The 285,682-nt window shown below is 47.6% G+C and overlaps 2 protein-coding genes, 2 long non-coding RNA genes and 2 pseudogenes across 9 annotated transcripts; 4 read left to right on the plus strand and 2 right to left on the minus strand.

The window, feature by feature from the left end:
* The first annotated feature begins 10,863 nt into the window (after positions 1–10,863).
* On the plus strand, positions 10,864–117,246 carry CRTC3 (CREB regulated transcription coactivator 3). 2 transcript variants are annotated; one of them, XR_013556453.2, is made up of 16 exons: positions 10,864–11,214; positions 22,297–22,395; positions 70,602–70,721; positions 78,341–78,402; positions 80,021–80,083; positions 81,909–82,009; positions 87,775–87,810; positions 89,700–89,785; positions 91,853–91,902; positions 97,377–97,594; positions 101,152–101,450; positions 108,277–108,477; positions 108,561–108,641; positions 110,814–110,913; positions 111,347–112,228; positions 117,104–117,246. XR_013556453.2 is itself a non-coding variant. In XM_078449047.2 (15 exons), exons 1-15 carry the CDS (start codon positions 11,083–11,085, stop codon positions 111,553–111,555), a joined length of 1,857 nt encoding a protein of 618 aa, XP_078305173.1. In that variant the 5' UTR covers positions 10,864–11,082; the 3' UTR covers positions 111,556–114,755. The 2 variants fall into 2 exon arrangements, 1 of the variants encoding a protein (XP_078305173.1); XM_078449047.2 differs by lacking the exon at positions 117,104–117,246 and having other exon boundaries at positions 111,347–114,755.
* A 291-nt stretch (positions 117,247–117,537) lies between these two features.
* LOC132668646 (uncharacterized) lies at positions 117,538–144,981 on the plus strand. The gene is made up of 6 exons (XR_013556455.2): positions 117,538–118,069; positions 119,202–119,521; positions 127,379–127,551; positions 130,602–130,787; positions 137,180–137,305; positions 144,094–144,981. It is a non-coding gene; the product is annotated as an uncharacterized LOC132668646 (long non-coding RNA).
* Positions 144,982–169,179: 24,198 nt separating this feature from the next.
* Positions 169,180–169,904, minus strand: LOC144616741 (large ribosomal subunit protein eL31 pseudogene; annotated as a pseudogene).
* A 2,503-nt stretch (positions 169,905–172,407) lies between these two features.
* BLM (BLM RecQ like helicase) lies at positions 172,408–259,663 on the plus strand. Of its 5 annotated transcripts, XM_060617595.2 has the most exons (23): positions 172,426–172,537; positions 189,468–189,574; positions 200,538–200,639; positions 201,808–202,508; positions 203,594–203,750; positions 206,604–206,725; positions 210,510–210,642; positions 210,945–211,648; positions 213,380–213,571; positions 215,933–216,051; positions 216,931–217,044; positions 218,552–218,650; positions 218,851–218,999; positions 228,242–228,348; positions 229,724–229,884; positions 236,913–237,108; positions 239,346–239,536; positions 243,467–243,614; positions 250,065–250,264; positions 250,731–250,923; positions 253,609–253,731; positions 256,048–256,249; positions 259,304–259,663. In XM_060617595.2, the coding sequence occupies exons 3-23, from the start codon at positions 200,542–200,544 to the stop codon at positions 259,479–259,481; spliced, it is 4,287 nt and encodes a 1,428-aa protein (XP_060473578.1). In that variant the 5' UTR covers positions 172,426–172,537; positions 189,468–189,574; positions 200,538–200,541; the 3' UTR covers positions 259,482–259,663. The 5 variants fall into 5 exon arrangements, with proteins under 5 accessions (XP_060473579.1, XP_060473576.1, XP_060473578.1 ...); XM_060617593.1 differs by lacking the exon at positions 189,468–189,574 and having other exon boundaries at positions 172,409–172,537; XM_060617596.3 differs by lacking the exons at positions 189,468–189,574; positions 253,609–253,731; positions 256,048–256,249; positions 259,304–259,663 and having other exon boundaries at positions 172,408–172,537; positions 250,735–250,884.
* LOC132668649 (thioredoxin-like protein 4B pseudogene) lies at positions 229,891–236,718 on the plus strand (annotated as a pseudogene).
* Positions 259,664–277,508: 17,845 nt separating the features above from the next.
* LOC132668650 (uncharacterized) lies at positions 277,509–281,576 on the minus strand. The gene is made up of 3 exons (XR_009605679.2): positions 280,940–281,576; positions 278,854–278,964; positions 277,509–277,714 (listed from the first exon to the last, which is right to left on the minus strand). It is a non-coding gene; the product is annotated as an uncharacterized LOC132668650 (long non-coding RNA).
* Between the last annotated feature and the right edge of the window lie 4,106 nt (positions 281,577–285,682).

Raw genomic sequence — 285,682 nt, forward strand, 5'->3', positions numbered from 1 at the left:
GCCTCCTGATGGACAAATTGAGAGAACACAACATTGTCCCTGTGGTATTCCTGCCAAAAATGCATAATCTGAAACAAACCATGAGAACATACAAGATGAACCCTAATTAACGGACATTCTACACAATAAGGGACTCGTCACTTCAAAAATTTCCAAAGTCATGAAAGACATAAAAATTGAACAACTGTTCCAGATCAAAGATGCCAAGAAACATAACTGAATATAGGGAATGATCTTAGATTTCCATTTGCCATAAAGAATATTACTGGGAGGGGAACCTGGGTGGCTCAGTCAATCAAGCATCTGACTCTTGGTTTCAGCTTCGAGCCCCATATCTGGCTCGGTGCTGACAATGTGGGGTCTGATTGGGATTCTCCCCCCCCCCCCACATAAATAAATAAACTTTAAAAAATAAATAAACTTATAAAAAAGAATATTAGTGGGTAGTTGGTAAGCATTCCAATAACATCTGTAGATTAGATAACAGTACTATATCGATGTCAATTTCCTGATTTTGATAATGACACTGTGATTATGTAAGAGAATATCCTTGTTTTTGTGAAATAAACAGTGAAGTATTTAGGGATAAAGGGGCACATACCAACTTACTCTCAAATGGTTTAGAAAAAACTATAGAGAGAGAAAGAAATGATAAAGTAAGTGCAGAAAAATACTTAGAGGATCTGGATAAAGAATATGTGAGTTTTTTTTTAATTTTATTAAGTAATCTCTGCAGCCAAGATGGGGCTCAAGCTCACAACCCCAAGACCAAGAGTCGCATGCTCTACTGACTGAGCCAGCGGGCACCCTAAGAATTCTTTATTTTATTGCAATTTTTTTCTTTCTTTCTTTTTTTTTTTTATAATGTTTGTTCATTTTTGAGAGAGGGAGAGATAGAGGCATGAGCAGGAGAGGGGCAGAGAGAGAGGGAGTCGCAGAATCCAAAGCAGGCTCCAGGCTCTGGGCTGTCCACACAGAGCCTGATGTGGGGCTCGAACTCACGGACCATGAGATCATGACCTGAGCCAAAGTCGGACGCTCAATTGACTGAGCCACCCAGATGCCCCTATTGCAACTTAAAAAAAAAAAAGTTTATTTATTTTGAGAGAGAGATCACACATGAGCAGGGGAGGGGGCAAAGAGAGGGAGAGAGAGAATCCCAAGCAGGCTCTGCGCTGACAGTGCAGAGCCTGATGTGGGGCTCAAACCCATTAACCATGAGATCACCACCTGAGCTGAAGCCAAGAGTCGGATGCCTCACTGAGTGAGCCACCCAGGCGCCCCTGCAACTTTTTTATAAATCTGAAATTGTGTAAAATATAAAAAGTTTTAAAGAAATGAGGATCTTTACGTGCATCAGGAATGATTTTGGCTGCAAGAAAGGAAAGCTGACGTCTAGTGATTTCAACAAATTTATTTCACATGAATCCAGAGGAAAACTAGGTGCTGGTTAAGCTATCCAACAATGGCAAAGTTGTTTTTTGTCTTTCTGAATGCTGAATTTGTTCTTATGCTTTCTCTTTCCATGGTTGCAAGACGGCTCCAGAGCTCCAGGCATCACCTCTGTGTTCAAAGTATATGGAAAAAGGGGTTAGCCGTGGCTAAATGTGTTCCTAGTATCTGAAAACCCGAAGTTTACCTATAAGCTTTCCACGAGGTTTGCCCTTACGTCTCAATAACCAAACTGGACATGTTGCTGACCCCCCAGATGAGGGAGGCTGGGAAGGGGCATCTGCTGCTCTGGTCTCTGCAGTAGAAGATTGGAGGGAATGTTTGCCAAATTAAGAAGTTGAATGCTCTCAATCTGAAAACTACAGACCATATTAATTCTCGGACCCATCCTATGATTCCATTCTTAACGGCAGCATTTCTTAAGGTTTGACCCCCAAACCACCTGTAACAGAATCATTTGTTACAAAGGCAGAATCCTGGGCTACAGTCCAGTCTTTAAAAGTCATAATCTCTGGGGATGGGATATAGGAATATAAATTTTAAACAGACACCTGGGTTCCAACAAAGTCATAGACAAAGGCAGACGGAAAACAGTAACATACCTAGAAATACTGGGTAAAACATAACAAAATCTGTAATGCATACTTGAACTCACAAGAAAAGAATATTCTCAAGTGACTAAAATAGTAAGCATGTGGTTATCTCTTCCAGCAATGTAGGAGTTTCAAGTTTAAAAACAAATCCACACTTTATTCAGATTTCCCCAGTTTTTGCCTATTATCCTTTTTCTGATCCAGGACTTCCCATGACATTTAGTTATCACATCACCTTAGGATCTTCTTGGCTGTGAAAATGGGAGTTTCGGTTTTTAATGCCCAGAGAGTCCCAAGCCAGGACCCTCAGGTCCTCAGGTGTGTTGGGAGAAGCAATCTTCCTGAGCATTCTCGGACATTCTGGTTGGTCATGCCACAAAATGCAAACCTCTGATCCTTCTTTACTGGGCATTTCTCAGGGATGTGTTTGCAGCAAGCAACTCTGAGAGATCAAGTAATGCCTTCTTCCGGCACAAAGAACAGGCTCGTTCTATTGTAACAGAACCCACGGTATGTGCATCACCCCAGTGGGACTTGATGGGTAAGGGGAATTGACACAAAAATGATGCTCATGCTGCTTGCTGTGTGGTGTCTCTCACTCAGGAATCTCATGCCTGCTGTCAGAATCCATGAAACAGTAACAGATTACTGCATTAGCTTGTAAGCAGGGTAAAATTTCAGCCCAAAAGAGTGAAATCTATCCACTGGCAAAGTTAACAAAGAAGTTTGGCTATTTCTGGCTGGGCTCCAGGGGAAAACAATCCCCTTAAGAAACCAAAAACTTGGATCTATATGGGCTCAGGGTCTGCATTTATAGTATCCATGTAATGAAATTCCCATGTCTAGTAACTGATTCTCCTATAGCTCATGGAACAAAGCAAAACTACATTTCAATCATATCCCCACTCCCCAGGATTCCCACAGGAAAAAAATAAAGCCCCCTAAAGATGAAAGCATAGCTAAAAACTTTAGGAAACAATTCATCATAAGCAAGAGCGAGTGGATACAACAAATAGAATCAGAGGTCCCCACACTGGTGCTAATAGAACTACATGCTGAAAGAGAATATAAAACTAGTATAAAGGCATGAAAGCAGGAATAAAAAATAAGAAAAGAACGGACTCTAAATAAAGATCAGCCAGATTTGAAAAGATTAGATGGGAAAACATAGTTCTTAAAGAAGATAAAACTCAATAGACAGGTTAAGCAGCAGGTTAGACAGAGCTGAAGAGAGGAGTTAATAAAGTGGAAGATAGATCTAAGGAAATTACCCAGAATGTAGCACAGAAATAGAGTGGGAAAATATGAAAGGGAGGTAAAAAGATACGAAAAATAGAATGAGAAAGTTTGATATACATCTAACTGAACTTCGAGAGGGAAAGAATAGAGAATATAGAGAAGAAGCAGTGTTTGAAAAGATTTTTAGAAAAATTTCTAGAACATTTGAAAGGTGTGTAGCAGAGTCTTCCAGTTGTTCTTCAGTATATGTTCTCCCCTCATCTAATGCTATGGTCCTTGGAGTGAGGTCCCAGAGCAGGCAGCATCAGCATCACCTGATAGCTTGTTAGAAATGCACATTCTCGGGGCGCCTGGGTGGCGCAGTCGGTTAAGCGTCCGACTTCAGCCAGGTCACGATCTCGCGGTCCGTGCGTTCGAGCCCCGCGTCAGGCTCTGGGCTGATGGCTCGGAGCCTGGAGCCTGTTTCCGATTCTGTGTCTCCCTCTCTCTCTGACCCTCCCCCGTTCATGCTCTGTCTCTCTCTGTCCCAAAAATAAATAAAAAAAAACGTTGAAAAAAAAATTAAAAAAAAACAAATGCACATTCTCAGCCCTATCCAAGATCTACTGAATCATACATTCAAAAGTGGGGCTCAGGAATCTGTGTTTTAATAAGCTCTTCAGTGATTCTGATGAATGCTAGTTTGAGATCCACTGTTCCATTATAATAGATTCCTGATTTTTAGCTGGGCAAATGGCTTTCTTGTATTTAGGTGTGGCCACGTAAGTTCTGTTCAATGGGATGGATATAAAAAGACATTAATGTAGCAGCCTCTGAGAACCTGCCTCAAGAGACACAGCGCATATGCCCTTTTCCCCATTCTCACGTTCCTCTATCTTGTTCTTAGAATGTTGGTGCCACCATCTTGCACCATGAAGTTGGCAAAGCAATAAGGTAAATACCTTGACTTCCTTCCTTCCTTTCGTTTTTCTTTCTTTCTTTCCTTCTTTTCTTTTCTTTTCTTTTCTTTTCTTTTCTTTTCTTTTCAGTGAGCTCCATGCCCAATGTGGGGCTTGAACTTGCAACCTCAAGATCAAGGGTCACATGCTCTACTGACTGGGTCAGGCCAGTGCCCTAATAATACCTTGAGTTCTACATGGGAGAGAAATAATCTTTCATTCTGTTTAAAGTCACTTTTTGGGGGATTTTCTGTTAGAGCAAAATCTAATCCTTATACAGGTCTTCAGACCGAAATATATTGAGTTCTAAACAAGATAAATAAAACAAAATCCACAACTCAGCATCTTGTAACAAAACTATAAAGTAACCAAGACGAAGAGAAAGATTATCTACAAAGGAAGAGAAATGAAGCTAACAGCACCAGCCCTGGCACCAAAAGAAGCCAGAAGACTTTTTTTTAAAGTCTTCAAAGTTCTGAACCTTCAAATAACTGATACCATAAATCCTGAGCAATTCTCTTACAAACTTCATCAAACATGAAAAGGTATCAGAATAACTTAGACCAGGTTCAGCAATCTACAGTCAATGGGCCAAATCTGTCCCACTCTCTATTTTTATAAATGAAGTTTCATTGGAATCCTGCCCTGTGAATTTATTTATGTGTGGTTTATGGCTGCTTTCCTGCTTCAATGGCAAAGGTGAATAGTTCCAAGGAGATAAGACCCTATGGTCTGCAAAACTTACAATACTTACTGTCTGGCCCTCTGCAATGAGAAGTTTGCTGATGCCTGACTTAGACAAAGGAGACATCTTAATGACTGTGAATTCCCAGTGTTTTCCTTCTGTTCTTCATAGGGAGATGCCCAGGGGGGTGGTGGCTGTGGTCAGCAGGCCTGAGGAGCTTCAAAATAAAGCTCCCAGGTTTGTAATTCCACTTCTGTTGGAGCAGCCACGTGAGCATCCGGAAACAACTTGGCTTACGGCAGCACACACCGTCTAGGTCCTGATTCTGGGTCCAGGTTCAGGTCTTGAAATTACTTTTTTTTTTAGGTTTATTTATTTATTTTGAGACAGAGACAGAGAGCATGAGCAGAGGAGGGACAGAGAGAAAGACACAGGATCTGAAGCAGGCCCCAGGCTCTGAGCTGTCAGCACAGAGCCCAATGAGGGGGCTCGAACTCATGAACTGCAAGATCATGACCTGAGCTGAAGTCAGATGCCTAACTGACTGAGCCAGCCAGGCACCCCCAGGTCTTGAAATTCTTGGGGTGTCCAACTTATGCCCCCTCTCCTTGCCTGTGCCTTAGCTTTGCACTTTTGTCCAGGTAGGGGCTTTCTGCTGGAAGACCTGGCCATGGCCCATCACACATACATCAGTTGTAAGTGACAAAGGGGAACAAAGACAGCTGAAACCAAATGCCTGAGAGTCATGATTTACATCAAAGAATCTTAGAGAGTGGACCAGAGGCACTAGAGGAGGGGAGGGACAGGACTGAAAACACAAATATTGCTTGAAAGCATGTGCAAGGAGTAATTAGACGCCCAGATCCCCTCCCTGATTGCTCAAAGCTAAGTGATGACTCCTTTCCTCCGTGACTGTGGACAGGAGGTTATACTTCTAGGGAAACTGAGCCAAAGAGAGTCTGAACTTTGGGTAAGGCAAAGAAAAAGCTGGGAGTCAGGTGCCATCTGAAAATGGGTAAAGAGCAAGCCACATCAAATGGTGAGACACTTAGGTCTTTTTTCCCACTTGGCGCTCAGAATGCAGCAACCAGGCTTATTGTCCTGGAGGGTAGAGTGGAAGATTCCTCAGGTGGGAGAAACTGAGTGTGTAAGACAAAACAGAACAAGACAAAACCGATCCTAGGGATACTGTTATCTGGGGGACAAGCAACGAAAACTCTGGGTTTCTCTCAATACCCTACAGCGAATTCACAAGTCAAGAAGCCCGGCACATGCACACAGAGCTTACAGTCAGTTGTTTAAAACTAAATGGCATTCATTCTTTTTTATTTTTTCCTGATGTTAATAGAAATACATACTTCTTTTAAAAAATGCATATCATTTAGGGGCACCTGGGTGGCTCAGTCGGTTGAGCGTCCGACTTCAGCTCGGGTCATGATCTCATGGTTTGTGAGTTCGAGCCCTGCGGCAGGCTCTGTGCTGACAGCTCGGAGCCTGGAGCCTGCTTCGGATTCTGGGTCTCCCTCTCTCTCTGTCCCTCCCCCGTTCATGCTCTGTGTCTCTCAAAAATAAAAATAACCATTAAAAATATTTAAAAATGCATATCATTTAGAAATGTGTAGAACAGGGGTGTCTGGGTGGCTCAGTCAGTTAAGCATCTGACTCTTGATTTTGACTCAGGTCATGATCTCATGGTTCATGAGTTCAAGCCCCAAATCGGGCTGTGTGCTGACAGCACGGGGCCTGCTTGGGATTCTCTCACTCCTCTCTGTGCCCCTCCCTGCTTTCTCTCTCTCTCAAAAATAAACAAAAAAAAAGGAGAGAGAAATGTGTAAATCAGAAGATAATTTTCCCAGTAGTCTCTACATCCCCAAAAGCAACCATTGTTAACCATATGTTGATATGTTTAGACGAATTTTTTTCATTTAAATATAACTGGTCCTGGTTTGATTCCTGTGACAAAGGCCAAAATAACAAGGCTTTAAACAAAATTGATGCTTATCTTTCAGTCACATAATGCTCTAGAAGCAGTCCAGAGCTAATAATTGTGGTTCCACAGTGCTGGGGTCCCAGGTCCCTTTGCTACCATTGTTCTGTCATTCTCAACACATAGTTTTTATCTAATGGTCTAAGATAGCTCCTCCCATTGTAGTTACTGCAACCATATTCCAGCCAGTGAGAAGTGGAAAGCCACTCTCCTTTTGTCAAGTAACTGCTAGAGAAAGTTGCCTGTATTACTTCTGCTATTGGGTGAAACACAATCACCCAAATAGCAATCACAAATAGCCTCAATCACCTCTATTGGGTGAAACATAATCACATGACCACACCTATTTGCTAGGGCCACCCTATTGGGTGGAACATAATCACGTGTCCACACCTATTTGCAGGGGAGAGTGGGAAATGTAGTCTTTAACTGGCTTTAGTTGGGTGAAGCTGTGCCCAGCTAAAGGTGAGGGTTTCTTTTAATAAAGGAAGCAGGGGAGACTGAGTATTGGGAGATAACTAGCAATCTCTGCTACAGAATACTTAAAAATACATATTTTAAAACATTTTTATTTCCAGAAACAAGGAATTATACATATTTAGCATCTCTGTCTAAATTATGAATTTAGAGTAAAGGATCACCAGAGATTTGGGGAAAGCCTCTCGATGGAGATCTAAACGAACAAACTAAAAAACTGACCTCTGACAAGGCAGAGGCAGACAATGTAAGGAGCAGAAGAAAATGTAAAAGCAGAAACAACCTGTAATTAATAGCACGTCTATGAAATGAGTACAGGATGCTGTTAGAAAAGAAACATTCAGAAACCAGGAAAAAGCTCTTAGACATTAAAAAGATAATCACAGAAATAAAAGTTGAATAGAAGGGTCAGAGGATAAAGTTGAGAAACTGTATCAGGAGACAGAACAACAACAACGAGATGAAAAGAAATAGAAAATAGAAGAAAATTGGAAGAGCATTGTAGAAGATCTGTTAGCTGACTGGTAGATATTCCAGAAAGAGAGAGCAAAGTAAGTGAAAATTCCCAAACAATAAGACAGGTTTTCAGAACTGAAGGGTGAGGTGTCCGGTTTCTGCACACGTATCGCCGCCCTGCACAGCGGACAACGAAAGCTCCACACCAAGGCACATCATCATAAAACATCAGCACACTAAGCCTGCAGAGAATGGGGAGGGAGACAAAACAAAAATAAACAAACAATACCGGCCCTCAAAAACCAGGTCAGCCACAAAGAAAACAGAATGTGAGTGGCCTTCTCAAAAGCAACCTGAGAAGCGAGAAAACAGTGAAGCAATACATTCAGAGATCTAAGTGAACAAGACTTCCCGCGAACCAGACTATTCGTAGCCAAACTGTCAATCAAATATGAGAGTAAAATGAACACACACACACTCGGTTGCAAGGATTTTATCTTTTCTGTACTCTTTTTCTCCCCCCCTCAGGAAACTATGGGAGAATGTTCTCCACTAAAATGAAGGAGGATGTGAAGCAGACCACAACCCGGGGTGTAGGAAGCAGGTCAGAGGACGGGGGATGACGGGATGGAGGTGAGGACAGGGCCAGCACGACAGCACTCAGTAGGCCCGTAGAGCAAGCAGTCCGGGCGGAACAAGAGGTCGAAGTACTCCAGGAGAGAAGTTCCCCCCCAGCTGACCATTCACACACACAGTGATGTCTTCCACTGCTCTGCTGGAGAGTTTGGGAAAGAGTTTGCAATGGGTTGATAGAAATGTAAGCAAATAAAAAGCAGAGGCCGTGATTACCCCCCCCCCCCAACTGTATAAAAATGGAACTATAGTACACTATGTAAGCACTTAGTGACTTACCAAAAATGATCATATAACCACATTGAAAGAATGGGAGCAGGGAAGATCATATTTTTGTTGAGGATACAAAATAGCCAGGGCATCCTTTTCCATAACAAAATAAATACTTAATATCTAAAACTGAAAACAAAAATCACAAAACAGCAGGACAAATTTATTTCCAGTGGGAATTGGGAATTGCTTCTTTTTAAAATTATGGGCCTTGTTAAACTATTGCTAAACAACTCACGTGTATTTATTTGATTAAGGGATTAAAAATGATCAGGCTAACCATAATAAGGATAGAAATGGAATAGGATATCTTCCAAATCAGATAGGAGAAATATGGAAATAAAAACCAGTCATTCAGGGCAATAAAAGGGAGCTATGGTGGACAACTGCCTTGGTGAATCGGTGGATGAACATTGTGGAATTAGTTCAATATCCATTCCGACGTCCAACTGTGCCTTGCTGTATTTCGAAAGCTGGGATTCTGGATGCCATTTTGGCTCTTCCGATCAGATTTTCTCTCTGATTTGGTTTGTAAGGCGAAAGTGAAGCAGGGTCTGGGTGTGTGCTGTTTCTGTTTGTGAGGACAGCCGGGGAGGTGTCTGATTTCTCTGCAGCGGAGTCTTATCATCACAATAGCTGTACAGGTTCAGAAGCTGGCAGCTGTACGGACAGCTTTCCAATTCAGTAAGTAGCTTCCAGATTTCAGAAGGGGCAGTGGCTCTTCTGGTGGCCTGGTTCTGCTCTCAAAGTCTCAAAGTGGCTCCCAAAGTCACTCCTGAATGTCCAACCTAGAATCCTCACCCTCCAGAGAAATCCTTAAGCCATTTTATACCCTAGAGTAAATCCTTTTGTACTTAAAGTTTCCAGAATGAATTCTGTTCTCTGAAACTGAACCCAGACAACATTAACAGGAAAGCAGAAAGTAATAAGAAAAAGTATGGTAAATACCACAAAATAAAACAGAAGAATTCAGTTATAATTAAAATTAAGCCAATCATAACAAAACAAGCTAAACTCTAGCAGAGATATAGTCTCATCCTAAAAATTCTAAGCAATCCAGCTATATGCTCTGAGACACGTGAAAAACAATGAAATACTACTACACAGCAGTCAAATCATAAACGAATCTCAAAAACATAATAGGAAACGACAAAGGTTGCAAAAGACTATTCAGCATGATGTCATTTTTGTAAAATTAAAAAACAGAAGTTGGTACTCCGTGCAGTTGGCAGATTCATGTATCATACGTAATAAAACTATAAAAACATGAGTAGAACGATACGCACAACAGCGACTAGGGAGGAAAGAGAAAGAATAAGGGTGGGGCTTTAGTTAGGTCTAAATTTATCTTTCTTTAATAAATACCAAGCAAGTGGAGCAGCGTGTTTTAGGTTTAATCTCGAGTGGGGGGCGTGGGTGTCGTCAATACTATTTTCTGTACTCGTCCGCGTGTCTCCAGTGTTGCCTAATTTACAAAACACAGCCCCGCTCAGCGCTGCCCATATTCTGCAGGGCGACGTCGCGGGAGAGCAGCTGCTGGACGGCAGAAGAGCGGGGACAGCGGGGAGGCCGGCACCTGGCTGGGGGCGGGGAGACTCGGAGGGAACCTGGAAGAGGGGCGCGGAGTTTGCACGCGGGCGGGGACGGCGGCACCAGGGTGCGCACGTCGCCAGGTGGTTTTACAAACTGAGGTGCGGAGTTGGTGGCTGTCCCTGCGCGCGCCCGGGGGGACCGCGAGCGGAGCCCACCGAGGGCGGGCGTAGGCCCCGCGGCGCCGGAGCCGCTGGAGGGAACGCTCGGGCTTCGGGCGCCCAGTCGTCTCTCCCCACCCCCCCCCCTCGGGGGGCGGGGGGGGCGGCGGCGGGCAGGAGGGAGGCCAAGCGGCCGAACCGGGGTGGGGGGGGGGGGCAAAGGGTGCTGGAAGCCGGTTCCCAAATCGTAATCCCCGAGGCCAGGATGCCCCCCTCCCCCCCACCCCCCGCGCTGCAGCCCGCCAGTCACGCCGCTGCTCGCACGCGTCGGCGCGGGTGTGCTTTGCAGACGGGGTTCGCTCCGGGGCGCCGCGCGCCGCGGGCCCGGGCCCGGCCGGGAGCGCCGGCTGCAGCCCTCGGGCGGCGGGGCGGCGGGGCGGCGGGCGGGCCGCGGCGAGGGCGGGGCCGGCCGCGCGGGGGCGGACCTCGGCGCGCTCCCGGCCGCTCGCTGGCTGTGGGGCCGCGGCGGCTCCTCTGCCGGGTCGCGCCGGAGGACGGGCCTTCGGGCGGCGGCTCGGGCGGCCTGCGGACGGACGCGCGGGCCGAGGCGCAGGCCCCGCGCCCGCCGTCTCCCCCTCCCGCCGGGCCCCGGGCCCGCGCCATGGCCGCCTCGCCGGGCTCCGGCAGCGCCAACCCGCGGAAGTTCAGTGAGAAGATCGCGCTGCACACGCAGCGGCAGGCCGAGGAGACGCGGGCCTTCGAGCAGCTCATGACCGACCTCACCCTGTCGCGGGTGAGGGCCCCGGGGCCCCGGGGGCGCGGGCGGGGGCGGCGGGGCCGCGCGGGGGAGCGGGGCCGGCGCGGCCGCGGCCTCGGCGCTTCCCCCGCCCGCCGGCCCCTGGCGCGGCCCCGCGGAGGCGGGAGGGCGGCGGCGCTAGGGCGGCCTGAGGGGGAGGGCGAACGGAGCCCCGGGAGGAAATCACCAACGGCTCGGAGGCGGGCGGCGCGGCTTCGCGGGGCTCCGCACATCCCCCGCCAGCCAGCGCCTGTGGCCGGCGGGGCGGGGAGGGCCGCGGGGCCCGGGGAGGGGTGGGGGAGCCGCGGGGGTGGGCCTCGGGGAGGCGGGGGGGGGGGGGGGGCGCATCGCGTGCGAGGGAGGCTTCCCTCTCCGCTCCGCGGAGGTGCCTTCTCGGTCCGCTGTACTGCGCTCGGCCCGGATGTGTTAGGAGGACTGGCAAGGTGCACGGCGTCGCTGGTGACGGAGGAGGGTCCAGGAGGAATGAGTAAGGCGCGAGCCGGGACAAACACCCGGAGGTTGGGAAACTGCGGAGTGAGGCAGTGGAGGATGGAGAGCCAAGAGGAGTGTCCGCGCAGGGCCGCGGGGAGGAGGGTCCGCGGGAGCCGGCCAGGCCTTGAGGCCCCCGAATGCTGACCTTGAAGGACCATCGCGAGCACCGCGGAGGATCTGCAGACGCGGGGCGGGCTGGACGCCGAGCTGGGGGCAGAGCGGCTGCGCTGCGGGTCCCCCGCTCACTTCAGCTGCAGACACGTTGTTTTTTTGGCCAGTACGGTGTTTGGGAAAACTTCTTGAATCTGTTGCCAGAAGTTTTTAATTGGGACATTTTCATATCAAATCAATCTTTCTTTTCTTTTTCTTCCTTTCTCTCTCTTTTTCTTTCTCTTCCTTCCTTTTTTTTTTCTTTCTCTCTTTCACTCTTTTTCTTTTTTCTCTTCCTTTCTCTTTTTTTTATCTCTTCCTTTCTTTTTCTTTCCTTCCTTTGTCTTTCTTTTTTCTTCCTCTGTTTTTTCCTTTCTTTCTCTTCCTTCCTTTCTCTCTCTTTTTCTTTTTCTTCCTTTCTCTTTCCCTTCCTTCCTTTCTTCCTTCCTTCCTTCCTTCCTTCCTTCCTTCCTTCCTTCTTCCCTCCCTCCCCAGTCTCTCCCCTCTTTTTCTTCTTTCCATTTCTGTGTATATTTCTATTTCTTAAAAAAAATTTTTTTTAACATTTATTCATTTTTGAGAGTGAGAGAGACAGAGCTTGAGTAGGGGAGGGGCAGAGAGAGAGGGAGACACAGAATCTGAACCAGGCTTCAGGCTCTGAGCTGTCAGCACAGAGCCCAACACGGGGCTCGAGCTCATGGGGCTCGAACTCATGGACCGTGAGATCACGACCTGAGCTGAAATTGGACGCTTAACCAACCGAGCCACTCAGGTGCCCCTCTGTGTCTGTCTGTGTCTATGTCAATTTAAAATTAGGAGATCTGGTAGCAGTTATCCTGAATCCCCATATGACATCTATCGGCTGGAGCTGGGTGGTGGTTGCCCCTCAACTGGGGCACAAATTCTCGAGTTGGTCAGGTTCACACCACACCCTGTCATGAGCTCCCACACCAAAGCTGGGTGTCATTTGCCACTTACCATATTTTTGATGGTGTTTTCTTTTAGTGAGGCAAAAGGGAAATGAAATATTTCTTATACTTACATTTTTTTTTTTAACGTTTATTTATTTTTGAGACAGAGAGACAGAGCATGAACAGGGGAGGAGCAGAGAGAGAGGGAGGCACAGAATCTGAAACAGGCTCCAGGCTCTGAGCTGTCAGCACAGAGCCCGACGCGGGCCTCGAACCCATGGGCCGTGAGATCATGACCTGAGCCGAAGTCGGATGCTTAACCGACCGAGCCACCCAGGCGCCCCTCTTATACTTACATTTTTATGCTAAGAAAAATATACAAAGAGAGAAAGAAGGCCGAGGGTTTCAATAATTTTTTTTCTCCTGCCCTGGCCAGCTGCCCTCGTTTATTATCTGCCTGGTTTCCACAGGCGTATACACGTGTGACCTTGGTTAGACTCAGGAGTGAGCATCATGAGCTCAGAGCCCGTAGAGAATGGTTGGGTGAAAGGTTTACTGCTGGGATGTGTGTGTTATGTGTTGTTTAGATACATAAAGTGTGCGCACAGATACATGCCCTCTGCATGTCTGTGGAGCTGGAGTTGGTCCAGTCTCTCACCCAGTTCATGAATCCTCTTTAAAGCACTCCTGATGGGGTGCCTGGCTGGCTCAGTTGGACCCTGCAACTCTTGAACTCAAGGTTGTTAGTTCCGGCCTCACATTGGGTGTAAAGATTACGTTAAAAAAAATTAAAAAAATAAAGGGTTCCTGATAGATGAAGCCATGAGTAATGTATAGATTCTTTTTTTAAAAATGTATTTATTTACATATTCCGTATTTATGTATTTATCTACATATTTACAAGTTTATGTATTTATTTTGAGAGAGAATGTGCGTGCACGAGCAGGGGAGAGGCAGAGACAGAGAGAGAGAGAGAGAGAGAGAATATCCCAAGCAGAGAGAATATCCCAAGCAGGCTCCTTGCTGTCATCCCAGACCAGACTGTGAGATCATGACCTGAGCTGAAACCAGGAGTCGGATAGTCAACCAACCGAGCCACCAAGGCATCCCTGTATAGACTTTTTAAGGCACATTTTTTTTCACAGACCCTCCATGTTCATTTAAATGAGTTTGGTTATGTTACTTAAAAATAATTCAAACATAAACTTGTACATAAAGTCCTTTGATTATAGTTGTGGTTCAATCATAACTAAAAGATGTGCACAGAACAAATTCACTCAGCGTTAAAAAAGCAATAAATTCGAATTAACATCATTAATTTGATACGATAAATGCTAATCTGCCAAACTCAGTTGAAGCTCTCGGTATGAATATGATGCTAACCCCTGATAATTCAGATTTTCTTGGGTTAAACGAGGCTGGTCAGGTGTGCTCCACGGGATAACTCAGTTCACCCACTGCTTTCCTCTGTTGTGATCACTACAAAATTATGATGTCACTTTTCCCTTTACCTGGGACAGTACATCATGTTCATGTTAGTTCTTCCTGTGTTCTTTCTCTGCTATCAGTTTTCAGATAAAGTAATACTATTTGGGTTCACCGTGTTTTTTTTTTTTTTTGTATATGTTAAAAAAAAATTTTATGAGTAATCTCTATGCCAACCTGGGGCTTGAACTCACAACCCTGAGATCAAGAGTTGCCTCCTGTACAGACTGAGCCAGCCAGCCGTCCCAGGTCCAACCAATGTGTTTACAACACAAAGGCAAATGATAACACTGGATTTGCTGGGGGATATTTGCTTATTTAAAAACTTTAAGGATTATTTTCATAATGAAATTCACAAAACTGAGCACTTCTCATAGGGAACTCTTAGATTCCCGAAGTATATGTCTATAAACCTTCAAGGGTCCAAAGATCCCAGATGGAGAAGAATCCGTCTAGCTCATTATCGGTCACTGGATGACAGATGTACTGACTTTCCCATGACATGGCGTTTCCCATTTTTCCATCAGCCCGTGGCAGGATGGATAATCGATGTGGGTACTCTTTCCTCCCTGAGCCTGGGCTGCTCTTCAAGGCATTCTCTGCACAATCAGAGCCAGTCCTTCAGAGTTGGAGTTAAGTCTTATTTGCCTAGTTGGTGGGATAGACTAGATTATGGAGAATTTTTCACTCTAGCTGTAGGGGCTCGGCCTTACTAGGAAGCAGTGGGAATATTTGGAGAAGAGAATGCTGTGGGAGGGTTGCTTTAGTGGCGGTCCTTGGGACGGTAGGAAGGATTCACAAGTGGATCCCGGTACGCCTGGAAAGAGACCGTTCCTTTTTTCATTCATTTGTCAGTACTGGAGTACCCGCCGTGGTTGATGGGGTGGGGGGTGGAGGCCAGGACTTGGCGCCTTGCTTCAAAGGTCTTATTAATTTGTTCATCAGATGCTTATCGTATCCCTGGTGTGTGCCAGAGATTAGGATGCACACAGGGCATATCACAGCCAGCAAGCAAAACACAGTCTCCTCATGGATTTTAGGGTTTAATGGAGAAGATATTCCTGTGACAAGTCAGGACACGTTTTGATGACTATTGCAGAAAGGGAAGCAGGCGTAGCTCTGGGAATGGATGGTGGGGAGTCCTCACCTCTTCTAGTGGCCTAAAGGATTGGTGGGGTTGGGGTAGCCATTTGAGGGTATGTGCTTGTGTGTTGAGGGAGAGAGAATGTTTCAGGTGTAGGGAACAGAGGCCCAGCCAGGGGACAAAGATGGTGATCTGAGCTGAGGCATTCACAGGGATCAGATCGTAGAGACAGGACCTGGGACTTGATCCTAAGGACAATGGCGAGTCAAGGAAGGGGTTGACGTAGGGGCGATTTGCGATGCCTCTAGCTCCAGGATCGTGGATAGAACAGAGGAGAAGGTGGCAGAGAAAGCATTTGGAGGTCATGATAGTCCAGGAGATGAATGATGGCCTTGACACTGGGGGGGGGGGGGGGGGGGGCAAGAGGAAGGCAGAGAGGTGAACAGATCGATACTTTATAGGAGCTAGAAATGACCAGATTTGGCAAATGGACGATCCACAGCTTTCAGACTTGAGCCATTTCCGGGTATCTTCTAGAAAGGGGGGCAGCACTGGTGGGAGCAGATGCTTCACTGTCAGGAGATGGTGAGCGTGAGGTGCCTATGAAGCACGTAAGTAGAGATGGCCCCGCAGGCGGTTCTTTACATGGTCCTGAAGCCACATGAGGATCTCCGAATAAGGGGGGGAAGTCTGGACCAGTGACAGAAGTATGGGGACCTTTGGTGTGTAGTTTTAGGAGTAGATTCAGCCGCCTGGGAAGAATTTCAAGAACACGTCTTGCAAATCGGTGAACTAAACTCTAATTTGACCCTTGCAAGGGTAGAAAGGTGTACGTGTGCCCAAATGTGTCTTTTTTTTTTTTTTTTTTGAGACAGAGAGAGACAGAGCATGAACAGGAGAGGGGAAGAGAGAGAGGGAGACACAGAATCTGAAACGGGCCCCAGGCTCCGAGCTGTCAGCACAGAGCCCGACGCGGGGCTCGAACCCACGGACCGTGAGATCATGACCTGAGCTGAAGTCGGACGCTTAACCGACTGAGCCACCCAGGCGCCCCATCTTTTTTTTTTTTTTTTTAAGTTTATTTATTTATTTTGAGAGGGAGAGAGTGCGTGCACAAATGGGGGAGGGGCAGAGAGCAAGGGAGAGAGAGAGAATCCCAAGCAGGCTGTGCCCCACGGTCAGTGCTGAGCCCAATGTGGGGCTCGAACTCAGGAACCGTGAGATCGTGACCTGAGCCAAAGTCGGATGCTTAGCCAACCAAGCCACCCGGGTGCCCCCAAGTGTGTTTTTTAAAAAAAATAATAATCAGGAGCAACAGTGAATATTGGGATTTGACATCAAAGTCAGGATGCTGGCTTCTTTTGAAAAATGAAATCATCTAACGACACTCCCCCTACGTTTCTGCCTGGAGCCCTGCCCGCAGTGGCTTCCCCCGGCAGAAGGGGCATGTGACGTACGTGCTCCTCAGTTTGCCACCGTCCGCACTGCTCCCTGCGGTGCCCCTCGCAGTGACCCCTGCCGCTTCACCTCTCTTCCGCGCTTGGCACCTGCAGGCGTTTGGGGTTGTGAGGCCTGCTGTGGAGGGAGACGTGGACAGGCCCAGAGAAGCCCAAGGAGCTTAAAGGGAAGGTGGGGGAGGGGAGCCAGCAAAGAAGACAGAAGAGCAGCCGGAGGGGGAAAAGCGAGAGTGTCAACCAGCTGAGCCCGGTGCTGCTGCCTCGGTCTGACATGATGAGGGACGCGTCGTTTGGTCCAGTCAAGTGGTGGTCGCTGGTCATCTTGGCGAGAGGCCCTGCATTCACGGGGTGCTGGTTGGAAAGGAGGCTGGGAGGCACTGAGGACCAAACGGAAGGAAAGAGGACTGCAGACTTGTTCCAGAAGGTTGACTTTGAAGGACAACTTGTAGTTTTGACACACCGCAGGGTAAACACAGCCCATCAGCCTGGAGCGCTCGTTTAGTTTGAATGTTGGGGGAGAATCATCTTTGTGTTGAAAGCAAACAAATATTGGACGTGTTCTGTAAGCAGTGAGGCCTCTAAGGCGGAGTAAAGACTAGACATACTGGATTGAGGCTAAATATTGAGCGCTGTCTGTTTGCCAGGTACTGACTGTGCTGACTCCTTTGCATTCGTTATCTCAGATGGTTTTCACAAAGACCCTATGGGGTGCGTATCCAGAATATCCTTTATTTTACAGATGAGCAAGCAGGCTCGAGAGGTGAGGTTGCACGGCTGGTTAGTGGCAGGGCTGGGGTTTGGATGTGGCTGCTCCGCTGAGCGTGCCCTCGACTGCTTTCGTCCCCCATCCGGAGATCTAATTGCACTGGCAGCCTGTGTCGAGAACACTTTCCCCATTGAATTGCCACGATCCTTTTGTCAAAAATCAACTGGGAAAAAAAAAAAATTCAACTGGCCAGATACCGTGTGGGTCTGTGCTCGGACTCCCTCTTCTGTGTTGTTGACCCGCACATCTCTCTTCTTGTTAGTAGCACTCCGCCTGGGTGACTGCGGCTTTGTAGTAAGTCTTGAAGTGAGGTAACTTCAGTCTTCCAACTTTGTTCTTTTTTTTAATGTTCATTTATTTTTGAGAGAGAGAGAGACAGAGCGTGAGTGAAGGAGGGGCAGAGAGACACGTGCACACACACAGAATCCAAAGCAGGACCCGGGCTCTGAGCCATCAGCGCGGAGCCCGACATGGGGCTCAAACCCACGAACCGTGACATCGTGACCTGAGCGTTGAAATAGGACGCTCAACCGACAGAGCCACCCAGGCGCCCCTACTTTGCTCTCTCGAAAAATTGCTTTGGGGCGCCTGGGTGGCTCCGTCGGTTGAGCGTCCGGCTTCGCCCCGAGTCATGATCTCGCGTTTCATGAGTTCGAGCCCCGCGTCGGGCTCTGTGCTGACAGCTCAGAGCCTAGAGCCTGCTTTGCGCCCCTCCCCTGCTCATGCTCTGTCTCCCTCTGTCTCAGAAACAAATAAACATTAAAAAAATTTTTTTTAAATCGCTTTGGCTACCGTAGGCTGGTCATTTGCACATCCATAAGTTTTAGGATTCTGTCGTCAGTTTCTGTAAAAAGGCCTGCTGGGCTTGTGTTTGGGATCGATTGTTGGGAGACTTGGATCTCATTTCAGGTAGACCTTGAAGGGCGGTCCACCCAAGTGTGTGACTGTCGGCTAAGGGTCGCTGACTTAAGTTACAGGGTGAGGCATGTAGGGAAAAGGAGTGGAGGAGCCAGGAATGAGGTAAGTGGGAGCCGATCTCGGGCCACAGTCGAGGAATGGTAGGGTGCCATGAGGTCTTGGGCAAACAGGATAACCCAAGCCCTGTGCGGGGGGAGCAGCCGCTTCTAAGCCGCATGCATTGTGGCCACGCAAGAACGTACACTCAGCGTTGTTCGATCTTCCAATCAAGAGAAGTTGGGAATCCAGATTTTTGTACAGTCTTCCGACGGGAAAATGAAAGTGTAAAGCATCGAGTGGGTCAGGATCCTGTGGGTCAGCCAGAACTCGCTAGGCTAAACGTGGCCTCTGGCCTGCCAGTCTGTGACCTCTGCCTTAGGCTACTCATTCTTCGGTGCTCACTTTCGTTATCAGTAAGCATTATGGTGTTGAAGACCGTCTCGAAGGTTCTTTCTAGGTCGCTGACTCTATATTTCAAAAGAGGAAAATAGCCAAGTTACTCGAGGGTTTAGGAGGTAGTTGAGAATGGCAACAACGATAATACTTGGAGAGGTTGTCCGCGGCTTTACGTTTTCTATCCCCCTGTCACGTCTCTTCTCTCTCTCAATCCTCACATTGTCTCTGTGAAGTAGACAGCAGAATAATTTACCCAGCCAAGTGGGGGCTTCGGGTCACACAGGTCTTTCAACTCCAAACCCGGTACTCTTTTTACTGTGGCGCAACAGCCTCTGAAGACCCTAGAATAGGCACTTGGGGATGGAGCCCACCCATGGGAGGCTGTGAGAGGGCCTTCCGCTCAGTGGAAGGCACGTCTCCAGCGAGATTCAGAACTTAGCCTGCTGCAGTGCTAAGGCTTTCGCGTAAGAGTGAAACCTTTGTGAGAACTCTCTGGAGGCAAGAACTTTGGCATGTGTTCATCTTAGTAGGACAGTGCCTGGTATGGTGACACACACAGTGAAAAGTTTTTGTGTGAGCGAATAAGTGGATGGATTGATGGAGGAAGGAATCAAAGGCTTTAGATCAAGGGGTCCAAGAGTTTTGTCTAGAGAATATCAAGGATAGAGAGTCACGTGCTTCTGGTAAGGGTTTCGAGAACGTTAAGATCAAAAGCAGAGACTTTATTCTTGTAACTCAGCTGATGGATGGAAAAGGCTCACTATGTCCTTCCTCCTCCTCCTATTTGGCTCTCAGATCTGGGTTTTGATGAAAAGATTACAACTGCTTCCCAGTGCGGTATGTTTGAGAAAGCAGATACTGTGGGTTTAAGGAAGTTAAGGCCACCAAGGGGTTTTGTATGCCTTTAAAACTTCCAGCCAGATACAGGCTTTTATCTTTTGGGGATGCATATTGAAATATGGAACGATACGACGTCTGGATTTCTTTCCGGGAGGGGCGGCACGGGTAGTGAAGCTGGCAAAGATAAATCAAGACTGGACATAAGATAATCGTGGAAGCTGGATAGATGGGGTTTCATTGTACCCATCTCTATTTTGTATATATTTGAAATTTTTTATAATAAATATGAAAACCAAACAAAATCAGAGAGCTTCATAGGGCCAGTGATGTTTTTTTTTTTTTTTTTTAAATCTTATTTATTTTCAGAGAGAGAAGAGAGTGAGCGAGCAGGGGAGGGGCGGAGACAGAGAATCCCAAGTAGGCTCCACGCTGTCAGCTCAGAGCCTGACACGGGGCTCGAACTCATGAAATCGCGGGATCGTGACCTGAGTCAAAATCAAGAACCAGACTCTTACCTGACTGAGCCATCCCGGCGACCCCCCAGCGGTGCTTTTGATCCATCAAACTTCACTCTTCTCTGAGCTTGTAAATAGTGTGATCATCGAGAGAAATGAACAATGGAAGGGACCATAGCACCTAGAAAAATGTGGGTTTTGGGGCGCCTGGGTGGCTCAGTCGGTTGAGTGACCGACTTCGGCTCAGGTCATGATCTCGCAGTTTGTGAGTTCGAGCCCCGCGCCGGGCTCTGTGCTGACAGCTCAGAGCCTGGAGCCTGCTTCGGGTTCTGTGTCTCCCCCTCTCTCTACCCTTCCCCTGCTCACGCTCTGTGTCTCTCTGTCTCTCAATAATAAATAAACATTAAAAAAATTAAAAAAAAAATGTGGGTTTTGAAATAGCTATAGCTTGGCCTCTTCTAGCTGTGTGCCCTCAGGCAAATGGTGAACTTTCCTAAGTCTGGGTCTCCAGGTCTGTAAGGGCAGGATAATATGAGCTTGGTGGTTGTGGGGAGGGTTAGGGATGAAAGGAGCAGAGCACCTGAGGACAGCATCTGGCTCATCGCAGGGGCTCTTATCTGGCAGTTTTCATTATTATCAAAGGGCCTAATAATGAAAGGGTAAAGAACCTGCTTGGGGGTTCCCACCTACTGTTTCTTCCCTATGTGAATTCTACGTGCCGAGCACTCTACAACCACAAAGGTCGTTTATTATTTTAGAAACAGAACCTTAAAGACCAAATGGGACCACCTTGGGGTTTCCAAGAACTGTAACCAGTTCACTGCCTTTGGATATGAAGCAAGGAAGAGCTCGCAGAAAGAAGTGAGAACAGTGGGGTGCCATTTGATAGCTGTCGAATTTGCCTTCATCTTTGCCCCAGTTAATGACGATCTTCAGTGTTAGTGAGTTTTGTTTGTGATAAACTGTTTCCTTACATATACATGGGTACACCTCTTGGGAAATCATTGTGGCGTTATGTATTGAGAGCCAGCTGAAGGCCCATACCCAGAGACTTAGTACTCACTCTTTGGCATGTGTTCTAAAGAAATGATGCAGAAGAAGAAATTCTATATGGCCGTTCAAAAAGATTAATATCACAGAAAAGGGGCGCCTGGGTGGCTCAGTCGGTTGAGCGTCCGACTTCGGCTCAGGTCATGGTCTCACGGTTCGTGAGTTCGAGCCCTGCGTCGGGCTCTGTGCTAACAAAACACCTCAGAGCCTGGAGCCTGCTTCAGATTCTGCGTCTCCCTGTCTCTCTGCCCCTCCCCTGCTCATGCTCTGTCTCTCAAAAATAAATAAATGTTAAAAAAAATTTTTTTTAAATATCACAGGAAAAAGTTAAGATGTAGGCATGAAAGATTGTTGTGGCTATGATTACCATTGTGCAGCTATTATACATGTAGATGGAGACAAGAGCACGTAGAAGGGAAAACAGCTAATGTGTTAGAGTCACCGAGTGTGGCTTAGATTTCCTTTAAGAAATTCTTTTATTGCTGTTAAAGATTGTGCCTGCACACCTACACACGTACTCAAAGGCCTTGCAAAGGCCTCACTATCATGGTGCATGGGACATTTGGAACGTGGGTAAAGTCTTCCCCCAAAATAGGCTAATCAAAACCCGGAAAGTGGGGTACCTGGGTGGTTCAGTCGGTTAAGCGTCCAACTTCAGCTCAGGTCATGATCTCACAGTTTGTGGGTTCGAGCTCCGCATTGAGCTCTTCTGCTGTTGGCACAGATCCCCCCCCCCCCCTCTCTCTCTCTCTCTGTGTGTGTGTGTGTGTGTGCGCCCCTCTCTGGCTTGCTGTCTCTCAAAAATAAATAAACATTAAAAAAAAAAGAATTTTTTTAGTGGAATTCAGTGGAATACTATTTAAAAAGAATCCGAAAGCACTGGAAACCTGAAGGTTTCAGGTAGGAAAAGGTAGAAGAGGAATCGAAACCAAGACTTTCACTCTTGAACCATTTTACTGCAAAACACCGCACATCGATGCTCCTCTCGGATCTTTGCTGTCCTGTCTCACCCGTCTCGAAATCTCTTTGTTTCCAGGTCCAATTTCAGAAGCTTCAGCAGCTCCGCCTTACGCAGTACCACGGAGGATCCTTACCAAACGTGAGCCAGCTGCGGAGCAGCGTGCCAGAGTTCCAGGTACCTCCAGATACTTCCTTTCTTCAGGCTGAAGCGAGTGTTAAAAAAAAAAAAAAAAAGAAAGAGGTTGTCCTTACAAAGATGAGATCTTGAAGGATGCAGTTCAGTGTTCTTCTGGGAAGTCGACCATTCTTTTTCCTAGTTCCTGCAGCAGGAGATAGTGTTATCTCACAGGCCAGCGGTCTACGGCTGCCCTGTCCGGTAGAGACGTGCTGTGAGCCACGTGCGTAATTCAAACCTTTCTAGGAGCCACATTAAAGAAAAAGAAACAGGTGTCATTAATTTCAATATTGTTTAAATGACTTAGTTATTTAACTAAGAATGACATGTCAGAAATGTCAACATAGAAGCAGCACAACAAACACAAAGGAGATACCTCACGTTCTTTTTTAAATCAGTCTTTGAAATCTGGTGGGTGCCGTATGCTTACAGCCCGTCTCCGTTCAGACTCGCCACAGTTCACTGCTTTCGTGTGGTGGTTTTCGGCCGTCTTGGACGGTACGGATCTAAGGCACAGATACGTGGTGTCTTTTGCACTTAGATTAGTGCGAGGTCATAGGGTGCTTCAATCACTCATATCAAGTGGAGAGTCTTGTACAGAACAACGTGGAATTGATACTTCAGACAGCGGTGTGGGATGCTGTTGTTAAGATCCAAGTGAGAATTACTTAGGTACCCTAGTCCCTCAGAAACCAGAAGCCTGTCGTTCCAATTAGACAATGTAAGATTGGGTATTCAAATTGGGATATAAACTTTAAGACAGGGCATACGTTGATCTATTTGAGTGACTCCCATTTTCGAAGTGCTGTCTTCTTTCTTTTTTTTTTTCAACGTTTTTTTATTTTTATTTTTGGGACAGAGAGAGACAGAGCATGAACGGGGGAGGGGCAGAGAGAGAGGGAGACACAGAATCGGAAACAGGCTCCGGGCTCTGAGCCATCAGCCCAGAGCCTGACGCGGGGCTCGAACTCACGGACCGCGAGACCGTGACCTGGCTGAAGTCGGACGCTTAACCGACTGCGCCACCCAGGCGCCCCTCTTCTTTCTTTGTTGTAAAAGCCGGGCTCACTTGTTTGATGATGTCCCATAAGGCACAAGTATTCTTAAAAATGGAGACTTCCATATGATCAAATGGGAGTGCTAATAGGAGTTCTTAAATATAATGGTTATTAGAAAAAGTACAATATGACCATATTTGTGCCTTATTACACTGGAGTCTTGTCTTTACCATATTGATATGAATCTCACTGTAGTGTTGCCTGTATTTGGGGATCTGCCTCTATAGATCACATGCTCTTCTACATGGGCTTACTGGATCATTTGGTATCCAGATAAAGTAGATCTCTGCTTTATGCTGGATTTCTGGCTTCTGAAATCGTCTTTGTTGAGGTTTGCTGTGTTTGAGATCCTGATTTTGTGGTACTTTGTAGTCAACTTCAGAGGAATATAGAACTTCCCATCCTGCCCCTGCCCTGTCGCAAAGGGGAATGAATGGGATGAACTAACAGCCCTTGACCCTCTCAGGATTCTTTCTTTGGATACTTTCATTGCTTTGAAACAATCACAAATTTACAGAAAAATTGGAAGTTCAGTACAAATAACAAAAAAAAATTTTTTTCATGTTTTTATTTTATTTTTGAGATACATATATATATATAGAGAGAGAGAGAGAGCGAGTGTGTGCGCAAGCGGGGGAGGGACGGAGAGGGAGACACAGAATCCGAAGCAGGTTCCAGGCCCCGAGCTGTCCGCACAGAGCCCGATGCGGAGCTCGAACTCATGAACCGTGAGATCATGGCCTGAGCTGAAGTCTGAGATTCAACCCACTGAGCCACCCAGGCGCCCGCACTTTTTCATTTTCTTTTTTTACCCCTTGAGAGACTAAGTTGTGAACCTGATGCTCTATCAGCCCAGAGTATTTCACTGTGTATTTTCCTGTAAGCAAGGACGTCGTCACTCATAACTCAAACAGAGCCATCAAAATCAGAAAATCAGCAGTGGAATGTTATTACCGCCTGATCCATAGACCCCGTTCACATGTGGTTTCACTGCATGGCCTATTACGGCCCTTCCTAGCAGAAGGATCCAGTTCAGAATCACATGTGTTCAGTTATTGTCCTCAGTCTCCTTCAGTCTAGAACGGTTTTTCAGTCAGTCTTTTATCTTTGACATTAAAAATATGTACTTTTTTTTTTTTTTTGACTTTTGTGATCTGGCCACTTTTGAAGACCATTAGCCAGGAATTTTGTAGAATGTCCCTCATTTGGGGTTTGTCTGATGTTTCTTTGTGATCCAAGTCAGATTATGTGTCTTTGGCAGGAGTGGCACGGAATGACGCTGTTACTGTGTCCCCTTGAGTGGGTGATCTTCTTTCGTCCTACCACTGATGGTAGGAGTGGAGTTTGTCCCATGCCTCTTCGCGTTAAAGTTACTCGTTCCCTTTGTAATGAACAGACGCTTTGTGAGGAGATACCGTGTCCTGCTCCTTATCAGGCTTCCTTACATCTTTTTATTTATTTCTGAATATCCAGTTTTGTGGCTTCTTCTTTAATTCAGTGGGTTAGTCTGTAACTATTAGTTACTTTGATGCCCGTATCATCCCCGGTTAGCCCAGTACGAGCCTTCTTCCCAGGATTCCTGACAAATTGAGAAGAAAAAGGAATCCTAGGAATACAGATTTCAAAAGAACACAGGTTTGTTTTAAGTAGGTTCCACACCCAGTGTGGGGCTTGAACTCATGATCAAGATCAAGATCATGATCAAGAGTCACGTGCCAACCAGGCGCCCCCAGATTTTTTTTTAAGTAAGTTTTTTTGAGGTGTAATTTGCCTACAATACGATTGGCCTGGCTCAGGCATACAGGTCTGTGTTGTATAATCACCACCGTAGTCAAGATACAGAAGAGTTCCATCATCCCCCAGAAGTTCCTTCATGTCCCTTTGTAATCTGGCTCCACCCCCCACCTCCAGCCCCTGGAAACCACTGCTCTGTCGTTTAGCCTGTCCCAGCGTGTCCTATGAAGGGAATCAAAAGTGTGTAATTTTACAAGCTCTTCTTTCACTGAGCAGATCGCATTTGGGAAGCATCCACATTGTTGCATGAATGAGTTTTCTAGAGCTGCCATGAGCTGGGGGGCTTACGACAGCAGAAGTCTAGTCTCTGAGGCTGGAAGTCTGAGATCAGGGTGTCGGTTGGGCCCTGCTCTCGGAAGGCTCCAGGGGAGAATCCTGCCTTGCCTCGTCCTAGCTTCTGTTGGTTCCTTGGTGTCCCTTGGCTTGCAGCTGCTCACTCCAGCCTCTGCCTCCCTCCCTCTGACCTTCCTGTTTGTAGGTGTCTCTGTGTCCAAAGCTCCCTCCCCCTTCTCTTTTAAAGACACCAGTCCCGGGGCGCCTGGGTGGCTCAGTCGGTTAAGTGTCCGACTTCAGCTCAGGTCACGATCTCGCGGTCCGTGAGTTCGAGCCCCGCATCGGGCTCTAGGCTGATGGCTCAGAGCCTGGAGCCTGCTTCCAATTCTGTGTCTCCCTCTCTCTCTGACCCTCCCCCATTCATGCTCTGTCTCTCTCTGTCTCTAAAATAAATAAACTTAAAAAAAAAAAAAAAAAAGACACCAGTCCCTGGATCAAGGGCCCACTCTAATCCAGTATGATCCCATCGTAGTCTGATTTTATCTGCGAAGATTCTGTTTCCAAATAAGATCACATTCACAGGTACTGGGGATTCGGGCTTGAGCATATCTTTTCAGGGGAACATAATTAACTCCCTGCATTGCGTTTATCTGGAGTTTATTCCTTTTTATTGCTTTCTATTCCATTATATGGGGGCGCTAGGGTTCCTTGATCCTCTCATCAGTTAACGGGCGTTTGGATTATTTCCACACTTTGGCACTTGTGAATAAAGGTATTCACGTATAGTTTTTGTTTAAATACCTAGGAGTGGAACTGCTGGGTGACATGGCACGTGCAGCTTCAACCTTATAAGAAGCTGCCGAACCGTCTTACAACGTGCCTGTGCCGTTTCACATTCCCACCAGGAGGTACAAGAGAGGGCCCCAGTGGTTCTGCCCTGCTTTCCAGCACTTTGTACTCCAATATTTCAGGGGTTTGTTTTTTGATTGTGGGAAAAACACAACATCAAATTTACCATCTTAACCATTTTTAAGTGTCCAGTTCGAGTACAGTGTCATATACACAGTGTCAAGTATATTCACATGGTTGTGCAGCCAATCTCCAGAACGTTTTCATGTTACACAACTGAAGCTCTGTCCCCATTAAACAACCACTCCCCACTCCCTCCTCCCCAGGGCCCCCGTAACCACCACTCTCCCTTCAGCCTCTGAATTTGAGTGCTCCGGGCGCTTCGTGTCAGTGGAGTCCTACGGTACTTGTCTTCTCCCGACTGGCTTATTTCACTCAGCAGGTGTCCTCAAGCTCATCCATATGGTAGCACGTGACAAGACTTCCGTTTTATTCAAGGCACGGTAGCATTCCATCGTGTGTATAGACACATTTTGTTTATCCACTCGCCCGTCACCGACATTCGGGTCGCTTCTACCTCTTGGCTACTGTGAATAACGCCACTGTGAACATTGGTGTGAAAACGTCTCTTAGAGGCCCCGATTTCAGTTCTTCCGGGTGTGTCCTCAGACGTGACCTTGCTGGATCAGATGGTAATTGGATTTTAAATATCTTGAGTAACAGCCATACCATTTTCCACCGCGTCCGCACCATTTTGCGTTCTGGCCAGCAGTATGTGAGGGTCCAGTTTGTCCGCATCCTCGCCAAAGCTTGTCATTTTCTGTTTTTGTTTGTTTGTTTAATAGCGGTCGTCCTAATGGGTGGGAGGTGATGGAAGTTCGGTTTAAAAGATTTTTGTCGTTCTAGTGCATGTGTTGTGCTATCGTATTATTATTATCTGTTAATGTTTATTTATTTTTGAGAGAGAGACAGTGAGAGTGCAAGCCGGGGAGGGGCAGACAGAGGAGGGGACACAGGATCTGAAGAAGGCTCCCTGGGCTGACAGCACAGAGCCCGCCACTGGGCTTGAACTCGCCAACCATGAGATCACGACCTGAGCTGAAGCCAGATGCTCAATCAACTGAGCCACGCAGACGCCCCAGACTTTTGCCTAATTTTTAACTTGAGTTGCTCATTTCCCTATTACTGAGTTGTGAGAGTTCTTCATGTTTGGATGCCATTTCCTTGGGAGATACGCATTTGCAGCTATTTTCTCCCTGTCTGTGGCTTGTCTTCTTTTCCCAACAAAGTCTTGAAAAGCAGAAGGTTTTTTTTTTTAATGTTTATTTATTTTTGAGAGAGAGACTGAGAGAGAGACAGAGCGCGAGCAGGGGAGGGGCAGAGAGAGGGAGACACAGAATCCAAAGCAGGTTCCAGGCTCTGAGCCGTTAGCACAGAGCCCGACACGGGGGTCAAACCCGCGAGCTGTGAGATCATGACCTGAGCCGAAGTTGGACGCTTAACCGACTGAGCCCCCTAGGCACCCCAGAAGTTTTTAATTTTGATGAAGTCCAGTTTATCAGTTCTGTTGTTTTATGACTTATGCCTTTCATGTCTTATCTAAGAATTATTTGCTTAACTCAAGGTCACAAAGATGTTTTTCCTGTGTGTGCTTCTGGAAGTTTTATGGTTTTGGGTTGTACACCTAGATATTTCAAGTTAATTTTTTTTTTTTTTTTTTTTTAACGTAGTGCAAAGTACGGGTTGAAGACCACTCTCTTTGCCCGTGGATGTTGAATTGTGCCGGCATCATTTGTGAGAAGACTTTTCTTTCCCTATCAAATTGCCTTGGCATCTTTGTTGAAAATCAATGGACCATATATGCGTGGGTCTCTGTTTCTAGACTCTATCTTCTGTTCCATTCATCTTCATATTTCTCATTTTGCTAATGCCATACTTTTTAAAAAAATTAATATTTTAAAGATTTTATTTTTAAGTAATCTCTACGCCCAGTGTGGGGCTTGAACCCACAGCCCCACGATCAAGAGTTGCATGCTCTACTGACTGAGCCAGCCAGGCCCCCTAATACCACATGTTCTTAAAAAATTGAGGTATAATTGACATGTAATGTTATATTAGTTTTAGGAGTAGAATGTAGTGATTTGATATTTGTACGTGTTGTAAAATGATCACTACAATAAGACTAGTTAATTTCTGTCACCAAACAGAAAAAAAAAATTTTTTTATGATGAGAAATTAAGATTTACTCTCTTTGGCAACCTTCAAATAGGCAATACAGTTTTATTAACTGTAGTCACCATGCTGTACTTTATGTCTTCATGACTTTATTTTACAACTAGAAATTTATACCCCGTGAGCTCCTTTACCCATCTTATCCCCTCATTCCCCTTTTTAAGATTCTGTATATGAGTGGGATCCTCATACCACACTTTTTGTTTTTTTTTAATGTTTTTATTTTTGAGAGAGAGACTGAGCATGAGTGGGGGAGGGCCAGAGAGAGGGGGAGACACAGAATCCGAGGAGGCTCCAGGCTCTAAGCCGTCAGCACAGAGCCCGACGCGGGGCTCGAACTCCCAAACCGTGAGATCATGACCTGAGCCAAAGTCGGACGCTTAACCGACTGAGCCACCCAGGCACCCCCATACCACACATTGTCTGGATTGAAAGCCTTACCTTTACAGGCAGGCTTGGAATCAGGTAGTGAGACTCCTACAAGGGTGGTCTTTTTTTTTTTTTTTTTTTTTTTTTTTAATGTTGTGTGGTTTATTGTAGTTCTTTTATCCACACAACTGCAGAGTCAGTGTGTCGATTTCTACAAAGAAAGCCTGCTGGGATTTTAGACGGGATTGCATGTGATCTGTATATCAGGTTGGGGGGAGGGGGGAAGTGACGTCTCAATAATAACGAGTCTCCCAATCCATAAATGCGGTACAGAAGCACAGATTTTGATTCAAGTTAAGTTGCTTATAATTATTTATGTAGACACAGTCCTCTCCCTTTTATGTTTATAGATCACTTTGGAGTTTACCAAATGTTTTCACATCCATTATTTTACTTGACCTTCACTACATTAGTTTGGTAACCACAGTACTATTTTAATATTGGTGACAGACCAATTTTCTGTCCTAATGGAAGATCTAAAAGCACATTCTTTTCCTTTAACCCATTGGGCCCTTTTGCAGAGGACAGAAACTTATCAGATGAGTAAAGCAAACCTAGCTTCTCAGGCTGCCTTCTGTGATCCTCAGCGAGGGGTGGGCCATCAGTCAGGGGGTGGGGGGCTGGCTAGAGTTACAGCTCCAGGCGGGGCCTGGCGTCTGTACACTGAGGGCAGAGAGAAGGAGGTGGCATCTCTGAAGGCTCGGGATGTGTCTCCGGGTTAGGGGAGAGCCAGCCATTCTTCAGCCTTGAGCCAGCCTAGCCTGCCTCACAGCTAAGGCACCTGCTGGTGTGTGGCCCGATTGTCAGGCAGCTGCAGAGAGAGGGCTGGCTATCCGGGCGTAGTTACAGCCTCTCTCAGCCTCCATGCAACCTGCCTCGTCCTTTCAAATTGTATCACTGAAAACTCATGGCGCTTTTTACGTTCCTGATCACTACATTTTAACAAAATTGCGTCATCTTGTTGATAACTGAGGGTCTGTAAGTTCTAGCTAATTTAGGGAACAATCTGGTAGCCAAAGGGAGAAAGCCGTGCCGCGTGGCAGGAAAGATGTGGAAGGCCAGGTCCGCGCTGGTGATTTTCTTGAGGCCTGCTGCCCATGTGAGAGCGTATAATGAGGCCCAGAATGTGCACAGTAAGTGTGGGAGAAGACCAGAACTTAAACACTCTGGCTCCTAGTTCCATTTTTATGGCTTTCTTTTCTAATTTTTATAAGATTCTTTAAAAAAATGACTGGCAAAAGATACTATTATCAAATTCCAACAAATGGAAAACATTAGTAGTAATCTTAGTCCAAAAATACTGTTGATAATAGCCAGCATTTATTGAGGATATGCTGTGGACCATACACTTCATTAAACTCTGCCTAGATAATTTAATCTTCACAAAACCCTTTGGGGCTATTGTTGTCTGGGGGCTCATCTCATTTTTCTAGGAGTTTTTGCTTTTCTGTTTTTTAATGTTCATTTACTTTTGAGAGAGAGCAAGAGGGACAGAGCGTGAGTGGGTGAGGGGCAGAGAGAGAGGGAGACACAGAATCCGAGGCAGGCTCCAGGCTCTGAGCTGTCAGCACAGAGCCCATTGCAGGGCTCGAACCCCCGAACCGTGAGATCATGACCTGAGCTGAAGTCGGACGCTCAACCGACTGAGCCACCTAGGTGCCCCAGGTTCACTTTCTTTTTCAACGTTTATTTATTTTTGGGACAGAGAGAGACAGAGCATGAACGGGGGAGGGGCAGAGAGAGAGGGAGACACAGAATCTGAAACAGGCTCCAGGCTCTGAGCCATCAGCCCAGAGCCTGATGCGGGGCTCGAACTCACGGACCGTGAGATCGTGACCTGGCTGAAGTCGGACGCTTAACCGACTGCGCCACCCAGGCGCCCCTCCCCAGGTTCACTTTCTTAAAACACTTCCATTAGGGAAGATTTCAATCATATTAAACAGTCATATTTGCATGTATCTTGATCCCATGTGAAGAGCTGTTGGCCTGAGATGATTTATACTTATGTATAAGCTTGTATTAAATATAAAAAAAAAATGGTTGCCTCAACTTCCTATGGCTGGTTTTCTGAATCTGTAAAATGTATCCAAAGGAAAATGTGGACAGTGTTTCAGTAACTTGGTATTCGTTTGGACAGGCAGACAGGGAGTTATTTGAAACCTTTGCTTTGCTCCCTTTACCAGTCTTGTAGCAGCTTTTGAATCCTCCTGTGTCCTCATGTAGAAAATCCAGTCCTGTCCACATATTTGAATTCCAGACCTCGAGAGCCGCTTCTTGGAATTTCAGAGTAATATCATAAGTAGGGTATAGGCGTCAGCATGTAGCATCTGAAACACCTTCACTTCCTACAGCCAGACTCAGCTCTCAGCTCTGCTGGCTCTTGTCCACACTGAAGGCTGTGAGGGCCTGAGAGGACCCAGGGGGGCAGAAGCGGGTTTGCATGGAGCACTGAGCTCTGCCTGCCCACCCCGTGGCACGAGGGACTCTCCCAGCCTCCGGAGCTGAACTCCAAGCAGGTGAGAAGCTAGGTGGTGAAACAAGACGGATTGATGCTCTCTGAGTCTCCACGCAGATAGTGGAGGGCGGGACAGGTAGGTGAACATCTCGTAATCCTTCGTTCCGAAGGGAAGAGCTGAGGTTCCTCGATGCCACCTTGAAAGCTCTGGAGGGGCTGCAGACCACCGTCCCCGAGTCCCCCTAGGCACATCATACAATTCCCTGAACCCTGTGATGGTAATGACAGTCACTTGATAAGAGTTGGTACAAGGATTCGATGAATGCAGAATGAAAGCAGAAGGGCTTTGGAAACTGGTGTCCAAAGCTCCCTTCGGTCATTGACACAAGTAGTGCTTAGGGACACTTTTGAAGGAGGAAGTTTGTCCTTACCGCTTTCTACTCTTTTTGTTCAGACCTCTTCTTACTTCCTCTCCCCACACCCCCAGGGCCCACGCTCTCCAGGTATGGTGGTCACTCGCCGGAGGTGGCTCTTTACCTTTAAATTAATGAAGATGAGATAACATTCAGAATCCAGTTTCTTGGCCACACAGCCCTATGGCTGGTGGCTGCCGGGGTGGTGGGAGTGTCCTCACCCTGAGCTCTGGGCCCCAGTCTCAGCCCAGCCCAGCCCAGCCCAGCCCAGCCCAGCCCAGCCCAGGCTTCCTCTTCCCCTCCCCTTCCCAGCCCAGCTTCAGAACCATCCTCCCGCCCTCCTTCCCTTCAGCAGCCAGTCAGATTTCTGTGTCCTGGCTAAAGTGCTTACTTGGATTGTAAGAAAAGCATTCTGATTAAATTGCATACCAAAACAAACTCAGCCTCCCCTGAGTCTCAGAGGCACACGCGTTTCACAAGAGGATGCTTGCGGGGGCGCCTGGTGGTCCAGTCCCGTAAGCGTCCCACTCTTGATTTCGGCTCAGGTTGTGATCTCGTGGTTTGTGGGTTCGATCCCCGGGTCGGGTTCTGTGCTGACAGCATGGAGCCTGCTTGGGGTTCTCTCTCCTTCTCCCTCTCTCACTGCCCCTCCCCTCTCTCTCCCTCAAAATAAACAAATAGACCCACCCGGGACGGCTTTGTGTTCTCCTGTCCCCTCTCCCCTCCAAGAGAGGCGTTCACTACTCTTCCTTTTCACTTCTCGTTAACTGACAGGCCGATAAATGGTAAATAAGTTCAGCACGTATTTCTTAAGTACCTGCTACGGGGGCGGAAATAGAACACGTTCTGTATGAGGTGCAGGAAACCAGCTTTGTGTCCTGAGGGTTGGTGGCCTGCACGGGGCCACTGCTCCTCCCCCCAGGCAGGCTGCCTGGCCTCGGCCGTGAGCGGTCCACGTAGGGTGAGGTCTTGAGTCACAGATGAGGGGGTGTCCACAGAAGCCTCGAAGCTGCCCCTTGTACCGCCTGTCCTTCTTTAGACAGTCTGTCTGTGTCTGCCTTCAGCCCCCAGCGCCTCGTAGTTCCTGAGGGTCCCTCATCGGTTCTTTTGCCCCCTGGAGCTTTGGCAGCGACATGAGGCGTGAATGGGCCGCCCGCCGGCCTCTGCCTCCACTGGGTGCTCCCCAGGAGAAGGCTCCGGTGGCGGGAGGGGCCTGCGTGCTGGGCTGTGACCCTGGGCACGTCCTCAACCTCTCTCAGCCTGCTTGTTCACATGGAAAATAGGGACAGTCATGTTTACCTGTAGATGACGGGGGGCACGGAGGAGACACCAAGGGATTTGGGAGCTGGAGTGAGCTAAGATGTAGAGATAAGTGATTCCTTCCCAAGCCACTCACCAACCTCTGCTTATGTATGCTCGTTCGTCACAGCCCCGTGGCTTCTGTGGCACAGTCATCGGCCCCAAAGTTAAAAGTGAGAGGGAATTTTGTTCCCAGGGTCATAAACCTTAGCCAGTGCTGCTCTTGGGTACAGATGCTCTCTACCAGCCATGAAACAATACCCTTTTATCCCAATACCAGCAGATATGACAAGATAGGGCAGTGACCTTCTGCATGAGAGTTAGGAGACATTCACACGTTATTTTAGCGTGTTTTATTCCCAGGAAAGATTTTCACTGACGACCAATATCTATTTTACGTTATGTCTTAGTTTCTTTTTTGGAGAATGGCACTTTTCTGACCTGGTCCCTAAATTCTGCTTAGGAGTCCATACCTCAAACTACATGCATTTTGCAACCATGATTTTTTTGTTGTTGTTGTTGTTTTAACTATCTCTGTGTTGGATTTGCTCACTGGTTTACCTTTGACTTCTGACTCCCAAAAGCATGTTCGCCTCTTCTGCTTGAGGAAATAGTGAGACACACAGAAAGGGGCTTGTTTAATAGCTTCGGAATGCGCATCTGCCCCAAAATAGGAACTGTGACCAAGAATATAGTAGCTGTATTTTTAATACAGATTTGGGCAATACTTTTCCCTTCCTTTTAACCTAACGCTACGTATTGAATAGTGGACTCAGGAAGTAAAAAAAAGAGGAAAGTAGACAACTCATGAATCTCTAGCCGTTGGGAACTGAGGTCTCTGAAACCGTGCACGGGGCTGGGAACCACACACCGTATTACAAACATCTGCATCCACAGGCACTCGAACACGGAGTCTGGAGCAGCGCCACGTTCATTCTGCCTCTCACATGCTCCCGGTTATTCACGGCCGGGAGGGTCAAGCATAGCACGGGGGCTCCAAATAGCCCCTTTAGAAGGCACTTATATACCGGTAATTTAAAGTTTCCATGCCAGAAAAGTTGCAAGAGATGAGAACTTCTGAGAATCCATCTGTCGGATGAAACCAATGAAAAGCTCGGTGAGGACTAAACGTGCCAACATGAGGTTTGTTTACAAATTCAAGCTTTAGGGCAGGGCTGCCTGGGTGGCTCAGTCAGCTGAGCATCTGACTCTTGAGTTTTGCTCAGGTCATGATCTCATGGCTCACGGGTTCGAGCCCTGCATCGGGTTCTGTACTGACAGCTTGGAGCCTACTTGGGATTCATTCTCTCTCTCTCTCTCTCTCTCTCTCTTTCTCTGCCCCTCTCCCACTCATGTGCACCATGCTCTCTCTCTCTCAAAATAAATAAGTAAACATTAAAAAAAAAACAACTTTAAAAAAAAAGGCTTTAGGGCAATACAGAGGCTACACAGTACGATGGCCGGAAGGCCAGACTCTGACTTTCAAATCTGGCCTCTGCTGCTTCCCAGCTGTGTGGCCTCGGGTGGATCATTTAACATCCCCCCCCCTCTCCACCCCCCCCCCCGCCTCAGTTTCCTCAGCTGTGCAGGGGGGATGGCACGGGGACCGTGTGGGGGAGTCTGACTCTCAGGATTGTCCCTCCCACACACACACCCCCCCCCGCCCCCGCCCCGCTTTCCTCGCCTCTGGAGCTGCTCCTGTACCATGGGTGTGACTTCCAGTCCTGCCACCTGCCAGTCCTGTTCAGCCTCCTCTCTGTTTCTGCGCAGGGGGAGTGGGGGTGGGTGTGATAGGACCTCCCTCAGCGGGTGATGCTGAGCCTGGAATGTGCCCCTGTCACTGTTGCTGTTGCTCGGGTGGCTCCCGGCCCGGGCGGCTCTCCGCACTGCGAGATGTGTCACAGGTTAACTTGTTCTTACTAACAGCTAAAACTTAACAAGTTTAATTTGAGTCGGGAAAACGTATTTTTAGAAAGCCATTAGAGCTATGTCCGGGTTATCCCCACCGTATCGTTATTGCTGTTCATTCCCGTTTCGGGAGGTGGAGAGTGCCCACATAAGGCTGCCCTGCGCCCCCAGGGTTGGGCACGGCCCGGGGACACCGGTTGGAACACGGGTCCCTCATCCAAACACTGAGTGTCCCGTGTGGGGGCAGAAAACGTGTTTGAGAACCGCTGGTCACAGGGTGCTGTGCCTTCTGCCACGCTCATGTTCCTGCTGTTCCACGCGGCAAAACTCTGTTCCCGTTGCTTGCCAGACTACAACCCCCACAGCCAAGCCTTCTTATCCTGTGCAGACATACCTCCGTGCAAGGAAAATACGTGTTTGACTGTTGAAATCACTTTTCCATTATAGTAAACAGCTGCTGTAACTTGCCCTGACTTTGTTCATTAATTAATATTTATCGAGTGCCTGTTATGAATGAGGTATTATCGGGTTTATGAGGATAATTGAGAAAATGTCCATTTAAGAAGCTTATAACTAACTAAGCTTGATGGACAGATCACAGATGCAAGGACTACAGCTGAAAAACATTGATTCTGGGCTTCCTTTTCTTCTTTAGCTTCCATTTTGAAACTTTTACATTCAGGAAAAGTAATACATTGTATCCATTTACAGCCTGTTAGTCTTTGTTGTTCATTATAAAAGTAATACATGCTCACTGCACACAATTTGGACAATATGTAAAAATTAAAAGGGAACAGAAAACATTTCATCAACAAAAATTACCACTTTAATGTGTTTTTTTTATTTTTTATTATTATTCTTTTCTTTAATGTTTATTTATTTTTGAGAGAGACAGAGACAGAATGTGAGTGGGTTAGGGGCAGAGAGAGAGGGAGACACAGAATCCGAAGCAGGCTCCAGGTTCCGAGCTGTCAGCACAGAGCCTGACGCAGGGCTCGAACCCATGAACCATGAGATCGTGACCTGAGCAGAAGTCGGAGGCTCAACCGACTGAGCCACCCAGGCTCTCCTTAATGTGGTTTTTTAAGTTATTTTCAGGGGCGCCTACATGGCTCAGTTGCTTAAGTGTCGGATTTCTGTTCAGGTCATGGTCTCGCCGTTCCTGAGTTTGAGCCCCATGTCCGAGCCTGAAGCCTGCTGCATATTCTGTGTCTCCCTCTCTCTCTGCCTCTCCCCGCTTGTGCTCTGTCTCTGTCTCTCAAAAATAAATAAACGTTAAAAAAAAAAAAAAAAGTTCCTTTCATGCAACTTGTACATAGGTAATATTCTCTATGTTTATATCCTGTTGGGTTTTTTTTTCATTTCAGCCATTATGTAATCATTATTTCCCTATGTTATTAGAATACTTTATAATTTTAATAGCAAAATATTTCATCATATATGACTTACGACCACTCCCCCTATATGTTGGGCATTCGGGTTGATTCCAGTTTTTCTTTATTATAAGCAATATAATAATAAACACCTTGGTGTATGAGTCATCTGTATTTGTGATCATAGATTTCCAAGGGGGAATTATTCAGCCAGGGTAGAAATATTTGTAAGGTTATTAATATAGGTGGCTTTGTTGCTTTTTGGCACAGATATGTAACCTGGCAATTTTTTTTTATTTTGCTTTGAATATTCATTGCCTTAACTGTAAGAGATCCTAAGCCTTTGCACATGCTGCATTCCACGTGTTGACTGTTCCACAATGACTCCAAAGTTCATGACATAAAGTAGTTTGCATATTTACTGAAGCACAGAGTTAATCACATGGGCCTTGGGGCTGGTGTGGCGCAGTCGAGTCCCTTGGCTGTGAGTGACTGAGGCTGCCTGGCTCCTGTTTGATCAGGGCTTCATGGTTCTTTGCAAGTGCTCTCGTACATTGCTTTGTAAATTTACTTATTTTTTCATATGGAGAACTTTTGTGAAAACTGAGATGGCTGTTCATTTATGGCATACAAATGTGCATAGATTATCTGTATCAGAGATATGTGACCCAAGGCAAAACCCAGGAGTTTGCACAGATATTTCCATATTAACAAGTGTGAAGTTTTGCAAAGGCCACTCCTTTCTAGTTGGTTGGTATAGTAAGTACGAATCTCTCATTTCCGGGAAAGAAGTGTGATTTCATTTCAATTTCTTCAAGCTGAAGAAATTATGCTCTCTGTAATAACTGATCACATAGAATAAGTGATTCTATGTATCTTTATAAGAAAACGTGAAAGTAAATACACAGACGAAATCCTCAGACAAGGAGCCGCTATGGAGATTGTCCCCGTCCTTGCTTTAACTTTAGAAGAAGTTCTTTGTATTTGGGTGGGAATATCTTATCCTCCAGCTAGGAAAGAGAGCGTGTGGAAAACAATTTCATCAACGTCGAGGACTCTGAGAACAGGCGCAGCGAAAGAGACCTCGCTCAGGCCAATCACGCTAATCTCTGCTTAACCTTGCACTGGTAAGCGCCAGCCTCCCAGGCCGAAGGCCAAGAGCGGCCTCCCCCTCACCCCTCTGTCTGGGCGCTTGCTCCCTGAGGTCGCTTCCACCCCCCACCCCGCCCCTCCCGTCTGGCTCCCACAACACTTCTGGCGTCTGTTTAGCAGGCTGCTGAAAAACTGGCACCCCTAACCCTTCTCCTCCTGGGACCTACCTTTCGCCCCTCCCCATGCGGGTCCCAGGCACATGCAATGTGGGACCTCCTTTTGGAGAGACTTGGGTTTTTGCCCACCTGGACCTTTCACAGAGTGATTGGCCTGGTGGCCTGCCCATGTTCAAGGTCTCGAATCAGTGTGTCCTCCCCCAGCGTCACCTGATGATGTGGCTGTGGGTGCCGATGGAGTCGGGTCTGTCTGCGTTCTGGCTTCGGTCCCAGGCTCCCGGGCCACCTGCCCCCTGACTAGCCAGCCTGTCCGCCGTCTCTAGGACCCAGCCCCATCTGAGGCAGAGGGACTGAGGCCGCCTCCCGCTCAGTAATTTGGCTTCTAGTCACCATGTTGGCCTCATGCCTCAGCTCGGATCACTGGACTCTTGTCTGGTTCCTGGGTGCCAGGATCCCATGGTAACCTGCTCATATCCCTGTGCCTTGTTTTTTATCAGCTTCCCTCCCGGGGACTGAAGTCCCGCCCTGAAACACAGTGAGCGATGCGCTTTCCTGATTCTGTCTCTCTGACTGGATTCCAGAGCGCCCCGGATCTCTCATTGCTCTGCAGGGCCTGTGGTCAGGAAGCCTCCGTTCTGGACACTTGCCCCAGCAAATGGCAACTCCATTCTTCCAGTTCCTTAGGCCAAAGGCTTGGAGTCATCCTTAACTCCTCCTGGCGCGTCCCATCCCACATCTGAGCCTTTGGCGAGTTCTTGGTTCCACGTGGAAAATACATCCAGACTCTGACTACCTTTGGTCTAAGCCACTGTCATCTCTGCCCTGGATGCCTGCAAAGAGCCTCCTGCCTGCCTTCCTGGCTTCCGTCCTCGTCCCCTTCCACTTCTTCTCGACAGTGCCATCTGAGTGGCCTGTGTAAAATAGGGGCCGGGGCGCCTGGGGGGCTCCGTCAGTTAAGCGTCCGACTTCGGCTCAGGTCATGATCTCACCGTTCATGGGTTCGAGCCCCTCATCGGGCTCTACGCGGACAGCTCAGAGCCTGGAGTCCGCTTCGGATTCTGTGTCTCCCTCTGTCTCTGCCCCTCCCCTGCTCACGCTCGTGCTCTCTCTCTCTCTCTCTCTCTCTCTCTCTCTCTCTCTGTCTCTCAAAAAGAAACATTAAAAAAATTCTTAAAATTGGAGCCAGACCGTATCACTTGTCTTTCTAGAACCCTCCGACGGCTTCTCCCCTCACTTGGTGTAGAGCCAAAGGGCTGCGTGCAGCAGGGCCCGGAAGGGCCCGCTCGCCTCTCTGCCTTTACCCCCTGCACATCTGTGTAGCTCCTTCCTCGCACTCCCCTCTCGAGCCACACTCACCTTTTCCTCGGCTCCTTGAAGCCTCTCTAGGATCCCTCTGCCAGGAACACTCCTCCCCCCACAGCGGCATGGCTCCCTCCCTCCCGTCTCCGTCTCCGGTCTTTTGGCGCTTTGCTGTGGCACCTCCCATCCTCCCATCCGCATCCGCCCATCCACGAGGCCTCCTCTCTCTAAAGTCACAGCCCCCTCCCCTCTCTCTCCCACTCAGCCTTTTCTCCTTCTTACTACCCAACATACCGTGTGTCTCTGATATTTTACCTTCCAGATATCCTGTCTCCTCACCAGTCTGCATCAGAGCGTAAGCTCCGTGCGGGCAGGGCACTTCGGTTCACTGTCTGACTTCCAGAGTCTGGAACGGTGCCCGGCCAGGGGACGAGCTCACTGACTGTCTGTGGAATGAATGGGGCAGAGAGTTGAAGATCTGCCAAGCGGCGGCACCAACCCCTCCCCACCGCCTCGCATTTTATATGCGTTATCCCATCCCGTCTCACTGTACCCTTGGGTGACGGTCCTTTTGTGATCCCCATTTTGCCAGTGAGGAAAGCTGAGTCTCAGGCTAACTGGCTTGACTTAAGAGGATCCGAGCTGTGACACACCTCTCCGGGTGGGGGCAGCACGTCGGAACAGACACAGACTTTGTTGTTAGAACTGTGTTCAAGTCCCAGCTCTGTCCGTTACTGGTCGAGGTAAAAGCTCCTCAAGCTTGAGTTCCATTATGAGATATGGACAGTGGTTCTATCTGTTGGGGAGAACGGTTAAGTGAGATCCTGGTATCTTCATAGGCACTTTCTCGATTGGTGGCCCGAGGTTGATATTTTCTTCGTATATTTATTGGCCATCCGTTCTTCCTGGAGCTTTCTGCCCATCACGTTCGCCAACCTTTCTCTCTCTCTCTCTCTCTTCCTTGTCAGGTTGCAGTCGTTTGTCCGTTAGAGATACGTGTTGTCTTCTGTGTTGCGAAGAGTTTCCCTCCCACTTAGTCTTTTAATAATGTTTTTGGAATACTCCTTTTATTCATATAGTTTCATGTCCAGTGTTAGTGATTGGGCCAGTCAGTGAGAATACAGATTATTCATTCAACAAATATTTACAGAGTGCTAGAAGCTTGGGGGCTGCTCTTTCAGCCGGGACAGCTGTAAATCCTTTCAGCTTTCAGTCTGCGTCACTGACGGTGGCTCTCAGCTTGGGTTTTAGCAGATTCTTGAAAGAGAATATGTTTTCTTAGAGTCGAGGAGACCCAAACATTTCCCAGACTCGGGCCGCATAATCAGAAATTTCAAAAGAGTTCTGGAATTTATGGGCTGGGCTCCAACTGGTCAGGCATACGTTGTCTTCTCTGTGGGCTCTCCCCGCCCTCCGTGCCACCAGACGGCGTGAACCGGGCGGCTGATGAATACCTCAGACGTCCCCCCTGTGGGCCGGACCGCAAGGCAGCCTCAGAAACTGGACGCACGATTCACACAGTCCGAACCCCAGCGGCTCTCGTGCAGTCGTGTGACATTAACGGCCCGGACGTCCACGCCGCCCGCGCACATCCTCGCGGGCCTGGCTGCCCGCCCTGCAGATCCACTGTGAGTCTGAATCGCGAGAACACCTCGACGGTCACCTGGGCCCCGGCTCCAGCTTCCGTTTGTGGGGATGTCGACCCCCCCCCCCCCCCCCGCGAGACCTGTCCTGTCAGCCGCCTGCGGGCTCAACACAGCGGGTCCCTCGCAGACCTTCAACACCACGCGAGCCCTTGCTCTGAAGAAGCGGCTTCGGGAAGGCTCCTCCACGAGCCTCGACAGCCTGCCGCCCAGCGTGGCACAGCAACCGCGGTGCTCACGTTCACGCCGCGTCCCAGCACGGGCGCGTCCAGGAGTCAGGCCGTGGGGACCTGGCTGCCGGGGGCGCCGCCGGCCTAGCCTCGGGACCGCAGACGGGCTCCCAGACCTGACCCTGCCTCAGCGCGCTCATCTGCCACGTAGCCGCTCCGTGGTACCTCCTAGAAAGTTGGCGTGCGTGAGGATTGAGTGAGTTAACGCGTGCGTGTCCCTAGAACCACACCCAGCACGTGGTTATTGCTCAATAAACGGCGCACGGTTCCCGCTGCGCATTCTCCCGTCGGGCCAAGTTCTGGTAGCCGGGCCTCCCGGCCTTCCCATTCCACTCCGGCACGTTGTTGGTACCACGTTCCTCTGTCTCCCTGCAGGCACCCTGCCTGGGGCCCGAGACCTAAGCTTTAGCTATTTTTGTCAAGCTTCTTAAATTCCAGACAGACTGGTTAGATCCTACCCATTCTCTGCCGCCTAGATGAAAGCACATTTACTGAAAGTCTTCCCTGGGCCCGTCCTGGGGTCAGCCGGGCTGTGTGTCGATGAGGGAATCCCCGGAGAGAAGGCAGGCCTGGGGCGGGGGGGGGTGTCTGGGGGAGGGGGTAGTGCAGAGCTGGGGCCAGGACGCGGCCCCCGTCCCTGGATTCCCTCGCGCTTTGGCTCCACGTGAAGTTCAGGTCGGATTGACTCCCTCTCCTCTCCAGCCTGCCCTTGGACCCCAGGTCGTAACAGAGGGGGGGAAACGCCATGTGTAGAGCAGTGCTGTCTCTAACTAAACTTACACGTTCTCCCATCTTTGGAGCGGCGCTTCGGTGGCTCAGTCGGTTGAGCGTCCGACTCTTGGTTTTGTTTCCGGTCATGATCCCGAGGGTCCTGAGATCAAGTCCCGTGTCGGGCTCTGTGCTGAGCGTGGAACCTGCTCGGGATTCTCTCTCTCTTTCTCTGTGCCCACCCCCGCACCCCCTCTTGCGCATATGCACACATTCTCTCTCTGGAAAAAAAAAATTATAAAATAAAATAAAAAAATAAAAAATTAAGTTCTCACATTTTTTTGTTTTGGCTGTGGAGCCCGCCAGAGTTTTGTCCCAGTTCCCTGCAGTTTCACAATCGGGAGCCAGCATCAGCCCCTCTGTTATGAAACAACCAGTTTTCATACTTAAAAATGAGGCCTTACTTGTTCATGGTTACTTTGGACGTTTTCCAGGAGTCACGATAACATCTGTGGAAGATTCTACACCGCCCATGATGCCAGACACCAAAGTGGTTTCCCTGTTCAAAGGCAACAGTCTGTGCTTCAGGGAACTCCCCGGGAATGGGACTCTGCTGCCTGGACAGCAGCGAGCTAGCTAAGGCCTGAGCCCTTTTCGGTCTTTTTACCCCCAGCCTCCTGGGGGTGTCACGACTGCAGAAAGCGCTGTCTCCGCCTGTTTTCTCCTGCGGCCTCTTCCCCGCGGCAACCGCTTGCTCTCATGCCTGTTTGTTGGGGTGCGGGGGAAACCCTCCCGCAGGCCGTGATGCGCCTGATTCGACGGGGTGGCGGTGGGAAAGAGGAGAGGATCCACGGCCACCGGGTGCCCGGCCAGGCGTCGTGTGCCCTGTCTCGCTTAATCCTCCCGTCGGCCCTCTGGCATAAGTATTACTGTCCCCATTTTACCTCTACTTAGACAGTAATGTGCCCAAGGTCACACAGAAGTTAAATGACAAGAGTCGGGATTCAAACCCGGATTCATCTTTCCCAGGCTTTTGGTCTTTTTGCAGATTAAACACGGACAGACACACAGAATCACTCTGTGTTCAGTTAGGCAAAGTGTCCTATTCTTTCCTTTTCTCAGCCTGGACGGATGCCTTTTTCTAGTTGCCTGGGGCTATCAGATGTGCAGGTCAGTGTGACCCTTGCTTGGCTCCCCTCTTTGTTCGCTCCCTCGGCCACCTGACATGTCTTTTTGCTACTTTAATCCTACTTCCAGGCCTCCCCTGACTATCGAGGAAACCTTTCCTCGGGTTAGCCTTGCTCCCCGCTGAACTAGGATTTCCACCCTGGAAATTGGTCAGGAAAGGCCAGTAGTGGGGCATTAAAAGCAGGGTGGGGGCGGTCGGCGGTTGACAAAGAGTAGGCAAGTGGGGCCCAAAAGATTGGAGTCCTTGTGTGTGTGTGTGTGGGGGGGGGGGGTCAGTAGAACAGACGTGGCCACACAGGTTGTGACTCACAGTCCGCTGAGCCTGCCAGGATGCCTGTGGCCTCAAGAGTGCAGGGACCTGAAGTTGAACTAGAGGTTGTGTTACGTCTTCTTAGGATCTCTCGTCCACCGTCTTGTCTCCGCGGAATTGCCCAAGAGAGGCTTTCAACTAGTCTGTGCCTGTTGGGTCTCTAAGTGGTTTTGGGGGGCGTTAATTTAGAATTAATGAAGTTAGAACTATCATTTAAAAGGTTTGAGCCAGCTTGCAAGTTAAAACGTCACTCAGAACAAAGCACAGAGAATATTAAAGGGGAAACGTTTATGGGAAGCCACTCCTGCCCATAACGGACGGCTCTAATTTGGAACAGAGATGGACCACTTGCCCTGGCAGATGAATCAGAATTCTTAGAACCAGGATAGACCCTGTCGCTCTTTTGATGCAATACTCTGACTTTATAGGTCAGAAAAACTGACAAGCGAGAAAAATTAGGTAATTAGTGTAATGTTACTCGGTTCGTATAGTAAGTGCCTGGTGCTGGACTCAAAATCTGCTTACTTAGTGGTAAGTTTTTCAACCACTTAATACCATTTCATCGACACATTTGCCCCTTGTTTGTTTCTTTTTTTTTTTTTTTAATGTTTTTAATTTATTTTTGAGAGATAGAGAGCAAGTGGGGGAGGAGCAGAGAAAGAGGGAGGCACAGAATCCGAAGCAGGCTCCAGGCTCCGAGCTGTCAGCACAGAGCCTGACGCGGGGCTTAAACTCACAAACCGTGAGATCATGACCTGAGCCGAAGTCGGATGCCACCCAGGTGCCCCTGCCCTTTGTTTCTGAATGTAATGGAAAAGGAAACTTACTCCTTCTGTCCCTTTCACCCTCTCCCCCACCTCCTTCCCTCCCTCCCTCCCTTCCTTCCTTCCTTCCTTCCTCCCTCCCTCCTTCCCTTCCTCCCTCCCTCCCTTCCTTCCTCCCTCCTTCTCTCCCTCCCTCTCTCCTTTCCTTCCTCCCTCCTTCTCTCCCTCCCTCTCTCCTTTCCTCCCTCCCTCTCTCCTTTCCTCCCTTCCTTCCTTCCTTCCTTCCTTCCCTTCCCTCCCTCCCTCCCTCTCTCCTTCCTTTCCTTTCCTTTCCTTTCCTTCCTTCCTTCCCTCCCTCCCTTCCTTTCCTTTCCTTTCCTTCCTTCCTCCCTCCCTCCCTCCTTCCCTTCCTCCCTCCCTCCCTTCCTTCCTCCCTCCTCCTCTCCCTCCCTCTCTCCTTCCCTCCCTCCCTCTCTCCTTCCCTCCCTCCCTCTCTCCCTTCCTTCCTTCCTTCCTTCCTTCCTTCCTTCCTTCCTTCCCTCTCTCCCTCCCTCCTTTCCTCCTTTCCTTCCTTTCCTTTCCTTCCTTCCTCCCTCCCTCCCTCCCTTCCTTCCTCCCTCCCTCCCTCCTTCCCTTTCTCCCTCCCTCCCTTCCTTCCTCCCTCCTTCTCTCCCTCCCTCTCTCCTTTCCTCCCTCCCTCTCTCCTTTCCTTCCTTCCTTCCTTCCTTCCTTCCCTCCCTCCCTCCCTCCCTCCCTCCCTCCCTCTCTCCTTCCTTTCCTTTCCTTTCCTTCCTTCCCTCCCTCCCTCCCTCCCTCCCTCCCTCCCTCCCTTCCTTTCCTTTCCTTCCTTCCTTCCTTCCTTCCTCCCTCCCTCCCTCCCTCCCTCCTTCCCTTCCTCCCTCCCTCCCTTCCTTCCTCCCTCCTCCTCTCCCTCCCTCTCTCCTTCCCTCCCTCCCTCTCTCCTTTCCTTCCTTCCTTCCTTCCTTCCCTCCCTCCCTCCCTCCCTCCCTCCTTTCCTTCCTTTCCTTTCCTTTCCTTTCCTTCCTTCCTTCCTTCCTTCCTTCCTTCCTTCCTTCCTTCCTTCCAAACGGAATTACCACTGTTAGTATTGGTGCTGCTCCCAGTCCCACCGTTGATGAAAATGTACTGAATTTGTACCATATGCACCAGGTACTATGACTAAGTGCTTTTACACACGTTATTTAATCTTCCTGGTACCACCCCCCTCCCCCAGAGTTAGGTTCTGTTACTTTCCCTATGTATGGGGGACACAATGGAGGCTAAGAAGGATTAAGCAACTTCCTTAGATCACACAGCCGGACTAGAGCCAGATTTCAAGTCTGGGCTCTTTGATTCCGGAGTTCACGCTTGTAACCACTAGCTATCCTTCTGGCAGTTTTCGTTGTGTCGTTCTTTCGTTGAATCAGTGAAACAGAACACTTTTGTCCGAATGCAGAAGTTAAAACCTGTTGAGGAAATTCAACCAGAGTTATTTCTTGAAGAAAAAAGAAATCATTTCCTGATTTCTTCATTTGTTAGCCCCATGACCTCACCAGGGCTGGGCCTAGCGGCTCTCTCGCCTTCGCAGACCAGAGGCAGTGGGAATCATTCTGTGGGAACTTCTGAAGCTATACGCAGGGCCAGGCTCTTGACCATCCTCTTTGGTTCTCTATGCTCCGCATCTGGCCTTTAAGCCTGTGGAGCTGACCATCCCAGCTACTGAGTAAAGACAGGCTCCAAAGGCCCCAAGACTCGTCTCCGCAGATACCGCGGGCGTTCTTTCCTTGACCCCTTGATCCCTCTTTTACTACAAAGTCTGTCCTGTCCGTTGTCAAAACTTTGGCTTGGAAACGGCAGCTCTCAAGCTGTCTCTGACCCTTTGGACTTGTTAGTATTTGCCATGGGTAGAAAAACCAGGAGGTAGGAAATTCAGCCAGCAAAGAAATCTTCGGGAGTATGTTTGTTGTCTCTATAAGCCATGACACGTGGCTTAAAACATGAATGACATACCTGAGACAGGAGTGGTTAGCAGATGGACAGAGGGGCTAGACGGCTTGGGTCAGAAGCCTCCTCTGCACCCTCCATGAGCTTTGCACCATTTCACAGGGTCGTTGTACCGTTTAAATAAGATGGCACATACGAAGTGCCTTGTACCCTACCTGGAACATTGTAGGTGCTAATAGAAGTTAATTGCAATCGAAGGAATAATTTAGCCTTTTTGCTCCTTACGTCAGGGAGAAATTTTGAGTTAATACTCAGGGTTGGTGAAGGAATTTGCCCTTGTGTGCAGTCCTACAGCCATCGTCAGTTGGTAGATGCCTTTTTGAAAGCAGTTCAGGAAGGAAGAGTGAAGATATCCAGCAGGCAGAGTGTTAAGATAGCCTCACTCTTTGATGAATTCTGCTTATGGGACGCCATCCTGAGGAAGTATTCCAAGGTAGGGAAAGAAAACTTTAGGCCTCATAATGTTGCAGGATTACTTTTCATTGTGACTCACTGATCTGAGTAACGTATCGTGCACCTGCTCAGTACAGTTTAAAATTTTTAATGGAAAGGCTCTGCAGCTACCTAGGAGAAGGTTAAGCAAAAAATGTAAAAGGAGGTAAAAAATTGTACACACCCGTGGTTACAGGAGAGTACGGAGTTTTCTTTCTTCTCTCTTTTTTTAAAAAAATATTTCCCAATTTTTATTCCTAGTTGTATGTGTTAGTGTTCCTCTTCAATATTTGGAATTAACAGAACATTTCTTAAATGTTTTTAATGTATTTTGGGGAGAGGGAGGGACAGTGCGAGCGGGGGAGGGGCAGAGAGAGAGGGAGACCCAGAAGCAGAAGCAGGCTCCAGGCTCCGAGCTGTCAGCACTGAGCCCCCTTTTTTTAACCCCATGAAAAGCAAAAGTAGTCTCAGAATGGCACCTGTCAGAAAGACCCTGGAGACAAATCAGCTGTGTCCCAGCAGCTGTATGAAAACTCTGTAGGCTGGGGGCATCTGAGGGGCTCAGTCGGTTAAGAGTCCCACTCTGGCTCAGGTCATGATCTCGGGATTCGTGAGTTCGAGCCCCACGTCGGGCTCCGTGCTGACAGCTCGGAGCCTGGAGCCTGCTTCCAATTCTGTGTCTCCCTCTCTCTTTTCCCTTCCCGTGCTCCTCTCTCCCTCCCTCCCTCCCCCCCCCCAAAAAATAAACATTAAAAAAAATTTTTTTTTAATCTAATAATGAGCAAAACAGAAACTAATCCCATGCGTGGGTCTCATCCCCTCAAGCTCTAATCTTGGGCCGGGGGTAGTGAGCCATGAGGCAGGGCTCTGAGGAAGTGCATCTTCTGTGGGTTTCTCTTCAAGCTCAGCCTTCTCTGGGAAGACCCTCTATGGGGAGGCAGGGGAGGGGTGTGTGGGCATCACTGTGATCTCTTACTCTGGACCTCACTGCTGTTAAGGGGCGTCCTCAATGAAATGCTGCGCAGTTTCCTCAGGAACATATACATGGGTTACATTAATGTTCTAACGCTTCTTTATAATGGAAGTTTAGGGAGTAGAACCGTAAGTTTTCGCAAGGAACCCAGTCGGCTATAAACCAGTCAGTAAGGGCAGAGTGAAAGTCCCCAGGGAGGAGAGGTGGGTGAGTCACAAGAGATGATCTGGGATGTCTGTGGTCTGTTGTGCACAGTACTTGATTACCAAAACAGTGATCTTTACTTTGGCTTATAAAAGCCTCATGTTTTCACAGGGTGCAGTGAAATGTTCTCTACCCAAAATGACTGTGTCCCGGGGGTCTTGTCAAAAGGTCTGGCTTGGGAATACAGCTACGAGAAAACACGCCCGGGGAACATAACTACTAGAGGGACGCTGTGGTTGTGTTTGGACGGCAGGACTGTAATTCCCCCTTTGCTCTTCTGTGCTAACTTGTCTGTGATGTGGTTATATTTCCGTTGCAATAAAAGGCCAATTTGACAAATACTTCCCGAATGCCATCTATGTGTCAGACTTGATGCTGGAGATGGGACAGTGACCCAGACAGGCATGGTCACTGCGTGGCCAAGCTTCAGCCCAGTGGGACAGGTAGATTGTGAGACTGTGTGATGAACCCAGGGTAGAGGAGTTCACAGAGTGGGCCGGACGCATCTGAGTGGTGCCCTAAACCCAGGCTGGGGGTCGGGGGGAGCACCAGGGAAGGCTTCCTGGAGGAAGAGAGGTCTGAGCTGGGACCTGAGGGCCCTAGAACTCATAGACGGGGTGGGCGGCGTTCCAAGCAAAAGCAGGAGCGTCTGGCAAAGCTGAGAGGCAAGAGAAAGTGTATCCTGTGTGACAAACTGGCAGGTGGGGAGACTGGAACGGAGATTGTGAGAGCAGGAACCGTATCATGAAGGACCTTTCTTTGCCTTTTTTTTTTTTTTTTTTTTACTTTGAGAGAGTGCATGCTAGAGTCGGGGAGGGGCAGAGAGAGAGAGAGAGAGAGAGAGAGAGAGAGAGAGGGAGAGAGAGAAAATCCCAAGCAGGCTCCCTGCTGTCAGCCCAGAGCCCGACTCGGAGCTTGATCTTGAGATCATGATCTGAGCTGAAACCAAGAGTCGGACGCTTAACCCACCGAGTCACCTATGTGCCCCAAGACCTTATTTTGTTCTTAAGGAATTTAGATTTTGTCCTAAGGGCAGTGTAAAACTATTGGAAAATATTTGTTTGCTTGCCTGCTTGCTCATTTTTTCTACCAAATTAATTTTTTTTAAGATTTTTATTTTTGTCTCTATGGGGGTAATCTCTACGGGGCTCATTTATTCTACCAAATTAATTATTTTTAAAGATTTTTATTTTTATCTCTACGGGGGTAATCTCAATGAGGCTCAAACCCACAATCCCGAGGTCAGGAGTGCCGTGCTCCACCAACCGAGCCAGCCAGGCGCCCCCAAAATTTTTATATGAAAATAATACGTTTGTTGCAAAAACTCAAATAATAAGAAGCATATAAGATGAAAAGTACAAATTCCCCTTTCTCCCCTTCACATCCTCCCCGACTCCTAACCCCCAGAAGTACATACCTGAGTATTTCTTAGACAGCCTTCCAGAGGTTTCCTGTGTCTATGCAAGCATATATCGCATATACATACTTTCTCTTCACACAAAGTGGAAGCATGCCCTACCAAATACCTTCTACCTTAAAAACGAAACTTGAACATCTTGGGCATTTTTTCAGATTAGTACATAAAGATATATATTCTTTTCAACGGGTGTATCGCAAGCCTTTATATAGGTATCCCCCATTATTTACCTAACCAGTTTCTTAGTTTTTAATAAAGTTTATTTATTTATTTTTGAGAGAGAGAACATGTGCACAGGCAAGTAGAGGAGGGGCAGAAGAAGAGGGAGAGACAGAGAAACCCAAGCAGACCCCGCGTTGTCAGCCCAGAGCCCGCTGCGGGCCTCAGACTCACCAACGCCAAGATCATGACCTGACCTGAGCCGGCATCAGGAGTCAGAGGCTTAAACGACTGAGCCCCCCAGGTGCCCCCAGAGACCACTTTCTTATTGACACATTTAGACTGTATCCACCTTTTTACTCTTAGGAAGGAACACTGCAGTGAGCTTTCTTTTTTTTTTTTTTTTAACGTTTATTTATTTTTGAGACAGAGAGAGACAGAGCATGAACGGGGGAGGGGCAGAGAGAGAGGGAGACACAGAATCGGAAGCAGGCTCCAGGCTCTGAGCCATCAGCCCAGAGCCCGATGCGGGGCTCGAACTCATGGACCGCAGGATCGTGACCCGGGCTGAAGTCGGGCGCTTAACCGACTGAGCCACCCAGGCGCCCCTGCAGTGAACTTTCTTAAGAGTTACATGTCTCTTTGGGTATTTATATAAGGGTGTCTGTAGGATACATTCCTCGAAGTAAAATAACTGGGGAAGGAGTGTTTGCACATTTAAAGTTGAGGTAGATGTTGTAAAAGTCTTCCCTACACAGATAACATTTTTTGCTCCCACCAATGTTATGAGAGCGTTTCTTCATAGCCTCTTCACCACGGAACGTACCCATTTTTACACTTGTAAGAAACACATGAAATTTATCGTCTTTACTATTTTGTTTTAAATTTTTTAACATTTATTTTTGAGAGAGACGAACAGAGCGCGCGTGGGGGAGGGGCAGAGAGTGAGGAGACCCAGAATCCGAAGCAGGCTCCAGGCTCCGAGCTGTCAGCACAGAGCCTGACGTGGGGCTCGAACTCACGAACCGTCACATCATGACCTGAGCCGAAGTCGGACGCTTAACCGACTGAGCCCCCCAGGCGCCCCTCATTTTTACTGTTTTTAAGTGTACAATCCAGTAATGTTAAGTATGTCCTGGTTGTAGAGCGGATCTCCAGACTGCAGACTGTCATCTTGCAAAACAGACACTTTGTACCCGTTGAACAACCGCACAACCGCTCCCTGTCTACCCCTCCCCATCCCCACAGCCACCAATCTATTTGTTGCCTTTGAATTGGCCTCCTCCAGGTAACTCACAGAAGTGAAATTCTACAGCCTTTGTCGTTCGGTGCCTGGCTTACTACACTTAGCACGTCCTCAAGGCCCATCCAGGTTGAAGCGTGTGACAGGAGGTCGTTCCTTTTGAAAGCTGAATAGTATTCCTTTGTACGTACGTGTCCCACCTTGTTTCTCTGTTCACCCGTCCGTGAACGTCTGAGTTGCTTCCCCCTCTTGGTCTTTGTGACTGCTGCTCCCGTCAACCCAGGCATGCAAATAGCTCTTCAAAATCCTGCTTTTAATTCTTCTGGATATAGACCCAGAAGCAGGAATGCCGGATCACGCGAGGATTCTATTTTACATTTTTTGAGGAGTGACCGTGCTGTTTTCTGCACTACCTTTTATAGTCCCACCGACAGTGCAGAAGGGGTTGAATTTCTCCGTATCCTCACTAATTCTCATTATTTTTCGGTGTGGTTTTTTTTGGGGGGGGGAGGTGGGGGCGTCGGAGCCGTCCGAATGTGTGTGAGGCGCTCCCTCACTGTGGGTACCCGCTACGATTTGTAGGTCTTTAATCATCAGCGATGCTCCGCTTCCTTCCATGTGCTCGTTGGCCATGTGAGTATCGTCTTTAAGGACATGTCTGTTGCCTGTTCAAGCTGTATCCATCTTTTTAGTCTTTGCCAGCCTCATGGGTAAAAAATGGTATCTTGTTTTATTTGGCATTTCCTTGATTATGAGTGAAATTTATTCATTCAGCAAATAATATCGAGGGGCCCCCCCCGTGCGTCCGGCACTGTTCTAAGGACGTAACACAAAAGCCAGGTTGGCCGTCTCTTTATGTTTCTTTGGCCGTTTGTATTTGCTGTTCTGTAGGCTGTGTTTTTAAGTCTTTGCCTGTTTTTCTGCTGAGTACTTTATTATCAGCTTCTAAGAACTCTTTGTTATATATTAAGGGAATCGGCTCTTTGTGTATTAGTTTTCTATTGCTTTGTAACAAATTACCACAAAATAAAAATTGCCTTTTACGGGGCGCCTGGGGGGGGGGGGGGTGGCGGTGCTCAGTCAGTTAAGCATCTGACTTCAGCTCAGGTCATGATGCCACGGTTCGTGAGTTCAAGCCCTGCATCGAGCTTTGTGCTGACAGCTCAGAGCCTGGAGCCTGCTTCGGATTCTGTGTCTCCCTCTCTCTCTGCCCCTCCCCTACTCATTCTCTGTCTCTCTCTGTCTCAAAAATAAATAAAAACATTAAAAAAAATTTTTTTTTAAATTGCCTTTTATTATCTGACAGTTTCTGTAGGTCAGAAGTCTGGTTACAGCTTATTTGGACTTTCTGCTTTTGGGTCTCCCCAGGCTGCAATGCAGATGCTCACTGGGGCTGTGGTCTTATCAGAGGCCGATCGGGGAGTGTGCTTCCGTACTCCTTCAGGTGGTTGGCAGAATTCATTTCCTTGTGGTTGCAAGACAATAGCATCACTTTAAAAAAGTTTTTTTTAAGTTTATTTATTTTTGAGAGAGAGAGAGAGGGGAGGAGGAGCAGAGAGAGAGGGAGACAGAGGATCTGAAGCTGGCTCTGTGCTGACAGCAGAGAGCCCAGTGCAGGGCTCACACTCGTGAACCGTCAGATCATGACCTGGGCCAAAGTCAGACACTTAACCAACTGCACCACCCAGGTGCTGTACTCATATTTTGTTTCAATGCTATTTTTACTTTGGAGTTAATTTTGATGTGAGATTTGAGACAGAGGTCCCCCGTCTTTTCCTCTGTGATTAGTCTCTTGCCTCAATTCTTGAATAATTTATTCTTATATGGTTCTTCCTGTTTTCTTGCTTTGTTCCACTGATATGGCTCTTTATTCCTCCTCCATTCCACATCAGTATAGTTACTGTGGCTTTATAATATGGTTTTAATTTTAATATTTTTTTAATAGATATATTCACAGGGTGCAAGATTAAAGATGATCGAAAGAGTATGCAAGAAAAATATTCCTTCTATCTCTTTTCTAGACAGTTCATTCCCCAAAGGCGGTCAGTGTTATCATGTCTGTTTATTCTTGCAGGGATATTTTTAGACATCAGCAAATGTGAATGTGTAATCCACTTTATCCCACCCTTTTACCCAGAAGGTAGCTAACCTACACATTTCCGTACCTTGCTTTGTTCAGCTAATATGTCTTGGAGAGCTTTCCATATCAGTTCACAAAGGACATCCTTATTCTTGTTATTTTTTTTAATACTCTTGTTTATGGATCTGTTTATGGGTCTACAGTAATTTCTTCTACTAGTTCCCTAATTATAAACATTTAAGTTATTTACATACTTTTTTTTTTTTTAACGTTTATTTATTTTTGAGACAGAGAGAGACAGAGCATGAACGGGGGAGGGTCAGAGAGAGGGAGACACAGAATCTGAAACAGGCTCCAGGCTCTGAGCTGTCAGCACAGAGCCCACCTCAGGGCTTGAACTCACTGACCGCGAGATCATGACCTGAGCCAAAGTCGGCCGCTCAACCGACTGAGCCACCCAGGCGCCCCATTTACATACTTTTATCAAATATATACACTGTGTTTCAGTGAACAACTTAAATTTTTTTTTAATATTATTTTTTGAGAGAGAGAGAGAGACTGTGAGCAGGGAAGGGGCAGAGAGAGAGGGACACACAGAATCCGAAGCAGGCTCCAGGCTCCGAGCTGTCAGCACAGAGCCTGACACGGGGCTTGGGCCCATGAACCGTGAGATCATGACCTGAGCCGAAGTCGGACACTCAGCTGACTGAGCTACCCAGGCGCCCCTCAGAGAACAATTTTATATACATACAATTTTATACACATGGAGGTACAGCTGCAAAAAAAATTTCTAGAAGTGGAATCGCTGGGACAATGAGTGATGCCTTTTTTAGTTTTGGTGGATGGCGTCAGTTCTCCCCCCATAGGCATCGTGCCACTGTATGTCCCACCTGCCGTGTCTGGGGGGGTGTGTTTGCCTGCATCCTCCCCAGCTCAGTGTTTCATCAAACTTTTTGATCCTTGTCAGTCTTATAGATGAAACATCATGTTTCTTTGTGGTGTTAAACTGCATTTCTCTTATTATGACTGAGGTGCATTTTTTTCCATATTTATGAGTCATTTGTATTATCTCTTCTGTGAGCAATCTGTATCTTGTGCCCTGAATTTTTTTGGGTGCTTGATCTTTTTCCTATTGATTTTTTAGGAACTCTCTATGTATTTGAAAAAGTAGACATTTATCTGTGATATTTGTCTTTTAGCATTCTTTATGATGGATGCTTTTCCCATGCAGACATTTACATTTTTTTGGCTTATTTATATTTATTTTTTGAGAGGTGGTAGGAGAAAGGGAGAGAGAGAGAGAGAGAGACAGAGAATTCCAAGCAGGCTCTGCACTGTCAGCATAGAACCACATGCAGGGCTCGAACTCACAAACCATGAGATCATGACCTGAGCCCAAGTCAGAAATCGGATGCTTAACCAACTGGGTCACCCAGATGCCCCATACATTTTTTTTTCTTTTTTATGCAGCAAGATTTAGTGTTTTTAAATGGCCTCTAGGTTTTTTGTCATGCTATAAAGTATTCTCTTTGTTTCTTGTAATACTTAATGCCTTCATTTTTAGATTTAAAATCTTTGATCCATCAGGAGCTTATGCCAATGTGAGGCAGGCATGCAGTGTGGACCTGACTTAATTTTTTTGTGTTTGTTTGCTTACCAGTTGTCCTAACACTGTTTGTAATCATCTTTTCTCCACTAATTTAAAATGCCACTTTAGGGGCGCCTGGGTGGCTCAGTTGGTTAAGTGTCTGACTTCGGCACAGGTCATGATCTCACGGTTCATGGGTTCAAGCCCCGGGTCGGGCTCTGTGCTGACAGCTCAGAGCCTGGAGCCTGCTTCCAATTCTGTGTCTCCCTCTCTCTCTGCCCCTCCCCGTACTCACGCTCTGTCCCTGTCTCAAAAATAAATAAACATAAAAAAAAATTCTTTTAAATAAATAAAATGCGACTTTTATCGTATAATAAATTCCCACATGTTTTGATCATATTTTGAGACTTCCTATTGTCTTTTATTGATTTATGTGCCTTCCATACACCAGAATCTCACTCGTTTTTGGTGGTTTTTTTTAATGTGTTTTTTTAATTTATTTTTGAGACAGAGAAAGAGCATGAACGGGGGAGGGTCAGAGAGAGAGGGAGACACAGAATCTGAAGCAGGCTCCAGGCTCTGAGCTGTCAGCACAGAGCCCTATGTGGGGCTCGAACTCACGGACCGCGAGATCATGACCTGAGCCCAAGTCGGCCGCTTAACTGACTGAGCCATCCAGGCGCCCCAGAATCTCACTGTTTTAACTGATTTTTGCAGCTTTATGTTACATTAAAAAAAAAAAAACAAAACCTGGTAGGGTTAACTCACTCTCATGCTTTTTTTCAATGATTTTTTTTTTTTCCGGGCTATTCTTGCATGTTTATTTTTCCGGGTGAACTTTAAAATCAGCTTGATGGGATCTTTTTTTTAAAAAAATCCTGTTATTAAGGGGTTTTTACGCAGCCGAATAATTTGATCAGATTTGTATTGTGGGAAGATTACTCTGACAGCCAGGTGGAAAACTGGCTTGGAGGAACCAAGATTAGAGACAAAAAGCCCAACTGCAGAGTTGTTGCAGGAATCCCGACCGACTGACTGTAGTGGAGGGACAGGGCATTGAGGAGAGTGGTGGGCTTGGAGGCGTCGAGAAGGCCGGAGTGGCCGGACTCGGAGATGCCTGGGATGGGAAGGTTTGGGGGAGGTGGGGGGAGGATGAGCCCAAGCGTCGTCCTGGGTCAGACAGCTGGGTGGTGCCATTCCCAGAGATTCAAAACAGATGAAATAGGGCTGGTTTTGGAGGAAGATGACGAATTCACTTCTAAACATGTTGAGTTCGAAGTGCCTGTCCCCGGGGCTGTGGAACACACACTTCCGAAGCCGTGCAGAGTGCTCTGGGCCGGAGAGGCAGAGCTGTAGGACAGCCGTGAAGGGTCCCCAGCGCCTAGACGATGGTCAGGAATCTGCAGAGAAACTGCCAGAGAGCCAGGAGGAGTCACAGGGAGCCCGAAGAATGTTTTTAAAAGAGAGCAAATTGTCACTAATTTCAGACGCCACTGAGAGGTTGAGTAGCTTAGGAGCTGAACGCCTAGTTGGATTTAGCAACAAGGAAAGCCCACGGATATGTGGGGAAGAGGAATGTCAGCGGAGTTGGGGCTGCGGGGTGAGTGGGAGTTGAGGAAGTCCTGGGGGTGACCCCTTCATCTTGAAGCTTGGCTGCAGAGAGGAGACACGGGCGGGCGAGCCAGTAGAGGGGCGGAGGGGTGGCATCCTCTCTGAGGACCAGGTAACACTGAGATGGTTGTAAGGACCGAGGGAAATCGGCCAACAAGAATGGTCTAAGAGAGAGTGATCCCGGTACAGCGTTGGAATATGTTCTCTGACAGTTTTGACTTTTAATTTCGTGGGGTTTTCTAATATGTTTGTTTGGCTCCTATTCTTACCTTTTTAGAGTGTAGACAAAGAGCTCAGAAATAGGAATCAGGTTTAGAAATGTAATTGGAGGTGGGGGCACCTGGGTGGCTCAGTCAGTTGAGCATCCGACTTCGGCTCAGGTCGGTCCGTGAGTTTGAGCCCCTGCGTCGGGCTCTGTGCTGACAGTTCGGAGCCCGGGGCCTGCTTCGGATTCTGTGTCTCCCTCTCTCTCTGCTCCTCCCCTCCTCACACTCTTTCTCTCCGTCTCTCAAAAGTAAATAAGCATTTAAAAAAAATGTAACTGGAGATTAAGTTTAAAAGCGAAGTACAGAAAAGTGTACAAGTATGCCACCATTTATGTAAAAAAGAAGGAGCAGAAGTGATATGTATGGCTATTCGCTCTGCGTGCGTAATCCGTATTTGGAAGGAGTCACAGGGAACTAATGATCAAGTTACCCACTGGGCGGTGGGAACTGAACAGAAGGGCGTCTTCACTGTCCATCTTCATATTTCTCATTTAAGAATGTGAACATATTACTTAAGTCATTTCATCTAAGCTGGTTGGTTTCCTTAAAAACGACGGTTCTGGCAGAGCCTGAATTTTTAGTGAGCGATGGCTCTAATTGCCTGTGATTCAACTGTTCGTCCACGTCCGCAAACCACTAAGAAGCAAACTCTTGCTTTGCGCTGTGAGGTGTGGATCTTTGCTCTTTCTCCACTCTTCCCCACAGGAAACCAGCACCCTTGGGGAAGTGGACAGTCCCAGCTCTTGGGTCAGGAAAGAGGACTATGGCCTGTCACCGCCTGGCCCTCTTAGCCACAGCTTGAGACCAAATGCACTATTAAGGTCTTGCGCCCAATTCCACCGTGGGCAGCAGGGAGCAGCTCTCCTAGAACTCAATCAATTCTGACACTGCCTACCTGGAGACAGCGTCAGATCCCACAAGATAGGGGCTCATTCCCACCGGACCGCCCCCCTCTCCCCCCCCCCCCCCGCACACACTTCAGACGCCAGCTACAGGTTCAGGTCCCCAAGTTACCTACAACTTCTGTCCAACTTGGCCACCGGTCAGAGGTTCTTATGACCTCCTCCCTCTTTGGATTCAGTTAACTTGCTAGAGCGGCTCCCAGAACTCAGAGAAACGGTACTTACACTTGCCAGCTTATTGTAAAAGGGTATGGTAAGAGATACAGATGAACGTCCAGAGGGAAGAGAGGCACAGGGCCAGGTGTGTGGGAAGGGGCACCTTCTCAGAGCGCTTCACTCTCCCCACGTCTCCGTGTATTGAGCCCCATCCTTTGGGGTGTGTACAGCAGGTTCCTTACCAGGTACGATTGATTAAATCCTTGGCCGCCGGTGACTGATTCGACCCCCGGTCCCTCTCCCCTCCAGGGAGATGTGGGAGAGCGCTGCAATTTCCAGCCCTGTAACCACCTGGTTGATTCTCCGGACAACCAGCCCTCACCCTCGGGTGTGTTCCAGAAGTCACCTAATTAACATAATAAAAGACACCTTTGTTGCTCTCATCAGTTAGGAAATTCCAGGGAGCTCTGTGTCAGGAACAGGGATGGAGACCAAATATTTATTATAAATCACAGTATCGGTTATAAACCTGGCTTGTAGGGAGAGGAAAGGAGAAAGGGGGTCAGTCATTATCCTCATTATGCTGATACAGGCAAAAGTCTCACGCTGGCTCTCCCCTTCCCAGCCGTAGCACATCCCAGGGACAGTCCTGTGACTCTCCATCTCTCGGTGATCATTCTAAAACTATTCCGGGAGAAATGAAAACAGAATTTTTAACGAGATATCTGCACCCCACCCCCCCCCCCATGTTAATTGCAACATTATTCACAATAGCCACGATGTGAAAACAGCCCTAATGCCCATTCACAGATGGATAAAAAGATGTGGTCCAGGGGCGCCTGGGTGGCTCGGTCGGTTAAGCGTCCGACTTCAGCTCAGGTCACGATCTCACAGACCGTGAGTTCGAGCCCCACGTCGGGCTCTGGGCTGATGGCTCAGAGTCTGGAGCCTGCTTCCGGTTCTGCGTCTCCCTCTCTGTCTGCCCCTCCCCCGTTCATGCTCTGTCTCTCTCTGTCTCAAAAATAAACGTAAAAAAAAAAAAAAAAATTAAAAAAATAAAAATAAAAAGATGTGGTCCATATGCATTATAGAATATTGTTATGCTAAGTGGCATAAATCAGAGAAAAACAAGTACATACTATACCACTTCTATGTGGAATCTAAAATAATTAAACTTGTGAAAAACAGTTAAATGGTGGTGTCCAGCGGCTGGGCGTGGGGAGGTAAGAGTGATGGTGTTTAAGCCTGTGAGCTGTGACAAGTGGTACATAAGCCATGGAGCTATATACCTGCAGCATAATGAAGGTTGACAATATTATACTGCAGTTTAAGATACCACCATAGCCGCGGTCATGTTACAATGTATAAAATGTATCAAAGTAACACGCTGTATGCTTTAAACTTACACAATGTTAGGTATCACATTTATTCAATAAAAAAATAAAAAGTAAGCATAGAAAAGAAAAGAAAGTCCTACCTGGAACTCCAAAAATTTCCAAAAGATCTCAGAAAATTTCCCAAGAACAAACAAATAAAATACACAGAAAATGGAAGAAGAAGAAGAAAAAAAACCTGTAGCACTACTGAGTACATTTCATTGTGGTTTTATAGCAAATATCTGAATTAGTGCACTGGTTAAACATATTTTACTTTTCATCTCTAGTTTTATAGTCCATGCTGATTGCATACCCCCATTATAAAACATCAGATGAAATACAAAAAAAAAATCTCCTCAAAATGTTGAACCCCCACAGAAATAACCAAGTTCACTGCTAGTTTTCCTTATCCACTTTTTAGGGTACCAGATACCAAAGGATATGTTTATTTATTTATTTTTAATGTTTATTTATTTTTGAGAGAGAGAGAGAGAGAGACAGAGTGTGAGTGGGGGAGGGGCAGAGAGAGGGAGACCCAGAATCCGAAGCAGGCTCCAGGCCCTGAGCGGTCAGCACAGAGTCCAACGCGGGACTCGAACCCACGAACCAAGAGATTACGACCTGAGCTGAAGTCGGACACTCGACTGAGCCACCCAGGCGCCCCACCGAGGGATACGTTTAGTTAGGGCTGGGTTAATGGTGCCTAATCTGAGTCAGCGGATCCCACACCGGATAGAATCATTAGCTTTATTAGCTTCATGGCTGGCCACTCAGTAGCTCCCCAGGCTCCCTTGGGCTGGGCTCTGGGAACAAAATGGGACGTCCATCCCGCCTCTTCCCAGAAGTGAGGCCATCCGAGCCTGCATGGGCAGGGCCAACCTGGCTGGGGCCTCCAGTCCCAGGCCAGCGCTGGAGGAAGGCCCACCTTCCCTGTAGGGGACAGACCCTGTGCGCTAAGGTTGGAAGCTGTGGGCTGTGGGTGCTGCCGCAGGCGGGGAGCGCTGGGCCCTGTCCAGAGCCGGGAGGTCCTGGCAGTGGGGGGTTTCCCTCCCCTGTCTGTAGGCAGAGGCGGGGAAAAGCCTTCCTTTTACGAGCCCTGCCAAGCTTTCTGTTCGGTTGACAAAGGGAACGCCAAAGCAAGTTAACTCAGTGTCTCCCAACAAGCCGCCCAACTCACTTGCGATTCTAACTCACATTAACTGAAGAACTTGCCCGCCACCCCCACCCCGGATGTTCTCTTCCACTTTTGTGGCTTGCTTCCTCCTGGAGAAGAAAACAGCCCTAAGATGATGAATGTTTGGAAGCCTCTCCTCTGGGCCGATTCCCTGCAGAGAGTCCCCCAGGGACGGTTCGCAGCTCAGCCTATGGGGAAACATACCAGAGCCCCGAGGCCTGAGCCGGGAGTGGCTGGCCTGGGAAAGTGGGGGTGCCAGACTTCCGAGGGGCCGGTAGTGGCTGCGGGCTGACCTTCCCCGGCGCCCCTAACTCTTGTGGCTGAGAGTGCGGGCGGACGGACGGACGGACAGGACACTCCGGGTGCCTCTTCGTGAACAAGTGCCCAGATGAGGAAAAGTACCCTGCGCTCTTTGAAATCGAAAACAGGATGTCTTTTTTTTTTTTTTTTTTAATCCGTATGCTTTATTTAGAATTGCCATGTGCTGTTAGAGCTAACTAAATATACCAGATTGTTTTATTCCCTCCCATTTTCTCATGATACTTTTCTAGTTCCTTTGTGAAATTATACACCTATTTTGTCTTTTTAAAGTCATGTAAAAACAGTATTTTAGTAGTAATTTTTGCTGGCTGCGTGTTCGAAAACCTAGCCTCTTGCATGTATAGAAGCTCTCGGAGGTAAAGGTAAAAAAGGCACCCTTAATGTATTACAGGGCCACAATATCAACTTTTAAAAAATTGAACTTTTAATTTGGAAGTTTTAAATGTCCCCAAAGTAGGAAATAGAGTCATGAAGCCCCCCCGTGTGTATACTCATCACCACTTTCATCGTTCTGTCCAGTTTTACGGAGCTACAGCTGACATGTCACATGACATTAATTTCAGTGTGCAACTGTAATTTGCTGTCCGTATATGTTGCGAAATGTTACCACCGTAAGTTTAGTAAACATCCATCACTAAACACATTGTTTTTTCTAGTGATGACAACTTTAGAGATCTCTCTCAGCAACTTTCAGACGTGCAACATTTCCCTGGCCTACTTACCCTAGAACTGGAAGTCTGTACCTTGTGACCACCTTTACCCATTTCCCCCACGTCCCATCCTCTAATAATTTCCAACATTTTGTCAACTTTGTTTTATTTATACCCCCCCCACACACACACACACTTTTTTTTTTTTTAATTCCAAATAACAGATTTCTTCTAGGCTCAGGGATGTGTCTCACCAGGTTTAGTCACAGTGGGGTGTGTGGTGTGGTTCAGGGCGCAGCTGACTGAAGGGGGAGGGGAGGAGGGTGGTGGGTAGGGGCAGGTAACGGTCTACTTGTCACCTCCCTTCCTTGAGGCAGAAAGAGGCCCCTGATGGGCTGCAGCTAGGCTCAGGCGCCTTGACCCCTTTCCTGCTTGATCTGAAGCACCCACCTGACCCGTCTGGCCGCCGAGGACCCCTGTGGCCTCCCTCTGCTGGCCAGCTGCTCTCTCTCCCGGGTAACCTGCCTCTAGGCCGGCCTCCTTTGCCCCGTCCCTGCTCACGTCTTAGCTCGCAGAAATAATTCTTCGTATCGTTGTTGTCCTCAGAAGAGGCAAACCCGCTTTTTCTGGAGGAAATAAATGGGCAGACCCAGTTTACCCAGAACTTCCCTCTTGGGTCGTGATCACATCAGCGGCAGAGTTCAAGGTCAGACTGCACTCAACAGAAGCCCTCCCCCCACCCCCATCTCCACCAAACACACCACACCAGGCAGGAGGGTGGGGTGGGAACGGGCAGTGTAAGACCTCTCCCTTTGTGGGGGCTGGTGGGGCATTTCCCGGAGAGATAGGAAGGTGCCTTTAGAGGCTTGGCATCTGGTTAGCCCTTGCCATGCCCGTGCTCATCCTTGAGGGTCTGAGGGGGGCGGGGGGATGCTTCACCTTATTCTGGAAGATTGTAGCCATCCACAAAAGCAGAAAGGACAGAATAACAGGCTCCCGTACAGCTGTCACCAGTTTCAGTAACTTTCAACATTCTGTCACTAAAACTTTCTGATCGTGCACCCTAGCAGTAAGAGTGTTGTAGCCCCAGTCTGGGTATCTTTGTTTGTTTGTGAGTTACATACACATACACACGTTCGCAGAAAGCAGAGTGGAAACAGCTTCCAGTGTCTTCTCTCTCCCCTGTGCACATCCTCTATACCCCACCCCCACCCCCCTCCCCCCACCGAGAGGCACACACTCTGGTCTGGAGCCCAGTTATTTGGAAACATAATGACAAAAAGAGCAGACATGTATTGGACCCCACTGTCACGGACACTGGGAACTGAGAGGGAAGACGCTGGGGCGGAGTGGTGGGGGGGGACGGCAGGATGACGGGGCTCAGTGCATCTGTGGGACGTCATCCCCCCCCTCTCCAGATGAGGCGCGTGCGCAGCCGGGCCAGGACCCTGACCCATCTGTCCCTTCCTGAGCAGGAGCCCCCAGCGCGAGCCCCGGGCTCCACACTCTGGGTGTGTTTTAGGCTTTGCTGTTTCGACAGATTATTTTGCCTGAGGTCACTTTGGCTGGTTTCCTTTTCTGTGTGTGTTTGGACCTTTGCTGCCTTAAAAAAAGGTTTCGTCTCTGTCACTTTTTTTAGAGTAATCCTTTAGCTTAGTTTATCTTAATAATTTCACTCCCCTTTTACCTTTCACTTCACAATAAGGACGAGGAAGGGGCCACACGAGGGCCTCGGGTACAGCGGCAGGTCAGGCGTCCAGCTCTGCCCCTTCGCAGCTTCCTTTCCCCTGCGCCGCGGGGTTCACTTCTTCCTTTGGAGATTGGATCCCAAATTTGTGTGGTCAAAAAAGGCACAGTCTCCATGTTACAAAACAAACACACACCAAAAAAATCCCAACAGTGATTCAGGGGCTCTGAGGGTCAAATGACCCTTCCAGACTGGATAAGACCAGCCCGAAGACGGTGCAGAGCTGGCCGACTGCTGAAGTGACCGTGTTCCCAGAAGCTAGGACCTTCACAGCTTGGTGGACTCGGGACCTCGGCCTCTGGCACGTTTCTAAGCGTCAGCTCCTGCCCGTCACCACGGAGGGCGAAGGAAGGGGGTGGGGGCTGCTGTGAGGCAGGGCGAGCGCCGGTCTGACCCTGCAGATTTGTAAACCATTTTGATTTGCTCTTTAAGGAGTGTGGGGTTTTTTTGTGTTTTTGTGTTGTTTTGGGGGTTTTTTTGTTTGTTTTTTGGGTTTGTTTGGTTGGTTGGTTTTTTGATGGTGATATAATAGAGTCTCTAATCCAGCTATGAAATCCTTTTTATTCTCTTCAGCTTATAAGGTAGAATGAAAACGGTCCATTTAACCCCAAGGCAGTGAATTCATAGCCTCTTCTCTGTTGTGGGCAGGCCTTCAGGGCTCCCTCTCCTCCTCATGAGAACCAAGGGGGATGCGGGCTCCAATTGTCCCCAGCTGGGTTCCCAGGAGAGGCACGGTGGTCCTTTTGAAAAGAAGAGGCCGGTCACGTCTTCCATTAACGGCATCGAAAAGCCCCGCCAGCCCAAGGAACCTGCCTCACCCCCACACTCCCTAAGTCTCCGCTCTTCCCCAGGGCAGCAGTCTGTTCAGGCCCGGGGGCCAGTCTTACGCGCGTTTACCACGAAGCGATGTGAACTCCCAGACAGAGGAATTTAGAAGGACTAAGGAAGCGTTTCATCCTATCGGAGGAAGCTGTGGGATGGGCGGTAGAGAGCCTTGGGGCTTTCAGCTAACCTCTTAGCCCACGGGAAGTGAGACACCTACCCCAAACGTGCTGGTCCCATGAGCCAGGTGTGTGTGTTCTTTATGCTGCAAGATGGTCAGATATCTTAGCAGTGCTGTCATTCTTAGCTCTTCAGTAGATTTACAAGAACATAGTTTTGTCTGGAAAATCTCTCAACAAAATCGTTTTTACTTTTGGGCCACCGGGGTGGCAGTCGGTTAAGCGTCTGACTCTTGATTTCGGCTCAGGTCATGATCTCGTGGTTCGTGGGGTCGAGCCCCACGTCAGGCTTCACCGTTGTCGGCACGGAGCCTGCTTGGGATTCTTTCTCTCTCCCTCTCTCTGCCCCTGCCCTGTTTCTCTCTCTCGAAATAAACATTTGAAAAAAAAATCTTTAACTTCTTTTCTGTAGTATGCCACACTCGCAAGCCTGATTTCACGTAGGCTACTTAGCAGAGGAGGCAAGATGGCGAGGTGAGGATCAGGATCCTGAGTTCAGGCTTCCAGCTAGTTTGTCACTAGCTGCATCACCTTGAGAAAAATCACTCCTCCTTCTGGATGCTGGTGTCTCCCGTGGAGAAGGAACGTGTGGAGTTGCGGTCCGCCGTGGCCAGCACCCCTTGGTTCTTACCTGTGAAGCTCACCCTAATGAGCTGTCAGCCGTACACCCCCACCTCCCCTCCTTGGGCTCCTCCCACCCTGCTCCCGAGAGCGGGTGGCCCCACATATCAGGCTCAGGTGTGACGCAAGACCTGAGGGGGCCCCCTCGGGCTGCTCCCCTCGAGGGTTCCTGTTTCTGCCACCGAGATGGGTGAGGTTGCCACCGAGCAACCCCTGGTTTAGGCAAGCGGACTGTCCTCGTCCTCGTCCGTGTCCGTGTCATCGGAGCTGCCGGCCCGGACGTGTTTCGTGTGTTGACAGTGGTGTTCTAGAAAAATCCATGCTGCTCTTGCGGGAGGTTTACCTTTTTTCCCTTCGAGCTGTCGGACCGAAAGCTGTCTTACGTAGCCTTGTTTGTGCGTGAGTACCGACGGTGCAGCCCTTTGTAACGATGCTGAGTTACAGGATCCTGGATCAGGCTTGTCGAAGGAACCACATACGCTTCATCCTGGGACTCTGCATGTTTTAAATACATTTTTTTAAAACGTTTATTTCTGACAGAGAGACAGAGTGTGAGCAGGGGAGGGTCAGAGAGAGAGGGAGACCCAGAATCCGAAGCCGGCTCCAGGCTCCGAGCTGTCAGCACAGAGCCCGATGCGGGGCTCAAACTCACAGACCGTGAGATCTTGACCTGAGCCGAAGCCACCCAGGTGCCCCTTCAATACATTTTTTTTAAATGTATTAAAACTTCTGACAATGCAAGAGCATACAAGAACATACTTGCATTTAGAGTCATCCAGCATTTAGAAATTCCTGTTTCACTAGAGAAAATTGGCAAATTCCAATTCTCCTGCTTTTAATAACATTGTGTAGAAATACAGCCGTAAGCTAGGATTGATCTTTGTTGCAAGAAAAAAAGAAAAAAAAAGCGTGGCTTGGTCTTTCACACATAAAGAATATACTGTAACATATGTAGAACGTGTGTGTATATAGAATATAATGTAGGATACTTTTAATAATGATAATCCCCTTGAGGGAACAGTGAACAGCTCTCCAGCTCTCAGACTTGAGCTCAGGTCACGACGAAACAAGGGCTTAGTAGGAATCTGCTTGTGGTTTATTAGTCACGTGGAAAGATCTGGGGTTTGTGATTAACCACAAGCTCCACGCTATGCCAACAGTACGGCACATCTGCTAAAAGAGTTAATGCAAATATAGGTCACCTGATAGGTCAATGGTGCCTACTGACAGGAAGTAATTTTCCTCCTAGGAAAGGTAAGGAAATTCACCTGCAACTGCTCAGCCAGTCGTCTCTGGCTGCAGCTTTCAGAGGCGATGTGGGCAGCAGGTGGGCGCCCGCACCCACGAAAAGACACCTAAATGAGCTCTTGGTCCCGGGCGGGTGCGGGGTGCTGGGGTGCACTGAGCCTGCCGTACTCTCTGCCATTGGCCCTGGATTTCTGCCCAGAAACGCGCAACTCTGCTTCCTCTGGAAGATTCACACGTTCTGTTTCATCTCAGCCAGCCTCGACTCCCCCCCTCCCCCCCCCGCCCCCCAGCAGCCATCCTAATACTTGCATCCCTGATCTAATTTGCCATCCACATAGAGATACTTTCACAAGCAATCGGGGAGCCTACAGTCCTGCAAAGGGAGGAGGCCTGAGGGCGAGACTCTCTGTAAGTGGACGTCCCGTTCTCAGCAGCACCTTGAATTGCTTGGGGTCTGCTTCCTTCCCCGCACCCCCCCCCCCAAAAGGCCCAACGACAGAAAGTAGGCAAGAGTCGACTGTAGCCGGTCTCCTTGCCGACTCAGGAGTCACCTTTACCCCCAACCCCCAACGCAAACCCACCTCGTTGCCCTTTGCTATCGAGGTCCGTGGAACCTTGGTGCTTGGGCTGTGCTCCACCCTCAGTCTGCCTTCTGTCAAATTTGGCGACTTAAGCCCAGAATCCACCTTTCCCCTGCCTTGTGTTACCGCTCGGTCCTTTCCTCTCACACTCAGCCTCTGCCAGTTAGGTCCCAACGTGGAACGGAATTTGATAGCTGGCCCCTTCGCTGCTAAGTTCCCGTGTGACCCTCCCGGTGCTGAACCTCAGCGTCGGGCCATTGACACTGGCCCCACTGCATTGTCTCAGGCTGCCACCAAGAACGTGGCCGCCCACAGCGTGCCCTTTCCACCTGCTTCCTAGTGCCTAGAAAGGGGTGGGGGGAGCGTGGTAAGGCGTGTGCTGGTGCAGGCCCTGGAGAGGTGACTGGACCCCCCTTCTGTGTGTGTGTGTTCCTGAATAAAAACCACCAAGCTGTCCCCAAACAAACAAAAAGGCAAGGAAGCCCAGCTAAATTTTGAATTTTCCCACCACGAATACTTGAAACATTATTGGGCATCGGCTCAACACCCTCTTGGGTGTTGCCCTGGCCTTGCTGGGGCCCTCAGCACGCACTTGGTCTGCCTGCGGGTAGTGTGGCCCTGGGGCCCCCGTGGCAGCGGGGAGGGGCGGTTGAATGCGGAGGCACAGAAGCCTTCTCTTCTTCGTTTAGTGTCTGGGTCCCGTGTCCTGAAACAGGATGGTATTTATCAGAGCCCAAACCCGGGTCCATCCTCAAAACAGGTGCTGCCAATTTCCCAGGTTCTTCTGACTTGAAGGAAAATCAGACTCTGCACATCACTGTAGCCTCTCTCTGCTGTCACTGTCATATTAGCTTTGTTGTGCTAACAACCGCTCCTAAAACTCTGGGACTGGGGCAAGCTTTTTTTTTTTTTTTTTTTAACTCCTCTTTGTTGCTGGGGGCTCTCCTGGATAACTGAGGCTGAGGGAGCATCCCTGTTTGGGTCACGGAATTCTCAGGGCAGAAGGAAGAGAGTAGGAGAGTTTCTATTTGGACAAATGTATATCATGTCTGCCCCCGAACCGTGGGCCAGAGCCAGTCACACAGAGCCCTGCCAGCATTCTGTCTGTCCAGCCATTCATCCCAGGCTGTAGCTTTTAGAGGTGACCCGGCATGGGCAGCAGATGGGTGCCTAACAAAGATCTAGGTCCTTTAGGGATACTTTGGGAGGCTCAGAGTAGCGGGAAAGCCCCTACCAATGGTGTTGCCCGTGCTGTCCATAAAAGGACTCTGTGGGGTGGCCTCACCTTTAACAAGATGCTTGCCAACACCCAACCACCTAGACATCCATCCTCCTTCTAATGCCCAGTGTTCTTAGTCTGCTCGGGCTGCCCTAACAGGACACCACAGACTTGGGGGTGGGGGGTGGGGGGAGGGCCACTGACACAGCAGAAATCTCTTGTCCCACAGTTCTGGAGGCTGGACGTCCAAGATCGAGATGTGGGCAGGGCGGGTTTCTGGTCAGGCCTCTCTTCCTGCCCTCACACGGCCTTTCCTCTGTGTGTGTGTGTCCTGCGGTCTCTTCCTCTTAACAGGACGCTGGTGCTATTAGATGAGAGCCCACCTGGAAGACCTCGCTTAACCTGCGTTTCCTTCTGGGTCCACATACAGTCCCTCTGGGGCTTAGGGCTTCCACCTGTGCACTGAAGCAGGTGGGGGAGCAGTTCGGCCGGTAAGCCCCAGTGCCCCTGGGATAAGGCAGCTTTCGCATGCATCATCTAATTTCGTGTTCTCAGCAAGCCTGTGAGGAAGTTATCAGCAGCATCACGTCCACTTTACAGATAAGAGAGAGGGGATGACTGGCCGTTAAGAAAACGATTCTGGACTGGAACTGGTTCTTTGACTCCAAAGCACATGTTCTTTGAATTGCAGCATGGGGTGTGGGCCTCCTCAACATTGGAAGTGAAATACTGTGCACCTGCTGAATTAATAGCTATAAGGGTTACATACACAGAAAATAGGTACAGGAAATAGACCACAAGAATGTATGTGCTGTGTGGGTACAACCCACGTAAAAAAAAACTATGGATAAAACTTGAAAAGGAACTGAAAGCACAAAGCCCTTGGCCTAGTTCTTTTTTGTGTTAGAGTCGACCTAAGAGGTACATTGTGTTTTTTTTTAATTTTTTTTTAACGTTTATTTATTTTTGAGACAGAGACAGAGAATGAACGGGGGAGGGGCAGAGAGAGAGGGAGACACAGAACCGGAAGCAGGCTCCAGGCTCCGAGCCATCAGCCCAGAGCCCAACAAGGGGCTCGAACTCACGGTCGGTGAGATCGTGACCTGAGCTGAAGTCAGACGCTCAACTGACTGAGCCACCCAGGCGCCCCAAGAGATACATTGTTAAATAACAGACTCTTAGCTCTCAGCAGGCACAAGGCCATAGTGTTTCACAGGCTTCCTCTTCTTGAGTCTGCTCAGCCACCCCCCCCCCCCCCCAGCTTCCCCCACGGAACACCTGCTCGAGCTCATGTCATGAGCAAGGCAGGTGCCTGTGAGTCCAGAAGGCCGAAAAGCTCAGTGTAGTTTGGAAGAAGACCAGCTGCTGTAGGGGCAGGGGGCTTCAGTAGTGTCTCGCTGAGCACGAGAAGAAAATATCCAATGTTGGCAGACACCATCCCCCACCCCCAAGCTGAGTCCAGGCAGCAATACAGGATTTGGGCCCATGCATTTGGTGACCGCAAAAGAGGCGAGTGTGAACAGCAAGTATGTGTGTAATAGGAAGTCTTCCAGACGTTCCAAGAACTCTCTGCTTTTTTGGAACCCCTTCTAGAGGCCCTCAGCCCCACCTCTGTAGGCCGGTCTCCGTACTCCGAGGCTCCTAGATGAAAGTGTGTTTCCAAGGACATGTAACACCACTCAGGTGAATGTTGGTCCTGTTACCAGAGAATCCTCCCTTTTACCCTGGAACAAAGTCATCTGTCCCTCGTGTTCCTGTGTAAACAGGTTTTGAAAACTGTGTGATGTGGGTGTGCGTCCTCCTGATTAACAAGGTATTTCAATTTGTCACTCCCTGGAAGATTATGCTGTGTTGTCTGAGATCAGCACCCAGTTTACCCATCACAACGGCTGTTTTTCATGCCCTCAGAAGTTGTTCCTCACGAAGATCTCTTTGTTGTAGGAGATGACAGATTTGGGTTGAAAAAGAGATTAGATGGGGCACCTGGGTGGCTCAGTCAGTTGAACGGCTGACTTCGGCTCAGGTCATGATCTCGCGGTTTGTGGGTTCGAGCCCCGCGTCGTGCTCTGGGCTGACAGCTCGGAGCCTGGAGCCTGCTTCGGATTCTGTGTCTCCCTCTCTCTCTCTGCACCTCGTGCTTTCTGTCTCTCAAAAATAAACAGAGAGATCAGAACTCTTAGACTCAATTAATTTAGACATTGTATCAGCCTGTTCTGGAGAAATAGGAGGCTTTCTCAAGTCCAGAGTGAGAAAATCCATGTTTAGCAAAGAAAAAGTAACCACCAATTCTTAGCTAAAAGAAACAGCTCCCCTATAAAAACATCCTCTGTTATAGGATTCCTTTCAGAGCAAGCTATTTATACATGATTCAGTTTAGATAAAAGAAAATCTGCTTTCGTATATTTCACAAACACATCCATACCTTGTGTAACGTTATATATATACTATGCGCACATCGTATGTGTGATACAGTGGTCCAGCCTAGCGTTTGGCCTTTGACAACCAAAAAGATTGCCTTTTATGATGCCAGTCTCAAAAATGTTAAGAATGTACCCCCACGGCACCTGGGTGGTTCAGTTGGTTAAGTGTCCAACTCTTGATTTCAGCTTCAGGTCATGATCTCTCATGGTTCATGAGTTTGAGCCCTGCGTCGAGCTCTGTGCTAACAGTGTGGAGCTTGCTTGGGATTCTCTCTCTCTCTCTGTCTCTCTCTCTCTCTGTCTCTCTGTCTCTCTCTCTCTCTCTCTCTCTTTCTCTCTGTACCTCTCCTGCTTGTCTGTCTCTCTCAAAATAAATAAACTTAAGAAGAATGTACCCAAGCCTCCCTTAAGAAAGGATTTCGGATTTATTGACCACGGGTTTATCTTGAATCTGTTTATATTTTCATTTGTGCCATTTTTGGGAATAATGAGTTGCGCATTTTCAACTTGTGTTGAGGTAGCATTCTTTTCTCTTTCCTTAACTGAGGGGTTACAGACTCAAACGTCTAACGTAGTAAGTCAGTCGGTGGTCTGGTGTAAGCATTAAAAGCACGAGAACGGGTGTCCCGCCTACAGAGAGCAGCCACTCTCGATTTCAGTCCATTCTGCCACATGGGAACGTGGGACTGGCGTGGCCTGGGTGTTCAGATTTTTCCCTAGAAGCCTCAGACCTGAATTTTTAAACATTGTCAATTCAATTGGAAATTTAAAGACTCTGTGCAAAACAAATAACCCACAGTCTGTAGGTATTCCGGTTTATTTCTGGATACTGTATATCTGTATTTCTGGATACTATGTATATATATTTCTGGATACTGTATCTGTATTTCTGGATACTGTGGTGTGTGTGTGTGTGTGTGTGTGTGTGTGTGTGTACACATTTATGGATACTGTATCTGTATTTCTAGATACTATAGGTATCCAGCTTACCTCTGTCTGAAATAGACCTCTTGCGTTTCAAGCATACTTCTGAGTGTCTGGGGTGTGATGTATGAACCTGTGGTCCTGCCTCGTAACTGTGACAGCTTTTAATGTGTCATCGATTTGGCTTTTATCTTAACACACTAAAGACCGTTTTCAGTTATTCTGCACTCCTACAGAAACAGCCCCACGTGTTCCGTGACTGTGTTTACCTTGACTCGAGGCACAGTCATAAACACTCGTAAAAATCCGAATCTGCCTTTTCATCTGCCACCGCTGCTGAGGGTGAGTGTGGCGATTTCATGGTCACAGGCCGACTCCTCTCCCTTCTTTCCGCAGCCGTCCCTGCACCAGGCTGATAGCGCACGGGGGACCCGCCACCATGGGCTGGTGGAGAGGCCGGCCAGGACCCGCTTCCACGCGCTCCACCGACGGTCTGGGGACAAGCCGGGACGACCAATATCCTTTCTCGTTGTCTGAGGGCAGTATGACTTCTGAAATGTTTGAGAGGTTTTCAAGGTTTCTCTTCCCTACAGTTCCCCTTTGGCCTCCAAGCCTTCGTTTTATCTGATGAAGGGAGGCAATAAAAACAAACGAGTTGGAAACTAGAAACATCTCTGCAGCTGGAAATTGGAAAGATCATCGCGGGTGTTGACTTGATGAAAACGGTGATAAAGCTGAGTTGGGTGACGTAACTGGACACAAGCAGAACCTGTAACCCGGCCCTGTTGCAAGGCCGCCTCAGGATTTTCTTCCGAGGTCGGCCAAGGCACAGTTAAACCTGACTTTGAACCAGGTTAGAGAGACCTGCTCTATCTAGCTAAAACAGACATGTGGGAATCTGGCTGATTTTTATTTCTGCTGACCTGGGGACCCTGCTGTGAGAACTTACAGAAGAAAGTTCACGCGATCCCCTATTTATGCAGTTCCAAGACCCATGCTGTTAAGTAGGAATGAAGAAGAGGAGATTTCAAAGTCCCCTGATAGTTTTGTTTTTCAGGGGCCGGGGCTTAGGCAGTGGGCGGGGTGGTCACCGCTGGGCCACCGGCGTTGTGCTCAGGGCTTTGGGGACACAGTTTGGTGGGAGAGGACGTGGAAGTAGCGTGCCGGGAGGCCCCGTGCCCTCCCTACGCTCCCCCCTCTGGGGTGGAGGAAGGCACAGGAAGGCGGGGTGCGTGTCACTGCACAGCTGGTTCCTGACAGTGATGGTAGAGCTGGCTTCTCGAGAAACCAGGAAGTGGGGGGAGGGCACGCGTGTTTGCCGAGCACCTACCCATGCCAGGCACTGCGCCGGGCCATTTCTGTGTCATTCCGTCCTCAAAACTCACTGAGTAGTTCTTGTGTTTTAACCCGCATTTTCCAAGGAGGAGGCTGAGCGTCGAAGTCACTTGTCCCAGATTCACGCTGTCGAGGTTGGATTCAGCCCGGGTCAAGCGGACTCCGGGCCTGGGCCTCTCCCCTGCCTCCAGCACTCGGTGGGTCGGCCCCCGGACCCCCTCCTGCCGTCAAGAGAGGCCCTGTTGGGGGGGGGGGGGTTGTAGGACACACACAGGGGACACGCTTCTCCTGCCCCCGGGCTTCCTCCAGCTTCCTATTTGGAGGCAGGGATAGCGACCCCAGGGAACGTTCCCGTCTCCCCTCTCTTCCGCCTCCAAGGGACACACCGCGGACACAGGGTCCACGACAGACCCTGACTTCTAGTTTTATGTATTATGTGACTGCTGTCAAGGAGGGTGACGGTGACAGCTGATTCTGCGGGTTCCCTTCTGGAACACATAATAACCCTTACGCAGAACGCAAAAGGGAGAGGAGAATCCAGACGAGTCTTCGGCTCGTGTGCTCACGTGTGGGAGGAGCATGTACACCAAACCCTCATCGAGACTGCTGAGAATTTTCAAGCAAAAGACTTCTGAGTGTTTCTTTGCTTGATTTAACAATATGTCTTTTCCCAAAGTCTTGATTCTCTTTTTCTCCTGTAGGTGTTCTCTGTAAATAGTATAATACATACATGACATATTCATAGCCATATATATATAAATACCTGTATACTTGCAACTATCTCAGAGCCTTTTTACAGCAAGTATGGTCTAAGTATGTACACATGCTCACAGCTCTTTTAACCAAGGGAATAACTTAGAAGAGGAGGGGATTGAAGGAAAGCGACAGAGGACAGTGTTCATTCACTTAAAAACAATGAGGGGCTCCTGGGAGGCTCAGTCAGTTGAGCGTCCGACTTCGGCTCACGTCATGATCTCACAGCTGGTGAGTTTGAGCCCCGCGTCGGGCTCTGTGCTGACAGCTCGGAGCCTGGAGCCTGCTTTGGTTTCTGTATCTCCGTCTCTCTCTGCCCCTCCCCTTCTCTCTCTCTCTGTCTCTCTCTCTCAAAAAAGTACTAAACATTAAAAAAATTATTTGCTAGTGTCAGGCCCCGCTGAGACACTGCAGGCATAGTGGCGAAGATAATATGGTCCCTGTCCTCATGTTGCTTACAGTGGTCACAGTGCAGTGTGGTGAGCTCTCATCGAGGCAGCTCATAGGAGGGGCGGCCAGGACCAGTGATGGGAGGCTGGAAAAGGCATCCTTGCGGAACGTCTGAGGCTTGCGGGATGAGCCACCAGTAAGGGGATGATGTATTTGTGTACTCAGCAGAGATCTACAGAGGCCCTTTTCCGTACAGGTACTGTCCACGCGCAGGGGACTGGGTGGTGGAACAAGACGTGTCCCCGCGTTGGTGAGGTTTTGGTCTGGGGGAGGTGGTGGACAGCAAACAGGTAAAGAAATGATTAAGGAAGATAATGGCAGAAGGTGGTAGGTGATGCAGAGAGAGGGAGGCAGCTGGAGAGGGAATGTTCCAGGAAGACGGTGTATCTTGTGCAGAGTCACAGAAGGGGCGACCACACCATGCGCTCAGGGGACTCGGTCTCCTCCCAGGTGATTTATCGCGGGGTGTCCCTTGACCCCATCTATGGGTCCGGGGGAGGGACAGAGAGAGAGGGAGACACAGAATCGGAAACAGGCTCCGGGCTCCGAGCCATCGGCCCAGAGCCTGACGCGGGGCTCGAACTCACGGACCGCGAGATCGTGACCTGGCTGAAGTCGGACGCTTAACCGACTGCGCCACCCAGGCGCCCCTCTCCGTTCTCTTCTTAAGCACAACCTAACTGGGGTCTGAGGACTGGGCATCTGCTGATACAAAAAAATTTTTGAGCTCAGGCCGGTCCGTTAATGGACAGCGTGTCTCTTCTGCGGAACCAAGGGGCCGTGAGCTCCTAGTGAAATATAGGAGAGGGATAATTATACGTCGAAGGTACTGACATAAATCAGAAGAACTTGGGAGAAAGATTTCATCTTTCCTTTCGTGGCCACATTCAGTTGATTTCGAAATAATTTGCTTAAAACGGTGGCCTTTCACACAGGGTCTTCTGTTACCTCCTTAATGTCTGTCTCCCACTTCTGTCATTTGAAAGTGTTCACACCAGTTTGAACCTTTGTTAGAACAAAAAGAAAAGGAAAAAAACGTATCCAGAATTCTCTTCCTGCAGCTGTTTCTTGGCTTGGAAGTTACTTCAGCGCGGCAGACTGGCCTAGACAGGGGTTCAGTCCTATGATACAGGGATCTCACATGAAACGGACATTGTTTAACAAATATTCTGGCTTCCTCCCCGAGTGGGTAGCAAGCAGGGCACCGGCCTGGGGACATTCCTCGTGCAGTGGGCAGCTGTGGCCTCAGAGAAGGCTAGTGCCCTGGGCTTTGCTGCTGCCACAGGCAGCCGCCACAAGCAAAGACCAGGGCGCTGTCCAGCTGGGCTCCGCCTGGGGCCACACTCAGAAGGGGGGGGGGGCACCGCCTGGTCCCTGGCTGGGGCCTGGGCTTGTGAACTCAGCTTAGGGGCTCTTCTACGTGTCCGCGGCCGCCGGTTTCTGCAGCAGCCCTCTTCCCTCCTCCAGGGCAGCGGACATGGGTCCCACACGCCGTCTGGTCACGTTTCTGAACAACTAACGTGAATTTGCGGCAGATAGGATATTATCTTAGACCTGTGGGTAACACATCGAGAACGCAGGGGACACACTGGAGAATCATGCTAAACGCCTTCTTCTAAAGGTGTTTCTAGAAAGAGAGAAAAATAAGTGTGTGGAAAATTTCTGATTTATGTTCCCAACAAGGCGCAGGAGTGCGTCGCATCTGGGAAACTAGCGTGAGTGGTCAGGAAGGGACGCCTTAAGACCTGCCAAAGTTAGGAATGGCTTTCCTCTTTGGAACAGACCTTGCTTTGAGTCTGTTTGTGCAACGAGATGAAAGTTTTAGGACATTGGTGTATAGAACACGGTTTCTTTGACATACTCAGCCTGTTACATTTGAGGAAACGCTACTCCGCACCCCACCCCCCCCCCCCCACCGGCCCCCAGGGCTCTAAGAAGGCTTGCAGCTAAAAAACTTTTTCTCTTCACCTGGGACTAACAAAATGCATTTGATCACAAAACCCAACTTTTACCTAGTACCCACTAGCGATTTCCATCTTAAAGGACAAGGAACGGGCTGATGTTTAGAGCTTCTCAGGAGAAAATGTTCAGACTTCAAAATTCCACATGCGACCTGTCTGTCGCTCGTGTGCCAAGGAGAGCAGAAAGATGTTCCCACGCACGCAAGGACTCAGAAAGATCCCACTCAGATTCTCTCCGTGACGTTGGACTCCCAAGATGTTTTCTAGCAGGACGTAGTTAGAGGCAAAACAGGACAAGAGGAAGTAACATGATGGCGAAGACGTGGTTGAGAAATTAGGAAGGAACCAGACTGGGACGGGCTCTGTGTGTTCACTCTGACCCTGGGAGTCGTCTTGCGGGCGGGTTCCAGGAAAGCAGACTCAGAGTCCACTCGCCCGGCCGGCTGCATGGGAGGTCCTGGGCCTGCCCCACAAACCACCCCCTGGTAGAACCCTGAGCTCCAGAGGCTCGGAGACAAGATGGCCAGCCTCCAGGCTGCCTCTAGAAGGCTCTTCCTGAGCCCTGCCCCAGGTGCGCTTACCACATGGGAACAGGAAGCCGAAAGGAGAAGCCGGGCTGTGCTCTCCAGCCACGAGGCCAGCAGCACAGCAGAGACAGGGTGGATGCGTCTGGAGCTTCTGTGGCTCAGTGACCCCACCCATGGGTAGATGGGCCACCAGATGTCCTGTCTTATCAGCAGAAGAGCTACTCCCCTTCCTTTGGGGAAGAGTGAGTAAGAAGCTTCCCTGTGACACTGCCCATGTGGAGGAGGAGGAGGGGAGGCCTTTGGTCAGCGGACTGAGGCAGGGACACAAGGAGCTTCCTCTCCAGATCCACAGGCATGTGGGGAGCACGTCGGTGGGTGAAACACGGTGGACGGGCGAGAAAAGGAGCAGACGCGAGGGAGGAGTGGGAGTTAGTGTCCGGGTGGAGTTTGAACGTACTTTTGGTGGCAAAGCCGGGCAGGCGGTGGGAAACTGGGGCTTGGCACAAACTGTCGGCGGCGGGTTTGGGGGTCCCTGGACTACAGGTGCCCAGTGCCGGTTGGAGCCAGAGGCCGGGGCAGGACTGACCCCCGCCCCCCCCGCCCCCGGTGAGCTTGGGTGGGCCCGGCTCTGTGTCCTCGGGCACTCCTCCCCGAGTGTCTCCAGCCTCCCACGCTGCCCCCACGGCGTGATGCCCAGCAATTCCAAGGCCCTTGTCCCCGTCCTGTCCCTTTGTGAGCAACATGGGCTGAGAGGCCGTGAGGCCATGGGGCTCAGGGAGCATCAGGATTGGAGGAGGAGGAGGAGGAGGAGGAGGAGGAGGAGGAGGAGGAGGAGGCGGCGGCGGCGGCGGCGGCAGCAAAGGACCTGAAAAGGAGTGCGTGGGGCGGGTGTGCCAATAAAAAGGTGCACACTAATGTGGGGACCTTTTAACCTAGGCTAACCGGGGGTGATGGCCGAGGAGCTGGTCTGGCTCATTAAAAACCCTGCTTCTCCGTTGGCAGCCGGTAGACGCCACGGTCGTTTGTTGAATTGATGGTAAATTCGAGTTGACAAATAAGGGTATTTCCCCATCTTTAGGTTGTCCTGTAGGGCATGTCGGTGTTGTGGACTAGTCAAAGCCACCTGAGTGAAAGCTCCTGAAATCTTAAGAAGACTTTTCTGGGCTTGCCTTCGGTTGACTGCAGCTTCGAGAGCCAGTGACGTTAGCGTTTCTCCTGATGCCCAGCAGCTCTTGCGTTTTTAAACGGCCAATAAATGACATGTGCCAGGGAGAATTAAGAATGCTCAGCGGTCACATCTTTTGAGTTTTGCTGGCCCGGCCTCATCGCATCAAGAACCCCAGCCGGGCCCGGGGTGGTGTGCCTGGGCCCCGGCCCCTTGGGAGGCCGAGGAGGGCACGGCCGGAGCCCAAGGTGGCCGACCGGTGGGGCGTCCATGCGGACTTCCACATCAGGGCGGCGTGGAGCTGGTGGGTGGGGGCATCTCACCTGTCAGCAGCCGCTGCACCCCAGCCTGGGCGATGCAGTGAGAACCCCTGAAAGTTAATTTCAGGAAACCACTACACGTCCATGCTTTTAACATGCATCAGAAAGGTTAACATGCTGCCTCGAACCTCACCATTGAGGTAATGGGCGCTTGGTCATTCTGTTACTCTTAAGGCTCCACGTGCTAAGTTGTGTTAGCGGCACTGCCTCGGGGACTTAGGACGGCAGGGTACTGAGAGAAACGGGAACCTTCTGCTTCCTGACGTTCCGCTTCTCCCCACGGAGATCCATTGAACTCTGCAGGAAGCGGAAAGACAGATGCCCGCGGGTGGGGAGACTCGGTGCCTCCTGGCCGATGGCTCGGTCCACCAAGGCTCTGGTGGTTTTCATCGGTCAGGGGGCCTGCCTCCTTCGTGCTCGCCTCCTGTGGCGTATTCTAGCCTGCACTTCACATGCACGAAGCCCCATCGTTGAGGAAGTGTCTCCCTTTTGAAAATCATCTCTTACCGTGTGGACTTAGGTTCAGATTAAGAAGTAAGCTAGCTGCAGATGACAAATACAGAGAGTGGACCTCGTGATCATAACGCCCCTCCTGGCCACAGGGGCCTTTCACACCCAGTCGTTCATCGGGGATGCCCAGGCCAGGCCTGCGTGACGGGGGCCCCCTCCCCTTCCTCCTGAGCCCACGCACGTGGTGGCTTCTGTATAGAATCATTACAGTTTGCAGCAGGAGATTATTATGATTAAAGATGTTTTGAAGAGACTGTTCTATGGGTGTAAATGAACTAAATTAACTAAACGCCTCTACTGCCCTCGGCGTGGATATTGTCACATCACATCTGTTTCTCTCTGCGTCTGGAATATGTCCCAGGGCACCATCCCTGGAAGAGTACAGAATTTAGAAAATGGAGCCCCCGACAGCCCAAGGAACTTACCATTTCTCCACAAATCTAGTGCAGCTCTCTTTTGGTTGTAAGTAACAGGAACCCTCAGCTTGAAAAAAGGAAACTTACTGACTTACGTCCCTGGAAACCCAAGGGCACTATCCAGGGGCTCGCACAACAGCCCTGAGACTGTATCCGCTACGTATCCCCTGGTGGGTAGGGGGATCACACCTGTCAGTCTGTGTTGACTTCCTGGGTGGATGGGCTTTGTCTCCTTGCAGACTGACGCGGCTCTTGGGCTCATCGCCCCAACTGAGGGCACCCTTTTTTCCTCCTCCGAGGCACTCTCTGGCTTTGTTTATGTCAGGAGCCCATCCCTGACCAATCACTGTGGCCGGGGGTATAAGGTACCTTGACTGGAAATACTGAGCCTTGGGACAGAGGGGCTTCCAAAGAATGGCGGCCTTACCAGGTTTGGGGTGAAGGGTGGAGGCAGTTCTTGAAAACAAAAGACGCTATGCCAGCCAAAAAAAAAAAAAAAAAGACAGACCCCACACATGAATCATACAGAGACAGCACTCTCCAGAGGCAGTTGTGGAGGGAAGGCCTGGAGGAAGAGCGATCGGTGTAGAGAAACAGATAAGAACCAGAAACCCTGTTGTCTGACTCTCCGTGATTCTGGCGTCTTCGTTCTGCTTCAACTTTCCATTAATTTTATTTTCCTTTATTAAAAATTCCACTTTGATGGTAGTACTTTCGGAGCCAGTTACTCCTCACAGCCTCTGGATGAGAGTTGGCCAAGGTAAGCAAGCCGTATTTAAAAAATGTCTTTACTGTTTATTTAGTTTTGAGAGAGAGAGACAGAGAGCAAGCCGGGGAGGGGCAGAGAGAGAGGGAGACACAGAATCCGAAGCAGGCTCCAGGCTCTGAGCTGTCAGCACGGAGCCAGACACAGGGCTCGAACCCACGAACCGTGAGATCATGACCTGAGCCGAAGTTGGACGCTTAACTTACTGAGCCACCCAGATGCCCCAGCAAGCCGTATTTTAAAAAGATACGATGTGTTTGTCAGTGGCTCCACTTAATTTTATCCACCTTGAATGCTGTTGTAGAGATTTCTAGTACAAATCATGGAATTTTGTTTTCTCTTACAAAACTTAGGTCCTCCACAAACAATCATAGGCTTATATGGAAGTCTAAGATGAAAAGTAATTTAAAATAAACCTAGATCTTCATATTTAAAATCAAACAGAAACGCATTTGGAACACATCTACCAATGGAATGCTCTGATTTGGTATTCTTCTATTGAAGACACAGAAAAATAGGAAAAATAAACACCTTTGCTTGGGGTGTCCTCGTAAGCCATTGGAAGGAAAGAAAGATTTAAGAAGCTTCTAAAACTGTAATTTACACAGTGGATTTGATTTAGACTCTGAGTATTTTCATATACAAAGGGCATATACAAAACAAAATTGAGTATTTTTAAGTATAGCAGGCGACAGAATATAAAACCAACTGAAAAGATTGGCGTATCCACTGTGTATGTGATATCATTTTCAGGTCACCGGGTCAGATTTAGGAGACACTTGAAGTGTACATATAAAAAAAAAAAAAAAAAAATCAGCTCTCTGTGTTGAGGTCGACTCTCCATCCGCTCTCCGGGCAAATCCCGACTGAGCACTTCACCGTGAATAACATAGTCAGGACGTGGGAAGTCCGCAAAAGATGAGTGATGGCAGGCCCCTGCCTCCTTGGGTTGTCACCTGCCCTCAAGAACTCTGGGATGCGAGTCGTGGGATAAATACAATACTGCGTTTTAAATCATAAAAAGGCATCTCTAAACTGATTGTTTTGCAAACTCGGATCCAAGAAAAAAATGTCTTCTGCTTCCCAGAGCCCTGGGATTAGTTGGATTGACGTTTTCATAAACTGGGCAATTACAACAGTTAACGTGTTCCTCCTCACGGCCGTCTACACGGGAATAGCATTTTTGCATCCAGGACGGCCAGGGTGCCCCCTCTGCAGACAGGCGGGATGTGTGCTGGGCAAGACCTCATTTCCCCCAGAGAGGAGTCGGCCATAGAATCCAGAATCGAACTATTTCAAAGGTGCTTATAAATCCCCTTTTAAATACAAAACCAAACCTCCTTATGTGCCCAGCCAGCTAACCCTGTTCTCGTGGATTTGTGGTAGTTTTTATCATGGAGATCAGGAATCCTAGGAGGTGGAGAGATCACTCAGTCTGACCTCATTTTAACACCGTTGAGCAAAATGACCAAGTCATGGAGCGTTTGAAGTGACTTTCCCTCAGGTTGTACGGCCAGGTGAGAAGAGCCAGTTCTCAAACTCAGACCCCAGGCTCCCCTTTGCTCCTGTGGATTGAACATCTTTTCTTTTTCTGTCACTCTGGTTTTTAAAGGCAGCAGCATCCTTGGAAAGAAGAAAAGCACCCTGGGTTCAGGCTGACATCTGCACTTAACAGGTACCTGGGTTCATTGCTAGTAGAAATAAATTTCCGAGACCAATCGATTCGATTGTCCTGCTGCCCTTGATATATTATCCGGTGGCCAGAGGATATTCGTATCAGATGTGTTTATATGAAGTATTAAAAAAATGTCAAAGGCCTAAATCTCCCACCATTTTTCGAATGTCTGCACAGACAGCACAGGATACGTAGACAGTATGAGAACCCGAGGTCCAAGGCGGGCCGCAAGATTGGCTCTTACTGTGCGACCTCGAATAAGTTATTTAACTTCTCCGTGCCTCAGCTTACTCACCTGGAAAAGGGAGATAATAATACCTGTATCAAGGGATGGTTGTGGGGATTAAATAAGATACAAGAAACACGGGGGACATTAGCATTCAGCCAGAGTTGGCTTGGCATCGCGATCGCTTTGGGCTGGACTCCAGCGGTAAGTGCTCTCCGGGGGTCATTTTTTTTTTTCAATCCTGACAGCATCCTTCGAGAATGAATATTATTTTCTGTTTTAAGAGATTAAGTGACTTGTCCAAGGCAGTTTAGCTAATGTGCGGTGGTATTGGGATTTAAAAAAAAAAAAGTTTCCAGTGCAAAATACAAAACATACACCAAAGAGAAAAGAGTGATGGGAAGTCCCTGTGCCCACCCTTCAGCTTCAGCCCTCATCGGCCCGGCTCCTTTCTTCGGAACCCCCTCCTCTCACCCCCGTCCTGCCACCCACTAGACAGAGTATCACACAGGTAAATATCTCTGACAGGAAAGGCTGGTAAGAACCTCTTTTAAAGAAAACACAACCACAACGCCATTGACAACATTAACAGTGATTGTAATACCCAGGCTACCTTCACATTTGCCCAGTTATCTCTCTGCATTCGACTGATGTTCTCTTGAGCCTCTTTGACTCTGTAAAGGAGGCAGAATCCAAACCGAGGGGGGGTCTCTGACCCCAGGGGGCACGGTCTTCCTGATGCATCATGCAGCCTCCGAATCTCCTGTACCCCCGTCTGAGCACAGCAACAGTCTCCAAGACGTTAAGGCCCTCAAAGAGTGTTTGCATAAGTGGCTGTGTCTGTTGACATCAGGCTATCCCTACTGGACGTTAAACTGGGAGATTTATAAAAGATACTTGTGCACTTAAAAATAACAAAGTAGCAATCACAAACTCATCACGTGTGTATGTAAAAAGATGCCTTCTTCTAGGAAGCACAGTTACATTTTCTAAACCACAGAAGAGTCCGCTGAGAAGAGTGGCAGTGCTGTGCCTTTTACAAACCTCCCCGAAGATAGAGATAGCGGGTCCTCGGCCTGACCCCACAGCTGCCATGTTCCTGACGAGAGCGAGGGCAGAAGGGCAAAGAACATGTAGTAGTATTTTCAAAGTCGTCTTGGTCTTGCGTTCTCCCCGGAAGGGCCGGAGGAGCCCTGTGGTAGGTGGCCCTTCACACAGGAGTTATTCTCAGATGGAGAGACTCTGGTGCAGAGAATGCACGGGTCCCAGCGGTCTTCTGAGTTGCAAGGGGGAACAGGAAGCCCCTTTAAGGGAGGCGGTGAGTCCAAGGTCTGCGTTGTCGGAGTAGATGGTTACGCCATTAGCCTCCGAGCACAAGACTGTGCAGGCACAGACTGCCATCTTTCTGGGTGTGGGAGATCCTCAGAGGCTGTGGTTTGATGTGAGGGACTTCAGGTAGGTTCCAACTCCTCATCTTAACAGATGATTGTAAATTCCTCATTCCCGCCTTCTCTCCTGTGGGTAATTTTCAGCAAAGAATATTGCCTTCTTACTAAAGACAAATGGATTTTCAGCCAGACTCTCTCCTCCTCCCCTTAGGACCAATTCTGATTCCGCCCTTCACACGAGTGCCCTGAGCGCCAAGCCCCAGGACCCCTATGGAGGAGGGGGCCAGTCGGCCTGGCCTGCCCCGTACATGGGTAAGACACAAAGGCCCCTGCTAACGGCCTCTGTGCTTTCTCACTGTTTGGAATGACACGAGCTCCGGGATTTGGCCTTCATTCACCTTCCTCCACCACTTGAACCACTCTGATGTGTCTTCCTGTTCCCGTCTCTTCCTCTCTCACCTACCCTGGCCTACCTGGACCAACACCCTTGGCTCTGTCGCCATTTCTGCGGAGCTGTCCTTGATCTTCCTCCCTCCGCCGACCCACAGCTACCCATGTCCTTCCACCCCAAGTTCCTCCCTGCACATGCCTGTCTTGGCACCTGTCACCTGACTGTCTTTCTCATGGGTGTGCCTCTCCCCCTCTGCTCAGTGTGGATTTCCTGAAGTCGGCATTTTAATGGTCTTACTTCCAGCAGGGTGCCCAGCACACGGGAGCCCTCGGTGTTGGAGAACTGTGGAGAAGTTACACGGTGGCTCGCGTGCATGGAGCACTGGGCTAGAACGGACTCTAGGTGCTGACATCCAACCTGCGGGGTTCACTAAGACACTTTCCAAGCCTGCCTTTCCCTCTGCGGTTGATAATCTAGTAGGAAAAATGGTGTTGAATTACCTGTTCCCTGTGCAGATTGGCTCTTGTCCACAAACAGTTAGGGCCGCGTGTTTGGTCTTAAAACAGGAGCATAAGTAAATCTTGGTCAAGATAATAGCAGCTTTTCTGGTTTTCTTTATTTTTGAGGCCATTGAAGCCCTAGATAGTCTCTGTTCCTTCCAAGGAGAATGTCCAAGGTCTTATTTCCTTGCCCACGGTAGGGATGGGATTAAGTTAGTAACAATTGTTGCCGTATTTGCTCCCTCGGTGCAGTTCAGAGATGGCTGCATTTGCCCAAACGTTCATTTACGTTTCAAGTGTCAGGTGGTTGAGAGGTGGTCTGGGCCACGAGGCTGTGTCTCCACCCACGGGAGCGTGAGCGTCAGGCTGGCGGTATCGTGGGAACTGGACGGGAGTCCGGTGCTCACTGCCGAGGGAAATGGGGTGCACGGGAGATGCGGTAGTTTGGCCTCAGGAGAGGCATTGATGGGAGCAAAGAGAGAAACCCCAGAAAGGCAGAGGCTGTGATCAGTGGAGGTGCCAGGAAGTACAGCGGGACCCTGGTCTCCCTGAACCGAGAGGGAACCAGATTGATGGATTTTCGCCCCGGAACCGTGAATAACGAGCTGCATTTCTGCCCCTGCCGTTCCTTCATTTGTGTTGTCGTCCTCTCTGCAAAGTTTATGCTTCCGCAGAAAGGGCCAGAATCCTCGAGACAAGAAGGAAATCGTGGGTAATTTTAAGGAAGGAGCCTTTCAGGCCTGCGTGCAGAGAGGAAAGAAAGTAAGTGAAGGAGGCGATTAACTGAGTGAGCTAGCCTGGGTGGGGAGGAGATTGTGCAGGTCGGTCGGAGGGCAGAAAGGCAACAGAATGGAAACGTTGATCGCGGTAGACAGACCAAGAAAGAAACCCTGGAGCAGAATTTCTGGGTTGACCTGAGAATCAAGGTGGTCACTCCTTTGCAAATCAGCAGGTAGAGATTGTTGGGCCCTCGTGGCTGACAGCCGGGGAAGGTGGGCTGACCTCCCAGCTCGAACCTCCGAGCTGTGTGCCTGCTTCTCTGCAGCAGCCTTGCAAGAATAGCATAGCTCAGAAACACATCCAAATAAGGATGTGTTTACATGGGAAAGCCAGCGTGTTTAAAGTATTCTTCAAGTCTCCAAGGATGGGGCTTATTTCTGGAGAATTCTGTTTGTTGGTGGGAGCTATTTTAAATAGTTTCGTGTATTTTCCCCCTGTAATTCATTAAAGTTTTTTTCATTCTCTTTTCCTTTTGGATTTTAAAAATATCAATTAGCTTTGCAAAAAGGTATTTCTTATTATAGGACCAACCAAATAAAGTAAAGGTTTAAAAAGTGATGGGAAACTATAATTGAAGCCCAGGATTTAGGCTCTGCAGCAGACACAGTAATAAGTGCTCTTTCCCTGGGAATCTTCCCCGAGCATAATGATGTAGCCTCAGTCCATGTTTTTCTTTGTTGGTTTGCTTTAAGCTGATAAGGGAGCATCTGCTCTTATGTAACTACATGAGCAATAAACTGATCCATCCATGAGCGGGAGTCTGTGTCCCCAGAGGAAGAAGCCATTAGTCTGATACATGGCTTCGCAATTTTCATAATGGTTATTGAGTTGCGTGACAATTAGGCGTCAACAGTAAGTGGTTGATGTAAATGACAGAAATAAACTTACACAACCAGACAAGGCTCTTACAGTTTCTCTCTTCTTACTTAATTATCCAGAACCTATGAAGAGAAGCGTTGACCATTTCCCTGGCAGCAGGTGCACTTGGCCATTTCACACGCACACAGCCCGGCCAGCAGAAGGGCTCCGTGTGAGCCTGGCTCGGTCTCCTAGCCTAGGACTGTCCCCTAACTGCCCTCCGCTCCCTCGCTCCCACGTTGCCGTGGAGGAGGGGGCTGGAGCGGTCCCTGTCCTTTCCGGGACCCAAGAGCGTGTGGGAATCATCTTCCGTGCACCCACAGCTATAGATAGATGCTGAGTTGTACCAGCTTTGGGAACTGCAGCCCTGAGCCCCTCCCCTGGGAAAGAGGCATGGCTTGGACCTCCGGTGGCCTTTCAGCAGGCAGATGCTGTGACCCGCTCAGTTAAGGAGAAGGTCTCAAATGCAAATAACCCTGAAGGAAATGAGCCCATTAATGACCCTTTGTGTACATAGAGGAGGGAGAGGGGGAGGGCAAAAGCATCCCAGATCTTAAGGGGGTCCGAAGGTGTCACCCAGACAGCAAGAGTGCCAGGACGGGGAGGCTGAAGGGACCCACCTCCTGCTGCACCTGCCACATCCCTGCTCAACAAACCCAGCCGGTGCCAGGAGTTTAGATTTGTCCGGCATGGGAGCGGGCAGAAGGAACGTGGTCTGGGTTGCATTTGGGAGGTCAGCCCTCCGTGGCTCCGAGGCCTCGAGGGTTCCCGGAACACAGATGGAGCCGTGGTCGTTGCCGTCCCCTGTGGGACCGATGTGGGTGAGTGTCCTCTGTTTCCAGATGTTCAGTCACAGCGCGTTCCCTTTTTTAGTGTTAGCGCTTTATTTATAGTTGTATCCTAGGGCATTTTTTTAATCCAGTAATAAAAAACCCAGGCTTGGATATTTTGGTTCTGTGTTGGGTTGGCGCTAGCATCCATTACCGCCACCCCCGTTCTTGCTGTTACCTGAAGCCGCGAGCCTGTCGCCCGTGATTTCCCCCATTCCCACACCCCTCGCACCGTTCAGCAGCCAAGTCCGGGCCGTTCCGTCCTGCAGTGAGCCTCAGAGCCACCTCCTTCTGTCCTCGCTGCCCGGGCCCACTTCCTGCCTGCCTGGACCGGTCTGCTGGTTTCCCGCCCGCTCTCCCTGCCTTGGGGCTTTCTCCTTCCCAGCCATCCCGCTCTCCCGCTGCTAGAACCCTCTCTCCAAAGCCCGGCTGTGATCCCATCACTCCTGATTGCTGCGTCGTCACGCCCGTAACTGGCAGGCTCCTTCAGTCCAGCCTCATCCGCCACTCCTCCCACCTTGTGCTCCGGCCATTCTGGCCCCTGCTGTACACACTGGCCTTGCCTCTCCTTCCCACTCTTCCCTTCTTCCCCGTCTCTTCCCCACCCTCCCCTCCTTCCCCTCCTCCTCCCGTCTTTACACTGGGGCATCCCCTTCACCCTCACTCCCCAGTGTCTAAATCCCTACAACAGAGTCCCAGAATTTGCAGGCAGCGTGATCTTGGGGCTGCTAATAGTGACTGCCTCATAGGGCCGCTGTGAGGACGGCATAGACTGCCTCACAGAGCTGGGGAGCCTGGTACATAGTAAATGAACAGTAATGTTGGCTCTCAGTGTCATCATCCTTGTCATTATCCTTCATGGGCCTGACTCAGATGCCTCCTCCTCCAGGAAGGCTTCCTTCTGTTTCAGTGGTACCAACGGGATAGCAGAGGGGTGATGTCTGCTTGCCACTCCGTCTCACAAGGTAGCCCTCGGCTCCTCGCGTATGAGGGGGAGGTCAGCCTTCCTAATGGAGCCCAGGGTGGCTGGGGTCTTGATGACGAAGAGATTTTGCAACGTAGCTCACCAGATTGCCGATTCAAGCTTAGCTTATTATTTGTAATGGGATAGTCACTGTTTCCCGGTCAGAATGGTCAAGTTCCAGGCCCTTTCTCAAGATGAGGGTCCCCAAGGAAGCCAAAGTATGAATCAGAAGTTTGTCTCCCCTCCTCCTGACGCTGCTGATTGAGAGCCACGCCCTTTGTCTCTCTGCACCTCGTTTCCCAGTGCTCTCTGCTCACCTTGCTTTCCTTGGACGTGTCACATGGGGATTAAGCTCTAGCCTCGTCCGAGTCCCTAAGAGAGCAGGCGAGGACTGTCTGTGGAGGGTCCTTGGAGGTGATCATTAAAACCAGATTCCTGGGCCCATCCTCACACCCTCTGAATCAGTCTTCGAGACAGGCCCAGGAACGTGCATTTTAACGGGCTTACCCAACTCTTGGCGTGCACCAAAGTAAAGTCCTGGTCACTAACCTAGATTCTGTTTACGTGGGCTGAGAGAGGTTCTGTCTTTATGAGTGAGCTTAATTTATCCACCTGTTAGCGCTCCTGGGGATTCTCAGCGGTGCCCCCTGCCTTGGGCCCCACCACGATGGGCCGTCTTCTACCTGTTTTGGAGAACTTGCCTCCTTGTTCTGACTTCTCCCCTCTGCCCTACCATCTGGCCACACCTAGCACTCGCCAGTGCAGGAACTTGATGAATGCAGGTTGAATGAATGATCGTCAGACATTTCCTTTAAGCTGCAGAGGCTCATCAGGTTAACTGATAGGTTGAGCTTTCTCCAGAAACTTAACTAAGCTTTACCCATGTAAGCCTCTTTAAAGACTTAGCACTTAAAACTTTGTCCCGATTTTATACCGAAAACTCACTGTGTTTCATTACTCCAAGGAGCATGGTAACGTATCATTCTTGGCATAGTTCGTGGGTTATCACTTAGAGCAATGGGAAATACTGTACTTTGTCATCTGCACTGTATTTTATGGGTTAAAAATGCTGGATTAGCCAGAATATATTCCCAGTCAAATTTTTTTAAGACTTTGTGAATAGCTGTCACATACACTACTTAAATTGACTGAGACTCCAGGTAAATTTATTTTTAAAATAACTTGACCCCCTTGCAAGCAATACTTATATATTTATGTAAAATATATAAAATATATATATATATATATAAAACAAGGCACAACATGGAACTTCTAGTTTGTCCCTCTAGATACACGTGGTAAGTGTGGAACAGTCATGTGGATTTTTGGATTTACCTGCCCTTCCCCCACCCCACCCCACACGCGGGAACATTTTGACCTTTATTTCTTTCCTTTTGATTTGAATAGAGGTTCTCAGACTTTGTACATTGTCTTTCTTTCAGGATAGAGGCAGTTAAAAAAAATTAAGACGGAGATAATTTTAAAGGAAAAGGAAAGTAGAAAGGAGCCAGCTTTCGACTTAAATAAATCCTGTCTATTTTAATTTTAGTATAAATGCTAATGCACCTTGGGAAGAGCATCCGTGTACCAAAACCACCTTTTTCTATTTCAAAATTCTGTTTTCTATTTCTATTTTCTATTTCTCTTTTCAAAATTCTATTTCAAATCAGAAAGAGTCACTGATTCTTGGCTAAATAAAATTGGAAGTACCACATAAAAGTGTTTTTTTTTTTTTTTCCTTTCTCTCCCACTAGGTTTCTGTGATGGTGAGAACGATGTACACGGGGAAGGTATGAACTGATTTCACCTATCGGTGCCGAGCGAGATGCTAACCGCAATATCTGTAGCCTCCTTTCCACTCTGAACTCTTCGCAGTCCTGTGTCCAGGACTTCCCCAAATGCTGACACGAGCCACGATCAAGGGCAGGAGAGAGGAACCATGTAGTAGTTAGGTCACAGAAGTTGTAACCACATGAAAATATTAATGAATCAGTCACTGAAACCACTAGTTATCCAAACACTTTGTTTCTCAGCTGTCTCTTCGTATCTAGAAAGTTTTGCAAGTTAAGGCACCCGGCCGGTGCCTTAACTTAAGGCCCACATTCAGGGTAGAGATTACTTAAAAATAAAATCTAGAGGGGTGCCTGGGTAGCTCAGTCAGCTGACTGTCCGACTTCGGCTCGGGTCATGATCTCACAGTTCGTGAGTTCAAGCCCCGCGTCGGGCTCTGTGCTGACAGCTCAGAGCCTGGAGCGTGCTTCAGATTCTGTGTCCCCCTCTCTCTCTCCCCCTTCCCCCTCACCCCGAGGCTGTCTCTCTCCCTGTCTCTGAAAAATGAATAAACCTTTAAAAAACCCACTTTTTTTAATAAAATCTAAAAAGAAAAAGAAAAGAAAGTTTTCAACAGATGCAAATGACAGTGGGAGGAAAGGCAAACTGATTGCAAAGCGAAATTGCCAGTTTTGCAGAAGATACTGAGCTTCATAAAGCCATTTGGAGCTGGCAACCTACTGACGGAGGAGGGCGTGACCCAGTTCATTTGTTCACCGAGCACCAGGCTCGGTTTTCTTTCTCTAAATCTTTATAACCTGAAACTTAATTTGACCAAATAAGCTTTTCAAAAGAGAGTGGCTCGAATAACAGGATGAAGAGGGACACCCTCCCACCCTACCCCCAGCCCCCACCAGGAACGGTGGTTCACCCTGGAATATCCAAGCCGAAATGGCAGCCGTGTCCTCATTCTCAGGATTTATTCTGCAAGTTTGGTCTCTGTTTCAAGTGACTTCTTTCTGGGGCCTCTTATCCTCGGGTGCACAGACTGTCCTGGTGTGGGGCCACGACAGTCACGCCAGAGGCCGTGTAGCCACGGAGACCCAACAGCAGTTGTAGTTCTGAGCTGTCGCCAGTGCCTCTCGGGTTGAATCCCCTTCCTGACATCAGATCCCCCAACCCCCGGTCTCCCCTGGCCAGACCCGGGACGTTAACATCCTCCCTGGCGTGGAGCTGGCTGTTCAGTGGCTCTGCTTCAAACCGTCTGGATTCTCAGTTCCCGTCCACCTGCCGCCCCCACCCGCCAGGGAGCAGCCTCCCTGCCACCTTCCATGCTGGGTCCCTCTTCTCTTTACTGCCCTCATTTCATCCCTCCTGGGCCACTGTGGCCTCTCCTCACCCCGCCAGCTTCCATGCTCTCCTTGCCCAGCTTTCAGGGCCTCCCCTCCCCCAATCTGGCCTCAACCTTCTGAACTTTATTTCCTGCCACTCTTTTCTTACGCCATGCTCTGTTGAGAAGCGTATCTCCATTCCGTAGTTGCCCGCCATTTCCTTGCTTCTGGGCCTTTTTTCCTCATCTCATCTCTCGGGAATGTGTTTTCCTGTGCCCCCAAAGGGCTCCACCAGGTGCCCGGCTGCAGAGGCCCGCACTGTCTGTTCCCTGTCTGCACGGCAGCACCCCCCCCCCCCCCGACGCCCTGGTTCTCACGGGTGGCCCCTCGCTGCACCTTACACTCCAGGGCTGAATCCAGGGCTGCCCCACAGCAACGCGCAAAACCCCTTCTTCAGTAGCAAGTCAATACAGAACGTGTCCTATAAAATCACTTTTTTTGCAAAGATGATGAGTTTGGCCAAGGGTGGGATGGCCACCTTCTAAGCACAGTGAATATGCTTTTCCTCCCCCCTTTAGTGCTATCTTTCCCTGGCCCGCTGAAAGAAGAGAATCTGCTAAATGTTCCCAAGCCTCTGCCAAAACAGCTGTGGGAGGCCAAGGAGGTAAGCGACCGTCCTCAGCCGTGTGTGTTGTCCCCGGGTATTTGCACGCCCGACGTCGGTGTGAAGTCCTGCAGTAGGGAAAATAGGAGGAATTGAGAGAAAAGGAAGAGAGGGTGTCAGGGGACAGAGATGGACAACCGTTGGGGATGATGGTTTAAACGAAACTTACAGTTGTGTTGATGAGCTGGTACAGTGATCTCCTGGCTTACGGTTTTCCTGTGAATTTACTCATTCTGAAAAGCCTATCCGTCCTTCTCACCTCAGTCCTGTTCCTAAAAGCACAGACCCCTCATTGCTGCTAGTCATGGGCACATTTTCTGTTTTATAGCCAGACCTCCTCCCTGTCACCAGCTTCGGCCCCCTTTCTTGAATCCAGGGTATTTGACCTGAGTTCTCGGGGGAGTCAGTAAACAAGTCCTCTGTCTTGTGATTTCTGTGAGCCTCTGAGTATTTGCACGCACAGCTGTGCTAGCTGACCTCCGCCGTGGCGCTCGCCGTAAACCTCGCTGCGGAAGCAGGGCGTCCCCGGGTACTTGACTTGGCCTTTCTTCCGGTAGGGAGGCTGTGTTGCCTTTGAAAGAAAACAGTTTGTCTGTGCTGGCCACGAGCGAGACTCTGTCACCACTGCCTGTGCTGACTTAACTCTCCCACCTGTTCAGGGTCCCCTGGTCCAGTTTTAGTTTCTTCTGCCAAATGTATCGAAGTCATGGTTAGCATTAAGGGTGGGCTACAAAGGGTTTTTTTTGGTGGGTTGTTTTTTTTTTTTTTGTAAAAGCAAGATGTATGTGATGTTTCACCTTTTTTTGGGTGGAATTTAAAATTCACATACTTAAACATAGGAGAAGCAGCCGCACTGTCTTTGGGGCCGTGGGAGGCACAGGCGGGTTTGGAGCCTTTTTTCAGAGGACACGCGTGGCTTCTCCAGCGGAGGGGTGGCGGTACCCACTCTTCCCTGAGCCCCGGGGACTGCTCTCTCTGGAGAGCCGTCCTCACCATGGTTCTTGTGGCCATGCAGCACTCTGTAGATCGTTTCTGGGACAAGAGTGAGTCAACGGTACATTCGGGTTTTTTCCCCAGCATCTGTTTATCAAGCCCCTACCGCCAGGCATCCTGGCTGCTGGGATAGATGCTACAATGAACAAAATGAAAATCCCTGCCCCCTCTCCCCAAGCTTCGACTCTAGTTAAAATGTGTATTTTCTTCTGACATTAATTTCCTCCTTCTTCACCCGGTTTTGTTTTCTTTCTTCTTTTCTTGTGAGGCCAGTTGGAAAAGTAATGTTTATTTAAAAGCTCTCTATAGAAAACATCGGGTTTAAAAAAAAAAAAAAATATATATATATATATATATATATATATATATTTATTTATTTTTGAGAGCGATAGAGCATGGGTGGGGGAGGGGGCAGAGAGAGAGGGAAACACAGACTCCGAAGCAGGCTCCAGGGTCTGAGCTGTCAGCACAGAGCCCGATGCGGGGCTCGAGCCCATGAACCGTGAGATCATGACCTGAGCTGAAGCCAGCCGCTTAAACAACTGCGCCACTCAGGTGCCCCAACATTGGCCTTTTTGAAGGAAATAATACTCCTCTAGAAGATAAATTAACACGTCAAAAATCAAGAAACTTGGCTGTGGGGCTCCTGGGTGGCTCAGTGGGTTAAGCATCCGACTTTATCTCGGGTCATGATCTCACGGTGGTTTGGTCCGTGAGTTCGAGCCCCACCTCGGGCTCTGTGCTGCCAGCTCGGAGCCTGGAGCCTGCTTCAGAGTCTGTGTCTCCCTCTCTCTCTGCCCCTCCCTCGCTCATGCTCTGTCTCTCAAAAATAAATAAACATTAAAAAAAAAATTGTTTTTTTAAAAAAAGGAAGAAAGTTTACTCATGTTCTGCCTCCCCCCGGGCCGGGAAAAGTCTAGTCAGAACAGAAACGTGTGCCGTGCGAGGATCCTCCCCCAAGCGCTGGCTCTCCTTGCACTGACTGGGGCCCCAGGACACTGACAAAGACTCTTTTAAAAAACTGGCATCTGACTTCGCAGTGCGTAAGCCCCGATTACTGTTGTCTCTCCCCAGATTCAGTCCCTGTCAGGGCGCCCTCGGTCCTGTGATGTTGGAAGCGGCAGGTAAGTAACGTTCTGCCCGTTCACGGCTCAGAGACCGTACCGTAGGTTCTCCCGGAAGGAGAGCCTCATTGCTTTGTCACAAAACCCTGGGAAGCTTCACTTACCATGTGTGAATGGGAAGTCCACTGAATTTTTTTTTTTAGGGACAGCAGCTCCCCTTGGTACTCATGTTTCATTTGTTTAAAGTCATCAAGTTGCGTAACCGCAGTACCAAGTGAAACCGCCCTAGATGCGCCCGAGAGGAACACAGCCGGTCAGTACCCGGCTCCGCTGTAGAAGCAGAAGCCGAAGGCCCGTGGCATCGGGGACGGTGGCCAGGGAGGGCGACAGCGTCCGTCAGCTGGGGGCTTCCTTGCGCAGAAGGCGATTGAGAGTGTGTCCCTGAGCACCCTTCGTGCCACTGAAATACACGATTACGAGTGATACGTTTCACGTGAGGTACGTTTTACCACGATTTAAAAAACTGAGCGGAAGATGAACATCGTAGGAGAAATTTGCAACTACAAAAAGAGTGTTTTTGAAACCACTGATTCGCCGGTGCATTCAGGAGCTTACAGCTTTACTCCCTAAAAGATTTGAGACAGCTCACAAAAAGTAGGTATGGTACCAACATTAATGCAGGAAGTTCATGAGGAAATCGGGGCTGCGGACGAGCGGGGAGCTGGGAGGGATAATGAAGCCCCCACGTCAACAGGCGCCCCTCGAACTGGCCCGCGAGATGGGGTACAGCGTGCACACCGACGGAGCCCTGGGGACCCGAGGGGCAGAGTCCTCACAGAGCCCCCCAGGGCTGTCCCACCACTTCGAACCAAAATCAGCTGAGAAGCAGCGACTCTTTCCGGGTCTCGAAATAATGTGGTGTGAAAGCGGGACCCTTGCACGATCTACCTGAGGACGAGCACACATTTCAGAGTCTGTGGACGGAGTTAATCGACGTCAGGCCGTTGTTGCGTGTTATTTCCCCAGCAAAGCTTTCTATGTGTTTTTCACGGCAGTTCATTCAGGGAACTCCCTACGGAGTCCCCGGAGTGCGGACTTTATTTCTTTCTCCCCTTTTCTTTTTTGGCTAAACCTAAACTCGTGCAATTAACAGTCCACCGAGCTGAGCTGAGGATTGACCTTCTCTTCAAAAAGTCAAAAAGCCTGGCAGGACACATACCTGGACGGAAGACCAGCACACCTGGGGCGCAGGACGTCCCCGCAGATAGGGGGCGATGTGGTTTTTATGGAAAGGGCTAAGATTTTCTTCAAGAACCAGTTTTGGCTCACCCCTCGGACAACTGAGGGATCAAGACTCCAAAGGCCCACGTTCCGCAACGAGGCTGCGAATTGTTGGCCGCCTCCCCTCCCCCCCCACCAGAGCTTTAGAGCTGGCGTTTCGCAGATAAAGAGTGTTGTTTTCTTGCTCTTGTGTTAGAGGCGGGGTTCTATTCAGTGACTCTTAGTCATTCAAGTATTTATTGGCCCCCTGATTGTAGGTGCTGGGGTAGAGCAGTGAACAAAGCACATCAAGTCCCTGCTTTTCAAGGAGCCGATGCTCTAGAGGAGACAGACGGGCAGGGACAGTTAGGCAGATAAACATGTCATGTGTTGGTAGGCGCCAGGAGGAAGAAGGCAAAGGCAGATCGGCAAGCCCCTTCTTGGCTGAGATGCTGTGTGACCCGAACCTGGGAGGAGCCGAAGGGGGACGTGTTCCAGGCGGAGGGGACAGCAAGTCAGAGACCCTGAGGCAGGCGTGTGCCTGGAGAATGCGGAGGCTGGCGTAGCTTGCGTGGGACTTGAAGTCAGAGTGGAATCATCAGAGGGTTTTGAACTAGGGATACTGTCACATGCCTCATATCAGATTCAGGAGAGAACTCGGGCCGGGAGTAAGTGTATTTGGAAAGTTACAGCTTGTATTTCTCTCAGCCAGAGAGAAACTGTTTTGAATGTCACCAATGACCTGCTTCACACTGGCCAGTGATTTTCCCCATCCCTGTTACGAGCCGCAGGACCCTGCCTTCCGCCCTTCCTCCCACTGCAGTCCCTCCCCACCCACCCCCACCCCCACCCCCACCCCATGGGTCTCTCTTCTCTCAGCCCAAGAGCCTGTCTGCTCTCAGGGTGGTCAGCTCTGGGTTCCCAAGCTCCTTTTCCTAGACCTTGACCTTTAACCCTACGACCGGTGTCCTGCATCCAGCCCCCCGAAAGACAAGGTTTCCCATTCAGTTTCTCTACAACCAAAATTACCTTTCCTCCTCATCCGTCACATTGGACACCTTTCCTTCTTCCCCATTTCTTTCCAAGCCTCCACAGTTAACCCCCCCCCACCTGTACCCAGAAAGGGAGGCCACCCAGAAGGAACGCTCAGCTCCCCTCCTGCCCGATCCCCCTCACCATTCTGTTTTCGTGGGATCAGAGCCGTAGGTGCCCCCTCCTGTTCAGGAGGTGCCCCCTCACCTTACCCATGCCCTGGCCCTCGTCCCCACTGGGCTCTCCGAAGCTTCTCCCTCCTGCTTGCCCTTCCCTCTCCTGAGTGTTTGGCCCTTCCCAGCCCTTCTACTAGGTTTTTCAGTCTACGTTTCAATGTACTTACTAAGGAAGCTACATTGAAAAATTCCTTCCTTAGCTCTGAGTTCCCTTTCCGTTCCTTCCCTTCCTTCCTTCCTTCCTTCCTTCCTCCCTCCCTCCCTCCCTCCCTCCCTCCCTCCCTTCCTTCCTTCTCGTTTCCAGAATTCTTAGCCACACTTTTGGAAGAGTATTTACTGTTGAGTCTTCCTTAAGGCCTGTCCATTCCTCAGCCTACTGTGGCCTGGCCTCTGCCCCCGCTGTTCCTCAGGAGACATCCCAAGTACACATCCTCTTGCACTGTGGGGACTCCGTGTCTAAGACAGAATTCATTATCGTCCCCCGAGCACCTACCCTTACCCCCGGTGTGCTCATACACCCCAGTGTCCCTAGGCTGGCATCCCCATGCTGCAAAATCCGGAGTCCTTCTCGAGGACTGCTGCAGGTGTCTTCAGACTTCATCCGTGTCTCTCCATTCCCACATGCTCTCCCTTTGTCACCTGGGACTACTCAGCAGCGGCCACCACTGACCTTGCTGCCCCCAGGCTCTGCTCCCTGTGCGTCCTCCCTCCCCCGTCTATTAGCCACACTGTCCTCAGAATGACTAGGTCTCCCCCTGCCCCCCCCACCGAGCCTTCCACTGGCTTCTTGTCTGTCTGAGCCTTATGCGCTCTCTGCCTACCTATCCAGTCCCGCCTCCTATCGCCACCGCCTCTCCTGAACTTGACCTTCCTGCTGTATTTCCTGCGGTATCTAAATTCCTTGGGCACACTGTGTGGTTTCACGCTTCCCTGCTTTGCCCAGGCTGTGAACTCTGCCTGAAATGGTTTTCCCACCTAGATGCTCTGAATTCCTGGGCCTTCGAACTCAGCCCAGGAGCCCCCCGGGGAGTCCCCCCACCCCCCCGCCTGCCGGTCATCCCCTCCACACCTTATGCCACCAGGCTCTGTCACTGCACTACAGAATTGTGTTATATGGCTGCTTTGTCTGAGTCTCTTGAGGCCCGGATGCCCGTGGCTGGTCCCTGGGAGGTGACGTGTTGACATTGCCTTCCGCTGCTCCTGGCTAACGGCGCCTTCCTCCAGCTGTTTTCCTCCTCTTCAGCCCCACAGCTCTCCTCCTGGTCAGACCTGGACCACACAGGAGCCTTCTTTTTTTTTTTTTTTTTTTTTTTTTTAATTTTTAATGTTTTCATTTATTTTTGAGACACAGAGAGACAGAGCATGAGCAGGGGAGGAGCAGAGAGGGAGGGTGACACGGAATCCGAAGCTCTAGGCTCCGAACTGTCAGCACAGAGCCCGACGCGGGGCTCAAACTCACGAACCGTGAGATCATGACCTGAGCCGAAGTCGGGCGCTCGACTGACTGAACCCCCCCCAGGCGCCCCCACACAGGAGCCTTCTAACAGGCTCTCCCTGCCTCAGCGTCTGCTCCCTCACGCCGTCCTCCACATTGTAACCACGGTGGCATCTCTGAGGCGGCATTCTCCAGCCTGTGCTGGCCTCCCTACTTCTCACAGTCCCTGATCTGGACCCTGCAGAACAGCACATCCTCTCACCCCTTGTTCACTTCACTCCCCTCCTGCCTCATCTGCTACCCACCCCTTCCCGGCCTCTGCTCTCACTCCCTGGCCACGCTGCTTCCTTGAAGCGTGAGCACCCTGCCCTGTGCTCAGTGAAGGCTTCCTTCCCCCGCCCGTCCTGACGGTGACAACTCCCGCTTCTGTGTCCTCAGTGTCACGCGTCCCTAACGGTCCTCCCAACCCCTTATCGGCCCAGGCCCCACACGCTTCCTTCCACACTGCAGTCGCTTGCTTCACTGCCGGTCTGTCTCTCCCGCCTGCCTGTGAACCCCAAGCGCGGTGCCCCTCAGGCCTGGGCTGGGCAGCCCCTCCCGGAGCCCCACACTTTAGAGGCCCCACTCCCCTGGAGTCTGGCGTCCCAAGGGGCCCCTGGGGGACACACCGCCTGCCTGAGGGGCGGGGTGGGGGGATGTGGAGTGTGGCCGGGGCTTGGCCTGCAGGCTGGGATAGCCCCACGGGTGGCCCCCCGGTGAGGAGCGGGCTGCGGTGGATGGGGGACGACACCCCCCGTGTGTCCCCGTGTGGAACTTCAAGGAACCGGGCGATTCTCAGCTTGAATCTGGCTTTCCAGAACTATCAAGAAGGTGTTGTTTTCCGGGACAGTGTAAGAGTTCGTTCACTTGATTCATAACTTTTAGAAGTTTAGACGCACGGTCTGTGGGCCTCCATCTGAGCTCTGGCTCCAGGCCTGCAGACGTCAGGGGTGAGCCTGACGGCGAATCCGCTGGCTCGGCTCGTCCTCACACGGCCCGCCCTCAGCCCAGCGCCTGGCACGCGGTGTCCCCCCCCACCCCCGGCACGTTACCAGCAGGCGACTGCCAGCATGTCTCTCTCACTTCAAAACTTACGAAGATTCTAACTGAAAAAATATATCTTAGAAGGTACCTGTTTGATGCCGACGTTCTTTTCGTTTGTTTGTTTTCTTGTCTTTTTTTTTTTTTTTTTTTGGTGGGAAAGATACTTTTAAAATCTAGCAAAAAGAACTCCATAAATATAAAGCAGTGCCTCACATTTTGTATAGGGCTTTATAATTTTCAAAGAACTTTTGCACCCACAGTCCGATCTGCTCGCGGAAGATATTTCTGTAAAGTGGGCATAGGTGATGTCCTTAGTCTGAGTTAACAGGTAAGGCGGTTGCCCTTCAGAGAGGTTAAGCCAAGGATGCAAGTTCTCAGAACGAGGGAGAGTTAAAGCCCACGACGCCGGGGCCTGGGTGTTTGATACCCGCTGCCTTTATTCAACAAGCATGTTCTGTTCCCCAGCAGCCAAATGCACTTTAGAAAGTAATCTCTCTGTCTCTCTCTCTCTCTTTCTCTTCCTCTCTCTCTTTATTTTTTTTTCCCAGTGCTTTTCCACACAACGGCCAAAACATAGGCCTCTCCCCCTTCCTGGGGACCCTGAATACCGGGGGGTCGCTGCCAGACCTAACCAACCTCCACTATTCCGCGCCCCTGCCGGCCTCACTGGACACCAGTGACCACATCTTTGGTAGTATGAGTGTGGGGAACAGTGTGGGCAACCTGCCAGCCGCCATGACTCACCTGGGCATAAGAAGCTCTTCCGGTAAGTGCCGGCCACTCACTAAGGGCCGCACCCGTGTAGGTGCCCAAGTGGCTGAATCACAGGTGGCCCCCAGCCAGGCGGCCTATTAGTCGTTCAATGAGAATGACTGCATCCGACTTAGAGATAAGTTACGTTATCGGTTCTGGTAGCTCTTGACCCCTGCCGACGTTTCCCTTTGGTGGTCTGTTTCTGCCGGGTTGGATGGGCTCTAGCACACTGGGCTAAACCTTGTCCTCTATCGTCCTCACCAGCCCGGGTGTCCTGGGACTGGGAGAGTAGGATGGGAGAGTCCAGGAAAACAAGTCCTTTCCTTTCTGTGTTCACTGAACAATGTCTGGGGCTCATAATCAACGTATGCTGGTGGTTTATAATTACGGCTCTCTCTCTAGATCCCTCTAATTTCCCATTGGATTTCAAAAGAGAATACTTTGAATTTTATTTTATTTATTATTATTATTATTATTTTAATGTTTATTTTGGAGAGTGAGCGTGAGCTGGAAAGGGGCAGAGAGGGTGGGGAACAGAGAACTCAAGTGGCCTCTGCTGACAACAGAGAGCCCCACACGGGGCTTGAACTCGTGAACCGTGAGATCATGACCTGAGCCAAAGTCGGACGCTCCACCCAGGTGCCACAGAGAATATTATGGATTTTAGAAAATTTGTGAGGGATACGATGAAAATATTTTATACTAGATAGATAAATATATTAAATAGAAATCTACCACAGTTTAAAATTATTGGTTCAAATTATTGGTTCAAATCAGAGGTGCCTAAAGACGCAGCATATGGCTATATTAAAATGTTGCCATGGCGGGCGGGCGGGCGGGGGGCGGGGGGTGCCTCAGTGGTTCAGTCGATTGAGCCTCTGACTCCGGCTCAGGTCATGATCTCACAGTTCGTGAGTTCGAGCCCCACGTCGGGCTGTCTGCTGTCCGCGCAGAGCCCGCTTCAGATCCTCTGTCCCCCTCTCTCTGTGCCCCTCCCCTGCTTTCTGTCTGTCTCTCCCAAAATAAATAAATAAATTAAAAAAAAAAAAAGGGATAAAAAAAAACATTGCCATGATGAGACTTGGGTTACTGTACAAGTTTGAGGGCCCGCAGCTCAGATCCTATGTTGGAACACGACTGAATTTACTTGAACCTCCACAGACGCTCTTGTCCATGCCTGAGGCAGGTATTGACCCTGTACTCCCAGTGGTGCGGTCCACCCCTCCCACTGTAAGGGTTCCCAAGAACTGTGGTGTGGACCGTTCACCCTCTGGAAGGGCTCCCCAGTGACTGTGGTGTGGACCGTTCCCTCTGGAAGGGCTCCCCAGTGATGGTCCACCAGTGGGAAAGGGCCTGCTGGTTCACGCAGGTCAGAATTCACCACTCACAGGAGAGAAGTCCCCTTTAGCTTGGGCAGCTGGAAGCTTCTCTAATGCTCGTAGCAGTGCAGCCATTGTACCACAGAATTTTAGAGTTGATTTCAGAGATTACCTTTATTTACTTACTAAGATCATTTCATTATCTTGTTGCTCTACTTTCGTGTGCTTGCTGAATTCTGGAGGTACAAGGGCATCCAAGGTCACCTAAACAAAGCAGCATCACCACTTAGCTCTCTGGTGTCTTGGGGCAGCTGGGGGAGCCCTTGGTACTTTGCTTCAGCTGTAAGTCCTGTGTTTACCACCATCCTCTATTTTCCTCAAAAAAGTATTATTTTGTCCAGAACATTGTCAGACCCGATATCAAGTATTTATATAATTTCTAGGTACTCCTTAAAATGCATGTGTACAAGGCTGTACGCGTTTTTTTAAACATTTTTGAGCTTTCCCTCTGAATGAGTGGATTTGTTTTTTAACCTCAGTTCACATCTTTAGCCCTGATTCTTGAGCCAGCTGGATCTCTGGTCTTTCCATGGAGACTTGCACTGTGCAACAGCTACGTAGGGTTTATCAGAGATGTCTTCCCTATTTAAAAGGTTTTTTTTCTATGTTTTTATTTTATTCTTGAGAGAGAGAGAGAGAGACAGAGTGTGAGCAGGGGAGAGGCAGAGAGAGAGGGAGACAGAATCTGAAGCAGGCTCCAGGCTCTAAGCTGTCAGCACAGAGCCCAACGTAGGGCTTGAACTCACAGACTGAGAGACCATGACTTGAGCCAAAGTCAGCCGCCCAACCGACTGAGCCACCCAGGTGCCCCTTCCCTATTTTTTTTAAAGTTTACTTATTTTCAGAGAGAGCATGGGGGAGGGCCAGAGAGAGGGAGAGAGAGAGAATCCCAAGCAGGCTCCAAGCTGTCAGTGCAGAGCCCAGATACAGGGCTCGAACTCACGAGCCATGAGATCATGACCTGAGCTGGAACCAAGAGTCAGACACTTAACCAAGTGAGCCACCCAGGTGCCTCTATTAAAAAAAAAAAAAGCATTTTCCAGCAAAGAATGCTTTGTCATTGCTGAATTATAGTAACTTTCATCTAACACTGATTTTTTTTTTTTTTTTATGAACATAAAAGAACACACAGTTCTGCTCGCCCCACCTGCCAATACCAGAATGATGGACTGAACTTTGAAACGCGGCATTCCCATTTGAGATGCGTGGTGGCATTGTTAAGTCACGGAGCAAGGCCACTCTGTGCCAGGCCTGGCAGGACGCAGGATACGGTCCCGGCCTCATAGAACTTATGCCCCAAAAGCCTGTGCCGTGGAAATGCCTCTTCCCAAACTCTCTTGCTCGTGCTAAAATTCACTACCCTTCCCCCCAAATGACACAAAGAACCGGCGAAAACTTCATTTTCCTTGAATTGGAATAGACTGCCCTTAAAGATTTCTGGGGGGGCGCCTGGGTGGCGCAGTCGGTTAAGCGTCCGACTTCAGCCAGGTCACGATCTCGCGGTCCGTGAGTTCGAGCCCCGCGTCAGGCTCTGGGCTGATGGCTCGGAGCCTGGAGCCTGTTTCCGATTCTGTGTCTCCCTCTCTCTCTGCCCCTCCCCCGTTCATGCTCTGTCTCTCTCTGTCCCAAAAATACATAAAAAAAAAAAAAAAAAAAAAAAAGATTTCTGGGGAGCCGGAAAAGCAAAGAGAAAGCAGGAGACACGGGAGGGGGTCCCTTCCTGTGATCCTCTGGGGTGTCCAGGGTATTGACAGGGTCCCCGCCAAGGCAGCGCCCCAGAGCCGTGACTCTCAGTGAAGGGATGCTCTCTGAAGGCAGCGCAGGATCCGGGCAGGTGCCTGGGACGGCGCGTTCGGGGGCTCTAAACAGAATGTGTGCGCGGCCCTGCGGTCTTTTGGCCTGGTTGTGGCTGAGCACGCTCACCCCTGGCCTCTGTCCAGCCCGCCCAGCGGCCGTTTCCACGCTTCCCCGGGAGTACGACTCACTGTCACCCTGCGGCCACCAGCTCTCAGTCCGAGCGCGTCCTTTCCCCACCACGGCCACGTCGGCCACCAGTGCGCTCAGGGGAGCCGCCAGGAGCTCCCCACGGGCGGAACCGGCATCGAATACGGATAGTGGGAAGTGAAGCTTTCTTTCACCTCAGGGACACGAAAGACTGTGGCAAGTGACGTGTGACTCTGTTGTCCCGTAGGCCTCCAGAGCTCTCGGAGCAACCCCTCCATCCAGGCCGCGCTCAGCAAGACTGCACTTTCGTCCTCCCCGAACAGCCACCCACAGACACCCGCGCCCAGCGCCTCTGCCCTTCACCCTTCCCTCCGGCTCTTTTCCCTCAGCAACCCGTCTCTCTCCACCACGGCCCTGAGCGGCCCCTCTCGGCGGCGGCAGCCCCCGGTCAGCCCCCTCACGCTGTCCCCCGGCCCCGAAGCGCATCAGGGTTTCAGCAGACAGCTGTCGGCCACCAGCCCGCTGAACCCCTATCCCGCCGCCCAGGTGAGAACAGACTCTCGGCCCCGCACGCTGAGGCACGCAGGGCCTGGGGTCGGCCCACCCTCCCGGGTGTAGACCCCCAGGTCTCAAATGCGGTCAGCCCTCTTGCACGTGAGGCGGGAGAGAGCAGAGTGGGAACAGCTCAGCGCTAATCACTCCCTAATGGCACATTTGTTGTGAGGATCACGGTTTCCAGACGCACAGGTTGAGGGCACTAAGTCACAAAAGCTGGGGTTTGGGGAGAGAGCTGGGGTTTGGGCGTAGAGAACCCAATGCAGATGTGTCTAGGATGGGTAGGGGAGACCAGGTTGGGGTTTTTTTTTGTTTTGTTTCGTTTTCTCTTTTTTTTCTTTTTTTTTTTTCTTTTCCTTTCTTTCTCTCTCTCTTTCTTTATTTTATTTTATTTTATTATTATTTTTAAAATTTACATCCAAGTTAGCATGTAGTGCAACAATGATTTCAGGAGTAGATTCCTTAGTGCCCCTTACCCATTTAGCCCATCCCCCCTCCCACAACCCCTCCAGTAATGCTCTGTTTGTTCTCCGTATTTATGAGTCTCTTCTGTTTTGTCCCCCTCCCTGTTTTTATATTATTTTTGTTTCCCCTCCCTTACGTTCATCTGTCTTGTCTCTTAAAGTCCTCGTATGGGTGAAGTCCTATGATATTTGTCTTTCTCTGACTAATTTCGCTTAGCACAATACCCTCCAGTTCCATCCACGTAGTTGCAAATGGCAAGATTTCATTCTTTTCGATTGCTGAGTAATACTCCACTGTGTATGTATGTATATATATACATACATATATATATATATACATACACACAGCACATCTTCTTTATCCATTCATCCATTGATGGACATTTGTGCTCTTTCCATACTTTGGCTATTGTTGATAGTGCTGCTATAAACATTGGGGTGTCTGTACCCCTTTGAAACAGCATACCTGTATCCCTTGGATAAATGCCTAGTAGTGCAATTGCTGGGTCGTAGGGTAGTTCTATTTTTAATTTTTTGTGGAACCTCCATACTGTTTTCCGGAGTGGCTGCACCAGCTTGCATTCCCACCAACAACGCAAAAGAGATCCTCTTTCTCTGCATCCTCGCCAACATCTGTTGTTGCCTGAGTTGTTAATATTAGCCATTCTGACAGGTGTGAGGTGGTAGCTCAATGTGGTTTTGATTTGTATTTCCCTGATGATGAGTCATGTGGAGCATTTTTTCATGTGTCGATTGGCCATCTGGATGTCTTCTTTGGAGAAGTGTCTATTCTTGTCTTTTGCCCATTTCTTCACTGGATTATTTGTTTTTTGGGTGTTCAGTTTGATAAGTTCTTTGTAGATTTTGTATACTAACCCTTTATCTGATGTGTCATTTGTAAATATCTTCTCCCATTCCGTCGGTTGCCTTTTAGTTTTGCTGATTGTTTCCTTCGCTGTGCAGAAGCTTTTTATTTTGATGAGGTCCCAGTAGTTCATTTTCGCTTTTGTTTCCCTGGCCTCCGGAGACGTGTTGAGTAAGAAGTTGCTGCGGCCAAGATCAAAGAGGTTTTTGCCTGCTTTCTCCTCGAGGATTTTGATGGCTTCCCGTCTTACGTTTAGGTCTTTCGTCCATTTTGAGTTTATTTTGTGTCTAGTGTAAGAAAGTGGTCCAGGTTCAGTTTTCTTCATGTCGCTGTCCAGTTTTCCCAGCACCACTTGCTGAAGAGACTGTCTTTATTCCGTTGGCTGTTCTTTCCTGCTTTGTCAAAGATTAGTTGGCCATACGTTTGTGGGTCCATTTCTGGGTTCTCTGTTCTGTTCCATAGATCTGAGTGTCTTTTGTTTTGTTTTGTTTTTAATTTTTTTTAACATTCATTCTTTTTTTTTTTTTTTTTTTTGAGAAAGACCGAACACGAGCAGGGGAGGGGCAGAGAGAGAGGGAGACACAGAATCTGAAGTGGGCTCCAGGCTCTGAGCTGTCAGCACAGAGCCCGACATGGGGCTCGAACTCACAAACCGTGAGATCATGACCTGAGCAGCTGAAACTGGATGCTTAACCAACTGAGCCACCCAGGCTCTCCCAGGTTGGGGTTTTAAAATTGGTATGAAAAATGACCAGTAACTGATGCTGTAAGTATTTTAAGCCACAGGGGAAAGCCAAAGAAGACATTTAATGCCTTCCTGGAGCTTTGATACTGGATTAGACCTCTTCCCTAATTACACCTACAGATTGGAGAATTAGTACTTTTATTGTTCCTGAAGTAACAGGTATATAGTAAAGATGAGATCTCTGTAAAAGGCCCCAAAGAAATCTGTCTAGAAGGAGGCACATTTAGGGGCACCTGGGTGGCTCAGTCAGTCGGGTGTCCGACTCCAGCTCAGGTCACGATCTCGCTGTTCGTGATTTCAAGCCCCGTATTAGGCTCTGTGCTGACAGCTCGGAGCCTGGAGCCCGCTTTGGATTCTGTGTCTCCCTCTCTCTGCCCCTCCCCTGCTCGCGCTCTGTCTCTCAAAAATGAATAAATGTTAAAAATTTAGAAAGAGGCACATTTTGAAGTCACAAGCCTGTTACAAGAGTTTAGATGCCAAAATATCATATCTTGTTGACTTTGTATGTATGTATGTATTTATTTATTTATTTATTTTACTTTGTTTTTATTCTAAGCTCTCAGGGCAGTTCTTAACCATAATCACCAATGACTATATTTTCAACCTATGGCTCACTCCCTGGATACATTGTGACATCATTTACTGCCCACCTCACCATAAATGAGTCATGTTTAGCAAGGAGGGGTTAACAGAACCAGTTACTACTCACTCTTACATGAGTCATCCCTTTGGGGAGAGGGAGAGAGGGTATTTCATAATTGTTTTTTTAAAGGTTCTGTTTATGTTATTGGATTGCCTTTAATTTTCAAGATCATTTTATGGGATATAAAAAAATAACACTCTTACTCTCTTAACTACATTTTAAGGAAACTGTAGAGGAGAGAGCCTCCTGTTTTGGATGTTTTCATTTGTGGTGTGCTTAATATTTTGATTTTTTAAAAATTAGTGTTATCCATGCACGTGGTTTAAAAAGTCAGATAGTTCTAGGGGCGCCTGGGTGGCGCAGTCGGTTAAGCGTCCGACTTCAGCCAGGTCACGATCTCGCGGTCCGTGAGTTCGAGCCCCGCGTCAGGCTCTGGGTTGATGGCTCGGAGCCTGGAGCCTGTTTCCGATTCTGTGTCTCCCTCTCTCTCTGACCCTCCCCTGTTCATGCTCTGTCTCTCTCTGTCCCAAAAATAAATAAAAAACGTTGAAAAAAAATAAAACAAAAAAAAATAAAAAGTCAGATAGTTCTAAAGGGCTAGTTGGGAAATAACAGTTGTCTTCCCCTCCCTGACTGACCATGTTTCTTACTCCCTAGAGATGGTTCCTTCCAACCACTGTAACTTTTTTTTCACGTTTATTTATTATTGAGAGACAGAGACAGAGTGTGAGCAGGGGAGGGGCAGAGAGAGAAGGAGACACGGAATCCCAAGCAGGCTCCAGGCTCCGAGCTGTCAGCACAGAGCCCGACGCGGGGCTCGAACCCACGAACCGTGAGATCATGACCCGAGCCCAAGTCGGATGCTTAACCGACTGAGCCACCCAGGCGCTCCTCCTTCCAACCTTTTTAGCTGATGTCTTTGGTATAACCATGTTATTTCATGCTTGTTTCGTTCTGGACTTCTCGTGTTAGGTTCTATCTGCTGACATCCTCCCATGGAGGATTAGGATATAGCTCTCTCCCCAAACCCCACGCACCCACACACATATTTCCTACCTACCCTCCTCACACCCTGTGCTGTATTGTAATTTTGATGAGAGCAATATTCGGTGTTTAGTGCTTTCACAGTTATAATAGAGCAGTCAAGGGGCGCCTGGGTGGCTCAGTCGGTTAAGCGTCCGACTTGGGCTCAGGTCATGATCTCACGGTCTGTGAGTTCCAGCCCCACGTCGGGCTCTGTGCTGACAGCTCAGAGCCTGGAGTCTGCTTCGGGTTCTGTGTCTGCCTCTCTCTCTGCCCCTCCCATGCTCGTGCTCTGTCTCTCTGTGTCTCAAAAATAAATAAACACTAAAAAAAAAAAAAAAAAAAAAGAACAAAATGAACATTTTTTTCTTCACCCAGGAGTTAATAAATGTCTTACTTTTTTGTTAGTCTGGTTTTCTGTGTACGTATTATTTATCCCATCCCGGCTCTTGGGGCCTGGCTAGATCTCCTCTCAGTACTTTGAAACACAAGCCCTCCAGTAGCTCCCCAAGAAAGAGCACATGTGGCGCTGGCATGACTTAAATATGTCCTTAAACATGACAGGTAGAATACCCATCATTGAACACATAATTGGTTAGATATAGAATTGAAATCTGAAATAATTTTCTCTTAACATTTTGAAGATACTAATTCATTGCCTTTTGGTTTCTAGAGTTGCAAGTGAGAAATCCAGTGCTATTCTGAGTTTTAACACTTCAAACGAAATCTCCTTTTTTTCCCCGCCAGGGGCTTGTAGGATTTTCTTTTTGTCTCCCGGGGTTCTGAAACTTGACGATCATGTGGCTTGACATGAATCTGGATGTTTGGTGGGTTTCCTCAACCTGGAAACTCTTATCATCCTTCATTTCTGGGAAATCCTCCTTAATTATTTCTTGGATGATTTCCTCCCTTTGATTTCCCTGTTCTCTCTTTCTAGAACTCCTGTTGTGTGAATGTTGGGCCTCCCATCCTTTCCCTCTCACGCCCCTATTTTTCTCTCTCCTCGTCTTTTCACCCTGCTCTCTGGGAGAACTGCTCAACTTTATCTGCCTGCTATTATGCCAAGTTTTCATCTCTGCTCTCATACTTTTATTATCTTATTTTACTTTAAGTTTATTTATTTATTTTAAGGGAGAGGGAGAGAGAAAAAAGTCCAAGGAGGCTCTGCACTGTCAGTGCGGAGCCCGTCATGGGGCTCCAACTCACCAGCTGTGAGATCATGACCTGAGCCGAAATCAGGAGCCAGACGCTTAACCGACTGAGCCCCCCAGGAGTCCCTGCTCTTGTACTTTGAAATTGCCAAGAATTCTTGTTTGTTCTCCGAATGTTCCTCTTTACGGCATCATACTCCTCCCGTGGACGCAAATAGCAGTTTTTCACCCCTCTGAGGTTTTCAGTGGTAATTTTTGTTCCAGTTTCTTTTATTTTTTTTGTAATAGAAATCCTCCAAGTTGCCTAAAAGTAGAGAATATAGTGTCCTGAATCTTTCTATACTCATCGTCCAGCCTCAACAATCATCAGTGTTTGTGTAATTCTGTTTCAGCCACATCCCTACTTTGAAAAAAATGTATGCAGAGATACCTATCACAAATATTTTATTACACGTGTTTAATAGATGAGGGTTTTCTTTTATAGCCTAAACAGTATAATGGTAATTTTGTTTTTCATGACTACTTCTTGTGGCACAGATTTCTCCAAGTTTCTTTTCTTTGTATGTCTGTCTTAGTCTCTGATTTCCATTCAGATGGTTTCCTCACAGTCTTGTGGTCCTTGGCCCTCTGCTCATCTTTTTTTTTTTTCTTTTTTTTTTTTTTAATATTTATTTTTGAGAGAGAGAGAGCAGGGGAGGGGCAGAGAGAGAAAGGGAGAGAGAGAATCCAAAGCAGGCCCCGCGCTGTCAGCATAGGGTCTGACGTAGGGCTGGAACTCACAGACTATGAGATCGTGACCTGGGCTGAAGTCGGACACTTAACCGACTGAGCCAGCCAGGCGCCCCTCTGCTCCTCTTTAAGAACAGGACACAGAAATACTGATTGGAAGCCCTGTGTAGATGGATGGGCTTGGTGAGTATGGTCTTCACTGTAGACTGATCTAGCTTGGCCATTTACGTGGGGGATCCCTGGTGTCGTGTAAGTTTCAGGATGTTCTCTCGGGCTGGCCAGATCCCCAGAGGACGCTGGCATACGCCCAGCATCCCGTCTTCCGAGACCCAAGCTGGGGAAGAAAGGGGGAAGCCTCAAGATGCAGTAGTGAGCTCTCTTGAACCCTGTGGTTTCAGTAGAGCGCCTCACCTCCTGGGCTCTGCTGTGCTTTGCGGTCCCTCAGCCGGGTTCTCTCCAGAGCGCTGTCCACCGCCCCCCCACCCAGTCTCCCCATAGACCAGGGCTAAGCCCACCCTTGCCTTGCACAAACTGAGGGGATCCTTCTGGATCTTCACCCCTGCTTCCTGTTGTCCCCCAGCCTGCCACAGGGACCCTGTGATGGAAATCCGGCTGCCTCTTGGTTGGTCCCCACTGCCTCTGGTCTTTCTCAGCTCTGCTAAGCCAGTGCCTGTGCGTCCATCCGCTTTTCGTTCTCCAAATTTTGCTGCCACTTTCTTCCCTCCCGTTTTCTTCGTCCCTGTGTTGTTTATTATTCTGGTGTTATTTCTTTTTAAAGTGTTAATTCATTACTGTTTCCTGTTGTTCAATGTTGTTCTAGTGTTTTTAGTAGAGTTTGGGGAGGCAGCAGAGATAAGTTATTTTTTTTTCCCCATCTTAAACCAGAAGTTATGGCTTTAAAAAAACACACATGATTTTCACTGAGGATGCTGGTTAAATTAGCAGGTGTTTGGTTCTGTTTTTTGTTTTTTTTGTTTTTTTTTTTTTTTTAAGACACGAGAAATTGTCATTGAATGGGAACTGTTTTGTGGGGAAGTGAGACTTAAGGTCACTTTGAAGGAGCAGAAGTGGGAGCCTAGCACAGAGGGCCCAGGGGAAGAAGAAGTTGGGCTTTTCCCTCGCCTTGACGGCTCCTAATCTGAAAGGATTTACCGCTAGAACTGCCAACCAAAGCTAATTAGTGGCTTTGTTTTACAGATGGTGTCCTCGGATCGAAGCCCACTCTCCTTCCTGCCCACAGACGCTCAAACCCAGGTGTCCCCGCCGCCCCCTTACCCCACCCCCCAGGATCTCCCCCAGCCCCTCCTGCAGCAGCCCCGTGCCCAGGAGCCCCCCGCTCAGCAGCCGCAGGTGGCCTCATCCCTGCCTCCTTCTGGCTTCCAGCTCCTCTCCGCCCAGGTGGGTCCTGAACACCGGTCGGGAGGGAACACTTAGTTTACCCCGAGTTCCAAGCTAAACGTTCCCTTCCTTGTTCCAATAAGGGTTCACCTGTGACCAACTTCTTCCCGGATGTGAGCTTTGACCAGCAGTCCATGAGGCCAGGCCCGGCCTTTCCTCAACAGGTGAGTGATCACCCAGGCGTGCCTCTTCCTTCGACCAGGAACCGCACTGTTGAACCTGTTCAGGGTGTAGACTGAGCTAGCTCGGCCATTTCCCTGGGGAGTCTCTGGCATCCTGGATTAGGTGCTCCACTGCCCTGGGTTCGGGTGTGTTCAGTGGCCGAGGGGGCCTGGAATCTCCCCTAGCCCTCAGGTGCTGGTGCCGGCTGCCTTGTTTAGTGGCCGGCCTCTGCAGAAGCGGGTAGGAGACGCCTGGTGACGGTCTAGGCACAGACTTGTAGCATGGCTTATGGCAGAAGGGACCACCACGGTCCACTGATCTATCCTGCTGAGGAGACTGAGACACAGGAGGGTCTCAGGTGGGACCAAAAAGATCTTTTCTTTTCTTTTTTTTTCTTTTTTAAATTTAAAAGAAAGTTTATTTACATATTTTTGAGAGAGAGCATGAGTGGGGGAGGGGCAGAGAGAAAGAGAGGGAGACAGAGGATCCCAAGCAGGCTCCATGCTCTCAGGGCAGAGTCCACTGAGGGGCTCGAACCCACGAGTTGTGAAATCATGACCTGAGATGAAACCAAGAGTTGGAGGCTTAACTGACTGAGCCACCCAGGTGCCCCTCTTCTTTTTTTTCCGTAAAGACTTTTTTAAAATGTTTATTTATTACTGAGAGAGAGACAAAGCATCAGCATGGGAGGGGCAGAGAGAGGGGGAGACACAGAATCCGAAGCGGGCTCCAGGCTCCGAGCTGTTAGCACGGAGCCCGGCACGGGGCTCGAACTCACAAACTGCAAGATCGTGACCTGAGCCGAAGTCGGATGCTTAACTGACTGAGCCACCCAGGCACCCCTTCTTTTTTTTTTTTTTTAAATATCTGTTTATTTTTGAGAGAGTGGGGAAGGTACATACAAGCGTATGCAAGTGGGGGAAGGTGCAGAGAAAGAGGGAGAGAGAGAACCCCAAGCAGGCTCCATGCTGTCAGCACAGACCCCTATGTGGGGTTCGATCCCATGAACCATAAGATCGTGACCTGAGCCAAAATCAAGGGTCAGACGCTCAACCGACTGAGCCACCCAGGAGCCCCCCCTAAGATATTTTCATTCAACCACTTCCTTTTGCTTTTTAGGTTCTCCCTAACGATCACTTAAAATATATCTAGATTTTATAGTGTTAAGTGTGGATTGGGCTTAGGATGGGTTAAGAAGAGAAGGGTTTGAGCATTTTTTTTTTTTTTTAAGATTTTTACAATGTTTTTTATTTGAGAGAGAGAGAGTGAGCACGTGCGAGTAGGGGAGGGGCAGAAAGAGGAAGAGAGAGAATCCCAAACAGGCTCCCTGCTCTCAGCGCAGAGCCAGACAAAGACATGGGCTCCATCCCAACAAACCGTGAGATCATGATCTGAGCAGAAACCTGGAGTCGGATGCTTAACTGGCAGAGCCATCCAGGCGCCCCTACGGGTCTTAATAACAATTACAACAGTAAAATGAATAAATAACAGATGTTTCCCGAGTGGGCCATGGTAAAGACTCATGGCATAAACCAGTAGTCCCTGCCTTCTCATTTTCTGAAGAAGCCGGTTTAGTTTATGAGTTAGAGAGTCTCCCTGAAAAATGATAGGAATGCATACTTTTGAAAGATTTTTAAAAAATAGTTTGGAATATGCATTTCTGGAAAGGCACCGGAGACAGTGTCCAGTTCTGACCAGTCCTCACCGAGGCTTTCTCATGGAGAGGGACCTGCCTAGGGTTCCTTCACCTGAGAAGGAAAGGATATCACCTCCTCATTTTTCTAGAAACCAAAGGGGGAAAGAGTCCATTGGTCACATCACTTCCTTGGCGATACATGGAACCTTTGAAGGGCTCCCACGGACGGTGTGTCCAAAGGCCTTGGTGTGGCTGGGGGGAGAAGGTGTGAGACCAGAGCTGCTGCAGAGACCATGACTGTTGATGTCTCCTAATGGCTTAGTGGGCCCAGCCGTGGGTGAACGGGGACGAGTCATCCACACTGTGGGCCTCAGGGACCCCCTCCTCCACCCGAGCACGTGCTTGCCTGAGAGGAATATTCTGTGTGGGATCCTAGAGAGAAGGGACCCTAAGACGGTCTTGCTCTGGGAGCACCTTGCATTATTCTCTCCTTGGAAGCAGAGGTCATTCCTTACAGTGTAACCTTGGATGCTTCCAGGTGCCCCTGGTGGAACAAGGTCCGCGAGAACAGGACGCGTTTCACTTGAGACCCAACCTGTATTCCAACTGCGGGAATTTCCCAAACACCATCCTGACAGGTGAGCGTGGGCCAGCCCTCAGCCTCCTTACCATGTTCGTTTTGTTGTGCCTTCACACACACCGTTGTAAGATAGTATACATGACATCAGATGAGGCCAAAAATTAAGGTCTCCGGCGCAGCGTTGCCTTTTTGAAACGCAGGTGCCCGGCCCCAGAGACGGTGAGCCAGTGGGGAAAGGGCCTGGTGCTCCGAGCCTTTTCCGAACTAGTTAGTTTGAAGTTCAAAGGGAGAAAAGCCTGCAAAAATGGGAGGGTCGTGGAACTGACGGAAAAGCACGTAGATTCTAGAGCCACCTGGACGCCTGGGAGTGGGTGGGACACGGGCAGTCACTGTCACGGTGGGGAGGACGACAGGGACGGCCTCTGAGGGGATATCCTCCGTTGTGTGTGCCTCTTAACCCGCCCTGTTTTCCCCCTTGCTGCTCCCTCCAGAAGACTCGAGTACCAGCCTGTTCAAAGACCTCAGCAGTGCGCTGGCGGGCATGCCCGAGGCCAGCCTGCACACGGACACTCCATTTCCTCTGGAAGAAGAGCTCCAGATCGAACCCCTGAGCCTGGACGGACTCAACATGCTAAGTGACTCCAGCATGGGCCTGCTCGACCCCTCTGTTGAAGAGACGTTTCGGGCTGACCGACTGTGAACAGAACAGACCAGGACCAGAATTCTTTTCTGAAGGCGCCGAAATAGGACGGCATGGAATGGAGCCAGCTACCCCCCCTGCCCACCGGGCTTGAGTCATCTCGGGCCTCTGACACGGCAGGAGCCAACGCCATGACTCCTGGCTTTGCGACGAGGTCCCGTCTCCTACGCCATGGCTTATTCTAGACCAGAGAGCCATGCACGGCCTCACCGGCCTGCGGCGAGGGTCATGCTCTGCAGGCCGGCTGACCTGACCGGGAGCCTCCCAACGACTCAGTCATCACCGTGCCCAGTGCGTCTTTTTCTCGGCCCTCTAGTCGGTCCATGTGTACAAGCAGAAAAGAACGCTGTGATGGGGGCGGCAGTCGCCTGGTGCTGTGCCCAGAACCACTGATGTCAGTCAACACTGAAGATCGGGCCCGGAGCGGAGGCAGTTGGGGGCCACGGGCCTCCAGGAGCTGGCTCAGCCACGAGCAACGGTACCACAGCACCGCGAGGCCGCCTCCGCCCTCGCGCTTCCGGCCGGGCACCCGCCAGCTGGTGGCGGGCGGTCCCGGGGCACGGCAGACGGCCGTGATCTCGGAGATGCCTTAATTCCAATATGAAGAATTCTTCCCACGATTTCAAGCACAGACCCGAGTTTCACAAACTGAATGCTCATTTGTCTTCTCCAAGTATGTAATCTCCTTTCTGCTGCTTTGGGACACCTCTTCCTGTGGACGAGGGGGGAAAGGGAGGACTATTTTATTCAGTCACTGAAAACCAACAAAAATCCCCTGGTAACGGATGAGCCCGAAAAGAGGAAAGTGCTTCCTCTTGACGGCTGGGGCGGAAAGCACGGAGGGCAAGACGCACGATGCCTTCCAGATGAGCTCTAGACAGGTGCCGGCCTCCCCCTCCGCAGTCGGGTGGGAAGGGGTGGCGGGAGGTCTGAGCAGCAAGGTGGGGGGTGGGGGGTTTCTCTGTGCCATGGGAGTGTGAATGTAACCCCGCTAGGCTGATAGGCTGTAAGCTCCCCGAGTGCAGGGACCGTGCCTTATTCGTTATGAGACCCCTAGTTCCTAACAAGTGCCAGCACTCAGTAGGTGCTCATAACTGTGCATTGAATGCATGAACGGACGAACGGAGGAATGAATGAATCTGCCTCACTACGAGGCAGTCTAATCTTTCGCGTACCCCCATTCCCTGCCAAACCTCAAGGCTTTAGCTTTTTTTTTTTGGAACACTTGTGCGTGTTCAGCATGCACTTTAATATGCTTTTAACACTAGGTGACCAAATTCACGATGAGACAGGGCGCCCCGATCTCCTCGAGGGTGTGCGCCACAGCAGGTAGGTGGAAGCTGTCTTCTGAGCACCACCGGAACGGCACCGAGCAAACTGGGGCCTCCCAGGCACTGGGACCCCGGGGATCCCGGCCAGGCCCCCACCTCCAAAGATCTTTTTCCTTTCAGATCCGTGTTGTGCTCTAAATTGCTTTCAAAAAAGACCATCATTCTTTGAGATCGAAGAAACAGTCTGCAGTAAAAGGAAGGCCTAAATCATGAAGCTATCGTTAGTCATTAGCACTTTAGCATAAAGTAGTGTTAGCGGATTTCCACCACTGCCGGCCTTCTGACCTAACCCCTGGCCACACGCCTGACGGGTGGGTTTGAAGAGCACCTCTGGGGATGGGCCTGGGCAATGGGGCAGAATGTGGGCATAGCAGGAGGGGCCGGGGAGGAGAGGAGCACTGAAGGAAAGCTGGAAGACGCTGGAACTTTTGCCGGGACAGCCACGGCCTTTTCCAGAGACACCGGCAGAGTCGCTGAAGGTTGCTGGACCGCCCCCACCCACAGCAGCAAGACCGCCCTGTGCCCCACGACGAGAGGAGTCCGTAATGGGATCCTGGGCTGTTAACCTCTGCAGACCTCTTTCCATTTCTGTCTCCAGAGGGATCACGTCACCTGCAGTCTTTCAAATAACCCTGATGGCACAGCTGCCTCTGTGGGGCCCGAGTCCTCCGCTTCACGTTAGCCCCAAACCTCTGCCGTTGAATTAGGAAACCCACCCAGGGTCCTTGCCTCAGCTCCAAGCCCCATTCCCAGTTAAAACTTTCATACTGAGGATCTCGGGAGGGGGTGACTCTGTTAAAAGCACAAGCCTTTTCCCTGTGATGCTACGCCATTCCCCAGCGTGCGGAAGAAGCCGGCTCCGTGCTGCCTGCCCTGTGCCACAGGCCCCGGGAAATCTGACCTGGCCTCTCAGACGGGGATCGGGGATCGGTGCCCCTGTTAGGAGTTTGGTTTTGTTTTTTTTTTAGGTACCAGCATAACCCACTCTTTGCACAGTGCCTTACCCGTGGGGCTGGGGGCCCAGCCCTCTGTCTGCACAGCAGTGCCGCCTGTATAGCGTGATGCCTGGGACCCGCGTGGTGCAGGCCCGCCATCCCTAGGGCATTCTCCCTGGGACTGGTGCAGAGGCTCCCAGGAAAAGTGACTTGTCTGGGGGCGTGTCATGACGACAATGAGGTTTAGCACTGAATTAAATTTGTCCTTAGGTCCACCAGCCCATTCTTTTCCCGTGAAAAGGTGTTGGGCATTACACAACCCACTTTGCTTAGCCAGCGTCAAGGACACCCACGGACGGGTGTCCCTCCGACCTCCAGCGCGTAAGCCTACACTCATCGCTGCCTTTGCAACAAACCAGGCGAGGCCCTCGGCATCCGAAGTGGCTGCATACATCAGAATAAACTCTCTTCCAATATTTAGTCTTGTTACAAGAAACCGATGGCTGTACTATTCTCATTTATTAGCAGTTAAACAATATAGAACTAAAAACCTATCTGTGTTCCATTTTTTTTCCTCATTTCCATACAGTTGTGGTTTTTAGGACACACGGTGTTAGGAGAAACATTTTTTGATCACGTCAAGACCACCATAAGTTCTCCTTTGTCCCATCTCACTTCTCCTGTGTGCCGGCCCATGTGCGCATTCGAAGACCTTTCCAGCTCTGACTCCCGTCGGCTCTGTCATGCACAGACGGTTCCATTGCTTGGCGAAGGAGCCCTCACAGCAACTAATCAGACTTTCTGCCAGTGTCCTAACTCCCAGGTCCCTTGTTAAACAATATTTAAAGATTGGAATTTGTATAAAGTAGCTTCCAAGTTTTATAATACGTCGTTTTACATCTTTCGTAATTAAAAGCAGCACAATAAGGTTGTATCTGCGCTTGGTGTTTTCCTTCAGCCTCGGGCGACGTGAACTTGGGGAAGCGCCGCCTTCGCAGCTAGGCCTGTCGCTGGGCTTCCGGGTCCTTGGCTCGGCGGGTCCTGCATGGGCCCCGCTTGTCATGTGTTCCTAACACGCGCTCTTGCCCCTGTGCCCGGGAGAGTGGGGCCTGAAATTGGGCACGTGGTTCCTCTGAAGCCGTGGGTGCCAAGGGCAGAGGGCGGCCTGGCAGCGCCCCTTCCAGACCCCTGCTCCGGCCCTCACCTAAGACCCCTCCCCTTTGGAGGTTTAGGCCACTGATGCTCCTTCCCCCGGTGTTCTGCTGTCATGTTCTGCCCCCACCCCCAGCACTCCCCTCCTCGCCAAGAGCTTGGGCTCTGTTTTCTGCCCAGCCCCGTCCCCTCCACTTTCCAGCGGGTTTCCAGGCCAATTTACCCCCATGCCCCCTACCCCAGCCATGCCTCCTTCAGACCCATCTCCTCAGCCACGTCCAGGGCTTGTCACAAAGGTGACTCAGCCGAAGGCTTACTCAGAAATCCCGTCTATGGCCCAACTTCCTGGGCCACCATGTCTGCTCTGGTCCACACACCCCATGTCCTTTGACCCCACTGAGAATTCTCTCCCTTGACCCTTCTTTCAACCTCTCGGGCCTCTCCTGGCTTTCCTCCCTTCCCTGAGCAGTGGCCTCCATGACAGGGTCGCAGCCCTCCTCCTGCTCTGATCCTCGGCCTTTCCCTGCTGGGATCCCCACGAGAGAAAACCAGCAACCCCACTCTGTCCCCTAAGCCGATCCTCTCCTGCCTCTCAGGAGTGTTCCGGACCTCCCCTCTCTGGACGCCCAGACATTCAGGCCCCTGGGGGCAGCTCCCTCAGCGCCCCACCTGCCGTCCATCCCTCCGCCTTTCCCAAATTGCCCCAAATCTCTGTCCCTCCCCGGTACCTTCCCCCGCCACCTTACCTAGTTCTCGCTTGCCACACGGTGGCTGATCTGCTCTTCCTGCGGTAACGTCCCGCCGCCCCAGACCTCATCCCTCTCCAGACTCTTCTTCCTGTACATATATGCCTTGTCTCCTCCTCACTAACAACAAACAGAAGGAAACAACCCTTCCCCAACCTGGCTTCTCCTTGGACCATCACCTTGTCTGCTCTCCCTCCTGGAAGAGTTGATCATCTCTACTCATACCCTTCTCTTGACCCGGCTGCAAACCCCTCTGCCCAACACCCGGTCCCAGCCCCTCTCGCCTGTCCAGTCCCTCTCCTGACCTTTAAGCCCTGTGGCCACTCGCTGCCCCCCCAAACCCTCTCTCTGGTTCTTGTTCACTCAGGTCACATGTCCATTTCCTCCGTGTATCCTCCTCCTTGGCCATCTTTTCTGCTTCAGATCAGCGGTCCCCAGGCCACCTGTCCAGTGCTCCAAGTAGACCCCCACACGCAGCCCCCTACCCCACCCACCTGTTCGCTCAGGTTCACCTGCACCCCACCCCATGCCGCCAGCTGCCTTCGTCCTTCGTGGATCTGTGTGCACCAGCGAGCACCCATAATCACCCCTGGACATCCACCTTCTCCGCGGGAGTCTAGACTGCCAGGACAGGGGCCACACTTGTGCACTAAAGTCCCCTTCTCCGGGCCTGGCATGTAGCAGGTGCTCAGGAAATACTCTCAAACTCCTGTATGCTCCCTCTGAGACCACGGTCCCCACCCTGACACTAAAGCTGGATGCAAGCCGTCCTGCACACCCCTCCCCTTCACTTGTCAGACCCAGCCCGAGTCCCAGGGCCATCTCAGCCTCCATTCTCTCCTCAGCCTCATGGCCTGGCTACCTCCTCATCTCCAGCCCCGTAAGACAGCCTCAACGTGCCTTCAGAAATCAACAGAGTAACGAATTTCACTGTGTGCCTCAGGGTCCCTATCTATAAAACGGGACGATAAGCGCCGTCCCCCCATTTAATAGCGCCGTAGGGGGTAAAATGAACTCACACAAAGGACCTACGATTGTGCCCAGCACCTGACAAACATTCAATAAATGTCAATCGTTACAGGTATTATGTTGTGTGAATATGCTGCCCTCTCAAAGGCAGGAGGCACAAACCTTTAGTAGCACTAACTTGTACAGTGCTCGCTTTCAAATATGAAATCCTAGTACAGAGAGGAATGTTTCCACTTGACCTTATTTTCGTCCTATTGGCCTAATGAATGCTGTACCCTTGGCAAGTATGGAAGTCAAGAAGCCCCTTACATGCGACTATGTCCCAGTGTGGACACTAGATGGAGCTGAGACCATAAGAGTGGCTGTTCCGACCCAGAAACAGCTGGATTGAGCCACCTGACCCTCTTAAATTTAGCCTCTGGACCGGGGTGGAGGCCGTGCTGGTTCCAACTGGATCCTCTGACGGCCGAGTGCACCAAGAGGTCTGTCCAGTGACCACTCAGCCGCGGACGCCAGACACTGCCCACCACACGTCCCTCACGGCCACCTGAACGTAAGGCAGGGCAGGGTGACTTCCTGGGTTTACAAGAGGCGCAGTCACCCGGCTCAAGGCAGGGCACACGCTCTGCGCCCCAGGCCGGGCGCCTCCCACCGGCCGCAGCACCGGCTCCCAAGGCTCGGTTGTGCAAGCGGAGCTCCGGAAACCGCGTGGCCTCGCCCTCCCGCCGTGACCTCGCAGCTGGGGGCCCGGCCCCGCCCCGCCTGGCCACCAACGGGACGACGCGCGCGTCCTCACCGCGGAGGGGGGGGGGGAGGAGAGAGGGGGGAGGGGGGAGGGGGAGGGGGGGAGGCTGGGCGGGAGCTCCGGAGCCACCCCCGCCCCATTTCTCTTTTCCAGAAATGTATTTTTTTTTTTAAGGTTTTGTTTTTAGAACAGCGCCCCGCTCGTTATGAGACACTCGTGTCACACTCAAGAGTACAAACAGAAAATGCTCCAGTGGACACCAGCGCCCCCAGAATCCTCGGCGGCGACCTCTTTCTCCGTCCATCTTCAGAGAGAAGGACAGATGGACGGATGGAAATCTTTCCCAGAAAAGGGCTCCTGCAATGATACACGCTCTTCGGGGGGGGGGGGGGGGGGAAGTACTTAAATTCAACAGAACAAAAGGAAGCCTGGATGTAAGTGAAGACATTGCCCAACTGCAAATGATTGTGCTTCTTATGTTTCTCAATTATTTCCCTAAAAGGAAAGAAAAATACCAAGAGGCTGGATTCATTCTTTAAACATGTTTCCACTGTAGATGGCATCTCTTGACAGCCGGTGATTTGGGACGAGGAAATGAGCTCACCCGCTTCCTATCCCCTTCCCCTCCCAGAAGCTGTGAGTTCTTATTTTTACATTGTCGAGTTCTGTGCTCCTTGCATCCTGTCCTGTAACCATCCTTCCCACCATTGTTTGGCTCAGTTCCGTGCAAGCATATGGGTTTTCTGCTCACGGCCAGTCCTTTCCAAATGAGCTAGCTTCCTGGTCCTCTGTTCCCGAGTCCTTCAGCTGGGAGCTCCCCCTGACCCCTTGACTTGGCCTTCAAGGACTCTGTTCCCCGAGAGGGTCCTGTCGGTCCCAGCCTCTGGGTTGCGGCTGCCAGGCTGCAGGTCTGGAGACCTGAAGCGCGGCCCGGGGGTAGGTGGATGGTCAAACGGGCTGACGGATGCCCGGTGAAACCGGCACAAATCCCCAGTGTTGGGTCGAGCACTGCACTCTCCAAGATGATTCCTTGCTGAAAACCGAGTCTTGAACTTGTATGTGGTGATACACAGTTGAAGTTTTAGATTTTGGAAAGAAGGGAAACGACTAGGGCGTGGGGGTGCAGAGAGGGGTATGGAATATTGTGTTGAAAGAAAGGACAGGCCAGGCTTCTGGCCCAGGGAACCTCCGTGACCATGTTTCCCATCGCTACCCTCACCCCCGCACATTTCATCCCGTTAACAGCAGTGCCCTCTCCTGTCTGCATTTGGAGAAATCCAACTTCTTCAGTGCCTAGGTCAAATGCCACCTCCCCTGTGAAGCCCTTCTGTGACATTTGGATCATTATTTAGCAAATATTTACTTCCCTCCTCTCCCACTGCGGGAAGAGTGATGAGATGGCTGATGAGATGTTTAGAGACCAGACGTGGAGCCAACCACGACATGGGCTTGGTGGCAGAGCATGCCTGCTTGGGCTTCCGTCATTGCCAGGAGCACAGTTCCCCCCTGCATACCCCACTCGTTCCAAAACAGACCTCAACCAAACCCCTGCCAGGAGCCAATCTAGCTAGGCCCAGCCAAACTGGCAGTGGAGTCAGAAGTACATGCTTATAATGTAAGCCATTGAATGAAGGGGCCATTTGTTACGCAGCATTGCTGCGGTGATGGTTGACCAATGCACTTTCTCTGTCCGTTTTCTCTTTTGTGCTTGAGCTGTACTTTGTCCCACAGCTTTACTTTATTAACCCTAGAACTGATTTTGTTGTAGAGTCTGGCTTCCCTCTGGTCTATGAGCAGCTTGAGGCGAGGACGGTGTCTGACTCAATTCTGACAACCCAGTGCCCAGTTGAATGGCACCCAAAGTCATCCTTTCCATCTGCAACCTCTCCAGGACAGCCGGTCTCAGTGGAGAGCCCAAGGCCTCTGCTTCCAGGACACATCTGCAAATTTGGACAAGAAGGTTCAAAAGCCCCACACTTCGGTATCCACTGCCAGGGAAAACACTCAGAGCACAGCTGCCCTCACCTGGGAACATTGGGACAACGGCCTCTTTGATAGGCTAAGGAATGGAAACAGGGAGACGACCTGGTAAGTTCATATGAGAGGGGTGGGGACGGGGAGAATATAAACAAAGAACCCTGGAGCCACAGAAACCTTGGAAGGCCAGTTTGCAAGGTGTCCAAGTAACTGGGAGGCAGTGATGGCACAATGGAGGTCTGTCCCAGGGGGATGAACACCAGAGCCAGGGTTCTGGGGTTGGGAGGGGTAGCTGCAAACTGGGGTTGCCAAACTCTGCCCACCGGCATCTTGCCATGACAACCTAGGTTCCAGCTAGCCTAGTTTCCTTAAAATTCATCATCCAAACCTGGACACTTTCTGAGAGGCAAAGCAGACACTATTCATAATTATGCCAGGACGGGGGTGCCTGGGTGGCTCAGTCGGTTAAGTGTCCGACTTCGGCTCAGGTCATGATCTTACAGTTCATGAGTTCGAGCCCCGCGTCGGGGTCTGTGCTGACAGCTCAGAGCCTGGAGCCTGTTTCAGACAGTGCGTCTCCCTCTCTCTGCCCCTCCTCCTCTTCCTCTCTGTCTGTCTGTCTCTCTCTCTCAAAAACAAAGAAACATTAAACAATTTTTTTAATAAAAACAATAATCGTGCCAGGACAACGGACATAATCAGGGACGGGCAACCAAAGAGAGACGTGCGGTCAGCCTGCGTTGCAAGGAACCAGACCTAGAGGCAATATTGCTTAGGGGCTGAGCGCATGGGCTCTGGAATTAGAGACCTGGGTTCAAACGTGTCTCTGCCCGTCCTGGCCGTGAAGCCAGGGCAAGTCAGTGGCCTCTGTGTGCTTCAGTCTCCTCATCTATAAAATGGGGACGACGATGCCCACCTCGTGGGCTTGCGCCTGCCCCTAGGAAGTGCTCCCTAAATGTTAGCTTGTCATGTTTGCCGTAATTCTTTTTAATAAGTCGGCCCTTTATTACCGGACTTCAGAAACACAGTAAAAGGATTTGTTGAGACCACCAAGCTCACGCTCTGAAAGGAGCACTGAACAGAATTTTCTCGGCACGCAGAGGGGTCCTGTCTGAGCCCCCATCCTCTCTCCCTAAGGAACCGGGGGGACCGGCCAGTCTGGCCAGGGTGCAGGGGTCATCCTCAGCTCTTTCCCGGTTCCCGAGCCTCAGGACTCACCTCAGAGGATGCTAAGTCTCCACCTGCTCAAAGCCGGGCCTTGTGAGTACCGACTCTTCCTTAACCAGTTTCCACAGGGGCTGCGTTTCCCCTCAGCAAACCCTGCACCTTGCCAGGGCCAGGGTTACTGATGGGGGAGCCTCGCAAGCCGAGACCTCCCTTCCCCGAAGCCAGGCCAGCCCAGCCCCAGTCCCCTGGCCGCTCTTGCTCGATCCATCTGGCCTATCAGACGTTCTCTCCCGGGAACCCGAAGCTTGAGTGGGAGAGACACAGAGTCCGGGTGTCATTGAAATTGAGCCACATTCACGGCAGTGCCCCAGAGGGGAGGCTTCCACCGAGGCCCCCGAGCAGCTAGCATTGTGCCTGCTTGTTCGCCTGTTCCTCCGAACCTGTGCAGCCCCACTAACCTCAAAAGTCCCCGGGAGTCCCCGGGAGTGAGGACTTCAGCGGCCAGCTCGCAAAGACCAAACTCTCGAGGCGTAGCGTAGGAATCACTGCAGCTCTGGTCCCCCCAGCTGGGGTGACCATCCTGCCCGCCCCACCCCCGCCCCGCCCCGGGCTCGTGTTGCTGGCCCTGCCTTCTGGATCAGGTGGTGGTGGTGGGAACTGGCGAGACGTTTCACTTCCTGCTGCAGGTAGCTGTCCCTGGCCTCGCTCCGGGGAATTCCCAGTATCACATTGTCACACACCTCTAGCCATCGCAAACAGTGCTGTCCAGTGCCCCACCTCCCTGCCAAGGCCTGGCAATCTCGGGCTCACAGGATGCTAATGACGGGTGCACAGATGAGCGTCCCACAGGCCTGGGGTGGGCTGGCTGCTTGGGTGCAGCGGCAGCGATCAGATGTCTTACCGAAGGACTTTCCAGAAGCTTTAATGTGCCAACCCACCTCCAGGAGGTTGATGTGGTAGGGCAGCATTTCTCAAGCTTATTTAACCCTGAATCCTGTGTTCTGGGCCCACCTTGTGAGCCGGAAGTTCTATGGAACCTGCTGGGAAAGGCGTGGAAACAGGTAGGGATGGGTGAGGGCAGGATGCAGGGGGGAATTAGAGACTTTGAAAGGACCAGACGAAGAGAGGGGAAAGGATGCATCCAACAGGGAGAAAGAGCTCAAGAGGAGGAGAAGGCACCCAGCATTTCCGACATGCCCGTGGGCCCAGGCTCCAAGAAGCCTGAGAGAGGCCTCTGACCAGTCCGTGAATATTATTATTACATCTACTGGTTACCAACGTTAATAAAAACAAGCGACCACCCCAGAAGCCGCACCTGAAACTTGAATAGGAAATGGAGATGGGCTGCTGCCTGTGAAGAGCGCCCCCTGGTGTTCTCTCGCTGCCTCTACAAACCTTTACGGGCACCTGTCGTGGGACTTGCTGGCCGGCAGCCTCTGGTCCACAGCTGATTTTTTTTTTTTTTTTTCTTTCTTTCTCCAATTCAAAATAGTCTGCCTGGTCATCTCGTTTGTGTGAATGTGAGTGTGACTCAGTAGATTTTTTTCTTTTTTTGCTAAAATGATCATTATCACTTCCAGGTGACATGATTCTAGACCTGAAAACTTGGGAGAAAATTTGAAAAATATTGTTTTGTTTTGTTTTTTAGTATAGTTGACTCACAAGAGAAAATCAAATTTAACACCACAAGAAACCGCAAGAGAAATAAGTTGTACAATTACGTAAGGATTAACGACCGAGAGATTGAATCAAGATGGCAGTTTTGCAAAGCTGCCCAATTCCAACCCGACCCTCTAAACGCGACCAGAGATACGTATTTAAAGTCCCTGTCGTGGGGCTAGAACCTGCAGAATGCTATCCTTAGTATCAGAAATTATGAGGAATAAAGGACGCTGGAAAGTGAAAGGCAAATAGATGAGACCGAGTTGAAGGAACAAAATCTAACCTCCAATGTTTAGGTAAAGATGCCTGTAAGAGAGAGGCTGGCTGCAAGGGTGTGCCAGGTGTGGGGAGTGGGGTCCAGGGAGCTGACAAGGTGACAGGCGGGTGCGGTTGAGGGCTTGCTCCTCCCCCATCCACTGGGAGAGCTGGCGACCAGCAGCTGGCGACCCATGCCTCTGGCAGACAGCAGAGAGATAAGGACAAACTGGGGGACCAGGAGGGGACACAGGGCTCATTTCCTTTGTAAACAATGAGCCCTCTATCAATAAGATAAAGGCCAACACCCAACTGAAAAACTGGGATCAAGATAGAATCAGGCAGTTCGTGGAAAATGAAACATACAAATAACAAATATCCATATGAAAAGATTCTGGACCTCACTCGTCATTAAAGAAATGCTAATTAAGACAAGGAGATACATGTGGCTCATTATTTTTTTTAAAAAAATTTTTAATCTTTATGTTTGAGAGAGATTGAGAGAGAAAGACAGACCGTGAGCAGGGTAGGGGCAGAGAGAGAGGGAGACACAGAATCCGAAGCAGGCTCCAGACTCCAGGCTCCAAGCTGTCAGCACAGAGCCTGATGTGGGGCTCACCATTAGCAAAGATTTCAAAAGAGTGCTCGGGGCTAGTGAGGGTGTGGGGAACAGGCTGATGGGATGTAAATTGGTGCACCCTTTCTGGAGGACAATTTGACATCAGCTATTGAACGGAATTTAATGTACTGGAAGACAATAGGATAAAATATATTTTTTATATTCTTGGAGTGGGGAAAACCTTCCTAAGGAAGACACAAAATCTAGAAACCTTAAAGGAAAAAAATGAACAGACTTGGCCTCAAAAATTTTTAACTTCTGTAGCACTAGAGACCATATCAGAGATAAAAGATCAAGTATAGGGGCGCCTGGGTGGCTCAGTCGGTTAAGCGTCCGATTTCAGCTCAGGTCATGATCTCGCCGTTCGTGAGTTTGAGCCCTGCCCCAGGCTCTGTGCCGACAGCCCAGAGCCTGGAGCCTGCTTCGGATTCTGTGTCTCCCTTTCTCTCTGCCCCTTCGCTGCTCACTCTCTCTCTCAGGAAATAAACATTAAAAAAAAAAAAGAGCAAGTATAGAGAACAGGTGCGACACACATAACCTAAAATAGCAACATGCATAACAACTTAAAATACACAGAGTCCCTCCGTAGAGAATCTAAAGCTTTATATTCCAAAATATAAATGGTCAAAGGACACAAACAGGCAAGTCACAGGAGAATTCAAGTGGCTTCTAGTTGAGAAGGGACACTTGTGCTCGCTAGGGGTCAGAGAAATGCAAATTTAAAAATTGAAAATATTTAGTGCTGGCAAAAGGAAAAGAGTGGTTTTGTATGCTGTGGTCATTATGTGCCGGTAGAGTCTTTAGACGGGCCATCGGGAGAACCTGTCAACATGTAAAATGTGCAGATAAACTTCCAGGAATCTTTTCTTTGGGAATACCCGCTTCTGTGGAAATACCCGCTCAACTGTACGTGGATGTGTCAGAAAGTACAGTAAACCCTTGGTCTGCGAGCATCATTCGTTCCAGAAACATTCTGGTCATCCAAAGCCCTTGTATATCAAAGCGAATTTCTGCATAAGAAATAATGGAAACTCAGATGATTCGTCCCACAGCCCAAAAATATTCCTATAAAAATGATTACGGTACCGTAATATAATACAAAATAATAAGAAAATACAAAATATAAAGAAAAATAAACAAATTAACCTGCACTTACCTTTGAAAACCTTCGTGGCTGGTGTGAGAGAGACAAGCGAGAGGAGGGTGATCGTGTAGGACGACTTTCACGATCACTGACGGAATCACTGCTATTGGCCAATGGAATCTTTTTCTTTTTGTGCAACTTTAACAAGGAGCCTATCCAATGACCTAGAATGAGCAAAGCATTCTTAACCGACTGAGCCACCCAGGCGCCCCCTAGCAAAGCATTCTTAAGCTCGCTCTTGTCTGAAAAAGCAAAGGACTGTCCCGAGGTGCTTTGAAGTGACAAAAATACACTAATGCCAGTTGTGGGCACCTTCCAATGTTCTGAAAAATCACTGATCTCTGCCAAACACCACAACCTGAGACCGAGCATCCGAGCATGGGAGACGATCACCCACAATCCTGCAGAGAGAGAGAGAGAAAAAAAACCATTGGGCTCAGTTGTGATCATGTGATATCCTGCGTCACGTCCTACTCGTATTGCAAGACACTGCTCGTTTATCAAATTAAAATTTATTAGAAATGTTTGCTCGTCTTGTGGAACACCTGCAGAACAAGTTACTCGCAATCCAAGGTTTTACTGTATGCTCATCCCAGAACTGTTCGTATTAGAGAAACAATGGAGAGGATCTAAAGAATCAGAGAGCGAGAAGAGAAAGGCGACTTCACTTTTTGTATGTTTGTGTGTGAGATTTTTCTATTTAATATTGTTTTAAGTTAATGCCCCAGAGGGGGGAAATGCTCTGTGTCTGATTTTCTGGAAATTATTACAGTGAAATTCCGGCACCTGCTTTCCCCAAACCCCATTCACATGTCCCCGAAATCAATCCAAACAAGGTCTCAGGCACAGCCCAGAACAAAAGAGGAGGAGCATAGCTTAGACTCCGGGATCCTGGTAACCCAGCACCTCCTAATGGGAAGAGAGGCAGAGGTAGATTCCCTTTGCACCACCCCTTACCCCACCTGGCTGGGGAGGCTGATGTCAGGTGAGGGTGTGGCCACATCTGCATGGAGGAGGCAGGAGATATCTGGGCTTAGCACTCTGCCCAGCCCGGGAGAGGGACCCAGGACAACAGCCTAATCCTCTGGCATCAGGTTCAGAATAGCTTCGAGGAGAGCAAGGAAGAGAACTCACCCATATCACCCCAAGCCCGGGGACATTCACAGTGAGGTCACGTAGACTCGGGAGCCCAGGAGAACAACCCGGGTACAGGAAGAGCCAAGACGACGGTAAAGCAGGGTGGTGGGTCTTTGCGCCGTCCTCCTCCAAACAGCATGAGTGACTCAGCCCTCCCGAGGGTGCCACGTTCTCTCTGCTTCCGCCATTTGGTCTCATCTCTCTCGTGACACCCCCTCCATGTGAGTCCTACTCAGGGCTGATGATCCAAATACCTAACAGCTACCAGAGCATGGGCCCCCGCCAGGCAAAACAGACACCAGCTGTGAACAACGGAAAGAGATAGCAAATTACCCGCTAAACTCGCTGGCTTAGAACAACAAACATTTATGGTCTCACCCACTTATGGGTCAGGAATTTGAAGCCGCTTAGCTGGATGGTTCCGGCTCAGGATCTCTCAGGAAGCTGTAGTCAAGAGGTTCAGGTGGAGTTACAGTCATTCGAAGGCTTGGCCTGGGCTGGGGCATCTGCGTCCAAGGCTGTGGGCAGGAGGCCTCTGTGCCCCCCCCCCCCCACCAGCGGACCTCTCCAGAGGGCCGCTTGGGCATCCTCACAACATGGCGGCTGGCTTCCGCAGAGGGACTGACCCAAGAGAGCAAGGCTGAGTCACAGTGTGTTTTATGACCTAGCCTCCAAAGTCACACACTGCCATTTCTGCAATACCCTAGCAGTCGCACAGGTCAGCCATACTCTGTGTGGAAAGGGACGGGCACAAGGCATAAATACCAGGAGGTGAGGATCGGTGAGTGACATTCTGGAGGCTGCTCCCTCTTCGAAATCCTCTAACGGATTGCCACCCCTTAGAACAAAACACAAATGCCTGCCCGTGGCCTGCAAGGGCTGGCGGGACTGGGGCCCTGCCTGCTTTCCAGGCTCATCACGCCCTTGGCCACTTGCGCTAACTGCCAGATGCACCAACCTGTCCCTCAAGGTCCCACGCTCATCCTCCACGGTCTCCACTACATCCGCCTGGAAGCCTCCCTACCAGACTTTGCATGCTTCCTCCTCACCTTTTAGGTCTCGGCTCCAATGCCACCTCCTCAGACAGGTTCCCCTGACCACCTTACCAAAAATAGCCCCCACCCCTGCCTGCCTCTCTCTCTCACATCACCTCGCGTGGTGTCGCCCTCCACGGTTGCAAATGCGTAGCTACGACATGAGCGATGACCCATAATTTACATTTTGTGGCACCGATTCGATGTATTTCCACATGCAGTCGGTTCCGATGTCTTGCTACGTTTCCTTCATTTCCTTCCGAGACGCCCCTTCACATCACCCCGTGTTGGCTTCTTCCCGGCACAGCGCTGACCCCTCTCTGAAATGATCCTGTGCGTCGGATTATTGCCCTTCTCCCTTCACGTGCCAGTGAGAGCCCTTGCTTTTAAGCAACAGACTCTTTCCTAGCTAGTTGAAGCTGAAGAGGAATTTATTAGCAGAGAGGAAGCACCTCAGAAGTCGCCAGGAGAGCAGAGAACTAGGCTTGGAGGTCATCTGTGTGGATCAGTCCTTGTATGAGCCCCACTGCGCGCATGCGTGCGCACACACACACACACACACACACACACACACCACTGTTGCCCGGGGGGGCACTTGAAGGTGGAGACCACCACGGGGATGCCTGCAGCTGCCGACTCTGGGATCCGGATGGATCTGCTGTACTCTCTCCAGAGAACGTTCCTCGGCACCTGCCTCTCAGTATCACGTGGATGCGGGCGCATCTGATGGCTGGCGTCTTGTGTCACCTTCTCTGCTCCATCTGCAAGCGACGCTGGGAACCTACGTGGCTTCCACAGAGGGAGATGTCAGTTCATAAGGCGGGGAAGCCTCAAACCGAGGAAGAGTGTGCCATGGTTCAGTGCATGGATGCCAGTGCATTGATGACATATATCGTGTCCCGTCTACTCTTTCGGCTACTTCTCATCACCAACCCCTCTCTCATCCTCAGACTTCACAAACGACAACACAACCCAACGGCAGGCTGAGAGCCGCTTCTCAAAAAGAAAATAGTTACTTGTGCAAAAACTGCATGGCTCTGCTCCAAAACTTTAGGGCTTGCTGCCAGCCTCTGACCATCTCGTTCATGTGTTTATTTATTGCCTGCCGGGAGCCCCCCTCCGGGTAAGTGCCGTGAGAGCAGGGCCCTTGTTTCTTGCCTCTGTATCCTCGGGACCTAGAACGGTGCCTGGCACATCATGGCGCCCGTAGATGTCAAGTTCATGAACTGTATGCGCTTAATAAGGCAGAAATGGCAGGGTGTCACTTTCAAGCCTCGGCTCCCGTGGCCAACCGCCCTGTTCTCTGGCTGTTCTCAACTTCAGCTTCCAGGGAGGAGAAATCCGATCGGTCATCTTGTCTACTTGTGCCAAGCCGTAGATTGTCCGGGGCGGGGGGGGGGGGGTGGCTATCAACTGGAGGCTTCGGGGAGGGGTGTCTGCCTACCACCCCCTGCCTCCGGGGAGGGGAGTCTCACGGCTGCGAGATCCCGAATGTGTGCGATGTGACACCGTGTCTTGTACAACGGGGTCACGTCATGCCGGAGGATTGGATTCCAAACTCTCCGTGTAAGACTTTATCCCATGTAGTCAGAGTCACACATGAACGTCCCTTCCGTTACCGCAAACCTCCCTCCTGCACCGCGTCACCTACCAAACATGCACCTCAGCGGGTTACGCTTCAAAGTGGGGACCGATGGCTGTTTCTCTGGGTGAGCACCAGACGAAGACATTGGATCGCCTTATGGGTCGTGTGATGTGAAAAGCACACGTGAGGTGCTCACAGTGTGAGAGACACAGGGGCCCCGACCCACTGAGAAAACCACGGGTTGCCATCACACCGTCTTGTGGGCCATGTGCACTGTGGGTCACAGGAGGCGGGATCTCGGTGCTACACTGTCCTCCCCTCCCCTCCCCTCCCCTCCCCCCTCCTCCCCTCTTTCTGTTTTCTCCTTCCTCTTCCCTTCTGAACACACATATACGACGAGGTTTGTGGTTTAAAAAATAATATCCATTTGCTCCTATTGGATTGACACATGAATATAAGAGGAAGAAAATTAATCTGGTCCTGGTGAGAAAGCCCCGAGTGCAGAAGTGAAAGGAGGAAGCAGCGAAATCTTGTTGATAATCCTATTCTCTGAAATAGATCTCTCACATGAAATGGAAGAAGATTTTAGAAAACAGCAATTACCTACCGTCAGGGGGACAAAGACAGCGCTGGGGGCCTGGGGGCTCTGGTGCCTCAGCCTTGTCCCTGGAAGGTGCAGTTAATAGGGTTACAGGAGGCTGGATTATTACACAGAAGAGAGACAGAGAAACCTCTGTGATGTGTGGGGGAAACTAATGGAGAGAAGGAAGGAAGCTAAGGAAAGTGCCAGACTTCTAGGAGGAAGTGTGAACATACAGGGGGACCAGAAAATCCCTGAAATTTCTGAATAAATCAAGTGGAACAGAATCAGTGATCAAAACTTGTTTTATTTTTTCTGTTCCTTTTCCTCTTTCTTTCTCTTCCTCTTTCTCCCTTCCTCCCTTCACTCCTCTCTCTTTCCCTTTGTCTGTCTGTCTGTCTCTCTCTTACACACACACACACACACACACACACACACACACACACAGGCAGAGTTTTGTCTGTTTTCTTCACTGCTGTCTTCCCAGAACTGAAAACAGTGCCCAGGGGCACCTGGCTGGCTCAGAGTGTGGAACATCTCACCCTTTATCTCAGGGTCGTGAGTTCAAGCCCCATGTTGGGCCTAGAGCTTACTTTAAAACAACAAAGACAGGGGCGCCTGGGTGGCTCAGTCAGTTAAGTATCCGATTTAGCTCAGGTCGTGATCTCACAGTTTGTGGGTTCGAGCTCCGTGTCAAGCTCTGTGCTGACAGCTCAGAGCCTGGAGCCTGCTTCCGATTCTGTGTCTCCCTCTCTCTCTGCCCCTCCCCTATTCACACTCTGCCTCTTTCTCTCTCAAGAGTAAATAAATGTTAAAAAACAAAAGAGAACAAGACAAAAAACCAGTGCCTAGCTCATAGTAAGCCTTTAATATTTATTATATAAATGAACGGAAGACTTTATAGTGAACTGAGATGGGTCATCTCACAGTAACAAAAAGCCCACCTATTCCTCTTGGTGAAATCCCTAAACTTGATGGAAAACAACAAAGACTCTCCCAAATTTCAAACAGAAAAAAAAAAAAAAAAAGGCTAAATCGTTTTCAAAACTCTTGAAAACCAAGACGAGCTTTGAACTTCACAGAGCACCAGTCACCGCCTGAGACGATGGAGGAAAACCCACAGAGTCCTGGAGGGGGTGAGTGGCTCTCAGGACTCCTGAAGCCAGGAAGACAATGGAAGGAAGTCTCCCGATGGGAACGCAGGAAAGTTGGCCTCCAGGGGCCTTGGGGGAACCCATGAACTGTGAAGGGACAGCTCTCCCTCACTCCAGCGATGTTTATGGAGAGCTTCCGTGCACCTGCCTGCCCTGTTCTCCCAGGCCTGGAGTTGCAGGGAGAGGAGGCGGCGGGTCAGTGACAAGTGCAGGAACACGGCCTTGCTGCCGTGATGTCGGTGGGGCTGGCAGGGTAGCCCCACCCACCATGGGCAGCTGCACCGCTGTGACATTGAAGGTCCCTTGGCCCTGGGTGGTGACCCACAAGACAGTCTTCCAAGAACCTGTGATCACTCTGTGCCCCGCCCCCCCGGGGCGGGCTCAGGTCAGGCACCCCTTAACCCTGGCAGAGTTGAGGCGGGGACACCAAGCAGCGGAGGGCTTGACGGCGATGACATCAACAGAGCCCAGCCAGGGTGTTTGTGTTCACTGGGCTGTGGGACGGGCAGCCGGGTCCTTCTCCTAGATCCCCAGCCTCCAGGGCTCGGCCCTTAGGAGCCTGGAGCTGCCTTTTGTCCTTCCAGGGAAGCCAGACCAGAGGCGAGCAGTAGCTTGCTCTCTCCCCTTTCCCCCTGAGCCCCAGCATGCCAGGGCCAGGGCACCCCCCAACCCTGTCCAGGGGGCGACATCACCAGCCACGCGGCAGGAAAGGGAATGGAAAGCAATCCCTGAAGCCCAGGTCCTCGCCTCACCCCCACCCCCCCCCCCCATCTGCTCTCCTTCCTTCCCCGCTGCTGCTGTGGCCACGTTATAGCCACAACATTCATGTGTACGTTCCCTGTCCATCCTTTCAGATGTATTTATTGCGTTCCCACCATGCGCTACCAGCCGGTAGACAGAACAGCCTCAAATCCTGCTGTTGTGGGGGTTTTGACGCCACCGAGATGGTGACCAAGGCAGATCTCTACACCGGTCACCTATTCCCAGCTCCCCGAAGCTCCGGAACAATCATCACGGACGTACCACCCAACCTGTACACGGTAAGAAAGTAAGCAGTACTTTTTGTACCTTGGGGACAAAAATAAAAACCCAGTCACTTAAGTGTCACTCCTACAGCAGCATTGACTTAATGACTAAGAAAAAAAATACCATTGTCTGAACAAAGAGACATATTTGGCGAGTTTTATTATACTGACTGACATGCTTAATTCCCATCCCTCCGGAGGAAAGGAGGCACTGAGTGTTCCCCCCACCCTCACCCCCCCCTTAAAAAAAGGATAAAAATAAATGACCAGAACAGACCAAAACAGCAGCCCCAGCTCCCTTCAGTCCCAAGCACTGTCTGGAGACTGACTCACCCAGGGATTGTACCCAGAGGGATGGCGACCCCTTCACCAGGTTCAGAGAAAATGGTGATGCACCTGCCGATGGCAGGGCCGGCCCCGGGGTCCTGGCCCAAGAGTAGCCAGGACTGGGGGGCAGGGGATGTGTGGGGAGCCCAGGCCAGTCTTCTGTCCCTCTGTCTTCTCTGTCTATGGCTCTGTCTCTTCTGTCGCCCCTTCTCTTACTGTGTCCCTGTGTGTTTGTCCTGCCACCTTCCTGCCTCTCTGTCTCCTGGTCTGCCTGCTGGCCTGTCGGACCCGGGATCTCACATCTGCCTTTCCTCTCTCCCTCTCTCTGCTGAACCATGGCTGTTCTTTTCATGACCCTGACATGTCAGGTGCCCCTCCTAACTCACCCCGTCTCCAGGTTCCAAATCCACAGGACAGAGAGGGGGGCGCTTGGCATTTCCTCCGGGGCTGCCCTCCCCACCGTCCCATGGCTCCGTGAGCCCGCGTGCTCACGCGCAGGGCAGGGGATGGCAGGGCCCAGTCTTGCGGATGGTGGTGGGTGTGGAGTTCTCAGATACAGGGGCACACCCTGGGGAGACACCTCCAGAAAGTCTCCTATGTTGCAAACCCCCCAAAAGAGGTGTTCTTGGAAATCCCTGTGGCAGACCCCACGTGTGCTGCTCCCTTTTGCAGAGTTTATAAATATAGACAAATTTCTAAGGCTTAAAAGAGACATATTTCACGTGTGACTGTGAAATAAAATGGTAAAATAGGTCCCTGTTCTGCATGATCCGGGCTGAGAGCTTTTCTAAATGCAGCCTGCCGCATTAGCATCTTCGTGGAGCCTCTTCCTAATTTAAAGATCCTATAATTATATATCATGCATTGACATTGCTGAAAATCTGTGTAGAAACGTGGCCCGGGAAGGACCTAACCAAAACATGCCGTTTCCTTGGTTTAAAATGGCCACGCTTATGCCTGGAAAAATCCCACATATTGGCGGAGACAGATCTGGGAACGGCGCTTTTTCCTATGTGCTTTATCAAGACCTCCTTGTCACCTCTCTCTGGAGGACCAGGAAGGGGCGTCGTCAGCCAGGAAGAAACACTCAGAGAAACACAGCTTCTTAAATGTGGGGGCAGTGACAGTTTGTAGGTTTCGGGCACTACGGCCTTGGGGACAGACTGCAGCCGCTCCCAAATCCTGAATGCCCAGTAAGCCACGAAGAGAGGGGTCTACATTCATTTCTTTATAGAAACTACACGCAGCAAGATTCTCCCGTCCTGCATCACAGGCGGCCTGATTGTTGTTCAAGTGGCTCTTTCTCGTCCAAGGCATCTGGTGGTTCTCCTCCTATTTCCTGGGCATTTCTTGAAGCTTTGTCTAGTTTCCAGCTGTGCCGCGAGGGCCCGGAGACGGGTGAGGCCGGGGTCTGCCCTCCCGGCCCCAGCACGGCGGTTCTGATTTGATCCGTTTCACTTTGTTTCCTAATTTAATTTTTTTACGGTAAATATCGGTTACACAGCAACAGTCCCCTAGTCCAGCCCTTCAAAGTTCAAACTCTTGAGTTTATTCTTTTTGTATTTACCTCCATCATTCTCAGTAATAGGCTTACTTGATCACTCATGGATGTTTCCATTTGAACCATCGTGTCCTGATTCCTGACCTCCCGGCACGGAAGAGGTCTTATCACACCGTCTTATCACACCCCCCGCCCCCTCCACACCCCAACACCCACACAGAAACACACCTTTCCCCTCCCTTGCCTTCCCAAGAGAGTTTGTGCACAATGCTAATGAAATCATTTGTGTTTATATTATTCTGACTGCAGAAGACGCTGTTAATACCCCACCCATCATGGGACGGGCACCTGACTCCTGGGGAGATCAGGGAAAGATTTCTGGATGAAGTTAGAGACCAAAGTGGGAGTTGAAGAACAGGGCTGAGACAGCAAGGGGACAGGACAGCACGGGCAGGAAGTGCAGAGGCCCAGAGATGGAGAGGGGGTGCTGGAGCAGGGACTGAGGGGTGGGGAGCAGTGGGGGAATGAGCAGGAATGTCAGCAGTCACGGGAGCCACTGGGGAGTTTGGCCCCGAGCAGTGTCACGATCAGATTGCATGTGGCGACAGGGCCGCCCTGTGTGGAGGGATGGATGGAAGGGGCCCCAGAAGCTGTTCCACTGGGCAAGAGAAGGTGCAGGCCCAGAACAAGCAGTCTGCGAAAACCCAGGCACCTGACCTGGGCAGGGGGGTGGGGGTGGGGGTGCCAATCATGGGACTAGACAGGAGGAGAAGCCGGCTTCCAAGGAAGATCGTGAGCTCCGGTGTGGACACACTGAGTGTGAGGTGTCTGCTGTGGCAAAACGAAAGGAAAAGGCAGGTGGGGAGCTGATGACAGGAAGGAAAGCAAGATGGCGGGAGGCAGTGCAAGGCCTACCGTGACCCCTGACTTGGAACACCTTCCAAAGCTTTTGGCAAAGTCTAATAACCCCATAGTGAGGTGTGATCACACGTGAGAAACCAGAGAAGAGGGTGCACTTTTTTATTAGTGTCCACCTAGTGCAGACAGAGTGACAACGTGTGAGAAACCCACATCCCAAGAGTCCCAAGGATCCCTGGAGATCAGAAGGAACCGGGGGAGGCCTCTGAGTTCTACCAATCGTGATGTAGGTGGTTCACCTAGATTTGCAGGTAGATAGGGAGCCCCTCACTAAATATCCCAGGCTGACACGGAGTGGCTGAGGCCCCCAGGTTGGGGTGGACACAGGAAGAGGACCTGTACGCCTGAGTGGCTTAGGCAGTGAAGGTTAAGGTCTGACTTCGGCTCAGGTCACGATCTCGGGGTTCGTGGGTTTGAGCCCCGTGTTGGGCTCTGTGCTGACGGCTTGTAGCCTGGAGCCTGTTTCGGATTCTGTCTCCCTCTATCACTCTGCCCCTTACCCACCCATTCTCTCTCTCTCTCTCTCTCTCTCTCTCTCTCTCTCTCTCTCTCAAAAGTAAATAAAATTAAAAAAGAAGGAAGGAAGGAAGGAAGGAAAAGAAAGAAAGAAAGGATGAAAGGAAAAAAAAAGAAAAGAAAGAGAAAAGCAAAAGAAAAGGAGGACCTAGCTCAGCCAAACCCTTTGGTCCCTCCCTGGGGAGGTAGGTCCCAAACGCTAAGGAATGGAGGTGTTTCAAGGAAGCAGAGGCCAAAATGTCCAGTGGTACTGAAAAGCCAGGAATGATGAGGACCAAACAGAGTCTGTTGGTAGTGGGGCCAGGGAGTTGGGGAGGTCCCAGGGGAGAGTGGCCTCAGTGGGTGGATAGAAACATTCTGACAGGTGTCGGAATGCAGAATGGGGAGGCAACGGGAGGTAAGAAAGTAAGGCACAGAGTAGAGACAATGCTTTCTACAAACGTGGCTTTAAAGGTGGTCCAGGAGCCCCGTGGTTCGATTCTCTTCCAAAGGCCTAAAAACCCTGTAATACCACTATGTAGCTTTATTGTTTCCTTCTCTTTCTGGGAAAAATGATCTATATCTATATCTGGATATATATTTATCTGTTTTTGATTCCAAGTCCCACTGAAATCTGTGTTCCCCTTTCACACAAAGGCACATTTTCCATCTTTGGTACAGAAGGAACATGGAGTGTCTTCATAAGTTCCTAGAAAAACTCCCGTCCCCAAATGGTGCCGATTACTGGATGGAGAGGGGCCTGCTTCAATGGGGAAATGGGGCTTTGATTGGAAGGGGGTTTTGCTGATTATCTCTGCTTCCAAAAGAGACTATGAAAAGTTCCAGAAGGGGGCACCTGAGTGGCTCAGTTGGTTAAACATTCGGCTCTTCATCTCAGCTCAGGTCTTTTTTTTTTGTTTAATTTTTTTTTTTTTTAACGTTTATTTATTTTTGAGACAGAGAGAGACAGAGCATGAACAGGGGAGGGACAGAGAGAGAGGGAGACACAGAATCGGAAGCAGGCTCCAGGCTCTGAGCCATCAGCCCAGAGCCCGACGTGGGGCTCAAACTCACGGACCGCGAGATCGTGACCTGAGCTGAAGTCGGACGCTTAACCGACCGAGCCACCCAGGCGCCCCTCAACTCAGGTCTTGATCTCAGGGTCGTGAGTTCAAGCCCTGCATTGGGTTCAAGCTCTCTGCTGGGTGTGGAGCCTACCTGAGATGAGATAAGACAAGACAAGACAAGACAAGACAAGACAAGACAAGATAAAAAATAATAAAATAAAGTAAAATAAGGTCCAGAAAAACCCCCTCCCCTTGAAACAGGCTGTTCGGTAGTGGGCGCTGTGCCAAGTCCCCAGAAGGTCTAGCTGAGAGGAAGTTTTGAAAAACCGCTGTGGGCAAAGGGAATGAAGAGGGAGAAGAGATTCCCAGGGGAAATCTATTAGGGGGCAGCACAGGGAGTGGGGGGCGGCACGTCCACACTCCCCTTCTTCCGTGGTGGTAGAACATTGAACGGTCACCCAAGGACCAGAAACAAGGGTCAGGATTTGTATGCCCGGCCTGACCATGTCCACCGTGCACCTCCTTTCAGATGAACGAGGAGCCCAAACCCTTCCTGGAGGGGCCCGTGCTGCCCGCAGCCTGAGCAGTGCACTCAAAATGCCGAGCTTCTTTCTCTGCACCCAGGGCCACGTTGCCTGGGACTCTGGACCCACTTGGTCAGGTACGTTCCAGCCCCATCGATGGGCCCAGTCTAGGAGGTGCCTCTGTTGGCCTCAGGGCTCCGCTGGGTGAGGGGGTGTAGGATGCTCGGCGCTATTAGGGAGATGGCGGTCTCTGCACACAGCATAGAGGTTTTGCATTTGTAATATTCATACGTCGACTTTTTTCTGTATTAATCTTTTCACAAAGCGTTTGTGAAATATGACCTACAAAAAGGCATATAGAATAATACAGAACGCTCACGTCCCTCTCCCCAAGTGTAAGGAAAATAAAACAAATATTACTAAGAGAGTTAAAGTCCCCAGAGTGTCCCCCCGTGACTGTATCCCCTCCCCCTGCCTCGAGGCACCTGCTACCTCGAGTTTGGGGTGTATCCTTCCTACACCCCCCACCATGGCAACCCAGACGGGATGGCCCCACGTGGCCGGTCTTGCTGCACGGGGGCGAAGGGTTTGCCTCTCAGCACGGAAGTAACAAACAGGAAGAGAAATCATGGCGGCAACAAAAAAGACATGAAAACTCTAGTGACGGAAATACAATTGCCTGGGGCGCCTGGCTGGCTCCATCGGTAGAGCAGGTGACTCTTGATCTTGGAGTTGTGAGTTCGAGCCCTGCGTTGGATGTAGAGATTCCTTAAAAATAAAATCTTAAAACAGAGAGAGAGAAAGAAAAGGAAGGAAGGAAGGAAGGAAGGAAGGAAGGAAGGAAGGAAGACAGCAATTGCAGAGAGAGAGAGAGAGAGAGACCAGAAACTCTCTGTTACTGATACATGGGCTCTGACACAGGAGGGACAAGTCTAGTGAGTGGCCATCTTGGGACACAGAAGCCTGGGAGTGGACAACCCACAGGACACTGACAAAGAAACGGGGCCTGGACCGGGACCGAGCCGTCCCAGCTACCCGTGGCCAAGGTCTCACGGATGTCCAGCTGAAGAGGAGTTCCATTTAACACCAGAGTGCTGTTGAGGCAGCGTGGTGCACCGGTTCCAGAGCCGGCTCAGTACAGGCTGGCTGGTCGATCACGCTAAGCCCATCCCATGGTGACGGACGGGTTAGTTTCTCCTCCGAGTCAGTGCTCAGATGGGGCTCCCCACCAGCCTCCCATTTGGCTCAGGAAAATAAAATGAAAGCCCTATTGGATTCTTGGGACATCTTGGAGCACTTCCTAAGGGACAGATGAATGAGAGGCTGGTGGTTGACATTTAACTACAGTTCCAACTTTATCAAATGTCTCCTTGCAATATGTCCAAGCCAGCCTAGAACTGGACTGGACTTGGTGGCCTGAGGGGCCGCCTGGCCTTCAGGCTGTGCTCCTAGCCCCTCTGCCCACCCCATGCTGGGCACAGGCCACCAGCCTGTATTGTGAAGTCAGTTGCCTGAGATCCTGCCAAGGGTAGTTTTCTATTCAAAGCATCTTTCTCCTCTTTGTTCTTTGTATAGGTCCCATGGTATGTTAATCGGCTTGAGCTGCCATAACAAAATATCATAGACTCCGTGCTGTAAACAACAGAAATTTATTTCTCCCAGCTCCGGAGGCTGGAAGTTCAAGATCAAGGTGCCAGCAAGGTAGGTTTCATCATAAGGCCTCTTCTCTTGGCACGGAGGTAGGGGGCCATCCTTACAGTGTGCTTGCCTGACCCCATCTTTGTGCTGCGTGCAGGGGAGGGGGAGGAGGGAGAAAGAGAGAGGTGGTATGTCTTTTCTTCTTACAAGGACATCAGTTCTGTCAGATTAGGGCCTCACCTTTATGACTGCATATAACCTAAATTACACTCTAAAGACTCTATCTCCAAACACAGTCACATGGGGGTTAAGGTTTTAACGCAGGAATTATGGGAGGACACAACTGAGTCCACAGCACATGGACACCCAACAAATGCTCAGAATCTGGTCTGCCACTTCACAGAGAATAGAAAGAGTCAACTTTCTGTAAGTGTTAGAAATGTTCTGTATTTGTGTGGTAGTTACATAAGAGTGTGTGTGTGTGTGTGTGTGTGTGTGTGTGTGTGAGTGTGCATAAATTATTTGAGATATATACTTAAGATTTGTATGCTTAACTGTATGTATGTTACACCTCAACAAAAAAATTTTTTTAACGAACACACACGGAAGAGAAGAGAATCCAATTAAATCCACGAGGCCTTTGGGAATGAAGAAGGTGCCCAGCGTGTCCTTAAGGCTTGAAAGTGACACCAAGGAGTTACCGTGCAGGAATGGAAGGAACTTAGCCTTTATTGAGCATTTTGTTTTGTCACGGTAGTTTTGGCTATAGGACTTCCCTAAGTCCACACACTGTGTCAAGTATAAAGAGTCTTAGGGTTTTTAGGTTGTTTTTTTTTTAGTTTTATTTATTTTGAGAGAGAGTGCATGCGCATGTGCAGGCAGGGGATAGGTAGAGAGAGAGGGAGAGAGAAAGAATGCCAAGCATGCTCAGCACCGTCAGTGCAGAACCCAACACGGGGCTCAAACTCACGAACCATGATCATGACCTGAGCCGAGATCAAGAGGCAGACGCTCAACCGACTGAACCACCCAGGTGCCCCTCAAGTATGAAGAGTCTTACATGAATGCAAAAGAATCTGAAGGGCCAGGGCTTACAAGGGATAGAAACTGGGTTATTCCCTCATTGCTAACTCAGTCTCTCTCTCTCGTGCACTTTCTGCCTATGCCTATCTACCCCACACCCCTCTTTGGATCTGTTTCCTCTCCTTTCTCTTCATGGTCCCAATATGGCTGCCACAGCTGTTTGGTCAGTACAAGTCTCCCTCCTCAGTTCCTACCACCAACTGTTCTTTCCTTTTTGCCTCTTAGGTCAACCTCCTGAGAAGGGCTCTAGCACACATTAAAAAAAAATTTTTTTTATGTTTATTTATTCTTAGAGAGAGAAAACATGAGCAGGGGAGAGGCAGACACAGAATCCAAAGCAGGCTCCAGGCTCTGAGCTGTCGGCACAGAGCCCGACACAGGGCTCGACCTCACGAACTGTGAGGTCATGACCTGAGTCGAACTCGGACACTTAACCGACTGAGCCACCCAGGTGCCCCGGCTTTAGCACATGTTTTTGAGCCAGTGTCCACATGTAAGTTAGAAGACTGCCGTTGGGTCCAATCATCTGCAACAGGAAGAAGGAGGCCACGTGGCACAGTTTGAAGTTATGTAAGGCCCAGGTCCTGGGTTAGAATAACTTGGAGAGGTGGGCAACAAGAGATACCTATCTCAAGAATGTTAAGTGCTGGGGTTTTAAGAATTTCTCTATTTTCTTATACTGTCTTTGGTTTGGGCATCAAGGGAAAGCTGCTCTGAAATAATGAGATGGATAGTGCACTCACCTCTGGAATTTTCTGGAAGAGTTTGTGTAAAGGTGGCATTCTTTCTTCCTTAAATGTTTGGTAGAATTCACCAGTAAAGCCATCTGGGCCTGGAGTTCTCTCTGTGAGAAGGTTTCTTTAAGCTATAAATTCAATTTCTTTCATCAGTATAGAGCTATTTGAGTGATCTCTTTCTTCCTGAGTTGACTTTGGGAGTTTGAGTCGTTCAAGAAAATTGCTCATATCGTCGAAGTTATGGAATTGATTGACATAAAATTGTTCCTAATATCCTCTTATTAGCCTTTTAATATGTGTACAGTCTGGAGTGGTACACCTCTCACATTCTTGATATTGGTAAATTGCATTTTCTCCATTTTTCCAGTCTGGCTAGAGGTTCATCAATTTCATTGACTTTTCTCAGAGAACCAGCTTTTGGTTTTGTTGATTTCCCCTATTATTCTTTTTTTCTATCTCACTGATTTCTTCTTTGATCTTTATTATTTCCTTTCATTTGCTTCTTTTGGATTTAATTTATTCGCCTTTTTCTAGTTTCTTAAGGTAGAAGCTGGAATCATTGATGTGAGATCTTTTCTTTTCATTTTTTTTTTAGTTTTTACAGTTATTTTGAGAGAGAGGGAGAGAATAGGGGAGGGGCAAAGAGACAGGGAGAGAGAATCCCAAGCAGGCTCTGAGCTGTTAGCACCAAGCCCTATGTGGGGCTCGATCTCACGAACTGTGAGATCATGACCTGAGCTGAGATCAATAGGCAGGTGCTTAGCCAGTTGAGCCACCCAGGCGCCCCTCCTCTTTTCTAACATAACCATTTAGTGCTGTGAGAACACAGGTCCTCGATGACAGTCTGTGACTTGGGCACTGGATCAAGTCTCATCTGAGGCCAGCCTAAATCCAGACCACTGGTTCTCAACTTTGGCTACACATTAGAGCCACCTGGTAAGCGTCAAAAGCTACCCATGCCTGGGCGCCACCCCAGGCCAATTAAGTCAAAATCTTTTGGGAATGAGCTCCAGAATGAATACTTGTCAAAACTCACCAGGTGGGTCTAACGGGAAGCCAGGATGGTGAATCACCACCATACCAGGCTAGCGCTTCCCAAACTGTCTGTAACAAAGGCAGTTTTGTTTTTTGATTCGTTTTATATTCCTATTATCTTACTGACTGGTTCTGGGCAACATACAATAAAAATGAACCATATGGCTTCTAGAAGTTTCCCTCACGAAAAGTGGGACTTCTGTTGCCTCTTAAATCCAGGTGTTCTCATTATCCTTAATTATTATCAACAACAGAGGAAAGCAAGTTTGTCAAAACACGATTATGCCCAAAGTCAGTTCGACATTATAGTTGTATCTCACTGTGGAACAACAACGGACAGTTTGTGGACCATTCTGGTCCATGGACCGTGCTTTGAGTGGCACTGTCGAGATTTCTTGATTGTATGAGCCAATAACTTCTTTTGATTGTTTAAACTTGAGTTGGGTTTTTGGTTAGAAGAGGAAGGTTCCAGAGGCGCCTGGATGTCCCAGTCGGTTACGTGTCCCAACTTCGGCTCTGGTCACGATCTCACCGCTCATGGGTTCAAGCCCCGCATCGGGCTCTGTGCCGACAGCTCAGAGCCCGGAGCCTGCTTCAGATTCTGTGTCGCCCTCTCTCTCTGCCCCTCCTGCGCTTGCCCTCTGTCTCTGTCTCTCAAAAATGAATAAATATAAAAAAAAAAAAAATTTTTTTTAAAAGAAGAGGAAGATTCCAGCTGAAGTACCCTACCACAGATATATCCCATCTATTTTGTTCACACGTTATTCTCTCTTTCCCACACAAGCGCTGCAACCATCCCAGAGTATGTGTACGGTCTTGGCTTGCTTGATGATGACTGTGTGATTACTACGTAACCTCACTGTGGCTCACTTTCTGGAGCTGAGCCAAGAGGATACGAACTTCCTTTTCTCTTTTATTCTTTTTATTATTCTTTTTATTCTTATTCTTTTCTTTTTATTCTTATTATTTCTTCTTCTTTTCTTCTTTTTATTATTTACTTGTGTAAGTAATCTCTACCCCCAACGTGGGGCTTGAATTCTTGACCCCGAGATCAAGAGTCACAGGTTCTTCTGACTCAGCCAGCCAGGCACCCCCCACCCTTTCCGCCATTGTTGATAACGCTAAAGAAAACTGAGGACACCCAAGTTTGAGAGGTAATAGAAGCAGTTTCTTTTTATCTTTTATTTAAAAAAATGTTTTTGTTCTTTTAAAAAAGTTTTTTAATGTTTATTTAATTTTGAGAGAGAGAGAGAGAGAGAGAGAGAGCCCACGCACGCACCAGGGCACAGGCTCCTGAGCTGTCAGCACAGAGCCCGACGCGGGGCTCGAACTCACACACCATGAGATCACGACCTGAGCTGAAGTCGGGCGCTTAACCGACTGAGCCACCCAGGTGCCCTATATTTTCTAAAGGAAACCTCTAGAAGGCACAGGATTGTGGATATGGATTTCAGCATATTGGCATTATTTTTCTGACCCTCGGATCATCCCATATTTGAGCAGAGAGCTCCTTCAGGTTGGCTCCTGTGTCCTTTCAGTCCATCCTATTGTCTTTGGTACCTTCCTTGCTTGACTATGCCAGCCTTGGAATAACCATTTCTCAGAATCCCTGGCTCCTTTCAGTGGAGAATGGTATTTAAAGACTAAGATCTAGGCAAGGCACTATATATATATAGTTGACCCATGAAATAATGTAGGGTTAGGGCACATTGACCCTTGCACAGTCAAAATTCCATGTATAACTTTTGAGCCCCCAAAACTTAACTGCTAATAGTCTACTGTTGACTAAAAGCCTTGCCCATAACATAAACACTCAATTAACATATATTTTGTATGTTATATGTATTATATATTGTTTTCTTCCAGTATGCTAGAGAAAAGAAAATGTTATTAAGAAAATCATAAGGAGGCACTTGGGTGGCTCAGTCGGTTGAGCGTCTGACTTCAGCTCAGGTTATGATCTCATGATTCATGAGTTCAAGCCCCGCGTCGGGCTCTGTGCTGACAGCTCAGAGCCTGGAGCCTGCTTCGGATTCTGTGTCTCCCTCTCTCTCTGCTCCTCCCCTGCTCATGCTCTGTCTTTCTTTCTTTCTCTGTCTCAAAAATAAATAAACATTAAAAAAAAATTTTAGAAAAGAAAATCATTAGGAAGAGAAAATACATTTACAGTACTGGCCTGTGTTTGTTGAAAAAAGTCTGTGTATGAGAGGACCCACACAGTTTAAATCTTTGCTGTTAAAGGGTCAACTCTACACTTTTTAAACACAGAAATCACATGATTTTTCAAAAGATCTGTTTGTTTTTTATTTTATTTATTTCGAGGGAGAGAGAGCACAAGAGAGACAGAAGAGAGGGAAAGAGAGAGAATCCCAAGCAGGCTCCACACTGCCCGCATGGAGTCCAATGTGGGGCTTGAACCCACAAACTGTGAGACCGAAATCAAGAGTCAGAGGCTCAACCGCCTGAGCTACCCGGGTGCTCCTTCTTTGTTGGTTTTACCGTAACTAGAGGTCTTTTCATTAAGTCAGTCAATGACCTGAAACCATCAAGTCACTTGGGCTTAAGGGCTGGTTTGGATTAGGGCAATTTCTCAACCTCAACAGCATTGACATCTGGGGCATCGTGGACACTGTCCTGTGCATCGTAGAAGGTTCAGCAGGATCCCTGCCCTCTGCAGGCTGTGACAACCAAAAGTGTCTCCACATGTTGCCAAATACCCCTTGTGGTGGCAAAACCAGCTTGAGGACAGGCCTGGGAATTCTACGGAAAGCGTCTTGGAACAAACTAGAAAACACATGGCCCCTGATGTGGCACGTATGCCTCCTGCCTCTGTCTCCCCCACGGGGCTAAGCGGGATCATGGCCACAGGATAAAACAACACATTATGGGAAGCAGTCCGACCCGCAAGGAGTCATCGGCACGCAAGTGAGGACCAGACGTCACGTCACGGGCAGCACCACCCGGAAGCCACATGTCGCTTCTTGCAAACTTTGCTGAGACGCCGAAGCATCTCATTGAACTGACTCAAGTCCGGAAGATTGCTCAAACTCTCGTTCCCACCAGCTCCTTTCAACGTTCCCCCTGTTTAAGATCTCTCCCTTTACTGTCACCGAGAGAAAGTCCCACTTAATTCATACCAGATGCTCAGTGAGTCGTCATGAATCAATGCAACATCATCCAAAAACCAGCAAAATGAGTCATAAGGACAAACAGGACTCTCTCTCTCTCTCTCTCTCTCTCTCTCTCTGTCTCTCTGCAAAACAGTGACTAAATTAGTGTTTTTCCCCTTTGGAAAAAAAAAAAAAAATTAGGAGGTTAAGAACTGGCTCAGGGCCCTGCTTGCGTAACCCGCGTGTCAGTGGGTGTGAAATGGTTAAACACACGTCCCCGGGGAGACCTCGTGTGAGGCCTGCAACTGCTCCAGGCAGGCGCTGGCTACAGGAGATGAGAGATTTCTAGAGCGATTCTACGCTGGGGCGGTGGGGGGGTGGGGGGTGTCCGGCGACCCCCCGAGACCGTTTTGCAGCATTCTGTTTCCATCCGAGATTCAGAGCATAGGAATCTCCATCTGGGAGGACGGGGCTCTTGGCCACCGTGAAAGGCCTTCCAGGATGTGAGCGCGCCCCTCCTCCCGACAAGCTCCTGAGAACCGAGCCCCGTTTTCTCCGCCTGCCTCTACCTCCCCGGCTTCTAGGGACGGCACTCTGATGGCCTATGCGGGTCAGAACCGCGGGCGGGGGAGGCACTGGGCCCCCCCGGGCGCTTTCTCCAGGGCCTCTGAGCCTTGAATGGAAGGAGGAGGAGGAGAAAGACACGTCCTTGTAATGGCTGGATGAGACTGTCCATGGTTTCTGCTTCTGGGTCCCCACGGCCTCCCCGGTTTCTGTCCTTTTCAGAGTCACTTCTTCGACTTTCCCTGTCATTCTGTGAGGGCCACGTCCTTCTGGGGAGCCCCCTTTGCGGTCACGGCCGGCGTCTGTTGCTTTCCCCCCACAGCACCAAGGCAGGCCCTTCTGTGAAGGCCCCCGAGCCGGTGCTCCGTGACGTTTATGAGGTGCGGAGACAGGTGTCCCCTCGATGAGGCAACGCAGGAGGAACGGAGGCAGAGGCTGCCCTGCGGTTACTGGCTGAGCCCTAAAGGAGGACCCGCGCACAGATGGGGGCCAGTGAGGGACGCCTCCGGCCACAAGAGAGAACGAGCCTATTGACAGGGAGGAGCCCGGGCCGCTCCAGGTCTTGCCAGCGCTGTGCTGGGGGCCTGGGCACATGGGCGCCGCCGTCGAGCCCCTTGAAAGGCTCCTGCCCTGGGTGGAATCTGTCCTGCTTCCCCCTTGGGCCCTCCGTTCCCTCACCAGTCATCTGTCGTCTTCTCTTCCGTGTTGTTTGGCAGCCTTACTCCGCGTCCCCTCGCTCCCCCAGTCCTAAGGTGACCGTTTCAATCGTCCATTCGTTGCGGTCCCCGTGGCCTTCCCGTCGCCCTCGCTGCCAGCAGGAGACGAGTTTCTTATTCCACAGAAAGAGTTTCGACCATCATACGGGGACTCCTTCAACTTCCCAACACAACACCTGCACCCCCTTCCCCTCGTGCTGCCCGGCCTGTGCGTCGTAGGATGGGTCTCGGCGTCCCTGGCCTCTGTCCGCTAGATGACCTCCCCCTACCACGAGTTATGACAATCAAAATGTCTCCAGGGACGCCTGGGTGGCTCAGTCCGTTAAGCGTCCTACTTCGGCTCAGGTCATGATCTCGCGGTTCATGGGTTCGAGCCCCACATCGGGCTCTGTGCTGAGCTCCCAGCCCGGAGCCTGCTTCCGATTCTGTGTCTCCCTCTCTCTCTGCCCCTCCCCCACTCGCGTGCTCGCACGCCCGTGCGCGCGCTCTCTCTCTCTCTCAAAAATAAATATTTTCAGGGGCGCCTGGGTGGCGCAGTCGGTTAGGCGTCCGACTTCAGCCAGGTCACGATCTCGTGGTCCGTGAGTTCGAGCCCCGCGTCAGGCTCTGGGCTGATGGCTTGGAGCCTGGAGCCTGTTTCCGATTCTGTGTCTCCCTCTCTCTCTGCCCCTCCCCCGTTCATGCTCTGTCTCTCTCTGTCCCAAAAATAAATAAAAAATGTTGAAAAAAAAAAAAATTAAAAAAAAAATAAATATTTTCAAAACTTTAAAAAAATGTCTCCAGACATTGCCAGATACCCCCTGGTGTATAAAGTCACCGCAGGGGAGGCCCTTCGCTCTGGACCAATCACCGGTCACTCTGTCTCACGCTTGTGGCCCACGTCTGATCCACAGGAAGCACACACACTTGACCAACCTTCACCTACGTCTCGAATAGAGCCCTTCGTGAGGGCCCAGCTACTGACGGACAGCCACGGCCACGGCCACGGCCTCCCCTGTGGCCTTCCAGGTGGGCCTCGGGCACCCCTGTGTCTCCCCGGCTCCAGGGTCTACCCTTCAAGGCCCGTAGGTGACCCCCCCCTCCACCGATCTGAGAAAAGAAAAAGCACACCCCCTTCTCCCACAGGGGAGGCTTGGGTGGGCTCTTCCCTGCAGGCCTCTCCTGCAGGTTTCCTGGTTCCTCCGCCTGGGCCTATATAATCTGGAGGTGGGCGGGCGGTACGTGACTCAGAACTAGTGCTCTGACATTTCCCGTCCCCGCCCTGCTCAGGAGCGCCGGCCTCCCACGTGGAGGTGGGGGAGCGGCCGCCCCACTTGTCAGGGGCCTCAGCCAGCGTGAGGCAGAAGGAGCTACCAGCACCCGTGGGCCCATTAGAGGTGCCTTGGCCGCTCTGCTCTGGACTCTTTCTCCCTCCTGTTTATTCAGCCCCCTCCTTCTAACCGGAACCTTTAAGCGTGTTCAAATCTCTCCCCAAATTAAAACAAACAAACAAACAAACAAAATCAAAAACCGAAAAACCTGCTTTGACCCCGAGGCTCCTTTGCAGCTACCACCCCGATTCTCTCCTCCCCTTCAAAGCCAAACCTGTGGAAAAGCTGTCTAATCCACTGTTTCCCTGTCCTCACCTCCCCCTCACTTCCGCCCTCAGCAGGCCCCCCAAACAGGTCCCGCCAGAACGGCTATGATCCCTGCAGGGCTGAGCCGAGGCCCCGAAAGCAGGAGGCCGGCCTGACCGCAGCCAGGACTCTGGCAGTTGGGCTCAGCAGCTGGCCATGGTGACAGATGGCCTTCCCGAGGGTTGTGAACAGAACCGCAGACGATAGACTGGAACTTCTGAGCAGTTCCAGAAAGAATATCTGGCCTGGAGTCCTGGGAATGTGCCAACACCTCCTTGCCCTCATTGATTCATTCCTTTGTTCTCCCTCCCCCGGGTCTACTGTCTACGGACACTTGGGTCTACTGTTACGTCACTTGTAACAGAGTGCCGCCCCCAGGCTCTCTCCCGAGGTCCAGGAGGTGCTGGGCTCCATTGGCCCCGTGACAGAGTGCCGCCCCCAGGCTCTCTCCCGAGGTCCAGAAGGTGCTGGGCTCCATTGGCCCCGTGATGGTCTCCACGTGGGTGCCCTGCCGGCATCTCAGACACCTCGGATTGCAATTTAAAAATGTGTCCTTGGGGCGCCTGGGTGGCTTAGTTGGTTAAACATCCGACTTGGGCTCAGGTCATGATCTCACCGTCGGTGGGTTCAAGCCCTGCATCGGGTTCTGTGCTGACGGCTCAGAGCCTGGAGCCTGCTTTGGATTCTGTGTCTCCCTCTCTCTGCCCCTCTCCTGCTCATGCTCTGTCTCTATCAAAAAAAATAAACGTTTTAAAAAATAAATAAAAAGAAATAAAATAAAATGGAAGTTTCTTGGGGGGCTTGGGGGACTCAGTCAGTTAAGCGTCTGACTTCGGCTCAGGTCATGATCTCACGGTCCGTGAGTTCGAGCCCTGCGTCGGGCTCTGTGCTGACAGCTCAGAGCCTGGAGCCTGTTTCAGATTCTGTGTCTCCCTCTCTCTCTGTCCCTCCCCTGCTCCTGCTCTCTCTCTCTCTGTCTCAAAAATAAATAAGCATTAAAAAAATAAAAATGTGTCTCATTTTTGTTGAATTTAAGACATATAGAAAATAACCTAAGTTTGTCTTTTTTCCCCAACCTGAATTAGAAAGGGATCGGCTCACACAGAGGATATTGGACAGAGCACGAGCATTCGGCCAGGACCTAGAGACACCTAGCACAGGTGATGAGTTGTGAATAGCCTTTCTTTACGCCAATAAGGAAACTGAAATCAGACAAAGAACTTTGATTAGCTGATTAATCAAGTTGGAGCTAGCTCCCAGCAAAGCTAAATTTAACTATGCCCTGTTCTGTATCCCAAACTGCAGACTTCCTGTGTTGTGATTTCTTCCAACTCAGTGTAATTGGAATGTTCCGTCTGGGTGATGGGTAGAGGAGGGGATCATTACACTGTTCTTCTGTGTGTTTGAAATTTTTCCTAAGAATCTAAAAAAAGAAGTAACATCTCTCTGTGTGTGTTTTACAAAAGTAACGAGTCTGTCTTAATTGGTTGCTTGGTGATTATCTGCGGTGTAATCCTTAACCTCCTGGTTTGAGAGAATCGCCTGGACCCATGAACATGCTTTCGCAGGACGTCATGTGATGCGAATCATGTCACTGTGCACCAGAGTTGCAAACGACATCACCAATGAATTATTTTTCTTTGTGTGCCTTTTCCGCGTTCTTCCAACCATCTGTGTCTATAAATGCACATGCACGTGTGTGTGTGTGTGTGTGTGTGTGTGTGTGTGTGTGTGTACTTTGAGAGTTTCTGAGCAGGGAGGAAGTAGTTCAATCTGCTTGTCTCCGAGCAGCTGTTGGCTTTTAGAATAAAGAAGGGTCTCTGCCTCATTTCTGATTCAGATGCCGCATGAGACTTGCTCTCATCCACCGTGTCTAAATTTAAACGCCTGTCTTCTCCCTCCCAGAAAACTCAGCCCCCTTCCCTGTAACACCATAGAAAAAAACTTGGCTTCCCGTGGTGTTTAGGTGAGAACCGCAAGAGGAGTTTAAGTGTTGGGGGCAATAAAGGTCCAGAAGGGTACGCAGACTGGAGAAGAAACCTCAGAAAACGCAGGTCGGAAAGGCAGCGCCCCGGACCCAGCAGCTAAGGGCATCGCTGGGGGGCATCTAAGGGCTCAGCCCTCCGCTGGTCCAACCATCGCTGTTATTCCCTCCCAGTTTTCTCCCCCTCCCGTTGTCTTCCATTCAGCAGAAAAAGACAATCTCTCTTGACAAAAACTTGAGCCGCTCCCCATTACCAGTTTGTACCTTTCATCTACTTTGTTTAAAGTTTCCTTCTGATACACAGTGGTCGCCCCTTATCCGCGATCAGATACATTCCAAGACCCCCCCCCCCAGGGGGTGCTGACAGCACAGATCGTACCAAACCCTACAGATCCGATGTTTTGTTTTCTATACGTCCATAACTCTGGTAAAGTTTAATGTATAAATTAGGCACAGTAAGAGATTCACAGCAAAAGCTAATGATAAAAATAGAACAATTATGGGGCTCTTGGGTGGTTCAGTCGGTTAAGCATCCGACCTGGGCTCAGGTCATGGTCTCACGGTTGGTGGGTTCGAGCCCCGCGTCGGGCTCTGTGCTGACATCTCAGAGCCTGGAGCCTGCTTCCGATTCTGTGTCTCCATCTCTCTCTGCCCCTCCCCCGTGCCTACTCTGTGTGTGTGTGTGTGTGTGTGTGTGTGTGTCTCTGTCTCTCTCAAAAATAAACATTAACAAATTTAAAAAATAGAACAATTATAACCATACACTGTGATAAAAGTTAGGTGAATGTGGTCTCTCTCTGTCTCTGAATATCTCGTGCCGTCCTCCCGCTTCTGCCTGTGATGGCGTGAGATGATAAAACGCTTAGGTGAGGAGATGAAGGGGGGTGAACGACATTGACATTGTGACATAGCGTGAGGCTGCTTCTGACCTTCTGATGGGGATCATCCGCTTGCGGACCATGGTTGACCACGAGTAGCTGAAACCGTGGAAAGGAAAACTGCAGAAAAGGTGGGGGGGGGGGACAATTGTAACTTCAAACACGGAACATCTGTAAGAAGACTGTAAGGAACCACCACAGAGCCTTTAGCCGGGCCTCACTTTTTTTTTAACTGAAGTACAGTTGACACAATGTTACATTAGTCTCCAGTGTGACAACATAGTGATTCAGCATCTCCTTGCCTTATGCTGTGCTCACCCCAAGTGTAGTTACCACCCGTCACCACACAGTGCTATTACAGCACGATTGACTTTCCTCCCTTTTATCCCCGTGACTTACTCATCCCGTAACTGGAAGGCTGGACCACCTTCTCTCCTTTACCCATTTTGATCATCCCCCAAGCCCCTTCCCTCTGGCAGTCATCCTTCTGTTCTCTGTGTTTACGAGTCTGTTGTTGCCTTTTGTTTGTTTGTTTTGTTTTTTAGATTCCATATAGAAGTGAAATCATACGGCATTTCTTTTTCTGACTTATTTCAATTGGCATTGTACCCTCTAGGTTCAACTACGTTATCACAAATGGCACAATCTCGTTCTTTTTTAAAAAATGGCTGAGTGATATTCCTGTGTGTGGCGGGGGGACACCACATCTTCTGGGTTCATTCACCTGTCGGTGGACACTTGGGTTGATTCTCTATCTTGGCTCTTGTAAATAATGCTGCAATAAACCAGGGGTGCGTGTATCTTTTTGAATTAGTGTTTTCGCTTTCCTTGGGTATATACCCATTAGTGCAATTGCTGAATCATACAGTAATTCTATGTTTAACTTTTTGAGGAGCCCCCATACTGTTTTCCGCAGTGGCTGCAACAGTGCGCGTTCCCACCCACCGTGCACGAGGGTTGGTTCCTTTTTCTCCACATCCTCACCAACACCTGTTGTTTCTTGTGTTGTTGATTTTAGCCGTTCTGACGGGTGTGAAATGATATCTCATTGTAGTTTTTGTCTGCATTTCCCTGATGATGAGTCATTTTGAGCATGTTTTCATGTGCCTTTTGGGCACGTGTGTGTCTTCTTTGGAAAAGAAAACCCGTCTATCCAGGTCCTCTGCCCATTTGTAATCAGATTATTTGTGGGGCTTTTTAGTGTTGAGTTGTAGCAGTTCTTTATATATTTTGAATAGTAACCCCTTATCAGATGGATTGTTTGCAAATACCTTCTCCCATTCAGTCCCTGGCCTTTTCATTTGGTCGAGGATTTCCTTCACTGTGCAAATGCTTTTTATGTTGGTGTAGTTCTGATCGTTGTTTTTTGTTTTTTTTTTTTTTTTTTCTCTTTTGTTTTTCTTGCCTGGGGAGACATATCTAGAGACAGGGTGCGATGGCCGATGTCAAAGAAATTACTGCCTGTGTTATCTTCTAGGAGTTTTATGGTTTTATGTAGCACATTAGGTCTTTAATCCATTTTGAGTTTATTTTTGTGTGTGATGTAAGAAAGTGGTCCGATTTCATTCTTTTGCACGGAGCTGTTCAGTTTTCCCAGCACCGTTCATTGAGACTGTCTTTTCCCCCTTGTATATTCTTGCCTCTGTTGTTGTAGATTCATTGACCATGTAGTTGTGAGTTTATTTCTGGGCTCTCTATTCTCTTCCATTGATCTATGTGTCTAAATCTACCCTGACCTCACTTTTCTTTTCTGTCTGTCTCTCTCTCTCTCTCTCTCTCTCTCTTTTTCTAAATCTTTACAGGGTTTATCAATTTTATTCATCTTTTCCAAGAACCAACTTTTGGTTTTCTCTATTTTTTGTTGGTTTTCTATTTCACTGATTTCTACTCTTGTTTTTATTATCTCCTTTCTCCTTGTTACTTTGGGCTTAATTTGTTCTTTCTCTAGCTACTTAAGGTGGAAAGTTAGATCATTGACTCAAAACTTTTCTTCTTCTGTACTAAAGCATAAATAAAACCATAAATATTCCTCTAAACATAGCTTTACCTGCAAGTATGTTGTATTTTCCTTCTCTTTTAGCTTAAAATATTTAAAATTTTTCCTTGTGGATTTTTCTTTGATTTGTGAATTTTTTAGTAGCACGTTGCTTAGTTTCCAAATACCGGAAGCTCTTCTAGATTTCTTTTTGTTATTATTTCTGTTCAAAAGAAAACCACAGGCCCAAAATAGTATCGCTTAGGTTAAGGTCCTAAGGCAGTAAATTGAGACTTAAGCCCTAACCCATCTGCAATTTCTGCCCCCCAGAAATGTAACCTTTAACAAGTCAGCATGGAGAGTTCCTGATCAGCACTGGGAAACTCACCGACAGATTCCTTCCCTTCGCCTTAGGAGGGTAACCTTGCCTGAAAGAGTGGATTCTTTGCTACTAATTTCCTTTTTTCCACTCCCGCTCTACCTTTAAAAACCCTCCCTTTTCTGTACCCCTGTGGAGCTCCCCTCTACTTGCTAGAAGGAACGCTGCCCGAAGCATGAATCATTTAATGAAGCCCATTAGATCTTCAAATTTACTTGGTTAATTTTTGTCTAACCTTTATAATATAATTCCATTGTTATCAGAGAACATGCTCTTTAAGATGTCAATCTTTTAATACTATTTATTTATTTATTTATTTATTTAATGCTCTAACGTATGGTTTATCTTGGGGAAGGCTCCATGTGTCCTTAAACAAAACCAGCATATTCTGCAGTCATTGGGCAGAGTGTTGTGGACACAGACGTGGACAGAGATGATGAGTGAGCACATCATAGCCAATGAGTGGCCAATAGTTCTGGAGACGCTGAGTTTAAAAGAAACAAACAAACAAAAAACTTGTTTGGCATGTATCTTTGTTTTGGGAGTTGAAAATCTTCAACTGAATAGGAAATTGAAACAGAAACCCAGGATCACTCCATAGCAGTCAGGAAGAACAGAGTCCCGACAGCCCCTGGGACCGCTCCTCATAAAGCTCAGAGGACAGCAGTGGGCCTTTCCCTGGCAGCTCCTGTTTGGATCAGGGACAAAGCCAGAGGCGTTATTACTCTGCCCCTCTATACTCCCCTCCCTCCCTACACCGCAGCAGATTTCTTTCTGCAGTAATGGATTCAAAGCCAAAGACTTTCTGCAATGTTTCAGGACAGTTTTTTCTGGTGGACTTTGATGTGCATCCCTACGTAAGGCCATATACACGGCAGCATGGTTTATAGAGATGTTGGTTTCTCAGGTTGGGTTCCCAAAAGCAAATACTGAGACGGAAGTCATGCGCACAGGGTATTAAGGAAGTGCTCCGGGGAGGAACAAGGGAAGGACTGGGGGAAAGACATAGGACAGGTAAGAAGCCATCGAGAGTATGATGTTGGCCAAGCACCAATAGATAGAGACGGGAGTTCTGAAGAGTAAAGTATGCCTTGGAGTCTGTCCCTCCTCATGCCCCTGTGCCGGTCAGTAGCCCCAGACGCAACTTGGAGTAGGTGTGCTTAAACTCCCAGGCCGTCCTGGCAATCTTTGTGTGCTGGTGTGCAAAGCAGCCCGAGGGAGAGCCTCTAACTGTCACAGATAGAAACCACTGGAAATGAAGGGCACAGAAGCCGGGGGGTCACAGAACAGAAATGGTGAAAGGGATTGTGCTGTTGTGATTTATAGTAAGAAATACACATATTTGGTCTTTGTCCCTGTTCCTGGCACAGAGCTCCTAAAATCCTGGGGATTTTCTAAGTGATGAGAGTGATAAAGGCGTCTTTTAAAGCTATGTGAATGAAGCGACTTGGAAAGCCCCTGGTCTTCCTAAGGGTGGGCTGTGGCCAGGGGAACCAACTTTGTGATGAGAGGGTTCGGTCCCACCCCTCCCCACCGACCTCCATGCAAGGGCTGGAGGTTGAATCAGCTGCCAATGGCTAATAATTTTATCCATCATGCCTGTGTAATGAAGCCTTCATATAAACCCAAAAGTATGGGGTTCGGAGAGCTTCCAGGTTGGTGAACATGTGTAGATTTGGGGAGAGTGGTGCTCAGAGAAGCCATGGAAGCTTTGCACCTTTCCCCACACCATGCCCTGTGCAGCTTGTAATGCCCCCGATTTCGAATCCGAGAGACCACCAAGGAGCCGATACCGATGCAAACGCACGAGGGTTTATTTGCAAGCTTGAGCTTGGGCCCAAGTATACCCGACACAGCAGAGCAGGGACTTGGACCCTTAGGTTAAAAGGCGTAGCAGTTTTATAGGGGCCAGTGGCCAATGAGATTGTAATACACACAGAAAGTTGCATAGTCGTGTCAGTCCACACGCAGGTGGCCAATTGAATTACAATTTACCCCATAGTAACTGTTTGAACTAGCCTATCACTCTGGTCAGAATTGGCGCGCAAGTTTGGCGGGCAAAAGGCGGGGTTTACATTCTCTGGCGGTTGGGGGTTCTGCATTCCTATTTGAGCCGGTTTCCAGTAAGGGTGTGCTCAGCAGCTTGACTAGGGTGGGGGAGTGTCTTAGGCAATAAGCAGGTCATGTGGGGGTTATGCATGAGATGGTGGGTGTAGCACAAAATGGAGTTGGTCTTGCTCTGCTTGTCCAGGGGTAGGGGATTTTTGTTAAATTCCTTGGGTCCCACACAGCTCTTTCTGAGTTACTGTACATCCTTTTATAATAAATTGGTAATTGGGGTGCCTGGGTGGCTCAGTCGGTTAAGCGTCTGACTTTGGCTCAGGTCATGATCTCACAGTTTGTGGGTTCAAGCCCCAGGTCAGGGTCTGTGCTGACAGCTCAGAGCCTGGAGCCTGCCTCAGTTTCTGTGTCTCCTTCTCTCTCTGCCCCTCCCCTGCTCGCACTCTGTCTCTCTCTCTCTCAAAAATAAACATTAAAAAAAATAATATATTGGTAATCTAGAATGTTTCTTTGAGTTCTGTGAGCTGCCCTAGCAAATTAACCGAACCCAAGGAGGGGGCCATGGGAACCTCCAGTCTATAATGCTTGGTCAGACGCCCCAGGTGCCAACTTATGATTGGCATCTGAAGAGTGGGACAATCTTGTAGGACTTCACCTTAACCTGTGGGATCCGATGTCATCTCCAGGCGGAGAGTGTCAGAATTGAGTTGACTTGTAGGACAGCTGGTGATGCAGAGAATCACTTGGTGTGGGCAAAAACAACACAGGTTGGAACTGGAATCAGAATCAGAGGGATCCAGTAGATACAGGCTGAGTCGCAACAGCATTTGCTATCTTAGGTCACTTACGAACGGAAGACCTTGACAACCTTTTAAAAAAAATGCTTTGCACCTACTTTAGTAGAATGGCATTTAATATATGATGTTTTTAAAGCGGGTGCCCCTGGAAGTATAGCGGGAAGTTTTATGGCTCAACCTGTTAATATTTCAAGATGAGAAAGTCTTGTCTCTTTGATAGCTATGCGTCTTATACTTGCCAGAACTAAGGGCACGATCTAGGCTGTTTGATTCAGGTATCTGCACATACCTCGGACAATTTAGTTTTCAAAATCCTACTTTGTCACTTTACCCCCTCATGCTGAAAGTCTACAGTGACTTTCTTTTTTTTTTAAATTTTTTTTAACGTTTATTTATTTTTGAGACAGAGAGAGACAGAGCATGAACAGGGGAGGGTCAGAGAGAGAGGGAGACACAGAATCTGAAACAGGCTCCAGGCTCTGAGCGGTCAGCACAGAGTCCGACGCAGGGCTCGAACTCACGGACTGCGAGATCGTGACCTGAGCCGAAGTTGGACGCTTAACCAACTGAGCCACCCAGGCGCCCCTACAGTGACTTTCTTGCTGTTTCTGAGAGGCTTCACAGACTTCCTTTTCAGTACGACCTCTAAAGTGTGTGTCCCATTATATTAAAGAACAGGCGTATTTACCTCTGAATGTGAAACCTTCCACAGGTCTTTGATGACAATAGTATATTATATTTTGCATATGGTGATATTTCTACATATCCTGTAAACATACATTCCTATTTATGTGATCAAGACTTCTTCATCTGGATGAAATGAAACAGAATAATAGTGTTGTGGATTGTGCCTTCCATTGTATGCTTTTAAAATGGTAGGCACAAGGGGCACCCGGGTGGCTCAGTCGGTCAAGCATCCAACTTTGGCTCAGGTCATGATCTCGCGGTTCGTGCATTCGAGCCTTGCGTTGGGGTCTGTGCTGATGGCTCAGAGCCTGGGACCTGTTTCAGATTCTGTGTCTCCCTCTCTCTGCCCCTCCCCTGCTCACATTCTGTCTATCTGTCTCTCTCTCTCAAATGAATAAACCTTTAAAAAAAATTTGTTTTTTAATGGCAGGTATGATAGCGCCATGATCCACAATGGAACATGTCAAAACACATCAATAACTTTATCAGACTTCTTTGTCACACCCCCTTTATGCATGTGAGCCATTCCTGGATCATGTGAGGGAAATGGGGGAGAAGATTCTTGGACGCCATCAAGTGGCCATCTGGGGAATACCCAGGGTGAGCTGGGTGAAGACCATGGGGGCCTGGTTTGGAACAGAGCAATTTCCAGGAGAGATGTTGGAGGAGCCTGGTTGGTGGGTGAGGAAAACCACACGATGGCCTGAGAGGAGAGAAATGGTTGCAGCAGCCAAAGCATTTCCAGCGGGAGCATCTCACAAGGTTTCTTCAGAAGACAGTTGCAAGGCATAACACGTCCTTAGTCTAAAGACACTCGGAGATTTATTTCTCTTCGTTGTTTTCCCAATTGGCCACAAATATGAACAACCCCAAAGTCATCTGGTGCCAATAAAAATATTGGCAAATTTATTAGAAGAGTAGTGTGTTGATGAAAACAGTCAGCCCATCGCCTGTGCAGACGGCAGACATCAAAGGGGACATGACCCTGCCTCACGAACTGAAACCAATGAACAGATCCATCCGTGTAAAAGATGACAGTAAAATGTCTTTGAGGCCATTACAGGCTCTGTCAGGTGAACGGTGCCTACATCAGTTGAAAACCCAATGTAACAGGCAGGATCCCAACAGAAAAGAGGCGACACACTGGAAAGGGGACGTTTCAGAGAGGCTAATGGAGGGATTACGGAAGTTTGAGCAGGGTTCCAGAAGCCAACGGGGAGGGGAGCTAGCAACAGAGGGAAGCTACCCTCATACCTGGAAGGGCAAAGGGAAGGGGTGGTTATGGAAACTGCTCTCTATCCCTCCACGTCGATCTGCCGCTGATGCACGCCATCGGCAAACCCAACTTCCTGATTCAGAGAGGAGTGGACAATGGACCCGAAGGGCCAAAGAGAAAAAATCTAGTGGACTCAACTTCGCTTTGGCTTTAAAAATTAAGAGTATTTTTTTGGGGCGCCTGGGTGGCGCAGTCGGTTAAGCGTCCGACTTCAGCCAGGTCACGATCTCGCGGTCCGTGAGTTCGAGCCCCGCGTCGGGCTCCGGGCTGATGGCTCGGAGCCTGGAGCCTGTTTCCGATTCTGTGTCTCCCTCTCTCTCTGCCCCTCCCCCGTTCATGCTCTGTCTCTCTCTGTCCCAAAAATAAATAAACGTTGAAAAAAAAAAAAAATTAAGAGTATTTTATTGAACAAGATTCCCTGAGGGGGGAAGGCTCCGTGGTTAGTATAATTGGGGACGTCATGGAGGACCCAAAGTCTTTCATCTGTCTCCTCTCCTCTCCCCAGGCTAGATTCTGTCTCAGTCACGAGAAGGCTGCTGTTGCTCGAGGTGCCACACTCAGACCCAACAGTGATCAGCAAAAGAGGATGACTCTTCCTGGGCGTCTGTTTTTGGGAAGGAGGAAACCTTTCTCAGAAGTCTCCCCAGGAGATTCTCTCTCTCCCTCTCTGTCCCTTCCCCACTCATTCATTCTCTCTCTCTCTCCCTCTCAAAATACATAAATAAACCTAAAAAAAAAAAAAAAAACCTACCACCAACAAAAAAAGAAGTCTGAACAATCTCGTCTAGGGAAATGATACCCAACTAATCAAAATTTGCCCCTGAGCCAGTTTCTAGGGGAGGCGGGAGGTACATAGATGTTTGCACGAAATCAAGATACTGTTAACAAAAAAGAGGGGAGAAACGTTGTGTGAAGGCAAACGGAGGGGTGTACAAAAAGCAGGAGCACAATTATAAGGTTTTTTTAGTATGTTGGAATTGGGGATAAAGGTGTGGGCTTTGCTTGGGCGCGATGTAGAAGGGTAATGTGGCCAGCCGAGATACATAAAATGAATACTGGCATACTTAGCAGGTAGGGATTATAGTTTGGTTTTTAGAAGGAGTTCTGTACCTGAAGTGGAGCAGCCCCCTCGCCACTGAGAGAGGAGCCAAGACAAAAAATGGAAGAAGGTTCCAACCACATAGGTGTCCCGGTCACAGAACACAGGCTGGAGGCACGTCGGGAGCTACCAACCGCATAGAGAACTATAATAGGCAGAAGGGGAGTTGTCCCCGTCAGTCTCCGTACAACAAAGGTACTTTTCCCACCCCCCGCCTCTCATGGCAGAAGAGTGAGGTGCTTACTAGAATCAAGAATAATTAATGCTGGGGCTGGCAGGACTTGTTTAAGGGAAGAAAAAGCCTTTTAGATTTTTAAACCTAGGAAATCACTTAATGTTGTTAGCTTGAGTTCGATGCAATAGAGGTTTTATAGTTGAAGCATAATTTAATATTTGCTGTCATCAAAAGCCAGGCGTGTCTAAGAAGGTATGCATTTGTAAAATTGTGGTGAGCGCAGGTCCCCCCCGAGGATGGCTGCTTCCTTAGAAGAAAGTGAGTGTCTCCCTCTTCCTGATTTATCATGTCCAAGTAATGGGCTGGGGACCAGCATAACTCTAATTTATTTCAGAGGTCTGGTGGCCCTTGAGAGCACAAGAAGACAGACAGATTAAGAAATCTCATTTGAGGCCTTTTAGTGAGGGGGAGGCCAACAGACGGCTGTTCACATATTGGATGAGAACGGTTTCCAGGAAGTGTTATGCTATTTAAATCACTTTTAAGACTTAATGCAGGAGTTCCGGGCTGTAACTGTGGATGAAACACGTACATCTACATTCATTCCCTCTAAAACCCTTATTAAAACCATAGTAAACTGATTTTTAACAAACTGCAATAAATCTACAAGGACAAGGAGAACAGAGGAGACAATGGTAACGCAATTTTGGAGGCCAGACAACAGAAGAGGGATGGTGATTGTCTTAGAAGATCCAAGCAGCCATTCCCGAGCCAGAAGTGGGATTCGGTAAAAACCAACGCAGTTTATATTATACCACAGAATCCTAAAAAGGAACAACCACCAAAAGAACCAGGAATCCCAGGAATTAGGAGCGAAGGAGGGTCTAAGATAATGAGGATTGGGTAGATCAATTTGAGAGCGCTTAGATCCCTGGATCTCCTTACCTGCTGGTCTCGGTTTCCCATTGGCACGCTCATTCTGACCATATTTTCTTTTAGTTCTTTGGAACGTAACTCTCTCTTACATCTTTGGACATACTTATACTACTTAGAGTCTTTGCTAAATCCAACATCTGGACCATCTTGAGGTCAGTTTCTACCGACTGTTTGTTGTTTTTCATCTGGGTCACACTGTCCTGTTTTCTTGCCTGTGTAGGGATTTTAGATTGCTTAGTGGCCCCTGCGGATGATACCCTGGAGGTGCTCTAGGTTCAGTTGTCTGCCAGACATCCAGGATCTGTTTAATTCTCAGCCCTGTAGCAGCCTCTCGCCGGAAGCCCCGCGTAGCCTTTCCCTACACACGAGCGTCCCAGCTGTCAGCCAGCGGCTCACGGGGGACCTCCCACAGAGATTTCTGCCCCCCACACATGAAGCAGCGTCCCTTCCAGTGCCATGACCTGTAGCTTGAAGCTGCTTCGGCAGCTCTGGACCGTGATCTCTGCTTCCTCAACACAGCCGGGCACCACCGTGTGCCACGATGGGGTTGGAAACCTGTTCCCCAGCAGACAGCCAAGACGATTTGGGGTCTATCTCCTGTTCCCCCTCTGAGATCAGTGTCATGCACTACCTGTTGTTCAGAGCCTGAGAATGGTTGCTCGTATCTTTTGTCCAGTGTCACGGTTGCTTTATGGCAGGAAGGCTAATCTGGTACCCGGACGACACCATCACTGGAACCCTTCCGGGATGTATTCTTATTTTCTTGTTATATCCTCCCTCCTGCCCTTCTTCATCCATCTAAGCCAGTTCTCTGTTTATTGGCTCCGATGAGAGATGAAGCGGTAATGAGAGGAGAAAACGATACAGTAGGCCCCCCTTATCCGCGGTTTCGTTTTCCACGGTTTAAGTTGTCCACGGGCAGCGCAGTTCAGAAGCAGAGGGCGTAGGCGAACGCCACGTCAGGGTGCCTACGTCACTCACCTCCCTTCACCTCATCATGTAGGCGTTTTATGTCACATCCTCACAGGAGGAAGGGCGAGAACAGTACAATAAGGTATTTTGAGAGAGAGAGTATTTTGTAACTTTTATTACAGTACATTGTTAGATGGTTCTATTTTATTATTATTGTTGTTAATCTCTTACTGAATTTATAAATGAAACTGTACCCTAAGTATGTATGTATGTATGTATGTACAGGAAAAAATAGTTTATGGGTTCAGAATTATCCGTGGTTTCAGGCATCGCTTGGTGGGGGCAGTTTTGGAACATACTCCCCAGAGATAAAGGGGGGGGGGATCCTATAGTCCCAAAACAATAGTTTCCAGGGGCCTACACCTATAAGAAGACAGAATTCTAGGGGCAAATGGGTGGCTCGGTCGGTTAAGCGTCCGACTTCCGCTCAGGTCATGATCTCACTGCTCATGAGTTCGAGCCCTGTGTCGGGCTCTGTGCTGACAGCTCAGAGCTTGGAGCTTGCTTCAGATTCTGTGTCTCCCTCTCTCTGCGCCTCCCCTGCTCATGCTCTGTCTCTCAAAAAAAATAAAGGTTAAAAAAAAAAAAGAAGAAGAAGAAGACAGAATTCTCTATGGAGACCAGATAAAAAGCCCCTCACGCAGAGGAAAAATAAATGAGGAATTAATTTGTGAGAACGGTGATGAGGTGGGTTCCAGAAAGAAAGGCCAGGGGCCCTGCTTCCCGGGAAGCACCCCAGGGAACACGATGGCAGAGAAGACACTACTGTCTAGGGTGTCAGGGCAAGCTGTGCCCCAGGCAGCCCCTCTAAGACCCCCAGGCCCTCGTCTGGCACCATAGCGGCAGAAAGATCCCCATGGCCCCCAAAGTGGGAAGGGAAGTTGAGGAGAGAGTCCTGAAGAAGGCACATGTACAGGAACAAGATACTTCTGGCTGACTCTGGGGAAACATAAGGACAACCCACCCTCCCCACGTTGGCACAACATGAGCCTCTAGAACACAGGTACCATTCAGCAGAAAGGAAAGAAGAGCCCTGGTTCCTGAGATTAATTTGCTGTCACTCCAGCCAGTTGGGAGCCCAAAACATAGAATTATCTCAAAATAAAGACAATATTGGGGCGCCTGGGTGGCTCAGTCGGTTAAGCGTCCGACTTCGGCTCCAGTCACGATCTCACGGTCCGTGAGTTCGAGCCCCACATCGGGCTCTGTGCTGACAGCTCAGAGCCTGGAGCCTGCTTCGGAGTCTGTGTCTCCCTCTCTCTCTGCCCCTGCCCCACTCATGCTCTGTCTCTGCTCTGTCTCTTAAAAATGAATAAATATTAAAAATAACACTTTTTTTAAATAAAGAAAATACCATTTATCACACACCTGAGTTGGTAAACTGAGATTCATGCTATGATAGGAAACACCACCATTTGTAAGGACTTGACAGAGCACTTTATATCCATTATCTCATTTAACCTCATTTCATGTGATGGGAGTTCACGACACGTGACAGGGCAGATGTCCCCAATGGGCATTTACTCTGTGCCAGGCCTTATGCTAAGGGCCTCGTGTCGCTTAATTCTCATCCTAATCCTGTGAGACGTGCACCACCACCTCCATTCTACAAATGTGAAAACAAATTCAGTTTTTAGAGTCGAAACTGCTAGAAGCTTTATTTTATGTTACTAGATCCAGGAGGCTAATAGGAGAATCTACAATATGATTTATAAAGTGAGTTTCTTTTTAGTTTAAATACACAAATTCCGTTTTCTTTTCTACAACAAACGTTCTAAGATTAAAGGAATGAATAATCTTCTTAGCCAAATATTATATTCTTTGCAGTTAACATTGTTCTTGCTACTTTATCTTTCTGTACTTTCGTTTGGATATTTCCCATTGGCCCGTTTTCAAGTTTACCAAACTCTTGCCTCTGCTGTGTCCAACTCTGCCGCTCAGCCCATCGGAATTCTTTATTTCAGATGTTACATGTGTCCATTCTGGAATGTTCATTTGGCTTTTACAGATTCCAGTTCTCTGTTGAAATTCCCCATCTGGTCCCCATTTTGTCCGTTGCCCCCACTATTTTCTTTAACATATTTAAATAGTTATTTTATTTATTTATTTATTTATTTATTTTAACATTTATTTATTTTTGAGACAGAGAGAGAGCATGAACAGGGGAGGGTCAGAGAAAGAGGGAGACACAGAATCTGAAACAGGCTCCAGGCTCTGAGCTGTCAGCACAGAGCCCGACGCGGGGCTCGAACCCACGGACCGCGAGATCATGACCTGAGCCGAAGTCGGACGCTTAGCCGACTGAGCCACCCAGGCGCCCCTTAAATAGTTATTTTAAATCCTTGACATCCAGATTAGATGTGGGTCTACTTTTGTTGCCTCACTTTTCCCCTCTTGATGATCAGGTGCATTGCCCTGCTGTATCAGTTTCCTATTGCTGCTATAAGAAATGACCACAAATGTAGTGGTCTAAGACAATGATGATTTATTATCTTACAGTTCCGGAGGTCAGAGGTCCAGAATCAATCTCGTGGGGCTAAAGTCGAGGTATTGGCAGAGCTGGTTGCTTCTGGAAGCTCCAAGGAAGCATCCAGTTTTGTCTTTTCCAGCTTCTCGGGGGACCTGCATTCCTTGACTTGTGATCCCATCTCCCCATAACTCCAACTTACTGCTTCTATCTTAATGCCTCCTTCTACTGACTACGACCCTCCTGCCTCCTTATAAGGACCCCTGTGCTTTTATTGGGTCCCCCTGGATAAACCAGGATAATGTCTCCATCTTAAAATCCTTAATCACATCTGCAAAGTCTCTACATTCACAGGCTCCAGGAATTAGGACAGACATATCTTGGGGAGGCCAATGTTCAGTCTATGATAACCTGCTTTTTCGATGACTTATAATGTTCTATTATATGCCAAATATTGTGTATAAAAGAGTCACAGAAGTTGAAGTTAATTATATTTCCCCCGGAGGGTTTACCCATCCTCCGGAAGGCACCATAGCTTAAAGGGATGATGCCTCAACCCAATCAGAATGGAGCTGAGTTGAAGTGAGTGGCAACTTTAGTTAGACTCTGTCCACCCCTGTTTTAATTACCATGAGAATGAGATCTGCCTTGTGTTTGTTGCAGGCCCTTCCCTTTAGCGGGACTCAGCCTTCTAAACACTAAGAGAATGCAGATCTTACCCTGCCTTTCCAGCCAAGGCCCCAGCCAGGCCCTCCCCTATCCCCTGCCCCCAGTCTACCCCAGCACTTACCAAATATCCCGTGGGCAAAAGAGCCTCATATCTAGATTCTAGCCTGTAACAATAGCCTGAGTGGCCTCAACAGTTCAGTGTAAACCAAGCCCAGTCGTTAGCCTATGACCAGACTTCACAAATGACCCAGGGAAAAAATGACCAACAATCTCAGCTCACCCAGAATGGGCTCTTCCTTCTCTGTTTTCCACTGCTCTTTGATGTCTTTAAAAATATGATGAGTCAGGGAGGGGTGCCTGGGTGGCTCAGCTGGTTGAGCATCCAACTTCGGTCAGGTCGTGATCTCCCGGTTCGTGGGTTCAGGCCCCATATGGGGCTCATGGAGCCTGAGCCTGCTTTGGATTCTGCGTCTCTGTCTCCTCTGCCCCTCCCACACCCCGCGCGCGGGCGTGCTCTCTCTCTCTCTCAAAAATAAATAAATAAACTTAAACAAATATATATGATTTTTGTAGCTTATCCTTCCCCCCCAATTGCTGCAGCAGGAATGATGACGTACTGATACCTACTACATCCTACTCCGAGACAGAAGTTCCTTGTGGATAACACCGAATATTCTGGAAGAACTTTGCCGCTATCACTGGATATCTCAGAAAGCTTCCTAAATCTTCTCATTAAACATAACACAAGGCAGGCTGTGTATACATAACCTTAACTTTATTTACTTATTTTTAAAATTTTATTTATTTTTTTAGTAATTTCTACACCCAATGTGGGCCTCAAACTCACGACCCTAGATCATGGGTTGCATCTTGATTGACTGAGCCAGCAGGCACCCCTAACCTTAAATTCAGTTGAGATCTTGCTTCATCTATTTGGTCTCTTAACTGTTAATGTTTTTTACTTTGCTCCTGAGTGATTAGGAGTGTAAATATACTTATCTTACTAGAACATACTTTGGAAATTCAATGTTGTTGATGTAATAGGATTTGTTCTTCCTAAGGTTTATAAAATACCATTGCAGCCTCTAGTTTTTGTATTTTTAGAAGTCTGTATTTAATACTATGAATGGGTAACACTCTCAGATGTGTAAATGTCGAAAGATAGAAAAGGATATACAGAGAAGTCTTTCTACAATTCTTTCCCCCATTTACTGAGTTACCGTTCCACAACAGGTATCTTTGATTATTAGTTTCTTATCAGAAAAAATTAAATGCATTTGCAAGCCGATACATAGAAACACTACTTTCCCCTCGTATTATTACATAAACAGTAGTATATTATGCCTATAGTTTGCACCTTGCAAATTTTTTAAGTATGAAAGGGAACTTAACATCTCATGAACTTGATCGCACTGCAGGATCCAGGGCGTCGGACAATCCAATCAGAACCCAGTTTCTTTCCCTATCTTGCCTGTACTCTCCTCTGTGGTGGTTTTTTCCCAGGCTAGCTCCCACTCCTCCTCCACCTGGTGCTCCCTTCGCAGTCCCAGCTCCAAGATGACACCCTAACAGGTTGACAACCCCACCAGAAAGGGGACACCTGCGCTGCTCCCAGTACATTCTAGCAACCGACCGGCTGGAACCACGGGCCCATCCCTGAACCAATCACGGAGGCCTAGACAGCGGGAGATGCTGATTGGCCAGGAGGAGGTCACGTGACCGCCTCTGGGGCTCCAGGCGTGAGAAGCCATTCCCACAATGGCCAGAGCCGCGTGGCCTGGGAGTCGGAAGGGGTGGCTCTCCGAAGGGATATCAAGATGCGGCGAACAGACGGTCCTCCACGGGTGGAAACGACAGATGTTTACCGCGGAAGGTTCTCTTTTGTTGCCTTTGGGGTTTTGGGGGGGGAGGGGGGAGCTTTTTCATGCCTGGAAGCTCTTATGGTATGCCCAACACACACGTGGCCGCGGTGACACACTAGCGTCTTGGAGAGTGTCCCAGCGTGGAGAAGCGCTGCTCGAACCGTTTTTCTGGATTCTGTATTTGAGTGCCTGACATCTCCTAACCACAGGCCCGCCCGAACAGCCAAAGTTGTTTACATCTCGCGTGCGATGCTGCTTTTGCAAGCTCTGAAAGTCCTACTCAAACCCTCCCGCCTGTCCTACGCCCACACCCACAGGCCCCTCCTTTATATAACCCTCGATCCCTTGCCAATATTTCCCCTGCCCTAGATCAACCCAGGGTTTGGGGCCAGACATCTAGGGACAGCCCCTATGCCCCCAATCCTGCTGGAATTATTCAGACTAGGACTTTATCAGGTAAACATTCAAAAGCAAAACAGAGGAGGTGGGGGTGGGGGGGTGAGCAGGGGAAGGTCTGGGACAGCCAGGAGACAGGGAAAAAAAAAAAAAAAAAAGGAAAAACTTTACCCATCTAGAGATACAGCTGTCTGGCTGTTCTGAAAGATTTTTTTTTAGTTTATTTATTTATTTTGAGAGAGAGAGAGAGAGAATCCCAAGCAGGATTGAACTCACAAACTGTGAGGTCATAACCTGAGCCAAAAAACAAGGTCTGGCGCCCCTAAAAGATTTTAAGAGGAAAAAAAAGATGTGTGTTGGGAATCCTCCAAGAAAGGGACAGGTTAGGTTGTGGAAATATTGGGGCTCTTCTCTCTCCGTCTTTCCTCTTACCAGCTGGAGACAGAAACTAGAAACCACTCTTTTGGGCAGCTAGAAGCCTGAAACAGGAGAAAAACGGTAGGCAGAGAAAAAAGAACAAAACATCCCTAGATGCAGAGGGAGAAAATAAAAGGTAACTAAATAGATTATGTATCTATATAATATTTTAACACAAATGTATAACAGATACTTTACATATGTATACATGATATCTAACTAAAAGACATTTCCTTAATTTGACCCAATTGGAAATCCAAAGTTTATGTACAAAAAACTTACATACTAAAACCATTTGTATAACAAAAAGATAAAAACAGGGATGATTGTCTTTTGTGTGTCTGCAGCCCAAGCTCTAAATTAACTCTAGCAGTTGCAAAATGTACCAATTGACAAAACTTTATGGTTTTAATACTGGGGCTCAAATTGTAGTTAGAGCCAGAGATTCCACTAAACTTAAACATCGTGCCTGCTATAATCTTAAGAAAGTAATTAAATATAAGCTAGAGAAAACAAAGCAAAACTTAGGAATGTCTCACTTTATAGCCTTGCCTAAATTTTCCATAGTCAGAATACCCATTGCCCTAAAAATATGCCATATTGGACACACACGCTCTAATGCAATCAACAATAAATTAAAACTAAATCCTTGGCTGCGGCACCTGGGTGGCTCAGTTGGGTAAGCGTTTGACTCTTGATTTCAGGTCAGGTCGTGATCTCGTGTTTCTCGAGATCTAACCCCGAGCCAGGCTCTGCACTGACAGTGCAGAGCCTGCTTGGGTTCTCTCTCTCTCCCTCTCTCTCTCTGCCCCTCCCCCACTCATTTGTGTGTGCTCTCTCTCTGGCTCTCAAAATAAATAAACATTTTTTAAAAACCCAACAAACTAAATCTTTAGCAGTTACAGATTGGCTCGATACACTGGACTCCAGACACCCCTTAGTTGAAATAGCTATTATGGCCCAATGTAAGTTACAGTAGGGCCTTCAAGGATTAAAACCTAATTAACAAAGGGGTGATGATCCCCACTGCTTCTCCATTTGACAGGCCAATTTCGCCTGTTTCTTAAACCTGGAAAATACAAAAGGTGCTGTATCAGTCAGCTTGGGTTGTCATAACCAAATACCACAGAATGGGTGACTTCAATAGCAGGAATTTATTTTCTCACAGTTACGGAAGCTGGGAAGTCCAAGATCAGGGTGTTGGCTGATTCAGTTTCTGGTCAGGCCTCTCTTCCCGGCCTGTAGGCCTTCTCACTGTGTCCTCACGTGGCCTTGCGTGTGTGGTGCAGGGAAAAAGAAATCTCTCTCTTCCTCTTCTTGTAAAGCCACCAGTCCTGTTGGACTAGGGGCCCACCCTCATGACCTCATTTTTTTTTTTTTAACGTTTTTATTTATTTTTGAGACAGAGAGAGACAGCACAAACCGGGGAGGGGCAGGGAGAGAGGGAGACACAGAATCGGAAGCAGGCTCCAGGCTCTGAGCCATCAGCCCAGAGCCCAACTCGGGACTTGAACTCACGGACCGCGAGATCGTGACCTGAGCTGAAGTTGGACGCTTAACCGACTGAGCCACCCAGGCGCCCCTCTCATGAACTCATTTAATCTTAGTTGTGTTCGTAAAGGCCTTATCTCCAAATACAGTCCCCGTGGGGGTGGGGCTTCAATGTATCAGCTTTGGAAGGAGACTAATATTCAGTCTACAACAGGTGACTCGTGGTGGATTACTGCATCATTAATGCTCTGGCCCTCATACCCAACATCTAATATTATTAAAATTACTGAATCTAGGGGCGCCTGGGTGGCTCAGTCGGTTGAGCATTTCAAGTCTTGATTTTGGCTCAAGTCGTGTTGCCAGGGTCATGGGATTGAGCCCCAAGTGGGGCTCTGTGCTGACCGTGGAGCCTGTTTAAGATATTCTCTCTCTCTCTTTCTCCCCCCCACCCCTCCGCCTCTTTCCCCAACTTGTGCTCACTCTCACTCGTTCTCAAAAATAAATTTACTGAATCTATCCAGTCAGTAATGGGTTTATATTTTGCTCTTATAAATGTGGCTAATACGTTACATCGAGTCCCCGTTTCAACAGCCTCTCATCTGTGCTCTGCCTTCACCTCTGAGGGGACACAACGTAGCTTTTCCAGGCATGGGGAGCCTCAACAGATTTGCCACTGCATGCAGTCTGTGCAGATAAGATCTTCACCGTGTCCACCAGGAGCACAGGTATGCCATGATGACATCTTTCTCCAAGGAGACTCATTTGACACGCTCATTGCGGACATATAGTTCCTGTACCTTTTAGTCCTTTGGGGGGCTGGTGGCGACATACTCCTCATTTACAAGTTTTACTTCCAAATTAAAATCAGCGGGCACTCCCATTAATGCCCTCAGAAACCCCTTCACTGTAGAGTCTTTGGCAACCTCTTCTTATGCCTCCTGGAGTTTCTAGACTACTTACGATGGCAATAAGTTGCTCAAAGGCTTGTGATGCAAGAAACGAGCCCTCTAAGCCTCATGCTGTACGCTATTAAAACAATGATAACTGGCTACACACTGGACTCTCCTGGAAATAGAGGCTCTCATAGACCCTGAGGCTGTGACCTTCCGTATCCAGCTGGGCCACCCATTGTGCTTTGGGTCATGGAGACTGACTCCCACAAGACACCTGCCTCATGACCTGAGATCATGACCTGAGCCGAAGTCGGGCGCTTAACCCTATGAGCCACCCACGCACCCCTTCAACATGTTTTTAATACAGTTTGCAAATTTGACAAAAATATTATTAGAGGGGCACCTGGGTGGCTCAGTCGGTGGGACAGCTGACTTTGACCCAGGTCATGATCTCGTGGTTTGTGAGTTCGAGCCCTGCGTCGGGCTCTGTGCCGACAGCTCAGAGCCTGGAGCCTGCTTTGGATTCTGTGTCTCCCTCTCTCTGCCCTTCCCCTGGTAGTGCTCGGTCTCTCTCTCTCTCTCTCTCTCCCTCAAAAATAAATAAACATTAAAAAAATTTAAAAATACATTATTAGAGGCCAAAAATTTCAAGTCTGTTTTTTTTTTGGCTAATGCCATATAAATGGAAAACTGAGTTATGGGCTGGCCTGGAAGGACTCCTTATACTTCCCACCTGTTCCTCTTTTTCACGCTCATAGTAAAATGTTCTGAAAATGTTTCCTGTGTTGTTTCGAGCAACTTAGGCCCTACTTCCTGAAAGTCTCCGCTACTGTCACCTGAAAGTTTCCTTGGTACCAGACAGCCACAGGGCCAACTGTTCTGTGTTTTGTTTTGTTTTTTACATTCTGTATTTGCCCTTTTGACATCTACTAAACACACTGCCAAATGAAGAGCCAAAGCGTGTGATCCTACTTTTTCAAGCACGGAAAGTCGTATCAGAAACCCTTCAGCCAATCTCAAGTCCCTAACACAGCCGCCTCCTTATCTGACTCTCCTACACTATGCCAATGTTTGCCCTGGACGAAATCATTTCAGGGCCAGGTACTAGACATCTGGGAACAGTCCCCAAGCCTGGGGCCTTCACACTTCACAGGATTATTCACACTAGCCAATCCCAAGCCACTTTCCCTGCCCTGGCTTGCCTTCCCTGTACGAACCCCGATTAAGTGTCTGGCTTAGGTTTCTCCTTGCTCCTCTCTGCGTCCTGACCACACCTGTCGCTTCCCCACGTGGCCCCGTGTGGCGTGCTTCCTCCTCTCAGGAAACACAGAGTAATAAAATCTCTCTGTGTCCTCACTCAGTCACTTTTATAAATTAAAATTTTACAGGTTCAATGGAGACAGGAGCCACTGCTCAGTTCTCAGACCCAGAATACCAGGCTCGTGTGCATACCTGTGTGTCCCTGTGTGTGTCAAAGTGTATAGGACATAAAATTTAACATTAAACATCTTATGTGTACAGTTCAGTGACATCAGTTACATTCACAGTGTTGTGCAACCATCACCAGCATCCATCTCCAGACCTCTTTTATCATCCCAAACAAATTTTACCTGTTTAACAGTAACTCCTTCTTATACCCTCCACCCCAAACCCTGGTAACCACTACTTTACTTTCTGCCTCCGAATTCTGGGTACCTGATGTTAGTGGAATCACACAGTAATTGTCCTTCTGTGCCTGGCTTATTTTATTTAGTGTAATTTCTTCAAGGTTCATATTGTTACATGTGTCAGAATTTTATCCCTTTTTAAGACTGCATAATATTCCATTGCCTATAGATATCATATTTGTTTATCCACTCATCTGCCAAAGATGTGGTTTTTTGGCTATTGTCAATAACACTGCTATGAGCATTGGTGTACAAATGTCATTCTCCACATAACAACCAAAAAGAGCTTTCTAAAATCTGTTCAAGTTACTTGTGTTTTGTTTTGTTTTGTTGCAGTTTTATACCTTTATTTGACAATCAGCGATTAGCTCCCATCCACATTACTGGTCTGTGGATTTTTGAAAGTGGTGACAGGTACATAGGCAACTAACGTATAGAGCTGTATTGGTGAATCTTCATCCTCGTTATGTTTTCTAGCCTACCGCACACGGATACGGTGTGGAACATTCCTTACACCTTTCGGCCCAGAAAGTTTCCATCTGGAGTTTCCATCTCCCTCCTGGAAAATTTCTGGATCTCTTTGAGTACCCGAGGGGCACGCTTCTTGAACTCCACTCCATGGATGTGCTCGTGAATGTTGATGATGTGTTCTCTGGTCAGTACCTCAGTGATGGCAGAATGGCCCGTCTCCTTCTCACCACTCTGCTATGCAGGAGCCATTCTGCTGGGCCCAGGGTTGGAAAGGAACTATCCCAAGTTACTCTTCTCCTGAAAACCTTCTATAGTAAGTTAAACAACAAGGAGATACCATTAAACATCCTGCAGAATGGCTAAAATGAAAAGGATTGGCGATTTCAATGTTGATGAAGATAGAGATAATGGGACACTTACACGGTGTTAGTGGTAGTATAAAATGATACACCCGCTTTGGAAACATGACTGTTTCTACCAAAGGTAAATATACGCTTACCCCTATGGCCCAGAAACCCTATTCCTAGATACTGTTTACCCCCCAAGAAGAAGTGATGCATACGATCACAAAAGACTTATGTAAAAACGTCCACAGCAGTTTTATTTATGATAGCCAAAGGGAAAAAACTCAAATGTCCATTATTAGATGAATGGATAAATAAATTGTAGCATGCTCATACAATTGCATACTGTTGATAAAAGAATGGTTTTTAAAATCAAGTATAATCATGACTCTTATAAAGACATAAAATAAACACATGTCAAAGGTTTTATTTAACTCATTAATTAATGAGATCCAGAAAGATAGTACAAAGGAAAATTCAAAGTACCACACATATATACTATAGAGAAAAAATGAAATACTTTACAAATAGATGCAAAACTGGCAGAACTGATCAAATTGACAATTAAATGCGTTCCTCTGGACACAATTTGCATTTCTATAGACAAGAACCTGTCTTTAAAACAATTTAGAGATGTTCTTTACCTCGAAGACAATGAAAGGCATAGAGCCTACATGGGATCAGATACCCCTGAGGTTGTGCTAGACAACACCTTATTTTTCACTGGACAAAAAGGATGTTGGGGGCCATTTCACAGTTTTCACAAAATTAGTAATAAAAGAGAATGAGTCTCTGGTACATACAATATAAATAAAGCTCACAGATACTATGTTGAGAAAAAAAAAAAAAGCAGTTATAGAAGAATATACGCTGTGTAAGACCAGGTTGCTGCTGGGGGGAGAGCGAGCTGGGAAGCTCCACAAGGGAATCTTACCAGGTGCTGGAAATGGTACATACCTTGATCTGGGTGGTGGAGATCCATACATACACACGTATATGTAAAATCATTGATTTCACTTAATATTATGGCACCAGGCTCTCCCCTATCCCACTTGTCGCCACATCCAACAATTGCCACTTACCTTTAGGGTGAAGTCCAAACCGAGATCTGGTCCGTTTCCTCTCGCGTATCATCTCTCCATATTGCTCACTTCCCTGCCATTTCCTCAAAGGTACCTTATTGTCGTCTTTCCAGTTTCCTGGCCTTTGCTTCCAAATCATACCTCTTACTCATCTCTCAGAATCCCACCTAAAGCTGCCACTCTGTGGATGTGTCCTTCCTAGGTACTCCCATAATATGATCACTATTCCTATCGCTTTTGTCATCAATGTGCAAGTGTCCGCCTCCTTCACCGACGTCTACGTCTAACATCCTGTGCGCTCCATGAGAAAGTTCTCAAGAGCTTAGCACAATGACTGGCACTAGGGAAGGCAGAAATGTGAAGGACAATGAAGAAAAAAGCTAAAGGAGAATTCAGGCAGTGTGTGGCCCAGGCAATTTCAGCTGGGTTTCACACCTCATTGAGTTCTGAGACGACCCGATCATTCTGGGTAGTACCCTCCTTTTGAGTCTAAGTGTACTCAGCTTTCTCTTTTGGTAGATTTTTCATACCTTGTACCTTGTCTCCATCTTGCTTCCTATTTGGCCATTTGGCTATTAAAAACCTGCTTTTGCTTTTTCCTGTAGACAGTAATTTAACAATAATGTGTTTTGTTTGACTGCAGTGTTATTTTTGTAGCATTTTAAAATCGGCGGATTTCACACATAAACACGTTTTCAATTTTTCTTAGAAGAGAAGGGAAGTAAGGAAGGGAGGAAAAGTAGAGAGGGAAGCGGAAGGGTGGGAGGAAAAGAAGGAAGGGAAGGAAATTAAAAAAAAAAAAAAAGATCTGGCATCACAGAGCCCACAGTCGCGCGTGTCAACAATCAACTGGAACAGCAGCATGGCTTCTCACTCAGGTACCTCACCTGTCCACCGAGGCATCTGAGTTTGAGATCCCTTTCCCCGTCAATGACAATTTACAGTCGCTCACGTATTGGGGCAGAGGCCAGCTCTACAAGGGGGTGGAGAGCAGAATCCCCCCAAGTCTCACAGAGACAGCGGATAAGAGCCAAAGAGGCAGGGGTGCAGAGCTTTGACCTGGCCTGTGGGAACTGCCTAGTCTCAGGCTCCTCTCAGTTCCGGGGTTTTTCACCCCAGCTCGCTTCTAGGCGCGCGTCTTCTTTAAAGCCTCCCCCGACGGTAAGAAACACAAGGACAACAAAGATCCCGAGCGTGCCGGAAGCCCACGTTGAACCACGGTCACCTGACCTCGGATCTCAGACTCTGATTGGGCGTTGGGAACACCCGCCCCAGCAGCCCACGGGGGCGGGGACAGGTACCACGGGGCAAGGGCACTGGTCGGTCTCCTCAGGAAGCAACCAATCGGAATCGGCCGGCTTCCGGCGCGAAGTGAGCTGGCGCGCGGCGCGGGGGCTGCGGCGGCGGCGCGGGGAGTTTGGACCGGGGTTCCGCCCGCTGCGGGCCTGCCGGAGAGGTGAGTGCGGCGCGCTTGAACTTGACAGGACTGCGGGCCCGGCACCGCCCAGCCCAGCCCCGCTCCCGGCGACCCGGCCCGGGGCCGGAGAGGAAGGTTCTCCGTTGCCCGTCCCAGTTGGGCGAGGCCCGCGGAGCCCTCTGTCGCGGCCCGTAGCCCGAGAGAACGCGAGAAAAAGCACGCGTGTTCCCAGATGGGGAAACAGGCCCCGGGGGTGGGGCCGGGATCGCCCCCGGTGTCGGTGGAAGAGCCGGCCTGGCACCCATTGTGTTGTTGTTGGTGTACTCCGGTACCTACCACAGGGCCAGGCACACTGCAGTCTGTGGATGATACCAGCCCAGACCTCTGGCACTTCCCCCATCTCCCCGGTGAAGACCGAAACTGTACTTTTTCTCGAGCTTTCCACGGTCGCGAGCCGGGCTACTGTATTTTGGGCGTACTGTGTGCCACGTGCCTGGGACCCATTTGGTTACAATCGTAGCCCCACAATACCTCCGCAGAGGGAGGTGGTTAAGGACACAGACCGCATCACTTTTCCTGGCTTCGAATCCGGGCTCTTCCACCTACTAGCTCTGTGATTGTCCACTCGTCATTTAAACTAAGTGCCTCGGTTTCCTTCTGTCGTGTAGGGGAAATCATGTCTTCTGCACCCTGCAGGTTTTGTTAGGATTAAGTGGCTTAATATATGCAATAAACGCTCCAAAGGGGACTTGCTACATGGTAAGGGTTTTATTATCACCATCACCCGGAGAAGTAGGTAAAATTGTCCTCATTTTTGACAGGGAGAATCTAAAGCACAAAGAGCTTGTCCCTGTGTGGAAAGAGCTGCCTGACTCCCAGGCATCTGCCACAACACCAGGCTTCCTCTCATAGTCCTCACCTGCCCTCAGGTTACTCAGAACTTTGGGGACCTATTGGCCTGAGATGGAGCAGGCACCTGACAGCTCCTGGTGCCACCAATGTAGATAAGTAGCGTTCCTGTGCCCCTGTCAAGGTTAAGGGACAGTAATGGCAGAGACTGGGTTAGAGGTCAGAAATTGGGAAAGAAGGCAGAAGTATTCCGTATGGGAAATGAAAATAGACCTAAATTGAACAAACATTTTGTTAGCGAGGCTGCTGTCAGAAAGTAGCTTATAGGGGCGCCTGGGTGGCTCAGTCAGTTAAGCGTCCAAATTCGGCTCAGGTCGCGATCAAATGATTAGTGGATTCAAGCCCCTCCTTGGGCTCTGTGCTGACAGCTCGGAGCCTGGAGCCTGCTTCGATTCTGTGTCTCTGTCTCTCTGCCCCTCTGCTCCTCTGCTCATGCTCTGTCTCTCTGTCTCTGTCTCTCTCCCCCCAAAATAAATAAACATTAGAAAGCAGCTTATGGTCTCCTTGGAAGAAGCGAAAATTTCTGGGTCTTGAGTTCCTTTCAGTGGCAGTCGTGATGATGATAGCTACCACATACGTTCTGTATCTTTTTTTTTTCTTAATTTTTTTTTAATGAGAGAATGATGGAGGGGCAGAGAGAGGGAGAGAGAGAGAGAGAATCCTAAGCAGACTCTGCACTGTCAGCGCAGAGCCCGATGTGGGGTTCAGACCCACCAACCGTGGGTTGATCATGACCTGAACCGAAATCTAGAGTCAGGTGCTCAACGAGCTGAGCCACCCAGGCACTTCAGCGTTCTATTTCTAATCCACTGACTGGGAAAGGTAGCTCTTGCCTTCATTTTACTGATAAACCCAGAGTTAAAAAACTGGGCAAAGCCCATAGTGTTAGATGTGTAGTAAAAGAACAACATTCAGATAAATCATATGCATCCACTTTGGGGTAGTCAGTATTATCTGTGAGGAGGGAGGAAAGAGAAGGAGATGAGTGGAGTGAATGATGGATGTGTGTGATTTTAAATACATCCAAAACGTTTTATTTCTTTGAAAAAGAAACAGGACAGAATTTAACTTCTTAAATTTGGTTGGTGAATACATGGGTGTCAACTTTTTATTGTATGTTTGAAATTTAAAATTAAAAGGAATATGTATAAAAGTTAAACATAAATATATTGTTAATACTAATTTTAACTAAGGGGTGCCTGGATGGCTCAGTCAGTTAAGCATTGACTCTTAATATCAGCCCAGGTCATGATCCCATCATTCGTGGGATCGAGCCCCAAGTCAGGCTCTGTGTTGACAGTATGAAGCCTACTTAGGATTCTGTCTCTCCCTCTCTCTGCCCGTCCCCTGCTTGCTCTCTCTCAAAATGAATAAATAAATATTTTTAAAAATACTAATTTTAACTAAATAGATATTTTAACATCAATATATATTTTTTATATTTTTATATATTTCTTTCCTTTTTTAATGTTAATTTATTTTTCAGAGAGAGTGAGCAAGAGCTGGGGAGGGCAGAGAGAAGGGGACAGAGGATTCGAAGCAGGCTCTGCACTGACAGCGGAGAGCCCAGTGTCGGGCTTGACCTTGTGAACTGTGAGACCATGACCTGAGCCGAAGTTGGATGCTTAACTGAGCCACCCAGGCACCCCAATATATATTTCTCTTAAGGGAAAAAAGGATAGAACAAAGAGGTCCAAAGTAATTGCAAAATACTCTCGGGAGCTAAATGCTGAAAGCCCCAGTGGGTCCCCATTGCCCGTAGTGGGATCCCCGAGGTTTTTAAACAGTCTCCAGCCACCTGCTATGTGCCTCAGACTTGGTACAAATAGTGCATAGACTACCCTTCACATCTGCACCCTGTCTGGAAGGTTTCACCTGGGCTCCAATTCAATGTTCTTTGGAAAGCTTCTCTACGATTTTCTTGAGTTTTTCCTTCATCTGGGAAGCCATAGACTCACCCCCACCTCCTTTTTAAATTGAGGTATAGTTGAAGCACAGTGTTGCATTAGTTTCAGGTGTACGTCATAGTGAGTTGACGACTCTGTATGCTAGCTCACCACAAGCATAGCTACCATCTGTCACCACACAAGGCTGTTACAGTACCATTGACTATTGCCTAGGCTGTACCTTTCAACCCCTAGACTTAGTCATTTCATTACTGGAAGCCTGTACCTCCCACTCATCTGTTTTGCCCATTTTGCCCATGTCCCTCCCTCCTCTCTGACAGCCATGAGTTTATTCTCCGTATATGAGTGTCTGTTTCTGTGGGAAGTCACATTTTGTGTTTGTTTTTTAAAGTCTTATTTAAGTAATCTCAACACCCAGCGTGGGGCTCGCACGCACAAGCCCAGGATCAAGAGTTGGGTGCACTTCCTACTGAGCCAGCCAGGTGCTCCAGGAAGTCCTAGACTTTTAAGAAGAAACCTTTTCTCGTGGGACTTACTTCACTAAGTTGTAATTATTTGTCGGCATGTCTGTTTCCTGCCAGCCTAGGAGCTCACTGAGGGGAGTAATCATGTCTTGCCCATCTCTGTACTCTAGTGCCTAGCACGATGCCTGGCGTTGAGTGAAAAATACAAGTTGAAGTCAATTTGTGAAAGGTCTTGGGGTTATGACGTGGACTTTGTTCTCTAGAATCACAAGGAACTATTGAGTTTTCTTTGTTTAAAAATTCCTGTATCTTAATGAAACATATTTGCAGTATCCAGGAAAATACTACAGTCATGATCGTGTCTTTAAATCATATCAGCTATTTTCCTTTTTCATGAGTCCTTTACAGATTTTAGCTATGCAGCCTTCTTAGCTGTAAGCATAATGCACTCATGATTTAGTCTTTTGTTTTCCCAATATTAAATTATTCCATGCAGCTACTCAGTCTTCATGGTTGCCATTTACCTTATAAATTATCACAGTATTCCACTCTCCTTGATTTAATAGGTATGAAATGTTGCTTCATACTATTAATTACTAGAAAAGTTGAATGTTTCTTCCTAAGTTTATTTAATGTCTATATATTCTGGTGAACTGTGTGTTTATACTCCTGGATCATTTGTTCATGCCAACTTGGATGTTCTTTGTATGGTTTTGTTTGTTTGTTTGTTTGAGTAGGCTCCAACATGGGAGCCTCGTGACCCTGAGATCAAGACCTGAGCCGAGATCAAGGGTCAGACACCGACTGAGCCACCCATGCGCCCTTCTTTGTATGTTTGTAATGTTAATCCTTTATTTGTTATTTTTGCTAATTTTTCTTTCTCAATTTTTTTGAGAAAGATATGTAATACCTTAGAAAGTACATAGTATATACAATTTAAAGAATAATTATTAAAAAATTATAAAGTTTAATTACACGTTAAAATTATGTAAACATAAAGATAATTATAAAGTTTCAGTTGCACATAACCCTCAAACAGATCGAAAAATAGGTATTACTGGTACCCCAGAAGTGTGGCTCCCCTCGTCGTAACTTCCTCCCCACACTAGAGACAACTACTCTGATTTTGTGGTAATTTTCTTGTCTTCATGGTATATTCTGTGTATGCATCCATAAGTAACATAGTTCAGTCTTGCCTGGTTTTGAGATCTACAAATAGGGTGAGAATTTATGTATTCTACTTTGTCTTGTTTGCTTCAACATTACGTTTGTGAGAGTCTTTCATATTGTAGATACAGGTTTTATTAATTTTTTACATTATTTTTAGTAAAAATTTATGTGATCACTATAGAATATTCCTTTATGTGATTGTTGCTACAGTTTATCCATTCTGGAGTTTTTTTGTTTGTTTGTTTATTTTTATCCTTCCTGCTTTGATGGCATTTGGATTGGTTTCAGATTTTGGCTATTGATGTTGTTGTAAATTTCTTGTGCATATGTCCTCGGGTGCGTGTTCATGCATTTGTACACGTAACTCAGAAAACTACTGGGTCAAAGAATATGTGTACCTTTTACCTTCCTAAAGGCCAAATTGTTTTCAAAAGTGGTTGCACCTCCCTTCCACCAGTGTGTGAGACTTAACCATTGTCCCACATCTTTGCTAATATTTGATACTGTGTTTAAAAAAATGTTTTTTTATGTTTTTATTTTATTTTTGAGAGAGAGCGCGAGTGGGGGAGAGGCAGAGAGAGAGGGAGACGGAATCTGAAACAGGCTCCAGGCTCTGAGCTGTCACCACAGAGCCTGACGTGGGGCTCGAACTCACGAACCACGAGATCATGGCCTGAGCCAAAGTCGGAAGCTCAACCAACTGAGCCGCCCAGGTGCCCCCCATTTGATATCGTGTTTCTATTTTTGCCTCTTTAGTAGGTATATGTATAGTAGTATTTTCTTGTGGTTTCAATCCCCTAGACTATTGTGAAGTTGAGGACCTTAATTGTGTTTATGGACTGTTTCTGCATTTTAAAAGAGCCTGTTCAGGTTTTTTGTCTTTCTTTGCAACTGTCTTACAGGAATTGTTTATACGTTCCTTACACTATTTGTCAGTTGTATATATTGCAAATGTCTTCTCTGTGGCTTTTAAACACAGATTTAATAGTATGTTGGTCACCTGTTTTTAAAATATCTTTTGTTGTGAAATATGTTCTATTTCATAGAGAAAAGTGCAAAGAACACCTGTGTATGAGTTAACATCGCAGGCCTGAGACTTCTCTTTAGAAAGTCCTGCTTGCAAGATTGGTTCTTGGCTGGCGAGTGGGAACTGGGCTTTTGAAACCTCTCCTACGTCAACATGGTTGTTTTGCCCACCTGGAACTCTAACGCCTGCTTTTATTCTGAGAGTCCACGTTTTTGGTGGGCAGAGGGTGCTTCTGGGACCAGCCCCCAATAAAAACCCTAGACTTTGAGTCTCTGACACGTTTCCTGGGGCAGAAATGTTGCACGTAGCTGCGTCTTCGTTGAGAGAATGTGCCCTCGTGAGAGGAGAGAGCACAGGAAGGTGGCACCTGGATTCCCCCAGACTCTGCCTGGTGTGTCTTTTCCCCTTGCTGATCTGGCTGTGTGTCCTTAGCTGTTGGTAGGACTATGTGCTGAGTCCTGTAAGTTATTCCAGCAAATCAGCGAATGTTAGGGCGAGGTCTCTGGGGACTCCTGAAATAGCTTAATGATGTATTTATCAAAGCACATACCCCTGTACTTCTGTCTCGGGTAAGAAATAGGGCATAGCTAACACCTTCAGAAGCCCTGTGTGTGCCCTGTTCATCCTCTATCCCAAAGATAATCGTTATCCTGACTTTTGTGTAATCGGTACCTTGCTTTTCTCTGTACTCAGCTGTTTCAAAAGTCTTGGTGCTGTTCCAAGCTAAATGACACATAAAAGATTCTTAAATAATTCAATTTTATTTTTTTCTTTTTTGTTAGTGCTTTTTGTATCTTATTTGAGAAATCCCTTAAAATGACAAGTTCTATTCACTTGGAAGTGACTTATGTGTCTGGAGTGAAGTAGGGTGTAAATTTCCTTTCTTCCCCATGTAGATATCCAGGGTACCAGCACCAACTACCGAAAAGACTCATTTGCTAGTGTTCTGTGGTGATAAATGTCATAAATTGTTATAAATTGTGCACGGGCTTGTTTCTGGGTGCTTTATTCTCTTCCACTGGCCTTCCTGTCCTTACACCATCACCCCTATGTTTTTAAAGACTTTTTTTTGTTTGTGTTGTTAAATCTTTATATGTCTGGCAGGGCAAGCCTTGACCACAGACAGTTCTGTTTCTTTGTGAGTGCAAGTTAATTTTTAAAGAAATTTGTCCATTTCATCTAAATTTAATTTTATTGGCACATTATTCAGAATCTCTTACGACATTTTTTAAGTTTATTATTTATTTTGAGAAAGAGAGAGGAAGCACTAGGTGCGGGGCAGAGAGAGAGGGGGAGAGAGAGAATCCCAAGCAGGCTCTGCACTGTCAGTGTGGAACCCAGTGCTGGGTCAGACTCACAAATGGTGAGATCATGACCTGAACCAAAACCAAGAGCCGGCCGCTTAACCTACTGAGCCACCCAGACGCCCCTGAAAACGATGTTTTAATGTCTGTGGGGAATGTAGTTAATTTTAAGTCTCTTCTTTCACTCCTGATACTGATTTGTGTCTTTTCTCTTGTTCTTGCTAAGTGTTTTCACAGAAACACTTCTTTCTCTTTTCTCATCAGGCTTAGTTTGTTTTATATCTTCTAACTTCATTGAATAGATGCTTTCTGCGCATATTTAGCCTTCTTTTCTAACAATGAAGGCTGTACATTTCCCTGTCACTACCTCTTACGTTGCATATCACATTTTTATATGTGGACTTTCATTATTATTCAGTTCCAAATATATTCCAGTACCCACTGTGATATCTTACTTGATCCATGGTTTATTTGCAAGTATATTTACTTCCAAACATGAGATTTCTTTTTTTTTAATTTTTTAAATTTTTATTTTTTTTTAAATACTTTTAACATTTATTCATTTTTGAAAGACAGAGACAGAGCACAAGCAGGGGAGGGGCAGAGAGAGGCAGACACAGAATCCAAAGTAGGCTCCAGGCTCGAAGCTGTCAGCACAGAGCCCGATGTGGGGCTTGAACTCACAGCCGTGAGATCATGACCTGAGCCAAAGTCAGATGCTTAACCGACTGCACCACCCAGGTGCCCCTTACATTTTTTATTTTTAAAAAAATCTATGGCAAAGCAAGATCAGTACAGTAATGAAATATCTGCTTAAGTGTACATTTACATTCATAAAAATAGTTCGTATGTTAGGTCGCAAGAAAAAGGTTAGTAATTTCCATAAAGTAGAAATGTTACAAACAATCCTTACCGCTATGCAACAAAACTAGAAATTTAAAAAGAAATTTTAAAACCCATATGGAACATTAAAACCCTTTAATTGAAGAACTGTTAGATGTTGGGGCACTTGGGTGATTCAGTCAGTAAACTGTCTGACTTCAGCTCAGGTCATGATCTAAATGGTTCGTGGGTTCGAGCCCCGAGTTTGGCTCTGTGCTGCCAGTGCAGAGCCCACTTCAGATCCTCTGCCCCCTTCTGTCTCTGTCCCTCACCTGCTGGCACCCTCTCTCCCTCTCTCTCTCAAAAATAAACGTTAAAAATAAATAAAGAATGAATAAAGAACTATTGGCTGGAAAGGAAATACAAATTGAAATAAAGGATTCCTGAAAACTAATGAAATGAAAACCTAACAAATAGGATTCTGTAAGATACGTATAAAGTAGTGGTTGGGGGGAAATTTATTGGCTTAAACACATTATAAACTTAGGGAAGAAAACACCTGAAGTAAATTCCAGACTTAGAAAGTTAGAATAAAAACAACAAAGTAAAACAAGAGAAAGCACAAGAGAATAGAAATAAAGATCGAAGCAGAGGTCAATGAGATGGAGAACAGAAAAACGTTTGATTGAGAAATCACAATCTTAGATCTTAGACAGTTTAACAAACCAGGTAAGCTAATGCTAATTGAAGAAAATTGGGAGAAATCACAAATACAAAATAACAAATGACAAGTGGGAAAAAAATTTTTAATGATATTAATTTGCATACTTCTGTGTTAAATGAATTTGAAAATTCAAATGAAATGGATAATTATTTAGAAAAATGCAATTTACCAAAATTGATGCCAGCAAAGATTAGAAGTTAAATAACTCAATTTTCATAGCATGTGGTTATGAAAAAACTGTCTCACTGGAAGCAGAAAAACACACTAGATGTAAATGGTTTCACAGAGAAATTCTGTTGAAAATTTTAAGAGTCCAGATAATCCCAGTGCTAAATACATTGTTTCAGATCATAGGAAATGAAGGAAAACTTCCAAATTATTTTTTTTATTAGTTACTTTGTATTATTACAATCATCAGTTTAGTCGTCTTTAGTTGGTGAAGGGCTAAAGTGAAATAAAATTTGCCCAAAACTTTTCAGTCTTCTAAGATGTCGTTGGGTTTTGTTTTTTTAAAAACAACTTTATTGATCTACAATAAACTGCAAATATGTAAAGCATACACTTTGATCAGTTTTGCTATGAGGTACCATGACTGCAGTCAGGTTCATGAACATACTCATCTCTCCCAGAAGCTTCCTCGTGCCCCTTTGTAACGCCTCCCTCCTGCTCTCCTTCCCCTAGTTCAGAATGAAGAACTCCTATAGTTCTTAAACAAACGACAACCCAATTAAAAGTGGGCAGAGGATCTGAATGGGCATTTTGTCAGAGAAGATACACAGATGGCCAAAAAGCACATGGAAAGATGCTCACCACCGCTAATTTATTAGAGAAATGCGTGTCGAAAACACTAGATATCATCTCACACTCATTAGGATGGTTACTGTAAAAACAAAACAAAGACAACAAACAGAAAATAACAAGTGTTGGTGAGGATGTGGAGAAATGAGGATATGGAGAAATTGTGCACTGTTGGTGGGGATGTAGAATGGAACAGACACTGTGGAATGTAGTATGGCTATTCCTCAAAAAACGAAAAATAATAGAATTACTGTGTGATCTACAAATTCCACTTCTGGGTATATACCCAAAAGAACTGAAAGCAGGGTTTCAGAGATACTCGTACACACGTGTTCACAGCATCATTATTCACAATAGCCAAAAAGTGGAAGCAACCCAGATGTCTGTGGACAGAAGAGTGGATGGGCAAAATCTGTGAGATCCATACAATGGAATATCATTGAGCTTTAAAAAAGGAAGGAAATTCTGTCACATGCTACAGCGTGAATAATCCTTGAAGACCATATGCTGAGAAACAAACCAGTCACAAAAAGACAAACACTGTATGGTTCCACTAACATAATCAAATGGAAACAGAAAGAATGGTGATGATCGGGGACTGGGGGAGGGGGAGGGAGAGAATTATTATTTAACAGGGATAGAAGCTCAGTTTTGCAAGATGAAAAAGTTCTGGCAGTTGGTTGCACGACAACATGAACGCACTTTATACCACTGAACTGCACGCTTAAAGATGATTAAGATGGTAAATTTTACATTATGTGTATTTTAGCGCTTTTGAAAATAAAGAAGAGGGGCGCCTGGGTGGCTCAGTCAGTTAAGCATCCGACTTTAGCTCAGGTCATGATCTCACGGTTGGTGGGTTTAAGCCCCGTGTCCGGCTCTGTGCTGACAGCTAGGAGCCTGGAGCCTGCTTCGGATTCTGTGTCCCCCTCTCTCTCTGCCCCTCCCTCCCTTCCACTCTGTCTCTCTCTCTCTCTCTCAAAAATAAACAAACATTAAAACAATTAAAAAATAAATTAAAAAATAAAAATAAAAAAGAGTGCACGAGCCAGCTTGAAGGAGCTCACTACTCCTAATCAAATACAAAACCATTTGAGCATGAAAATAATGACAGCAATAGATTACAACCCACCAAATACATGAGGAATCAATCCTTACTGATAAAAAGCGAATAGGGGAAAAGGGAAAGTTCTTTCCAGTAGCATGCCAGCTACAAGAGTGATGGATGGGGTTATGAAAACCATCATTATACGGCCGTACTGTTTACAGTCATACTATTATTTCTTCAGTCATGAGTCATTAGCGGATACTAAAACAGTTACTTTTTTCCAATTATCTTTTTATTATTGATTTCTGGCATAACTACATTTGGTTGGAGAACATGTGACTTTAATCCATTGAAATAGTTGGGACTTGCCTTATGGCCTAGTTCGTGGTCAGCTTGTGTAAGTGTCTGTTCTTGAAAAGAATGTACATCTTGTAGTTGCAAAGGTGGCGTTATTCAAGTCTTCTGGGTGGTTCCTGATTTTTGTAGTTGCTTGTTTTATCCATTACTGAGAGCTAATTTTAAATCTAGAATTATAGTCTGTTTCCTGTCATTCTATCAGTTTTGCTTCACGTGTCTTGCAGTTACTTTATGGGCCATACAAATTTAAAGTTGTCATATCTTTCTGGTGAATTGAATTCTTTGTCATTATAACAGTGGCCTGTTTATCTCTGGTAAGGCTTTCTGTCTTAAAATCTGTTTTGTCTGCTACTAATATAAAAACCTTAGCTGTCTTCTGGTGAGTTTTCACGTGTTTTTAGTCTTCTTACTCACTTTTGAGAGACAGAACACGAGTGGAGGAGGGGCAGAGAGAGAGAGGGAGACACGGAATCCGAAGCAGGCTCCAGGCTCTGAGCTATCAGCTCAGAGCCTGAAGTGGGGCTCGAATCCACAAACTGTGAGATCATGACCTGATCCGAAGTTTAACCCTCAATCGATTGAGCCACCCAGATGCTCCTTATCTTTTTACTTTTAACCTCTCTATACAACCCAGTGTTTTGGACATGTTTCTAACAAACAGCAAATACAGTAGTTAGATCTCATTTTTTAAGTTCGGATTGATAAACTTTTTAGCCAAAGTAATTGTTCAGTTTATATTTATTGTAATCAACAGAAATTTTGACTTAAATCTACTACTACCTTCTTTTGTACTTTGTATTTTTTTCCCTTTCTTTCCTTTTTAATAGCTTCCTTTTAAGTGAGTTTTTTTTTTAGATCATTTCATTTTTCCCTTCTAGATTTTAAGGTGCATGCTCTGTTTTTATACTTCAGTGGTTACCTAGAAAGCACAGCGTGCGTATCTGTCCTCTCAAGTCGGCAATTAATCAGCACCTCCCACCCCTCATAACACAGAGGCCTTGGAGCATATTAAATCTCTTTACCTCACTTATGTGTCATTACCTTCGGGTATTGTAACTGTTTGGTTTTTTAGCCCTGTTGCTTTGTGCAGTCAAAGTTTGTTTAGAGTTAGCCACATATTTCACCACCTCCTTGATTCTTTCAGTCCAGCCGTCGTCATCTGAGAACTTACATCTAGGCTCACTTTTCAACTACCTTAAATATTAAATACATCCTTCAGAATCTCATTTAATGAGACTCACTGGTGGCAGACTTGGTTTTGATTATTTGAAAATGTTTTTATTTCATCTTGATTTTTTTTAATAACAAGTTTGACTTGTAATTCACGTAGTCCGAAATTAACCCATTTAAAGAGTACAACTCAGTGGCTCTTATTATATTCCTAGATTTGTGCAGCCATCGTCACGGTTGATTTTAGAACATTGCCATCAGCCCAAAGAGGACCTCCACACCCCTTGCTGTCACCCCCCAATCTGCTCACCACCACCCTCCCCCTCCTCCCCCCAGGTAGTTACTAATCCACTTTCTTTATACAGATGTGCTTATTTCGGGCATTTCATATACATAGAATCGTACCATGTGTGGTTTTTTGTGTCTGGCTTCTTTCACTCGGCTAGTACTTCAAGGTTCGTCATTATCGTAGCATTTATCAGTATTGAATATGTATTTTCAGTTCTTTTGAGTATATGTCGAGGAGTGAAATGGCTGGTTACTCTGTGTTTAATCTTTTAAAGTGCTGCCAGACTTTTCCAATGCAGCTGCACCATTTTATGTTCTCAACAACAGCGTATGAAGATTCCAGTTTCTCTGCATCCTCACCAACACTTACTATCTGTTGCTTTTGTTACAGGCAGTTTTAAAAGTAACAGCTTTATTGAGATGTAATTCATATATCACAAGATTCATCCTTTTAAAGTATACAATTCAGTCTCAATTTTTGAAGGACGTTTTTGCTGGGAAAAGAGTTCTAGGTTATTTCCTATCAGCACGTTGAAAATAACATTCTGCCATCTTCTGATTTTCATTTTTGAAGAGAAATGAATTTTCTATCCAAATGTTGCACAATGATGTATTTCGGTGTGGATTTCTTTTTATCCTGCTCAGAATTTGTTTGCTTTCTTGAATCTGAAGATTCGTCTTTCATTATGGAAACACCCAGCGGTTATCTTTTCAGGTATTAATTCTGACCCAGTTTCTCCTCTCTTTCTGGAACTAGATTTCTGTTTAGATTTCTGTAATACTTTCTTACCGTACCTTCATGTCTTCTTACTTCTCGTATTTTCCACCTCTTTTTTCTTTAAGTTTGTTTGTTTGCTTATTTTTGAGAGAGAAAGTGAGTGATGGAGGGGCAGAGAGAGGAGAGAGAGAATCCCAAGCAGGCCTTGCCCTGTCGGCACAGAGTCCGACAAAGTGTGAGGTCATCACCTGAGCCGAAATCAAGAGTCGGACGCTCAACTGACTGAGCCACCCAGGCCCGCATCCACCTGTTTTCTTTCTCTCTCTGTGTGTATCCATTTGTTAAGTCGACAACTTACTGTGAGGGATCTTAGATTTTGCCCTACTTTTAAACTAGCAAGCTAGCCTGCTACAGTTTTTTTTATACACACATACGTTTGCCTTTATGTATGTACTGACAGAACACAAGACCGGAGACACAGATGGTTTATTACAGCAACAACAGCCCGCGATGTCTTGCATCAGTTCCCCGCGCCCTAAATCCCACGAGGTGAGGTGATAGGGGCTAGATGATACTGGTGCGTACAGTCCAGCGCATCCCAGCAAAAGGAACACCAAAACTTAGAGACTCTGGGCATTTAAGGGTTGCTGGCACACCTGCACATCCTCCCTCCAGAGAGATTGCTCCTTACCCTAGGATGTGGGCGCATCTCTCCCGGATGGGATGGGGAAGGTGCCTCAAGGTTTATTACCCTGAAATGTAAGGAAATGTCTCCAGGGAGAGGAAGGAGAGGGCTTTGTCTTTGTTACTGTGGCATGTCGCTGGGGAGATATGACTCTAGATCTCTCTGGAGGGATATGCCGTCTCTAGCTGCCAAAGACTTAACATGTCCTTTGCTCAAAAGACTTGGACCATGTAGGAATGTGAGAAATCCCTGGAAACAGATCCTGGACACGTTCTTCTGATTTTCCCTCCCGTTTTCTAAGTACCCCTTCAGTTGTGTGTAACGTGCTGGTAAATCCATTCACTGAATTCTTCTTTTTGGTTATTGCACTTTTCATTTTTAGAAGTTCTCTTGGCAAGGTCATTTTTATAGTTTTCTGGTTACTGCAGATAATTCCAAGCTTGTCTTTGATTTTTCTAAGCACAGTAAGTTTAATTGCTTTATATACTTTTATGCCCAATACTGTTTGGCTTTCTTAGTACAACTAATTCTTCTTCCTGGTGCCTCGTTTCCTTGTGTGCTTGGCTGTTTTTTGTCTGTGTTTGCTACATATTGTCTTGAAAAATTATTTGTGGGAATTACTTAAGGCCTAAGGTAAAGGTACATTCTTCCGGAGACATTTTTGCATTTGTTTCTGCTTTGCTTTAGGATGCTTTGGCATTAGGATTGCTTTACTCTAAATTCATGACTCAAAGTTTTATAAAATTATTCAGATGTAAAAATTGATTTGAAAATATTCTCGGGCTTGTGGGTTCAGGGTCTCTCCCTCTCAGTCCTTCAACAACTGGTGACTTTCCTTCACTTACAGATACCAGCGATAGAAATGGCATTTAATTTTACTTTACCCCTTTGGGGTGCTGGTTTTATAGCAGAACATTTCCCACCCTGGTTAGGCCTTAACTCGGACTTTGTCCATCTTTTCACTCCAAGGCTGTCAAAACTGATGTCTCGATTCTCGGAATTAGACAACCGTCTTAGGATAAAAGCAATTTCAGGGCTTTCCGTAACTCTCTGATTGCTCGCTTTCGTTTACATTTTGGCCTGATAATTTTTTTAACTTCTTATCAGAGATTTGATGTATTTAATAAGTCCTTTTTTTACTCAACAATAATCTAGAGCAACTCTCAAACTTCTTTTATAAAGGGCCAGGTAGCAAATATTTTAGGCTTTGCAGACTAGATAGTCTTTTGTGATAACTACCCAGCTGTGGTGCTAAAGCATCCATAGGTAGTATGTGAACAAATAAGCATGGTTGTGTTTCACTAAAATGTTTTTTACAAAAACCGGCTGCAGGCCAGATTTGGCCCGTGAGTCATAGTTTGCCAGCTCCAGATCTAGAGTCTATTGCTTACTGAACATCCCAGTAACACTTGTTAAATACTGAATACTTTCCCTGTTTTGTTGTGTTTCTTTCATCACACATTAAACATGTTTTAGAGACTAGATTTTCCTGTATTTCTTTTTTTTTTTTTTTTTTAAGTTTATTTTGAGAAGAGGGGGGAGAGAAGGAGAGCATGTGGGGGAGGGACAGAGAGAGAGGGGGAGAGAGAATCTCAAGCAGGCTCCACACCCTCAGCGCAGAGCCCGACCTGGGGCTTGATCCCATGAACCCTGAGATCACCTGAGCCAAAACGAAGAGTTGGACACTTAACCAACTAAGCCACCCAGGCACCCTTATTTTTCTTTTTTAAAGATGAGTACCATGACATTTAAATGACTGTTACATTTAATATGATTGTATTTCTAATGCTAGTTACAACCCCAGTGTTACTTAATATTCTTGTCTTGTGCTTTTGTCAGATGAACTTTAGAAGCATTTTTGTTGAGTTTTGTGAAGTATTCTGTGGTGTTTTAATTGGAATTTTGTTAAACTCACGAATTAATTTATGAAAAATTGTTATCTTAATGATGTTTAAACCTTTTCATTGAAGAACATGAAATATTTCTCTATTTTTCTAAATTTTTCTTTTTTTCTCCCAGTAATATTTGGTCATTTTCTTTATATCATGAAGATATATGTCTTTTGCTAGGTTAATTGGTAGTTTAATACTTCTCATTGCTATTGTTAACTGAATGCTTTTTTAAAAATTGTATTTTCGGGTTAGTTATTACCACTACATGAGAATGCATCTGACTTCTGTGGATTTATATTTATCTTTTATTTAACCATTTTGCTGAAGTTTTAATTATCTATTGTTATGACTGATTTTCTTTGGATTGTGTTGGTATATAATCATATTGTCTGCATGTAATGATATTTTCATCTGTTCTTTTCTAGTATTTCCTTTTTGAATAATTTTGAATTGGCAAAAATGTCCACTATGAGAGTGAAAATAGGAGAACAGCCTTGTTTTTTGCCCCTATTTTTTCATGGATTCACCCCTATTGTAAAATACAAGATAATACAGTGGGTCTCAATTTTAACTTCTTTTTTTTTTTTTTTTTTGTCTTTTGTCTTTTTTTTTTTTTTTTTAAGTGGGCTTCATGCCCAGCACAGAGCCCAATGTGCAGCTTGAACTCACAACCCTGAGATCAAGACCTGAGCTGAGATCGAGTTGGATGCTTAACTGACTGAGCCACCCAGGTCCCCTTTGACTTTAACTTTAATTCTGTGTTTTAATGTCTCAGAAGTGGTTTGAGTTTTATCAAATGGCTTTTCAAAAATGTACTAATAGTACATACTGTATGATTCTCTATATGTGAATTAGGCAAAGCTAATCATTGGTGATACAGTCAGATAGTGGTTACATCTGGCATATATTAACTGGGAGAAGGAACAAGAAAGCATATTGTGTTAGAAATGTTCTGTACTGTGATTTGAGTGTTGCTTTTATAGGCAAATATATAAGTAAAACCATATTGAGATGTTTAAGATCAGTGCACTTTACTGCATGTATGTTTTACCCCAATAGGTATTTTTAAAATCTGTTGATCTGATCATACTGATTGAAAAAAATTTTTTTTCTGTTTATTTTTGAGAGAGAGAGTGGGCATGTGTGCTCGCACGCAGGAGAGGGGCAGAGAGAAAGGGAGATAGGGGACCTGAAGCAGGCTGTGTGCTGACAGCAGGGAGCCCAATGTGGGGCTCAAACTCAAAACCGCCAGATGATGATCTGAGCCAAAGTCAGGTGCTTACCTGACTGAGCCACCCAGGTGCCCCTGATCACACTGATTTTTATCGATTAAACTGTTAAAATGATATATCGTTAATTTAAATACATTTTTACTATTGATTTTAAAAAAGAGAGACCATTAAAAACCCGTGTAATAAAAACAGTGATACAGAAGATCTTTGGGCAAATGGACCCAGCAACCACCTGATACCCAGTAATTAATAAATTTTGCTTCTTGTGGGATACAGTGGGATTACAAGTTTTGACAGCTCTGCTTTTCTTAGGTAAGTCATACAGAGCTATGCCTCTTCCCAGAAGAAACTATGTGTGGCAATAAATGGAAGAAAACCCACTTTTATAAGATCCTAGTCAAAAGTCTCTCTCTGTCTAGAAATCGTGTTTGCTTGATGTTTGATTTGATTACAGGAGAGAGGTGTTACTTTCCCCTGGTGCCCCACCGAGGTGACCTTGAGGTTCATAAGGTTATGATTGGCTCCCGCTCTTGCCCTAGAAGGTAGCTTAGCCTTTGAACAGTAACCACATGGAGCTCACCCCCGAAACCTCCACTTCTAGCGGAAGACAGGAAGCAGTGCAAGACATACCTGAATGTTAGTTGGCGCTGAATTTCTTAAGAGCGGTCTTTTTGGCCGTCTGTCCCCCGGTCCTGAAATAGCCATCTCAAGACAACAAAAAGAATAAAAGGAAGACTTGACCTAGAGAAAAGGTAGTACGGATTTTGATAGATCCCAAAATAGCAATAGTCTATTTTGATCCCAAAATGAGCAATAGTCTCATTTATTTGAAAGAAGAGGAATTCTGCCTTTAAAAAAAGAAAGAAAGAGAACTTTGCTTCCTTTGTCCTGTGTCTTGCTGTTTTCCTGCAGTCTCTTTTTAACCTTTTGTTGTAATAACTGCGCGTCGCAATAACAATGCTTTTCCTGCTAGTGTTACTAGGACGTTGTCTGACGGACCTGGTTAACTCAGATCATGTGCTCCTTCCACTAACTTCTTACATTTTTGTTTTTGTTGGTTTTTAAATGCTGGAAAAAGTTAACAGTTTATTATAATTTCTTTTATTTAACAACCGAGGAAGTTCGTGGCCACCAGCAGTTGCAGTGCAATTTCAGGGGTGGGGAGAGTTCAGGCGTCTCTGTTGGAGCTGTGAGTGTAGCGAACCGTGCAGGTGAGATCCGCATGTACTTTTGATAGCGCCGGTGGAGGGATCCCTCCAAAATTGACTTCATTAGCCTCCTGTGCAGCAGACTGTCCTGGGCCACGCAAAGAGGCTTTTATTGTTCCAGATGTTAGCGTAAGTCCACGACCGTCCAAAGATAGCAGCTTGGCACGTGATGTCAGGGCCTTAAAGGACATCGTCAGTTTTCTCTTCTCCATCCGTTAAGGGTTCTTTAAAATTTATTTTTTTTTTTTAACGTTTATTTATTTTTGGGACAGAGAGAGACAGAGCATGAACGGGGGAGGGGCAGAGAGAGAGGGAGACACAGAATCGGAAGCAGGCTCCAGGCTCTGAGCCATCAGCCCAGAGCCTGACGCGGGGCTCGAACTCACGGACTGTGAGATCGTGACCTGAGCTGAAGTCGGATGTTTAACCGACTGAGCCACCCAGGCGCCCCTCCATCCGTTAAGGGTTCTTAGGAAATTCTGCTTCAAATCCACAGAGATGTTAGTAGCTTCCTGGTGAGGCCGGGGCGCAGAATCTGCTGCCCGCTTCCATCTACCTAAGCTTTTGTTTTTAAAATCAGTGTTGCTATTTGTACGTTTCTTAACAGCCAGTTTTGAAGGTAAGGCTTCAATCTTACAATGTTCAAACCAAAAAGGTATTTCTCCTGTCACATGTGAATGAAAGTTGCTTGGGTCTTGTATGCTGAGGATCTTATAAATGCCGTGTCCCTCAAATAGTCGGAAGTAATTCTGTTTATTACTACAAATGTGATACTTTTTTTCTAAGCTACTTGTAGAATTTTTTTAAAAAATTTTCCTTGTGGAGGCGCCTGGATGGCTCAGTCAGTAGAATGTGCAGCTCTTGATCTCGGGGTCATGAGTTTGAGCTCCACGTTGGAGGTAAAGCGTACTTAAAAAACAATAATAATAAAATCTTTTAAATAAAAATGTTCCTTGCAGTTTAATGCCCTTAGACTACTTCTTAGTATCATGACCTGTTTGTTAAATAAAGGCCCTTTCAGTTTCTGGCCTAAACTATTTTTGTTTATTCAAGACACTGTTCAGATGGGACTCTTAATCCTTTATTCTTTGCCATTGGTTTCTTTTAATTCAAAAGACTTTAAGTCTCATTTGCTGGGTGTATGTTTTGTATTCCAGCACTGGATTGTTATCATCCTCTTCCTTCTTTTCACTGATTTATGTATTCTGTCTGTGCATGGATATGGTCTTCTGGTTTATTATGTTTCATTCGGTAAATTTTTTTGCACTGTTGAATTAGTGTTTTGTTTATTGCAATGGCTTAAGGATAACTTTCCCCCTTAAGTAAGAGAAAATTGTGATCATTTTCCAAATTATACTTGTGATTCCTGTGGTGGTCTAATTCGGAGATTTACTTTAAAGTTTTCTGGGCTCATTGCTTTGTTCCTCTCCTTCAGTATTGTAGAGCCTTTCGCTGGTCTCTAGTTTCAGTTTATTCTCCTCCTTTAATTTTATACCACCGATACTTGCTATTGTTGGTAAATAATTTTGTGTGTGTCAGACAACTTAACGATGTTTTAATGGAGTGTACAAAGGAGACCCCTTTTTGCTTCTCACCGTTCGCCGTCTTCGAAGTGTTCTCACTGAAGGATTTGGAGTAGAAAATTGTGTACTTGCTACCATGCTTTGGAGTATGTCTCTGGCTAAAGGTTGCTACCCTGTAGCAATAACCAGAATCATGTAGCTTAAAAGTAGGGGCCCCTGGGTGGCTTAGTCAGTTGAGTGTCCGACTCTTGATTTTGGCTTAGGTTCGTGGGATCGAGCCCCGCGTCCAGCTCTGTGCTTACATCCCGGGATTCTCTCTTACGGCTTGGGATTCTCTCTCTGCTCCTCCTCCACTTGTACTTGCATGCGCACACGTGCGCTCTCTCTCTCAAAAGAAATAAATAATAAAACATTAAAAAAACTAGAAGTAGAGAATAGCCCGGGGTTAAGGCTGCCTGCGTGCTAACTATAAATCCATAATGTTATCACTACAGTTATGAAATATTTCATCAAAATTTGTACTATCGAGATGGCTATATACACATATCATCATGCTGCGGAGTAATGTTAGAAATCTCTATTAGAATACCATGGCTGGTTTTGGAGCACCTGGGGGGCTCAGTCGGTTGAGCGTCCGACTTCAGCTTGGGTCATGACCTCACGGTCCGTGAGCTCGAGTCCCACATTGGGCTCTGTGCTGACAGCTCAGGGCCTGGAGCCTGCTTCAGATTCTGTGTCTCCCACTCTCTCTGCCCCTCCCCTGCTCATGCTCTGCCTCTCTCTGTCTCAAAAATAAATAAAAACATTTAAAAAAAATAAAAAAAAAAAAGAATACCATGACTGGTTTTGATCCAAAAATAAGTAAGACATGGAAAATTCATAGAAGGATGCGATAGAAACTATGAAAACTTAGAGGGAATATAGGACAAGGTTAAGTAAATGATACTATGGACCATTTTGTTCTTAGTGTCTTAAGGCTGGAGGTCTGTGTGCCTCTGCCCCCCACATCAGCTGCTGAGGTTGAAATTCTGAGAGGCAGCAGTGTGACTTCAGTCTTTCTCATTTAGACTGTGAAAGACTTCCACGTTGGACGGACCTTGGAGAGAGCATATTTAAGCAAAATACTAAGCCTTTTAAACTAGATGCAAAATGGGGAGGTGCCAGGATGCCTGGCTGGCTCAGTCAGAGGAGCATGTGACTCTTGATCTCGGGGTCATGAGTTTGAGCCCCACATTGGGCATAGAACTTACATTTAAAAAAAAAAAGAAGGTACCGAAATGGGAAGGTGCCTTTGGACACACAGAGACTGTGGTCTTAACATATTCTCTACGAGGGGTGCCTGGGTGACCCAGTCAGTTAAGCGTCTGACTCTTTGTTTCAGCTCATGATTTCACAGTTACACAAGTTCAAGCCCCGCATTGGGCTCGCCCTGACAGTGCGGAGCCTGCTTCGGATTCTCTGTCTGGCGCTCTCTCTGTCTCTCAAATAAACTAAAAATATATATATATATACACCACGAAAAAAGAAATCAGGGCCCTTTGGGGAAATGGCTGATTCTAAGTCTGGAGCAAAAAATGCAGAAGATTAGCCTGGGATATCTTTTCATTCCAGATAGTGAGGGAGCTCGCAAAGACTATTTTAGGACTACTTTAGCAAGGACTATCAAGGTTACGTCAAAAAGACTAAAGAGGCTCCCGCTGGCCAAACATGAAACAAGTGGAGAATCAATAAGGACGATAAGTGTATTGGACTAAAATATGCCTAAAGCGGGAGCACGTGGGTGGCACCGTCAATTAAACATCTGATTCTTGGTTTTGGTTCAGGTCATGATCTCATGGTTTGTGAGTTCGAGTCAGGCTCTGTGCTGGCCGTGTGGAGCCTGCTTGGGATTCTGTCTCACCCTCTCTCTCTGCCCCTCCCCCATTTGTGTGTGAGTATGTGTGCCCTCTCTATCTCAAAAGATAAACTTAAAAAAAAATAAAATACACTAAATATGTTTAACCTATGAGTTAATAATAATAATGAAAGATAATTGAGCATAATTGAAGGTTGTTAGAAAATCAAGTCGTTATTTTGAAAATTAATAAAAGCAAGACTCTAACATCCTGTCTTTCCCACGTGAACTGTAGTATACTAGGTAACAAAATAGTAGATTAGAGAAGGCTTCTCTTGATAGAAATATTCAAGATAATGAAAAAGGAGGGATGACAGGATTCAAATACATCATTTTAGGGGCACCTGTGTCTCAGTCAGTGAAGCATCTGACTCTTGATTTTGGTTCAGGTCATGATCTCAGGTTCGTGAGATCAAGCCCTGAGTCAGGCTCCACGCTGAGCATGGAGCCTGCTTGTGATTCTCCCTCCCTCTGTTCCTCCCCCGCTCACTTGCGTGCATGTGTGCTCTCCTCTCTGTCTCTCTCTCTCAAAGATCAATCAACATTTTTTGAAAAAATGAAAATAAGGGAAAACAGGGGTGGCTGGTTCAGTCAGAGGAGTCATGTTGCTCTTGAGGTCACGAGTTTTGAGCCCCACATTGGATGTAGAGATTACTAAAATAAATAAGTAGACTTAAAAAAAAAAACAAGTGAAACAGTTGTTAAACATAGTTTATTTTAATGATCAGTGAGTGGATTGTGATTTATGCAGAGCGTCATATTTCCGTGAGTATCATCTGGTGTTGTTAACCCTTCCTCCTCACTTACATGGCATTAAATAAAAGTAGGTTTCTGATAAAGATGGAATGGGAGAGGGATTGTAACTATCAGCTCGAGTGAGACTTTTCTTTTAATGTTTATTTATTTGGGGGAAGAGGCAGAGAGAGAATCCCAAGCAGTCTTCGGACTGTCAGCTCAGAGCCGGATGCAGGGCTTGAACTCGTGAACCGTTAGATCGTGACCTGAACCAAAATCAAGAGTTGGATGCTTAACTGACCGAGCCACCCAGGTGCCCTGGAATGAGAATTTTTAAGCCTAGATTTCAGCTCTCCCGTCTTCCTTCAGCCCCAGGAACTTTCGGGTCGCTGAGGCCGTGCGTTACCCTGTGCTGTAGTTCAGCGATTTCACGCTTGTCACACGAGGGATGTAAATCTGCTTGGTAAAGAGTACTCTTTCAGGCTGAGACTTGATAATGGTGAAGTCTGGCCTCTTGCTGGCAAACCGTCGTTCTCGTCGGTGATCCCTTTCTTCTTTTCCCGATTTTCCCCTCGGGCCGAGAACTGCGTTCATCTGTCCTTTGGGTTTTCGGGGTGCCTTCTTCAGTTTCTCACACCGCCCTCCCCGGGCAGCTTCTGCTTGCTCCGCAGGCCCAAGCCGGGTCCGGTTTTCCTCCAGATCGTTTCCAAATAATCTCTTCTCTGATGTCTTTTGTGCTTATTTTAGCATTGGGGGAGTCCAGGTCATTTTGCTATTTAACTAAGCCTTCAGTGAGTTAAAGATTATACATTTTATTTATTTATTTTGTCTTCAAGTACGTTCCATCTGTTTAATTCCTCATGTCATTCTTATGAGACCAAATTTACATTGTGACATCCTTGCATAATCTCTCCTATCCACTTCCTCCTCTTTGCTGTGTCTTCTGACCATTATGTAACAGGACTACAGATTTCCTAGGCCTGATCCAGCTGATTAACATGCTACTCAGCTCATCCACTGACGGCTTTGTAGCAACTACTTTATTTTTTAAAACAATTAGTTCTTCTTTTTTATAACTGAATATCCAACTTCATATTTCCAATATCTTTCATTAAGTCTCTGAGGACGTTTTATCCCTCCTCTCAAAGTAGGATATTTTGGTTTAATGACTTTCTATTCTATTTCATTGATCCTGGTTTTTTTACATTAATTAATTGATTTTTTAATTTATATCCAAGTTAGTTAGCATATAGTGCAACAATGATTTCAGGAGTAGATTCCCTAATGCCCCTTACCCATTTAGCCCATCCCCCCTCCCACAACCCCTCAAGCACCCCCTCAGTTTGTTCTCTATATTTGAGTCTCTTATGTTTTGTCCCCCTCCCTGTTTTTATATTCTTTTTGTTTCCCTTCCCTTATGTTCATCTGTTTTGTATCTTAAAGTCCTCATGTGAGCGAAGTCATATGATATTTGTCTTTCCCTGACTAATTTTGCTTACCATAATACCCTCCAGTTCCATCCATGTAGTTGCAAATGGCAAGATTTCATTCTTTTTGATTGCTGAGTAATACTCCATTGTGTGTATGTGTGTGTATATATATATATATATATACACACACACACACACACACACACCACATCTTTATCCATTCATCTGTCAGGGACATTTAATTTTTTGAGGAATCTCCATACAGTTTTGCAGAGTGGCTGCACCAGTTTGCATTCCCACCAGCAGTACAAAAGGAATCCTCTTTCTCCGCATCCTCGCCAACGTCTATTGTTGCCTGAGTTGTTCATGTTAGCCATTCTGACAGGTGTGAGGTGGTATCTCATTGTGGTTTTGATTTGTATTTCCCTGATGAGTCATGTGGAGCATTTTTTCATGTGTCGGTTGGCCATCTGCATGTCTTCTTCGGAGAAGTGTCTATTCATGTCTTTTGCCCATTTCTTCACTGGATTATTTGTTTTTTGGGTGTTGAGTTTGATAAGTTCTTTGAAAAATTTTTTTAACGTTTATTTTTGAGAGGGGGGAGGAGAAGCAGAGAAAGAGAGGGAGAGACACAGAATTGAAGCAGGCTCCAGGCTCTGAGCTGTCTGCACAGAGCCTGACATGGGGATTAAACTCACAAACAGGGAGATCATGACCTGAGCCAAATATGGACGCTTAACTGACTGAGCCACGCAGGCGCCCCTGGTAAGTTCTTTATAGATTTTGTATACTATCCTTTATCTGATATGTCATTTGCAAGTATCTTCTCCCATTCTGTAGGTTGCCTTTTAGTTTTGCTGATTGTTTCCTTCGCTGTGCAGAAGCTTTTTATTTTGATGAGGTCCCAGTAGTTCATTTTTGCTTTTGTTTCCCTTGCCTCCTGAGACGTGTTGAGTAAGAAGTTGCTGTGGCCAAGATCAGAGAGGTTTTTGCCTGCTTTCTCCTCTAGGATTTTGATGGCCTCCTGTCTTATGTTTAGGTCTTTCATCCATTTTGAGTTTATTTTGTGTCTGGTGTAAGAAAGTGGTCCAGGTTCATTCTTCTGCATGTCGCTGTCCAGTTTTCCCAGCACCACTTGCTGAAGAGGCTGTCTTTATTACATTGGCTATTCTTTCCTGCTTTGTCAAAGATTAGTTGGCCATATGTTTGTGGGTCCATTTCTGGGTTCTCTGTTCTGGTCCATTGATCTGAGTGTCTGTTTTTGTGCCGGTACCATACTGTCTTGATGATTACAGCTTTGTAATATAGCTTGAAGTCCGGGATTGTGATGCCTCCAGCTTTGGTTTTCCTTTTCAAGATTGCTTTGGCTATTTGGGGTCTTTTCTGGTTCCATACACATTTTATGATTGTTTGTCCTAGCTCTGTGAAGAATGATGGTGTTATTTGATAGGGATTGCATTGAATATGTAGATTGCTTTGGGTAGTATGGACATTTTAACAGTGTTGGTTTTTCCAATCCATGAGCATGGAATATTTTTCCATTTTTTTGTGTGTCTTCAATTTCTTTCATAAGCTTTCTATAGTTTTCATTGTATGGATTTTTCACCTCTTTGGTTAGGTTTATTCCTAGGTATTTTATGGTTTTTGGTTCAATTGTCAATGGGATCAAGTCCTTGATTTCTCTTTCTGCTGCTTCATTATCGGTATATAGAAATGCAACCAATTTCTGTGCGTTGATTTTATATCCTGCGACTTTGCTGAATTCATGGATCAATTCTAGAAGTTTTTTGGTGGAATCTCTTGGGTTTTCCATGTACACTATCATGTCATCTGCGAAGAGTGAAAGTTTGACTTCCTCCTGGCCAATTTGGATGCCTTTTATTCCTCTGTGTTGTCTGATTGCTGAGGCTCAGACTTCCAATACTGTGTTGAATAACAGTGGTGAGAGTGGGCATCCCTGTGTTGTTCCTGACCTTAGGGGGAAAGCTCTCTGTTTTTCCCCGTTGAGGATGATATTAGCCTGGGTCTTTCATATATGGCTTTTATGATCTTGAGGTATGATCCTTCTCTCCCTGCTTTCTTGAGGGTTTTTATCAAGAAAGGATGCTGTATTTTGTCAAATGCTTTCTCTGCATCTATTGAGAGAATCATGTGGTTCTTATCCTTTCTTTTATTGATGTGTTGAATCACATTGATTGTTTTGCGGAAATTGAACCAGCCCTGAATCCCAGGTATAAATCCCACTTGGTTGTGGTGAATACTTTTTTTAATGTATTGTTGGAGACGGTTGGCTAATATCTTGTTGAGGATTTTTGCATCCATGTTCATCAGGGAAATTGGTCCATGGTTCTCGTTTTTATTAGGGTCTCTGTCTGGTTTTGGTATCAAGGGTAATGTTGGCTTCATAGAATGAGTTTGGAAGTTTTCCTTCCATTTCTATTTTTTGGAACAGCTTCAAGAGAATAGGTGTTAACTCTTCTTTAAACATTTGGTACAATTCCCCTGGAAAGCCGTCCAGCCCTGGACTCTTGTTTTTGGGGAGGTTTTTGGTTACTGGTTCGATTTCCTTGATGGTTATGGTTCTGTTCAAATTTCCTATTTCTTCTTGTTTCAGTTTTGGTAGCTTATATGCTTCTAGGAATTTGTCCATTTCTTCCAGATTACCCATTTTATTGGCATATAATTGCTCACAATATTCTATTATTATTGTTTGTATTTCTGCAGTGTAGGTTGTGATCTCTCCTCTTTCATTCTTCATTTTATTTGGGTCCTTTCCTTTTTCTTTTTGATCAAACTGGCTACGGGTTTATCAATTTTGTTAATTCTTTCAAGGAACCAGCTCCTGGTTTCGTTGATATGTTCTATTGGTTTTTTGGTTTCAACAGTATTGATTTCTGCTATAATCTTTATTTTTTACTGTCTTCTGCTGGTTTGGGTTTTATTTGCTGTTTTTTTTCCAGCTCTTTAAGGTGTAAGGTTAGGTTGTGTATCTGAGACCTTTCTTCCTTGTTTAGGAAGGCCTGGATTGCTATATACTTCCCTCTTCTGACCGCCTTTGCTGCGTCCCAGAGCTTTGGGTCTGTGGTGTTATCATTTTCATTGGCTTCCATGTACTTTTTAATTTCCTCTTTAACTTCTTGATTAGTCCATTCATTCTTTTGTAGGATGGTCTTTAGTCTCCAGGTATTTGTTATCTTTCCAAATTTTTTCTTGTGGTTGATTTCAAGTTTCATAACATTATGGTCTGAAAATATGCACGGTATGATCTCGATCTTTTTGTCCTTGTTGAGGGCTGATTTGGGTCCCAGTATGTGATCTATTCTGGAAAATGTTCCATGTGCACTCAAGAAGAATGCGTATTCTACTGCTTTAGGATGAAATGTTCTGAATATATCTGTTAAGTCCATCCAGCCCAGTGTGTCATTCAGAGCCGTTGTTTCCTTGTTAATTTTCTGTTTAGATCATCTGTCCATTGCTGTAAGTCAGGTGTTGAAATCCCCTACTATTATGGTATTATTATCAATGAGTTTTTTTTTTATGTTTGTGATTAATTGATTTATATATTTGGAGCATAAATGTTTACAATTGTTAGGTCTCCTTGGTGGATAGACCCCTTAATTATGATACAATGCCCTTCTTCATCTCATGTTACAGTCTTTATTTTGAAGTCTAGATTGTCTGATATAAGTATCGCTACTCTGGCTTTCTTTTGGTGACCATTAGCATGATAGATGGTTCTCCATCCCCTTACTTTCAATCTGAAGGTGTCTTTAAGTCTAAAATGAGTCTCTTGTAAACAGCATATAGATGGATCTTGTTTTCTTATCCATTCTATTACGTTGTGTCTTTTGATTGGAGCATTTAGACCATTGATGTTTAGAGTACTGAAAAATATGAATGTATTGCCATTATGTTGCCTGTAGAGTTGGAGTTTCTGGTGGTGTTCTCTGGTCCTTTCAAGTCTTTGTTGCTTTTGGTCTTTGGGGTTTTTGTTGTTGTTTTGTTTGTTTGTTTGTTTTGTCTTTTCTCCCCTCAGAAGGTCCCCCCTTAAAATTTCTTGCAGGGCTGGTTTAGTGGTCATGAACTCCTTTCATTTCTGTTTGGGTAACTTTTTTATCTCTCCTTCTATTTTGAATGACAGCCTTGCTGGATAAAGAATTCTTGGCTGCATATTTTTGTGATTCAGCACATTGAATATATCCTGCCCCTCCTTTCTGGCCTGCCAAGTTTCTGTGGATAGGTCTGCTGCGAACCTGGTCTGTCTTCCCTTGTAGGTTAAGGACTTTTTTTTCCCTTGCTGCTTTCATGATTCTTTCCTTGCCTGAGTGTTTGTGAATTTGACTATATGATATGCCTGTTGATGGTCAGTTTTTGTCCAATCTAATGGGAGTTCTCTGTGCTTCCTGGATTTTGATGTCTGTATCTTTCCTCAGGTTAGGAAAGTTTTCCGCTATGATTTGCTCACATAAATTTTCTACCCCTTTTTCTCTCTCTTCATCTTCTGAGACCCCTACGATTCTGATGTTATTCCTTTTTAATGAGTCACTGAGTTCTCTAAAGATTATATATTTAAAATTTCACCATTCGCAAAAAATGTCAAAACAATTTATTGACCCAAAACACCCTAATTAATCTGGGAACAGTTGAGACAGTGCTCCACCCCCACCCCCAAGGAATACTATGATTAATGTGATGTACATAACTCTGCTGATAGTTCTTTTCCTCGCTGTTTAGGATCATGGCTGCTATTCCCCAGAATAATCTACAGGAGCAACTGGAACGCCACTCAGCCAGAAAACTCAATAACGGATTAAGTCTTGCAAAACCGAAATCTTCGTAAGTATTTTGGCTGTCATACAGACACTGACCCACAGTATCATACAGATGAGATCTCTTCCCTTTCGACCCTTTCACTGCACATCAGGAAATGAAGCTGAGAGGGCCAGTGACTCTCCTACTTTGCAAATTAATGGTAGGACATGTTTTAGCAGCACCAGGTGCTAAATTGTTCAGTGACTTTGCATTGTTCCTGGTGCATAATGCTTGCTCAGTGAATATTTGTGGGATGAATGAATAGTGAATCCTATAAATTTGGGCAAACAGGTATTTTTAATATTTTAGTATAATTTTATATCCATTCCAAGAACAGTTTATATGGAAATGACAGCTCTCCAGTTCTGTTCTCTCCTCTAAGCTAGACTCCAAACTGCTTGTAGTGATACTTGATTTCTCTTCTTAACTGTGCCTGTACCAAGACTAGACACTGTTCTGGGCTCTTGGCTTTAAAGTTACCATTGACCTTCATGTCACTAAACCTCACAGACACCCAGGATACCTGTCTCTTTTACTTGTTTTTCAGATTTCAGTGGAGCCTCTTTGGGTTTTGCCTCTTTTCCCCATAAAACTTGTATCAGAATGGCAACAAGTTGCCACATACGAGTTTCTTCTCTGTTTCTTTGATGCTGTCCCCTCCCACTGGAGGTGCTGCTGGCTGAGGATGGCCAGCCTGAGAAATAAAGTAGTGGGAATGGCCCCGACACTCTCAAAACTGAATAATTAGCTTCTGCATTAGAAAGATCAGAGCATACTGCGGTGCCCGGGTGTCTCAGTCGGTTAAGTGTCTGACTCTTGATTTCAGCTCAGGTCATGAAGTCACAATTCATGAGTTCAAGCCTGGCATTAGGTTCTGCACTGACGGTGTGGAACCTGCTTGCGATTCTGGCTCACTCTCCCTGTCTCTGCCCCTTCCGTGCTCGCTCGCTCGCTCTCTCTCTCTCAAAATAAATAATATAAACTTTAAAAAAAAAGAAAGATCAGCTCATACAAAATAAAATTTAAGTTACCTTACACATTTAAAAACCAGAGAGGGAACAGGTTCTTTGATCACTTGTGATATAGTTAAGGTGAGTTGCTGTATAAATCAGGAACAGATTTTAGAGTTTCGTATAGTTGGTGTGTTTGTTAAAACTCGTCAGTCTAATTCGGTTTTCCAATTATTTTTCAGAGGTTTCACTTTTAAAAAGAAAATATCTTCAGCCAACGATGTATCTGTCACTAGCGTATCAGTAGCAAAGGCACCTGTGTTAAGTGATAAAAGCGTTAATGTTACTGAGACCTTTTCCTTTAGTGAACCTTCACCTCGTGTCACAAGTCAGCAGACAAGGGTCAGTGACTTTAAAAATGCTCCAGCAGGACAGCAAACCAGGAGAGCTCTTTCAAAACCATCATTGCCAGATTTGCCACAGGTTCCACGGGGAGTTTTTTGTAATACCCGGAACACATCGGTGGTAAAGAAACCCAGTAATGCTACTTTCAAGAAATTAGAATTTAGTTCTTCATCAGATTCTTTTGTTACTGTCGATGATTGGGATGATATGGACGACTTTGATATTTCTGGAAATTCAGAAGCATTTGTGACACCGTGCAAAAGTCACGTGGTAAGGGTAAGCACTGCTCAGAAATCGAAAAAGAGCAAGAGAAACTTTTTTCAAGCACAGCGATCTCAAGCAGATACAATAAAGGCTGATGTGACTCCGTCCTCCTCTGCAAGCGAGCAAGCATGTGTGACTAAGGAACAGAACGACTACTCGGAATGGTTAAGTAACGACGTGATTTGCATTGACGATGACCCTATTCCCGAAGAGCTTCTAGGTGGAGATGCTCAGGATGGGCACCCTGTAAAAACTCACTTGGGAAAAGAAAGAGGTAAAAATTATATTTTATCTCATTTTAGTATGTTGATTGTATTAATTTATTCAAAGCCAGGCGTTGGGAACGACAGCAAGGAGATACAGTTGTTTTCCTTAGGCCCTTTGGAGGAACTTACTGAACAATGTGTTGGCCACGTTCTTGAGGCAGGACCTACAGATGAAATGAAAAGATTTTATTCTGATAATATTATTATATAAACACGAAAAATAGCTCTATAATTTTACTTGTGAAGAAAATAAAGTCCATAGAGGTTAAATGGTTTCTTAATGGTCTCCTGGCTAGTTAGTGGTAGAATTGGGATGTGGAACTAAGCCTTTCTGTTATAATTCCTTCATGGCTTGCTCCCACCTAAAATTAATGTAGAATATGACCTAATTCTGCTATTAAAGTTTTACACATTCAAATCATTTTCTGTGTAGCTGTCATAATTATTAGGTGTCCAGAACCTACCAGCTAAGATTAGCCATATGTGGAAGTACCCGACGTACGAAATAGGTATAAATACGAGACCAACACTTTTAGATACCTGAATCCCATCAAGGTTACTAGCGGCTGAGGGGGGACGGAGAAATGATCGACAGCAAGCAAAACTAAAGTCTAATCAAATGCGTTGCTGTTCATGGATAGAAAATTGGGTAAAAGCTGAGTTAGAAAGCAACCATGTGGCATCGTTATCCCACACAGTCAAGAGAGAGAGGGAGAAACACTGAATCCGGCAGGACGCAAGCGACTAGGATGCCTTGGCGGTACGGTCAACCGCGTTTGTGCACTTATCATACTGACTTGTTCTACTTCCCTCTTAAATAAGAGCGAAAGAGCAAAACGGAAGTGCCGACGCTCAGTTGGGATCCGTAATTTACCTGGAGACAGACGTGGAAATCCTTAAGCAGATCTTTAGCCTCATTCCCACGTTCATTGGACTTAACCCGGTTGACTCAGTAATTCTTCAGGAAGAACCACCCCCCCGCGCCCAGGTGTGAAAGGAGGGTGCCCTCGCCTGGTGTGACTCACCCGGACCGCTCACTCGAGTGACGTCTCTGGAGTGATGAAAGTAACCCATGTCCCCGGTTTTACTTTAGAGAGTAGCGAAAAGAAGATCTCGGAAGAAACGGAATTACATCCAGTTGAGAAGTCTCCGTGTGTTGAGCTCAACAAAGAGGATTACGATGCAGATTTCGTTCCACCTTCTCCAGAAGAAGTCACCTCTGCCTCTTCTTCCGCTTTAAAATGTCTCAGGTAAAACAGCTAGTTCATAAACGTTGTTTATTTCTGGGGTGTCTGAAACAATCCTCTTTAGCTTGGTAGCATCTGTATAGATTTATATCCTGCTTCTGCACAGTTTATATCTCAATGAAAGCGTCAGAAAATCCCTCTTTATACATTTTATTTAATTGATGGCATTCTAAAGCTGTAAACTTCCATTACTCTTAATTACATGGGACCTCCGAACAGTTTTATTGAGTTGATTTTTACAGGTGGAATATATTCCTAAAAATACTATATTTCCAAACTCTTAGACCTGAAATGACATAAAATGAACTCATTGGGAAAGTGACTTAGTAAATAATATGCCCTTTTTTTCTTTTTCTTTTCCTTTTTTTTTTTTTTTTGGTCTTGCAGTATAGAATTGGCCATTGTATTTGTCATTCTCTGAATTCTACTAAATCGGTGACATGGTTGTGGTTAATTGGTAGTGTGGGAAAAAGATGGTACATATAGCCCGTCAATAGCTTAAAAAACTAATAGTCCACATTACCTCTGTCTCCCACCCAATCCGGACCACAGTCCAGTTGAGTGATAGAGGATTTACTGTGCTGTTAATCAATATTTTAATGAGAGCAGGTCCGTCTAGGATCCCACCTTCATCAACAAGGAGGTGTTTGCCTGCATAACCTCTTTCTCTGGGCTTGTGTTTTCACAGGTGGGTTGGGATGTTTGAAGAGATGGGAGAGGTCACAGTGTCATTACTGTTTGATGACGAAACTAAAAAACTGTAAGAGCTGCCCTGTCCTCTTTGCCCTTCCCATAGAAATTCAGACAGAGCTATAGGAAGTGGAGGAACTGAGCGAAAGTTCATATGGAGCGTAGATTCTAAACCAGATTCTCCTAGAACAGTGAAGCAGCCAAGGCCCGGGGAGGAGCAGGCGTTGCCTGGGATGGTACATTTAATGGCAGGTGGACAGAGATCCAGTGTAAGGCTGTTCCCCGGGCCAGACCACTTCCCGTTGAACGCCTGCCTTTCTTTCCTCTGTTCATCAAAAAAGTGTGTGTGGCCCAGATGACGCTGCAGCCTGTTTAACGGGACACTTGCAGTGCTGCGGTTCCCTCAGACCAGACATTCTCTTTACCCGTGTTAAGTTCTGATCCTTCTCTGCATGTGTGTGTGATTTTTGCATTGCTGTAATCAACATGTAACTATAATGTTTTATTCTGCTGCTTTGCTCTTAACGTTATTTGAAAAACATTTTCCATGTTTCTACGTAGTCTCTATCTTTATTCTTTTTAATGGCCGCGTGATCTTTTGAGTTGTCGTACCATGGTTATAGGTTGTTCGCAGTTAGAAAATGTTTATTTCCAAGGTTATTCCCAGCGTAGATTCTCTCTCTGTGTTTTCCATTGCAACCTCAAATATATATTTGTGTATATTTTAAAACCAAAACAGAATGTTCACAGACAGTACTCTAACCGCGGGCAGTACACACGTAAATTTTCTTTTGTATTTTATCTTGTTTTAAAACACTGCTTGTGACTTCTGAATTAACTTCCAAGGTGGAACGGTCGGATAGTAAATAACCAAACGAGAAGCATGTTTTGTATCTCCTGTGTGCCTAAACCTCCTTAGCTGGCCCCCAGACTTCTGCCTTCAGGTCCCACGTCACCTCTTGAGCTCTGTCTCCAGTTATGCCCGTACAACAGCTCTAAGTTCCAAAGAGCTAAATGAGACGAGCTGAAAATCCGGAAAGCGTTGCTAAAAATAGAACGTCTTTCCTTTGATTATATTATCTTTTTTTTTGACATTTATTGATTGATTGATTGAGAGACATAGAGAGACAGAGCACAAGTTGGGGAGGGGCAGAGAGAGAAGGAGACACAGAATCTGAAGCAGGCTCCAGGCTCTGAGCTGTCAGCACAGAGCCCGACACGGGGCTCGAACTCACGAACCGTGAGATCGTGACCTGAGCCGAAGTCGGACGCTCAACCGACTGAGCCCCCCAGGCACCCCCTATATTATCATTTTTTAAGACTGTGTAAAGCATAGTTATTCCTCACTGTTTGATTTATTTAGAAGATTGCATTCTAAAATCCTGCTTTAGGTACGTATAGTGATTCCTGAATATCAAGTAAAGAGAATTGTCTTTATTGTCTCCCCTCATGGTCCGTCACCTTTCCCTTACCCACCATTCAAGGTTTCCTCAAGTCTCCCTCCTTGGCAAAGCCTTCTCACGTTCCAGAAGGCACTGTATTTCCATGGTACCCTCTCTAACACCATTTAGTGTGCATTTATTTTGTTTCAGGTATTTCTTGTATCTAGTCAGACTGACCACGTTTGTATGTGTTGATAATTCTCGTATAATCTGCATGAGTTGATCTTACGTACAGATAATGTATTCGCCATGCTGGCCTAGCAAGAGAATCTGGAAAAATGCTTTGGAACCTCAGAAGAGAGGAATGTGAATAACTACGTGCTAGAGGAAGCAGAAGAGTAAGACTTGGACCGGGCCTAGAAGAAAAGTGTGATTTGGGTCGGAAGAGATTAGACGGTGGGGTTGCCAAATTGAGAGGAGAGCGAGGCACAATCCCCGAGGCAGACCACGCCGGGCTTCTGTGAGGAGTGGGAGCGATGCCGTGTGATGCCACCTGGGGTTACTGAAAGGACACCTTTGGAGGTAGAGCTGAAAGGTCTCTTGGGGCCAGAAGATGGGAGACTTTGAAAGCCGGCCAAAGAAGTTCTAGAATGGAAGAGACAAAAAACCTGTTTCTCTGTTCTGTTCCATATTGTCCGGCCAGTGGTGGAAAAACATCACAGAAAGAATTATGCATTTGGTCTAAGTCTGTATTATGGTTGGTTTTATATTTTTTAATTTGCAGTATATTAAAGGACCTTGACGCCTCTGACACAAAGGATGGTCCTAGCGCATCAGAGGACTCGGCAAAACCCAAGGAGACGACACTGTGGCGGCCTGATCGAGAAACCAGCACAGACTATGAGGGTACAAAAATTATTTTAGACATAGCGCGTATTTTAACTACTTACGTTTGAAAACAAAGCGTGATTATATTTTTAACCTGTGGCTGTCTAGCATGAGGTGCGTGAGATGGCTCTTAAGGAGCCGGGCCCCCACACAGAACCGGGCCCCCCCCACAGAACAGGCCCCCCACACAGAACCAGGCTGTCACACAGAACTGGGCCCCCTACAGGACCGGGCCCCCCACATAGAACCGCCCGCCCCTGGGTGCTGTGTAGCCAGCATCGACTTCGACGACTCAGAAACTTGTGTTCTCACAAGATAATTCATACTGTGTTTTGAAAACACTACTTGTTAGAAAATCATTTCTCATACTGAGCCAGAATTTGTCTTCCTGTAACTTTAATCCTCCTGAAATAAGTCTAAAGTTCTTAGAAGCCTCTCTCCCTACCCCACCCCCTGCTTTTTTTAGGGCTAAATATTGTCAGGTCTTTTAACTCTTTTTCCTAGACCTTACATCCTCCTGATTCTCCCTTGTATGCACTCTGGGGTTTGCATCTTGATGTCCGTGCAAAGTTTACTACTTTGTTTATTTGATGTTTCTAATCCATTTTTAAATTTTCTATTAACTAATACAAATAATCTAGACGCACTACAAGATTTTGAAAAGCAGCAGCCTCCTTTCCTGCTCCTGATTTCTATTTCCCAGGGGCTCTGTCAGTCTGGAGATCTGTGTCCTTCTGTCCTGGAGTTTTTTGGAATTTTTCTTTTTCTTTTCTTATTTGTTTTCTCTTTTCTCTTTCACTCTTCCTGGAACTTCTGTAATTTGGATTGTAGGCCTCCATGAGTTATCATTTGTATTTTCCACTTCTTGCTTCTCTGCTTTCTGGGAGATTTACTCAATTTTATCTTTAACTCGTCTATGGGATTTTTCCATTTAATCAAGCCGTCTTCCAAGAGCACTTGTTTTATTCTCTGAGTATTTCTGTAACATGTTGTTCTGGTCTTTTTTTTTGAGAGAGAGAGAGCGCATGCACATGATTGGGGAAGGGGCGGAGAGCGAGGGAGACAGAGAATCCCAAGCAGGCTCCATGCTGTCAGCACAGAGACAGACGCGGGGCTCGATCCCACAAACCATAAGTTCGTGACCTGAACCAAAATCAAGAGTCGGATGCTCAACTGACTGAGCCACCCAGGTGCCCCTGTTCCGGTCTTTTCTAGTGGGTCCTGTACTTGTGGTGTGTGTGTTTGCACAGCCACGTGTGTAGTGTGTGTGCACACGCATGAGCATAGTGGTGTGTGTGCAGGCATCTGTGTGTCACACGCACGTGTGTGGTGTGTGTGTGCATGTGTATTGTGTGTATACGTGCACGTGTGTAGCGTGCACATGTACATGCACGTGTGCGGTGGTGTGTGTTATTTCTGTTTCCTCCAAATTTCTTTTTCTTTATTTTGGTCTCTGAATTTATTGTTAGGGAAGTCCCTGAAATACCTGATGTCCTACTAGGACACTCTTCTGGGTGTTTGACAATATCAACTAATTTAATCCTCACAGTGGCCTTGAAGGCAGTTTCTGTTATCCCCATTTTACAAATAAGGACACGAGGCCCAGGAGAATGAAATAGAACTACACATGGTCGTGGAATTAAACAACAGCAGAGCAAGGATCGAAATCCAGCAGTCCTGAGGCTCTTGAGTTGACACCGGTAGCCGCCACACTGTGCTGTTCTGTGGCATTGTTTCACTGATAAAATGGTTGACTAGGACGGGGACAAGGACAGAGCCATATGGAATGTCGTTAGCGGTCTCTCAGGTGACATCAGTCCATTCATCCCTTCTTGCTCAACTTGTTTCACATCTGCCTCCAGACTGTGTTTCTCTCCCTTGTCCACGGTGGGGGGGTGGGGGGCTGCTGCAGAAGACTCGGTCATGTGGCTCCACAGGTCCAAGGTCTAAGGCAGCAAGAGAAAGAGCCTGGGACGTCAGCTCTAGAGTGACGCGGTCCTCAGGTGCAAAACCCTGCCTTCTCCTACCCCTGGCTGTGTGATTATGGCAAATTAGTTAAGCTTCTCTGAACCTCAGTTTCTTCTATGACATGAGACCGGTATCTTGCTGGGTATTTGTCAGGATTCAAGATTAAGTGCCAGAGTACTGTAGGCCTTCAGTAAGTGGTAGCTGTTATCATCTGCCAGTCTAGTAATCCCTTCAAAGAAGGAAATACATTAAGATTACTGGTTTATTTACATGAACTCTTGCTAACTCTATAATTGTTTCCTCTCCTCTTGAAGCTCACAAAGCAGCCATTTGATAACATGTTCTAGAATTTTGCCTTGAATTAACATCCACATCACCAGGCTGTAGCTTTTGGCAATCTGTTTAGAATTCTTTTTTTAATTAGAACAATGTCTGCTTGTCTTCACTCTTCCATCAACTAACTGTCCTATTCACTGGATTCCTCACATATCAGCGGGATCTTCTTTGCGGGTTTGCTTTGTATTCTGAGGTGTAACCTGTCTAGACAAGAAGACTCGAGCTCCTTTTCACTAGCTGTATCTACCTCTGAGCCTATCTTGGCTTTCATTTCCTTCAGCCCAGTGTTTATTCTCCTCTTTCCAATCTGATACCCGGTTCGCCATGCACAGAAAACGCGCAAACACGCAAAATGGGGACTCAGCAATTCCACTTGACCGTCTCATACCTCACGTCCTTATTCGTGCCAGTCTCTAGTAAAAGTCCACTTTTCCCAAGTCACTGTCGCACGGATGCTTGTCCCCCGAGCCTCTGCCCGTCTGCTCTTCCCCTCCCTCCTGCCCTTCGGAGCCTGTGACTGGCTGTCCTCCCGCAGTCTCGTTCTCTTCTCTGCACATTCTCTTCCTCTTACTTGTCACATTGTCTCCTGAGAATAGCTTCCTCTGCAGCCCACCTAAACCGTTGATTTCCTGTTTATTTCTCCTGCTAACCTGAGGCCTTAGGGGTGGAGGAGGCATCTTCCTTGCTTCCCATTTCTACCCCGACCCAGTCTTTTCTTCCTTCGTCTAAAGCCTCACCTCCTTTGACGTCCTTTTTCTTAGTTATGTAACGTAAATTTTGAAAATGGGGAAATTGATCAGGAATCTCTCTCTCACACCTGCTTGCCTCTCTTCTACCCCATGTCTCCATCTCAGTCCCCCACTCCTTTCCATCTCCGTTTTCTGCTGCCCTCGTGTTGGTCTTCCTTTCAGGCTGTGTTTCCCTGTGTGGTGGCGGAGGACGCGGCCACCAGCAGCCTGTGCAGCTTCTTGAAAAGAGAAGTCTCCTTTTCCAGTCACAGAATTCCCAGACCTGTTTCTCTCTTGAGCTGCCTTACACCAGATGCCCACCAAGGGAGAGGGGCAGGGGTCTCCCCAAAGAAGGTCTAAGTCTGTTACCACTGAAAGGAAGTGTGGATGCCAGGCGGACCAGAACAGCAGGCGGGGCTCTTGCCTGTCCAGCCCTGTATGATATACCTTCTATGGGCCTGGTAAGATTTACCCCTGAGGTTAGTTAAAAACTTTCCTAAATCGATCAACTTTTGTAGCTTACAATGACGTAGGTTACCCTAAGCGAAATAGTAAGAACTAACCTGAAATGAAACGATGGTCACACAGTTACGGGCTCTCATGATACAGAATGGAGATGACGTGATTTCAGAGTATTTCACAGGCAGATAATAGGGCAATACGTGGTAGTTTACAATCTTGTTTTTAAACTACTTCAAATTGTACATGCATGACTTATAAAATTTTAAGTCTTTTTCAAGGAAAAATATTGACAAAATAAAATTTTATAGCTAGACAGACCAGTTTACAGCAGCAGCTTATTCACGTGATGGACCACATCTGTAAATTAGTTGATACTATTCCTGACGATGAACTGACAGCTCTGGATTGTGGACAGGAACTGCGTCAGCATCGGGACATAAGGTATCTGACGTTTTCTTCTGGAATATATATCTGATTGCCTCCCACCAACGTAAGTCAGAAACACACGGGGCAGAATTTCCAGGCATTCTGGCTGGGAAATTGAATAGGATACTTGTCACTCTGTTTTGTGTTTTAAACTTATTTATTTATAAATTTATTTGTTGTTTTCAAACTGCCCCTTTAGAGATTGAGAAAAAGAGACTCTGTTTTGCCACAATTTGGGATGGAGACTAACGATATACTTGTGCGGCCTACCGTGGTAGACTACTCCCATTGAATGTGGTGTTCTGTTTTCCCTTCAGAAGGAAGCTCCTGGCCGACGCTGACTCAAATACAAGCGATGCCCGTGTTCTTGGTTCAGTGTGGAGGTGCGGGCCCGATGCACTTGGTGGCCCCCCGGAGGACATGGCGTCTCTTTCCTCTGCGGAGGCATTTTCAAACAGTGATTCCTGTCCTACAGGAAGTTGTGTTTTTGTTAAGGAGTTACATTTTCCACACCTTCCCGCAAATTCCAACGCTGCTAGGGAATGTGTCCTGGCCACTACCCCAGGAAAGACAGGATTCTCAGCCACCACGAAGAATCCCTTTGAAAGACCGTTATTCAGTCCCCATTTACAGAAGTCCTTTGTAAGTAGCAACTGGGCTGAAACACCAAGGATAGAAACAAGAAATGAAAGCTCTTATTTCCCGGGAAATGTTCTCACAAGCACGGCTGTGAAAGATCAGAATAAACACACTGCTTCACTAAATGACTTAGAAAGAGAAATCCAGGCTTCCTGTGATATTGATAATTTTGACATAGATGACTTTGATGATGATGATGACTGGGAAAATATAATGCATAATTTAGCAGCCAGCAAATCTTCCACAGCTGCCTATCAACCTATTAAGGAAGGTCGGCCAGTTAAACCAGTATCAGAAAGAATTTCTTCAGCCAAGACAAACTGTCTTCCATTGGCATCTGCTGCTCAAATTAAAAACTCAGAGTCAATTCAGAATTACGCTGGTAAGTTTAAAATAAATTGATGCTTATATTTTATATGAAAACATAACTGTCCAAAATCGGAATTGTGTAAGAAAAATGATAGCACATCGTCCTTGCCTGAAAAGTACATTGTCTCTATGCACATTTCTGCTGATAATATGAATTCCAAATCACCGTTTCAAAAGCAGGTTGCTCCTTTGTCTCTGCGGCAGCTGTAGTTTGATACAACGCATAATTATAACCTATTGTAGTAAAGCTCTGAAGTCATTACAAATGTGCTTTGCCTCTAAATTAACATATTTTCGTCCCTAAAACAATAAAGCTCATAAGGGCCAAGTTTTTAATGATTTGAGGGATGAGTAAAAAGCAAAACAATTTATATGTTAAAAATGTAATTGTGTATTTTTAGAACTCTGATGATGAGAACTGATCAATTTATAAAGTAGAGAAACATATCTTCTGTCTTAAAATATTAAAATGCAGGGCAATCTAAGAAAGACACGAAGTCAGAAATTCCTTAAGTCAGATTCTTTCTTTGGGCCTAAAATCCTTTTAATTCATTCAACAAATATGTATTGAGAGCCATTCCGTGCCATGTTCGGTGTCAGGTTCTGGTAAGAGGTGAAGAATGGGTCATTCCTGTCCTCTTGGAGCTCCCAGTTTAGCAGGAGAAGTTTTGGGAGGAGTGCAGTTAGCCACTGTAAAGGCTGCAGAAAGAAGCCAAAATTAATTTTAAAACCTTACATCAACCGTATAAAGTTGCCACAAAGTGTGTTTTAACCGGAACAAGTTTCTATGTGTAAGGTTTGATAAAGTACAGCCTTCCCTGTTTTTGCCATCGCTGACTTAACACCATGGAGGTCGTTCTCATAGTTATGCCGTTGACCTTTAAAATAACCACTAATGGATTTATTTTTATATCATGTTAGAATGTGTCATACTTGATGCTCGCAATTATCGTTGAGACAGTCGAGTGTTGGGATTAGAGAGGCTGCCCCAGCTGGCGTGAGCACCTCTTGTCCTCTGTGCCAAGCAGGGGGGCGGACGTGAGACACACGGTAGCGGAAGAACCAGGGGAGGCTGAGATGACTCCGAGGTTTCAGACCCGGCGACTGGGGAATCTGTGACACCATTAGCAGAGCAGGGGAGTCGGGAGGCAGAGCAGATTGGGAGGAAAGCCGAGGGGGGCTATTTTAAGACTTGTTGAGCTTCAAGTGTTGGTAAGTCGTTCGGGTAGAAATGTCTTGTAGACTTTTGGAGATGCGCGCAGGGCTGGAGCTTAGGAGGGCGTCAGCGGGGCCTTACGGAAGAGATCTGGGCATTCTGTGCACACAGGTGATGTTGAAGATCAGAGGGCTTGGAAAATTCTAGGAAAGGATGGCTGAAGAGCCCGGTCCCAAGGGTCTGCAAAGACTCCCACAGTTAAGGGGCAGGTGGAGGAAGTGGAGCCAGGGAAGAGAATTAAAATAGAAAACCCACGATTGTCTCGAAGGTCAAAAGAGCAGGAAGCAGGGAATAAATGCAATAGTTAGTGGTAGGTGCTACTGAAAAACCAAGAAAAAGGCTGAATTTGGCCCTCAGGACGTCTCTGGTGGCTTTAACTTTTGGTGGAGATGAAACCCTGATAAATGGTTAAAGAACGACGTGCTGCAGGGAAATGTATGCCTTGGATTACGCGGCAAAGGGTAAATGCTAAAACTGACTTGTTAACAATAATGCACTGATTTTTCTTAACATCGATTATTTTCTCAGACAAGTCGGCGCAAAATTTAGCATCCAGAAATCTGAAGCGTGAGCGTTTCCAAAGTCTTAGTTTTCCTCATACAAAAGAAATGATGAAGATTTTTCATAAAAAATTTGGCCTGCATAATTTTAGAACTAATCAGCTAGAGGCGATCAATGCTGCGCTGCTGGGTGAAGACTGTTTTATCTTAATGCCCACTGGTAGGTATTTTTAGATGTAAATTGGCAGGAGTCCATTGGCAGATGTTAAATGAAAACCCTTTAATAGAAATAAAATGAACACCCACACGATATTTCTGTCATTAAGGGACCTCTGAACCTCCCATGCCGTCGTGAGAAATAGTATTACTTCCGTCCTCTGTTGACGCGATAACATTTAGACCTTTCAAGGTGTTCACGTCAAGGCTGCTTGTGTTGAATTGATCTAGAATTTTTCTTGGGGAATTTCTCTCTCTCGCCCTCTCCCCCTCTCGCCCTCTCTCTCTCTCTCTCTCTCTCTCTCTCTCTGGTCTAAATTAGTCTGGAACATGAATAAAAAAAATTACCACCAGAGACCTCGACCATCTCTGGCACTTTATCCAGTACAGTCTGATGTTGAAGGGTGGTCGAGACCGTCAACTGTGGGGTGATGGCCTGGCCTTAACGCTCGGCTCTGCCACTTATTCGCCATGTGACCTTGGGCGAGGCACTTCACCCCCAGCCCCAGTTTCCTCGAGTGTGTGGCAGGGGTGATAGTAAACTGCCTACTTCACAGAATGTCCTGGGGATTAAATGAAAAGCATTTAGCGTGGTTCTTCCTTGGCCTCAGTGTTGAAGAGATCTAGGACTTTCCGTCGTGTCCAAGTAAGAATATTAAAGATGCAGTCTGGGTAAGAAGCACAGGAATCGGAGTTGCGGACTTAGATGTAGACTTCCCTCTGCCTTTTACTCAGCTCGTCTGTGACTTTTAGTAGTTGGTTACAGCCATCGTTATAAAAATTATGTTGACCGAGCTTTGGAGTTTTTTTCAAACTGATTTTAAAATTTAGACGACGCTTATTTAATAATCAGCATTTCTTTTTTTTTTTTTTTTTTAATTTTTTTTTTTTTTTAACGTTTATTTATTTTTGAGACAGAGAGAGACAGAGCATGAACGGGGGAGGGGCAGAGAGAGAGGGAGACACAGAATCCGAAACAGGCTCCAGGCTCTGAGCAGTCAGCACAGAGCCCGACGTGGGGCTCGAACTCACATACCGCGAGATCGTGACCTGAGCCGAAGTCGGACGCTTAACCGACTGAGCCACCCAGGCGCCCCAATAATCAGCATTTCTTATCTCATTAACTTGTTGTTCACTCTGTCTCATGCTTTGACTTGTTTGCTATTTCAGAACTGAAGCTGGGAAGGACCCTGACAGTGATCCAGTCCCATGGTTTCAGGGCTTTTCATGGTCCTCTTTAGGGTTTGGGGGGCCTTTTTAAGGGTCTTCCCATCCCAATTTCAACCTCTGGATTTATGCAGATAAAGATTCCAGATAAGGTTTCTCTTAGACAAAACAGACAAAAACAAAAACCAAAAAACCGCCGATGTAGTACATTTTGCAGGTGAAGACGTTGAGGTGCGGAGAGGTTGGATGGCACGTCTAAGTCAGACAGCCTGTAAAGTGGCAGAGCAGAAACGAGAACTCAGCTTCCGGATCTTTCCTTGACATTGACACGTATACGCCAGAATGAAATGTACTTACTCCACGTGCAGAAGAGGGGAATGTGGTGGATAGTTCTAAACAACCAACCAAACAAAAACAGTCGAAGTCCTAGAAACTGCCTGGCATGGGCTTCTACCATTAGCGAATGGAGGAGGTTGAAAATCAGAGACGAATCTTTTTAGTTATCCTTAAATGTGTACTGATTGTCTCACCGTTTTGAATTGGAGCTACACGGAGAGATGGGGACGCATCTCAGAATTTCTTTCTCTTCATCTTCTGCTGGCACACACAAGCGTAGTTCTACCCTTCTTTGATCTCAAAGGAAGATTGGGAATATTTCCTTATCGATAAAAGAGTACAGCGAATAAAATCTCAGATTTTAAGCGTTGAAAGGTTCTTACTAGTGATTTAAAAAACTGAGATCCTGAAAGCGCTTTCTGGATCATCAGAGAAATATTAAACCGTGTTCACCATGGTCTTTAGTGTTGTATATTTTATCACGTTTTAACTCTTTAAATATTGAATATTATCTAAAGTAATTATTTTCACCCTAATACTGTGATAGAGTACCCCTTGTACTGCATTTGGATTTCTCAAGTAGACTTTTAAAGCAATTGTCTTGCATTTCAGTTCCCTGCCCTGATCCCTGCTTTTGGCTTCACGTGTACCTACATAAGATGTCCTGATAATTTTCACACACTTAAATTGTCTAAATATTTTGGCTCATTCTAATACGGCAAACTGTTGGCACCATGGTGACTATCACTTGGTGTCCTGTTAATTACTTCTAAATATTACTCTGTGATTTACTTTTCAACTTTTGCCTTCAGCTCTCAAGATAGAACCTGATAGGTTTTGTTTATTTGTTTTGTCCTTTCAGGAGGTGGTAAAAGTTTGTGTTACCAGCTCCCTGCCTGTGTTTCTCCTGGGGTCACCATTGTCATTTCTCCCCTGAGATCACTTATCGTTGATCAGGTCCAAAAGCTGACTTCCTTGGATGTAAGTTAAAACACTACCAATTATAACTAAAAAAATACCCATAAAAACATGAAAATAGTTATATGTCAGTACTCTGGGTAACACCTTTTTTATTAAGTAGTTCCTGGATTATAAGAATCAATCAGCAGTTACGCATGTGAGCGAGTCTTTGAAAATTCTAAGGAGATAACCTTCTGTAGTTGAGTCTAGAAAAATGTACTTTAGCAAGAACGTTTAACCTGTGTTTTGCTGATGTGAATTTCTTGTACTAAATGTGAGGCTTTCTTTTATTCCTGCGAGATAAGCATACTGGCTGGTCCCTTAATACCTTAAAATGCATCACGTGAGCGCCCCGCCCACGTGCCCTCCTCCTCTTGGCTCTGGTTGAGGAAGTATATGAATGCATCCTCCCGAATCCCACAGATTTTCGAGGTTATGAGCCACCACCCCTCGAGACCACTGGTTTGATTTTTCTTCCCAAGAATGTCTTTGTGCCGTGCCAGTCACCACTGTGCAGCCATCCGTGATGCTTCCTGTGGCCCTTCCAGTGTCCTTGTGTGGGAAAATGCTGGAGATGCCTTTACCTACGCCAACAAGAGCCATACATTGGGATGGGAATCTCCGGGGTACTGAGTTCATATCTACAGATAGGAAAAGTAACAGCAGTAAAGAAAACAGAAAAAAAAAAGAGAAGGAAGTAAACAATGGGAATATTTTGACTTATGCTAAGAAAAGTTTTCTTTTTAAATATGTGCCAATTATTTAATTATATTGAGACTGTCTCTCCTTTTGACAGGTTTGCTATGTGACTTGTGAAATATTTATGAAACTTAAGGATAAATATATGCTTAAGTCAGATTAATGTATAAAATATAAATTGTTTACTACTTTTATCCTTAGATTCCAGCTACTTATCTGACAGGTGATAAGACTGACTCGGAAGCTACAAGTATTTACCTGCAATTATCAAAAAAAGACCCAATCATAAAACTCCTGTATGTTACTCCTGAGAAGGTTTGTATTGATGTCATTATTTTAAAATATACTAGAGCTGTGTTAGGAAAACAATCTGGTTCTCCGCCCTGAGTAGGGAAACACCCAGTTTCCCTCCTGTGTCTTCCTCCTTTACCATCACACAGAGTACGTCACTCCTGGTGACCAAATGTGTAGAGGTTTTTCCTCACACCGAGCTCTCTGTGACCCCAGCAGGGTGTCCTGCAGTTTAAGTCAATTCTGACATGGTCTACACGGACAGTGTCAGACACCACAAGTTAAGGGATCGGCTCCACAAGATGGTTCCCACCCTTCTTCAGATGCCAATTGCAAGTAGAAGGTCCCCAGGTTACCCACAGTTTCTGTCCAGTTTGGCTGACAAATCGGAGGTTCCCGTGACTCCCTCCTGAGGTTGGATTAATGTGCTAGAGTGGCCCACAGAACTCAGGGAAACACGTTTACCAGTTTGTTAAAGCATGTGCTAAAGGCTGCAGATGAACAGTCCGATGAAAGGTCCACAGGGCGGGGACTGAGAAGGTCCTCAGCACAGGAGCTTCTGTCTCCAGGGAGTTGGGAATGTGTGACCCTCCCACGTCGGCGGACGTGTTCACCAACCTGGAGGCTGGTTGAACCCTGCGCTATTGGGACTTCATGGCAGCCTCCTCATGTAGGCATGACCAGTTATTAACTCCATTTCCAGCCCCTGTCTCCTCTCTAGAGGATGGGGGTGGTACTGAAAATTCCAAGTTTCTGATCATGGCCTGGTCTTTCTGATGACCAGCTCCTACGCAGAAGCCATCTAGGAGCCCACCCAGAGTTGCCTCCAGAAAACAAAAGACGCTCTTAGTGCTCTTGTTACTTGAGAATCTAGAAGGGAGTGGCTCCTGGGTGGCTCAGTCCAGTTGAGGATCTACTCTTGATTTTGGCTCGGGTCACGATCTCCTGGTTAGGTTCATGGGATGGAGCCCCAGTCGGGCTCTGCCTTGACATCTTGAAGCCTGCTTGGGATTCTCTCTTTCCCTCTCTCTCTGCCCCTCCCCCGCTTTCTTGCTCTCTCAAGTAAATGAACTTTAAAAAAAAAGAAAAAGTCAGACATGTAACCAGCTGAACCACTCGGGAACTTAAGACAAAAGACAAGTCGGATGCTTGTCAAGACATGGATGCCAGATGTGGTCATGGCTACTGGGAGGTCACTGCTTCTAGGCCCTGTCACAGGTCCATATGTGCATGTGTGCATGTGTCCCCAGACAACGTGTATGCCTGCAATATACATCTGTAACCCTGTTACCAGTGTAAACGTGTGGTAAACCTCAGTGCTTGCTAAATGTAGTGAATATGCTAGACGGTCTCATTTGCAAGTTTCCATTACTCCTGCTAATTCTCTTGGTACATTGAAGTTAAGTGCTCGTTTATGTGGAGGTTGTTGTGATACAGCTTCAGTTATAGTGGAGCTTGAAGACAGCAAAGTCTTTAGGGTGATGTGGTGTGTAATGTTTTCACATCTCTAACGCATATACTTCTGGTCTAGGTGTGTGCGAGTAATAGACTGATTTCCACTCTGGAGAATCTGTATGAGAGGAAGCTCTTGGCACGTTTCGTGATTGATGAAGCACACTGTGTCAGTCAGGTAAACACCAGCTTTTATATCTTGAAATATCAGTAAAGACGTACTGCCAATGGTCTGTATATTTGCAGAATAGAGAAGGGAACAGTGAATTATTCTATCTCGCTGAAGAATAAGGTGGTTCTGAATACAGTGAGCAGCGTTAGCTGTTTATGTAAGAAAGATGCAAATAGTCTGAAAAGCAGTATTTTCTTTCCAACTAGTGGGGGCATGATTTTCGCCAAGACTATAAAAGAATGAATATGCTTCGCCAGAAGTTTCCCTCTGTTCCAGTGATGGCCCTTACTGCCACAGCTAACCCCAGGGTACAGAAGGACATCCTCACTCAGCTGAAGATTCTCCAGCCTCAGGTGTAAGTTGCTGGAAGGCATGAATTTAAAAACCCTGGGGCAGTGGTTCCCACAGCGCTGCACACGAGAATCACGTACCGAGCTTTAAAAATCCTGGTGCACAGATTGCACTCGATGTCAATTAGATCAGAATTTGGGGGCTGGGAGCCTTTATGTTTTTAAAATTCCCCAAGCGATTCCAGCGCTCAGCACAATTTGGGAACCAAAGCCCTCGGGCTTTACTTACTGAAATTAAAACTATCCTAAATACCTATTTTGGAAATAGGGACAAAGTATGTACTGTACCTGTTAATAATTTATGGGACCTGTTATCGTCCCGGTAGCGAATTATCTTTGATTTATCGAATTTCGGCTCCTACGTATTCTAGAGTATACATCAGGAAATAATCGGATGACCCTGCTTTGTCGTTTTCCTGAAGTCCCAGGATGTTGAAAACAGTCCAGAAACTGTGTATATGACAACGTTTATACTTTGTTTTCATCTCAACAGCAGAGTGCTTCTTTTGGCCACCAAATCCATAATCACTGGTAATGGAAACCACTGTAAACATTATCTCCACATATATAGGTTGTAGTGGATCGTTTCTTACCTCTGTGTGAGTTTGTGGACAGGTGCATTCTCTGATAGGCTCATTCACTCAGCAAGTATTTACTTAACAGCTGTTGTGTGCCAAGGTTAAAATATTTTTCCCTTCTAACTTACTGGTGGGTGCTTTGAGTTTGAGGAATGCATGAAGGAATGACTAGTATATTGGGGTGAATATTTAAAAGCACCTCTTTTGTTCCTTTGGAAATAAAGACAGTAAGCCGGCTCTGTCAACACTGTCATCAGTAAAAGCAGCATTTCTCAGCAGGTTATGAGAAGAACCGAAAGGCCATGTGGAGGGTGTGAGGGGGTCAGGAGAGGAAGAGAGCTGTAAGGACCTTTGCAGATTAAACTGGCATTCTTGAGCACACAGATCTTAGAGTCCTCCAAATTTTGTGTGTGAAGTCACAAATTTGGAATGGAAGGTTTTCATTTAATCTCACTTGCGGGAAGGATGTTTGTGTAGAATTTGCGGGACGGGGAGATTTTGCTTCCGTAATTGATATGCATTACATTATTTTAGGTGTCATACTTCAGGTTCTAGTGAATAACTTACATGCTAGAGATTTGCTTCTTTAAGTACTACATTTATCTGTGAAAGCTTTTTTTTTTTTTATAGGCAAATGTTTTAGCTTTTTTTTCCATCAATTTATACCAGATACAGCCTACCGTTCTTCTAGGCCAGTAATATTAATTGCTAAATCCATGGAACTAAAATTGTGTAAATTCAATTCACTTTTTGAGTAACTTTTTGTAAGTATAGAATTTGTCATTTTTGTTTGAATAAACATTGCACATATGTATTTAGAGACAGACACCTTTAATATCTTTTCCTAGTTTTGTGGGGAGATCAGCCTAGAAAAGCAATAGATTGTACATTTCCTGAGTCTAGCATGTGGTGCCTTGTGCATAATTGGCACTCGGTAAGAATGAATAAATGGAACATATGGAGGAATTTTGGTAAATGTGGGTAAAATATGAAAATTTGGGCAAGTCTGTTGATTCCTTAATATATTTGGTACTTCTATATTTGGGAGGGTTTAAATCTCTTAGTGGAAGTAAAAGATTTTTAACAAACACTTTCTGGTACATTTTTTCCTGATCTTTTTTGCCAGTAGGCCCCTTGTTTGGATTAAATTTACCCAACTGCTGCTGCGTCACGGCCCTGCTGAAGGCAGGTGTCCCCAGAGGTGGGGTCCTGGCCCCCATGCTCTTCTCCTACTGCTAGTCTGTGGTAATCTTCTTCCTCTTTGGGAAATACAAGGGTGGATAATAAAATAGACTTTATCCCTTTTCCTTAGGACCTTAAAATATAAACTGAGAAAGAGAAGAGAGACAGCCATGTATGGACAGTAGATACAACAACAGTATTAGAATACAACAATAATAACAGCTAATAGTCACATATGTAGCCTATACAACGTGCCAGTTACTGTTCTTGACATTTGATGTGTATTGACTCATTTACCCACACAAAAGGCTTCTGAGGTAAGTTCTCCTGTTTTCCTCACTTTGTGGATGAGGAAACTGAGGCACATGGAAATTAAATAATTTAAGCAAGGTCATATGCCTCACAACTGTGGGAGTGAAGAGACTTCAACCCAAACAATCTGGTTTTAGAGCCCTTGAAATACTTTCTAATAAATTGCAGAGTGAAGTAAGTGGTAATTAGAGATGTAAATTATGACTGCAGGAACTCAGGAAGGCAAGATTGATGATAACCCAGAATAACAACTCCTTGTTAATGAGGCGGGGGTCAGATAGGGTTTCATAGAAAGGAAGAGGGCTTTGTAGGATGAGTAGTCTTTTTTGTAAGCAGCTGTAGTGAGATATAGTTTACGTACCTTGAAATTCACCTATTTAAAGCAAGCAATTCTATGATTGTTTTTAGTTTACCCACAGGGTTGTGCATCCCGACCGCTGTCTAATTTTAGAACATTTTTGTCTCCCTTGAAAGAAAGTCCATACCCATCAGCAGTCAGTTCCCACTTTCTCCCATCTCCCCAGCCCTAGACAACCACTAATCTGCTTTGTGTATTTATAGGTTTTTGCCTCTGCTGGACATTTCATATACATAGAATTTTACAAAACGTGGCCTCTTGCGACTGGCCTCTTTCACTTAAGTGTAATGTTTTCAAGGTCCATCCGTGTTGTAGCGTATATCAGTACTTCATTCTTTTTTATTGACAAAAAAATGTTCCAGCGTATGGGTACTCTACATCTTACGTATTCATTTATCACGTGGTGGATATTTGGGCTGTTTCCACGTCTTGGCTCTTAGGAAAACCGTTACGAGCGTCTGTGTCTGAGCTGTTGCGCGGACACGCGCTTCCATTTCTCTTGGACGTATATCAAGCAGGGAATCGTTGGGTCACATGGTAACTCTTTGTTTTACTTTTTGAAGAGCTGCCAGATCATTTTCCAAAGCGGCTGCACCACGTTACATTAACTTCAGTGGGGTGGGGGGGGGGGGGGTGCAGTTTCCCCCCACCCTCCCCTTCCCCATCCATGTCACCACGTGTCTTTTCAATGGTACCCATCCTAGTGGGTGTGAAGTGGTGACATTTTAACAGGTGGAGAGTGAGAATTCAGGGCTGAAGTTCCTGGCATCAGAGTCCAGATCAGATCCAAGGAGCGGTGAATAATCGGTAGGATAAGCGGAGCAACCCAGGGAAGGGCCAACCCCGGGAAGGAGGCTTGATCCCATATCGTGGGGGGGCCTTGGCGTTTTGTGATGCTGAAGCGTGTGGACTTTATCCTGTGGACAGCTCGACCTGGGAAGTGGTGACCTGAATCTGATGGTAGAACGATGACCCTGGCAGTGGAACAGAAGATGGAACAGAGGAACAAGAGATCAGAGGCAGGACGGCCCGTAGGAACCCCACCGTAGCATTCTAGGAGAGAGGGGACGGTGGTGGAAACGGGAAGAGGACGGAGGGGACCGGGTCAAGGGAAAGCACAGTTGCGTCCGTAAGACTGGCAACCAGTGGCGTCAGAAAGGTGAACGGTGGAAGTTTATGTTAGTTTCTGGTACCATTGACCACGGACATGCAGGAGAGGGGGTGGAGGGATGGGATGGGTGGTGAATGTGATTTTTAGATCTGTGGTGTGGGGGGTGTTCAAGGGGTAGTAGACGTGGCCACGTCCTCGGTCTTCATACTTTCTTTGGTCACAATGTGCTTCCTGAAAGAATTGGAAAGCTGTACCCCTTGTATATCTCTAACCAGACACCAAAAATGTTTCAACACGAGTTTTAAATAAAGAGAATGAGGTCTATTGTAAGGAACATTTTTAAGTAAAATTGTTACCTAGCCCTTTTAAATGTATCCAGTAGAATATAAATATAATAGCAATTTTATACCTACTTTCACTCACAAAACACATTAAAATGTTTAATTTTACACGTCTTTAAGAATATCTTTAACAGATATTTTACATCTTTCCTCTTCCTCTTTGAATTCCTATTTCTCTTCAGTTTTCCTCACAGATTTTTATCCTAAGGTGATATATTTTTCTGCATGAAATCTTGTTTACTCTATCATATCTATAAGAAAAATATGTATACAAATGTATGTATATAAATGAAAAGTTGCTTTTAAATTTCCCATACTAAAATTTTCTTCCAGATTGAATTATTATAATGATTAGTTATATATAACTGATCAGAATAGACATTTTTTTCAATTAGCTGATACATCTGTGGATGAATCGACTCCGTCCATATTTCTTGTTTTCGTAGATGTAAGCAGTGAGAACTGTTACTCACGTAAACTTGTAGATGGGAATGGAAAGCATTTTATTTTAGCAGCGACACTCAATTATTTGAGTTTTTTCTGACGTCTATGCCAAAATTACATAATGATCTGTCATCAAAAATTATTTTTTATGATCTGTCAGCTGACAACTCAACTAGGTCCTTTAAATTTTGTGAGAAGCAAAGACCTGTAAACTCTCTGACTGGCAAAATAAGTCAGATCATTACTCACTTTACTTTTTCTGGGAAACATACTATAAAAAGGTTTTCCCAAGATTTATCTAATGACCATTGCATGTTCTTGTTCCCCCTTCACTTAAATGAGTCTTGTATCCAGTATATTCGGAAGAGTTGGGGAGATCAAAACGCTGTTAGTTTCAGTAGGTCTTTTCTAATACATTTTGACGTGTGTTTTTATTGTGGGATACACTTTTAAATAACAGCCTTATCAGAACTTTGTGGCTGCCAGTTAGCTCTTTCAGATCCTGGGACATGACTCTGGAACGTAATTGGCCAAGCAAGTGTTCATTGCCAAACCAATCCCCTACATTAAAGTTATTTCCATTTATTTAAAGGGAAGAGTCTGTCTTGGTTTCTCAGTTCACATGAACTATTTAGTGCACATTCCCATGACAACTATCTCAGCTTCAAAAGCAACTAGAGCTTGAGCACAAATTGATTCCATTTCCCGACACATCACTTAAAATGACAGGAGTTTGATACCCTGGACCTAATCATAGTTACCATGTTAATGTCAGTTGATATCAGTACTCCCTCAGTGAAGATACAATGGAATCTCAAGCTTTTTTTAAAAAAAGTAAAATCTTTATTGAGATACAGTCAAGGTGCCTGGCTGGCTCAGTTGGTGGAGTATGTGACCCTCTGTCCTCCAGGTCGTGAGTTTGAGCCCCACATTGAGCAGAGCCTACTTAGAAAATAAAAATAGATAATTGACACATCATAAAATTCACCCATTTAAAGGTTAGAATTTAGTAGGGTTTTGGTATTTTCACAGCGGTGTGCAACCACCCCCCATATCTAAGTGTAGAACGTTTCTGTCACCCCAAAAAAGGAAGCTAGCACTCACCAGCAGTCACTTCCCATTCTTCCCATCTCGCGTGTCCATCATCTCCCCCCGAGCGGTGTTTTCAAGGCTCATCCGTGTTGCCACATATATCAGGACTTCGTTCCTTTTTATGGCTGAATGATCTGTTGTGTGGGCATTCCACATTCACTTACGTGTTCTTTAGTTGGTGGGAATGGTCTCTGACTGAATATTTGGAAATTCCAAACATCCCATTTTCCAACAGGCCAATAAGACAAACTCGAGGAGACTGTTAACATTTTCATCAGAGCACATGGTGCACCTGCTGCATTTAGTCAGTGGCCCCTGTGCTGGACTTGGGCAGTCGTTTTGCAGTGGAGATTCTTGTTTTGGTTTTGAGTTTGAGGTCTGCAACTTTATTTCCTAATCTCATGTCACTTTATTATTTTTAGTAATTTGACTAAGTTAATTAGTTAAACATTTCTAAGTTTTTTTCAATTACGTCACAGGTTTTAAAACTTTTTCAGATTACGTGCCAGTTTCTGATCACTGCTTTATTGAGAGGTAGTCCATGTATCATACAACTCTCCCATTTAAAGTGCACAATTGAGTGGTTTTTAGTGTACTCAGAGTTGTGCAGCCATGACCACAATCAATTTTAGAACGTTTTCATCACCCTGCACAAAAACCCACGTCCATTAGTACTCACCCGTCTCCCCCTCACAGCCCCCTCAGCCCGTGGCAACCACTAACCCACCTTCTGTTTATAGACTTGCCTATTTGGGGATATCTCATGTAAATGGAATCATGTGATCTGTGGTCTTTTGTGAGTGGTTTCTTTTACTTAGCACAATGTTTTCAGAGTTTATTGTTGAGTAATATTGTTTTTTGTCTGGCTATGGCACATTTTCTTCATCTGTTGGTGAATACTGGTGTTGTTTCCATTTGGGGCTATTACACATCGCTCTGTTCACATACAGGTTTTTGTGTGGCCCTGTTTTCATTTCTCTTGGGTCTGTACCCAGGAGTGGAATTGCCCAATTGTACGGTATCCCTGATTTTCACCTTTTGAAGAACTGCCAGACTTTTCCAAACATCCCCACCGGCAGCATAAGTGGGTTCTGATTCCACCTCTACGTTTTGACCCCGAGCTCCTTTTTTTTTTTTTTTTTTTTTTTTTTAAATACATAACCATTATTGTGCAGTTACAGGTTACAGTGTAGGTAACAAGACACTTCCTGATGGTAGTCATGATGTCAGCGTCATGCTGGTGGGGGGGCTCCTGCACCATTCCCAGCCTGCGCCCAAAGTAACTCAAATAAGTTTGAACATTATCTACATCATTGGTACTCCTGGGCCGTTCTTTTTATGCCATCATTTTATCAGGACTGTGGTTTCCTTTGCTGTGGCAGTGATTATAAACAATTGACTGAGAACGAGCAAAACAGTCCATGGATGAGGCAGTCTTTTACCTCCTGCCTCCACCCCGCCCCCGTTGTGACCCACTACCCACCCATTCTTTGGCCATTTCAAGCACTAGAAGGGAGGACTCCGTGCTCTGTGCACGTGAACAGCCTAAGAGGCAGGTTCGAAGTGCCGGTTAGCAGCAGTCTTGCAAGGCTCCCAGAGTGCTGCATCCTGTGACAGCAGCCAAGGGCGCTACGCTCTACTCCCAACACAAATATGGAAAACCCTCACGAGACATGAAGCCCTACCAAGCGTTTCTCGTACTTTGATTAAAGAAAATTTCACCTGCACACCCGCGCTACATTCAGTTTGCTCCGTGTGGTGTCCTGGAGGTTTTTACCGCCAGACCAGTGCGCGGCCGTGAAGTTCAGGACAGGTGAAGAGCAGGGTTGGTTGGTCGGTCGGTTTTTATAAGGTGAGAGGACGGCCGCGTAAAGGGGGCAGGCGGGGCCGGGGTAACGCGCAGGGTGTCTCGGCCACAGGAGTGTCCTCAGATCAGTCTTCTCGGGAGACAGTCCACGTGCAAATGGAGGACCCGCAAACTGACTCGTTTGCAGTCGTTGTCTTTGCTGATGTACCTTTAGAAGATCTTTGTGAAGTGTTTCAGACCACTGGTTGAGAAAGAAGTTGGACGGCGGTTTAGAAGTGTGAGGAGAAGCCTGAGTCGGGGCGGGTAGGGCCGACACTCAGTGCTGCTTAAAGAAGGCAAAGAGGCCCCCACTGCAGGAGCAAGCGTAGGAAGCAGAGAAGGAGACAGAGAAACTCGAGGGCTCGGCAGGGAGGGAGCAAGCCCGTGGACCTGAAACGGTCGGTGCCAGTGGAGGCTTTCAGGGACGATGCCGACAACACGGAGTGACAGAGGGGCCGGAGAGTGAGGTCTGAACGGAGACCGGCGCACACCCTGCAGGCAGCCCCACTGCTCCCCGGCCGTCTTACCTGCAGGGCGGTCCCGTCAGGAACGCGGCTGCCCCCCCACATGGAAGTCATTCGTTCGTCCTAAAACCAAAGAAGTTGATCCTTTGGAGCCTGGGCTAGTGGGGGAGTCCCTGCAGGGCCCGGGACCCCGTAACAATCCCCTCACCTTTCTTTAGTTTTAAAAGCTTAGGGGCCCCTGGGTGGCTTGGTCGGTTGGGCGTCCGACTTCAGCTCAGGTCATGATCTCACGGTCCGTGAGTTCGAGCCCCGCGTCGGGCTCTGTGCTGACAGCTCGGAGCCTGGAGCCTGTTTCGGATTCTGTGTCTCCCTCTCTCTCTGCTCCTCCCCAGTTCATGCTCTGTCTCTCTCTGTCTCAAAAATAAATAAAAGTTTTAAAAAATAAATAAATAAATAATAAAAGCTTAGATACGGGGGGGTGCCTGGGTGGCTCAGTCGGTTAAGCGTCCGACTTCGGCTCAGGTCATGATCTCACAGTTCGTGGGTTCAAGCCCCGCATTGGGCTCTGTGCTGACAGCTCAGAGCCTGGAGCTGCTTCAGATTCTGTGTCTCCCTCTTTCTGCCCCTCCCCCACTCTCACTTTGTGTCACTCTGTCTCTCAAAAATACAAAAATAAAATTTAAAAGCTTAGATAAAACAATCTTAGTAGCATGGTAATGGCAAAAGCCAGAATGGAGGTGACGAGAATTGAAATTGGTTGTGTGGTCAGTTGGTTGGGGGCGTGAGTGTCTTCTGAGAAATTTGCCACTGGCGGGCAAGGCAGAGGTGAGGTGCCACCCGCAGGGGAGCGCAGGGACAAGAGAAGCTTCTGCTGTTGGGGGTATTGGTGGCCCTAGAACATATTCAGAGACAAAGGGGAAGAATTGGCAGACGGGCCTGAAATACAAGAGCAGAGAGAATGGAGAAAAGCCCCCTGAGGAAGCAGGAGGGAGGAGGCAGGTGAGCCAGCAGAGAAAGGGGGCACATGTGTGTCAGAATCAGCCCATGCCCTTTGGGGCGCAGAGCACAGGGCAGCGATCCGTGATCCGGAGGGCTTTGGCTCCCGCTGCTGCCCTGCAATCGGCTCTTTATGTCCGCCATCAAATTTTGGGAACATTGGCGCCCTGAAGTGTGTGTTTTCTCTGTGACTTTTCAGTTTTATCCACCTCTGCTTGTAATTGACCTCGTCTTAGGGACCGGGCTCCTGACTCACCTGTCCTCTCTACGTGTTATCTTCCACAGCCCTCCTGATTCCTTGTCATCTCGTCCCACAGACATTTGTTCCCTATCACCGTTCCCTCCGCAAACTCTTAACCTGACTTCCCCTCGAGCGTCGTGTAACGCAAGCTGCCAGGGACCATCGTCCGCTCAGGTGGCTTGATCATTAGATTCGCATTGTGGAAAATCGGTGTTTGATGTATAAAAGTGAGTGAAACTATATTTTCTCTTAATAACAAAATTTTCTCTTTGGGGCTTCTAGGTTTAGCATGAGCTTTAACAGACATAATCTGAAATACTACGTGTTACCGAAAAAACCCAAAAAGGTGGCATTTGATTGCTTAGAGTGGATCAGAAAGCATCACCCACGTGAGTACATGTGACAAATTATGTCTAGAAGTAATAAGTAAATATTGTGGTATTGGTACCACGATAGAATGTGTGTGTGCATGTTAAACATCGCTTTTCCCATGACAGTAGCACTAACTAGCTATTTATAGAACAGCAAATCACAACTGCCTCCCTGCTGGAAATTGTAAAATCCCATTTGGTTTGATAACAATAAACCCTAAGAAGAAGTATATGAGATGACCCCCCACACACACACCCGTGCTGTAGTTCGTGGTTTCGGCGTCTCTCCTCTGGTCCCTGTCGGTACGGATTCTAGCAGTCTCTGTGTTAGGGGCTTCTCCCGAGGGTCTGCCTCGGAGTTCTGTTACCTAAGATGAGAGATTGCGAAACTCGTGGTAGTTTTCCACGTAACCCCCCCTGCTCCTTTCCCAGAGAGAATTGTTCTTGGTGACCACCTCTGTTTCGTGTTTTTAAAATTAGTATACGTGTGTGTTTGAGCAAATCAGACCGTGCAGAGAGGTAGACCAAGAAGTCGTCTGTGATTTCCCTTCCAGACCCCCTTGTCCCGGGTGGCGAATATAGATAGCACGTTTTTGTCTGCACCTTTGGCTCTGCCACGGAGAGAGGGCTTTTTCTTTAACGCCTCTCATTTTGTGGTTTTCAAAACGACACATAGAATACGTGCTCCTTGAAGAAACCAAGAAAGCAACAAAAAGAAAGAAGCAAAAGACAAGAGTCACCTCAAGACAAGTCGCCGGGGCCATCTGGGGTTTACTTCCCTCCAGCACTTGTTTGTGTGTGTTTCTTTCCATTAGCGTACTGTGTGTGCACTTTTTCTACCCTTAACCCGCTCTGTACCTTGAACATCGTCAGGGTTCCTCAGAAAACTTGGAAACCACTTAATAATTACGGTATAGTTTTTTTCATGATGTCCTTTCTTAATTAATCCCCTGATGGTGGCCATTGAAGTTTTTCTAATTTTCAAAAGTAGAAACAAAACTTTTGGCAGAAGCCGTGGTACCCCTTTATTTCCTAGATGAGTTTCATAGAAGGAACGGGGTCAAAAGGCAGAAGCATTTCTAAGGCTGATGCACACTGCCTTACGCTTCCCACAATGTTCGTGGAAGGGTGCCTTCCCGCTGCACGGCCAGTGTGAAACAGCCCGGGCTTCCTCCAGGCCCACCTAAGGAGTCATCTGGGGGCAGAACGGAAGGTCCCATCCTGTCTTCTCCAGTGCGTGTGAATTCGTCGCTTGAATCACTCTACGTCTGTGACCACCACCCTCTACTCTAGCAATACCCTGGAGGTCTGCTCGCGGTGCACATATTTCTACGAACACAATGAAAATTGTGTTGTTATTTACGATTAAAACTCTGTTTTGGTTTCTCGGCAGATGACTCTGGGATCATCTACTGCCTCTCCAGGCGAGAATGCGACACAATGGCTGACACTTTACAGAAGGATGGTCTCGCTGCTCTTGCTTATCACGCCGGCCTCAGCGATTCTGCCAGGGATGAAGTACAGCACAAGTGGATTAATCAGGATGGTTGCCAGGTAACATTTTCTATAATAAACAAATCAAGGAAATGATCTTTTATAGGACACGAGCAAACGTGCACACACAGGATGAAAATTGTTTTTACTTTAAAGACAGTAAACGTCGGGGCGCCCGGGCAGCTCAGTCGGTTAAGCATCCAGCTCTTGATCTCAGCTCGGGTCATGATCTCATGGTTCGTGAGGTCGAGCCCCGCATCGGGCTCCTTGCTGACAGTGTGGAGCCTGTTTGGGATTCTCTGCCTGTCTCTCTCTCTGCCCCTCCCCCTGCTCATGCTCTCTTTCCCTCTCTCTTTCGAAATAAATAAACATAACTAAATAAAAAATAAATACCATAAACATCAAAAGAAGACTGAAATTTAAAAACATCTTTTTGAGACTTCCAAAGTTGCTTTTTCTTAAATAAAAAAAAAATTTTTTTTATTCAGCTATAATTCGCCCTTTCAGAGCTTACAAGTCAGTGGTTTTTAGTATATTCACAGGGTTGTGCAACCACCACCACTGTCTAATTCCAGAGTATTTCATCATCCCCAAAATAAACTCCATACCCATTAGCAGCCACTCCCCATTCCACCAACCCCCCAGCCCCTGGCAACCACTAACCTAACCACTGCTAGTCTGTCTATAGGTTTTCCTGTTCCTGGACATTTCACGTGAGTGAAATCATACAGTATGTGTTCTTTTGTGGCTGATTTATTTAGCATAATGTTTTTAAGATTTATCCACATTACAGCATGTATCCATACTTTATTTCTTTTGTGGCCAGGTAGCTTCCATGGTAGGGATATAGCCTAGTTTGTCATCCATCCATCAGTTGGTAGACATTTGGTTGCACCCGCTTTTTGGCTGTTGGCGCATAATGTAATGCTTCTGTGAACGTCTGTGTATGTGTTTTGTGTGAACACGTTTTCAGTTCTCTCAGGTGGGTACCTAGGAATGGAATTGCCTAGTCATACGGTAACTGTACGTTTAGCTTTTTGAGGAACTACCAAACTGTTTCCAAAGCAGCTACAGAATTTTACACTTCGAGCAGCAACGTGTGAGGTTCCAGTGTCTCTGCCTTCTTATTACTACCCATTATTGTCTTTTTTACTGTATCCATCCTAGGGGATGTGAAGTGGCATCTCATTGTGATTTTAATTTGCATTTCCATAATAACTAACGGTGTTGAGATTTCTGAGATGACAGATTTATCACCCAAGTGGATCAAGAGGAAGACAACTAAGAACACTCTAGGCATCTCCTATAGCAGCAGGTGCCGGCCTTGGATAGATCTTTCTCAGTAACATGGATGACTTTGAGGAAAACAACTAAATAACTTTTTTAGCCTATGAAGTTTTCAGGTCACAAAAAGGGAAATTACCCTGAAGATTTAGAGGAAAAACATCTCTCAAAAGTATTTTCTAATGGAAAACAGAAGAAATCTTAGAGTATATTAGCCTAGTGTCCTTGGAAAGATGTCAGAAGACTTGACTTATATGAACCAGACGCACTCTACCATGGGAAGATTACAGGCTGAGATGAAGGCACAAATAAAAATGAAATTTATCCAGATAAGAAAATGCACGAAAGGCAAAACAAATAGAATTATGTATCAGGACACAAATGGTTCAGATCAGTGCAGACATTTGCATCAATGAGGTAGCGAATAACTTGAAAATGTGAAGGAAAGAAAACAGATTAAAATTAGGGGAAAAGAGGAAAATGGTATTTGTTGGTGTCAGGGCATCTGCCTAAGAATAATAAGTGTGTCCAAGAAGGAAGTCAGGACAGTTGGGGTAGATACAACAGGCAGATGTGTTCTAAATGAGTACATAAGAAATATTTAACCAATGTAAAAGCTTTATTTCCGTGTCACTGGGGGAAAAGGTAAACGTAGACACAGTTCACCGCTTTGTTGGATTAACGAAGAGCTAAAAGAAATTACATTCACCAAGATAAAGAAATAAGATACTCTACAGAAACCAGACAGACCTGAGACTGTTTCACTAAATGACAGAAGCAGGACACGCGGTCTTCAGAATCAGAGAAGGGAAGCCTGGGACTGAAGAATTTCACAGCCAGCTCATTGTCACGTGTGTTGAACACAACGGAAGAGCACTTTCAGATTGTGAAGTCCAGAAAGCAGATCACTGCCTTGTCGTCAGTGGAGTAATCACAGATGCCAGTCCTCCCTACCTTGTATATTTCAGCAAAATTCCAGTGGGCTTTTTTTTTTTTATTATTATTCCTCTGATAGACTTTTTCTAAAGTTTGCCTGGAAGAATATCCCGGTTTAAATAACCGAAGGAATTTGGCAAGAAAAGGAAAACACATGAACACTGGCTTTGCAGTACATCACAGACACATCAGTGACACAGAAATCCAGAATTCACCTGGAAAACGTGTAAAAACAGTGTGTGGCAAGGAAGGCACTGAAAAATTAAAAAAGGAGGGTGATCCAACCAGAGGTACCACTTACCTACTGGGAGGGATTGTTTTGGATCCTCCTATCAAAATCACAGGTAAGTAAAGCTGTTGGTATTTTTAAATGTAGGAGCCCTGGCTGGAAGAGAACCTGAGCTTAAAAAGAGCTCAAAGGGAAGGAATTGATAGAAATGATTAAAAACCTATATACCTAAACACTTGCGTGTTGGTGAGCAAAATTAAAGGCAACAGCAAACTGGGGAAATAATGTCTTCAGCAAATAAAACATCCCATAGAGCGTAAAACTTTGATAAAGACATGAATCTCAAATAGTGAATTACCCCACGCTATCAAGAGACATCGAAAAGGAGCTGAGGGTGCTTAGGTGGCCCGGTCGGGTAAGCATCCGACCTTTGACTTCGGCTCAAATCGCGATCTCATGATTCCCAGGTTCGAGCCCTGCATCTGGCTCTGTACCCACAGTGAGGAGCCTGCTTGGGATTCTCTCTCTCCTTCCTCTCTCTCTGCCCCTCCCTCACTCACACACGCACTCTCTCAATAAATAAATAAACTTAAATGTTTTTTAATAAAAAATGAAAAAAGGAGCCAGCAAAGTCTAAGCACAAATGTATTCCAAAGTGCAACTTTGCTAATTATTAAATCCAAATTTAAAAACAGTGAGCGACCATTTTCACCTCTAGTATTAGCAGACTTCTATTAACTGTTGGGGTCGATGCTGTAAGAGGCAATTTCCTACAGTGCTCCTGAGAGCCCTTCTGGAAAAGAATACTGTAGACTGTACAAGAGCCTCAGATCTGAAATATGGGCATGGAATTTACATGGCTGTTTTTTTACATTTTTTTTGTTGTTTTTTAATTGAAATATAGCTGACAGACAATATTATATTACTTTCAGTTCAGCACAGTGATTTGACGATTGTACTTACCACTTATCACCACACAAGGTTATTGCAATGTTGTTAACTGTATGATAGTGTTATATAAACAGCCTAAATGTCCTGAGAGAGTGACTGGGTACATTATAGAGCATTCCTGACATTGAAAATGGTTTGTGAAGTATTTCATAATGATTTGAAAATGTTCAAATGTCAACAATGGAAAAACGTAGGGACAAATAGAATCCAGAAGTGTGAGATCTCAACCATAAAAGAGAAAATTGAAGGACACCTGGGTGGCTCAGTCAGTTAAGCATCTGACTCCAGCTCAGGTCATGATCTCACAGTTTGTGGGTTTGAGCCCCGCATCGGGCTGTGTGCTGACAGCTCAGAGCCTGCTTGGGATTCTCTGTCTCCCTCTCTCTGCCCTTCCCTCGCTCACTCACACTCACTCTCTCTCTCAAAAGTAAATAAACATTTTTTTTAATTTAAAAAAAAAAAGAAAAGAAAATTGAATAGAAAAATAGAAAAGAAAGAAATAGAAAAATAGAAAGAAAAGAAAAGAAAAATAGATGAGAAAAAAGCCAAATATTTTCAAGTTCTTTAAATCTCTACGTATAGTATAACTATTCCACAGTACACATGCATACAGATAACGTATTTGTATATATGTACATAAAACACTTGATCAAAAATATGATTTTTAAAAATTGGTGAGTTTTTGTTTGTTTTCAGACTAGCTAATCCTTACCGTTCAGGTATAATAATACAGTCACTGGACAACCTTGATCTTGTTAGATTTGTGAGATAGAATAAAAACTTCATTGTTTTTCTTCACAAAGAAATTATTATAGTCTGGCGTTTTAAGAGCAACACAGAAATAAAGAAGGAAGTAACAGCTCGACTAAGCCAGTTTTCCCAGTGACAAGGCTAAAGGCTTTCAGGGGAAGTTGGCTTCAGGGTCACCTCCCTGGGAGCCTGCAGACTGCCCCTGGCCCACCCCTCGACCTCAGGAGACCTTGACCTTGGGAGACTTGCCCTTGGGAGCCCCCCTACTTGTGGGACCGCTGCAGGCCATGCCCTGTGGGCCTGTGGGCTGCCACCCCACTCTGCACAGCCTCCCCACCTGCTCTCAGCCACTAGAGGCTCTGGCAGACTTTCTCTCTCCAAGGACATTTCCTTCGATAAAAGTGCCATAGATCTGGGGGGACGACTAGCCTGTAGTTCAGGCCACAGCCGTCACCAGTGTGGACAAACACGCCCGTTTGCTGTCAGCCTACTCCACCGCATGCCGTTCCTCTCCCTGGTGCCCAGTGACCGAAATCATGTCATCGGCCTCAGTCTGGCTGCCAGGTAGTTTGGTTGCTTTTGAAATACTGGTCTCGCAGCTTTATTTGTATAATATAATTTTGCCTGGAGATGTAATGTTTTTGGGTTAATAAGCCCTAAGTTTGCAACTGCCATGGTTATTCTTGAAAATGGTTTTTTTTTACTAAAAATCAATTTATGAAGCTCCTGAAGTTCAACTGTCACCTTGGTTTTCCTAAGTAATTTGCATCAGCCACGATGCATGGTCTCCAGTCTTTTTTTTTCCCCCTAATATAAGCAACTCTCAGACTTTTACCCATGTGAGTTCCAATAAAAATTTCACAAGTTTTTACTTTGAAATCAGCTGTTGAGGAAAAGAAGCTGGTGTGTGATTGATCAGCTGCTCCCACTAGGGAAAAACAGATGGTAAACACGGGCACAGGTGACATTGCCACGTTTCCTGAAGCATCAGAGACACTGGCAGTGGTCATCACCCTGGAGCTCCTGAGCGACCCGATCATGACCATGACCTCGGTGCTACGGCTGTGTGGGCAGTGCCCCTCATACCTCCATATCAAAAACGTAAGAGAGGGGCACCTGGGTGGTTCAATCGGGTAAGCATCTGACTTCAGCTCAGGTCAGGATCTCACGGCTCGTGGGTTGGAGCCCCACATTGGGCTCTGTACTGTCGGCTTAGAGCCTGGAGCCTGCTTCGGATTCTGTGTCTCCCTCCATCTCTGCCCCTCCCCCGCTTGTTTTCTGTCGCTCTCAAAAATAAACATTAAAAAAAATCAAAATTGAAAAAAAAAAAAACGTAAGAGAACTAGATGTGGCAGCACGTTCGGAGGTTACTGATTGCTCTTGAGTCTGGCCCCTTACGTGACAATACCAAATCCATGAGAAAGTGCCTGCCACCCCACCACACGAGCCTCTCTTTACCTTTTTGGGTCTCAGTAGTAATTGCAAATTGTCAATATGAAGATCTCACATTAGTCACGCAAAATAATGGGACCAACTTAAGAAACTAGATTGTTGTTATATATTTTTTTAGTGGTCCACCAGAGTCGGGAGGCAGTAACCCCTGGGTTACTTTGAGTTAGGGTCGCTGCTTTTGGTGTAGAAGAAGGGAACTGCCAGGGTACCAACCTTTCGGAGAAGTGGTCGGGGTTGAGGACAGTCCTCGAGTGGAAGAGAAGGAGGTGCCTTGCACAAATAAAGAGTGACGGTGAGGATAAATATTTGGATCATGTCGAGGTGAGCTTCCTGTTGCCCAAGCTAACTAGCAAAAAAGAAGAAGACCAAGCAATAAAAAGTACTGCAGAGAAGGCGTTGGTTCTCAGGTTTGGGAGAGATGAGGATCCTGTCTGTCTACAGCCAGATGATATTCCTTCTAAGACGTCTTCTAACCTGAGTAGAATGGCTGCCACGTATCTGGTAGATGTGGACCGAACTCCCGTTCACACGCACTATTTTGACATCAGTTATATTCCATCTACTGTGTTCTTCTTCGATGGGCAGCACATGAAAGTGAATTAGGGGTCTCCTGATCACACTAAGTTTGTGGGAAGTTTCAAAACCAAGCAAGACTTCATAGATGTGGTTGAAGTAATTTATCGAGGAGCAGTGAGGGGAAAGCTTATTGTCCAAAGTCTTACTGATCCCAAGAATATTCCCAAATGTGACCTTCTCTATCAAGACATTTAGCGCATTCACTACTGTCAAAGTTGAAGGAAAAAGCACATCGTGAAACAGTACCTGAACCCAGCTGTGCCATTTTCCTGGAGTCCTTCGGACGTGTGTTTAGCGTCCCAGCGGAGAAGAGTGCTGACTTGGGTAGAAAATACCCCACCCCCAAGTAGAAGACCACGCTGACAACCACCATGAGCAAGGATGCTTAAATGTTCCCTGCAAACCCCAGAGCAGTCAAGACGACTGGGGTCACTTTGCCCAGCGGGATTTTTTTAAATTTATATTGTGCTTCTCTTTAGTCTTTAAGATGATACAGAATCCTTCTGAACATTGGCGAGTATATTTATGTTGATTTTGATATACAAGTAAGATAGGAAATCACTTCCCATAAGAGCAGAAGTACTTATTTTTTACCCTAAAGGTACCTACACACATACCCTCGCCCTCACCTGTTTCTCCACTCATGTATTTGTCTCATGCTCTCCTGTCTCCAGTCCTTGTTATCTCAGTTTCTCTTGGAATAAATGATTCTCTACCGATAGGAGAAAGGAAGGAAGGGAGGAAGGAAGGAAGGAAGGAAGGAAGGAAGGAAGGAAGGAAGGAAGGAACTAGATAGTTGTATAGAGTGCATTTTAAAGTAAAATAGAGGATAGAGCTTTTAGAGGCATCTGTGATTAAAATGTGTCTTTAGGTCTGTCATGAGTCTAACAGGCTTTTGCTCTCCCATCAGGTTATCTGTGCAACAATAGCATTCGGAATGGGGATTGACAAACCCGACGTGCGATTTGTGATCCACGCGTCTCTCCCTAAATCCGTGGAGGGTTACTACCAGGAATCGGGCAGAGCGGGGAGAGATGGGGAAATATCTCACTGCCTGCTGTTCTATACCTATCATGATGTGACCAGACTGAAGAGACTCATCTTGAGTAAGTCAAGCCCCGTTGTAGAGACATCCTGTCCTTTTCAGCCTCGTGATAGTAATCTCCTCCTGCTGTTGTGGTACTTCTGGTCCAGTTTCCTTCAAATAGTCGTAGAAAACTAGAAGTGTTTATGTAGATATGGAAATTTTACTTCAGTTCACTTTTATTGCACAAGTATTACACGCTTGTCATGTAAAACTCAAATGATGCAGGCGTGTGTATATGGACGTGCATGAGGCAGAAAATTTCCAAAGCATGCTTGTATACAGTTCTACTCTAGGAAAGAACCCCAGCTGTTGGTCTCCTTTGTCCTTCCAGATTCAATCTCTGCATGCGTCCTTGCGTGTAACACATATTTCAAACACGCAGAATGGTAGAATGGAAGGAGTAACGAACGCTCATGTACCACCAGGTTATGAAATAAAACCCCCCGTATGTCCCTCTCCCATCTCAACCCCCCACCCACCCCCCATCAGAGATAAGCAGTATTTTGTATCTGCTGTTTACCCCTGCCAAGTGCATGTATTTTGCAATGTGAGTGGGATGTGCCTTTCTTACGTAGACGTACAGTGACCTTACTGTTTTCATTCTACGCTAAGATGTAGCCACGTGTGGTTTGACTACCGAGAATTCCATAGTACGGTTTATTCCATGTCCACTTAACCAGTCCTCTTTGAATAGAGACCTAGATTATTTCTTGGTTTTCACGTTATCAGCAGTGCAACATCGAGCATCTTTGTACGGGTATCTTGGGGCGTTTGTGCGCTTGTGTACATAGGATACGTTTCCAGACTTAGACTTGCCAGGTCAAAGCCGATACGTATTTCAGAGTTTTGTTATGCCCTTTGCCCGTTTTTCTATTACGCTGTGCTAGTTAAATGTACTTCCTAAGTACGTTTTCTAGTTTGAGACTGCTTTTGAACGGACCCCGCCAGAGATACTACATATGGGATGTGACACTTACCAGGCACCGTGCCAAATATTGTATCACCTTTTTTGCTCATAGTCCCTAGCTTTTGAGGCAGAGTTTGTCCGATGAAAAAAGGGAGCTTCGTTAAGGTTTTGTAACTTGCCCCCAGGAGCCCCCGTGAGCAGCAGCAGCAGTAGGATGGGGGGCAAGTGGAAGGACAGTGGTAGCGATACTGACAGAGGGCATCGCTTGGCACCCCTTCACTGCCACCTTCACTGCTTGATTATATCCCTTCGCTCAGGCTTCACGATAAGCCTGACAGGTGCTGCCATTTCTCCCCTCATTTCACGGACGAGGACGTGAGATGCGAGCCAGTAAGCGGCAGCGCCCTGTCGGGGCCCGGGTCTGCCTGACCCCCAAAGCCCACGCCCCTTGCACTCTATGTAACGAGACGATTCTCGGTGAAAAAATGAAACTTTTAAACTCAGTGTGTCCATGTGTGTTTTTAAACAGAACCTGTATTAAGTTAGGTCCAAACAGTTTAATAAGCATTTAAAGTCTTAAACACTTAGCAACATTTTGGAAAAAAATAATACTCGTAAACTAGAAAAACAAATTTTATTTTCTTTCTTAACTAACCGCAGTTGCTTGCCAATGGTAAGTATGTGTGCGTCATTCTCAAACCTTGAAATTAGATTAGATGCTGCTACCCTTACTTCCTGTTTCACACGGGTTTTCTGGAGGTACTTGTTTTTATTCCAACAGCCTCCAACACTTCAGTTTCACAGAGACGAACATGGGGCGGCCCCGCAGACTAGCATTTTGTGTGGTGCCAGGAGATGTTAGGTACTGCTGTGTTTCCCTGACATTTAAAATACCCCGCAGTATTCACCGCAGCACCCGGGGCTCCTCAGCACGGTTCTGGAGCCACTGGCTTAACTGCTTCCATCCCAGATGCCCAGGGAGGCGTGCGGCCCGCCGCCATAGTTCCGTGCTCTGCTGACTTTGGACGTGCAGTCAAGTACATGAGTGATAAGTACAGTAAAGTTCAGTCAGATTTTCACTGTTGGGAACAACGAAGATTTGAAAAAAATTGTTCAGCCACTCTTGATGACAATCTTCATTTATTCCTATGAAACTAAAAATTTGAGGGATAAACATACTCAGTTGATTATACTATAGAATGATGTTATGTTGATATATAATGGCTACTAGTAATTTTATTTCATTTAAGATTTAAAATTACATTAATCTATTCTAAACATTTTTGTAGTGTTTTCTTCTATTTTTCTACTCTAATAAGTGTCTTTACTATGTGCTTCACCTCTTTCAGTGGAGAAGGATGGAAACCGTCATACAAGAGAGACTCACTTCAACAATTTGTATAGTATGGTGCACTACTGTGAAAATATAACAGAATGCAGGAGAATACAGCTTTTGGCTTACTTTGGTGAAAATGGATTTAATCCTGATTTTTGTAAGAAATACCCAGATGTTTCTTGTGACAATTGCTGTAAAACCAAGGTAAAATGAGAAAGTTTTAAATTCTTTGTAATTCAGGAAATTTCTAGGACTTCGTTTTTTCTTTCTTAATTTAGCCAAGTTAGGTTACCGTACGTGGGCCCTCGGGGACTAAACTGGGGAAGGTGGCTTCTTCCCCATAGTAATTTGGAATGGAAACATTTAGTATTAATTCTGTGGAATAGTTTTCAAATTAGAAGCCTATGAAAAGTTTACTGGACCTGTCCAAAATGCTAAGGTTATAGATGTGTACCAAAGGTTACAGAATATTTTAGAAATATCGTTAATCTGTAGATAACCCAAAAAGATCTGACATGTACAGGTAGAATATTTAAATCAAATTCCAATTTATATTGGAAGAACTCTTTTTCAAAAGAGTTATACTAACTAGTGGACCGTGCATTTGAATCAGGTCAATTACGTTATTCTATAAATTGGTTATTTAAAACCTATAAAGAATGAATAGCAGTAGCTTCTAGATGAGTTTGCTATTGTCTGTCCTAAAAATAACTGTGAGAAGTTGTTAAATTCATTCATCAGGTACTTTATTTGACCTATCATGGTGATTCTGTGTTTTAATGTCTCTGTACTTAACAGAGCATTTTCACATTATTTGAAATTTTGGTGGGCTCCCGGGTGGCTCAGTCGGTTGAGCGTCCAACTTCGGCTCAGGTCACGATCTCGTGCTTCACGAGAGCCAGCCCCGCGTCGGGCTCTGTGCTGACAGCTCGGAGGCTGGAGCCTGCTTGGGATTCTGTCTCCCTCTCTCTCTGCCCCTCCCCTCACTTACGCTCTGTCTCTGTCTCTCAAAAATGAATAAACGTTAAATAAATTTAAAAAAACAAAAAAAAGAAACGTCTGCAAGGTGCTAGGGATTCACAGATGAACATGGTGTGGGCCATAGACTGGAGGGGGACAGACAGACATGGATTCACATAATCGTGATACCATGTGAAGAATAAAGTAGTTACAAAGATCTGCAGCGCTGGCCAGAGCAGAGGGTGATATACCCTCCCTTGGGGTGGAATCGTGGATCGGCGGCCATCCCCCACCCCCCCGCCGCCCCTGCCTCAGCCTGCCCCCAGCCGTCCCCTGTAGATGCTGCCAATCACTTCTGGTTTAGCAAATATTTGTTGAGTGCCTGCTCTGTGTCAGGCGCTGTTCTAGGAGTTTGGGATGCATCGCTAAACAGGATATAAGCATCCTTGCCCTCGTGGGGCTTATGTTCTAGCAGAGGGAAGCTGAATACAAAAGCGTAAGTGCATGTCAAGCAGAGCAGTATAAGGAGTCAGGAGTAGCGGGTGGGGGGCACAATGCGGTATTGGGTAAGGTGGCCCAGGGAAGTCTTACTGCAAAGATGCAGTTCCCTGGATGTGGGCATTCTTGGCCCCAAGGTGGGGCGGGGGGGCATACCTGTGCATTGGGGGGATAGTGGGGGAGCCCGTGTAGCTGAGCAGGGCCAAGAGTTAAGGGGAAAGGAAAAGGCAGGCCAGAGCAGCGAATGGAGGGCCGAGTAACTGGAGGCGTGGTGTGACCCTCCCCCCCCCCACCCCAGCCAGGACATTTGGGGCAGGACGTTTGGCAGGATGGATCAGTTAGGTTTATGGTATATCGAGTTAGGTGTGTCTGTTAACTGAGGAATTCTGGAAAGAGGCTTGTGGTACATAGGGATTTGGGCATATAGGTGGTGTTCGAAGCCACATGCGCAGATGAAATCTTCCGGGATTTAAGTTTAGACCGAAGAGAAGAAAACCAAACCTCTGAGCCCTGGGACATTAAGAGGTTAAGGAGAAGAGGAGGAGCAAGGAAAGGCGACCAAGAAAGAGAAGTAGCAAGGTCAGAGGAAAACCAAAAATACGCCCAGAAAGTGGTTCAGAAAGGAGGGTGTGCGAGCCACTCAAACCCTGCCGCTAAGCTAAGCAGGGAAGGGGCCAGGAAGACGCCACTGGATTTAGCGCCACGGGAATCGAGGCGGCTTGCATTTGTTTGACCAGTTTCAGTAGATGGGGGCAAAACTGGAGACGGTGAATATAGAGAACTCTTACCAGTTGTGCTTCAAGGATGAGCAGAGAAACGAAACAGCAGCTGGCAGGGGAAGCAGCCCGTGGCTGCACTGATAGGAATGCACCTGTCCGGGATGAAACGTTGACACGTGAGGAGAGAGGAGAGAACCGCTGGAGCAGTGTCCTTGAATAGACGGGGCGGGGGGGGGGGGGGGGTGCGTCTAATGTGCAAGTCGAGAGATTGGCTTTAGGCAGGAACCTAGAGAATTCATCTGAAATAGCAGGAGGAAAGAGAAGGCCGTGCAGGACTGGCGCCGGTGATCGATGTTGTGAAGGAATCTGCAAAAGCTCTCTTCCGGCTGCTTCAGTTTTCTCAGTGAAGAAGCAGGCAAGGTCGGCAGCGGCCAGGATAAGAGAGTGATTGAAGAGCAAGCAGAATGGGAAGTGGCCAGCTAGGACAGTTTGGCAAACTTTATCTTAAAGGGCCAGAGGAAATCCGTCAGGCTTTGTGCGCCTCGGTATCAGGGTCTCTGTCACGGGTACCCAGCTCTGCTCTCTTAGCCCAAAAGCAGACATAAACCATAAATACATCGATTTTCCATGGCTAAGTTCCGGTAAAATTTGATTTACAGAAACCGGCATCCAGCTCGTAGGCCACAGTATGCCGACTCCTGCTCTAAGAGAGCAGAGGAGTGATAGACTGGGGATGTATGATGATCACCTGGCCGCGGTCAGGGTCCCCCTGAGCTCTGTGGCCATTTGCTGAAAGCGCAGACATTCAGCGTGGTTGCGTGTGTTTCTCCAGCCAAGTTCAGCTACTGAGGTACAGGCACGGAGTGGTGAAGAATTGGATCTACTGTGTGTCAAGCAGTGAATGTGATGAGGTGGCCTAAGGGCCAGGGAGTTGAAGTTATGTGGACCAGTAGTATTGTAATGACCGGTGTGGAATTTAGGCTGAGTCAAGAGATCGTCTGATGGGAACCCGTGGATGGGCAGGCCCGGTGGATTGTTAGGCTCAGAATGTACTAGATGGCGTGAGGTGGCAGTCGTAGAATGAAGGGGTTGCCGTTATTAGTGAGGCCAAGGTGGTGGGCATGACCGTGGACGTGAGCACCTGGCACTCACAGAGGACAGGGTCACTAGGGCAGAGGAGATCAGGATGCCAGAGGCCAAGGTGTGGGGGATCATCTGTCTGCTGAGTCACCAAGAATCAAGGCAGGAATGGTGTGGGAGGGGAGGGCCAGGGCCATGTTTCATGACGGTCCCAGACAGAGCCTCAGAATCACCACTAATTTGTAGAATAAGACAAGAAACCTGTTTGTCTTGAGGTTGTTAGACTGCAGCAGATGAACAAGGGTTAGAAGGTAAGGGGGCTGCATAGACGGAGGCCAGGAGCATGATGCCACTTTTGAGAACAGCGGGTGGTTAGTACTGCGAGTTTACAGAGCCAGGATAGATGAAGCAGACAGGTCCTGTGGTAACGGGGGCTTAAAAAAGTAGGCCGCGTTGGGAGACCAGTGAGAAGGAAAGAGCAAACTGACGAGACCATTAAAAGGGTTGACTGTGCCATCAAAGCCCCAAAAGTGATCAGAGGTCACCATCCAAGTAAATGCCGGAGCACTGTTCTAGAAGGTATGAAGGGTTTGAAAAGAAGTAGACAACAGTTCCACCCACAGCATGCTATCGGGTAATTGAAAGATGAGAGGTATGTCTGTAACACAGCAATAAAACATACATAGTGGAGTGCTAATTGTTCTAGACACAGGGTCAGTGTAAGAACTTAGAAAAGAAAGAACATTTGGAACTTGGGTTTTGGTCTTGGTTTTGGTATGGAAACGGTTTGTTGTGAGACTACCGTTGTTACTGTTAAACCCTAGCAGTCTAGGTTATCATCTTAATTACACCGAAAGTAATCTCTTTTTATTCATAGGATTGTAAGACAAGAGATGTGACTGATGATGTAAAAGATATTGTAAGATTTGTTCAAGAACATAGTTCAGCACAAGGAACACGAAACAAGCCCCCTGCAGGTCCTTCTGGGAGATTTACTATGAATATGCTGGTCGACATTTTCTTGGGTAAGTTCTCTGTTTTATAGTTGCAGTTACAGCAGTTGAAATTGAACATCTACAGAAATCATCTCAAGTACATGGAAAAAAATCTCTTTTGTCTGTCTTGTAGAACTTAAGGATTTCAGAACAAAACTTCTTGAGTAACAAAAGAAAATCAGCTTTTATGAATGATAACAATTATTTGTGTAGAATTTATATGTTACTAAGGTGAGGTTTTCACATTCAGAGAAGCAAGTAATAGGGCAAAGTGGGTACAGGGGATTAAGAGGTACAAACTTACAGTTAGAAAATGCAGATGTCATGGGAACGAGAAGCACAGCACAGGAAATGTAGGCGATACTGTCGTAAAAACGTCGTGTGGTGTCAGTCGGTGTCGTGGCGGGCGGAGCATAATGTGTATAGTTGTTGAATCACTATGTTGTACCCCCAAAACTGATATAACGTTGTATGTCAACGATACGCCAATAAAAACAATAGGAATAATAAAAATAGATACAAAGAAAATATTAACGCGTATACAACCTCATCTGAATGAATGGACTATAACTTGCTTGGAGAGTCGCCTGTCGAGTGACTCCCATTTCCGGACGGCAGCCTGGGCAGAAGTATCTGTCTTCTTTTTTTTGTTTGTTTTGAGGCCCTGTCAAAATAATAGTGTGGAAATAAAATGGGGATTTGATTTACAAGGGCATCGGTAACCAGAGAGAGCCCATCATGAGATTCAAGATTTTTCAAATCTTTCAGGGAACGAATGGAAGCATGTTGACGAGCGGAATGAAATACAATAAGCCACCGTGCAAAATTAATGAAGGAGAGAGTCTTAGACGAGGAGGGCTCTCAACCAGGCAGAACTCCCGTTATCAGGAGGCCTCAGACTGAGTCTCCAGGTCCCGGGGGTGGGAGTGCAAGCAGAGGAGCCACAAACAGGAGGGGGCAGTTAAAGTCGGCCCACGAAAGAACTCCATCAAATGCCAGCCTGGAATTGATTCCAAAACAAAAATCAAGTGCCCGAGGAATAGAAAGGCAGCTGAGTTAGGGGGCAGAGCCCCCAAGCGGCATTTGGGGACCACCCAGCCTAAAGCAAACCTGCAAACTGGATGTCTCTGTTCACTGGAGGGATTTAGGGGGAAATAGATACAAAATAACGGGGGGCAAACCACTTCAGAAGTTTAACCTGATCCCTGAAGGTTAACTACAACTGGACAGTCAAAGGAGAAACCAAGTAAGTGTTTGACCCTGAGTACAGAGACAATTTACAAAATAAGTAGTAGCTTTAGGGAGAAGGGAGGGCAAACTCATAATTTAGTTTCTTCGCAAAGACTTAAGTAATATTAGAATTTATGGGAAAGAAACAAAGAATGAGAAAGAGCTATTAAAAACTCTAAGTGATTGACGTAGTAAATTTAGTGGAAATGTTGGAAGGTAAAGTCAAAATCTTTTAAGACTTGAGCAAAAAGATATATGGAAAATATGAGAAAAAATATGGATCACTTCTTAGGAGATGTGAAGTCTGACAAAATTTTTGAAATAGAATTAGAAGGAATTATCAAATTTCCCTGAATGAAAGAGTAAAAAGCTTTCAGATTAAAATGTCCACCAAATGCCAAAGGAGATGCTTTATGAGATTTAAGAATACCAAGAGTATGGGGCACCTGAGTGGCTTAATCGGTTGAGCATCTGACTCTTACTCTTGATTTCAGCTCAGATTAGGATCCTAGGGTCATGGGATCGAGTCCAGCATTGGACTCTACGCTGTGTATGGGGCCTGCTTGGGATTCTCTGTCTCTCTCTCTCTCTTCCGTCTCCTTCTCTCCCTCTCTCTCTTTCCCTCCCTCTGCCCCTCTCTCCCCAGCTTACTCACCCTCTAAAAATAAAACAAATCTTATTTAAAAAAAAAAAAAAAAGGATAAAAAGAATACCAAGAATAAAGTGATATTGGGGAAGAAAAACTTTTCCTCCACCCTGTTAGATTTAATGTTTGGGGGCCTGTGAATTAAACTGACAAAAGACAGATTTAATCAAAATGTGGCTCAAAGGGCCTATTAAAATTGGGGCTTAGGGGTGCCTGGGTGGCTCAGTTGGTTGAGCATCTGACTTTGGCTCAGGTCACCATCTCAGGGTTTGTGAGTTCGAGCCCCACATCAGGCTCACTGCTGTCAGCAGTCAGCATGGATCCCACTTCAGATCCTCTGTCCCCCTCTCTCTGCCCCTCCCCTGCTTTCACGCTCTCTCTCTCTCTCAGAAATATATAATCATTTTTTAAAAATTGGAGCTTATATACCGTCTTAATAGGGGAAGGGGAAGAGGGGAAAGGACACTTAAAGGAAAACAAATGTTGGGGGTGTTTTTGGAAAGATGAATGGGCCCTTAGAATAGAAGAGAGGGAGATAAGATAGTTTTGTGACAGTGTTTAGGAGTGGTATGGAGCCTTCTCATCTCCAGTGATAAAAACCGGTCTTCTCTGGTTACTCCCAGGGAGAGAATTTATGACATTGGAGTTTTGGGGGGAGGTCTCTGCTTTTTACAGATAAGAGATTTCAGGAACTCAGATGCCTTCTGCTCAAGGTAATTTTTATGCCACAGTGGCATATTCTGGACCCCTTCAGAGATAATCCTGAAAACTGGAAAGAAAGAAACCAAAGCCAAACTGGCATCAGATTAATATCAGCAACCCTAGAGACTAGAAGGCAAAGAAGTGATACCATAAACAGGGAAGCTGACCGATGGGTCCAGGGGGAAGAAAGCCCAGATCCACAGCTGTGAAGCAGGTCCAATGAACAGTCTGTGCAGATTGTAAGAGAAAGTCAAGAAAAACAGGTCCCAAGCAGTGTAGAGAAGGAATAAGAAATGAAAATTTTTGAGAACAGTGAAGGACGCATATTATTTCTCAACAGAAAGAGAAAGGCACTTAGAAATTCCATGGGAAAGATTATGGAAAGAGAGCCAAGGTCAAATATAAAACAAAGGAAATTGTCACACGATTTTGAGTCATTGATAAAATGTACCAAAAAAATGATCCATTTGTCTGGATGCAGTAAACATTCTCCGGAGGGTTACGCAGGAGTCAGGACTTTCTTAGTAGGGACGGAAACTTTGCTGACAACCTACAACAGTTAGAGGCAATGTACAGACTTCAACGTGTGGGGCGCAGGACAGGATGTGTTAATCTTGATGATATAAAAATATAAGTACAGTAAATAAAAGAAAGTACTTGGAATACTCGAGGTATTAATAACCTCCGAGGTAGAAGGTAGAGGGAGTAGCCAGAAGTTCTATCTAAAGTTAGAAAATAGGGGCGCCTAGCTGGCTCATTCGGTTGAGCAGAGTCCGACTTCGGCTCAGGTCACGATCTCACAGTCTGTGAGTTCGAGCCCCGCGTTGGGCTCTGTGCCAACAGCTCAGAACCTGGAACCTGCTTCGGATTCTGGGTCTCCCTCTCCCTCTACCCCTCCTCCGCTCATGCTCTGCCTCTCTCTGTCTCAAAAATAAATAAACATTAAAAAAAATTTTTTTTAATAAAGTTAGAAAATAATCAATACATGAACCAATATTAATGTATAACTAGCCAAATCTGGGGCAAGGGAAAGTGAGAGGTAAAAATGAGATAAAGCTTTATCTTTCACAGTGGGGGTCAGCAGCTAAATTGTCAGGCAGTGGCTCTGGCTGGTGGGATGACAGCAAGAGTGAGGGTTGCCTGTGGAGGTTGCCACCAGAAGGGCTAAAAGCAAAAGCTACTTAAAACATGACTGCCTGGGGCGCCTGGGTGGCTCAGTCCAAAGAGCTCCAAATCAGGGTTGTGAGTTCAAGCCCCACACTGGAGGTAGAGATTACTACAAAAAAAAGAAAAAAGAAAAAAAGAAAAGAGAAAAGAAAAAAAAGAACAACACAAAACATGATTGCCTTCCAGAAGAGAAGAGGGTGGGACAGAGGAATGCTGGTCTTCATTCTAAACCTTTCTGTACTATATTTTATTTTTCCCACATGTGTGCCTTACTTTAATTCAAAAACCAGATAAAGCAGTTAATAGGTGTATTTATTTTTTAAAGCATTAACAGCTGAGGGGCGCCTGGGTGGCTCAGCGAGTTTAGCGTCCAGCTCCATCTCGGCTCAGGTCACGATCTTGCGGTTTGTGGATTCGGGCCCCACCTCGGGCTCTGCGCTGCTGACAGCAGGGAGCCTGCTTGGGATTCTCTCCCTCCCTCTCCCTCTGCCCCTCACTGACTCACGAGTGTGCACACATGCCAGAAAGGGAGGGAGGAAGGAAAGGAAAGAAGGGAGGGAAGGAGGGAGGGAGGGAGGGAGGAAGGGAGGAAGGAAGGAAGGGAGAGAGGGAGGAAGGAAGAGAGGAAGGAAGGGAGGAAGACAGGAAGACATTACTAGCCTATAGGAAGGTGGTTTTCTCATTTCCTCATTTGTTCCTTCTGAACGTGCTTGTTCCTCAGGACCAAAGCTGCTTTTCAGGCTGATCTTCTTTTTGTGGATTCTTGCCTTCTAGTTTGGGCCTCTTTTGGTGGGTCAGGAAGAACAAGGAGTTGCAGATAAAATAATTGATTTTTTTAATGTTTATTTATTTTTGAGAGAGACAGAAACAGAGTGCAAGCCGGGGAGGGGCAGAGAGAGGGAGACAGAACCTGAAGCAGGCTCAGGGCTCCGAGCTGTCAGCACAGAACCTGTCTCGGGGCTCGAACTGACAGACCCACAAGATCATGTCCTGAGCCAAAGTCAGATGCTTAAACGACTGAGCCACCCAGGTGCCCCCAAACTGCTAATATTTTAACATGTTTGTGTACAACCACTTACTTATCATACTGTACATATAGTTTATATCACTTCTGTATCAGATATATAAGCATTTCTTAATTTTTCTTTTAAAGTAGTTTTTAGTAATATATATGTTGTCATATTGATAAAATGTATTTTTTAAGTAGTCTTATTTAAGGACATCTTTTTCTGTTGTACTTAAGGATGCAGTAAATGGTGTTTTAAGTACAGCTTCAACTATATCTCTGCACCTTCCATGTAAATTCCTAGATTACTAAATCAAATGTTTTTCTGACATACTCAATTTCTCATTAGCTCTTACATGTTATTAAGAAAGTTGTGTTTCACTTTGCTTTCTTTTTTTTTTCTTTAAATTTATTTATTTTTTTAATAACCTCTACAGCTGGTGTAGGGCTCAAACTCACAACCCTGAGATCAAGAGTCACGTGCCTTTCCAACTGAGCCAGCCAGGTGCTTTCCTCCCTTCCCCCCTTTCAAAGCTTACTTCTTTTTCCTGCTTCTTAGCTATCCCCAGCACTAGGGCTGGCCCATGTCACCCAGCCCACCGATACCAGAGCGGTGGTCTGATCTGCAGTGTGACAATTCAGGGATACAAAATCACCTGAAGAAAGAAAAACTTGGGGCGCCTGGGTGGCTCAGTCGTTTGAGCGGCCGACTTCTGCTCGGGTCATGATCTCGCGGTCCGTGAGTTCGAGCCCCGCATCGGGCCCTGTGCTGACAGCTTGGAGCCTGGGGCCTGCTTCAGATTCTGTGTCTCCCTCTCTCTGGCCCTCCCCCGTTCATGCTCTGTCTCTCTCTGTCTCAAAAATAAATAAACATTGAAAAAAAAAAAATTTTTTAAAAGAAAGAAAAACTTGAATCGTTGAGTATATATGACCAGAAGCCCATCTGACATTTACAGTGTAATTATTTGAAACTCTTAAAGTAGAGCTAAAGCTTTACAAAGTAACTGTTCATTCTGGTTATAATCAGTGTCACAAGACTTCTTAAGTAGATTGTTATAATAAAGTTGTGTTTACAATGAAGACATTAATAATTACAGCAGATTGGATTCGAAACCCAGGACCCAGCCCAGTGCGGTGCTCTCGGCCAGAAAGAGGAGGAGGGAAGGGTGTAGGCTCGTGCCCTGATGTGCTTTTGTTTTACAGTTTGGGAAGGCTTCCTCTGTGAGGGTCACAAAAAAATAGAGACTTAAATACTGGGATTGTAAGTGAGAAGTGCTTTCAGGACAGGACCAGAGACAGTATTTATAAAAATGATTGTCCACGTTTTTTTGTAACTGGATCAGTAATGCAGTTATCCTGATGTAGCACAGTGATACAAAGTGCTTAAAGTTTATATAAACTCTCTCTGATTTCTTTGCTCTAATGTAATGTTATAAGCTATAAATGCCACAGCCTAAAACGATAAGCTTTATTTTGCTGCTGGTTTCGGCCAATGCAGATCATAAAAAGATGAGGAAAAGTACATATAACCATTGAAATTTTAGAGTTCTACTCAAATATTCCCATTTTATGGGAACGGGCGTTTATTTGTGCCATGGGTTTTCCTGTGGAAGAGATTACCTACCTCATTTATCCAGACTGTCACATAAATGACTTTTTCAGCCTCTCCTACTGGAGGCTTCTGACGTACCTATATTTACTAATCTAACTTCTCGGGATTTCTTACCAGGGAGTAAGAGTGCAAAAATTCAGTCGGGGATATTTGGAAAGGGATCTACTTATTCACGACACAATGCCGAAAGACTTTTTAAAAAGTTGATACTTGACAAGATTTTGGATGAAGACTTATATATCAATGCTAATGACCAACCGATTGCCTATATGGTGCCAGGAAATAAAGCCGAAACTGTACTAAATGGGCACTTAAAGGTATGGTATTTTAAATGTTTATTTTACTTTATTACCTTACAGTGAGTGGGCAGAAAATATATTACCGCACATTAAAAGATCTTTTCCAAAGCTTATGGATGCTAAATTTCTATATGCTGTCCTTATGTGAACGTATTCTGTTCCTCTTAACTTGGAAAGAGATCTTAAAATTGAACCCAAGTAATGTAGTACCTGTCAAAGTGAATTCGATGGGTTGTCCGATCTCTGAATCATCCTGTATTCGTTAGGTAAACATTTATTAAGAAGCCGTTCTGTGCTAGGTACTGGAGATGGACAGAGGAGAAGTGCTCAGCCCCTGTTCCCAAGGGGCCTCCAGTATCTACTTGGCATAACCGAAATACAAAAAAACAAAAGCCAAAAAATGCAGTTAAGGATTAAACGAAGCCTATATTTGGATACAAGCGCACGTGTCCCCACTCCTATGATCACTTTCTTTCTCACAAAGGTAGACTTTATGGAAACGGAAAACTCCAGCAGTGTGAAGAAGCAGAAAGCTTTGGTGGCAAAGATGTCTCAGAGGGAAGAGATAGTTAAGAAATGTCTTGGAGAACTGACGGAAGTCTGCAAATCTCTGGGAAAAGTTTTTGGCGTCCATTACTTTAATATTTTTAATACTGTCACTCTCAAGAAGCTTGCAGGTGAGTATGTGTGAGTCTTCTGTTATGTGGCGTAAATTAATAAACCAAAAGTTAATCCTGCTATGGAACTTTTTAAGTGCTCTGATATAGCTCCGTTTATTTTCATTATTTAATCTCTAAATTGAAGGCTCAGGTATGGAAACCAATTTGATAATAAATTTCATATATTGAAAAAAAAGAGACTCTAAATAATAGAGATCAGACTAAGGATAAATAAATAAATAAATAGATAGATAAATAAATAAATAAATTGAAAGCTCAGAAAAACAAATGTAAGATGAAATACAGCCTTTAAGTTACATATAATACTTTGTTATTCAGACATACAGTATAATTTTAATTTTATACTTCTTCCTCTAATGCCAGACATTAGGATGTGGATATTTATCATCTCTACCACCAACTGTCACTCGTTGATTGTGTGTCCATTATCTGCCCGCTTTATGATGTCTGGCCATGTTATGCACAAATGCCTTTGCCACGAGGAGCCAAGTTCCTTATGAAAAGACATTATGTTTTATGCTTCTTTGAACCCGGCCCTAGCACACTGCTGGTCTTCAGTTGAAAAAAACGTGCTGACCTGAGTTATTTCCATAGCTCAGATCCTAATAGGATTGCTCCTGTAAAATTAGGCGTCCACGTAGTTGACTGATGAGTGTACATTACCTTCTGGACGCTTCCTTCATAAAATCCCATGACCAACACCTTCTCTCATTTCCATTCCTGTTCCTGCCACTGTAGGGCATGACAGCATTTCATCAACTCTGAGCCACCGTCTATGTTAAGACACTGCTATTTTATAGACAATTAAGGAAGAAAAAAAGGTGCTAATTAAGTGGTGACATGGTGCTTTTATTGAAAGAATTGTTTTTTACTTATTTACATATAGATTTTTATCATTATACAATTCTCTGCATATATGAAAAATGCATAGAATCAAAGCAAGTTGATTTAGGTACTTGTAAAAGTTCATATTCAAAGCCTGACTCTTCGGAATCAGTTTCTGACTCAGTCGTCCATGTCTTTTGTTTGCCCTCGTGTCATTGAGAATGTTAGTGACGCGGTCTTTTTTAGCATGGTCCACTCTTTTCGCCAGTATTTTAATCAAAGCCCGTGTCACCCACGCTGATTTGATGGTGGCGTTTCCCTGATGATGCCAGAGAGCATCAGCGGGCGGAGGCACATCTCAGAAGCGCGAATGGGACCCTGCTCTGTCTGCTCTGGGGGCCCTTCTGTAGGGCATGCGAAGCGCTTGGCTGTTGCTTGCAAGAAGGTACAGAATCGTGGCCATTTCCTCAAAGACAGATACTTGTTTTATTAGTGGCAGATCTGTTCCCCGTTACCCGGAGCTTCTCTGCATCCACAGTCACTTGTCCTGTGCTCTCTGGTGGACATCTCGTGGGGCAGGTGAACTGCACACATGCTGACAGCCCGGACAGCCATGACCAGGCCTCACGTGTGCAGGCGGCAGTAGGCATCTGGCCGTCAGCACTTGTAAGCTGCACCTTGACCTCAGGAACGCCACAGCGTGGAAAAGTGTGTCTCAGAGTTGATGGAATACGGCATTTTGTTGGTAGGCTCTTAGCGTAGTTTCCTCCCTGGCCTCCTTAACTCCAGAGGTGAACATTCTGCACATTTTAATCTTCCACAAAGTCGGCCGATGACTCCAACATCTTTCTAGAAAAGGGACAGGTTCTTTCAAGGGTCTGCATTTCTGCTTGCCGGTCCGACTTCGTCTTCTGTTAACCCTCCGTGATCCTGCTGGTCTGCCCCTTCTCCTCTCGACGTAGGAATGATGTGAAAACCACAGATTTGAGATCTGCCCTTTCTTTCCTTTGCTCAAGTTGAATAGTAGGAATGATCTCCTCCTCCCTTCCCTAGCCCCGCGCATCTATAGATCCTGCAGACCTAGCCTCTGCAGCGTCCCTGGATCCCCCTCTTCGTGCGAGCGCACCGCCACACTGTGGCCCCCTGCGCCCTTGCCTGCCCCTGCGGTGGCTTCCTCCAGGCTCCCACGTTCCACTCTTTCCCCCACAATTCATTTTCCATGCAGCAGCCAGAGCGATCTTTAAAATGACGGGCTTGTCCAGCTACAAGGCTGATGTGCCGTCTGTCTGCAGAGGACTCTTAATGGCCCGCTTGTTCCAGTCCAAATACTTGCTTCACCCCACCCGCGGACGGACTGGAGGAAGAACGGGTTTGGGTTGGGGATGGAGTAAGAATTCAGTGACGGCCTCGGGTTGGATATGCGTGTCTAAAGTGCAGGGGAGAAGTCAGCCGGAAATGGAAATGTGGGCGTCCTCCAAAACAGGGAGCATCAGTGTCGCAGCTAGACAAGTCTTTGTTGTGAGAACAGCGGACGACAGCAAAGTGTGCTTCAGCTCTGAGACCCGCTGCACGGGTGCCCACCTCCCGTTTCCCCCGCCTCGTGTCCCATGCTGTCCCCCACCGTCTGCCCAGATTCACGCACCTTTGCTGCTGGAATTGCACGATGGGCTCCTGTCCTCTGGACCTGTCTGCCGCCTCTGTTGGCACTAACTGCCTTTCAGAAAATTGGCCCGGGTGCCTGGTGCCCTGCAGTTAGCTGGCACTTGACAGACATGCACTGAATGAGCGAATGAGCACGAATTCAGTGGCTTTTCCATGGGTGGTCATTTAAATTCCTAATTTTATGCCCATGCACAGAATCTTTATCTTCCGATCCTGAGGTTTTGCTTCAAATTGATGGCGTTACTGAAGACAAACTGGAAAAATACGGCGCAGAAGTGATTCCAATATTGCAGAAATACTCGGCGTGGACATTGCCAGGTGCAGTATGCAGCTAAATACGTGTTTTCTAAAAGCGTGTTTTAACGTGAAGCACCGCATGTCACTGAATTAGAATTTTGTGGTTTCTGGGTTGTGTCAGTGCCTCCTACACCCTGTCACACTGACGCTCAAGTGCCCAGAGCAGCCCCCGGTGTTTGTGATGTGCCAGGCACCTCTTAGAGGACACTGGTGAGCCCCCCGGGGAGTGCCAGTCCTTGGGCCTGGGAATAGGGCCCAGAGGAGAACCTTTGGGCCCAGGAGTTTCTGTTCTATTAAAGGCAAGTGCCCAAGGAAATCCAAATCTGCCACCGTCGCACTCTGCTATCCCTGGCAGGCCACAATAACCTCGTTGTGCTTGGTTTCCTTATCTGCGGAAGGCACACGTTATCTGACAAACACGTGGAAAGATAAAATTCAGGAGTTTAAATGTTTGGGGAAAATGAACGTGTAATTGGAATGCTAGATAATCTCATCGTTACCGGAAAGAATCTGCCCAAGTGAGCTTGTTGTTAGCAGACTATCCCGAGGATGCGGCCTGTCACGTCGCCCCTCTCCTTGTGAACCTCATCACTGAGCTACCAGACAGGATTAACTAGGAGAAGATCGGCACGAGGAAGGTTTTGTTATAGAAGATGCCGGTTCCTCTGCCCTCCTCCAGCATATTGCCATGCAGTGAGACGCAAAAGACAAGCCAAGTTCAGTGTTTTTCCTGTTTCTGTAACAAATGGCTGGGGGTTCTTCTCAAGGCTAATGGAAAAGATTAGCAGGATGAGAAATGAGTGAGCCTGTGTTTCAAGTTCTGTCTCTCCTCATTCGTTTTTTATCCGTTAACAAAATGCTGAAAAGTGGGATTTTTAAAAAATTCCTCTGCATGGTAATTATTCCATTAAGAGCCTTGCTTTGAATATTGGTAGGAACTTAACATTTGTTTAGTGTAGTAACTTGTCTGGAAGGGGATTCTTGCCCACATAAGACGGGCTGCTCTGTGGAAACAGCCCACAGTGTGGTGACGATCGCTCCCACTTACTGAGGGACAGACGCTGTGCCAAGAGCTTTGCCTGTTTTGTATCATTCAATCCTCAGAACTACGCCCATTTCACAGCCTTTTTATGTCCAAGTCCCACAGCTAGGATGACGGGACGACAGCTTTGCCAGAGCCTCGCTGCCTCCCCGTGTGAACCAGTGTTGGACGGATGAGGAGGCCCGGGGATTAGGGCCCTTCCTGCCAGGCAGGAGGGTGGCTGGAGTGGCCAGGAAATACCTTCCTTCAGAAAATGGAGCTGGGGGGCACCTGGCGGGCTCAGTCGGTAGAGGCTGTGACTCTTAACCTCAGACTCTTAACCTCAGGGTCGTGAATTCAGTCAAGCCTCACATTGGGCATGGAGCCTAGTTAAAACTGAAAGAAAGAGGAAGGGAGGGTGGGAGGAAAGGAGAAAGGGAAAGGGAGGGAGGAAGAGGAAGGAAGGGGAAGGAAAGGAAAGGAAATGTAGCTGGGATCCCTGTTGACCTACAGAGAGGTTTTATGCTTTTTAGGTGCCTTAGGGTGCCAGTGCTTGTGGAAATAGCCACCTTTTTTGCAAAGTGGCGCTTTCATGCAGACCCGTTTCCTGCATAGTATATGAAATGTTTACAGCTATAACGTAAAGGAGTGGTTTCTGACTTTAAAGAATATAAATGGGGCCCAGGGTTTTCTGACACTCGTTCACTAAGTAACCATTCAAAGATGAGGTGCAGAACATAGTTAGTTATGTTTCTCTTCCACTGGGCGCTTTTTCCAGCACGTGTAAAATGGTAAACTGGTCTTATGTAGCACTCCCTACTTTTCGAAGAGCCTAACGGGATTAGCTGCCCGAAGGATCACAGGGACGAAGGCCATACACAACAGAGTATGAGCTAGACCTGACGTCTCTAGTTAAGTTCAGGAGCGTCACAAACTTCTGGGGCTCCCGGCTGGCTCAGTCAGTAGAGCAAGTGACCCTTGATCTCAGGGTTGTGAGTTCAAGTCCCACATTGGGCGTAGAGTTTACTTTAAAAAAAAAAAAAAAAAAAAAAAGGTATCTCAAGCTTTTTTAATGAATTCTGATCTTTTTGCTTTAAAAGTAAATTTCCACTGAGGACTTTGGGGCTCTGTGACATGAAAGAGAAATGTTCAGTTCTTGCAGAATTGTTGAACCCGTGTGGCAGGAGGACCCCCGGGAAGCAGCTGGGTGTCCGCCAGACCGCACCCCTGTGTTGTGTCCGTCCATAGGGACCATCAATCAGCGCACCCGGGCCAGCACAGCATCGCGTGTAAACGTCTGCCTTGTCTGCTTGCAGCCGATGACGGTTCCCCCCGGGTGAGTCCGGGCAGCAGCAGAGGCACCAGAAGAAATGCCCCTGTGGAGTCCAATGAGGAAATGCCCGTATCTTCTCACTACTTTGCAAATAAGACCAGAAATGAAAGAAAGAGAAAAAGGATGCCAGCCTCCCAGAGGTCTAAGAGGAGGAAGACTGGTTTCGGTGGCTCCAAGACAAAAGGGTACGTCCGTCCTGCGTTGCGGTGTGTGGGGTGGCGGGTCAGGGAGGAGCGGCCAGAAGCGGAGCGGCCCCGGTTCGCTTTGAAGCTCTTATTAAAACAGACTGTCGTTAAACGTCGCCTCTCCAGTTAATGGGGTGATGATTAAGGTTTGAGCCCAAACAGAAACATTTGTTTCAGATTTTTTTTAATCTCTACTCCTAAATTGATTATCGCCTCGGTTTTCTAGTCTGCACGAACATCTCCCGTTTTGACATTACCCTGGGGCGGGGGGGGGGGGGGGGGGGTATTTTTTTTTTTTATCAGTGCTCTTCTTAAGGGACTTTTCCACCTAAAATATTATAAATCATATCCTGGCTGAGTAAACAAAGGGTTTTGTTTTTTATGACCATCAGTACCTGCTATGCCACTTTCACTGCTACAGAACGTGCGGGCCTCCACCTGGCAGTCCTCCACGCTCCCAGTTCGGTTATACCTGGGGAGAGCCAATCTCCCCACCTTTGCAGGGTAGCAGAGAAGAGGCCACAGCAGGTGAACCCAAAGGTCATGTCAACCAGGCCTCTAAGGGTTGTGTCTCCCCTCCCCCACACTTGCCTGGCCCCTGGGCTGGGATGCGGTGACTTTGGGGCGCTGTCTGCACGCCCGCAGGGAGTCGGGTCCTGGGTGATGATCTGTGCGGTGTCCTTATTCTTGGTAATTGCACTGGTCCTGACAGCGCCTTCTTCTGACAGCCTCTGCCTTTGCCTTGTGGGTAAGTAAGGTCTGGCGGGACCGTGACCTTCCCATCAGTTTGGAGAACCCGGCCCCCAGCTACCTGCACATTCCAACACAAAGGGCTTACAGAAAAGAGGGAACAAGTCCTCAGTAAACTTTTACAAGCTGTTGTGTTTTTCTTTGCAGTTTTTCTCCTCCTTTCCTTCTGGGTAATAAAAAACAAAACTGGGCTGGGGGAAGAGGAAGGAAGGCAAATGTTACCAAATTGTCATTTTCCTGTTAAGTCCATAAACAAGCATCTTGTACATGCTAATCCTTCTGCCAGGGTACAGAAGTTAAAGGCATTAGTAAATGTTACTTTAATTTTGTGGCTTTTAGTGCGCAAGTGACCAGCAGATGTTCTTTGGTGGGGACATTTTCGTACTTTGCTCATTTACTCCTCCGTTTGGGGAAATAGCCATTTCCTCGGGAGATCATGGAGTAGAAGGAGAATGTAAAAGGCATCTGGTCTAGACCCCTGGGGTTTATGATGAGGGGAAGGCTTGCGTGAGCCTCTCCCCAGCCCCGGGGCTCCAGGTCCCAGGTAGGACTGGACTCTGGCTGGCCCACGCCTGGCCCGAGCACCCTCATTTCTGCACGTCGCCCACGGAGATCCCTCACACATGATTATGATCTGACCATTCTTACTTGTTCGGACAGAGCACCCCATATTTCAGTGTTCGTTGCCCTTGGCTCCCTTTCCAGTTTTCCCGACTTCTGTTTATAAGAGTGAAGCACTTTGCCCTGTGGGTTAGAGCTAACCTAAGAAGAAACTGTAAAACTCACACTTACCCAAATGCCAGTACCAATTTTGATGCTGGTTGTTAATTAGCTTGCATGTTTACAATGGGAGTCTTTTCTAATCCCTACTGGCCAAAACCACGGAGTTTTGTAACTTTTTTTTTTTCCCCCGCCCTTGTAGCAGCCTCGAACGTGTGCTTCATTCTCCTCATTTGCACTAAACTGCTGTGATGGTTTCCCAGTCTCCAGTCTGCTCACCTGGCTGGGAGTCTGCGCAGCAACAGAATACAAGTGGCTCTTTGCCAGAGACCTTAAGTCCCCACCCCGCCCTCAGAGTTTTACATCTCCAGAATAACACACAATGAACCGGTTGTGTTCCGGGCCCTCTGAGTGGGAGTAAAATGGATGGCCCGGGTGAAATGGAAACTGCTGTTGGCAGATTCATTCTGTAAATCAACATAAACAGCAGGTTTTCGCTCAGGGCTTAATTTCTCAGCAGGAAATCAGCGTAGGGAAATTTAAGGCTGCTTCTCCGCCGGTGGAGCAGATCTTTGCCAGTTCTGCAGTAAAACTGCCCTCCAGCAAGAGTTTAAAAATGTGGAAAAACCACTCTTCACCCAGCCCTACCAGAATGTCCTCAGACCCTGGCCCCCAAATTCAGAGATAGGAGGCCACTTGGATACCCCGATGCCATGGAATTACCTCTGGGCATAGACTCAGCGCGGTTACAAGCCTTGGAAAATGCCCGCACAGGGAGAGGCTTCTGCTGTTATCCTAGTAGAATGCTGGCTCCCTGACCCTTTCCTTTGGTTTCTTTGTGGGGAGAAAAAGAAAAGCTGATATCTTTGGGTCAGTGAGGGAGGTGAGGTGCGGGAAGGACTCTGTAATTGGCTGGGCCAGGGCTCCTGCCTGGTTCGAAAGGCAGCAAGCAGGAGGTGAGAGTGGGCTAGAGAGCCGGCTGCCGGTGACGTGGCCCTGACACGCAAGCAGACCCAAGCGCCTCCCCGGGGAGCCACATCTGCAGCCTCCCCCTTGCGGGTCCAGGAGGAGGCCCCTCTGTGCTCTGCTCACAGCCCTGCGGGCAGGCACTCGCCCACGCAGCTACCTTTCTCCGAACTGGGCAGTCACAGTCATTCCAGAGTGTCTGTTGTCCGGGCATTTGGGACCTTAAGCCGAAGTATTCTCGCTTCCTTCACTTGGTCAGAATAGATTAAGGAATATGGATCTGGGCCATGTCGTCGTCCAGAGGGAAGGTTTGACGATCAGCGGTGAAAGGGGTGGGTGGGGGCAGGCACAGGAGGGCTGTCCATCTCAAGTCACAGAATTAAGAAACGTCTAAGACAAATTCAAGGCAAAAGTGTGTGAAGGGCAGTAATCCTTCATTCCTCGAACTGTAACAGAAACTTCCTTACAGGGGCCCCTGCGGGCAGCAAATGCACAGACACGGAAGACCAAGGAAAATCACGGACTGATTATATAGGTCCGCGCAGGTTAAGAGCAAGAAGACTGTTCGCTTTTGGTTTTATTTAACATTTTCGTTTTCTTTTCTTTGTCACATTTTAGGGGGTCCACCACGTGCAGAAGGATATCTGCTAAAAGTAAATCCTCCAACATATTTGGACCCCGTTCGCCTTTGCCTGGTCCCCAAGCAGCACCGGGAGCCAGTAGAAAATTGGGGATTATGGCTCCACCAAAGCCTATAAATAGACCGTTTCTTAAGCCTTCGTATGCATTTTCATAACAACCAAATCTCCATGTACATAGATCTCCTTTCTCGTTTGTCAGCGTCTCACCATCTGTGAACATAAAGCTGTTAGTTTTGTTGTACCATTTGTAATTTTTACCCGTAACTATTAATATTTAAATAAATGCTTGGGGTGACAGTTCTTATTTTTAAAACAAACGTTTTCTTTTGAATAAGCATGATTTGCCGCCACGGCAAGCCTTGTGGCCGTTGTTTCTCAGAACGTCTGAAGCAGCAGCTGAATCATCTCAGAGAGATTCTGAGCACGACATGAAACACTGAGGCCGCAGGAAGAGACACGCGTGGGACACTGTGAAAGTGTAAAACTGCAGAAGGAGACATAAACAAAATTAAAAGACAAATGACAGAGAAAATAGGAAAAAAAATACATGACAATGTCAATAATGCAGAGTGCCTATAAATCATTAAGAAAAAAAGAGTCGGTAGAAAAAAATGAACAAAGGATGTGAGTAGGCTGTTCCCAGAGGAAATACAGTAGCCCACAAATATGGGGAAAACACCTAATCTCCCCAGTTAAAAATACAAATTAAAACTGGGGCACCTGTGTGGCTCAGTTGAGCGCCCCAGCTCTTGATTTCGGCTCAGGTCATGATCCCAGGTCTTGGGATCGAGCCCCACATCGGGGTCTGCACTGAACGTGGAGCCTGCTTGAGATTCTCTCCCTCTGCCCATCCCTTCAAATGAAAGTAAGTAAAATTTCAAAACATATAAGTTACATTGCCAACAGTGGAGAAGATCCCCAAATCTGGGGTCAACAAGAGAACGGTCATTTTTTGGCAGCTCTTTTCTGCCTGTAGGTCCTGTCCCTGTGCTTTAATAAAATCACCTCTTTGTACCAAAAAACAAAGAGAATCGCCTTTTTTTTCCCCCTGGCACAAAAAGTGGTTTTTTGGGATTGTTGAGAATGGTCAAACATTCTCTTGGTAAGAATATAGGAGCTGTTTATGTTTAATAGTAGGGAGACTTGACTTTTCAAGACCTTCCATTGATAGGCTGATTGGTCAGAAAGTTGGGTTTTTTTTTTTTTTAATGTTTATTTTTGTTTTATTTTGAGACCCAGAATCCGAAGCAGGCTCCGAGCTCTGAGCTGTCAGCACAGAGCCCAACGTGAGGCTCAAACCCACAGACGGCGAGATCATGACCTGAGCAGAAGTCGGGACGCTTAAACCGACTGCGCCACCCAGGTGCCCCTGGTCAGCAAGTCTTAAAGTGGGATTTTAGCTCCTCTTTGGAGCTTTAGTGCCTCATTTTTGGAAACCTCTTGTTTCTTAGCTGTAAGTAACCTTGGTGACCTGTTTGGTGTCCCAGTTTCTCTCCTTGATCTCCGGAGGGTTGGGGGTGAGGAGGCCTTCTTGCCTGGGACGAAGGTTTTGAAGTCGGAGTTGGCTGGTAGCCATGTGGCCTCCACCTGCTGGCTCAGCACTGAGGTGGACTCTGCACCCACCCTGAGAGGCAACCCTGGGCTGCACACCTACTTCCTGTTTCCTTGACTGCCACCTGGGGCTCTGGCTGCATGTTTCGTGGAGGAGACTGGCCAGGCAGGAGTCTGCTGAGGGCCGTACCCTATTCTCAAGACCTCCCCGGAGCTGACATCTTCAGAGAAACCGTCTTTCCAGCAAGCACGGACTCCAGTAGCCAGCAGAACCTTCTCGGGGTGAAGAAAGGAAACCGAGGACAAAGGAGCCAGTGGCTGAGGCTGCTGGGACAGTGTTCCCCGCATAAGGCCACCTTGGAGTGTGGGCGACGCACGAGGGCGTCTGGCGGGTCACACCCTTCCACCTGTAGCAGCTTCGGCTTTTGGGAGTGGGGGCGGCCTCTGCACAGCGCCGACGCCACAAATAGCGGCTCACTTCCTGGCTCCGGCCTCACGCGTTCGTTCCTTCGCTGAGGCTGCTTCTGCCCAGACAGACACAGGAGACCGAGGTGTCTGAGGGAGCGCCCCTATCTCCGGAGGTTCCCAGAGCAATGGACACGGCCACGGGAACGGGGAGCTGAGGCGGACAGAGCCGACCCTGACCCCACCTCCCAGCAGGAACCTGAGGCCTGGAGACGTGTGACCAGCCCAGGGTCCTATGGCAGAGCGGCACCCTGCACTCAGCCCTTTAAAAATTCTGGGTTGGAACAGTCTCCCCTAACTCCGGCCCCAGGAACGGGCACAGAAAATGCAAGCAGCGTCCTCCTTTTCTGCCTCCAGCCTTCCCAGATCCCCTGCGGGGAAGGCAGCTGCTTCCACACGGGGGCAATCTCAGGACGACAGGAGCACACAGGCTTTTTTGTGCTCCTGGCGGCCAAAGAGCCGCTGTCAGCAAAGCTCTTGGGCCCTGGTGGGGCTTCCACGTGCACAGAAGCCACCACGGCCTGGAAGGAAGGTAGGGGACAAGTCCGCCAGAGTCCCACCCTGGTCGGATACAGGAAGTTATGAGGGCAGGGCCGGAGTCTGGGGCTCTACCACCTGCCGCCGTCAGCCCCCTGGAGGACACAAGGATTGGAATCCGACTCCAGCTGTATACACACCCTCGCTAGGCTCTCCCGCCATGAGGACCCCGAAGAGCTGACAGGTCCTTGCTTACTTTTAAGGACGGGGACCCCACTTCTTCACAGGAGGAGAACAGACCAGCAAAGCCCACTCTATGCCAAAGGCTGTTCCAGAAATCTTCACGTAATTTCATTCTTTCCTTTAATCCCTCCGACAGCCCTGAGAGGCAAGCACATGATAGTAGAGCTTTTTGTATGCAGAAGCCAGAATTCAGAGAGGTTATATAATTGCCCGAATCCACACAGCTAGGAAGTGGCCGATAAGTAGGGTAACATGCACCTTGGTTTGCCCTGAAGAGTCCCAGTTTACATTTGCTGTCCTGGTGTAATTAAGACCGCTCACTTTCATTCTGGAAAGTGCTCCAGTTTAGACCATAAACCGTAAGGAATCCAGGTCTGTGCCCTTTTCCCTGGACAATCCAGCCTCCTCTCCCAACCCCGATTTTCCATCCAAAGCCCCGAGGGCCACCTGCCGCCACCTGCTAAGACACCAGGCCCCTGGGGGAGCCTGCGGGCATGGAGCTGCAGAATTATCAGCTAGCACAGCTGACCTGCGGTTTTTCTCCAGAAGCGAGAAGAGGAAGCAGAGGCCGTGCTCCAGGCCCCCTGGCTCTTCCCAAGAAACGGCGTCTCCTGTGACTTGGAGCTGCTCCAAGCTCCCGAGGCCCACCTACCCCGGGTCTCTCCTCTGAGCAGCTGCCAAGGCGGGCAGCAGCCACGGACGGGTCTCATCCAACCTTGGGCTCCCACCCCGGCAGAGGCATCTGGGCGAGAGACAGTGGCCTCTGGGCCCCTTGTGAGCATAGGGTGGAGTCCCCAAGAGGCTCCGACAGCCACTTCTCCCTCGGTGCAGCTGCCACGGCCCCCACATGGCCTCCCAGACGGTCGGAACGAGCCAGCTGTTGGGACGCGCTCAGGGGAACCCAGCCCTGACCAGACCCCACTCGGCGCTTCAGTCCGCGGGCTCAGCCCTCTCGCCGTGAGGCAAGGCCTCGACGTCTGCAGCTGCGCACTCATTGTCCTGTTCTTTCCGCCGGCCCCCCCACCACCACCACTGGCCTTCCTCAGCCAGGCCCGTGCTTCCTGCTGGCTGGAAAGAAAGGCGAGGGAACCAAACCCCACAGTGGTTGGGGTGGCTTCTGGGCCCCTGTCCTCCTGGTTGTTGGGGGAGGACAGAGGACGGGATAAGGGGGTAGACAGAAGTCCAAACTTGAATCCACAGAATGCTGGGAAGGGGAAGCATCCCCCAGGCAGGGATGAGGGCCTCAGGCTGGGCCTTTGGTGTCCTCACAGCCTGACTGCGTGGTTCCACCATCCCACAGAGGGTTCGGTGGCTGTCAGTGACCATCGGTGACTCAGAAGACCTAGACCTACTCAGGATGCTGGAGTTCACCCCAGTGGGCCTCTGCCCCTTTGGGTCCCACACCGAGCCTGGCACACACACAGGCTGCAAGCGTCAGCCTGTCCTGGCCCCATGTCCTCAGTCACTGCCAGGAGCCTTGAGGCCCCACAAAGGTCAGGCCCTGGCCTTTTGCCCAGCTCTGGGTCAGAGTGGTGCACTCAGGTCCCTGCCTCCCACGGGAAAACTCCCTCCATTGGGCAGAACCCAGAGCAGTGAACCCCAAATAGGAGGTAGGGGGGTAGCTGCGAACCCTGACCCAGCAGACCTTCGCTGATTTAGGAAGGGTCCAAAGAGCCTGCCTCAGACTGAATCCCAGCCGGGAAGGAAGTGTGTCTGAGGAGCCGAGGCCTCTGGCTGGAGCCCTGCCCGGTCCCAGCACCTTGGGGCCTCCCCAGCGAGGGACCCGGAGCCTCTCGTGACCCTCGGGAGGCTGTAACCCAGCTAACCTCAAGTCAGAAGCGTGAGTGTCTGCGGCAGCTGTGGTTTGACAGTTAGTGCCAGAGAGAAGTCGCCCACGCGAGCCTCACTGCACGTGTGCAAGGCAAGAACGGGGACTGTGGTCCATCTGTCACCGCCGGCTCCTCCGCGCCCAGCTGAGCAGCCCTGCTCCTTCCACGCTAGGTGAGTGACCTTTGCAAGCCCCGTGGCTTCTCTGAGCCTCAGTTTCTCACCTACACAAGAAAGAAAGGGACCACCTACCTGGTCCCTGCGTCCTAAGGTGGTGGTGGGCACCCCTGTGGTCAGATGCTCCACAAACACCTGCTGGCAGGAACACAGAGACTCAAGCATGGCCCCGGCCCTCAGCAGGGTTCAGTCAGTGAGGGACAGATGCTCTCACAGCCCAGGAGGAGGAGAACAGAAGCAGTATTGGGGCAGCTGGGGGAGCCCCCCCAGGTGAGGCCTAGTCCAGTCCAGGGGACACAAGAAGTGAGGCTCAAGCCCTGAAAAAGGAGTAGGAATTCAGAACAGAAGGAGGCCCCTGGCGAAAGAGCTTGGAGGTGTGACAGAGTGTAACCTGACAGGGGACCTGCCCAGGCTCAAGACAGGCTGAGGGAGGCGGAGAAGCCAGCCCGGGGGGTCGCCACCGAGGGGCGTGGCCTTGTGCCCGGGGAAGGCACTGAAGAGGGGAGGTCTAGGATCTGAGCTGACCACAGGGTCGGAAGAGCCCAGAGCGGTTGAGCTGGACGCCAGCAGACGCACAGTAAGGCTCTGGCTCCAGGGAGAGACTATGGCAGCTTCCAGGGTCACAGGTCACAGGAGCGATCCCACTGGCCAAGCAGGGGGAATGGGCAGGGAGAGGGGTTGCCGATGTGCTCTGATGACATCCCGGCGAGATGGCACGTCTGTACAGTGATATCAACAGTACCTACCGCCCGCAGGCTGGAGGTCACTCTGTTGCCCGAAGGGCCAACCGGGGGCCCCTGGAGCAGGCCCCACCTCAGCCCCCTGGGCTCCAGATCTCCCACCATGTGTGGGGTGTGCGTGTGCACGTTCTCTCGCCCACGCTGCCTCCCCCAAGCTTGGCAAGTAATCCTTCAAAGGCCACACCCCCCCCCCACAGGAAGAAATCCAGCTCTGTGCTAATTTATGTTTTATCGAAGAGCATGTGGTGAATGCCCTGGGCAATGCCTGGAGAGTCACCCACAGTGGTTGTTGGGGAACAGATGGGGCCACCGCCTCACGGGGAGTCCCTCCCGTCACACTGCCCAGCCTGGGGCCACAGGGCCACACCAGCGCAGGGGGCTCAGAAGTCCTCGCCTTGGAAACAATAGCTCTTTTTTCCTTGAAAGCAGGCTACAGAGCAGCACAGGCTAAAGAGGGGTGCGTGTGTGTAAAAAGTTGCTCATCAAATAGTAAAAGTGGCCAGATTGAGGTGATTTTTACTTTTCTGACTTGATTGACTTTTACAACAAGCTCTGTATCATTTTTATAATCACATAAAGCAAGGAGACAGCCGCTCAGCCAGCATGGGGTTCAGCTTTGCTCCAGAAGGGCTATGGGGGAGGACCCCCATGGATTAAGAACAGGCTCTGGGGCCATGGTAGCCACCATCTCCCAGAGCCAAGCCAGGCCTGCTCGCGCCAGTGGCGTGGGACTTGCATGGGGTGGAGGCTGGAGTGGCCACCTAGCCTCCAGGTCACGGGTCCCAGGCTCTTGCAGCCCCACGCGGGTCCTCTGTACCCCCTCCTCTGCTCTCTTCCTCACCTTCTGGGAAGGGTGACAGGGCCAAAGAGCCCCTCCAGGAACCCACTCCTGAGCAGAAAGTGACACTTCGCCACCTGACTTCAAGGGGACAAGTGCCCGGGGCTGGGTCACCTGCTTAGGTGACCTCAAGGACCACAGCAGGAACTCCCACTCAAGGAGCAGGTGCTGCACAGGGGATGGGGGAGGGGGCCCTTGTCAGCCTGCAAGGACCCCCGCCACACAAGTCCCCATCGCTTCCAACATAGTCCTTAGCTTAGCTTTGTGCTTGGCCCCAGGCAGGGGTTTTGGCCAGAGGACCTGGCACACAGCAGTTGCCTAATAACATTTGTTGGACAGGAGGTGGATGGATGGATGGATGGATGGGTCATGGGTGGATGAATGAATGGGTAATAGGTAGATGGACAGATGGATGGGTGATGGGTAGATAGGTGGGTGGATGGATGGATGGTTGGATGATGAGTAGACGGATGGATGGGTTATGGGTAGATAGATGGATGGATGAAGAGAGCCACTGTAAAGTCACCTGCCTAGACTGCCCTCTTCATGGGAGGATAGAGTAGGAGAGTGGGGACAGGGGCCTAGGGCTTGCTGAACCTTAGACTCCCACGGTCCAGTTGGCAGTTCCGGGCCTGTGGAGCACAGTGGCAGACCAGTCCCTAAAGGCTTCTTCCCTCACCACTTCTGGATTCACCAAGACAAGTGGAAGCTGGCTTTGGTTTTCACTTAGGTTCCCTTTTGTGTGTGTTTACTGACGTTTTTGGTTGTTAGTGTGTTATTCTCAAAGAGCTAGCCGATTTCCCCATTTATTGATTTGGCGATGCATCATTCACCATGTGCTAAGATTTGTACGATCACCAGTGTCTGTTTCTAGCCCCCTGTGTATCTGGTGTCACTCACGTGTGGGGCAGGCTTCAGGAAAGGACCAAGATGCATAGAGGGGTTGGAATTCAAATTTCAGTCATTCCTACTGGTATCGGGCTCCACCTTCCAGCTGAGAAGGCAAAGGCTTAGGCCAGTGGTTCTCAACAGCTCCAGCATCATTGGAGGGCCAGTTAAATATGTTTCTGATTCAGAAGATCTGGGGCCCGAGGGTCTGCAGTCCTTTCAAGCTCCCCCCCCCCCCATAAGGCCGATGTTGCCAGTCACCCCCAGCCCACATTTTGAGAACCACTGGCCTCAGGTAGAGGAGACGGTGCCCTGAGGTCAGCCCTCAGGGTGGATACAGACCTCAGCTGCTGGGAATTTTAGCTCTGGGCCTTGGGCAAGGCATTCTCTCTTTCTCTCTTGGTTTCCCGTGATGGCTAGGCTACCTCCATCCATGTTGTCGGACGTGCCTGTTGGGTGGGTCAGAACCGTCTGGAGGGTGTTTAAGAAGGTGGCAGTGGAGGGGCACCTGGGTGGCTCCGTCAGTAGAGTGTCCAACTTCGGCTCAAGTCATGACCTAACAGTTTGTGAGTTCAAGCCCCGCGTCAGGCTCTGGGCTGACAGCTCAGAGCCTGTAGCCTGCTTCAGGTTCTGTGTCTTCCTCTCTCTCTGCTCCTCCCCCACTCATGCTCTGTCCCTCTCTCTCAAAAGTAAATAAACATTAAAAAAATTTTTTTTAATTTTTTTTTTTAACGTTTTATTTATTTTTGAGACAGAGAGAGACAGAGCATGAACGGGGAAGGGGCAGAGAGAAAGGGAGACACAGAATCTGAAGCAGGCTCCAGGCTCTAAGCCGTCAGCCCAGAGCCCGACGCGGGGCTCGAACTCACGGAGCGCGAGATCGTGACCTGAGCTGAAGTCGGACGCTTAACCGACTGAGCCACCCAGGCGCCCCTAAAAAAATTTTTTTAAAAAGATGACAGTGGAACAGCCTTGTTTGGTGGGAGCCCTTTGTAGACAGGGGTCTGGTGTCACAGGAGCCAAGGCTCTACAGCCCCTTCTGGCACCGAGGGACACCCTAAAGAGTGACTCGGCAGCAAGGAAGCAGGACGGCCATTCCCTGTAGGCACTTTGCAAGATATACTGAGGGCAAAGGAAACCCCCTTAGAAATTGTGGAAACAAGTGTGAGCTGACATTTCCCAGGCCTTGCCAGCCTGTGGGGTCAAATGGAATCACGTTACCACCCAAAATTGCCTGAGAGTGGAGTTCTGTCTCCCGGCCAGGCCAGGCAAATGCCACTTCATGATACGGTCCACTGGGGACTCAGACAAGGGGGCTGGGGCACCAGTGTGTTACAGAGGCCTTCCAGAAAAACACCATTTCTGTGTTGACTTGAAGCCTGCTCTCTGCCCAAACCCAACAGGATCCAGCCGAGCTGGAAACAAAATAGGCTCAGAACAGAATGGGGCCCGGCCTCCCCTGGTGGTGAGTCTCACCAGCTCGTAGGAAGGAAGACTGTCAAATGGCTGCTGGGTCAGAGTACTTGAGGTCAGAGGCCAGTCAGGTCAACTTATTGTGTGACCTTGAGTCATTTACTTAGCTTTCCTTCACCTCAGAGAGCTCCTAATAGCATAACCCTGTGGGACCGAGCGTGAGAAGGACTTCACAAGATAATGCATGAGCCACCCGCAGCACGGTGCCTGGCACCCACTGAACTTGGGCGTCGTCACCCTGGCATAGATCTGCTCTGCGTATTTGTCGTCTGTGGGGTATATTTGTGCCAAAGTTGACTGCAGAATAATCCAGACATCATTCTCACTCAGTGGGCTCGGCCATTTTCAACCTGATCCTTTCATAAAATCGTTCTTTCAAACCAAGCTGCCTCCTTGAAGTATGGCCTCACCCAGCTATCCAGCCATCAGAAGCATCCAGATTCTGGGGTCCTGGAGATTGGCAGACAGCACCCCGTAACATAGGAGGCCTTAATCCAGACCAGGAACCCCTGGAGAACTCAAGGAGAGGTCAGAGGGTGTATAACCTCCTAAATTATAAGAGGGTTTTGTTTTGTTTTTTTAAATACTCATTTATGTATGTATGTATGTATGTATGTATGTATGTATTTATTTAGAGAAAGAGAGTGTGCAGGTGCATGCAAGTGGGGCAGGGGCAGAGAGCGAGGGAGAGAGAATCCCAACAGGCTCCACACTATCAGCGCAGAGCCCGACTTGGGACTTGAACTCACGAACTGTGAGATCATGACCTGAGCCAAAACCAAGAGTTGGTCATTTAACCAACTGAGCCACCCAGGTGCCCCTCCCAAATGGTCAGGTTTACGTTTGTAAGTCGGTGCAGATTTCTGGGAAAGAGGCCACAACTTTCATCAGGTTGTCAAAGGGGCCAGCACCCCTGATTTGTTAACAGACCCACTTCAGAGAGGCTGAAGTCCTTGCCAGCACCCCGCCCCCCACCCCTCCTGGCCTGGACAGGATAGCCACTCCTCGGGACACACAGGCATCAAGGCCCCGGGGCAGAGATGGGAGCAGCTCGGCCCAGCCTCTCCTTCCTAGAGAGTCAGGCTTTCTCCAAAGGGGGAGGAGGGCTCACTCGCCACACTAAGATGGCGAGAGGAAATTCGGAGCGTAAGATCCCAGGCAAAACTGGGGGACGATGGCTGGGGGTCACAAGAGGCATGTGCGGCCTTGTCCGGGAGGCAGGCCCCGTCACAGACCCGGCAGATGAATAGCACAGTGGGATGGCCGGGCAGCCTCGGAGCCAGCCGGACGGATGTGGAGGGATGATGGGAGTCTGGGCTGAAGCTCAGACAAAAGTGGTTGGATGACTTTCTGAATGGGGTGGGTCCGGGCCCTGCACTCGTCAGCCACACGAGCCCTTAACTTCTCGTTTCCTTGGGGCCAGAATCCCGGTGGTAGCTGCCTGGGCCATCTTCCTCTTGGGGTTGCTGTGAAGAGTCAGGAAGCCCACGAATGGGGGCGATGTGTTCGGCCCAGGGCCCCTGAGTTTGAATCCAGAGCCGGCCCTCTCTCCCGGGGTTCCCCTGTGTCCCCTGCCGTGTACACCCTCAGCGCTGATTCACACACTGCCGGGACGCACCTGGGGGCCGCTGTCGGCCCCCTTCTGGTGAGGGGGCTGGGACTGAGCAGTAGAAGGGACGGTGGCAACGGTGGGGGTTGGGAGAGGGGGAGGGGAATTGAGCGGGAAAAGATCAGAAGCGCCCCCAGAGAGAAACGAAATTGCAGCCCTGTGGTGAACGGTGAGATTCCTTTTCCTCCTCACCTCACCGAAAAACTCCAATGAAGTATTTCTTGTTACCTTGTGGAATAGATCTATTTTGGGCTCAGTGGCTCTCTTACCCGAGCGCCTTGCTTCCCATGTGCCTTTGCAGGAATTAATCCTTGCCACAAGCCCATGGAGAGCGTCCTGTTCTTTTCCCAAGCCAGCTGAGTCGTGAAGGGCCGTGGAAGGAGTAAGGGGGTGGCCCCGGGATTCTCCTCAGGCTGCCTGATGTCACCAGGCTGGTGGGGCCTGATGAGAACAGAGCCGGGGGCCAACCATACCCAGTAGTTGCCGAGTGGCTCACCCCAGCTGCCCTGGCCCTCTGGTCGGAGGGTGAAGCCGCACTGCCCAGTCATGGCCCTAACTGCTCTGGCAGCCCCTTCCCCTGGCAGATGGAGGAACCCTCTCAGAAAGGCCTGACCCGAGCCCTCTCCAGCACTAGTCCCAGATTCCCGGCCTTTTCTGTTGCTGCTTCTTCACCAGGACCGCTGCACCTGCTGCCTGGCCCTAAGTCATCACCCGGCCCTCAGCTCAGCTGCCAGAGCAGTGGGTGGATGGCGGGGGCAGGCATGAGAGGAAGGGGGGCCACTCCTTCTGGGAGGGTTGGGATTTGATAGTGTGCCTCCTGGGGCGACCACCCACCGCCAGGGAAACTCATGGCCAAAGTTTCCCAGAGCAGGGCCACGATCATTTCCTCTCTTTGAGGCCAGTAGATGGGAAGGGGGTTCCTCCTGCCGCGGACAAAGACCTTCCTGCCCTCAGAGGTGGGCTACCTGATCCCCAGGCCCCAGGTCCGGGGTTGGCATTTCTACTTCTTCAAACCTGCCTGTTGCTAACTTGCTGTATGACCTTGGGCAAGTCACTTCCCCTCTCTGGGCCTCAGAGGCCTCAGCAATAGAACGAGTGATCCAATTTGCCCACCCACTTAGACGTTCTAAAACCGGGAAACATTCAGACCCACGTGATTTCACATAATCAGAGCCGTCTGTCTTCCTTTAATTTGACCAAAATGCAAATGGCCCTGGTAGATGACTCAGCAGGTCTTACCCCCAGGCCTAGACACCTTCATCCCTCTGCCTGGGGAGGGAGAGGTCCCACCTAGACCCACGGAATCAGCTTCTCTAGGCCTCGGCAGCAGGACCTGGAGCCTGACATGTTTAGAAGGCGGCCCAGGAGGGCAGGCTGAGGGGAGAGCTTGGGCTCCCCTCCCCCATACAGACAACTAACAATGACAGTTTATGAAAACAATGACCCACAAACCAAGAAGAGTCTCTGGCCGCTGCCTCCAGGACCTTCCATGGCAGGAGAAGGGCACACCCCCGGCTGGGTGCAGAGTGTTGAGAGGGCGGCAGGAAAGACCAGCCCCTGCCTGGATACTCGGGCTACCCAGAAGGCGGCTGAACACCACGAAGCCCTCGTGGCCGTCCCGGGGGGGACGCAGGCTGGTTCCCGTAGGACACAGGACTTGGGTCTTGCTCCAGTTAACCATGCAGATGAAAAGAACTTGCAAGGCCACCCTGCCGACTGCCAGGAAAGGGAAGAAATCACAGGAGGGTGCGAAAGCGAGAGGGAGCAGGGGCCCAGGATCAAAGGCAGCGGCCAAGAAGCCAGTAGCCCCAGACTGGAGGAAAGTGCATGAGCATATGAATCAGAGGGAAGAATAGACAGTCAAGGAACAACATCAGGGCTTGCAAAGCAAGCTCAAGACCAGAAGACCAACCGACATGGAGAACCCGAACAGGACCCCTGCGCGTCTAGAAACCGAGTCATGACGTAGCACGCACATCCGAAAAGCAAACTAACAGCACGGAGAAAAAGTCAAGATCATCACAGTGAAGTCAGAGAAAAAGGACAAACCCCAACAATTAGAGATTGGAGCCCAGACCTTCCAGCATAGAGGGATCGGGGTCCTTGAAGTGAATTATCCAACAGCAATGCGGAAGAATGTTTAGACATTGAGGGGACACAAGAGGGATTCGGTATGATCAGCATCAGGAACATGCTGACTCGGGCTGAGTTAATGGACTCTAAGGATAAAGGAAACAACTGTTCAGGTGCCCAGGAGGAAAAACCAAGTCACGAACAAGGGGAGAAAAAAGTCAAGCTGGCCTCACATTTTTCCACAGCAACATTCAATACAAGAAGACAGGGGAACTTAGTCTTCAAAGGTGTGTGTGTGGAGCGGGGCGGGGGGGGGGGCGCCGAGAATATTACGCCCAATGAGGTTGTTCGGATTTATAGGCAACACGGAAAGGATCAGGGGAAAACGGCACCCTCGGGCTGCCTTTGGAAAAAAAAAAAAAATTAGCAATGAAATCTAGCTGAGAGTTAAAAGGGTCAATGTTTTTGAAGGCAAAATCATGCCTCTGATACAGTGTAAAATGAGCACCTGTCAAAAATTGTATTTAACTCATTAAATAATTAGGGAACAAGCAATACGTTCCAACTGGTTTAAAGGAAAATTAGAACACCCCCGAAATGAATTTGCAGACGGGTGCAAAACTGATCAGTAGCCACAGGGCATCAATCAGTTGCATTCCTCCAGGCAAAATGCATTTGCGTTTCTAGGAACCAGAATGATTTGCATTTTCTACCACCTAGATTTGCTCAGAGGTGACGAAATACAGGACCCCCGGGGGTGAGTGGCTTTCAAAGTCTCTCTCAATTTCTCTTGGTACAACTAAGAGATGACTCCGGGTGCAAAATCCAGGGACATAATATGCTTAAAAAAAAAAAAAAAAAAAAAAAGGAAAGGAATCTATTGAAATGCAGGACTGAGATGAAATACTAGGAGAATTATGGTTGCAGAACAGAATTTAAGTGTTAGAAACCTTGACAAAAGGAAAATATTAGAATCAAAGTCAGGAACCCAGGCAAGATGCGTAAGGGAAGTGATCGCCTTTTGCATCCCAAGGAATGATTGAGCCTGCCCAAGTGAAGCATTTATTGTTTTTCCCCCAAGACTCCAATCTCTTGATGAATTTCATAATCTTTTCTCTTAACAGGAGAGAAGTTCATTATGAACCAATATTTCTGTGGAAAGTAAAAACTTATCTAAGATTCAGCAATTTTTTAGCTTTTTTTTTTTTTTTTCTGCTCAACTCAAGTAAAATTGCTTTTAGTTTTATATCTAACATGTATGGTACAATCCCATCTTTTAAAATTATTTAGACCAGGAGCTCCTGGGTGGCTCAGTGGGTTGAGGGTCTGACTTGGGCTCAGGTCATGATCTCACGGTTCGTGGGTTCAGGTGCCACATCGGGCTCTGTGCTGACAGCTCAGAGCCTGGAGCCTGCTTCAGATTTTGTGACTCCCTCTCTCTCTGCCCCTCCCCCACTCACGTTCTCTCTCTCTCTCTCTCTCTCTCTCTCTCTCTCTCTCTCTCTCTCTCCTCTCCCTCTCCCTCCCTCCCTCTCTCTTTCTCTATCTCTCAAAATAAGTAAACATTAATTTTTGTTTAATTATTTGGACCTATTTACCTGTCTACCTAACTTCTTTATGTCTCCAAAGTTCTCTGTAGATGACATTTCCCCAGATGTTAACACTGGATGATGAGCCATATTAAGCATCTGCTTTGTGTCAGGGGGAAGTTCTAGGTGATGGGAATACAGCAGAGAACAGAACAGGTAAAGACCCTGCCACCAGGAAGCTGGCCTTCTAGTGGGGCTGGGGGGCATTGCTTCCTTCTTTGTGCTTTTCTGTATTGTTTGTCTTGTTTGAGAACGAGCATGTATTATTTTTATAAAAGCAGTGGTCATTACCCTCACACACACACACACACACACACACACACACACACACTTCAGATGATTCTTCTAGACAGCCAGAGTTGAGGACTGCTACATTTCATTTGAGCCATTGACACTCTAGTGTGAATTACGTTTTCAGGAAGACAGTGTGAGGACCCAGAGTCTCTGCGGGTCCCAACCCAGGCAGCTAAATCCTCAGAAAAACTGAAGAGGTGAGCTGCTCCCCGAGGAATTCAGCCTCTCTGGCCTGGAAGAACCATTGAGCTTGTCTCCCAAGCCCCCCTTGCCAGGGGTTCCTGTCCCTGTCCTAGGATCCTAAGCCAGTGAAACAGATGCGTGTTCTAGCTGACACTGGACCCAGGCAGCTGGGGGCCCAGCCCAGCCTTGACGAGTGTCTGGGACAAGCCTGACAGCCAAGGCTCTCCTCCTTCCCGACTTGGGAGCCCTATCTGACTCCAGTACCCTCATCTGCTCTCACTTCTTGGGTGGAGCCCTGACTCCTGCCCTTTTCCATTTGCACCCTTACTTTAGCCCCACTGGCCTAAGCTCCCCTTCCCCACACCCCCGGGCCTTTGCACATGCTTTCTCCTCCACCAGAATCCCTTTCCCACCTGCCCTCCCTTGCCCCAGATCCCAGGTCTCTCCCCTGGAAGCCTTCCCGACATACTCCCAAGCCCAGAGGGCAGGCACCCGCCGCCACCAGCTCTGAGCTCCCCACAGGCCAGCCAGCATGGCTCTACTCATTCCTGTGGCCTAGTGACCACATAGGGTCACAGTCAAGTCTTCCTCTTGAGGTCGTTGAAAGGAGTAAAAAGTGCACGTTTCTATTTTAAGGTTTGTTAAAAGAATGACAATGAGTGTGAAGGAGGAGGGGGAAGTGAAAGGGGGAATCATCAAGTCAGTAAGGGAAGGAAAGTAATAGGAAATGGGGAGAAAGGTCTCACTTTCCTGGAGCCAGCTGAAGGTCTGTGGGGGCTGCAGGGTCAGACAGGGCTGAGTCCCAGCGGGAGCTGCCCTCTCGGCCCCCCACACCCCCCAGGGCCTGGGGAGGCACCGCCACCCAGTGTCCACCGTTCCCACAGAGCCCCCCAGATCACGCTCTGCTCGCAGGGCAAGTGAGCGCGTCTCCAGGGCAAGTCCCAGCACCAGTGGTGAACTGAGGTCACCCCACCGCTAGCAGTGCTGGGGGGGGACCTCAGGGCAGGCAGGGATGAGGGCTGTGGCTGTCACCGCGGTGTGGCCTGACGTGCCTCCTCCGCCCTCAGAAGTAGTGGCGTGAACTCTTCCTCTCAGGGGCGTGTCGTCTGCTGTGGGGGCGACCTGGGGAGCCCAGCCCAACACTCGAAACACTCACACAGAGCATGTGACAGGCAGGGCACATCTCCTGCCAGCAGACGACTCGCGGCGCCTCCCTGAGCCCGGCCCTGCCCCTGTCTGCACCCCTGTCTTTCCCACTAGGCAAAATTTAACTTTGTTAAATGCTTATTTATTAGAGAGAGAGAGAGAGAGAGAGAGAGAGAGAGAGAATGAGCGGGGGAGGGGCAGAGAGAGAAGGAGACAGAGGATCCAAAGCAGGCTCCTTGCTGAAGGCAGACAGCCCAATGTGGGGCTCCAACTCAGGAATGAGAGATCATGACCCGAGTTGAAGTCGGACGCTTAACTGACTGAGCCACCCAGGCGCCCCATATTCACCATTTTTTTTAAGTTTATTTATTTTGAGAGAGACAGAGAGAGAGAGAGAGAGAGAGAGAGCATGGGGGAGGGGGAGGGGAGGGCAGGGAGAGAGCATCCCAAGCAGACTCCACTCTGTCAGCGCAGAGCCCAACACAGGGCTCGATCTCACAAACGGTGACGTCATGACCTGAGCCTAGATGGAGTCGAGTCAGAGGCCTAACTGACTGGGCCACCAGATGTCCCAACCTTGATCTTTTTAAGGGCTCTTGAGGACTCTGCTGCACGGACACTCAGGATCACCAACCCCCTGCTGTGGCACATGCAGGTTATTTCCAGCCTTCTGCAAAGCCGAGCAGTGCTGTGAGGACATCCCTTTGCACGGCGGTGTGTGGAGAATAAATCTTCCAAGGGCTCTGCGAGGTCCCACAGGTGAGATGCCGGAGGATGCAGATTTTCGAGGAGGGCCCCTCACCAGGGACCGACCGAGATACTCCCTCCAGAGCCAGCCAGCTCCCAAGAGCGGGTTCCCCAGAGAGAGACCGCTCAGGAACCCCAACAGGTGTTCCTTTTACAGGTGGATCCGTTGTTGTGGTTGTCCTTGTCGTTGTTTTGGCCGGGGGGGGCAGTGCTGGGCTCCAGCCCTAACTGCAGAAGGTACAGAGCTGGTCTGGGCAGGTGGTTATGCAAATCAAACAAGGAAGTAGGGCTCAGGGGAGCAGAAGGGTTGGCTCTGAGCTCCCTGCCAGGGAAGAAGCTGAACTAGGCGCATCCCCTCTCCCTGCAGGAGGCCTGAGGGGTTCAGGAAAGGGCCCACGGACCACCCACTCCCAGGGGAATGGGTCCTGCCATGGCCCTGGCCCCTCCATTCTATCCCCTGTGTTCCTAGAGGTCCCTACAGGGTGTCTGTGTTGAGCTCAGAGTCCAGTATGGACAGATACTATAATAGGACGGCCGTTTCCTTCCCCTGGGCCCAGGCTGGCATCCCGGTTGCCCACCACAGTGCCCACCGGTGATGTAGGAACGTCCAGTGGGGCCTCCTTGGTGCCTACAGCTCCCGGGGCGCCCATCCCAGCCCCGATCCCTCAGCGTGACACTGTCTCCTTAACTGTGAGTTCCGGGACAGCAGAGTGGGTCACAGGGGCCCAGCAGGTGGCAGCTGCCCAGTGCTGCCTGTCACTGAACATCATGACCAAGTCACACTGGCTGGGAACTGCTGGTGCCTGCCTGGCTGAGGGCCCCCCCCCCCGCCCCCCGCAGGGCCTGTCCGTGGGAATGACGAGAAACAGGGTTCCTAGCCAGAGCTGCCGCCAAAAATCGAGAGGGAGCCCACCCCAGAGCCTCAAGCTAACCAGGGCCTGCAGGCCAGTCCAGGTGAGGCCGGAGGAGCCCAAGCCAGTCTCCTTCAGATGCTGCATCCATCTCCTAGCGTTCCAAATTGGAGACGCCAGTTTCTTTGCTTTTTTTTTTTTTTTTTTTTACGTTTATTTATTCATTTTGAGAGAGAGAGCATGTGTGTGAGGGAGCACATGAGTAGGGGAGGGGCAGGAAGTGGGAGAGAATCCCAAGCAGGCTCCACACTGTCAGCACAGAGCCCCACGGAGGGCTCAAACCCACAAACCCTGAGATCATGACCTGAGCCAAAATCAAGAGTCGGATGCTTAACCGGCTGAGCCACCCAGGCGCCCCTCTTTTGCCTTCTTTTGAACATTTCAGGCCTCTTAGCAAATCGATTTAAGGCCTCTTGCACCTAGGATTGGCAACTCTGATAAGCATTTGTGGAATCCCCCCAGGTTTCAGACACAAGGCTGTTGTGTCCCTGCTCCCCTCTGTTCTTGGTGAGCTTTGCCTGCATTTGTGCACAGAATGAGCTCATTACACAAAGTGGCCTGTGCTCCCCGACGAGTGAGGGATGCCTGCCTCAACGGCAGCGTCAGATGTGATGGGTTCCACCACAGAAGTGCATTTAGTTCCCCTGCACACACACCAATCAACGTGACACCGAGCCATGCCGTCCCCGGTTATATGCACATCAACACCTGACAAGTGATCACCAGCGTGTTTTCATTTGACTCCAGCTGCCCCCACCTCTCATGAGTCGGGGCTGAAAAATTCGCCCATTTCGGCAGCTCCTGATGGTCTGGGCTGATAAGGATCCGGGTCAGGCTACCTGTTACTCACTGCCTGGTGCTGAGAACAAGCCTCCAGGTCTTTGCACATGTGTCTCTCTGCCCAGGGAACCTCTTATTATCAGCCCTTAAAAAAAGACACAGACTCATGACTGTCATATGAAACTGAACATGTGTTAAAGTTTATTAAACTCCTAAATCAATGGGGGAACCAGGCACATGTTATTACCAGTTCACAAGAGAATCTGAAGAACAGGCACAATTATCGATCAGCAATATTGAAATGAACACGCAAATGAAGGCAACACTGGGGAGGGAAGTCAGTTGGTGTTCTATGAGACGGGCCAGAGTCCACAGGTCTGTAACAAGAATAATTTTGCATTACTTATCTATAATTTGCAGAGTTGTAAAATAACCCTCATAGAATGGAATCAGATAATCCAAGAGGTGTTTCCCAAGAGTCAAGATAATGCATCGCTTTTCCACAGGTGTACAAATATTTCCCTGCAATCCCGACCACCTGGCCACTGAACCCCCATCTTGTCCAGGAGGCCCCCCTGGCTCCCAGAGTGGATGATGCCATCCACTGGACTCCCCCAGTCCCTTGAACTTTTTTTTTTTAATGTTTGTTTACTTTGAGAGAGAGAGAGAGTACACACACACACACACACACACTCAGCGGGGAGGGGCAGAGGGAGAGAGAGAATCCTAAGCAGACTCCATGCTCAGCACAGAGCCTGACTTGGGGTTTGATCTCCTGAACCGTGTGACCATGACTTGAGCTGAAATCAAGAGTCAGATACTCAACTGACTAAGCCACCCAGACACCTCTTCCTTTTTCTTTCTTTCTTTTTTCTTTCTTTCTTTCTTTCTTTCTTTCTTTCTTTCTTTCCCTCCTTCTTTCTTTTTCTTTCTTTCCTTCTTTCTTTTTTTTCTCTTTCTTTCTTTCTTTCTTTCCTTCTTTCTTTCTTTCTTTTTTTTGGAGAAGGGGAGGGGCAGAAAGGGAGAGAATCTTAAGCAGACTCCTCGCTGAGCTCGGAGTCTGACATCAGGCTCCACCCTACGATCCTAGGATCATGACCTGACCCGAAATCAAGAGTCACATGCTCAACTGACTAAGCTACCCGGGTGCCCCCAGTCCCTTGAACTCCTTATCACACTGTTCTGTCTCCCCCATCGGTCTTGTAAGATGCTTAAAATCACCACTTGTGTCTACCTCTGATTGTGAGGGAGCACTTGAGGTTGAATAGATGGTTGAATAGATGAATTAATGAGCGAACAAAGGAGTAACGGCCTAAAACCAGGGGGTCATGGAGCACCGCTGTAAGACAGGCAAAGACCTGCAGGTTGTGGAAGTGTGTCGGTTCCGAGCTTGATCTTACTAAGGGCCCCTCAGATAATACAGCCCCGAGAGCAAACAAGCTCAGAAGTACTAGGTTAAACACGAACGGGTTGTTTGCTTCTCCCCTTTCACCACAGCACTTCCGACAGCCTTTACCGTATCAAAGTCCCCCGTGAATGTCTCAGAAGGAGCAGGCAACATCCCGGCGTCTTCCGTGCTTATCTGATGGCGAAGCAACTCTTTAAAAATGAAGGAAAGATGAGGGTTCTGGAAAATTCACAATGAGAAAGACCAATTTAATCCAGCCCTCCTGATGTATGGAGTGGTGCAGATGTCATTACTGCCTGTGTCAGAGTGCCAGCCCCAGCGTTAGAGCTGCTGTGTGGCTTTCGACAAGTTCCTTAACGTCTCCGCACCTCAATGGCTCCATCCATAAAACGGGACTAAAGGGGCGCCTGGGTGTCTCAGTCGGTTAAGCGTCCCACTTAGGCTCAGGTCATGATCTCACAGCTTGTGAGTTGGAGCCCCGTGTCAGGCTGTCTGTGCTGACAGCTCAGAGCCTGGAGCTGCTTTGGGTGCTGTCTCCCTCTCTCTCTGCCCCTCCCCCGCTTGTGCTCTGTCTCTCTCTCAAAAATAAATAAACATTAAAAAAACAAACCAAAACAGGACTAGAAAGAGAAATCGCCTCAAAGTGGCTGGCGGGGGGCAGGGAGGAGGTTAAATGAATTTCTGGGAGGAAGACTTGCAACATAGAGCCTGGCACAGTCTGTCCTCAGTCAGTGGTAACTGTGTCACTATTACTTATAAAAACACGTGCCATTTATTGACTTGTCTTTGTGTCATCTTGCTTGACCCTCACTTCAGCTGAGGCCAGATGAGGAAGATAAGGCCAACGAGGACAGCTCGCTCGGGAGGTGAACTCACAGGCCCACAAGGCCCTGCAGCTGGCAGGGGGCCAAGATTCTCCGACCAGGCACGAGGCCCGAAGAACGAGCCAGCCAAGGGCTTGGCATGAAGTAGGTGCTTAGTAAAGACTGGTTTCTTCTATTTCTTCCTCCTTCCCTTCCAACAGCCATCTGGGCCCCCAGTCAGGAGGTCACCTCTGGCCAGGGCTGTGGTAGGACAGACAGAGCCCCAGGCTGGGCCTGACCTTCTCCCCCACCGGCTGAGGTGCCCCCTTCCATTTCTTCTTCTCCTCCTCCTCGCCACGCGCCCCTCCCCACCCCCCCGTGTGCCCGCTCAGTTATCTGGTGACTCCAGGACCCCGGGAGTCCCTCTGTTCTCCTCAGCCACCCTGGTGACAAAACAAAGGAGGAGCTCAAAATCGGCCTTGATTCAGTGCATGAAGCCCGTGGCCTGGGCTTGAGTGGCCCTGCCAGGCCACCTGGGGCCGTCCACGGGCGCCACACAGACCCACACAGGGCCCCACGCCAGGCCCGGCCAACACTGTCGCCCCAGCTGACGGCTTGCTCAGAGAAATGACTCAGCCCGAGTGCTCAGATGCCCTGTCCACGTTTTATGAACTAAAGGTGTTTTCATAACAACTGGGGGTGATGAGCCAGCAGCAGGCTGTAAACAGAGCAGTGATCTGGTTGAAACGCCCAGGTCCGAGCCCCCGCCCACAAGCAGGGCCTCCGAGGTTGTCAGCTTCTCCACAGCGGTGCTTCCTTCCCGCCCAGGTGGGGCCACGGGCCCCTGGGCTCGTCCTGGCAAACAGCACAGACTCCCAAAATAACGTGAAGACGCGCCCAGCCGCATCTGTAACCCAGGAGGGAAGCGAGTGACAGAGCCAGACCCGTGGCCTAGACGCCTGCTTCTGTCCTTCCCGGATGCCCCGGGGCCTCCTGTGGGACCGGAAGCCGTCCATGAGCCAGGGTCCTGGGACCAGAACTCTGGGAGGCCCAGCCCTGAGCTGGAGTTCGCAGGGCAGGGAAGGTGTACCTCGCCTCCCACAAGGACAGTGCCGCTGGGGGGGTGTGACACAGGTGCCCTAGAACAACAAATGGTGTGAAACAAGGAGGCCGGTGCTCAAACCCCCCCCCCCCCGGAGGATTCTAGAGCTGCCAGAGGTGAGACAGCACGGCCTGCTCATTCACCCTGCCCCTACCCCCGCTCTTCCTTCCATCCATCAGGGCACTTTGGGAGGCCTACCTGTCAGCCGTACCCCAGGCTTACCCATAAAGCCAAGCAGTCCTCTTCGATCCTAATTTTTCCAACCCACGGCAAGTCCCGTCCACCTTACCTCCAGCCACTTGGCCGCCGCCACCCACGCCCAAGCTGCTCGCCTCTCGCTTGGACAGCCACCCTACCTCGCTGGGGTCACCTCCTGACCCCTCAGCCTTGGCCTCTAAAATCCTTCTCCATTCATCGGCACGACGGTGCCACACCATCTTTCTGAGGCCCCACCCACACCCCACCCGCCTTCTTGGCCTCCACCAGATCCTGTCAGCTATTCAAGCTTTTTAAAGAAACTGAGCACAGCAGCTTTGGCATCAGGCTATGAAGAGAGGAACTGAACAGGAGGAGAGCTCAGAGGCACAACCATGCATGAAGGAGAACATGTGCTTGTGACGGAGAGACACCACCAACGGGTGGGGAAAAGACTCATACGTGGTGTTGAGACAGTTGTGATCCATATGGAAGAAAAGTAAAATGAGATCCCCACCTCAAGCCACACACACACTCCAGGTGGGTTCAAGGCTTACCTGTGAGTAACAAAAGTTTAACACGTTTAGAAGAAACTCCAGGAGAATATTTTTTAAATTAATTAATTCATTTTCTTTTTAAGATCTACGTCCAAGTTAGCATCTAGTGCAACAATGATTTCAGGACTGGATTCCTTAGTGCCTCTTCCCCATTTAGCCCATCCCCCCTCCCACACCCCCTCCAGTAATGCTGTGTTTGTTGTCCATATTTATGAGTCTCTTCTGTTTTGTCCCCCTCCCTGTTTTTATATTATTTTTGCTTCCCTTCCCTTATGTTCATCTGTTTTGTCTCTTAAGTTCCTCATATGAGTGAAGTCCTATGATATTTGTCTTTCTCTGACTGACTAATTTCGCTTAGCATAATACCCTCTAGTTCCATCCACGTAGTTGCAAATGGCAAGATTTCATTCTTTTTGACTGCCGAGTAATACTCCATTGTATATACACCACATCTTCTTTATCCATTCATCCCTCAATGGACATTTGGGCTCTTTCCATACTTTGGCTATTGTGGATAGCGCTGCTATAAACATGGGGGTGCGTGTGTCCCTTCAAAACAGCACACTTGTATACCATGGATAAATGCCTAGTAGTGTAATTGCTGGGTCGTAGGGCAGTTCTATTTTTAATTTTTTGCGGAACCTCCATACTGTTTTCCAAGTGGCTGCACCAGCTTGCATTCCCACCAGCAGTGCAAAGGGGATCCTCTTTCTCCGCATCCTCGCCAACATCTGTTGTTGCCTGAGTTGTTCATGTGAGCCATTCTGACAGGTGTGAGGTGGTATCTCATTGTGGTTTTGATTTGTATTTCCCTGATGATGAGTCATGTGGAGCATTTTTTCATGTGTCGGTTGGCCATCTGGATGTCTTCTTTGGACAAGTATCTATTCATGTCTTTTGATCATTTCTTCCCTGGATTATCTGTTTTTTAGGTGTTGAGATTGATAAGTTCTTCATAGATTTTGGATACTAACCCTTCATCTGATATGTTGTTTGCAAATATCTTCTCCCATTCTGTTGGTTGCCTTTTAGTTTTGCTGATTGTTTCCTTCACCATGAAGAAGTTTTTTTATCTTGATGAGATCCCAGTAGTTCAATAGTTCATTTTTGCTTTTGTTTCCTTTGCCTCTGGAGATGTGTGGAGTAAGAAGTTGCTGAGGCCAAGGTCAAAGAGGTTTTTGCCTGCTTTCTCCTCGAGGATTTTGATGGCTTCCGTCTTACGTTTAGGTCTTTCATCCATTTTGAGTTTATTTTTGGGTATGGTGTAACAAAGTGGTCCAGGTTCATTCTTCTGCATGTCGTTGTCCAGTTTTCCCAGCACCATTTGCTGGAGACTGTCTTTATTCCATTGGATATTCTTTTTTTTTTTTTTTTAATCTTTATTTTTACTTTTGAGAGGCAGAGAGACACAGAGAACGAGCAGGGGAAGGGCAGAGAGAGAGGGAGACACAGAATCTGAAGCAGGATCCAGGCTCTGAGCTGTCAGCACAGAGCCTGAAACGGGGCTTGAACCCACGAACCGTGAGATCATGACCTGAGCCGAAGTCAGACACTTAACCCACTGAGCCACCCAGGCACCCCTCCATTGGATAGTCTTTCCTGCTTTGTCAAAGATTAGTTGGCCGTTCGTTTGTGGGTCCATTTCTGGGTTCTCTATTCTGTTCCGTTGATCTGAGTGTCTGTTTTTGTGCCAGTACCATACTGTCTTGATGATTACAGCTTTGTAGTACAGGCTAAAGTCCAGGATTGTGATGCCTCTTGGTTTGGTTTTCTTTTTCAAGATTGCTTTGGCTAATCGGGGTCTTTTCTGGTTCCATACAAATTTTAGGATTGTTTGTTCTAGCTCTGTGAAGAATGCTGGTGTTGTTTTGATAGGTATTGCTTTAGGAGAATCTTTTTATGATGTCAGGGGAAAGAATTATTTCTTTTTTATTTATTTTTACTTTCTAAATGTTTACTTATTTTGAGAGAGGGAGGGGCAGAGAGAGAGGGAGAGAGAGACTCCCAAGCAGGCTCCGCTCTGTCAGAGCAGAGCCCAACACGGGGCTGGAACTCACAATCCAGAGATCATGACCTGAGTCGAAATCAGGAGTCACACACTTAACTGACTGAGCCACCCGGGAACCCCTGATTTCTTTTTTAAATAAACTTTTTGTTAATTAACAACATGCATAAAGAAAAGTGCATGTCATAAGTGTGCGGTGTGATAAAATTTCACAAAATGAACCCAGCTTTGTACCCAGCACTCAGGCCGTGAAAATAGGACACAGCCAGCAACCTGGAAAGTCCCCTCATGCCTCTCGATAAGGAAGACTATCCTGGGTACAAAAAGTATCAGCCATAAAGGAAAATATTAAATGAGTCTGATAACATTTACATTCAAATCTTCAGTTCAACACAAGAACATACCACAACCAACACGATAAGATAGGCCACAATCTGGGAGGAGATGTTTATAATACATACAACCGACAGGAGATTAGTTTCCAGGACATGTAAATGAATTCTGCAAATCAGAAAAGACAGACAACCAACCCAACCGAAGAGTCAGCAAAAGTTGTGAGCAAACGCCTCACAGAAAAAAAAAAGTCCATAAGGCCAACCACAGGAGAAGAGATGCTGTTCCTTACTGATATCAGAGAAATGCAGATTACAACAATAGCAAGATATTCTGTCTCCCCCATCAGATTGGCAAAACTTAAAACAAACAAGGGGCGCCTGGGTGGCTCAGTCGGTTAAGCGTCAGACTTGATTTCGGCTCAAGTCATGATCTCACGTTTTGTGAGGTCGAGCCCCATACATCGACTCCCTGCTTGGGATTCTCTCTCTCCCTCTCTCTCTGCCCTTTCCCTACCCATGCGATGCTCTCTCTCAAAATAAATAAATAAGGGGCTCCTGGGTGGCTCAGTTGGTTAAGCATCCCACTGCAGCTCAGGTCATGATCTCGTGGTTTGTGAGTTCGAGACCCGCGTCAGGCTCTGTGCTGACAGCTCAGAGCCTGGAACCTGCTTCAGATTCTGTGTCTCCCTCTCTCTCTCTCTCTGCCCCTCCCCTGCTTGAACACACACTCTCTCTCTCTCTCTCTCTCTCTCAAAAAATAAACATTAAAATAAATAAAATTTAAAAAAAGCAAAAGAAACAAACAAAAAACTGCTGCTACCAAATGTGGACCCCAGCCTCAGACGTGGCTGGAGGAGGAGATCGGGAAGGCCCCCTCCTCTCTTAGCCCTGTGGTCACTACGCTCCTTTGCTACAAAGCATCCGGCAGCGCCCGTGGCTCCTGACCTCTGAGCCCAAGCTCGTAGGGGTCTCCCGTTCAAGGGAACAACTGTTAACTGGCCTCGTAGAGTCTGTGGGCCAAGAATTGGGACAGGGCCCAGAGGGGAGAACTGTATCTGTCTGCCACACCTGGGACCTCAGCTGGAAGACTTGCAAGCAGAGGCTGAAATCCTGAAAGCCCTTCACTCCTATGAGGTGATTGATCAGCAGAGACCTTGGCCTGGCATTGGCCAGAGCCTCCGAGAGGCCCTGCCAGGGACTTCCTGGCACCGTGGCAATGGGTTCAAAGGTCAGGAGAGACTTGGGGAGAGAGAGGCTGAAGCCTTATTATCTTTATGACCTCTCTGTGGAGGCCACACACCATCGCTCCCGCCACAGTTTATTCATCAAGGCAGCCGCAAAGGCCGGCTCAGTTTCAAGGAGAAGAGGGACTGACTCCACCTCCCGTGGGCGAGGTTTCAGGCCACGTGGGACTGAAGAGATTTCTGTGGCCACTTTTAGATGATAGACATAAGAAAACCCTAGTATTTAGAGCCAGGACTGAGTTGAGGCAGAATCGCAGCACCCTGAAGGCCTCTCAGGGGAACCAGAGGCAGGGAGGCCGCGAGGAGGCTGCCGCACGAGGCCAGGCCTTTGTGAGGAGGGGCCGCCGGTTAAGAGGAGGGGACAGAACTGCAGGTGAGGCCACTGATCACTTCAGCTCGGTCACCAGTGCCGCAAGTCACTGTCCTCCTTGGGGCCTGTATTACCTACAACATGAATGAGATGAAAATATGAAGGCAGGAGGGCTCCCGTTCTGTTGTGGACCCTTTGAGAATCTGGTAGAAGGAATGGAATGCTCCCCTCGGGGGAAGAAAAGTGCACCCAGGCACAGGCATAAAGAGCTAGCCCAGGGGCGCCCGGGTGGCTCAGCCGTTGAAGCATCCGACTTCGGATGCACCTGAGTGTCCCAGTCGGTTGAGCGTCTGACTCTTGGTTTCAGCTCAGGTCGTGATCTCACG

The sequence above is a fragment of the Panthera onca genome, chromosome B3, assembly GCF_046562875.1.
Source record: "Panthera onca isolate mPanOnc1 chromosome B3, mPanOnc1 haplotype 2, whole genome shotgun sequence".
Classification (NCBI taxonomy): Eukaryota; Metazoa; Chordata; class Mammalia; order Carnivora; family Felidae; genus Panthera; species Panthera onca.

What these genes read in the sequence shown, in the direction of transcription:
- CRTC3 (XM_078449047.2), top strand. Translation starts at nt 11,083, where the DNA reads ATGGCCGCCTCGCCGGGCTCCGGCAGCGCCAACCCGCGGAAGTTCAGT. An exon ending in CTGACATCTGCACTTAACAG is followed by an intron (nt 80,084 to 81,908) that starts GTACCTGGGTTC and finishes TCCTCCCCTTAG; the next exon opens with GACCAATTCTGATTCCGCCC. An exon ending in GAACGATGTACACGGGGAAG is followed by an intron (nt 87,811 to 89,699) that starts GTATGAACTGAT and finishes TCCCCCCTTTAG; the next exon opens with TGCTATCTTTCCCTGGCCCG.
- BLM (XM_060617593.1), top strand. Translation starts at nt 200,542, where the DNA reads ATGGCTGCTATTCCCCAGAATAATCTACAGGAGCAACTGGAACGCCAC. An exon ending in CTTGCAAAACCGAAATCTTC is followed by an intron (nt 200,640 to 201,807) that starts GTAAGTATTTTG and finishes ATTATTTTTCAG; the next exon opens with AGGTTTCACTTTTAAAAAGA. An exon ending in AAAAGCTGACTTCCTTGGAT is followed by an intron (nt 216,052 to 216,930) that starts GTAAGTTAAAAC and finishes TTTTATCCTTAG; the next exon opens with ATTCCAGCTACTTATCTGAC.